The sequence below is a fragment of the Somniosus microcephalus genome, chromosome 28 (genome assembly GCF_052327205.1).
Source record: "Somniosus microcephalus isolate GS21.2 chromosome 28, FLI_Smic_1.0, whole genome shotgun sequence".
NCBI classification, from domain to species: Eukaryota; Metazoa; Chordata; class Chondrichthyes; order Squaliformes; family Somniosidae; genus Somniosus; species Somniosus microcephalus.
The window spans coordinates 8,806,931-9,026,930 of NC_141014.1; the positions used below are offsets into that span (position 1 = coordinate 8,806,931).

The following is a 220,000-nucleotide window of genomic DNA, read 5'->3' on the forward strand; positions in this document are numbered from 1 at the left end:
TCTCTCTCTCTGTCTCTCTCTCTCTCTCTCTCTCTCTCTCTCTCTGTCTCTCTCTCTGTCTCTCTCTCTGTCTCTCTCTCTGTCTCTCTGTCTGTCCTCTCTCTCTGTCTCTCTCTCTCTGTCTCTCTCTCTCTGTCTCTCTCTCTCTGTCTCTCTCTGTCTCTCTGTCTCTCTCTCTCTGTGTGCCTCTCTCTCTCTGTGCCTCTCTCTGTGCCTCTCTCTGTGCCTCTCTCTGTCTCTCTCTCTCTCTGTCTCTCTCTCTCTCTCTCTGTCTCTCTCTCTCTCTGTCTCTCTCTCTCTCTGTCTCTCTCTCTCTCTCTCTGTCTCTCTCTCTCTCTCTCTCTCTCTCTCTGTCTCTCTCTGTCTCTCTCTGTCTCTCTCTCTCTCTGTCTCTCTCTGTCTCTCTCTGTCTCTCTCTGCCTCTCTCTCTGTCTCTGTCTCTCTCTCTCTGTCTCTCTCTCTCTCTGTCTCTCTCTCTCTCTGTCTCTCTCTCTCTGTCTCTCTCTCTCTGTCTTCTCTCTCTCTCTGTCTCTCTCTCTCTCTCTCCAATTCCAATTCCAATTTTCCAATTAAAATGCTTTATTGGCATGAAAGGTTTTACAGAGAACCATATTGCCAAGCTTACATAGCAAAAAGGTACAGTTTTCCAACATTCTGTAGGTGTCAATCGATTTGACATTTGTTGGGTACATACAATATTACTTTTAAACAATATTAATTTTTAAACAGTCTTTGTACTTCATTTGGTACGTTCAATATTAATTTTAAACAGTCTTAATTTTAAACAGTCCTCAGGTTGTGACATGTTGTTACATATTTGGCCCCAAGGTATGGTCTGTCTCCTTCTCCTAGGACTAATCTCAATTTTGACAGATCATCCAATTCCTTGAAATCTGGGTTGTTTGGCTTAGCTTGTTGAATAATATGTTTCTTGATGTGTTGAATTTTTCGCATTTTAGGAGGAAATGCATTTCTGTTTCAACCTCGCCCTCTCTGTGTCTCTCTCTCCTCTCTGTGTCTCTCTCTCTCTGTCTCTCTCTGTCTCTGTCTCTCTCTCTCTGTCTCTCTCTCTCTCTGTCTCTCTCTCTCTCTCTGTCCTCTCTCTCTCTCTGTCTCTCTCTCTCTCTCTGTCTCTGTCTCTCTCTCTCTCTGTCTCTCTCTCTCTCTCTCACAATTCACAATTCAAATCGCTTTATTGGCATGATAAGGTACATCTTATGTTGCCAAAGCATCAAAATACATTTATGGTTGAACACATAAACGCAGTTCTATTCATACAGTGTATAAACAGGTATATCCCTGAGTGTATAAATATACATTCACATTGTTTATATATACTCTTTTCTTAGTTTACTGGTTGTCCCTCTGTTCATGGCAAGCTGTAACATAGTGTGCCGCCAGTGTTACACAGCTTCTCTCCTCCCCCAGTAGGAATGGGAGTTTTTGGTTGTCATTCAGATTTCTGAATTCAGGGCATATTTGTGAGAATTTTTGGTAGAAATTCTCCCTGATGCCCTGATATTTTCCACAGGCTGTGAGGAAGTGCATCTCTGTCTCCACTACTCCCTGACTGCAGTGAGAGCATATCCTGTCTTCTCTTGGCAGCCTGGTCTGCCTTTTTCGATCGCTAGGCTATGTTCGCTAAGTCTGTACCTTGTCAAGGTTCTTCTCAGTTTGTTATCCTTTACCATGGTCAGGTAATCAGCTATGTTGTATTGTCTGTTTAGGGCCAAGTAGCAAATGAGTTTGCTTTGGGTTTTTGTTGTTTCTGCCCAATATGTCAGATATTTTTCCTTTTGCTTAGCGACGATTGTGTTGGGTCGAATTCTTTGTGTTACCCTGTCACTGTCCTGGGGCTGGTTATTGTTAGTATTGTTAGTGGTTATTTCACTGAGTCCCAGGACTAGTTGACTGAGGGTATTCTTTTTTTATGGTCAGCTCTTGGCATTTCAGGGCATCGTAGTGATAGCATTGGGGGTTGCTCATTTGTAGGTGATTCCAAAATTTGGTGGCTCTTTTTTGGATAGTGATTATTAATGGATATTGGCCTAGTTCCGCCCTGCATGCATTGTTTACTGTTTTCCTTTGAGTCCAGGAGGATACTTTTACAGAATTCTGCATGTAGGATCTCAATTGGGTGTTTGTCCCATTTTGCAAATTCTTGTTGTGCTAGCGGTCCCCATACCTCACTGCCATAGAGTGCAATTGGTTCAATTACTGATTTGAAAATTTTGAGCCAAATGCTAATTGGGATTTCTATTTGGATTGATTTTTTGATGGCATAGAAAGCCCTTCTTGCTTTCTCTTTCAGTTCATTCACAGCCAGTTTGAAGTTTCCCGTAGAACTGATTTTTAAGCCCAAGTATGTGTAGTTAGTGGTTTGTTCAATTTTGGTTGTTCCTACTGTGAAATTTATTTTGGGTCCCTGATATTTGGATCTTTGCTGGAACACAAGGACTTTGGTTTTTTGGGGATTTATTGTCAGGGCCCAAGTCTGGCAGTACGACTCCAGCAGGTCCAGGTTCTGCTGTAGACCCTCTTTAGTTGGTGACAGCAGAACCAGGTCGTCTGCATAGAGGAGGAATTTAACCTTGGATTCATATAGGGTGAGGCCGGGTGATGTAGATTGTTCAAGTAGTTTTGCCAATCCATTTATGTAAATATTAAAGAGTGTCGGTGAGATTGGCGAGCCCTGCGTCACCCCCCGTCCCTGTGGGAAGTATTTTGTTTGTTTGTCTCCAATTTTAACTGCACATTTGTTGTTTGTATACATTGATTTAATTACATCATATGTTTTCCCTCCTACCCCGCTTTCGATAAGTTTCAGGGATAAACCGTCATGCCAGATGGAGTCGAAAGCCTTCTGGAAATCTACAAAGCATGCGTAGATTTTGCTTTTGTTATGGTGAACGTGTTTGTCAATTAGGGTCTGTAGGGTGAAGATATGATCGGATGTTCTATAGTTTGGCAGGAATCCAATTTGGCTTTTACTCAAGACATTGTGCTCCTCAAGGAAGTTTATAAGTCTTTTGTTTATGATGCTACAGAATACCTTCCCCAGGTTACTGTTTACACAGATGCCTCGATAGTTGTTTGGGTCGATTTTGTCCCCACTTTTGTATATGGGCGTTATGAGTCCTTTGTTCCAGATATTAGGGAAATAACCGACACTCAGAACCAAGTTGAAGAGTTTTAGGATAGCCAGTTTCATTTTGTCGTCTGTGTGTTTAATCATCTCGTTTAGTATGCCGTCTGTCCGCAAGCTTTTCCTGGTCGCAGGTCCTTGAGTTTTTCAAGAAGTTCTTTTTCTGTTATTATGGCGGTCTAGCGGGTTTTGGTTATCTTTTATGGCCATTTCTAGCTTTTCCAGTTTTTTGCATATTTGGTGTTGCTCTGGTCTTAGTGTGTTTTTCTGGTATAATTTTTCAAAGTGGTTTACCCATGTGTCCCCATTTTGAATGGCCAAATCGTCGTGTTGTTTTTTGTGTAGTGTCTTCAAGTTTTCTCTCTCGCTCCAGGTGTCAAAGTGAAGGGGCTGCTGGGAGCCCGCGATGTGGTTTTGAGAATTTTCCATTGAGGCCCTGCTGTGGGAATCACAGACTGTAATACCCTCTCTCCGGACTGCTGGGGATCTTCAGTGTGATTCCCTCGTCATTCCCAGCTCTATCAGCCGTGGCTCAGTGTGTCCCACCCTCGCCTCTGAGTCGGAAGGTCGTGGGTTCAAGCCCCACTCCAGAGACTTGAGCACAAAAATCTCGGCTGACGCTCCCAGTGCAGTGCTGAGGGAGTGCTGCACTGTCGGAGGTGCCGTCTTTCAGAGCAGGTGTTAAACTGAGGCCCCACCTGCTCTCTCGGCTAATTCATTAAATATATTCAAGAAAGAGTTGGATATATTTCTTAGGCTGAAGGGATCAAGGGGTATGGGGAGAAAGCAGGGACCGGGTACTGAATTTGGATGATCAGCCATGATCTCATTAAATGGTGGAGCAGGCTCGAAGGGCCGAATGGCCTACTCCTGCTCCTATCTTCTATGTTTCTATGAAGTAAAAGATCTCACGGTACTATTTTGAAGAAGAACAGGGGAGTTCTCCCCGGTGTCCTGGCCAAAAATCTATCTCTTAATCAACATCATTTAAACAGATTCGCTGGTCATTATAACATTGCTGTTTGTGGGAACTTGCTGTGTGCAAATTGGCTGCCGTGTTTCCTACATTACAGCAGTGAGTACACTTCAAAAGTACCTCATTGGCTGTGAAGCAATTTGGGACATGTTGTGGTCGTGAAAAGTGCTCTAGAAATGCGAGAGTCTCTCCCCCTCCCCCCCTTCTCCCCCTCCCCCCTTCTCCCCCTCCCCCCTTCTCCCCCTCCCCCCTTCTCCCCCTCCCCCTTCTCCCCCTCCCCTTCTCCCCCTCCCCCTCCCCCTTCTCCCCCTTCCCCCTCCCCTTCTCCCCCTCCCCCCTTCTCCCCGTCCCCCCCTTCCCCTTCTCCCCCTCCCCCCTTCTCCCCCTCCCCCCTTCTCCCCCTCCCCCCTTCTCCCCCTCCCCCCTTCTCCCCCTCCCCCCTTCTCCCCCCCCCTTCTCCCCCTCCCCCCCTTCTCCCCCTCCCCCCTTCTCCCCCTCTCCCCCTTCTCCCCTCTCCCCCTCTCCCCCTTCTCCCCCTCCCCCCCTTCTCCCCCCTCCCCCCCTTCTCCCCCTCCCCCCCTTCTCCCCCTCCCCCCCTTCTCCCCCTCCCCCCCTTCTCCCCCTCCCCCCCTTCTCCCCCCCTTCTCTCTCCCCCCTTCTCTCTCCCCCCCTTCTCTCTCCCCCCCTTCTCTCTCCCCCCCTTCTCTCTCCCCCCCCTTCTCTCTCCCCCCCTTCTCTCTCCCCCCCTTCTCTCTCCCCCCCTTCTCTCTCCCCCCCTTCTCTCTCCCCCCCCTTCTCTCTCCCCCCCTTCTCTCTCCCCCCCTTCTCTCTCCCCCCCTTCTCTCTCCCCCCCTTCTCTCTCCCCCCCTTCTCTCTCCCCCCCCTTCTCTCTCCCCCCCTTCTCTCTCCCCCCCCTTCTCTCTCCCCCCCTTCTCTCTCCCCCCCTTCTCTCTCCCTCCTTCTCTCCCCCCCCTTCTCTCTCCCCCCCTTCTCTCTCCCCCCCTTCTCTCTCCCCCCCTTCTCTCTCCCCCCCTTCTCTCTCCCCCCCTTCTCTCTCCCCCCCTTCTCTCTCCCCCCCTTCTCTCTCCCCCCTTCTCTCTCCCCCCTTCTCTCTCCCCCCTTCTCCTCTCCCCCCTTCTCTCCCCCCTTCTCTCTCCCCCCTTCTCTCTCCCCCCTTCTCTCTCCCCCCTTCTCTCTCCCCCCCTTCTCTCCCCCCCCTTCTCTCTCCCCCCCCTTCTCTCTCCCCCCCTTCTCTCTCCCCCCCTTCTCTCTCCCCCCCTTCTCTCTCCCCCCCCTTCTCTCTCTCCCCCCTTCTCTCTCCCCCCCTTCTCTCTTTCCCCCCCCCTTCTCTCTTTCCCCCCCCCCTTCTCTCTCTCTCTCTCTCTCTCTCTCTCTCTCTCTCTCTCTCTCTCTCTCTCCATTCATGGGCTAGTTTTGTACTGACCCAGGTGACTGTTTTGGGGGCAGGGATGGGTCTGGGTTCCTTTGTGAAACCCGTGACCTTCGCCCTGTGAGCGATTCCTGCTGCCCGTCTCTGTGGCCATCAGCAACGTTGGTTTATTTTACTGATTTTCCTCTCTTTGACTTCCGCAGAACCCGCCAGGGATCGCACTGTGCAACGCCACAGCATGCAGTCGTACCGGGAGCAGAGCAGTTACCACGGAAACCAGAGGCTGCTGCAACAAGAGGCCCAGGAGGCTGCCCGTCTGGCCGAGTACGGCCAGCACCACCAGGGCCAGATGTTCGCCAGCTACGCCAACCGGCCGGGCAGCGAGGGCTGTGACCAGCAGCTGTACCCGGGCTTCCGCCGAGAGCCGGCCGATTATTACTACTTGAGGGGCAAGGAGCTGCCCGGCCCCCAGGTCCAACGGCGGCTGGCCGGGTCCCTGCAGAGCGGCTACGGGACGCAGCAGGCCGGAGGGTACTCTGTGCAGTATCTGAGCGAGGGCCAGTGGCGGGCACCCCATACCGCCATGCCGGGCTACGGCCAGTTCGAGCAGGATGCGTACGCGGGTCAGTTTTCCCCCGGCGGCGGTCAGCTGCGGCACCAGCCCTTCCAGGCGGCCCCTGGCGCACAGGTGCTGGCCCAGCCCCCGCCCTCCGCTGCCCACCTCCCCCAGCTTGCCCAGCAGTGCAGCTCAGTCCTGCTGGCCAAGTACCAGCAGCGGGCGGCCCAGTACAACCCCCAGCAGTTCCAGCCCTCTGCCTCCACCTCCTCCTCTTCCTCCTCCTCCTACCCATCTCCTCAAGGTTACAGCCAGCCCGCCGGTCAAGCCTTCGAGAGCTACCACATGAGCGCCAGTGCTCAGTGCGACGGCTACATGGTCAACGCCACGGCCGCCCCTGGTTACGGGACCCCAAGTAGTTACAGCTACCAGCCGTCAACTGGCCAAGCCCTGTTACGAGCAGTCGAAGGCGGCCCAGGGGCAGCAGCACCCGCTGCAGTACTCCAAGGTGGCCTTGCTGAACCAGCAGTTTGCCCCCTACTGTTCGGACCGACATTCCTGCCAAGTCGCCCATGCCGTTCCACCAGAACTTCAGCCCCGGTTCGAACCCCTCGCCAGCGACCCCCGTGGCCCAGTCCCCCTCGTGTAGCTCCACCCCGTCTCCTCTCATGGTCAGCAGCGACGGCCTCCAGTGTGGACCGGATCCATGGGCATGGGGGCGAGGAGCCGCATCCTGCAGCTGATGCCCCAGCCCAGCCCCACCCCAACGGGCCTGATGCCGAGCCCCGGCTCGCAGTCCGGCGCCTACGAGGGCTTTGGACTGGAGGGCGGTGGTGAAAAACGGGCCTCCGACCTGGGCCTGAGCAGCCTGACGGCCCTGAGCTCGCAAGTGGCCAACATCCCCAACACAGTGCAGCACCTGCTGATCTCCGACACGCTTGCCCTGCACCGCCGGCAGGCCCGGCGCTCCGCCAAGAGACCGGGAGGCCCCGCCGAGCAACTGGGCCTGGAGGAGCAGCTGAAGTCGCCACAGGCCGAGTCCCTGGACGGGGGCTGCTCAAGTTCCTCCGAGGATCACGCGGAGCGGGTCCGGCAGCTCAGCGGGCAGAGCGGCTGCTCCGAGCGGGCCTACAAGGCCCACAGCCTGGAGCTGCCCGGTTCCCACGGCGAGGGCCCCGGCCGGCCACTCTCCAAGGAGGAGCTGATCACCCAGATGTGCCAGGAGGATAAAGGGGGCACCATGGCAACGCTGGCAGAGCCAGGCCCACCACGCGGCGAGAAGCCCATAGGCGTCATTGTGTCCCGGGAAACCATGGTCAGCAGAGGGGAGGCGATGGGCGTCGGCAGGCAAGAGGACCAACACTCCAGGCAGATCACCTTCCCCATCGTCGCTGAGAAGGGACTTGGTCGCAACCAGCAACCCAACAACACTCGCAACATCATGGTGCGGGCGACGGCCCAAAATGGGAACGGTCTGGTGCACAAAGGCCAGGCAGTGCTCGGTGACCCCTTGGCTGCGAGAATGGACTCCTCCTCCAAGTCTCCCAGCTGCTTGGCGTATGGGTTTCGGGAGCTGCCCAAGAATGATGGCGGGTACCATTACATGCAGTACCCAGTGGTCCCTTACAGCCAAGTGGAGGTGGACCAGTTTGCTCTGGGAGACAGGAAGGTCCTCCCAGGCAAGGCCGAGAAAAGCCACAGTTTGCTCCAAGAAGCTTTGCAGGCCAATTATCACGGCAGGAAGTTTCACCCCAGCTACGCTCCAGAGCTTCAGTACGCGGGTTTTATGGACGCCCCGGCACAGCTGGGCTACCCTGCACAGCAAATGGTTGAATTGGCCAGGAAGGATGTGCACTGTAACCCCATGGCTTCTCCCTCGAGCTGGGGGGACGGCAAGGCACCCGACGCTGGGTTTGGGACGGAGCAGAACAAGGCGGACCTGGAGACACAGCTGGAGAGTGGGCTGTCGGAGAGAAAGTCGGTCATCTGCGACATTTCCCCGTCGAGGCCGTTTGGCAGAAGCTCCGTGCCCCCGGCCTGCGGGCACTCTCTCGATCGCAGCAGCGTGAAGGCAGAGAAGTCTTGCAAAGCGGGTCAGTCAGTTATCCAGTCGGGTCTCTGCGTAGCGGCAGAAGCGAGAGTTAAGGGCGAGGCGGACCAAAGCCAGGGTCAGCACTGGAGTGTTGGACACCACGACAGCAGAGACCCCGGCGCCCCCTCGCCCCATTGGAAGTACGACCATTCCGAGCTGGCCAGAGGTTCCACCATGGTGTCCACTCCATTACCCGTGGGACCCGCCACCAACTTTCCCCATCAGGCCCTGAACAATCGCTCCTCTCGGACGAGGCGGCCCTATGGCAGGGGGGCAGGGAGGGCAGGGGCGAGGAGGAGAACCCCGTTGCGGGCGGATGACAAAGCTCTCCTGGCGAGAGCTTCGCTCGTCAAACAGGAAGCTGTGCTGGAGCCTCACGAAGCTGGGCTCCTTGGCCAATCTCTGGACCTGCTGCCGGTGCCGTTGGACAAGGCTGCCTTGTACCCTCTTCCCACCAACTCCGACACGCTCTCCTCCCTGTTAACCAAGCAAGTCAACGCTCTCCCATCGGGGGTGGAGTCTGAAACCACCATGAGGTCCCCAATCCATTCACAGAGGCAAATGCACGCTCCCGAAGGGGCAAGTGATTGGAGGAACACACCTGACGGGAAGGACCTACCGGTGGAGTTCTGCGGGAGTGGGATTCCGAAAGAGCCGAGAGTCTCTCTCTCCATGCAGCAGGAGGTGGGCAGCCCTCTCTGGCTCCAGAGTCACCAGGCCCCAAGCCCCAAGCCAGACGAGTGGTTGGTGGACACGGACAAGCTTTCGCACGTGGCTAAAAAGCAAAACGATGCGATGGGTCAGGAGGACCAGTCAATTCAGTCCCTTATTTTGTCGAGGAGGAGGATTCGATCTTTTATATCGCCCATTCCAGCCAAAAGAATTTGCCAAGAGTCGAAAGCCAGGGATGTGGAGGCCAGATCGGCTCCATCTCACGACCCCAACGACCCCCAGCGCAATGCCAGTCTGAGCCCGGTGCGAAGGCCCGAGGCTGGTGCCGAACCTCAGCAGCTGAATGACGAGAAGGGCAGCCCCGGTGGTAGCGTTTCTCCAGCTGCGTCTCTCGCCAGTCCCGGCAAAACCAAAACGCTGCCGCCGCGAAGGGGCCGTGGCTTAAAGCTGGAAGCTATTGTCCAGAAGATCACGTCGCCCAATGGGAGGAAGTTCCCCCCCACGGGAACGCTCGATGGGGCCTCTGACAGCGTGACCCTGGAGGACATCCTGTCCATCAAAGAGGGAGGCTGGGAGAGTGGCGACATGGCAATAGAGCAGCCTGGGGATATGGTGCACGGAGATCCACTGGAGGAGCCAGCAGCCCTGGCCATGGACCATGGGGGTGCTCGTGAACTGGTGCGTGCCAACTGCTCCCAGATCGGCGGAGGTGCCTCGCCAACCGTCCGGGCTCCCCATCGCCCTGAATCCAAGCAGTGCCCCCTGCCCTGTTCGCCGGGGAGCGAGGCTGGGGTGGGGCCTGCCAGCGGCGTCCCCAAGGCAGAAGGCGGGTGTGTCAAAGGGTACTTTCCGTCGGGCAAGAAGCGGGGGAGGCCCCTGGGGAGCATCAACAAGCAGAAGCGGCATCGGCAGGAGTGTCAGGGGCCGCGGAATCAGGAGGAGGAGGAGGAGGCGGCAGAGGAGGCGGCGGAGGAGGAGGAGGAGGAGACGGCCAAACGGAAGAGGCGGCCTGAGAGAAAGAAGCCTCCTTCCCATCCGAGGAGGCGCCGCAAGAGGCTCGACGGCCCCATCGCGCTGCCTCAGGAACCCGAGATCAAGCTGAAGCATGCGGCTCGAGCAGCGGGCAGGAGGCGAGGAGAGTCCCAGGATAAGGGCTTCTCCCCGTACGTGCTGCTGGAGAGGAAGCGCGAGGCTGCGTTGCTTTGCACGATAATCAACACCCAGGATGACGAGCAGAACCGGGCCCAGAAAGGGGCGAAGGGTCACCCGGGGCCGGCCTCCACCCCGCCACCCAGCTGTGCTGGCAAAGCCTTACCGACCTCCTCGCACATGGTGCCGGGCCCGTTGGTGACTGAGAGCTCCACCCTCGGCCTGTTGGTGTGCTGCCTGTGTGGCAAGTGTGCCAACCACCGGGACCTGGGCGACCTCTTTGGACCCTATTACCCGCACCAGTACGCCGGAACCTTGCCCAAGAATCCGCCCCCCAAGAAGATGTTGCCGGCGCCGAACCGGGTGAAGGTGAGACACAAAAGCATGCCCGAGCTGCTAAAGACTAGCCAATCGGAGGACGAGGGCAAGGAGTTCGGCAATGTCCTGGGACATTCCAGGTTCAAAAGGCGTCACTACTCAGAGGACTGCACTCCTTCCTGGGCCAGTCCCCGGAGCAACAAGGGCCACCGGCGCTGCTACTGCTGTGAGAAGACCTCGTCTGTCGACTTGCGGACTCAAAGATTTAAAAGTGAGCTCGGCTCACACGTGGAGCTCCAGCTCCCTCAACTACCTCTAGATCCCAAGGAGCTGTGGATCCACGAGGCCTGCGTGCTCTGGGCCAGCGGGGTCTACCTGGTCTCTGGGAGACTCTATGGACTGCAAGAGGCTGTGGAAATGGCCAGAGAGACGGTAAGAATTGCTGCACAGGGTGTTTGTGAGGGAATGTCGGGGGGGAGGGCGGGGTCGCGGTGGGTCAGTGCTGTGAGGTTTGACTGCAGGACCTCTATCCTTCGCTTGCCACTTGTTCTCCCCTCTCTCCCCCCCCCCCCCCCCCCCCCCCAGGAAGCACTGTTTTGCTCACCTCTACCTCGCTCAAGGACTCCGTCTCCATGGGTCAGTCTTGGTGACTGGCAGTGGGCAGCGCACAATCCTGTCCACACCCGATATCCGCACGAGCGTACTTTCCAGGAAGACTCGCTGGTGCTTCTCAGGAACCCTGGCTTTTTTTTTCCCAACCCATTGCAGCCAGCTGTGCCCTACCTCGCCTCGCGGCCGTGCCTGCAGCTTAGGTCCTCGGCTGCGGAATTCCCTCCATAAACCTCCGCCTCTCCTCCGTTAAGACGTTCCTTAACACCTACTTCTTTGGTCACCTGTCCTAATATTTCCTTACGTGGCTCGGTGTCAATTATTTCTTGTCTGATTACACCTTGGGACATTTGTCCTACATTACTGTTGTTGTTCGCTTACTCTCTCCTCCCCCCACCCCTCCCCCCGCCACTGTCGCTGGGTGAGCACGGCCCGGGATTTGACATCGCACCCTCTGGTGCAGTTACCCTGTAAGGGTTTCGGGGGCACAGTCAGGGTTCAATTGTTTTTTTTATTCTCTTGGTTTCGAAGTGGGGCATCTCCCTTCTGATCTGAAACCTGTGTTTGTGAGCGAGTGCCAACTTGGCTTCAGCAACGACAGTAGGGTAGAAAGAAGACATGGAATAATACATGGCGGTTGTCACAAGGTACTGACTCATTCATCACTCTTCAAAATCCTCTTGTGTGATACCGTTCCCATCAGATGGCAGACCTGTACCCACCAGTACTGTACCCCCATGTTATACAGTGACAGACCTGTACCCACCAGTACTGTACCCCCGTGTTATACAGTGACAGACCTGTACCCACCAGTACTGTACCCCAGTGTTATACAGTGACAGACCTGTGCCCACCAGTACTGTACCCCAGTGTTATACAGTGACAGACATGTGCCCACCAGTACTGTACCCCAGTGTTATACAGTGACAGACCTGTGCCCACCAGTACTGTACCCGTGTTATACAGTGACAGACCTGTGCCCACCAGTACTGTACCCCCGTGTTATACAGTGACAGACCTGTATCCACCAGTACTGTACCCCCGTGTTATACAGTGACAGACCTGTGCCCACCAGTACTGTACCCCAGTGTTATACAGTGACAGACCTGTGCCCACCAGTACTGTACCCCAGTGTTATACAATGACAGACCTGTACCCACCAGTACTGTACCCCAGTGTTATACACTGACAGACCTGTACACACCAGTACTGTACTCGTGTTATACAGCGACAGACCTCTGCCCACCAGTACTGTACCCCAGTGTTATACAGTGACAGACCTGTGCCCACCAGTACTGTACCCCAGTGTTATACAATGACAGACCTGTGCCCACCAGTACTGTACCCCAGTGTTATACAGTCATAGAGTTATACAGCACAGAAAGAGGCCCTTCGGCCCATCGCGTCCGCGCCGGCCATCAAGCCCTGTCTAATCTAATCCCATTTTCCAGCATTTGGTCCGTAGCCTTGTATGCTATGGCATTTCAAGTGCTCATCCAAATGCTTCTTGAATGTTGTGAGGGTTCCTGCCTCTACCACCCTTTCAGGCAGTGAGTTCCAGATTCCAACCACCCTCTGGGTGAAAAAGTTTTTCCTCAAAGCCCCTCTAAACCTCCTGCCCCTTACCTTGAATCTATGCCCCCTTGTTATTGACCCCTCTACTAAGGGGAAAAGTTCCTTTCTATCTACGCCCCTCATAATTTTGTACACCTCAATCAGGTCCCCCCTCAGCCTTCTCTGCGCCAAGGAAAACAACCCCAGCCTGTCCAGTCTTTCTTCATAGCTGAAGCGCTCCAGCCCAGGTAACATCCTGGTAAATCTCCTCTGCACCCTCTCCAAAGCAATCACATCCTTCCTATGGTGTGGCGACCAGAACTGCACACAGTACTCCAGCTGTGGCCTTACCAGCGTTTTGTACAGTTCCATCATAACCTCCCTGCTCTTGCCTTCATTAGCCGAGGCATAGAATATAAGTATCCCATATGCCTTTTTAACCACTTTATCCACCTGTTCTGCTGTCTTCAGGGATCTATGTACATGCACACCAAGGTCCCTCTGATCCTCTGTCTTTCCTAGGGTCTTACCATTCATTGTGTATTCCCTTGCCTTGTTAGTCCGTCCAAAATGCATCACCTCACACTTTTCAGGGTTAAATTCCATTTGCCACTGTTCCGCCCATCTGACCAACCCATCTATATCGTCCTGTAGCCTGAGGCTTCCCTCATCGCTATTTACCACCCCACCAATTTTCGTGTCATCTGCGAACTTACTGATCATACCTTTTACATTCACATCCAAATCATTAATGTAGACCACAAACAGCAAGGGACCCAGCACCAATCCCTGCGGTACCCCACTGGACACAGGCTTCCAGTCACAAAAACAACCTTCCACCATCACCCTCTGCCTTCTGCCACTAAGAACATAAGAAATAGGAGCAGGAGTAGGCCAATCGGCCCCTCGAGCCTGCTCCACCATTCAATAAGATCATGGCTGATCTGATCCTAACCTCAAATCTTCTACCACTCTCCATCCCACCCGATCCCATGTGATCTCCTGGGAGAGGCGAAAAACCAGATAAAAAACCCAATGGCCAATTTGGGAGAAAAAATCTGGGAAATTCCTCTCCGACCCATCTAGGTGATCGAAACTCTTCCAGGAGATCACTCTGTCCCTATATTTTCTACAGTGCTTACCTTCTGTAAAGGCGATCTCCACCCCAGCCAGGAACAGGAATAAAACCATCTCTTGAAATCTAACACAGAATTAGAACACAAGAAGTAGGAGCAGAACCAGGCTACATGGCCCCTGGGCCCGCTCCACTACCCACAGGGCCATGACCATTCCGAACCTAGACTCATGTCCAATTTCCTGCCCGCTCCCCATAACCCTTAATTCCCTTCTAGGAAACTATCTATTTCTGTTTTAAATTTATTTAATGATGTAGCTTCCACAGCTTTCTGGGGCAGCAAATTCCACAAACCTACCACCCTCTGAGTGAAGAAGTTTCTCCTCATCTCAGTTTTGAAAGAGCAGCCCCTTATTTTAAGATTATGCCCCCTAGTTCTAGTTTCACCCATCATTGGGAACATCCTCACCGCATCCACCCGAACAAGCCCCTTCACAATCTTATATGTTTCAATAAGATCGCCTCTCATTCTTCTGAACTCCAATGAGTAGAGTCCCAATCTACTCGACCTCTCCTCATATGACCACCCCCTCATCCCCGGGATTAACCGAGTGAACCTTCTTTGTACTGACTCGAGAGCAAGTATGTCTTTTCTTAAGTATGGACACCAAAACTATATGCAGTATTCCAGGTGCGGTCTCACCAATACCTTGTATAACTGCAGCAATACCTCCCTGTTTTTATATTCTATCCCCCTAGCAATAAAAGCCAACATTCCATTGGCCTTCTTGATCACTTGCTGCACCTGCATACTAACTTTTTGAGTTTCGTGCACCAGGACCCCCAGATCCCTTTGTACTACAGTACTTTCCAGTTTCTTGCCATTAAGATAATAACTTGCTCTATGATTTTTTCCTGCCAAAGTGCATAACCTCACACTTTCCAGTATTGTATTCCATCTGCCAAATCTCTGCCCACTTACTTAGCCTGTCTATGTCACTTTGCAGGTTTTTTATGTCCTCCTCACTACTTTCCCTCCCATCTTTGTATCATCTGCAAACTTTGATATGTTACACTCGGTCCCTTCCAAATCGTTAATATAGATTGTAAAGAGTTGGGGACCCAGCACTGACCCCTGCGGAACACCACTTGTTACTGATTGCCAGTCTGAGAATGAACCATTTATCCCAACTCTCTGCTTTCTGTTAGAGCCAATTCTCCACCCACGCCAGAATATTACCCCCAATCCCGTGATTTTTTTATCTTGAGCAATAATCTTTTGTGTGGCACCTTGTCAAATGCCTTTTGGAAGTCTAAATACACTACGTCCACTGGTTCTCCTTTATCCACCCTGTATGTTACTTCCTCAAAGAACTCAAGCAAATTTGTCAAACATGACTTCCCCTTCATGAAACCATGCTGAGTTTGTCCTATTAAATTATGTTTATCCAAATGTCCCGTTACTGTCTCCTTAATAATGGACTCTAACATTTTACCAACCACAGATGTTAGGCTAACAGGTCTATAGTTTCCAGCCTTCTGCCTACTACCCTTTTTAAATAAGGGTGTTACATTAGCAGTTTTCCAATCTGCCGGGACCTTTGCTGAGTCCAGGGAGTTTTGGAAAATTATTACCAATGCATCCACAATCCCTACCGCCACTTCCCTCAAGACCCTAGGATGTAAGCCATCGGGTCCAGGGGATTTATCCGGCTTAAGTCCCATTATTTTACCAAGTTCCACTTCCTTAGTGATTTTAATCGTATTTAGCTCCTCTTCCCCTAGAGCCCCCTGTTTGTCCAGTGTTGGGATATTCTTAGTGTCCTCTACCGTAAAGACTGATACAAAATATTTGTTCAGCATTTTTGCCATCTCCATGTTTCCCACCATTAATTTCCCGGTCTCATCCTCTAAGGGACCAACATTTACTTTAGCCACCCTTTTTCTTTTTATATAACTATAGAAACTTTTGCTATCTGTTTTTATATTTTTTGCTAATTTACTTTCATAATCAATCTTTGTTATTTTTTGCTGTCTTTTAAAGACTTCCCAATCTTCTATCCTTCCACTAGATTTGGCTACCTTATATGCCCTTGTTTTTAGTCGGATACTACCCTTAATTACTTTACTTAGCCACGGATGGCTATCTTTTCTTTTACACCCTTTTTTCCTCAGTGGAATATATTTTTTTTGGAAGTTGTAAAATAACTCCTTAAATGTACACCACTGATCATGTACCGTCTTACCCTTTAATCTATTTTCCCAGTCCACTCTAATCAATTCCGCTCTCATACCTTCATAGTCTCCTTTATTCAAGCTCAGCACGCTTGTTTGAGATCCAACCTTCTCACCCTCTACTTGAATATGGAATTCAACCATGTTATGGTCACTCATTCCAAAGGGATCCTTTACTAGGACATTTTTAATTAATCCTGTCTCATTACACAGGACTAAATCTAAGGTTGCTTGCCCCCTGGTCGGTTCAGTTACATACTGCTCAAGAAACCCATCCCTAATACACTCAATGAACTCATCCTCAAGGCTGCTCTGCCCAATTTGATTTGTCCAGTTAATATAATAGTTAAAATCCCCCATAATTATAGCTGTTCCCTTATTACAAGCCTCAACTATTTCCTGATTAATACTCCGTCCAACAGAGTTTCAACTGTTTGGAGGCCTATAGACTACGCCCACTAGTGTTTTTTTTCCCTTATTATTCCTCATCTCTACCCAAACTGTTTTACTATCCTGCTCCTTTGACCCAATATAATTTCTCTGTATTATAGTGATTCCTTCCTTTATTAACATAGCCACCCCACCTTCCCTCCCTCCCTTCCTGCCTGTCCTTCCTGATTGTTAAATAACCTGGTATGTTTAATTCCCAGTCATGGTCACCCTGCAGCCATGTTTCTGTAATGGCCACAAGATCATACCCATATGTAGTTATTTGTGCCGTTAACGCGTTCATTTTGTTACGAATGCTGCGTGCATTCAGATAAAGAACTTTCAAATATGTTTTGTGACACTTGGCTCCTGTTTTTTCCCCTTTTACTACTTTACCTTTTACTCCATACCTTCTGTCCCTTCCTGACACGTTCTGTTTTTTAATTTCCCCACTGCTACCTAAGTCTATGACCTTCTCCGTTGCCATTTCTGTTATTTGCTCTCCAGAAACCTCCCCCCCCCCCCCCCCCCCACTAATTAGTTTAAAGCCCTCGCTACAGCCCTAGTTATATGATTCGCCAGGGCTCTAGTCCCAGCACTGGCCAAGTGGAGTCCGTCCCAACGGAACAGCTCCCTCCTGTCCCAGTACTGGTGCCAGTGTCCCAAGAAGCAAAACCCATTTCTCCCACACCAGTCTTTGAGCCACGCATTTAACTCTTTAATTTTATTTATCCTAGCCAAATTCGCTCCTGGCTCAGGTAATAATCCAGAGATTATTACCCTTGAGGTTCTGTTTTTTAATTTGACCCCTAGCTGCTCATACTCCTTTAACAGAACCTTCTTCCTTGTCCTATCTACGTCGTTTGTACCAACATGGACCACGACAACTGGAACCTCCCCCTCCCACTCCAAGTTTCTTTCCAGCCCAGAAGAGATGTCCTTAACCCTGGCACCGGGCAGGCAACACAGCCTTCGGGACTCCCGCTCTTGACTGCAGAGAACCCTATCTATCCCCCTAATGATACTATCCCCTACCACTACAACATTTCTTTTTACTCCCTCCACTTGAATGGCCCCCTGTACCACGGTGCTGTGGCCAGGCTGCTCATCCTCCCTGCAGTCCCCGCTCCCGCCCTCACAGGGAGTAAGAACCTCGATCCTGCTTGACAAGAGCAAGGGCTGCGGCTCCTTCAACACTACATCCTGGATCCCTGTACCTTCCTCACTCGTAGTCACACCGTCCTGTCCCTGACCACGGACTACATCTGCAGTAATTAATTTCATAGGTGTGACCACCTCCTGAAACATAGAGTCCAGGAACTTCTCCCCCTCCCTGATGTGTCGCAGTGTCTGAAGCTCGGTCTCGCGCTCTTTAACATGGAGCTTGAGTTCCTCTAGCAGCAAACACTTATCGCAAATGTAATCACCGTGAGCCTCAATGGGGTCCACCAGCTCCCACATTTCGCAACAGTGACACATCACCTGTTCACCCATATGTGTGTAATTAATTAAATTTCTTATTATTAGTTATGAAGACCCTCTGCCCTGATATAGATGATAATATTGCACCACTATTTAATAGGACTTACCAACTTAAAGGTATAGAAGAGAAGGAAGAGAACCTACCAACCAGTTGATCACCAACCTCCCTCGTGGAAGCTGTCTGGGGGACCTGTCCGGTTGAATTGTCTCGCTGCTCCGCGTCCGCAGTGTTGGATTAGCCTGAGAGGGAAGCAAAACAGAGCAACAAGCACCCCCTCACCTCCCACTTGCCCGAACTCTTCCACTTACCAAACTCTACTTACACTCAATGCGACCGCACTCAGCCTGCAGCACTAAGCCCGCCCCTTTTTATACCCAGATTCTACTTCCGGTTTAAACTCCCTAACAGCTTAATTTACTCTTTAAAAAAAAAAAAAAAAAAATTAAACTTACTTCAAATAATTCACTTTTTTACTCACTAAAATTCAGTAAATGCACTTAAATGACTTTTTCTGCCACTTACCAAAGTCTGCTTAAACTCAATGCAAGGCACCCTGGACCCCATGGGCTCTTACCTTCCTGACCAGTCTCCTATGTGGGACCTTATCAAAAGCTTTACTGAAATCCATGTAAACCACATCCACTGCACTACCCTCATCCTCACACCTAGTCACCCCCTCTCAAAATTCAATCAAATTGGTCAGACATGATCTTCCCTTGACAAAGCCATGCTGGCTATCCCTAATTAATCCATGCCTCTCCAAGTGGAGACTAAACATGTCCCTCAGAATTTTTTCCAATAATTTCCCTACCACTGATGTTAGGCTCACTGGCCTATAATTCCCTGGTTTATCCCTACTACCCTCCTTGAATAATGGTACTGCATTAGCTGTTCTCCAGTCCTCTGGCACATCCCCTGTGGCCAGAGAGGTTCTGAAAATTTGTGTCAGAGCCCCTGCAATCTCCTCCTTTGCCTCACATAGTAGCCTGGGATACATCTTGTCCGGGCCTGGGGATTTATCCACTTTTAAGCCTGCTAAAACTGCTAGTACCTCCTCCCTCTCGATGCTAATATGTTCAAGTATATCACAGTCCCCCTGCCCGATTTCTATGTCCACATCGTCCTTCTCCATAGTGAACACAGATGCAAAAAATTCATTTAAAACCCCACCTACATCTTCTGGCTCCACACACAGCTTGCCACTTTGGTCCCTAATGGGCCCTACTCTTTCCCTAGTTATCCTCTTGCCCTTAATATACTTATAAAACACCTTTAGGATTTTCCTTTATTTTGCTTGCCAGTGTTATTTCATGGCCCCTCCTCGCTCTCCTAATTTCTTTTTTAAGTATCCCCCTGCACTTTTTATACTCCTCTAGGGTTTCCTCTGTCTTTAGTCCTATGGATGTGCCAAAAGCCCCCCTTTTTTTCCTAATCCATTCTCGTATATCCCTTGACATCCAAGGTTCCCTGGGCTTGTTTGTCCCACCCTTGACCTTTATGGGAACACTCTCAATTTCCTTTCTGAAAGACTCCCATTGCTCCGATGTGGATTTTCCTTCAAGTAGCTGATCCCAGTCCACATTGGCCAGATCCTGCCTTATCATATTAAAATCGGCCTTCCCCCAATTTAGAACCTTTATTTCCGGTCCATCCTTGTCCTTTTCCATGACTACCTTAAATCTCACCGAGTTATGGTCACTGTCACCAAAGTGCTCACCTACCAACACTTCTACCACTTGCCCGGCCACATTCCCTAGAATTAGGTCCAGTACCGCCCCCTCTCTTGTAGGACTTTCTACATGCTGGCTGAAAAAGCTCTCCTGGATGCACTTTAAGAATTCTGCACCCTCTAAGCCTTTCACACTCTGACTATCCCAGTTAATATTGGGGTAGTTGAAATTGTTAGATCCGTGGTTCAGTGGATAAATAATTACACGGATGCTGTACATAAACAAACAACAGGTCTTTACTGGAGGAGGGTCATCTGCAGACTGGGGTACAGAGGCATGCGCACAGCTTATATACCGGTGTGGTCACTGCCGGTACTACAGTATACAGGAGCTGTAAAAAGTAGTTCTGACTTAAAGCACATACACTACAATTCCTCCCTTTTTAGATTAATAATACCCCCTTAATATTCAAATAACAATTACATTTTTACATGTACATTTAATAACAAAAGTCCATTTATAGATTCAGTCTTTGGGGCGGCTTCCTGACCCTTTTGGGATAGTGCCTTTCCGGAGGTTCTTGTTGTTGGTGCAGAGACGATTCTGACCCCTTTTCATCGGGTAGGTCATCGGGTTCCACTGCTACTGGGTCTGAAGTAGATGCTACCGGTATGTCGGGTTCATCCCCAGGTACTCGAGACATGGGGTTGACGCGTTCCTGTGACGCTAAGATCTGATCGACGTGGCGTCTCACAATGTTCTCCCCGACATCCACTGTGTACATTAATGGCCCCTGCCTTGTACATATCGTTCCGGGTTGCCACTTCTCTGTTCGATAGTCACAGCCCAAGACTGGTTGTCCTACATTGAAGCTCCTTGTCGGCTTCTCGTTGATGTGCTGGAATTGTTTGTCCTCAACATTTCTTCGCACATTTGGTCTGAGCAAGTCCAGACGAGATCTCAACCTTCGGTTAAAGAACATCATGGCCGGGGTCTGGTTGGTAACTGCATGTGTCGCGTTTCGGTAGGCTAATAAGAAATTGTCCATCTTATACTGTAGTGGAATTTCCTCGTCGCACATGGCCTTTATCGCCTTCTTAAAGGTTTGTACGAACCTCTCAGCCAATCCATTGGTGGCTGGATAATACGGGGCGGATGTGTAATGCCTTACCCCATTCCTTTTCATGAATTTTTGGAACTCGTCGGACACAAACTGTGGTCCATTATCAGAGTAGATCTGCTCTGGCAAACTGTTTCTGGCAAATATGGTCCGTAGGACTGCAATCGTTTTCTCTGTAGTGGTTGAAGACATCTTTATCACCTCAGGCCACTTTGAATGAGCATCCACTGCTGTTAAGAACATTGAGTCCATGAATGGACCAGCGAAATCAATGTGCACCCGTTGCCATGGAGAGGAGGGCCACTCCCATGGGTGTAGAGGGGCATGTGGTGGTGCATTTTGGACCTTCTGGCATCCTAAGCAGCTCATAGTTAGGTCTTCGATTTGTTGATCGATTCCCGGCCACCACACATAAGCCCTAGCAAGGCTTTTCATTTTCACTCCCCCCAGATGACCTTCATGTAGCTCCTTTAGCACTCTCTCCCTTAACTTGGGTGGAATCACCACTCTGGATCCACACATCACTGTCCCCTGGCATACTGACAGCTGTTCTCTTCTGGATGAGAATGCTGGCAACAGTGAGTCGCCATGTGTTGGCCATCCCCTCACCGTCAATTCATATACCCGTGACAGCGTCTGATCATTGCGGGTCTCCTCTATATCCGCGTTTGTTACTGGCAATCGTTCAATTATCGACGAATAAAATATCTCGACAGGGTCCACTGCTGGTGCTTCCTCCACCGTAGGCAGTGGCAGGCGCGATAGCCCATCAGCATTCCCATGCTGTTTCGTGCCTTTATATTCTATTTCATATTGATTCGCCCCTAGAAACAGGGACCATCTTTGTAACCGCTGTGCAGTCATTACTGGCACGCCCTTCTTAGGATTAAAGATGGAGCCAAGTGGTTGGTGGTCAGTCAGCAAGGTGAACTTCTGCCCATGCAGATAATGGTTGAATTTTTTTACTCCCCATACTAGGCTGAGGGCCTCCCTGTCAATCTGGGCATAGTTGCGCTTGGCTGAGGTTAGTGACCGAGACGCAAAGGCCACTGGCCTCTCCAACCCGTCTGGGAATTTGTGCGACAGCACCGCTCCAATGCCGTAGGGTGATGCATCACATGCCAAACGAATTGGTAGTGCTGGGTTGAAATGGGCCAACACCTCTTTTGATGTGATCAATTCTTTACACTTCTGGAAAGCTCGTCTACGTTCGTCATCCCACTTCCATGGTACCCCTGTTTGCAGTAGGGTGTTCAGCGGGTGTAGTACCGTAGACAAATTTGGTAAGAACTTGTGGTAATAGTTTACCAGCCCGAGGAACGACCTCAGTTGTGACACATTTTCCGGTGCTGGAGCCTTGACTACTGCCTCAATCTTGTCAGGGGACTTATGTAACCCCTCTTCATCGATGACGTGGCCGCAATACGAGATCTGTTTCTGGAAAAACTCGCACTTGTGGCGATTAGCTCGTAGCCCATATTCCTTTAATCTGGCGAGCACCTTCTCAAGTTAGCGAGGTGATCACCGTCATTTTCGCCCGTGACCAAGATGTCGTCCAAATAACACTGGGTCCCTGGAATCCCTTGCAGGACCTGATCCATCGCCCTTTGCCAGATAGCCAGAGCCGAGGCTACTCCAAACACCAGCCGGTTGTATTGATAGAGACCTTTATGGGTGTTGATCGTAAGGTAATGTTTCGAAGCTTCTTCTACCTCCATTTGCAAGTACGCCTGGGCTAGATCAATTTTGGTGAAGCGTTTACCACCAGATAGCGAGGCGAAAATATCCTCAATTCGTGGAAGCGGATATTGCACCGTGTGAAGGACTGGGTTCACTGTCACTTTAAAATCCCCACAGATGCGGACCTTCTTTGGTTCCCCAGGCGTATTACTCAACGACCTCTTCATTACAGGGACGATGGGTGTAGCCCACTCGCTCCAGCCCACTTTGGACAGTACTCCTGAACGTTCCAACCCTTCCAGCTCTGCTTCAACCGCTGGTCTGATCGCATAAGGCACTGGTCTGGCCTTCAGAAACTTTGGGCTTGCATTCTCCTCTATTTTAATTGTTGCTGTTATTCCTTTTAGTGTTCCTAGTCCCTCCTGGAACACTTGTGTCAGTTAGCATTTTTCACAGTCGTCCAGGTGTGACGTCGTCATCCTTTTTGGCCTCCACCTTCAGTGCCTGTATGGAATGCCAATCTAAATGTATCTTCCGGATCCACTCACGTCCTAGCAGTGGTGGTCCTCCATTTGGCAATATATATATATCCATTTTAGGTATTTCCTGACCTTTATATGTCACTTTCACCCTTATTTTTCCTTTGGGGTAGACTTTTTGCCCCGTATACGTCTTCAAGACAATCTCTGTAGCTTTCAAGGGTATGTGTGAAAATAGCCGCTTGTAGTCTCTTTGATTTATGACTGTTAGAGCTGACCCTGTGTCCAATTCCATTTCCACTTGGACTCCGTCTATCTTGAGTGTAACCCAGATAGTCTGGTGATCCTCTATTTCGGTTACATTATGTAGTTTCAGACAACCCAGCTCCTTGCTTCCGGAGTCTGTGTCACTTTTCTGTTCATCTGAACCACTGTCCATCACCTGGTGTACCTTTTTGTACTTCTCCTGTGGAGATTTCTTACTGTTGGTTTTCTTCCCAGACCTGCAGACTCTTGCTATGTGTCCTGCTTTCCCACACTGTCTGCACACTTGGTCCTTGAACCAACAATCTTTCTGGTCATGTGTTGTTCTGCCGCAGCGATAACACTTCCCTGTTCCATAGGTCATTTCGTTGGTGCCGTATTCTTGCGGTCTCCGTTGTATCTCTGCAGCGCCCCTTGCGGCTGCTTCGTGTGATACTGCCATATTGAAAGCTTTGTCCAGCGTAAGGTCCTTTTCTGATAGAAGCCGTTTCTGGGTTCCTTCACTTGTAGCCCACACACAAACTTGTCCCTTAACGTGTTTGCTAGTCCCGCTCCAAACTGGCAGTATTTCGATAGCTTGCGCAGTTCCATTAGGTACTCAGCATTGCTTTCGTCTTTGTGTTGGTTCCTTTTATGGAACTTAAATCGTTCTGCTATCAGCAGTGGTGTGGGGCTTAAGTGGTCCTGTAGGATTTCTACTATGCTTCCAAAATCCTTGTTTACCGGCTTCTCTTGGATTATTAGATTTCGCTGTAACCCATAAGTTTTTGCACCCATGGAATTTAACAGAACCAGTGCTTTATTAGCATCTGGCACTTCATTCGCCCTGCAGTACACCTCAATACGTTCCACATATGTCGCCCAATCTTCGACTTCATTGTCGAACGTAGAGATACTGCCACTCTTCGGCATCCTTGGTTGTGCGTTAACTATCACCAATGGCGCCTCCCGCGCTTCCCCTTCTTCTCCGCTGGCACAAAATGGCGTCTCCCGCGCTTTCCTTCCTTCCCGCGCTCACCCGTCTTCTCCGCTGCGGCTTCGCAAAATGGCATCTCCCGCTCTCTTGCTTCTTCTCCGCGGCTCAATGGCGCCTCCCGCGCTCTCCCTGCTTCTCCACGGCTCAATGGCGCCTCCCCTTGCTTCGCCCCGCGGACCCTGATCAGCCCGTGATCCCTGGTTGTGCTCTGCGCGTTCTTCTCTTGATATTTGTCGACGCCGCTCAGTCTATAACCCGGCTGTTTCTTACCCTCTCTCTGGTTTGCAGTATTTTTTTTTCTCTACGCTGCTCGGTGATCAATCCCCGGCTGCGCCCTGCTCTCTTCACCCTCTTTCTTACCCCGTCGACGCTGCACGGATCTCTCTCTCTGCCGTTGGTCGGCTCCAGCCGCCACTGCTCGGGAAGGGTCTGCTCTGGACCTGTCGTCGGTCTCTTACTGCTCGTTGTGGCTGGGGAGCCAAGCCCGGCTCTCCACAGCCTCCCCAGCAACGTTGGATCTCTGCCTGACTGCTGGGCGGTTGCTCGCGGTCGACGCCCGTGTTCCTGGACTCGACAATTTTTTTTTTTTTTTTATGTTGCAGGTAGATTCGCATCAACGCTCGTCGCCACTGTTAGATCCGTGGTTCAGTGGATAAATAATTACATGGATGCTGTACATAAACAAACAACAGGTCTTTACTGGAGGAGGGTGATCTCTAGACTGGGGTACAGAGACATGCGCACAGCTTATATACCGGTGTGGTTACTGCCGGTACTACAGTATACAGGAGCTGTAAAAAGTAGTTCTGACTTAAAGCACATACACTACAGAAATCCCCCACTATTATTACCCTATTATTTGCACACTTCTCTGAGATTTGCCTACATATCTGTTCCTCTATCTCCCCCTGACTGTTTGGGGGCCTATAGTACACTCCCAGCAAAGTGCTAGCCCCCTTTTTGTTTTTAAGTTCAACCCATATGGCCTCATTAGAGGAACCTGTTAATATATCATTCCCCCCCCTTACAGCAGTAATTGACTCCTTAATTAATATTGCGACACCCCCTCCTCTTTTACCACCCCTCTGTCTCGCCTGAAGATTCTATACCCTGGAATATTGAGCTGCCAGTCTTGCCCCTCCCTCAACCATGTCTCCGTGATAGCAACAATATCATACTTCCATGTGTTCATCAACAACTTCAGTTCATCCACCTTATTCGTAAGACTCCTTGCATTAAAATAAATGCCATTCAGCCTTGCCCTACTCCCTTGTGCCATTACATATTTGCTCTGCCTTCCAGTCTGACTTGTTTTTTCCTCTATATTTGGCTGTACATCACCCCCTATTTTCGCTCCACTCTGTATCCCATCCCCCTGCCAAGTTAGTTTAAACCCCCCCGAACAGTGCTAGCAAACCTCCCCGCAAGGATATTTGTCCCGTTCTGGTTCAGGTGCAACCCGTCCGACTTGTACAAGTCCCACCTTCCCCAGAAGCAGACCCAGTGATCCAGGAAACTAAAGCCCTCCTTCCTGCACCAACTCTTTAGCCACACATTCATCTGCTCTCTCCTCCTATTCCTATACTCACTAGCACATGGCACCGGGAGTAATCCAGAGATTACAACCTTTGAGGTCCTGCTCTTTAATCTGCTACCTAGCTCCCTAAATTCTTGCTGCAGGACCTCATCCCTCTTCCTACCCATGTCATTGGTCCCAATGTGAACCACGACCTCTGACTGTTCACCCTCCCCCTTCAGAATGCCCTGCAGCCGTTGTGACAGACCTGTACCCACCAGTACTGTACCCCAGTGTTCTACAGTGACGGACCTGTACCCACCAGTACTGTACCCCAGTGTTATACAGTACCTGTACTGTACCCCAATGTTACACAGTGACAGACCTGTACCCACCTGATCTGAGTCTGATTTGTTCCCAAGTGACATGGCTTTAAAAATTGAGTTTAATTCCTTTTTCCTTGCTCAATCCCAGTGGACTATTATGAGAAAGCCTGCTATCAGTCACTATGCCCCACTCTCTGGTTCGTTATTTAGCCTAATCTGCCAGTCACCTTCACCCCTCCCATCCGCTGGTCACTTCCCTCCCCCTCGCACCTAGTTCCTGTTAGAAATCTTTAAGCTCACTCACTCTCTTGCCCCCCACACGGTCAGTGCTGGGAATAAATGGAGAACCTGTACCCGAGGGGATGGACTCGAGGGCAGCTGTTCCTCACCCAGTCTAACTGGACATGATCTGAAAATGTAAACATCTCGGCTGGTCCCATAGCCATTACCGCCCCCCCACCCCCTCGCCCCGATCCGATCTGGGTTACCTGACAGAGACGGTGCCACCGAGTGAACCCTGACCCTGGCAAATCAGCCGTGATCTTGGCATGGGGAGCATGAACCTGAGCCGGGGTGGGGGCAAATCTGCCGGTGTTGTAGAAGTTTTTAAAGGGCCACTGCAGTCACGTTGCTCGCTGGAGTGAGATTGGTTCAGGCCATGTGGTGCGGCCACACATTCTCACTCCAACCCACTCCGATACTTTAACACACTCTCGCTTTTCTCTGCCCTCTCGTCTTCCCCAGAAATGCTCACACTGCCAGGAACCTGGCGCTACCCTGGGCTGCTACTGCAAGGGGTGCCCACTGAACTATCACTACATCTGTGCCATGGAAGCAGGTAACTGTGGGTGAGGACTGGGCATGGCTTGGATGGGAGGGGAGTTAGCTTCATGGTGATGGGTCAGAGGGTCGGAGTTGGCTGGTCAGTCAGGAGAGGCGAGTAAAGGATCCTCTAGGAAAGAGTGATCATAGCATGATAGAATTTCAAATTCAGTTTGAGGGTGAGAAAGGTGGGTCTCAAACCAGTGTCCTGAACTTAAATAAAGGCAATTACGAAGGTATGAAGGCAGAGTTGGCTAAAGCTGACTGGGAAAATAGATTAAAGGGTAAGATGGTGGATAAGCTGTGGCAGACATTTAAGGATATATTTGAAAGCTCTCAGCAAAGATGTATTCCAGTGAGAAAGAAAGACTTTGAGAAGGATGAACAATCCGTGGCTAACTAAGGAAGTAAAGGATGGTATCAAATTAAAAACAAAGGCATACAATATTGCGAAGATTAGTGGTAGGCCAAACGATTGGGAAATTTTTAGAAACCAGCAAAGGATGACTAAAAAAATGAGAGAGAAGATAGATTGAGAGTAAACTAGCGAGAAATATTTTAAAAAGACAGTAAGACAGGTATATAAAAAGGAAGTGAGTAGCTAAAGTAAACGTTGGTCCCTTAGAGGATGAGACTGGGGAATTAATAATGGGAAACGGGGAAATGGCAGAGACTTTGAACAAATAATAGATAATCAAGGGGCTATAGGGGAGGGGGGAACTAAAGACTATCACTAGAGAAAAGGTACTCTAAAATAATGGGACTAAAGGTGGACAAGTCCCCTGGACCAGATGGCCTGCATCCTAGGGTCTTAAAAGAAGTGGCTGCAGAGATAGTGGATACATTGGTTGCAATCTACCAAAATTCCCTGGATTCTAGAGAAGTCCCAGCAGATTGGAAAACCGCAAATGTAACGCCCCTATTTAAGAAAGGAGGGAGACAGAAAGCAGGAAACTATTGACCAGTTAGCCGAACATCTGTCATTGGGAAAATTCAGGAGTCCATTATTAAGGAAGTAGTAGCAGGACATTTAGAAAATCATAATACAGTCAAGCAGAGTCAGCATGGTTTTATGAAAGGGAAATCATGTTTAACAAATTTGCTGGAGTTCTGTGAGGATGTAACGAGCAGGGTGGATAAAGGGGAACCAGTAGATGTGTATTTGGATTTCCAGAAGGCATTCGATAAGGTGCTACATAAAAGGTTACTATACAAGATAAGAGCTCACGCGGTTCGGGGTAATATATTAGCATGGATAGAAGATTGGCTAACTAACAGAAAACAGAGTCTGGATAAATGGGTCATTTTCAGGTTGGCAAACTGTAACTTGTGGGGTGCCACAGGGATCGGTGCTGGGGCCTCAACTATTTACAATCTACATTAATGACTTGGATGAAGGGACTGAGTGTAATATAGCCAAATTTGCAGATGATACAAAGATGAGTGGGAAAGCAAGTTGTGAAGAGGACACACAGAATCTGCAAAGGGATATAGACAGGCTAAGTGAGTGGGCAAAAATTTGGCAGATAGAGTATAATGTGGGAAAATGTGAGGTTATCCACTTTGTTAGGAAAAATAAAAAAGCAAATTATTATTTAAACAGAGAGAGATTACAAAATACTGCAGTACAGAGGGATCTGGGGGTCCTTGTACATGGAACACAAAAAGTTAGCATGCAGGTACAGCAAGTAATTAGGAAGGCAAATGGAATGTTGGCCTTTATTGCAAGGGGGATGGAGTGTAAAAGTTGGGACGTCCTGCTACAAGTGTACAGGGTATTGGTGAGACCACACCTGGAGTACTGCGTACAGTTTTGGTCTCCTTATTTAAGGAGGGTTATACTTGCATTGGAGGCAGTTCAGAGAAGGTTCACAAGATTGATTCCTGAGTTGAAGGGGTTGACTTATGAAGAGAAGTTGGGCATATACTCATTGGCATTTAGAAGAATGAGAGGTGATCTTATTGAAATATATAAGATGCTAAGGGGGCTTGACAAGGTAGATGCTGAGAGGATGTTTCCCCTCCTGGGGGTATCTAGAAACAGGGGGCATAGTTTCAGAATAAGGGGTCGCCCATTTAAAACTGAGATGAGGAAGAATTTCTTCTCTGAGGGTCGTGAATCTGTGGAATTCTCTACCCCAGAGAGCCGTGGAGGCGGAGTCATTGAATATATTTAAGGTGGAGATAGACAGACTTTTGAACGATAAGGGAGTCGAGGGTTATGGGGAGTGGGCAGGGAAGTGGAGCTGAGGCCAAGATCAGATCAGTCATGATCTTATTGAATGGTGGAGCAGGCTCGAGGGGCCGAATTACCTACTCCTGCTCCTATTTCTTATGTAACTACGCCCAATAAATGGCAAGAGGAGGTAACGAAATGGGTTCAGGGAATTAAGTTTTTACAATGTGTGCAGGACTCCTTTTTTACCCAGTATGTAAAAAGCCCAACAAGAGAGGGAGCCCTGGTAGATCTAGAATGGGAAATGAACCAGCACAGGTAAGGGAAGTAAATGTAGGGGAACATCTAGGCAACAGTGATCACAACATAATAAGGTTTAAGATAAAAATTGAGAAGGACATAAGTAAGACAAAGACCAAAGTAATAATTGGAAGAAATCTGATTTTAAGGGGATGCGAATGGAACTAGGGAAAATAAACTGGAAAAAATTATTGACAAACCAAGAAACAGAACAGCAGTGGGAAACATTTCAAACGGTGATTAATAGAGTCTAGGAGAAATATATCCCACTAAAAAGCAAGAACAAACAAGCCAGTAATGACACACACAAAGAAATATGGGCAACATTGAAAAAACAATTAGGAAGGCAAAGAGAAACTACAAAATTACATTATCAAGGAATATAAAAAGTAAAATATTCTACAAACACATTAATAACAAAAGAAAAATTGGGATAGGACCACTAAGGGATACACACGATAAACTCACAGGTAATGACAGCAAAATGGCAGAAATATTAAATCATTACTATGCTTTGGTATTTACCAGGGAGACTAACAGGGTGGACATGGCACTAGACGATCAAAAAGGATATAAAGACATTTAAGATAGAAAGGGAGGAGATAATTGATGAACTAATCAAACTCAGAGGATAAAACCCCTGGTCCAGATGGATTGCATCCGTGCATATTAAAAGAAGTTAGGGAAGAGATAGCAGAGACACTGTTACATATATATAAACATTCATTACAAAAGGGAATAGTGCCAAGAGGACTGGTGGCGAGCTAATGTGATTCCTATATTTAAAAAGGGAGATAGAACAAGTCCAGGGAACTGCAGACCAATTAGCTTAATGTCAGTGGTAGGAAAGATAATGGAATCTTTACTCACAGATGTAATAGAAAAACATCTAGAAACAAAATATAATAAAGAATAGTCAGCACGGATTTCAAAAGGGAAGGTCCTGCTTGACCAGCCGTATTGAATTCTTTGAAGAAGTAACAGAAATAAGGGTAATGTAGTACATGTAATATATTTGGATTTTCAAAAGGCCTTCGATAAGGTACCGCATAGTAGACTCCTGACTGAGATCAGAGCATGTGGAGTCAGGGGACAAGTAGCAGAGTGGATAGCAAGCTGGCTACAAAACAGAAAACCGAGAGTAGGGGTTAAAGGTATTTACTCAGACTGGCAGAAGGGGGTAAGTGGTGTTCCACACAGATTGGTGCTGGGACCACTGTTCACCATTTACGTAAACGATTTGGACTCGGGAATCGGAAGTACAATTTCAAAATTTGCAGATGACACCAAATTGGGGGGTATAGTTAATACAGGAAACTTTGTGATATCCGGCACCGACGGGACCGACGTGTTGCCTATCTATCAAAACTGCCGGACATACAAAGTTAATGTTGAAGCATACGGAGGTATTCATCTCCGTATCTGACAACAAACACCTGTTGCTTAGCAACAGCTTCTAAAGAGTCGGCTGCAGCTGCAAGCGTCTCTAGCTGAAGCTGTTGCTATAGCTACAGACCTTGCAGTGCCTGACTGGGGGGGAAAAAAAAGAACGAGAACTAAAAAAAACTTACAGAAAACGGCTCCTGATTTTTGCCGTTAGATCGAGTATTCCGGACATACAACCTCCAGATAAACCAAAGTTTCCTGTACATAGAAGAACTGTGACAAAATATAGGAAGACCTTAAACTTGCAGAATGGGCATGTAATTGGCAAAAGAATTTCAATATAGATAATTGTGAGGTAATATATTCTGGCAGGAAGGATAAGGAGGCCACATACTCCTTCGCGAAGTAGGTGTCTAAATGGGATGGAGGGATCTGGGGATACAGATGCACATCACTCAAAGTAGCGGCACAGGTTAACAAGACCATTTATTAAAAACAGGCACTAGGGTTTATTTCTAGAAGGATAGAATTGAAACGCGGAGAAGTTCTGTTAAACTTGTATAGAACCTTGGTTAGACCACACGTGGAATACTGTAAACAGTTCTGGTCTCCATATGATAAAAAGGATATCGAGGCACTGCTGAAGGTGCAAAAAAGGATTTACTAAAATGATACCAGAACTGAGAATTTATACTTGTCAGGAAAGATTGAACAGGCTGGGACTCTTTTTTTCTCTAGAGAAAAGATGACCTGATTGAGGTCTTCAAGATTATGAAAAGGTTTGATGGGATAGACGTAGAGAAGCTGTTTCCAGTTGTGGGTGAGACCAGAACTAGGGGCCATAAATATAAGATAGTCACTAATTCAATAGGGAATTCAGGAGAAACTTCTTCACCCAGAGTGTGGTTAGAATGGGATACTCGCTACCACAAGGAGTAGTTGATCCGAATAGCATAGACGCATTAAGGGGAAGCTAGATAAGTACATGAGGGAGAAAGGAATAGGAGGAGGTGCTGATGGGTTAAGATGATGAAGGGTGGGAGGAGGCTGGTGTGGAGCATAAACACTGGCCTGGACCAGTTGGGCCGAATGGCCTGTTCCTGTGCTGTGAATACTTTGTAACCTGTAACTGTCATTCCACGTGACACACTCCCAGCTCCCTGACTGCCCGGGGTGGGGTTCATTGGCTGTAAAATGCTTTGGGACATCTGGTGGTCTTGAAAGGAGCTATATAAATGCAAGTCTTTTTGTTTGAGGGTTCGCTGACTGTGCAGCAGATGTTGAGATTTCTTTTTTTTTTTACAGATTGCTTTCTGAATGAAGAGAATTTCTCCATGAACTGTCCCAAACACAAGGTGAGTCGAGAGGAAACGCACTTCCACTTGTGGGGGAGTCCAAAACTAGGGGCCGCCATACAAGATAGTCACTAATAAATCTACTAGGAAATTCAGGAGAAACTTCTTTACCCAGAACTCGCTATCACAAGGAGTGGTTGAGGCAAATAGTAGAGGTATTTAACTGGAAACTTCATAACCACATGAGGGAGAAAAAAATAGTAGGATATGCTGATAGTGAGAGGAAGAGGGGTGGGAGGAGGCTCGTGTGGAGCACCAACCAGTTGGGACGAATGGCTGTACATTCTATGTAAAGAGTAAATCTCCCTCTACACTGTCCCATCAAACACTCCCAGGGCAGGTACAGCACAGGTTAGATACAGAGTAAAGCTCCCTCGACACTGTCCCATCAAACACTCCCAGGGCAGGTACAGTACGGGTTAGATACAGAGTAAAGCTCCCTCTACACTGTCCCATCAAACACTCCCAGGGCAGGTACAGCACGGGTTAGATACAGAGTAAAGCTCCCTCTACACTGTCCCATCAAACACTCCCAGGGCAGGTACAGCATGGGTTAGATACAGAGTAAAGCTCCCTCTACACTGTCCCATCAAACACTCCCAGGGCAGGTACAGCACGGGTTAGATACAGAGGTGAAAGGCCAGTGTCTGAATTGTCCCATCTCCCTATCCTGTTTAAACAAGTTGCCTGAGCCCATCCAGCTGTGTATTTCCAAATTGGTGCCATGCTTTGGGTAGTTCTGGGCCCACAGTTTTCTGGGTTGCAAATAACCCCAACTCTCTCACTGAGGGCTGTTGACGGTGATTCGGGAGAGGAGACTGAGACGATTTTTTTTTCCCCCTCCCCCAGTTTGGCTGGTGTGGTTGGTGTTTGTGTAGCCCAGTTTCTGGGCAGGAGCGAGTCCTCCCTGGTGCTGTTATAGAGTCACAGAATAGTACAGCATAGGAGGCCATTCAGCCCATCGAGTCTGGGTTGGCTCTTTCGAAGAGCAATCCAGTTAGTCCCACTCCCTTCGCTCTTTCCCCGTATCCCTGCAATATTTTCTCTTTCAAGTATTTATCCAATTCCCCTTTGATGGCTACGATTCAACCTGTATCCACCGCCCATTCAGGCAGTGCATTCCAAATCCTAGCCACTCGTTGCGTAAAATCGGTTTTCCTCATGTCGCCTCTGGTTCTTTTGTCAATCAGCTTAAATCTGGGCCCTCTGGTTATCGACCCTTCAGCCATTGGAAACAGTTTCTCTTTATTTACTCTATCTAAACCCTACATGATTTTAAACACCTCCATCAATTCTCCTCTTAGCCTTCTCTGCTCCAAGGAGAGCAACCCCAGCTTCTCCAGTCTATCCACGTAACTGTAATCCCCTCATCCCTGGAACCATTCTCGTAAATCTCTTCTGTACCCTCTCCAACGTCTTCATGTGCTTCCTGAAGTGTGGGGCCCAGAATTGGGCACAACACTGAAGCTGGGGCCAAACTAGTGTTTCATATAAGTTTCGCATAACATCCTGGCTTTTGTACTCTGCCTCTATTTATAAAGCCCAGGATCCCATATGCTTCATTACCTGCTTTGTTAACCTGTCCTGGCACCTTCGAAGATCTGTTGTAAAGGAAGGAATGAGTTCAAATGCAAGCTTTGCTCTCTCCAGCACAGGGCTGTGAAGTGTAGCAGTACAGAGCAGTCGGAGCGAGGCTGAGCAGAAGCACCTCCAGTTCTCTACGGACAAAACACGAACAGGTGAGCAGGGTGGGGCTGGTGGGGAGTCCAGAGTGTGGTGCTATGTGGGGCGGGGTGGGTGTGAGTTTGGGGGGGTACAGAGCGTGGCAGTGTGTCCGAGCTCCCCACTAACCCTTTCTGACCCCCCCCCCCCCCCCCCCCCCCATTTCCCTGCAGGTCCTCCTGTTGACGGAGCTGGTGAATCCGACACGTTTACGCGACCGGAGACGGCGACTCCACAGGCGTGTCTGCTCACCCCCGGCACGCTCGCAGTTTACCGCAACCTCAAAGAATCGCCAGCAATGGACTTGGAGCAAAAACGCCCCTGAACCCGAGGGCTCGCAGCCCAGAACCCCAGGAACTGCGGGGCAGCGCACAAGACAACAACAACCCATCCCGGCAAGGGGGGGGGGGGGGGGGGGGTGAGGCTGCGGTGGGGGGGGCTGTCGGGGGGCGGGGGGAGATTCGGCTGAAGCTGTCCCCTTCCCCTAACCGTGCGGTGACCCAGCGCTGCGCCCACACCCTGTGCTGTGCTTGGGTCGATCTCCTGGTGTAAATGGCTTCAGTTTGAGGGGGGTGGGTCGCCTAGATTATATATTTTATTTTTTATTTTAAATATATCGGTGAGTCTTGGTTTTAAAATACTTTTTTCCCCCTGTTTCTCTGTCCCCCTCCTCCCTCCATTGGCTGATCTCCACACATGGGATAGTCTGACAGCGAGAGCTCGGCCCATGTATGTTCAGTGTTATTTTGGGTGTTTTATTCTATATATAAATATATATTATATTATATATAGTTATTAAATTGTTTACAACAGTAATTGCTGCTGCTGGTTTTATTTGTTTGTTCATTGAGTGCTGGGGGGGCACGGGGTTCTGGCGCTCTCGTGGGGGGCACGGGGTTCTGGCGCTCTCGTGGGGGGCACGGGGTTCTAGTGCTGGGGGGGCACGGGGTTCTAGTGCTGGGGGGGCACGGGGTTCTAGTGCTGGGGGGCAGGGGGGTTCTAGTGCTGGGGAGGGCAGGGGGGTTCTAGTGCTGGGGAGGGCAGGGGGGTTCTAGTGCTGGGGAGGGCAGGGGGGTTCTAGTGCTGGGGAGGGCAGGGGGGTTCTAGTGCTGGGGGGCAGGGGGGGTTCTAGTGCTGGGGAGGGCAGGGGGGTTCTAGTGCTGGGGAGGGCAGGGGGGTTCTAGTGCTGGGGAGGGCAGGGGGGTTCTAGTGCTGGGGAGGGCAGGGGGGTTCTAGTGCTGGGGAGGGCAGGGGGGTTCTAGTGCTGGGGGGGCACGGGGTTCTGGCGCTCTCGGGGGGGCACGGGGTTCTAGTGCTGGGGGGGGCAGGGGGTTCTGGCGCTCTCGGGGGGCACGGGGTTCTAGTGCTGGGGGGGCAGGGGGTTCTAGTGCTGGGGAGGGCAGGGGGTTCTAGTGCTGGGGAGGGCAGGGGGGTTCTAGTGCTGGGGAGGGCAGGGGGGTTCTGGTGCTGGGGAGGGCAGGGGGGTTCTGGTGCTGGGGAGGGCAGGGGGGTTCTGGTGCTGGGGAGGGCAGGGGGGTTCTGGTGCTGGGGAGGGCAGGGGGGTTCTGGTGCTGGGGAGGGCAGGGGGGTTCTGGTGCTGGGGAGGGCAGGGGGGTTCTGGTGCTGGGGAGGGCAGGGGGGTTCTGGTGCTGGGGAGGGCAGGGGGGTTCTGGTGCTGGGGAGGGCACAGGGGGTTCCGGGGCGGGGGGAGGGTGCTGGGACGGGGGGGGGGGCAGGGGGTTCTGGCGCTCTCGCTGGGGGGGCACAGGGCTCTCGCTGGGGGCCTGTCCCCTCACTGGGGGTTGAATGGACAGCTGACGCACGCTGACGTTACACATGGAATATGAGCACCTGGGTGAGAGAAGCAGGTGCCCAGAGTGAATTGCTTCTCGAGGGCTGTGGGAGCTCTACTCACACATCTAGAAACCAAAACTATAATAATGAGTAGTCGGCGTGGATTTTAAAAGGGAAAATCTTGCTTGCCCAACCTCATTGAACTCTTTGCAGAGGTAGACAAGGATTTACAGAGGATTACATAGGATATACGGCACAGAAACAGGCCATTCGGCCCAACCACTCCATGCCGGCGTTTATGCTCCTCTCGAGCCTCCTCCCGTCTTTCCTCATCTAACTCTATCAGCATAGCCCTCTATTCCCTTCTCCCTCATATGCTTGTCTAGCCTCCCCTTAAATGCATCGATACTATTCGCTTCAACCCCTCCCTGTGGGAGCGAGTTCCACATTCTCACCACTCTCTGGGTAAAGAAGTTTCTTCTGAATTTGCCAGCAAAGGCCTTGGCGTAATGTAGTAGATGTAATTTACCTAGATTTCCAAAGGGCTTTCGATAAGGTGCCACATAATAGATTAATAAATGTCGGAGCATGCAGAGTCAGGGGACAAGTAGCAGAATGGATAGTTGCTGGAGGACTGCAATAAATTACAAGACTAGGACCTTCTTTACCCAGAGAGTGGTGAGAATGTGGAACTCGCTACCACAGGGAGCGGTTGAGGCGAATAGCAGAGATGCATTTAAGAGGAAGCTCGATAAGCACATGAGGGAGAAGGGAATAGAGGGTTACACTGATAGAGTTAGATGAGGAAAGACGGGAGGAGGCTCGAGTGGAGAATAAACGCCGGCATGGACTGGTTGGGCCGAATGGCCTGTTTCTGTGCTGTATATCCTCTGTAATTCTAGTAGTGTTACCCAGCTAACTTTTGCCAGATTTTCAGCCAGTTTTGTAAAGTTAGCCCTCTTAAAATCTGGGACCAGCCTCAGAGTGGCCTATAAGATGAAACCGAATGCTATTCTGACCAGAATTGGCCTGGTGTTCCCCACATGGAGGTTTAATGCAACACTCTGGTCACTGCTAAACACCAGATCTAGAATTTGTTCTAGACACTAAAGGCATCAAGGGGTCTGGGGAGAGAGCAGGAATATGGTATTGAGATAGAGGATCAGCCATGATCGCGTTGAATGGCCTACTCCTGCTCCTATTTTTCTATGTTTATCCTTGGTTGCTGTGTAAGGAAACAACAATACTGGTGTCCACAAAAGTCTCCGCTACTTAGCCCGTAGCTCGGTGGGCAGCACCCTCTCCTCTGAGTCAGAAGGTTGTGGGTTCAAGCCCCACTCCAGAGACTAGAGCACAAAAATCTAGGCTGACACTCCAGTGCCGTGCTGAGGGAGTGCTGCACTGTCGGAGATGCTGTCTTTCGGATGAGATGTTAAACGGGTTGGAATGAGAGTTGGAATAAACGGGTCTTTTTCCGAGTGGCAGGCAGTTACTAGTGGGGTACCGCAGGGATCGGTGCTCGGACCCCAGCTATTCACAATATATATTAATGATCTAGACAGGGGAACTAGATGTAATATCTCCAAGTTTGCAGACGACACAAAGCTGGGTGGGCGTGTGTGCTGTGAGGAGGATGCCGAGAAACTCCAGTATGATTTGGACAGGTTGGGTGATTGGGCAGATGCATGGCAGATGCAGTATAATGTGGATAAATGCGAGGTTATCCACTTTGGTGGCAAAAACAGGAAGGCAGATTATTATCTGAACGGCAATAGATTGGGAGAAGGGGAAGTGCAACGAGACCTGGTTGTCCTTGTGCACCAGTCGCTGAAGGTAAGCATGCAGGTGCAGCAGGTGGTTAAGAAGGCAAATGGTATGTTGGCCTTCATAGCAAGAGGATTAGAGTACAGGAGCAAGGATGTCTTGCTGCAGTTGTACAGGGCCTTGGTGAGACCACATCTTGAGTATTGTGTGCAGTTTTGGTCGCCTTATCTGAGGAACGATGTTCTTGTCATGGAGGGAGTGCAGCAAAGATTCACCAGCCTGATACCTGGGATGGCAAGAATGCCGTATGAGGAGAGATTGGGTCGATTGGGCTTATATTCGCTGGAGTTTAGAAGAATGAGAGGGGATCTCATTGAAACTTATAAAATTCTGACAGGACTGGACAGACTAGATGCAGGAAGGATGTTCCCGATGGCGGGGGAGTCCAGAACCAGGGGTCACAGTCCAAAGATAAGTGGTAAGCCATTTAGGACTGAGATGAGGAGGAATTTCTTCACCCAGGGAGTGGTGAACCTGTGGAATTCTCTACCACAGAAGGCAGTTGAGGCCAATTCATTAAATATATTCAAGAAGGAGTTAGATATATTTCTTAAGGCTAAAGGGATATAGGGGGAAAGCAGGGGCAGGGTACTGAATTTGGATGATCGGCCATGATCTCATTAAATGCCGAATGGCCTACTCCTGCTCCTATCTTCTATGTAAACCTGCCATCCCATGACACTATTGCGCAGAAGAGCAGGGGAGTTATCCCTGGTGTCCTGGCCAATATTTATCCCTCAATCAACATCACTAAAAAAAACATTATCTGCTCATTATCACATTGCTGTTTGTGGGATCTTGCTGTGTGCAAATTGGCTGTCGCGTTTCCTACATTACAACAGTGACTACACTTCAAAAAGTACTTCATTGGCTGTAAAGTGCATTGGAACGTCCGGTGGTTGTGAAAGGCTCTACATAAATGCAATTCTTTCTTCGCCACCAACTAGAATGGATGGTTCACCATTGCACTAGTTAATACAAGGAATGTTGAAATCTCCCACAGGCAGTGCAGAGAGGAACCTCGAGCTTGCTCACCAGTGTCGAGACTTGAGTTACGGGGAGAGGTTGGAGAGACTCAGGCCTTCAGCCTGAGCGGGAGGTAACTAAGCAAGGACCTTATGGAGGGTAATCTATCTACTATCGATCTATCTATCTTCTATATATATAAATCGGTACTTCTGTCTGTCATTCTGTCTGTCATCGCGTGTGCGTCTGTCGGGTATGCGCTCGAAAGTTACAGGGCGTACCTACGCGCGCGTTACCTCCAAAGAAAGCTTACACTTCCGAGACAGTTTTAAGCGTATTTACGTTTCGGCCGGGCTAAAATCGCGCTCGCGGTATCCGAAAAACCTTAACGTTCCGCTCATTAGCATCTCATTATCCGCTCATTAGCGACAGAGTGACCTCGAGCTCGACCAATCGTACGCCGGGTTGCTGGCGTGTGCCGCCGGGCCAATCGGTGCGTGTGTGGCCGGGCCTTATCGTTCTGAACCAAGGTGAGTCGCCGCCATCTTGATTCCAAACTTTTCCTTTTTCCCGCTTTCTGCGTCTTTAAAAAAAACATTGCTTTTAAAACACATATTGTTTTTTTAAAAAATGATTTAGAAACGAATTAACTTATCTAATCTCATTAATTTTCCTACCTTTCCCCATTTTTCCAGGTAGGCCTCGAAGCCTCGGCTTCTCCTTCGCACCCACGCCCGAGCTAGGCACCTCCCGGCCCCACTCAAAGGCTGGAGGGCCGAGCCTCAGCCCAGCGCCGCTAGGGTGCGCGCGCAGCAGGAGCTGAGATGCGGCGTCTCTCTCTGGCTCGGCCGGGGGGCGGGGCTTGCTGAGCGTCAAGCGTCACCCTGGCAACCGGCCCCCCCGACCGTCTCGCACAGCCGCAATCGGCGGTCTTCACCTCGGGGGGGGGGGGGCCAAGCGTCATCCTGGCAACCGGCCCCCCCGGCCGTCTCGCACAGCCGCAATCGGCGGTCTTCACCGCGGGGGGGGGCACTCCCCCCCTCCCTCCCTTCCCCCCCTTTCTCCCCCCCCTTTTCCCCCCCGCCCTCCCTTCCCCCGCCCTCCCCCCTCCCTTCCCACCCCCGCCCTCCCTTCCCCCCGCCCTCCCTTCCCCCCCCGCCCTCCCCTCCCCCCGCCCTCCCTCCCCCCCGCCCTCCCTTCCCCCCCTGCCCTCCCCTCCCCCCGCCCTCCCCCTCCCCCCGCCCTCCCTTCCCCGCCCTCCCTTCCCCGCCCTCCCTTCCCCGCCCTCCTCCCCCCCTCCCCTCCCTCTCTTCCCCCGTAGTCGCTCTCTCTCTTCCCCCCAGTCGCGCTCTCTCTTCCCCCCAGTCGCTCTCTCTCCAACAACAACATGCCCTCGATAAAGCCTCGGCACCGCTGGGCACTTCAGCTAGTATATATATATATATATATATATATAAAAGGATCCATCCGTCTGTTTGTCTGTCTGTATGTCTGTCTGCTATACACTCAAAAGTTAGCGTACCTACACATATGTTATATCAAAAGAAAGCTTATGATTAGGGGAGTCTCATAGGCGTATTTACTTTTTGGTCAGACAAAAATTGTTCGGACAGTATACAAAAAACGTTCAAAAATCCGCTCATTAGCGGTTGGCGAATCATATGGAGGAATCCGCTCATTAGCATTGAGTGACGTGAAGGTTGACCAATCCTACGGGGGGAGCGTGCTGCATCACGGGGGGCGTTTCATGGTGTGTGGGGGCGGGGCCTAATCTTTCAAACTGCCGTTAGTGCCTCACAAAATGGCGGCCGCCCCTCTTCACCCGCAAAATCTCCCTCCGGCTCTCACCTTTTAGCGGGGGAGAGGCTGCTTTAAATTAGACTCTTCATCTCTTTTTTCTCTGGCCGGCTGCGTGGGAAAACAGACAAAAGTTCGGATTTTAATTCTCCTTCCCTCTCTCTCTCCTTCCCTCTCTCTCTCTGTCTCTCTCTCCTTCCCTCTCTCTCCTTCCCCCTCTCTCCTTCCCCCTCTCTCCTTCCCCCTCTCTCCTTCCCCCTCTCTCCTTCCCCCTCTCTCCTTCCCTCTCTCTCCTTCCCTCTCTCTCCTTCCCTCTCTCTCCTTCCCTCTCTCTCCTTCCCCCTCTCTCCTTTCCCCTCTCTCCTTCCCCCTCTCTCCTTCCCCCTCTCTCCTTCCCCCTCCTTCCCTCTCTCTCCTTCCCTCTCTCTCCTTCCCTCTCTCTCCTTCCCTCTCTCCTTCCCTCTCTCTCCTTCCCTCTCTCTCTCCTTCCCTCTCTCTCTCTCTCCTTCCCTCTCTCTCTCTCCTACCCTCTCTCCTCCCCTCTCTCTCTCCTTCCCTCTCTCTCTCTCTCCTATCCTCTCTCCTTCCCTCTCTCTCCTTCCCTCTCTCTCTCTCTCTCTCTCCCTCTCTCCTTCCCTCTCTCTCTCTCTCTCTCCTTCTCTCTCCCTCTCTCCTTCCCTCTCTCTCTCTCTCTCTCCTTCTCTCTCTCTCTCTCTCTCTCTCTCCTTCCCTCTCTCTCTCCTTCCCTCTCTCTCCTTCCCTCTCTCTCTCCTTCCCTCTCTCTCTCTCTCTCCTTCCCTCCCTCTCTCTCTCTCCTTCCCTCTCTCTCTCTCCTTCCCTCTCTCTCTCTCTCCTTCCCTCTCTCTCTCCCTCTCTCTCTCCTTCCCTCTCTCTCTCCTTCCCTCTCTCTCCCTCCTTCCCTCTCTCTCCCTCCTTCCCCCTCTCTCTCTCCCTCCTTCCCTCTCTCTCTCCCTCCTTCCCTCTCTCCTTCCCTCTCTCTCTCCTTCCCCCTCTCTCTCTCTCTCTCTCTCTCCTTCCCTCTCTCTCCTTCCCTCTCTCCTTCCCTCTCTCCTTCCCTCTCTCTCTCCTTCCCTCTCTCCCCCTTTCTCTCTTTCCCTCTCTCTCTCTTTCCCTCTTTCTTTCCCTCTCTCTTTCCCTCTCTCTCTTTCTCTCTCTCCTCTCTCTCTCCTTCTCTCTCTTTTTCTCTCTCTCTCTCCCCCTCTCTCTCTCTCTCTCCTTCCCAGACAGACAGACAAACTCATATATATATATAAAAAAATTATTTCTACTTTTTTCATAACAACATGCCCTCAAAAAACCCTCGGCACCGCCGGGCACTCCAGCTCGTAGATAATAAACAGGATCGAGAAGGGAAATCAGAGGCATCACTTGTAGTAAAGCTGTGCAGCAGGAAAAGGGGTGCCATAAGTTCTCACTCACAGTCTGGCCAACATGTAAGGGTGGGAGATACAGGCAAATGCTCCGGGATCATTTCACAAGCAGTTGGGGAACTGCAGGTCTTTCAATGGACGAATTCAGTGGGCTCGTCCATATTTACCTTATGAAATTCTCTGTGCATTGGTCGGGAAATTCCTGGCAGGGTCATGTGACGGGGCACGAGAAGGGGACATTACTCAATGCTCTCGGACGCTATTTCTAACCCGGCGAAAACCACAAGGAGGAACTCTGCAAACTTCCTTCTTCGGTTTCTCCACAAACCGAGCAGAAAGGCAGAAGAATGTCGCTGGCTGTGAGGATCCTGGTCTGGCTGGTTCTTTACTTCCGGCAAGGTAGGATTCAGCATTTGAACAGACTGTGTTGTGATGGGGCGGGGAAATAGTGGGGCCATTTCCCAGTCTGAAAGCTGCCTCTCCGGGTATGGAAGTGGACTAGCCCAGGCCAAGTGTACTGCAACCAGGGCCTTCAGTCCTTGGAAGTGGACAGGAAGGGGGGGTGGTCAGGCACAGTGGAGGGGCCGAGGTTTGTGTCCTTAGCACCCTGTTTGTACCAACAAATAGTGAGGAACAAAATAGTGCGTCTAGTGGAAGCTTGCTTTCCGCCTGTTCCGATTTTGGGGAGGAGTACGATCCAGACAGCGAGAGGCAAGTGGCAGTCAGACTCAGTTGGCATTGCTAAGACCCGCCGACGGCAGTGCCATTCCTACTGTGGTGCTGCCCCCAGTTTCTGCTCCCGTCTGTGAACCAGGCACAGTACAAGACCGCACGCCGCCATTTCCAGCGGTAATTTAATGGTAAATATTGCCGCCCCCTCCTCCCCGGGTTTAACACTCTGAGGTCTGGGCAGACATTTTGCCCCTGTCGCATAGTCAGCTTTTTTTGCTACTCGGTCGATTTCAAAGTGCTTGTAGAATGTTCTGAACTCTTCAGGGTCTTCTAGCAACACGCTGGGTGTCCTCCTGAGGCCTCTCGGGCAAGAGGAGGAGGAGGAGAAGGAAACAGAGCTACAGCTGGTGGGAGATCAAACAGGAAGAGGCAGGCTCGCGGGAATCCCTCCCTTCCCCTCCCAGAAGCGTGTACAGGCCCAGGGCAACACACCCGCAGTTCTCTGAGCAGCAAAAGATAGGAGGCTGCACTGCTGCAGGGACGCTATCTCAGAGCTGTGTCGCCTCCTGCAACAAGACCTGTAACCAGCAGCACCCTCGCCTCTGAGTCAGAAGGTTGTGGATTCAAGTCTCACTCCAGGGACTTGAGCACATAAAGCTAGATTGGCGCTCCAGTGCCGTGCTGAGGGGGTGCTGCACTGCCGGAGGTGCCGTCTTTCGGATGAGACGGTAAACCGAGGCCGCTCAGGTGGACGTAAAAGATCCCGCGGCCACTATTTTGAAGAAGAGCAGGGGAGTTCTCCCCGGTGTCCTGGCCAATATTTATCCCTCAACCAACATCACTAAAACAGATTATCACATTGCTGTTTGTGGGACCTTGCTGTGCGCAAATTGGCTGCTACGTTTCCTACATTACAACAGTGACTACACTTCAAAAGTGCTTCATTGGCTGTAAAGCGCTTTGAGACGGCTTGTGGTCGTGAAAGGCGCTATAGAAATGCAAGTCTTTCTTTCACTGCTAGAGGAAGCCCAGCACGCCCTGGTGCAGGCAAGGTCAAATTCTTTGTCTTCGGCTCCTTCCTACCCTCAAAGGGATATAAGTAACATTTGTCAATCTGCAGTCCTTGTTTGTATTAAGCAGGTGACTGATGCCATGTTTGCCAAAGCAAATATGCTCACCACCTTCCCCATGGCATCTGGAAGCAGGATAGGGCTCTGGGCTTCACACAGATTGCAGGGGCTTCCCCAAACCCAGAGCCTGGTTGACTGCAGCCACATCAGCCTGCAGGCTCCTTTGGATAACACCTCTATCTTCATGAATCGTAAGGGCTTCCTCTCCACGAATGTGCATCAGGTTGAAAGTGTCCCATTTTCCTGGCAGCTGCCATTGCGATTTTATATTGCATCAAGCCTCCATCTGCATCCCTCCCCCGACATATTCTTTGCCTCTGGGGGCAAGGGCTGTCTTCCCCCCCGCCCCCCCCCCCCCGCAAACACTTAGTTCATCACCCCACTCAAATCCACACAGTGGCACAAGTGCACTAAGGTCAGATCCATGGGTCACCTTGGAGCCCTCATCGAGCTGAGCACTGAAGTCATCAAGCAATGATTCCGCTGCCTGGGCAGGTCTGGTGGCTCGGTGTAACCCAGTCCAGAGAGAGAGTCCTCAACGGTTGTGGTTTGCTGCAAGCTGTGTGACACTCATCTGCAATGGGGACAGTACGTAGAGCCACCATTGGACGAGGAGCTTCAGCGTGAGGTCGTGAAGAGTGGCGAGGAAGCAGGAGAGCTCCAACATTTACCAGAGCGTCTTCCCAGCAGCTCACTGAAGAGTGCTTCAGTCGAACAATCCCCACTCCCCTGCATGAACACTCACATCCACTCTCAGAAAACTGCCTCCACCCAAAGGCCAACATTGATATTTATGTCAATTAATATTGCCGGATCCCAGCAACCACAGGAATATTCTCAGAATAAAGGTTTGAACAGGGTTCATCCGTTCACACAAATGCCTACGAATGTTGTTTGATAATCGCTCCTGTGAAGTGCCTTGGCATCTTTTACTATCTTTAAAGCACTGCATAATTAGCATCATTGTTGTATGTAACCCGTGCTGTACCTGCCCTGGGAGTGTTTGATTGGACAGTGTCGAGGGAGCTTTACTCTGTATCTAACCCATGCTGTAGCTGCCCTGGGAGTGTTTGACGGGACAATGTAGAGGGAGCTTTACTCTGTATCTAACCCGTGCTGCAGCTGCCCTGGGAGTGTTTGATGGGACAGTGTAGATGGAGCTTTACTCTGTATCTAACCCATGCTGTACCTGCCCTGGGAGTATTTGAATGGACAGTGTACAGGGAGCTTTACTCTGTATCTAACCCTGTGCTGTACCTGACCTTGGAGTATTTGATGGGACAGTGTAGAGGGAGCTTTACTCTGTATCTAACCCATGCTGTACCTGCCCTGGGAGTGTTTGATAAGACAGTGTCGAGGGAGCTTTAATCTGTATCTAACCCCGTGCTGTACCTAACCTTGGAGTGTTTGATGGTACAGTGTAGAGGGAGCTTTACTCTGTATCTAACCCGTGCTGTACCTGCCCTGGGAGTGTTTGACGGGACAGTGTAGAGTGAGCTTTACTCTGTATCTAACCCGTGCTGTACCTGCCGTGGGAGTGTTTGACGGGACAGTGTAGAGGGAGCTTTACTCTGCATCTAACCCGTGCTGTACCTGCCCTGGGAGTGTTTGACGGGACAGTGTAGAGGGAGCTTTACTCTGCATCTAACCCGTGCTGTACCTGCCCTGGGAGCGTTTGATGGGACAGTGTAGAGGGAGCTTTACTCTGTATCTAACCCGCGCTGTTCCAGCCCTGGGTGTGTTTGATGGGACAGTGTAGAGGGAGTTTTACTCTGTATCTAACCCATGCTGTACCTGCCCTGGGAATGTTTGATGGGACAGTGTAGAGGGAGCTTTACTCTGTACCTAACACGTGCTGTACTTGCCCTGGGAGTGTTTGATGGGACAGTGTAGAGGGAGCTTTACTCTGTATCTAACCCGTGCTGTACCTGCCCTGGGAGTGTTTGATGGGACAGTGTAGAGGGAGCTTTACTCTGTATCTAACCCGTGCTGTACTTGCCCTGGGAGTGTTTGATGGGGCAGTGTAGAGGGAGCTTTACTCTGTATCTAGCCCGTGCTGTACCTGCCCTGGGAGTGTTTGATGGGACAGTGTAAAGGGTGCTTTACTCTGTATCTAACCCGTGCTGTACCTATGTTGGGAGTGTTTGATGGGACAGTGTAGAGGGAGCTTTACTCTGTATCTAACCCGTGCTGTACCTGCCCTGGGAGTGTTTGATGGGACAGTGCAGAGGGAGCTTTACTCTGTGTCTAACCCGTGCTGTACCTGCCCTGGGAGTGTTTGATAGGACAGTGTAGAGGGAGCTTTACTCTGTGTCTAACCCGTGCTGTACCTGCCCTGGGAGTGTTTGATGGGACAGTGTAGAGGGAGCTTTATTCTGTATCTAGCCCGTGCTGTACCTATGCTGGGAGTGTTTGATGGGACAGTGTAAAGGGAGCTTTACTCTGTATCTAACCCGTGCTGTACCTATGTGATACGCTTATCAATTACTTCATAAAAGGTGATGAGTCGAAGAAGAGATGATGAGTCGAAAGAAGAGATGAATAAGGCTTTTATTAGCTAAGAAGAGACCATGCTTCTTCGTGAGTGACTGAACAAGTCTGAACGAAACCCACACAGTGGTGGGTGGAGTCAGCTGAGGCATGCCTCCATACACAGCGCCACCCAGAGGTGGCAATATACAATACAGTGGTTTACCACATTCACCCCTTGTTTAATGTGAAGTCCGGCGGGGTGAAGGGTACTACAAGTTAAGTCTATCAGGAGGCCTTGTCTGACGTCCTGATCGTCGTGGTGACGGCGGTGGTGTTGCAGCATCCGACGTCGGGTCTGGTGTCTGGGTGGTTGGCGAAGATTCCTGGGGCTTTGGCATGCCGTCTGCAGGGGTTGGGTTGGGAGGGGTGGTGGGGGATAACAGTGGTAAGGGGGATAACGGTGGTAAGGGGGATAACGGTGGTAATTCAGGGGTACCCGAGGGTGCGAGATCTCGTATGGAGACCGTGTCCTCCCGCCCGTCTGGGTATGTCACCCAGGCATACTGGGGGTTGGCGTGTAGGAGGTGCACCCGCTCGACCAGGGGGTCCGTTTTATGCGTCCTCACGTGCCTCCGCAGTAGGACGGGCCCAGGAGAAGTCAACCATGCCGGTAGCGAGGTTCCCGATGTAGACTTCCGGGGGAAAACGAACATTTTCTCATGAGGGGTCGCATTAGTGGCAGTACAAAGCAGTGACCGAATGGAGTGAAGCGCTGCAGGGAGGACCTCCTGCCAGCGGGAGGTCGGAAGGCCCTTAGATTTTAGTGCTAAGAGGACTGCCTTCCAAACCGTCGCGTTCTCCCTTTCCACCTGGCCGTTCCCCCGGGGGTTGTAACTGGTGGTCCTGCTCGTGGCGATACCTCTTGTTAGCAGGTACTGCCGAAGTTCGTCGCTCATGAACGATGAGCCCCTGTCGCTATGTATATAGCTGGGGAACCCGAACAGAGCGAAGATGTCATTCAGACACTTGATGACCGTGGTACTGGTCATGTCTGGGCAAGGGATGGCAAAGGGGAAACGGGAGTACTCATCAACTATGTTGAGGAAGTACACATTGCGGTCAGCGGAGGGGAGGGGCCCTTTAAAATCGACGCTCAGGCGTTCGAAGGGGCGGGTGGCCTTGATCAGGCTTGCTCTGTCCGGCCTATAGAAGTGCGGTTTGCACTCGGCGCAGATTTGGCAGCTCTTGGTCATGGTCCTGACCTCCTCGATGGAGTAGGGCAGGTTACGGGATTTGATAAAATGGAAAAACCTGGTGACCCCCGGGTGGCAGAGGTCATTGTGGAGGGACTGCAGCCTATCACTCTGCGCGTTGGCGCATGTACCACGTGATAGGGCATCTGGGGGCTCATTGAGTTTCCCTGGCCGATACAAGATATCATAATTGTAGGTGGAGAGTTCGATTCTCCACCTCAAGATCTTGTCGTTCTTGATTTTACCCCTCTGCTTATTATTAAACATAAAAGCTACTGAACGCTGGTCAGTGAGCAGGGTAAATCGTTTCCCGGCCAGGTAATGCCTCCAGTGACGCACCGCTTCTACAATAGCCTGGGCCTCCTTTTCGACGGAGGAGTGTCTCGTCTCGGGGCCCTGGAGGGTCCTTGAGAAAAAGGCCACGGGTCTGCCCGCCTGGTTAAGGGTCGCGGCTAGGGCGAAGTCGGAGGCATCGCTCTCCACTTGGAAGGGGATGGACTCATCCACCGCGTGCATTGCGGCCTTCGCGATATCGTTCTTGATAAGAGTGAAGGCTGCACACGCCTCTGGTGTCAGGGGGAAGGAGGTGGCTTTGATGAGGGGCCTGGCTTTGTCTGCATAGAGGGGCACCCACTGGGCGTAGTAGGAGAAAAACCCCAGGCATCTCTTCAGTGCTTTTTGGCAGTGGGGAAGGGGTAGCTCCATTAGGGGGCGCATTCTGTCGGGGTCGGGCCCGATGACTCCGTTCTCCACCACGCAGCCGAGGATGGCCAGGCGCTTGGTGTGAAACATACATTTTTCCTTATTGTACGTTAGGTTCAGCCGTTGGGCCGTACGGAGGAAATTTGCTAGATTAACGTCGTGGTCCTGCTGGTCGTGGCCGCAGATGGTGACGTTATCCAAATAGGGGAAGGTTGCCCGCAGCGCGTTCTGGTCAACCATTCGGTCCATCTCCCTTTGGAAGACCGAAACCCCGTTGGTGACGCCGAAGGGGACCCTAAGGAAGTGGTAGAGGCGGCCGTTTGCCTCGAAGGCAGTATACTGGCGGTCCTCATGGCGGATGGGCAGCTGGTGGTACGCTGACTTAAGGTCGATGGTGGAGAATACTTTGTATTGCGCAATCTGATTGACCATATCAGATATGCGAGGGAGGGGGTACGCGTCCAGCTGGGTGTACCGGTTTATGGTTTGGCTGTAGTCGATTACCATGCGGCGTTTTGCAGTGGTTTTAACGACTACAACCTGGGCTCGCCAGGGGCTAGTGCTACCTTCGATAATGCCCTCCTTCAAGAGCCGCTCCACCTCGGAGCTGATAAAAGCTCTGTCCCCGGCACTGTACCGCCTGCTTTTGGTAGCGATGGGTTTACAGTCGCGGGTGAGGTTAGCGAACAGGGGAGGGGGGGGGACTTTTAATGTGGAAAGGCTGCAGGTGGTTTGCAGCGGGCGATTTAAAAGTTGTTGGTTGCAGACTGTGAGTGGGGGGAGGGGTCCACCGTATGCTAGTGTGACACTCTTAAGGTGGCACTGAAAATCCAACCCTAGCAGGACGGCAGCGCAAAGACGGGGCAGGACTAGCAGTTTAAATTTTTGATATTCAGTGCCCCCTACTGACAGGGTCACCACACAGTAGCCGCTGATGTCCATTGACTGGGACTTGGACGCCATAGAAATGCGATGGTGCGTTGGCAGAATCGTGAGGGAGTGGCTACGTACCGTGTCGGGGTGGACGAAACTCTCTGTGCTCCCGCTGTCGATCAGGCAACTGGTGGCGCAGCAGTTTACCGCGATATCCATCATGGAGCTGGATAGATGGTGAGGGAGGGCTTGATCCAGCGTCACGGAGGCCAGTATGTGGCTTAGTGAGTCACTATAGTCATCCGCCGAGACGGTGGTCGGTTCCGGTGACGAAATGGCGGTTGAGTGCGTTGGATACGATGGCGGCGGATGCCATGCGGCCGGGGGTACACAAAATGGCGGATAAGATGGCTGCTCCCACGGCCCGCACGCTGCGCTGCTGGCTGGCTTCCCCTTGCAGGCGTTAGCGTAATGGCCTTTCTTCCCGCAGCCCGAGCAGGTAGCTGTCTTAGCTGGGCAGTGCGCTCTGGGATGTTTTAACTGGCCACAGAAATAGCATTTTTGGGCCTGGTTACTGGGCATCGAAGCAGTTCTTACCGGAGGCTGCTGTCTCGGTTGGGTCGCTGCAGCGGTTGGTGCCGGGGGCGGCGGTCCCGTGTCCCACGGTTTCGATTGCCATGTCTCGGCGCCGTTACGGGGGTATGCCTCGAGGTTTCGGTGGGCCTCCTCTAACGAGAGCGCAAGGGCAATGGCCGTCTTCAGGTCGGGTTCCTTGCTTTCTAGCAGTCTCTGCCGGGTGTGGTCTGACTGGAGGCCCCTGACGAAGGCATCACAGGCGAGTCCCTGCGCGTGCTCCACAGCCGTTACCGCTTTACAATCGCAGTCTCTGCAGAGTGCCAGTAGCGCCCGTGCAAATGCCCCTACCGATTCTCCCGGTTGCTGCCTGCGGGATCCCAAGAGGTGTCGGGCGTAAATTGTGTTCACTGGGCGCGTATATTGCCCTTTTAGTAGCTCGAGGGCCGCCACGTACGTATTAGAGTCCCGGATTAGCATATATACTTGATGGCTCACCTGGGCGGTCAAAATTTTCAGTTTGTGATCCTCCTCTGTAACCTGTGAGATTGCGAGGAAGGATTCAAAGCAGCTCAGCCAGTGTTCAAACTTGGCTGATGCACCCACATCTTGAGGGTCGAGGTCCAGGCGTGGTGGTCTGAGGGCTCTCAGCAATGTCTGCTGTATCCGTTGCTGTTGTTGCTCCTCAGGTGTCGCCATTTAACTTTTAGCTAATAAAATTGATACGCTTATCAATTACTTCATAAAAGGTGATGAGTCGAAGAAGAGATGATGAGTCGAAAGAAGAGATGAATAAGGCTTTTATTAGCTAAGAAGAGACCATGCTTCTTCGTGAGTGACTGAACAAGTCTGAACGAAACCCACACAGTGGTGAGTGGAGTCAGCTGAGGCATGCCTCCATACACAGCGCCACCCAGAGGTGGCAATATACAATACAGTGGTTTACCACACTATGCTGGGAGTATTGATGGGACAGTGTAGAGGGAGCTTTACTCTGTATCCAACCCGTGCTGTACCTGCCCTGGGAGTGTTTGATGGGACAGTGTAGCGGGAGCTTTACTCTGTGTCTAACCCGTGCTGTAACTGCCCTGGGAGTGTTTGATGGGACAGTGTAGAGTGAGCTTTACTCTGTATCTAACTCGTGCTGTACCTGCCCTGGGAGTGTTTGATGGGACAGTGTAGAGGGAGCTTTACTCTGTGTCTAAACCATGCTGTACCTGCCCTGGGAATGTTTGATGGGACAGTGTAGAGGGAGCTTTACTCTGTATCTAACCCGTGCTGTACCTGCCATGGGAGTGTTTGATGGGACAGTGTAGAGGGAGCTTTACTCTGTATCTAACCCGTGCTGTATCTGCCCTGAGAGTGTTTAATGGGACAGTGTAGAGGGAGCTTTACTCTGTATCTAACCCATGCTGTACCTGCCCTGGGAGTGTTTGATAAGACAGTGTCGAGGGAGCTTTAATCTGTATCTAACCCCGTGCTGTACCTAACCTTGGAGTGTTTGATGGGACAGTGTAGAGGGAGCTTTACTCTGTATCTAACCCGTGCTGTACCTGCCGTGGGAGTGTTTGACGGGACAGTGTAGAGGGAGCTTTACTCTGCATCTAACCCGTGCTGTACCTGCCCTGGGAGTGTTTGATGGGACAGTGTAGAGGGAGCTTTACTCTGTATCTAACCCGCGCTGTTCCTGCCCTGGGTGTGTTTGATGGGACAGTGTAGAGGGAGTTTTACTCTGTATCTAACCCATGCTGTACCTGCCCTGGGAATGTTTGATGGGACAGTGTAGAGGGAGCTTTACTCTGCACCTAACCCGTGCTGTACTTGCCCTGGGAGTGTTTGATGGGACAGTGTAGAGGGAGCTTTACTCTGTATCTAACCCGTGCTCGACCTGCCCTGGGAGTGTTTGATGAGACAGTGCAGAGGGAGGTTTACTCTGTATCTAGCCCGTGCTGTACCTGCCCTGGGAGTGTTTGATGGGACAGTGTAGAGGGAGCTTTACTCTGTATCCAACCCCTGCTGTACCTGCCCTGGGAGTGTTTGATCGGAAAGTGTAGAGGGAGCTTTACTTTGTATCTAACCCATGCTGTACCTGCCCTGGGAGTGTTTGATTGGACATTGTAGAGGGAGCTTTAATCTGTATCTAACGTATGCTCTACCTGCCCTGGGAGTGTTTGATGGGACAGTGTAGAGGGAGCTTTACTCTGTATCGAACCCGTGCTGTACCTGCCGTGGGAGTGTTTGATGGCACAGTGTAGAGGGAGCTTTACTCTGTATCTAACCCGTGCTGTACCTGCCCTGAGAGTGTTTGATGGGACAGTGTAGAGGAAGCTTTACTCTGTATCTAACCCGTGCTGTACCTGCCCTGGGAGTGTTTGATGGGACAGTGTAGAGGGAGCGTTACTCTGCATCAAAACCGTGCTGTACCTGCCCTGGGAGTGTTTGATGGGGCAGTGTAGAGTGAGCTTTACTCTGTATCTAACCCGTGCTGTACATGCCCTGGGAGTGTTTGATGGGGCAGTGTAGAGGGAGCTTTACTCTGTATCTAGCCCGTGCTGTACCTGCCCTGGGAGTGTTTGATGGGACAGTGTAAAGGGTGCTTTACTCTGTATCTAACCCGTGCTGTAACTGCCATGGGAATGTTTGATGGGACAGTGTAGAGGGAGCTTTACTCTGTATCTAACCCGTGCTGTACCTATGCTGGGAGTATTGATGGGACAGTGTAGAGGGAGCTTTACTCTGTATCTAACCCGTGCTGCACCTGCCCTGGGAGTATTTGATGGGACAGTGTAGCGGGAGCTTTACTCTGTGTCTAACCCGTGCTGTAACTGCCATGGGAATGTTTGATGGGACAGTGTAGAGGGAGCTTTACTCTGTATCTAACCCATGCAGCACCTGCCCTGAGAGTGTTTAATGGGACAGTGCAGAGGGAGCTTTACTCTGTATCTAACCCATGCTGTACCTGCCCTGGGAGTGTTTGATGGGACATTGTAGAGGGAGCTTTAATCTGTATCTAACGTATGCTCTACCTGCCCTGGGAGTGTTTGATGGGACAGTGTAGAGGGAGCTTTACTCTGTATCTAAGCCATGCTGTAGCTGCCCTGGGAGTGTTTGACGGGGCAATGTCGAGGGAGCTTTACTCTGTATCTAACCCGTGCTGCAGCTGCCCTGGGAGTGATTGTTGGGACAGTGTAGAGGGAGCTTTACTCTGTATCTAACCCATGCTGTACCTGCCCTGGGAGTGTTTCATAAGACAGTGTCGAGGGAGCTTTAATCTGTATCTAACCCCGTGCTGTACCTAACCTTGGAGTGTTTGATGGTACAGTGTAGAGGGAGCTTTACTCTGTATCTAACCCGTGCTGTACCTGCCCTGGGAGTGTTTGACGGGACAGTGTAGAGTGAGCTTTACTCTGTATCTAACCCATGCTGTACCTGCCCTGGGAATGTTTGATGGGACAGTGTAGAGGGAGCTTTACTCTGTACCTAACCCGTGCTGTACTTGCCCTGGGAGTGTTTGATGGGACAGTGTAGAGGGAGCTTTACTCTGTATCTAACCCGTGCTGTACCTGCCCTGGGAGTGTTTGATGGGACAGTGTAGAGGGAGCTTTACTCTGTATCTAACCCGTGCTGTACCTGCCCTGGGAGTGTTTGATGGGACAGTGTAGAGGGAGCTTTACTCTGTATCCAACCCCTGCTGTACCTGCCCTGGGAGTGTTTGATCGGACAGTGTAGAGGGAGCTTCACTCTGTATCTAACCCGTGCTGTACCTGCCCTGGGAGTGTTTGATGGGACAGTGTCGAGGGAGCTTTACTCTGTATCTAACCCATGCTGTACCTGCCCTGGGAGTGTTTGACGGGACAGTGTAGAGTGAGCTTTACTCTGTATCTAACCCATGCTGTACCTGCCCTGGGAGTGTTTGATGGGGCAGTGTAGAGGGAGCTATACTCTGTATCTAACCCGTGCTGTACCTGCCCTGGGAGTGTTTGATGGGACAGTGCAGAGGGAGCTTTACTCTGTGTCTAACCCATGCTGTACCTGCCCTGGGAGTGTTTGATGGGACAGTGTAGAGGGAGCTTTACTCTGTGTCTAACCCGTGCTGTACCTGCCCTGGGAGTGTTTGATGGGACAGTGTAGAGGGAGCTTTACTCTGTATCTAGCCCGTGCTGTACCTATGCTGGGAGTGTTTGATGGGACAGTGTAAAGGGAGCTTTACTCTGTATCTAACCCGTGCTGTACCTATGCTGGGAGTATTGATGGGACAGTGTAGAGGGAGCTTTACTCTGTATCCAACCCGTGCTGTACCTGCCCTGGGAGTGTTTGATGGGACAGTGTAGCGGGAGCTTTACTCTGTGTCTAACCCGTGCTGTAACTGCCCTGGGAGTGTTTGATGGGACAGTGTAGAGGGAGCTTTACTCTGTATCTAACCCGTGCTGTACCTGCCATGGGAGTGTTTGATGGGACAGTGTAGAGGGAGCTTTACTCTGTATCTAACCCGTGCTGTACCTGCCCTGAGAGTGTTTAATGGGACAGTGTAGAGGCAGCTTTACTCTGTATCTAACCCGTGCTGTACCTGACCTGGGAGTGTTTGACGGGACAGTGTAGAGTGAGCTTTACTCTGTATCTAACCCGTGCTGTACCTGCCGTGGGAGTGTTTGACGGGACAGTGTAGAGGGAGCTTTACTCTGCATCTAACCCATGCTGTACCTGCCCTGGGAGTGTTTGATGGGACAGTGTAGAGGGAGCTTTACTCTGCATCAAAACCATGCTGTACCTGCCCTGGGAGTGTTTGATGGGGCAGTGTAGAGTGAGCTTTACTCTGTATCTAACCCGTGCTGTACATGCCCTGGGAGTGTTTGATGGGGCAGTGTGGAGGAAGCTTTACTCTGTATCTAGCCCGTGCTGTACCTGTCCTGGGAGTGTTTGATGGGACAGTGTAAAGGGTGCTTTACTCTGTATCTAACCCGTGCTGTACCTATGTTGGGAGTGTTGATGGGACAGTGTAGAGGGAGCTTTACTCTGTATCTAACCCGTGCTGTACCTGCCCTGGGAGTGTTTGACGGGACAGTGCAGAGGGAGCTTTACTCGGTGTCTAACCCGTGCTGTACCTGCCCTGGGAGTGTTTGATGGGACAGTGTAGAGGGAGCATTACTCTATATTTAACTTGTGCTGTACCTGCCCTGGGAATGTCTGATGGGACAGTGTAAAGGGACCTTTACTCTGTATCTAACCCGTGCTGTACCTGCCCTGGTAGTCTTTCATGGGACAGTGTAGAGGGAGCTTTACTCTGTATCTAACCCGTGCTGTACCTGCCCTGGGAGTGTTTGATGGGACAGTGTAGCGGGAGCTTTACTCTGTGTCTAACCCGTGCTGTAACTGCCATGGGAATGTTTGATGGGACACTGTAGAGGGAGCTTTACTCTGTATCTCACCCGTGCTGTACCTATGCTGGGAGTATTGATGGGACAGTGTAGAGGGAGCTTTACTCTGTATCTAACCCGTGCTGCAGCTGCCCTGGGAGTGATTGTTGGGACAGTGTAGAGGGAGCTTTACTCTGTATCTAACCCATGCTGTACCTGCCCTGGGAGTGTTTCATAAGACAGTGTCGAGGGAGCTTTAATCTGTATCTAACCCCGTGCTGTACCTAACCTTGGAGTGTTTGATGGTACAGTGTAGAGGGAGCTTTACTCTGTATCTAACCCGTGCTGTACCTGCCCTGGGAGTGTTTGACGGGACAGTGTAGAGTGAGCTTTACTCTGTATCTAACCCATGCTGTACCTGCCCTGGGAATGTTTGATGGGACAGTGTAGAGGGAGCTTTACTCTGTACCTAACCCGTGCTGTACTTGCCCTGGGAGTGTTTGATGGGACAGTGTAGAGGGAGCTTTACTCTGTATCTAACCCGTGCTGTACCTGCCCTGGGAGTGTTTGATGGGACAGTGTAGAGGGAGCTTTACTCTGTATCTAACCCGTGCTGTACCTGCCCTGGGAGTGTTTGATGGGACAGTGTAGAGGGAGCTTTACTCTGTATCCAACCCCTGCTGTACCTGCCCTGGGAGTGTTTGATCGGACAGTGTAGAGGGAGCTTCACTCTGTATCTAACCCGTGCTGTACCTGCCCTGGGAGTGTTTGATGGGACAGTGTCGAGGGAGCTTTACTCTGTATCTAACCCATGCTGTACCTGCCCTGGGAGTGTTTGACGGGACAGTGTAGAGTGAGCTTTACTCTGTATCTAACCCATGCTGTACCTGCCCTGGGAGTGTTTGATGGGGCAGTGTAGAGGGAGCTATACTCTGTATCTAACCCGTGCTGTACCTGCCCTGGGAGTGTTTGATGGGACAGTGCAGAGGGAGCTTTACTCTGTGTCTAACCCATGCTGTACCTGCCCTGGGAGTGTTTGATGGGACAGTGTAGAGGGAGCTTTACTCTGTGTCTAACCGTGCTGTACCTGCCCTGGGAGTGTTTGATGGGACAGTGTAGAGGGAGCTTTACTCTGTATCTAGCCCGTGCTGTACCTATGCTGGGAGTGTTTGATGGGACAGTGTAAAGGGAGCTTTACTCTGTATCTAACCCGTGCTGTACCTATGCTGGGAGTATTGATGGGACAGTGTAGAGGGAGCTTTACTCTGTATCCAACCCGTGCTGTACCTGCCCTGGGAGTGTTTGATGGGACAGTGTAGCGGGAGCTTTACTCTGTGTCTAACCCGTGCTGTAACTGCCCTGGGAGTGTTTGATGGGACAGTGTAGAGGGAGCTTTACTCTGTATCTAACCCGTGCTGTACCTGCCATGGGAGTGTTTGATGGGACAGTGTAGAGGGAGCTTTACTCTGTATCTAACCCGTGCTGTACCTGCCCTGAGAGTGTTTAATGGGACAGTGTAGAGGCAGCTTTACTCTGTATCTAACCCGTGCTGTACCTGCCCTGGGAGTGTTTGACGGGACAGTGTAGAGTGAGCTTTACTCTGTATCTAACCCGTGCTGTACCTGCCGTGGGAGTGTTTGACGGGACAGTGTAGAGGGAGCTTTACTCTGCATCTAACCCATGCTGTACCTGCCCTGGGAGCGTTTGATGGGACAGTGTAGAGGGAGCTTTACTCTGTATCTAACCCGCGCTGTTCCTGCCCTGGGTGTGTTTGATGGGACAGTGTAGAAGGAGTTTTACTCTGTATCTAACCCGTGCTGTACTTGCCCTGGGAGTGTTTGATGGGACAGTGTAGAGGGAGCTTTACTCTGTATCTAACCCGTGCTGTACCTGCCCTGGGAGTGTTTGATGGGACAGTGTAGAGGGAGCTTTACTCTGTATCCAACCCCTGCTGTACCTGCCCTGGGAGTGTTTGATCGGAAAGTGTAGAGGGAGCTTTACTCTGTATCTAACCCATGCTGTACCTGCCCTGGGAGTGTTTGATTGGACATTGTAGAGGGAGCTTTAATCTGTATCTAACGTATGCTCTACCTGCCCTGGGAGTGTTTGATGGGACAGTGTAGAGGAAGCTTTACTCTGTATCGAACCCGTGCTGAACCTGCCGTGGGAGTGTTTGATGGCACAGTGTAGAGGGATCTTTACTCTGCATCTAACCCGTGCTGTACCTGCCCTGAGAGTGTTTGATGGGACAGTGTAGAGGAAGCTTTACTCTGTATCTAACCCATGCTGTACCTGCCCTGGGAGTGTTTGATGGGACAGTGTAGAGGGAGCTTTACTCTGCATCAAAACCGTGCTGTACCTGCCCTGGGAGTGTTTGATGGGGCAGTGTAGAGTGAGCTTTACTCTGTATCTAACCCGTGCTGTACATGCCCTGGGAGTGTTTGATGGGGCAGTGTAGAGGGAGCTTTACTCTGTATCTAGCCCGTGCTGTACCTGCCCTGGGAGTGTTTGATGGGACAGTGTAAAGGGTGCTTTACTCTGTATCTAACCCGTGCTGTACCTACGTTGGGAGTGTTTGACGGGACAGTGCAGAGGGAGCTTTACTCTGTGTCTAACCCGTGCTGTACCTGCCCTGGGAGTGTTTGATGGGACAGTGTAGCGGGAGCTTTACTCTCTGTCTAACCCGTGCTGTAACTGCCATGGGAGTGTGTGATGGGACAGTGTAGAGGGAGCTTTAATCTGTATCTAACGTATGCTCTACCTGCCCTGGGAGTGTTTGATGGGACAGTGTAGAGGGAGCTTTACTCCGTATCTAACTCGTGCTGCAGCTGCCCTGGGAGTGTTTGATGGGACAGTGTAGAGGGAGCTTTACTCTGTATCTAACCCGTGCTGTACCTGCCCTGGGAGTGATTGTTGGGACAGTGTAGATGGAGCTTTACTCTGCATCTAACCCATGCTGTACCTGCCCTGGGAGTATTTGAATGGACAGTGTACAGGGAGCTTTACTCTGTATCTAACCCTGTGCTGTACCTGACCTTGGAGTATTTGATGGGACAGTGTAGAGTGAGCTTTACTATGTATCTAACCCGTGCTTTACCTGCCGTGGGAGTGTTTGACGGGACAGTGTAGAGGGAGCTTTACTCTGCATCTAACCCGTGCTGTACCTGCCCTGGGAGCGTGTGATGGGACAGTGTAGAGGGAGCTTTACTCTGTATCTAACCCGCGCTGTTCCTGCCCTGGGTGTGTTTGATGGGACAGTGTAGAGGGAGTTTTACTCTGTATCTAACCCATGCTGTACCTGCCCTGGGAGTGTTTGATGGGACAGTGCAGAGGGAGCTTTACTCTGTGTCTAACCCGTGCTGTACCTGCCCTGGGAGTGTTTGACAGGACAGTGTAGAGGGAGCTTTACTCTATATTTAACTTGTGCTGTACCTGCCCTGGGAATGTGTGATGGGACAGTGTAAAGGGAGCTTTACTCTGTGTCTAACCCGTGCTGTACCTGCCCTGGGAGTGTTTGATGGGGCAGTGTAGAGGGAGCTTTACTCTGTATCTAGCCCGTGCTGTACCTATGCTTGGAGTGTTTGATGGGACAGTGTAAAGGGAGCTTTACTCTGTATCTAACCCGTGCTGTACCTATGCTGGGAGTATTGATGGGACAGTGTAGAGGGAGCTTTACTCTGTATCTAACCCGTGCTGTACCTGCCGTGGGAGTGTTTGATGGGACAGTGTAGAGGGAGCTTTACTCTGTATCTAACCCGTGCTGTACCTGCCCTGGGAGTGTTTGATGGGACAGTCTAGCGGGAGCTTTACTCTGTATCTAACCCGTGCTGTAACTGCCCTGGGAGTGTTTGATGGGACAGTGTAGAGTGAGCTTTACTCTGTATCTAACTCGTGCTGGACCTGCCCTGGGAGTGTTTGATGGGACAGTGTAGAGGGAGCTTTACTCTGTATCTAACCCGTGCTGCAGCTGCCCTGGGAGTGTTTGATGGGACAGTGTAGAGGGAGCTTTACTCTGTATCTAACCCATGCTGTACCTGCCCTGGGAGTGATTGATGGGACAGTGTAGATGGAGCTTTACTCTGTATCTAACCCATGCTGTTCCTGCCCTGGGAGTATTTGAATGGACAGTGTACAGGGAGCTTTACTCTGTATCTAACCCTGTGCTGTACCTGACCTTGGAATATTTGATGGGACAGTGTAGAGGGAGCTTTACTCTGTATCTAACCCGTGCTGTACCTGCCCTGGGAGTGTTTGACGGGACAGTGTAGAGGGAGCTTTACTCTGCATCTAACCCGTGCTGCACCTGCCCTGGGAGTGTTTGACGGGACAGTGTAGAGGGAGCTTTACTCTGCATCTAACCCGTGCTGTACCTGCCCTGGGAGCGTTTGATGGGACAGTGTAGAGGGAGCTTTACTTTGGATCTAACCCGCGCTGTTCCTGCCCTGGGTGTGTTTGATGGGACAGTGTCGAGGGAGTTTTACTCTGTATCTAACCCATGCTGTACCTGCCCTGGGAATGTTTGATGGGACAGTGTCGAGGGAGCTTTACTCTGTACCTAACCCGTGCTGTACTTGCCCTGGGAGTGTTTGATGGGACAGTGTAGAGGGAGCTTTACTCTGTATCTAACCCGTGCTGTACCTGCCCTGGGAGTGTTTGATGGGAAAGTGTAGAGGGAGCTTTACTCTGTATCTAACCCGTGCTGTACTTGCCCTGGGAGTGTTTGATGGGGCAGTGTAGAGGGAGCTTTACTCTGTATCTCGCCCGTGCTGTACCTGCCCTGGGAGTGTTTGATGGGACAGTGTAAAGTGTGCTTTACTCTGTAGCTAACCCGTGCTGTACCTATGTTGGGAGTGTTTGATGGGACAGTGTAGAGGGAGCTTTACTCTGTATCTAACCCGTGCTGTACCTGCCCTGGGAGTGTTTGATGGGACAGTGCAGAGGGAGCTTTACTCTGTGTCTAACCCGTGCTGTACCTGCCCTGGGAGTGTTTGATGGGACAGTGTAGAGTGAGCTTTACTCTGTATCTAACTCGTGCTGTACCTGCCCTGGGAGTGTTTGATGGGACAGTGTAGAGGGAGCTTTACTCTATGTCTAAACCATGCTGTACCTGCCCTGGGAATGTTTGATGGGACAGTGTAGAGGGAGCTTTACTCTGTATCTAACCCGTGCTGTACCTGCCATGGGAGTGTTAGATGGGACAGTGTAGAGGGAGCTTTACTCTGTATCTAACCCGTGCTGTACCTGCCCTGAGAGTGTTTAATGGGACAGTGTAGAGGGAGCTTTACTCTGTATCTAACCCATGCTGTACCTGCCCTGGGAGTGTTTGATAAGACAGTGTCGAGGGAGCTTTAATCTGTATCTAACCCCGTGCTGTACCTAACCTTGGAGTGTTTGATGGGACAGTGCAGAGGGAGCTTTACTCTGTATCTAACCCGCGCTGTTCCTGCCCTGGGTGTGTTTGATGGGACAGTGTAGAGGGAGTTTTACTCTGTATCTAACCCATGCTGTACCTGCCCTGGGAATGTTTGATGGGACAGTGCAGAGGGAGTTTTACTCTGTATCTAACCCGTGCTGTACCTGCCCTGGGAGTGTTTGATGAGACAGTGCAGAGGGAGGTTTACTCTGTATCTAGCCCGTGCTGTACCTGCCCTGGGAGTGTTTGATGGGACAGTGTAGAGGGAGCTTTACTCTGCATCCAACCCCTGCTGTACCTGCCCTGGGAGCGTTTGATCGGAAAGTGTAGAGGGAGCTTTACTCTGTATCTAACCCATGCTGTACCTGCCCTGGGAGTGTTTGATTGGACATTGTAGAGGGAGCTTTAATCTGTATCTAACGTATGCTCTACCTGCCCTGGGAGTGTTTGATGGGACAGTGTAGAGGGAGCTTTACTCTGTATCGAACCCGTGCTGTACCTGCCCTGAGAGTGTTTGATGGGACAGTGTAGAGGAAGCTTTACTCTGTATCTAACCCGTGCTGTACCTGCCCTGGGAGTGTTTGATGGGACAGTGTAGAGGGAGCTTTACTCTGCATCAAAACCATGCTGTACCTGCCCTGGGAGTGTTTGATGGGGCAGTGTAGAGTGAGCTTTACTCTGTATCTAACCCGTGCTGTACATGCCCTGGGAGTGTTTGATGGGGCAGTGTGGAGGAAGCTTTACTCCGTATCTAGCCCGTGCTGTACCTGCCCTGGGAGTGTTTGATGGGACAGTGTAAAGGGTGCTTTACTCTGTATCTAACCCGTGCTGTACCTATGTTGGGAGTGTTGATGGGACAGTGTAGAGGGAGCTTTACTCTGTATCTAACCCGTGCTGTACCTGCCCTGGGAGTGTTTGACGGGACAGTGCAGAGGGAGCTTTACTCGGTGTCTAACCCGTGCTGTACCTGCCCTGGGAGTGTTTGATGGGACAGTGTAGAGGGAGCATTACTCTATATTTAACTTGTGCTGTACCTGCCCTGGGAATGTCTGATGGGACAGTGTAAAGGGACCTTTACTCTGTATCTAACCCGTGCTGTACCTGCCCTGGTAGTCTTTCATGGGACAGTGTAGAGGGAGCTTTACTCTGTATCTAACCCGTGCTGTACCTGCCCTGGGAGTGTTTGATGGGACAGTGTAGCGGGAGCTTTACTCTGTGTCTAACCCGTGCTGTAACTGCCATGGGAATGTTTGATGGGACACTGTAGAGGGAGCTTTACTCTGTATCTAACCCGTGCTGTACCTATGCTGGGAGTATTGATGGGACAGTGTAGAGGGAGCTTTACTCTGTATCTAACCCGTGCTGTACCTGCCGTGGGAGTGTTTGATGGGACAGTGTAGAGGGAGCTTTACTCTGTATCTAACCCGTGCTGTACCTGCCCTGGGAGTGTTTGATGGGACAGTCTAGCGGGAGCTTTACTCTGTATCTAACCCGTGCTGTAACTGCCCTGGGAGTGTTTGATGGGACAGTGTAGAGTGAGCTTTACTCTGTATCTAACTCGTGCTGTACCTGCCCTGGGAGTGTTTGATGGGACAGTGTAGAGGGAGCTTTACTCTGTATCTAAACCGTGCTGCAGCTGCCCTGGGAGTGTTTGATGGGACAGTGTAGAGGGAGCTTTACTCTGTATCTAACCCATGCTGTACCTGCCCTGGGAGTGATTGATGGGACAGTGTAGATGGAGCTTTACTCTGTATCTAACCCATGCTGTACCTGCCCTGGGAGTATTTGAATGGACAGTGTAGAGGGAGCTTTACTCTGTGTCTAACCCGTGCTGTACCTGCCCTGGGAGTGTTTGATGGGACAGTGTAGAGGGAGCTTTCCTCTGTATCTAGCCCGTGCTGTACCTATGCTGGGAGTGTTTGATGGGACAGTGTAAAGGGAGCTTTACTCTGTATCTAACCCGTGCTGTACCTATGCTGGGAGTATTGATGGGACAGTGTAGAGGGAGCTTTCCTCTGTATCCAACCCGTGCTGTACCCGCCCTGGGAGTGTTTGATGGGACAGTGTAGCGGGAACTTTACTCTGTGTCTAACCCGTGCTGTAACTGCTCTGGGAGTGTTTGATGGGACAGTGTAGAGTGAGCTTTACTCTGTATCTAACTCGTGCTGTACCTGCCCTGGGAGTGTTTGATGGGACAGTGTAGAGGGAGCTTTACTCTGTATCCAACCCCTGCTGTTCCTGCCCTGGGAGCGTTTGATCAGAAAGTGTAGAGGGAGCTTTACTCTGTATCTAACCCATGCTGTACCTGCCCTGGGAGTGTTTGATTGGACATTGTAGAGGGAGCTTTAATCTGTATCTAACGTATGCTCTACCTGCCCTGGGAGTGTTTGATGGGACAGTGTAGAGGGAGCTTTACTCTGTATCGAACCCGTGCTGTACCTGCCGTGGGAGTGTTTGATGGCACAGTGTAGAGGGAGCTTTACTCTGTATCTAACCCGTGCTGTACCTGCCCTGAGAGTGTTTGATGGGACAGTGTAGAGGAAGCTTTACTCTGTATCTAACCCGTGCTGTACCTGCCCTGGGAGTGTTTGATGGGACAGTGTAGAGGGAGCTTTACTCTGCATCAAAACCATGCTGTACCTGCCCTGGGAGTGTTTGATGGGGCAGTGTAGAGTGAGCTTTACTCTGTATCTAACCCGTGCTGTACATGCCCTGGGAGTGTTTGATGGGGCAGTGTGGAGGAAGCTTTACTCTGTATCTAGCCCGTGCTGTACCTGTCCTGGGAGTGTTTGATGGGACAGTGTAAAGGGTGCTTTACTCTGTATCTAACCCGTGCTGTACCTATGTTGGGAGTGTTGATGGGACAGTGTAGAGGGAGCTTTACTCTGTATCTAACCCGTGCTGTACCTGCCCTGGGAGTGTTTGACGGGACAGTGCAGAGGGAGCTTTACTCGGTGTCTAACCCGTGCTGTACCTGCCCTGGGAGTGTTTGATGGGACAGTGTAGAGGGAGCATTACTCTATATTTAACTTGTGCTGTACCTGCCCTGGGAATGTCTGATGGGACAGTGTAAAGGGACCTTTACTCTGTATCTAACCCGTGCTGTACCTGCCCTGGTAGTCTTTCATGGGACAGTGTAGAGGGAGCTTTACTCTGTATCTAACCCGTGCTGTACCTGCCCTGGGAGTGTTTGATGGGACAGTGTAGCGGGAGCTTTACTCTGTGTCTAACCCGTGCTGTAACTGCCATGGGAATGTTTGATGGGACACTGTAGAGGGAGCTTTACTCTGTATCTCACCCGTGCTGTACCTATGCTGGGAGTATTGATGGGACAGTGTAGAGGGAGCTTTACTCTGTATCTAACCCGTGCTGTACCTGCCGTGGGAGTGTTTGATGGGACAGTGTAGAGGGAGCTTTACTCTGTATCTAACCCGTGCTGTACCTGCCCTGGGAGTGTTTGATGGGACAGTCTAGCGGGAGCTTTACTCTGTATCTAACCCGTGCTGTAACTGCCCTGGGAGTGTTTGATGGGACAGTGTAGAGTGAGCTTTACTCTGTATCTAACTCGTGCTGTACCTGCCCTGGGAGTGTTTGATGGGACAGTGTAGAGGGAGCTTTACTCTGTATCTAACCCGTGCTGCAGCTGCCCTGAGAGTGTTTGATGGGACAGTGTAGAGGGAGCTTTACTCTGTATCTAACCCAGGCTGTACCTGCCCTGGGAGTGATTGATGGGACAGTGTAGATGGAGCTTTACTCTGTATCTAACCCATGCTGTACCTGCCCTGGGAGTATTTGAATGGACAGTGTAGAGGGAGCTTTACTCTGTGTCTAACCCGTGCTGTACCTGCCCTGGGAGTGTTTGATGGGACAGTGTAGAGGGAGCTTTACTCTGTATCTAACCCGTGCTGTACCTGCCCTGGGAGTGTTTGATGAGACGGTGCAGAGGGAGGTTTACTCTGTATCTAGCCCGTGCTGTACCTGCCCTGGGAGTGTTTGATGGGACAGTGTAGAGGGAGCTTTACTCTGTATCCAACCCCTGCTGTACCTGCCCTGGGAGTGTTTGATCGGAAAGTGTAGAGGGAGCTTTACTCTGTATCTAACCCATGCTGTACCTGCCCTGGGAGTGTTTGATTGGACATTGTAGAGGGAGCTTTAATCTGTATCTAACGTATGCTCTACCTGCCCTGGGAGTGTTTGATGGGACAGTGTAGAGGGAGCTTTACTCTGTATCTAACCCGTGCTGTACCTGCCCTGGGAGTGTTTGATGGGACAGTGTAGAGGGAGCTTTACTCTGCATCAAAACCATGCTGTACCTGCCCTGGGAGTGTTTGATGGGGCAGTGTAGAGTGAGCTTTACTCTGTATCTAACCCGTGCTGTACATGCCCTGGGAGTGTTTGATGGGGCAGTGTGGAGGAAGCTTTACTCTGTATCTAGCCCGTGCTGTACCTGCCCTGGGAGTGTTTGATGGGACAGTGTAAAGGGTGCTTTACTCTGTATCTAACCCGTGCTGTACCTATGTTGGGAGTGTTGATGGGACAGTGCAGAGGGAGCTTTACTCTGTATCTAACTCGTGCTGTACCTGCCCTGGGAGTGTTTGATGGGACAGTGTAGAGGGAGCTTTACTCTGTATCTAACCCGTGCTGCAGCTGCCCTGAGAGTGTTTGATGGGACAGTGTAGAGGGAGCTTTACTCTGTATCTAACCCAGGCTGTACCTGCCCTGGGAGTGATTGATGGGACAGTGTAGATGGAGCTTTACTCTGTATCTAACCCATGCTGTACCTGCCCTGGGAGTATTTGAATGGACAGTGTAGAGGGAGCTTTACTCTGTGTCTAACCCGTGCTGTACCTGCCCTGGGAGTGTTTGATGGGACAGTGTAGAGGGAGCTTTACTCTGTATCTAACCCGTGCTGTACCTGCCCTGGGAGTGTTTGATGAGACAGTGCAGAGGGAGGTTTACTCTGTATCTAGCCCGTGCTGTACCTGCCCTGGGAGTGTTTGATGGGACAGTGTAGAGGGAGCTTTACTCTGTATCCAACCCCTGCTGTACCTGCCCTGGGAGTGTTTGATCGGAAAGTGTAGAGGGAGCTTTACTCTGTATCTAACCCATGCTGTCCCTGCCCTGGGAGTGTTTGATGGGACAGTGTAGAGGGAGCATTACTCTATATTTAACTTGTGCTGTACCTGCCCTGGGAATGTCTGATGGGACAGTGTAAAGGGACCTTTACTCTGTATCTAACCCGTGCTGTAACTGCCCTGGGAGTGTTTGATAAGACAGTGTCGAGGGAGCTTTAATCTGTATCTAACCCCGTGCTGTACCTAACCTTGGAGTGTTTGATGGGACAGTGTAAAGGGAGCTTTACTCTGTATCTAACCCGTGCTGTACCTATGCTGGGAGTATTGATGGGACAGTTTAGAGGGAGCTTTACTCTGTATCCAACCCGTGCTGTACCTGCCCTGGGAGTGTTTGATGGGACAGTGTAGCGGGAGCTTTACTCTGTATCTAACTCGTGCTGTACCTGCCCTGGGAGTGTTTGATGGGACAGTGTAGAGGGAGCTTTACTCTATGTCTAAACCATGCAGTACCTGCCCTGGGAATGTTTGATGGGACAGTGTAGAGGGAGCTTTTCTCTGTATCTAACCCATGCTGTACCTGCCCTGGGAGTGTTTGATAAGACAGTGTCGAGGGAGCTTTAATCTGTATCTAACCCCGTGCTGTACCTAACCTTGGAGTGTTTGATGGGACAGTGCAGAGGGAGCTTTACTCTGTATCTAACCCACGCTGTTCCTGCCCTGGGTGTGTTTGATGGGACAGTGTAGAGGGAGTTTTACTCTGTATCTAACCCATGCTGTACCTGCCCTGGGAATGTTTGATGGGACAGTGCAGAGGGAGCTTTACTCTGTACCTAACCCGTGCTGTACTTGCCCTGGGAGTGTTTGATGGGACAGTGTAGATGGAGCTTTACTCTGTATCTAACCCGTGCTGTACCTGCCCTGGGAGTGTTTGATGAGACAGTGCAGAGGGAGGTTTACTCTGTATCTAGCCCGTGCTGTACTTGCCCTGGGAGTGTTTGATGGGACAGTGTAGAGGGAGCTTTACTCTGTATCCAACCCCTGCTGTACCTGCCCTGGGAGTGTTTGATCGGAAAGTGTAGAGGGAGCTTTACTCTGTATCTAAACCATGCTGTACCTGCCCTGGGAGTGTTTGATTGGACATTGTAGAGGGAGCTTTAATCTGTATCTAACGTATGCTCTACCTGCCCTGGGAGTGTTTGATGGGACAGTGTAGAGGGAGCTTTACTCTGTATCGAACCCGTGCTGTACCTGCCGTGGGAGTGTTTGATGGCACAGTGTAGAGGGAGCTTTACTCTGTATCTAACCCGTGCTGTACCTGCCCTGAGAGTGTTTGATGGGACAGTGTAGAGGAAGCTTTACTCTGTATCTAACCCGTGCTGTACCTGCCCTGGGAGTGTTTGATGGGACAGTGCAGAGGGAGCTTTACTCTGCATCAAAACCATGCTGCACCTGCCCTGGGAGTGTTTGATGGGGCAGTGTAGAGTGAGCTTTACTCTGTATCTAACCCGTGCTGTACATGCCCTGGGAGTGTTTGATGGGGCAGTGTGGAGGAAGCTTTACTCTGTATCTAGCCCGTGCTGTACCTGCCCTGGGAGTGTTTGATGGGACAGTGTAAAGGGTGCTTTACTCTGTATCTAACCCGTGCTGTACCTATGTTGGGAGTGTTGATGGGACAGTGTAGAGGGAGCTTTACTCTGTATCTAACCCGTGCTGTACCTGCCCTGGGAGTGTTTGACGGGACAGTGCAGAGGGAGCTTTACTCGGTGTCTAACCCGTGCTGTACCTGCCCTGGGAGTGTTTGATGGGGCAGTGTAGAGGGAGCTTTACTCTGTATCTCGCCCGTGCTGTACCTGCCCTGGGAGTGTTTGATGGGACAGTGTAAAGGGTGCTTTACTCTGTATCTAACCCGTGCTGTAACTATGTTGGGAGTGTTTGATGGGACAGTGTAGAGGGAGCTTTACTCTGTATCTAACCCGTGCTGTACCTGCCCTGGGAGTGTTTGAAGGGGCAGTGCAGAGGGAGCTTTACTCTGTGTCTAACCCGTGCTGTCCCTGCCCTGGGAGTGTTTGATAGGACAGTGTAGAGGGAGCTTTACTCTGTGTCTAACCCGTGCTGTACCTGCCCTGGGAGTGTTTGATGGGAAAGTGTAGAGGGAGCTTTACTCTGTATCTAACCCGTGCTGTACTTGCCCTGGGAGTGTTTGATGGGGCAGTGTAGAGGGAGCTTTACTCTGTATCTCGCCCGTGCTGTACCTGCCCTGGGAGTGTTTGATGGGACAGTGTAAAGGGTGCTTTACTCTGTATCGAACCCGTGCTGTACCTATGTTGGGAGTGTTTGATGGGACAGTGTAGAGGGATCTTTACTCTGTATCTAACCCGTGCTGTACCTATGCTGGGAGTATTGATGGGACAGTGTAGAGGGAGCTTTACTCTGTATCTAACCCGTGCTGTACCTGCCGTGGGAGTGTTTGATGGGACAGTGTAGAGGGAGCTTTACTCTGTATCTAACCCGTACTGTACCTGCCCTGGGAGTGTTTGATGGGACAGTCTAGCGGGAGCTTTACTCTGTATCTAACCCGTGCTGTAACTGCCCTGGGAGTGTTTGATGGGACAGTGTAGAGTGAGCTTTACTCTGTATCTAACTCGTGCTGTACCTGCCCTGGGAGTGTTTGATGGGACAGTGTAGAGGGAGCTTTACTCTGTATCTCACCCGTGCTGTACCTATGCTGGGAGTATTGATGGGACAGTGTAGAGGGAGCTTTACTCTGTATCCAACCCGTGCTGTACCTGCCCTGGGAATGTTTGATGGGACAGTGCAGAGGGAGCTTTACTCTGTATCTAGCCCGTGCTGTACCTGCCCTGGGAGTGTTTGATGAGACAGTGCAGAGGGAGGTTTACTCTGTATCTAGCCCGTGCTGTACCTGCCCTGGGAGTGTTTGATGGGACAGTGTAGAGGGAGCTTTACTCTGTATCCAACCCCTGCTGTACCTGCCCTGTGAGTGTTTGATCGGAAAGTGTAGAGGGAGCTTTACTCTGTATCTAACCCATGCTGTACCTGCCCTGGGAGTGTTTGATTGGACATTGTAGAGGGAGCTTTAATCTGTATCTAACGTATGCTCTAACTGCCCTGGGAGTGTTTGATGGGACAGTGTAGAGGGAGCTTTACTCTGTATCGAACCCGTGCTGTACCTGCCGTGGGAGTGTTTGATGGCACAGTGTAGAGGGAGCTTTACTCTGTATCTAACCCGTGCTGTACCTGCCCTGAGAGTGTTTGATGGGACAGTGTAGAGGAAGCTTTACTCTGTATCTAACCCGTGCTGTACCTGCCCTGGGAGTGTTTGATGGGACAGTGTAGAGGGAGCTTTACTCTGCATCAAAACCATGCTGTACCTGCCCTGGGAGTGTTTGATGGGGCAGTGTAGAGTGAGCTTTACTCTGTATCTAACCCGTGCTGTACATGCCCTGGGAGTGTTTGATGGGGCAGTGTGGAGGAAGCTTTACTCTGTATCTAGCCCGTGCTGTACCTGCCCTGGGAGTGTTTGATGGGACAGTGTAAAGGGTGCTTTACTCTGTATCTAACCCGTGCTGTACCTATGTTGGGAGTGTTGATGGGACAGTGTAGAGGGAGCTTTACTCTGTATCTAACCCGTGCTGTACCTGCCCTGGGAGTGTTTCACGGGACAGTGCAGAGGGAGCTTTACTCTGTGTCTAACCCGTGCTGTACCTGCCCTGGGAGTGTTTGATGGGACAGTGTAGAGGGAGCATTACTCTGTGTCTAACCCGTGCTGTAACTGCCATGGGAATGTTTGATGGGACACTGTAGAGGGAGCTTTACTCTGTATCTAACCTGTGCTGTACCTGCCATGGGAGTGTTTGATGGGACAGTGTAGAGGGAGCATTACTCTATATTTAACTTGTGCTGTACCTGCCCTGGGAATGTCTGATGGGACAGTGTAAAGGGACCTTTACTCTGTATCTAACCCGTGCTGTACCTGCCCTGGTAGTCTTTCATGGGACAGTGTAGAGGGAGCTTTACTCTGTACCTAACCCGTGCTGTACTTGCCCTGGGAGTGTTTGATGGGACAGTGTAGAGGGAGCTTTACTCTGTATCTAACCCGTGCTGTACCTGCCCTGGGAGTGTTTGATGAGACAGTGCAGAGGGAGGTTTACTCTGTATCTAGCCCGTGCTGTACCTGCCCTGGGAGTGTTTGATGGGACAGTGTAGAGGGAGCTTTACTCTGTATCCAACCCCTGCTGTACCTGCCCTGGGAGCGTTTGATCGGAAAGTGTAGAGGGAGCTTTACTCTGTATCTAACCCATGCTGTACCTGCCCTGGGAGTGTTTGATTGGACATTGTAGAGGGAGCTTTAATCTGTGTCTAACGTATGCTCCACCTGCCCTGGGAGTGTTTGATGGGACAGTGTAGAGGGAGCTTTACTCTGTATCGAACCCGTGCTGTACCTGCCGTGGGAGTGTTTGATGGCACAGTGTAGAGGGAGCTTTACTCTGTATCTAACCCGTGCTGTACCTGCCCTGAGAGTGTTTGATGGGACAGTGCAGAGGAAGCTTTACTCTGTATCTAACCCGTGCTGTACCTGCCCTGGGAGTGTTTGATGGGACAGTGTAGAGGGAGCTTTACTCTGCATCAAAACCATGCTGTACCTGCCCTGGGAGTGTTTGATGGGGCAGTGTAGAGTGAGCTTTACTCTGTATCTAACCCATGCTGTACATGCCCTGGGAGTGTTTGATGGGGCAGTGTGGAGGAAGCTTTACTCTGTATCTAGCCCGTGCTGTACCTGCCCTGGGAGTGTTTGATGGGACAGTGTAAAGGGTGCTTTACTCTGGATCTAACCCGTGCTGTACCTATGTTGGGAGTGTTGATGGGACAGTGTAGAGGGAGCTTTACTCTGTATCTAACCCGTGCTGTACCTGCCCTGGGAGTGTTTGACGGGACAGTGCAGAGGGAGCTTTACTCTGTGTCTAACCCGTGCTGTACCTGCCCTGGGAGTGTTTGATGGGACAGTGTAGAGGGAGCATTACTCTATATTTAACTTGTGCTGTACCTGCCCTGGGAATGTCTGATGGGACAGTGTAAAGGGACCTTTACTCTGTATCTAACCCGTGCTGTACCTGCCCTGGTAGTCTTTCATGGGACAGTGTAGAGGGAGCTTTACTCTGTATCTAACCCGTGCTGTCCCTGCCCTGGGAGTGTTTGATGGTACAGTGTAGCGGGAGCTTTACTCTGTGTCTAACCCGTGCTGTAACTGCCATGGGAATGTTTGATGGGACACTGTAGAGGGAGCTTTACTCTGTATCTAACCCGTGCTGTACCTGCCATGGGAGTGTTTGATGGGACAGTGTAGAGGGAGCTTTACTCTGTATCTAACCCATGCTGTACCTGCCCTGAGAGTGTTTAATGGGACAGTGTAGAGGGAGCTTTACTCTGTATCTAACCCATGCTGTAGCTGCCCTGGGAGTGTTTGACGGGACAATGTCGAGGGAGCTTTACTCTGTATCTAACCCGTGCTGCAGCTGCCCTGGGAGTGTTTGATGGGACAGTGTAGGGGGAGCTTTACTCTGTATCTAACCCGTGCTGTACCTGTCCTTGGAGTGATTGTTCGGACAGTGTAGAGGGAGCTTTACTCTGTATCTAACCCATGCTGTACCTGCCCTGGGAGTGTTTGATAAGACAGTGTCGAGGGAGCTTTAATCTGTATCTAACCCCGTGCTGTACCTAACCTTGGAGTGTTTGATGGTACAGTGTAGAGGGACCTTTACTCTGTATCTAACCCGTGCTGGACCTGCCCTGGGAGTGTTTGACGGGACAGTGTAGAGTGAGCTTTACTCTGTATCTAACCCGTGCTGTACCTGCCCTGGGAGCGTTTGATGGGACAGTGTAGAGGGAGCTTTACTCTGTATCTAACCCGCGCTGTTCCTGCCCTGGGTGTGTTTGATGGGACAGTGTAGAGGGAGTTTTACTCTGTATCTAACCCATGCTGTACCTGCCCTGGGAATGTTTGATGGGACAGTGTAGAGGGAGCTTTACTCTGGACCTAACCCGTGCTGTACTTGCCCTGGGAGTGTTTGATGGGACAGTGTAGAGGGAGCTTTACTCTGTATCTAACCCGTGCTGTACCTGCCCTGGGAGTGTTTGATGGGACAGTGTAGAGGGAGCTTTACTCTGTATCTAACCCGTGCTGTACCTGCCCTGGGAGTGTTTGATGAGACAGTGCAGAGGGAGCTTTACTCTGTGTCTAACCCGTGCTGTACCTGCCCTGGGAGTGTTTGACGGGACAGTGTAGAGGGAGCTTTACTCTGTATCCAACCCCTGCTGTACCTGCCCTGGGAGTGTTTGATCGGACAGTGTCGAGGGAGCTTTACTCTGTATCTAACCCATGCTGTACCTGCCCTGGGAGTGTTTGATGGGACATTGTAGCGGGAGCTTTACTCTGTGTCTAACCCGTGCTGTACCTGCCCTGGGAGTGTTTGATGGGACAGTTTCGAGGGAGCTTTACTCTGTATCTAACCCATGCTGTACCTGCCCTGGGAGTGTTTGACGGGACAGTGTAGAGTGAGCTTTACTCTGTATCTAACCCGTGCTGTACCTGCCCTGGGAGTGTTTGATAGGGCAGTGTAGAGAGAGCTTTACTCTGTATCGAACCCGTGCTGTACCTGCCGTGGGAGTGTTTGATGGCACAGTGTAGAGGGAGCTTTACTCTGTATCTAACCCGTGCTGTACCTGCCCTGAGAGTGTTTGATGGGACAGTGCAGAGGAAGCTTTACTCTGTATCTAACCCGTGCTGTACCTGCCCTGGGAGTGTTTGATGGGACAGTGTAGAGGGAGCTTTACTCTGCATCAAAACCATGCTGTACCTGCCCTGGGAGTGTTTGATGGGGCAGTGTAGAGTGAGCTTTACTCTGTATCTAACCCATGCTGTACATGCCCTGGGAGTGTTTGATGGGGCAGTGTGGAGGAAGCTTTACTCTGTATCTAGCCCGTGCTGTACCTGCCCTGGGAGTGTTTGATGGGACAGTGTAAAGGGTGCTTTACTCTGGATCTAACCCGTGCTGTACCTATGTTGGGAGTGTTGATGGGACAGTGTAGAGGGAGCTTTACTCTGTATCTAACCCGTGCTGTACCTGCCCTGGGAGTGTTTGACGGGACAGTGCAGAGGGAGCTTTACTCTGTGTCTAACCCGTGCTGTACCTGCCCTGGGAGTGTTTGATGGGACAGTGTAGAGGGAGCATTACTCTATATTTAACTTGTGCTGTACCTGCCCTGGGAATGTCTGATGGGACAGTGTAAAGGGACCTTTACTCTGTATCTAACCCGTGCTGTACCTGCCCTGGTAGTCTTTCATGGGACAGTGTAGAGGGAGCTTTACTCTGTATCTAACCCGTGCTGTCCCTGCCCTGGGAGTGTTTGATGGTACAGTGTAGCGGGAGCTTTACTCTGTGTCTAACCCGTGCTGTAACTGCCATGGGAATGTTTGATGGGACACTGTAGAGGGAGCTTTACTCTGTATCTAACCCGTGCTGTACCTGCCATGGGAGTGTTTGATGGGACAGTGTAGAGGGAGCTTTACTCTGTATCTAACCCATGCTGTACCTGCCCTGAGAGTGTTTAATGGGACAGTGTAGAGGGAGCTTTACTCTGTATCTAACCCATGCTGTAGCTGCCCTGGGAGTGTTTGACGGGACAATGTCGAGGGAGCTTTACTCTGTATCTAACCCGTGCTGCAGCTGCCCTGGGAGTGTTTGATGGGACAGTGTAGGGGGAGCTTTACTCTGTATCTAACCCGTGCTGTACCTGTCCTTGGAGTGATTGTTCGGACAGTGTAGAGGGAGCTTTACTCTGTATCTAACCCATGCTGTACCTGCCCTGGGAGTGTTTGATAAGACAGTGTCGAGGGAGCTTTAATCTGTATCTAACCCCGTGCTGTACCTAACCTTGGAGTGTTTGATGGTACAGTGTAGAGGGACCTTTACTCTGTATCTAACCCGTGCTGGACCTGCCCTGGGAGTGTTTGACGGGACAGTGTAGAGTGAGCTTTACTCTGTATCTAACCCGTGCTGTACCTGCCCTGGGAGCGTTTGATGGGACAGTGTAGAGGGAGCTTTACTCTGTATCTAACCCGCGCTGTTCCTGCCCTGGGTGTGTTTGATGGGACAGTGTAGAGGGAGTTTTACTCTGTATCTAACCCATGCTGTACCTGCCCTGGGAATGTTTGATGGGACAGTGTAGAGGGAGCTTTACTCTGGACCTAACCCGTGCTGTACTTGCCCTGGGAGTGTTTGATGGGACAGTGTAGAGGGAGCTTTACTCTGTATCTAACCCGTGCTGTACCTGCCCTGGGAGTGTTTGATGGGACAGTGTAGAGGGAGCTTTACTCTGTATCTAACCCGTGCTGTACCTGCCCTGGGAGTGTTTGATGAGACAGTGCAGAGGGAGCTTTACTCTGTGTCTAACCCGTGCTGTACCTGCCCTGGGAGTGTTTGACGGGACAGTGTAGAGGGAGCTTTACTCTGTATCCAACCCCTGCTGTACCTGCCCTGGGAGTGTTTGATCGGACAGTGTCGAGGGAGCTTTACTCTGTATCTAACCCATGCTGTACCTGCCCTGGGAGTGTTTGATGGGACATTGTAGCGGGAGCTTTACTCTGTGTCTAACCCGTGCTGTACCTGCCCTGGGAGTGTTTGATGGGACAGTTTCGAGGGAGCTTTACTCTGTATCTAACCCATGCTGTACCTGCCCTGGGAGTGTTTGACGGGACAGTGTAGAGTGAGCTTTACTCTGTATCTAACCCGTGCTGTACCTGCCCTGGGAGTGTTTGATAGGGCAGTGTAGAGAGAGCTTTACTCTGTATCTAGCCCGTGCTGTACCTCCCTGGGAGTGTTTGATGGGACAGTGTAAAGGGTGCTTTACTCTGTATCTAGCCCGTGCTGTACCTATGCTGGGAGTGTTTGATGGGACAGTGTAAAGGGAGCTTTACTCTGTATCTAACCCGTGCTGTACCTATGCTGGGAGTATTGATGGGACAGTGTAGAGGGAGCTTTACTCTGTATCCAACCCGTGCTGTACCTGCCCTGGGAGTGTTTGATGGGACAGTGTAGCGGGAGCTTTACTCTGTGTCTAACCCGTGATGTAACTGCCCTTGGAGTGTTTGATGGGACAGTGTAGAGTGAGCTTTACTCTGTATCTAACTCGTGCTGTACCTGCCCTGGGAGTGTTTGATGGGACAGTGTAGAGGGAGCTTTACTCTGTGTCTAAACCATGCTGTACCTGCCCTGGGAATGTTTGATGGGACAGTGTAGAGGGAGCTTTACTCTGTATCTAACCCGTGCTGTACCTGCCCTGGGAGTGTTTGATAAGACAGTGTCGAGGGAGCTTTAATCTGTATCTAACCCCGTGCTGCACCTAACCTTGGAGTGTTTGATGGGACAGTGTAGAGGGAGCTTTACTCTGTATCTAACCCGTGCTGTACCTGCCCTGGGAGTGTTTGACGGGACAGTGTAGAGTGAGCTTTACTCTGTATCTAACCCGTGCTGTACCTGCCGTGGGAGTGTTTGACGGGACAGTGTAGAGGGAGCTTTACTCTGTATCTAACCCGTGCTGTACCTGCCATGGGAGTGTTTGATGGGACAGTGTAGAGGGAGCTTTACTCTGTATCTAACCCGTGCTGTACCTGCCCTGAGAGTGTTTAATAGGACAGTGTAGAGGGAGCTTTACTCTGTATCTAACCCATGCTGTACCTGCCCTGGGAGTGTTTGATAAGACAGTGTCGAGGGAGCTTTAATCTGTATCTAACCCCGTGCTGCACCTAACCTTGGAGTGTTTGATGGGACAGTGTAGAGGGAGCTTTACTCTGTATCTAACCCGTGCTGTACCTGCCCTGGGAGTGTTTGACGGGACAGTGTAGAGTGAGCTTTACTCTGTATCTAACCCGTGCTGTACCTGCCGTGGGAGTGTTTGACGGGACAGTGTAGAGGGAGTTTTACTCTGTATCTAACCCGTGCTGTACCTGCCCTGGGAGTGTTTGATGGGACAGTGTAGAGGGAGCTTTACTCTGTATCTAACCCGTGCTGTACCTGCCCTGGGAGTGTTTGATGAGACAGTGCAGAGGGAGGTTTACTCTGTATCTAGGCCGTGCTGTACCTGCCCTGGGAGTGTTTGATGGGACAGTGTAGAGGGAGCTTTACTCTGTATCTAACCCATGCTGTACCTGCCCTGGGAGTGTTTGATTGGACATTGTAGAGGGAGCTTTAAACTGTATCTAACGTATGCTCTACCTGCCCTGGGAGTGTTTGATGGGACAGTGTAGAGGGAGCTTTACTCTGTATCTAACCCATGCTGTACCTGCCCTGGGAGTGTTTGATTGGACATTGTAGAGGGAGCTTTAATCTGTATCTAACGTATGCTCTACCTGCCCTGGGAGTGTTTGATGGGACAGTGTAGAGGGAGCTTTACTCTGTATCGAACCCGTGCTGTACCTGCCGTGGGAGTGTTTGATGGCACAGTGTAGAGGGAGCTTTACTCTGTATCTAACCCGTGCTGTACCTGCCCTGAGAGTGTTTGATGGGACAGTGTAGACGAAGCTTTACTCTGTATCTAACCCGTGCTGTACCTGCCCTGGGAGTGTTTGATGGGACAGTGTAGAGGGAGCTTTACTCTGCATCAAAACCGTGCTGTACCTGCCCTGGGAGTGTTTGATGGGGCAGTGTAGAGTGAGCTTTACTCTGTATCTAACCCGTGCTGTACATGCCCTGGGAGTGTTTGATGGGGCAGTGTAGAGGGAGCTTTACTCTGTATCTAGCCCGTGCTGTACCTGCCCTGGGAGTGTTTGATGGGACTGTGTAAAGGGTGCTTTACTCTGTATCTAACCCGTGCTGTACCTATGTTGGGAGTGTTTGACGGGACAGTGCAGAGGGAGCTTTACTCTGTGTCTAACCCATGCTGTACCTGCCCTGGGAGTGTTTGATGGGACAGTGTAGCGGGAGCTTTACTCTGTGTCTAACCCGTGCTGTAACTGCCATGGGAATGTTTGATGGGACACTGTAGAGGGAGCTTTACTCTGTATCTAACCCGTGCTGTACCTGCCATGGGAGTGTGTGATGGGACAGTGTAGAGGGAGCTTTACTCTGTATCTAACCCATGCTGTACCTGCCCTGAGAGTGTTTAATGGGACAGTGTAGAGGGAGCTTTACTCTGTATCTAACCCATGCTGTACCTGCCCTGGGAGTGTTTGATGGGACATTGTAGAGGGAGCTTTAATCTGTATCTAACGTATGCTCTACCTGCCCTGGGAGTGTTTGATGGGACAGTGTAGAGGGAGCTTTACTCTGTATCTAACCCATGCTGTAACTGCCCTGGGAGTGTTTGACGGGACAATGTCGAGGGAGCTTTACTCTGTATCTAACTCGTGCTGCAGCTGCCCTGGGAGTGTTTGATGGGACAGTGTAGAGGGAGCTTTACTCTGTATCTAACCCGTGCTGTACCTGCCCTGGGAGTGATTGTTGGGACAGTGCAGATGGAGCTTTACTCTGTATCTAACCCATGCTGTACCTGCCCTGGGAGTGTTTGACGGGACAGTGTAGAGTGAGCTTTACTATATATCTAACCCATGCTGTACCTGCCGTGGGAGTGTTTGACGGGACAGTGTAGAGGGAGCTTTACTCTGCATCGAACCCGTGCTGTACCTGCCCTGGGAGCGTTTGATGGGACAGTGTAGAGGGAGCTTTACTCTGTATCTAACCCGCGCTGTTCCTGCCCTGGGTGTGTTTGATGGGACACTGTAGAGGGAGTTTTACTCTGTACCTAACCCATGCTGTACCTGCCCTGGGAGTGTTTGATGGGACAGTGCAGAGGGAGCTTTACTCTGTGTCTAACCCGTGCTGTACCTATGCTGGGAGTGTTTGATGGGACAGTGTAAAGGGAGCTTTACTCTGTATCTAACCCGTGCTATACCTATGCCTGGAGTATTGATGGGAGAGTGTAGAGGGAGCTTTACTCTGTATCTAACCCGTGCTGTACCTGCCGTGGGAGTGTTTGATGGGACAGTGTAGAGGGAGCTTTACTCTGTATCTAACCCGTGCTGTACCTGCCCTGGGAGTGTTTGATGGGACAGTGTAGCGGGAGCTTTACTGTGTATCTAACCCGTGCTGTAACTGCCCTGGGAGTGTTTGATGGGACAGTGCAGAGTGAGCTTTACTCTGTATCTAACTCGTGCTGTACCTGCCCTGGGAGTGTTTGATGGGACAGTGTAGAGGGAGCTTTACTCTGTATCTAACCCGTGCTGTACCTGCCGTGGGAGTGTTTGATGGGACAGTGTAGAGGGAGCTTTACTCTGTATCTAACCCATGCTGTACCTGCCCTGGGAGTGATTGATGGGACAGTGTAGATGGAGCTTTACTCTGTATCTAACCCATGCTGTTCCTGCCCTGGGAGTATTTGAATGGACAGTGTACAGGGAGCTTTACTCTGTATCTAACCCTGTGCTGTACCTGACCTTGGAATATTTGATGGGACAGTGTAGAGGGAGCTTTACTCTGTATCTAACCCGTGCTGTACCTGCCCTGGGAGTGTTTGACGGGACAGTGTAGAGGGAGCTTTACTCTGCATCTAACCCGTGCTGCACCTGCCCTGGGAGTGTTTGACGGGACAGTGTAGAGGGAGCTTTACTCTGCATCTAACCCGTGCTGTACCTGCCCTGGGAGCGTTTGATGGGACAGTGTAGAGGGAGCTTTACTTTGGATCTAACCCGCGCTGTTCCTGCCCTGGGTGTGTTTGATGGGACAGTGTCGAGGGAGTTTTACTCTGTATCTAACCCATGCTGTACCTGCCCTGGGAATGTTTGATGGGACAGTGTCAAGGGAGCTTTACTCTGTACCTAACCCGTGCTGTACTTGCCCTGGGAGTGTTTGATGGGACAGTGTAGAGGGAGCTTTACTCTGTATCTAACCCGTGCTGTACCTGCCCTGGGAGTGTTTGATGGGAAAGTGTAGAGGGAGCTTTACTCTGTATCTAACCCGTGCTGTACTTGCCCTGGGAGTGTTTGATGGGGCAGTGTAGAGGGAGCTTTACTCTGTATCTCGCCCGTGCTGTACCTGCCCTGGGAGTGTTTGATGGGACAGTGTAAAGTGTGCTTTACTCTGTAGCTAACCCGTGCTGTACCTATGTTGGGAGTGTTTGATGGGACAGTGTAGAGGGAGCTTTACTCTGTATCTAACCCGTGCTGTACCTGCCCTGGGAGTGTTTGATGGGACAGTGCAGAGGGAGCTTTACTCTGTGCCTAACCCGTGCTGTACCTGCCCTGGGAGTGTTTGATGGGACAGTGTAGAGTGAGCTTTACTCTGTATCTAACTCGTGCTGTACCTGCCCTGGGAGTGTTTGATGGGACAGTGTAGAGGGAGCTTTACTCTATGTCTAAACCATGCTGTACCTGCCCTGGGAATGTTTGATGGGACAGTGTAGAGGGAGCTTTACTCTGTATCTAACCCGTGCTGTACCTGCCATGGGAGTGTTAGATGGGACAGTGTAGAGGGAGCTTTACTCTGTATCTAACCCGTGCTGTACCTGCCCTGAGAGTGTTTAATGGGACAGTGTAGAGGGAGCTTTACTCTGTATCTAACCCATGCTGTACCTGCCCTGGGAGTGTTTGATAAGACAGTGTCGAGGGAGCTTTAATCTGTATCTAACCCCGTGCTGTACCTAACCTTGGAGTGTTTGATGGGACAGTGCAGAGGGAGCTTTACTCTGTATCTAACCCGCGCTGTTCCTGCCCTGGGTGTGTTTGATGTGACAGTGTAGAGGGAGTTTTACTCTGTATCTAACCCATGCTGTACCTGCCCTGGGAATGTTTGATGGGACAGTGCAGAGGGAGCTTTACTCTGTACCTAACCCGTGCTGTACTTGCCCTGGGAGTGTTTGATGGGACAGTGTAGAGGGAGCTTTACTCTGTATCTAACCCGTGCTGTACCTGCCCTGGGAGTGTTTGATGAGACAGTGCAGAGGGAGGTTTACTCTGTATCTAGCCCGTGCTGTACCTGCCCTGGAGTGTTTGATGGGACAGTGTAGAGGGAGCTTTACTCTGTATCTAACCCATGCTGTACCTGCCCTGGGAGTGTTTGATAAGACAGTGTCGAGGGAGCTTTAATCTGTATCTAACCCCGTGCTGTACCTAACCTTGGAGTGTTTGATGGGACAGTGTAGAGGGAGCTTTACTCTGTATCTAACCCGTGCTGTACCTGCCTTGGGAGTGTTTGACGGGACAGTGTAGAGTGAGCTTTACTCTGTATCTAACCCCTGCTGTACCTGCCCTGGGAGTGTTTGATCGGACAGTGTAGAGGGAGCTTTACTCTGTATCTAACCCATGCTGTACCTGCCCTGGGAGTGTTTGATTGGACATTGTAGAGGGAGCTTTAATCTGTATCTAACGTATGCTCCAACTGCCCTGGGAGTGTTTGATGGGACAGTGTAGAGGAAGCTTTACTCTGTATCTAACCCGTGCTGTACCTGCCCTGGGAGTGTTTGATGGGACAGTGTAGAGGGAGCTTTACTCTGCATCAAAACCGTGCTGTACCTGCCCTGAGAGTGTTTGATGGGACAGTGTAGAGGAAGCTTTACTCTGTATCTAACCCGTGCTGTACCTGCCCTGGGAGTGTTTGCTGGGACAGTGTAGAGGGAGCTTTAATCTGTATCTAACGTATGCTCTACCTGCCCTGGGAGTGTTTGATGGGACAGTGTAGAGGAAGCTTTACTCTGTATCTAACCCGTGCTGTACCTGCCCTGGGAGTGTTTGATGGGACAGTGTAGAGGGAGCTTTACTCTGCATCAAAACCGTGCTGTACCTGCCCTGGGAGTGTTTGATGGGGCAGTGTAGAGTGAGCTTTACTCTGTATCTAACCCGTGCTGTACATGCCCTGGGAGTGTTTGATGGGGCAGTGTAGAGGGAGCTTTACTCTGTATCTAGCTCGTGCTGTACCTGCCCTGGGAGTGTTTGATGGGACAGTGTAAAGGGTGCTTTACTCTGTATCTAACCCGTGCTGTACCTATGTTGGGAGTGTTGATGGGACAGTGTAGAGGGAGCTTTACTCTGTATCTAACCCGTGCTGTACCTGCCCTGGGAGTGTTTGGCGGGACAGTGCAGAGGGAGCTTTACTCTGTGTCTCACCCGTGCTGTACCTGCCCTGGGAGTGTTTGATGGGACAGTGTAGAGGGAGCTTTACTCTATATTTAACTTGTGCTGTACCTGCCCTGGCAATGTCTGATGGGACAGTGTAAAGGGACCTTTACTCTGTGTCTAACCCGTTCTGTACCTGCCCTGGGAGTGTTTGATGGGACAGTGTAGAGGGAGCTTTACTCTGTATCTAGCCCGTGCTGTACCTATGCTGGGAGTGTTTGATGGGACAGTATAAAGGGAGCTTTACTCTGTATCTAACCCGTGCTGTACCTATGCTGGGAGTATTGATGGGACAGTGTAGAGGGAGCTTTTCTCTGTATCTAACCCGTGCTGCACCTGCCCTGGGAGTCTTTCATGGGACAGTGTAGAGGGAGCTTTACTCTGTATCTAACCCGTGCTGTACCTGCCCTGGGAGTTTTTGATGGGACAGTGTAGCGGGAGCTTTACTCTGTGTCTAACCCGTGCTGTAACTGCCATGGGAATGTTTGATGGGACACTGTAGAGGGAGCTTTACTCTGTATCTAACCGGTGCTGTACCTGCCATGGGAGTGTTTGATGGGACAGTGTAGAGGGAGCTTTACTCTGTATCTAACCCATGCTGTACCTGCCCTGAGAGTGTTTAATGGGACAGTGTAGAGGGAGCTTTACTCTGTATCTAACGTATGCTCTACCTGCCCTGGGAGTGTTTGATGGGACAGTGTAGAGGGAGCTTTACTCTGTATCTAACCCGTGCTGTACCTGCCGTGGGAGTGTTTGATGGGACAGTGTAGAGGGAGCTTTACTCTGTATCTAACCCATGCTGTACCTGCCCTGGGAGTGATTGATGGGACAGTGTAGATGGAGCTTTACTCTGTATCTAACCCATGCTGTTCCTGCCCTGGGAGTATTTGAATGGACAGTGTACAGGGAGCTTTACTCTGTATCTAACCCTGTGCTGTACCTGACCTTGGAATATTTGATGGGACAGTGTAGAGGGAGCTTTACTCTGTATCTAACCCGTGCTGTACCTGCCCTGGGAGTGTTTGACGGGACAGTGTAGAGGGAGCTTTACTCTGCATCTAACCCGTGCTGCACCTGCCCTGGGAGTGTTTGACGGGACAGTGTAGAGGGAGCTTTACTCTGCATCTAACCCGTGCTGTACCTGCCCTGGGAGCGTTTGATGGGACAGTGTAGAGGGAGCTTTACTTTGGATCTAACCCGCGCTGTTCCTGCCCTGGGTGTGTTTGATGGGACAGTGTCGAGGGAGTTTTACTCTGTATCTAACCCATGCTGTACCTGCCCTGGGAATGTTTGATGGGACAGTGTCAAGGGAGCTTTACTCTGTACCTAACCCGTGCTGTACTTGCCCTGGGAGTGTTTGATGGGACAGTGTAGAGGGAGCTTTACTCTGTATCTAACCCGTGCTGTACCTGCCCTGGGAGTGTTTGATGGGAAAGTGTAGAGGGAGCTTTACTCTGTATCTAACCCGTGCTGTACTTGCCCTGGGAGTGTTTGATGGGGCAGTGTAGAGGGAGCTTTACTCTGTATCTCGCCCGTGCTGTACCTGCCCTGGGAGTGTTTGATGGGACAGTGTAAAGTGTGCTTTACTCTGTAGCTAACCCGTGCTGTACCTATGTTGGGAGTGTTTGATGGGACAGTGTAGAGGGAGCTTTACTCTGTATCTAACCCGTGCTGTACCTGCCCTGGGAGTGTTTGATGGGACAGTGCAGAGGGAGCTTTACTCTGTGCCTAACCCGTGCTGTACCTGCCCTGGGAGTGTTTGATGGGACAGTGTAGAGTGAGCTTTACTCTGTATCTAACTCGTGCTGTACCTGCCCTGGGAGTGTTTGATGGGACAGTGTAGAGGGAGCTTTACTCTATGTCTAAACCATGCTGTACCTGCCCTGGGAATGTTTGATGGGACAGTGTAGAGGGAGCTTTACTCTGTATCTAACCCGTGCTGTACCTGCCATGGGAGTGTTAGATGGGACAGTGTAGAGGGAGCTTTACTCTGTATCTAACCCGTGCTGTACCTGCCCTGAGAGTGTTTAATGGGACAGTGTAGAGGGAGCTTTACTCTGTATCTAACCCATGCTGTACCTGCCCTGGGAGTGTTTGATAAGACAGTGTCGAGGGAGCTTTAATCTGTATCTAACCCCGTGCTGTACCTAACCTTGGAGTGTTTGATGGGACAGTGCAGAGGGAGCTTTACTCTGTATCTAACCCGCGCTGTTCCTGCCCTGGGTGTGTTTGATGTGACAGTGTAGAGGGAGTTTTACTCTGTATCTAACCCATGCTGTACCTGCCCTGGGAATGTTTGATGGGACAGTGCAGAGGGAGCTTTACTCTGTACCTAACCCGTGCTGTACTTGCCCTGGGAGTGTTTGATGGGACAGTGTAGAGGGAGCTTTACTCTGTATCTAACCCGTGCTGTACCTGCCCTGGGAGTGTTTGATGAGACAGTGCAGAGGGAGGTTTACTCTGTATCTAGCCCGTGCTGTACCTGCCCTGGGAGTGTTTGATGGGACAGTGTAGAGGGAGCTTTACTCTGTATCTAACCCATGCTGTACCTGCCCTGGGAGTGTTTGATAAGACAGTGTCGAGGGAGCTTTAATCTGTATCTAACCCCGTGCTGTACCTAACCTTGGAGTGTTTGATGGGACAGTGTAGAGGGAGCTTTACTCTGTATCTAACCCGTGCTGTACCTGCCTTGGGAGTGTTTGACGGGACAGTGTAGAGTGAGCTTTACTCTGTATCTAACCCCTGCTGTACCTGCCCTGGGAGTGTTTGATCGGACAGTGTAGAGGGAGCTTTACTCTGTATCTAACCCATGCTGTACCTGCCCTGGGAGTGTTTGATTGGACATTGTAGAGGGAGCTTTAATCTGTATCTAACGTATGCTCCAACTGCCCTGGGAGTGTTTGATGGGACAGTGTAGAGGAAGCTTTACTCTGTATCTAACCCGTGCTGTACCTGCCCTGGGAGTGTTTGATGGGACAGTGTAGAGGGAGCTTTACTCTGCATCAAAACCGTGCTGTACCTGCCCTGAGAGTGTTTGATGGGACAGTGTAGAGGAAGCTTTACTCTGTATCTAACCCGTGCTGTACCTGCCCTGGGAGTGTTTGCTGGGACAGTGTAGAGGGAGCTTTAATCTGTATCTAACGTATGCTCTACCTGCCCTGGGAGTGTTTGATGGGACAGTGTAGAGGAAGCTTTACTCTGTATCTAACCCGTGCTGTACCTGCCCTGGGAGTGTTTGATGGGACAGTGTAGAGGGAGCTTTACTCTGCATCAAAACCGTGCTGTACCTGCCCTGGGAGTGTTTGATGGGGCAGTGTAGAGTGAGCTTTACTCTGTATCTAACCCGTGCTGTACATGCCCTGGGAGTGTTTGATGGGGCAGTGTAGAGGGAGCTTTACTCTGTATCTAGCTCGTGCTGTACCTGCCCTGGGAGTGTTTGATGGGACAGTGTAAAGGGTGCTTTACTCTGTATCTAACCCGTGCTGTACCTATGTTGGGAGTGTTGATGGGACAGTGTAGAGGGAGCTTTACTCTGTATCTAACCCGTGCTGTACCTGCCCTGGGAGTGTTTGGCGGGACAGTGCAGAGGGAGCTTTACTCTGTGTCTCACCCGTGCTGTACCTGCCCTGGGAGTGTTTGATGGGACAGTGTAGAGGGAGCTTTACTCTATATTTAACTTGTGCTGTACCTGCCCTGGCAATGTCTGATGGGACAGTGTAAAGGGACCTTTACTCTGTGTCTAACCCGTTCTGTACCTGCCCTGGGAGTGTTTGATGGGACAGTGTAGAGGGAGCTTTACTCTGTATCTAGCCCGTGCTGTACCTATGCTGGGAGTGTTTGATGGGACAGTATAAAGGGAGCTTTACTCTGTATCTAACCCGTGCTGTACCTATGCTGGGAGTATTGATGGGACAGTGTAGAGGGAGCTTTTCTCTGTATCTAACCCGTGCTGCACCTGCCCTGGGAGTCTTTCATGGGACAGTGTAGAGGGAGCTTTACTCTGTATCTAACCCGTGCTGTACCTGCCCTGGGAGTTTTTGATGGGACAGTGTAGCGGGAGCTTTACTCTGTGTCTAACCCGTGCTGTAACTGCCATGGGAATGTTTGATGGGACACTGTAGAGGGAGCTTTACTCTGTATCTAACCGGTGCTGTACCTGCCATGGGAGTGTTTGATGGGACAGTGTAGAGGGAGCTTTACTCTGTATCTAACCCATGCTGTACCTGCCCTGAGAGTGTTTAATGGGACAGTGTAGAGGGAGCTTTACTCTGTATCTAACGTATGCTCTACCTGCCCTGGGAGTGTTTGATGGGACAGTGTAGAGGGAGCTTTACTCTGTATCGAACCCGTGCTGTACCTGCCGTGGGAGTGTTTGATGGCACAGTGTAGAGGGAGCTTTACTCTGTATCTAACCCGTGCTGTACCTGCCCTGAGAGTGTTTGATGGGACAGTGTAGAGGAAGCTTTACTCTGTATCTAACCCGTGCTGTACCTGCCCTGGGAGTGTTTGATTTGACAGTGTAGAGGGAGCTTTACTCTGCATCAAAACCGTGCTGTACCTGCCCTGGGAGTGTTTGATTGGGCAGTGTAGAGGGAGCTTTACTCTGTATCTGACCCGTGCTGTTCCTGCCCTGGGAGTGTTTGATGGGACAGTGTAGAGGGAGTTTTGCTCTGTATCTAACTCATGCTGTACCTGCCCTGGGAATGTTTGATGGGACAGTGTAGAGGGAGCTTTACTCTGTATCTAACCCGTGCTGTACTTGCCCTGGGAGTGTTTGATGGGACAGTGTAGAGGGAGCTTTTCTCTGTAGCTAACCCGTGCTGTACCTGCCCTGGGAGTGTTTGATGGGGCAGTGTAGAGGGAGCTTTACTCTGTATCTAAGCCCGTGCTGTACCTGCCCTGGGATTGTTTGATGGGACAGTGTAGAGGGAGCTTTACTCTGTATCTAGCCCGTGCTGTACCTATGCTGGGAGTGTTTGATGGGACAGTGTAAAGGTAGCTTTACTCTGTATCTAACCCGTGCTGTACCTATGCTGGGAGTATTGATGGGACAGTGTAGAGGGAGCTTTACTCTGTATCTAACCCCGTGCTGTACCTGCCCTGGGAGTGTTTGGTGGGACAGTGTAGAGGGAGCTTTATTCTGTTTCTAACCCATGCTGTACCTGCCCTAGGAGTGTTTGCTGGGACAGTGTAGTGGGAGCTTTACTCTGCATCTAACGCGTGCTATATCTGCCCTGGGACTGTTTGATTGGACAGTGTAGAGGGAGCTTTACTCTATATCTAACCCCGTGCTGTACCTGCCTCGGGAGTGTTTGATGGGACAGTGTAGAGGTAGCTTTACTTTGTATCTAACCCGTGTTGTACCTGCCCTGAGAGTGTCTGATGGGACAGTGTAGAGGGAGCTTTACTCCGTATCCAACCCCTGCTGTACCTGCCCTGGGAGTGTTTGATGGGTCAGTGTAGAGGGAGCTTTACTCTGTATCCAACCTGTGCTGTACCTGCCCTGGGAGTGTTTGATGGGACAGTGTAGCAGGAGCTTTACTCTGTGTCTAACCCGTGCTGCACCTGCCCTGGGAGTGTTTGATGGGACAGTGTAGAGGGAGCTTTACTGTGTCTAACCCGTGCTGTACCTGCCCTGGGAGTGTTTGATGGGACAGTGCAGAGGGAGCTTTACTCTGTATCTAACCCGTGCTGTACCTGCCCTGGGAGTGTTTGATGGGACAGTGTAGCGGGAGCTTTACACTGTGTCTAACCCGTGCTGTAACTGCCCTGGAAGTGTTTGATGGGACAGTGTAGAGGGAGCTTTGCTCTGTATCTAACTCATTCTGTACCTGCCCTGGGAGTGTTTGATGGGACAGTGTAGAGGGAGCTTTACTCTGTATCTAACCGATGCTGTACGTGCCCTGGGAATGTTTGATGGGACAGTGTAGAGGGAGCTTTACTCTGTACCTAACCCGTGCTGTACTTGCCCTGGGAGTGTTTGATGGGACAGTGTAGAGGCAGCTTTACTCTGTGATATACCTATCAATTCATCCAATGAAAAGCGACGAGTTAAGGAAGTAACTATAGGTTTTTATTGGCTAAATAACAGAGCCCACCCTCGTGGGTGATCGGATCCAACAAGGAGGAATACCAGCCAGTCGACCACCTTTATACCTGGGCAGGTAGGTGGAGCCATGGGCGGAGTCAGCAGTGTTCAGCCCAGGTATAACAGCGTGACAAGAGGCGACCTCGTATACTGATACAACAGTGTGAACAGTGATAACGATATAACAGTGATAACTATAGTGTAACGATAGTGAACGACAAAAGTGGTTTACCACACTCTGTATCTAACCCGTGCTGCACCTGCCCTGGGAGTGTTTGATGGGACAGTGTAGAGGGAGCTTTACTCTGTATCTAACCCGTGCTGTACCTGCCCTGGGAGTGTTTGATGAGACAGTGCAGAGGGAGCTTTACTCTGTATCTAGCCCGTGCTGTACCTGCCCTGGGAGTGTTTGATGGGACAGTGTAGAGGGAGCTTTACTCTGTATCCAACCCCTGCTGTACCTGCCCTGGGAGTGTTTGATCGGACAGTGTAGAGGGAGCTTTACTCTGTATCTAACCCATGCTGTACCTGCCCTGGGAGTGTTTGATGGGACAGTGTAGCGGGAGCTTTACTCTGTGTCTAACCCGTGCTGTACCTGCCCTGGGAGTGTTTGATGGGACAGTGTCGAGGGAGCTTTACTCTGTATCTAACCCATGCTGTACCTGCCCTGGGAGTGTTTGACGGGACAATGTAGAGTGAGCTTTACTCTGTATCTAACCCGTGCTGTACCTGCCCTGGGAGTGTTTGATGGGGCAGTGTAGAGGGAGCTTTACTTTGTATCTAGCCCGTGCTGTACCTGCCCTGGGAGTGTTTGATGGGACAGTGTAAAGGGTGCTTTACTCTGTATCTAACCCGTGCTGTACCTATGTTGGGAGTGTTGATGGGACAGTGTAGAGGGAGCTTTACTCTGTATCTAACCCGTGCTGTACCTGCCATGGGAGTGTTTGATGGGACAGTGTTGAGGGAGCTTTACTCTGTATCTAACCCATGCTGCACCTGCCCTGAGAGTGTTTAATGGGACAGTGCAGAGGGAGCTTTACTCTGAATCTAACCCATGCTGTACCTGCCCTGGGAGTGTTTGATGGGACATTGTCGAGGGAGCTTTAATCTTTATCTAACGTATGCTCTACCTGCCCTGGGAGTGTTTGATGGGACAGTGTAGACGGAGCTTTACTCTGTATCGAACCTGTGCTGCACCTGCCCTGGGAGTGTTTGATGGGACAGTGTACAGGGAGCTTTACTCTGCATCAAAACCGTGCTGTACCTGCCCTGGGAGTGTTTGATGGGGCAGTGTAGAGGGAGCTTTACTCTGTATCTAACCCGTGCTGTACTTGCCCTGGGAGTGTTTGATGGGACAGTGTAGAGGGAGCTTTTCTCTGTAGCTAACCCGTGCTGTACCTGCCCTGGGAGTGTTTGATGGGGCAGTGTAGAGGGAGCTTTACTCTGTATCTAACCCCGTGCTGTACCTGCCCTGGGATTGTTTGATGGGACAGTGTAGAGGGAGCTTTACTCTGTATCTAGCCCGTGCTGTACCTATGCTGGGAGTGTTTGATGGGACAGTGTAAAGGTAGCTTTACTCTGTATCTAACCCGTGCTGTACCTATGCTGGGAGTATTGATGGGACAGTGTAGAGGGAGCTTTACTCTGTATCTAACCCCGTGCTGTACCTGCCCTGGGAGTGTTTGGTGGGACAGTGTAGAGGGAGCTTTATTCTGTTTCTAACCCATGCTGTACCTGCCCTAGGAGTGTTTGCTGGGACAGTGTAGTGGGAGCTTTACTCTGCATCTAACGCGTGCTATATCTGCCCTGGGACTGTTTGATTGGACAGTGTAGAGGGAGCTTTACTCTATATCTAACCCCGTGCTGTACCTGCCTCGGGAGTGTTTGATGGGACAGTGTAGAGGTAGCTTTACTTTGTATCTAACCCGTGTTGTACCTGCCCTGAGAGTGTCTGATGGGACAGTGTAGAGGGAGCTTTACTCCGTATCCAACCCCTGCTGTACCTGCCCTGGGAGTGTTTGATGGGTCAGTGTAGAGGGAGCTTTACTCTGTATCTAACCTGTGCTGTACCTGCCCTGGGAGTGTTTGATGGGACAGTGTAGCAGGAGCTTTACTCTGTGTCTAACCCGTGCTGCACCTGCCCTGGGAGTGTTTGATGGGACAGTGTAGAGGGAGCTTTACTGTGTCTAACCCGTGCTGTACCTGCCCTGGGAGTGTTTGATGGGACAGTGCAGAGGGAGCTTTACTCTGTATCTAACCCGTGCTGTACCTGCCCTGGGAGTGTTTGATGGGACAGTGTAGCGGTAGCTTTACACTGTGTCTAACCCGTGCTGTAACTGCCCTGGAAGTGTTTGATGGGACAGTGTAGAGGGAGCTTTGCTCTGTATCTAACTCATTCTGTACCTGCCCTGGGAGTGTTTGATGGGACAGTGTAGAGGGAGCTTTACTCTGTATCTAACCGATGCTGTACGTGCCCTGGGAATGTTTGATGGGACAGTGTAGAGGGAGCTTTACTCTGTACCTAACCCGTGCTGTACTTGCCCTGGGAGTGTTTGATGGGACAGTGTAGAGGCAGCTTTACTCTGTGATATACCTATCAATTCATCCAATGAAAAGCGACGAGTTAAGGAAGTAACTATAGGTTTTTATTGGCTAAATAACAGAGCCCACCCTCGTGGGTGATCGGATCCAACAAGGAGGAATACCAGCCAGTCGACCACCTTTATACTTGGGCAGGTAGGTGGAGCCATGGGCGGAGTCAGCAGTGTTCAGCCCAGGTATAACAGCGTGACAAGAGGCGACCTCGTATACTGATACAACAGTGTGAACAGTGATAACGATATAACAGTGATAACTATAGTGTAACGATAGTGAACGACAAAAGTGGTTTACCACACTCTGTATCTAACCCGTGCTGCACCTGCCCTGGGAGTGTTTGATGGGACAGTGTAGAGGGAGCTTTACTCTGTATCTAACCCGTGCTGTACCTGCTCTGGGAGTGTTTGATGAGACAGTGCAGAGGGAGCTTTACTCTGTATCTAGCCCGTGCTGTACCTGCCCTGGGAGTGTTTGATGGGACAGTGTAGAGGGAGCTTTACTCTGTATCCAACCCCTGCTGTACCTGCCCTGGGAGTGTTTGATCGGACAGTGTAGAGGGAGCTTTACTCTGTATCTAACCCATGCTGTACCTGCCCTGGGAGTGTTTGATGGGACAGTGTAGCGGGAGCTTTACTCTGTGTCTAACCCGTGCTGTACCTGCCCTGGGAGTGTTTGATGGGACAGTGTCGAGGGAGCTTTACTCTGTATCTAACCCATGCTGTACCTGCCCTGGGAGTGTTTGACGGGACAATGTAGAGTGAGCTTTACTCTGTATCTAACCCGTGCTGTACCTGCCCTGGGAGTGTTTGATGGGGCAGTGTAGAGGGAGCTTTACTTTGTATCTAGCCCGTGCTGTACCTGCCCTGGGAGTGTTTGATGGGACAGTGTAAAGGGTGCTTTACTCTGTATCTAACCCGTGCTGTACCTATGTTGGGAGTGTTGATGGGACAGTGTAGAGGGAGCTTTACTCTGTATCTAACCCGTGCTGTACCTGCCATGGGAGTGTTTGATGGGACAGTGTTGAGGGAGCTTTACTCTGTATCTAACCCATGCTGCACCTGCCCTGAGAGTGTTTAATGGGACAGTGCAGAGGGAGCTTTACTCTGAATCTAACCCATGCTGTACCTGCCCTGGGAGTGTTTGATGGGACATTGTCGAGGGAGCTTTAATCTTTATCTAACGTATGCTCTACCTGCCCTGGGAGTGTTTGATGGGACAGTGTAGACGGAGCTTTACTCTGTATCGAACCTGTGCTGCACCTGCCCTGGGAGTGTTTGATGGGACAGTGTACAGGGAGCTTTACTCTGCATCAAAACCGTGCTGTACCTGCCCTGGGAGTGTTTGATGGGGCAGTGTAGAGGGAGCTTTACTCTGTATCTAACCCGTGCTGTACTTGCCCTGGGAGTGTTTGATGGGACAGTGTAGAGGGAGCTTTTCTCTGTAGCTAACCCGTGCTGTACCTGCCCTGGGAGTGTTTGATGGGGCAGTGTAGAGGGAGCTTTACTCTGTATCTAACCCCGTGCTGTACCTGCCCTGGGATTGTTTGATGGGACAGTGTAGAGGGAGCTTTACTCTGTATCTAGCCCGTGCTGTACCTATGCTGGGAGTGTTTGATGGGACAGTGTAAAGGTAGCTTTACTCTGTATCTAACCCGTGCTGTACCTATGCTGGGAGTATTGATGGGACAGTGTAGAGGGAGCTTTACTCTGTATCTAACCCCGTGCTGTACCTGCCCTGGGAGTGTTTGGTGGGACAGTGTAGAGGGAGCTTTATTCTGTTTCTAACCCATGCTGTACCTGCCCTAGGAGTGTTTGCTGGGACAGTGTAGTGGGAGCTTTACTCTGCATCTAACGCGTGCTATATCTGCCCTGGGACTGTTTGATTGGACAGTGTAGAGGGAGCTTTACTCTATATCTAACCCCGTGCTGTACCTGCCTCGGGAGTGTTTGATGGGACAGTGTAGAGGTAGCTTTACTTTGTATCTAACCCGTGTTGTACCTGCCCTGAGAGTGTCTGATGGGACAGTGTAGAGGGAGCTTTACTCCGTATCCAACCCCTGCTGTACCTGCCCTGGGAGTGTTTGATGGGTCAGTGTAGAGGGAGCTTTACTCTGTATCTAACCTGTGCTGTACCTGCCCTGGGAGTGTTTGATGGGACAGTGTAGCAGGAGCTTTACTCTGTGTCTAACCCGTGCTGCACCTGCCCTGGGAGTGTTTGATGGGACAGTGTAGAGGGAGCTTTACTGTGTCTAACCCGTGCTGTACCTGCCCTGGGAGTGTTTGATGGGACAGTGCAGAGGGAGCTTTACTCTGTATCTAACCCGTGCTGTACCTGCCCTGGGAGTGTTTGATGGGACAGTGTAGCGGGAGCTTTACACTGTGTCTAACCCGTGCTGTAACTGCCCTGGAAGTGTTTGATGGGACAGTGTAGAGGGAGCTTTGCTCTGTATCTAACTCATTCTGTACCTGCCCTGGGAGTGTTTGATGGGACAGTGTAGAGGGAGCTTTACTCTGTATCTAACCGATGCTGTACGTGCCCTGGGAATGTTTGATGGGACAGTGTAGAGGGAGCTTTACTCTGTACCTAACCCGTGCTGTACTTGCCCTGGGAGTGTTTGATGGGACAGTGTAGAGGCAGCTTTACTCTGTGATATACCTATCAATTCATCCAATGAAAAGCGACGAGTTAAGGAAGTAACTATAGGTTTTTATTGGCTAAATAACAGAGCCCACCCTCGTGGGTGATCGGATCCAACAAGGAGGAATACCAGCCAGTCGACCACCTTTATACCTGGGCAGGTAGGTGGAGCCATGGGCGGAGTCAGCAGTGTTCAGCCCAGGTATAACAGCGTGACAAGAGGCGACCTCGTATACTGACACAACAGTGTGAACAGTGATAACGATATAACAGTGATAACTATAGTGTAACGATAGTGAACGACAAAAGTGGTTTACCACACTCTGTATCTAACCCGTGCTGCACCTGCCCTGGGAGTGTTTGATGGGACAGTGTAGAGGGAGCTTTACTCTGTATCTAACCCGTGCTGTACCTGCCCTGGGAGTGTTTGATGAGACAGTGCAGAGGGAGCTTTACTCTGTATCTAGCCCGTGCTGTACCTGCCCTGGGAGTGTTTGATGGGACAGTGTAGAGGGAGCTTTACTCTGTATCCAACCCCTGCTGTACCTGCCCTGGGAGTGTTTGATCGGACAGTGTAGAGGGAGCTTTACTCTGTATCTAACCCATGCTGTACCTGCCCTGGGAGTGTTTGATGGGACAGTGTAGCGGGAGCTTTACTCTGTGTCTAACCCGTGCTGTACCTGCCCTGGGAGTGTTTGATGGGACAGTGTCGAGGGAGCTTTACTCTGTATCTAACCCATGCTGTACCTGCCCTGGGAGTGTTTGACGGGACAATGTAGAGTGAGCTTTACTCTGTATCTAACCCGTGCTGTACCTGCCCTGGGAGTGTTTGATGGGGCAGTGTAGAGGGAGCTTTACTTTGTATCTAGCCCGTGCTGTACCTGCCCTGGGAGTGTTTGATGGGACAGTGTAAAGGGTGCTTTACTCTGTATCTAACCCGTGCTGTACCTATGTTGGGAGTGTTGATGGGACAGTGTAGAGGGAGCTTTACTCTGTATCTAACCCGTGCTGTACCTGCCATGGGAGTGTTTGATGGGACAGTGTTGAGGGAGCTTTACTCTGTATCTAACCCATGCTGCACCTGCCCTGAGAGTGTTTAATGGGACAGTGCAGAGGGAGCTTTACTCTGAATCTAACCCATGCTGTACCTGCCCTGGGAGTGTTTGATGGGACATTGTCGAGGGAGCTTTAATCTTTATCGAACGTATGCTCTACCTGCCCTGGGAGTGTTTGATGGGACAGTGTAGACGGAGCTTTACTCTGTATCGAACCTGTGCTGCACCTGCCCTGGGAGTGTTTGATGGGACAGTGTACAGGGAGCTTTACTCTGCATCAAAACCGTGCTGTACCTGCCCTGGGAGTGTTTGATGGGGCAGTGTAGAGGGAGCTTTACTCTGTATCTAACCCGTGCTGTTCCTGCCCAGGGAGTGTTTGATGGGACAGTGTAGAGGGAGTTTTACTCTGTATCTAACTCATGCTGTACCTGCCCTGGGAATGTTTGATGGGACAGTGTAGAGGGAGCTTTACTCTGTATCTAACCCGTGCTGTACTTGCCCTGGGAGTGTTTGATGGGACAGTGTAGAGGAAGCTTTTCTCTGTAGCTAACCCGTGCTGTACCTGCCCTGGGAGTGTTTGATGGGACAGTGTAGAAGGAGCTTTACTCTGTATCTAGCCTGTGCTGTACCTGCCCTGGGAGTGTTTGATGGGACAGTGTAGAGGGAGCTTTACTCTGTATCCAACCCCTGCTGTACCTCCCCTGGGAGTGTTTGATGGGACAGTGTAGAGGGAGCTTTACTCTGTATCTCACCCATGCTGTACCTGCCCTGGGAGTGTTTGATGGGACAGTGTAACGGGAGCTTTACTCTGTGTCTAACCCGTGCTGTACCTGCCCTGGGAGTGGTTGATGGGACAGTGTAGAGGGAGCTTTACTCTGTATCTAACCCATGCTGTACCTGCCCTGGGAGTGTTTGATGGGACAGTGTAGAGTGAGCTTTACTCTGTATCTAACCCGTGCTGTACCTGCCCTGGGAGTGTTTGATGGGGCAGTGTAGAGGGAGCTTTACTCTATATTTAACTTGTGCTGTACCTGCCCTGGGAATCTCTGATGGGACAGTGTAAAGGGAGCTTTACTCTGTATCTAACCCGTGCTGTACCTATGCTGGGAGTGTTTGATGGGACAGTGTAGAGGGAGCTTTACTCTGTGTCTAACCCGTGTTGTACCTGCCCTGGGAGTGTTTGATGGGACAGTGTAGAGGGCGCTTTACTCTGTATCTAACCCGTGCTGTACCTGCCCTGGGAATGATTGATGGGACAGTGTAGAGGGAGCTTTACTCTGTATCTAACCCATGCTGTACCTGCCCTGGGAGTGTTTGACGGGACAGTGTAGAGTGAGCTTTACTCTGTATCCAACCCGTGCTGTACCTGCCCTGGGAGTGTTTGATGGGGCAGTGTAGAGGGAGCTTTACTCTGTATCTAGCCCGTGCTGTACCTGCCCTGGGAGTGTTTGATTGGACAGTGTAGAGGGAGCTTTACTCTATATTTAACTTGTGCTGTACCTGCCCTGGGAATGTCTGATGGGACAGTGCAAAGGGAGCTTTACTCTGTATCTAACCCGTGCTGTACTTATGCTGGGAGTGTTTGATGGGACAGTGTAGAGGGAGCTTTACTCTGTGTCTAACCCGTGCTGTACCTGCCCTGGGAGTGTTTGATGGGACAGTGTCGAGGGAGCTTTACTCTGTATCTAACCCCGTGCGAGACATGCCCTGGGAGTGTTTGGTGGGACAGCGTAGAGGGAGCTTTACTCTGTTTCTAACCCATGCTGTACCTGCCCTGGGAGTGTTTGCTGGGACAGTGTAAAGGAAGCTTTACTCTGTATCTAACGCGTGCTATACCTGCCCTGGGACTGTTTGATGGGACAGTGTAGAGGGAGCTTTACTCTATATCTAACCCCGTGCTGTACCTGCCTCGGGAGGGTTTGATGGGACAGTGTAGAGGTAGCTTTACTTTGTATCTAACCCGTGCTGTACCTGCCCTGAGAGTGTCTGATGGGACAGTGTCGAGGGAGCTGTACTCTGCATCTAACCCGTGCTGTACCTGCCCTGGGAGTGTTTGATGAGACAGTGCAGAGGGAGTTTTACACTGTATCTAGCCCGTGCTGTACCTGCCCTGGGAGTGTTTGAAGGGACAGTGTAGAGGGAGCTTTACTCTGTATCTAACCGGTGCTGTACCTATGCTGGGAGTATTGATGGGACAGTGTAGAGGGAGCTTTACTCTGTATCTAACCCGTGCTGTACCTGCCCTGGGAGTGTTTAATGGGACAGTGTAGAGGGAGCTTTACTCTGTATCTAACCGGTGCTGTAGCTGCCCTGGGAGTGTTGGACGGGACAGTGTTGAGGGAGCTTTACTGTGTATCTAACCCGTGCTGTACCTGCCCTGGGAGTGTTTGGTGGGACAGTGTAGAGGGAGCTTTACTCTGTTTCTAACCCATGCTGTACCTGTCCTGGGAGTGTTTGCTGGGACAGTGTAAAGGAAGCTTTACTCTGTATCTAACGCGTGCTATACCTGCCCTGGGACTGTTTGATGGGACAGTGTAGAGGGAGCTTTACTCTATATCTAACCCCGTGCTGTACCTGCCTCGGGAGTGTTTGATGGGACAGTGTAGAGGTAGCTTTACTTTGTATCTAACCCGTGCTGTACCTGCCCTGAGAGTGTCTGATGGGACAGTGTAGAGGGAGCTTTACTCTGCATCTTACCCGTGCTGTACCTGCCCTGGGAGTGTTTGATGAGACAGTACAGAGGGAGCTTTACTCTGTATCTAACCCGTGCTGTACCTGCCCTGGGAGTGTTTGATGGGACAGTGTAGCAGGAGCTTTACTCTGTGTCTAACCCGTGCTGTATCTGCCCTGGGAGTGTTTGATGGGACAGTGTAGCAGCAGCTTTACTCTGTATCTAACCCGTGCTGTACCTGCCCTGGGTGTGTTTGATGGGACAGTGCAGAGGGAGCTTTACTCTGTATCTAACCCGTGCTGTACCTGCCCTGGGCGTGTTTGATGGGACAGTGTATCGGGAGCTTTACTCTGTATCTAACCCGTGCTGTACCTGCCCTGAGAGTGTTTGATGGGACAGTGTAGAGGGAGCTTTACTCTGTATGTAACCCGTGCTGTACCTGCCCTGAGAGTGTTTGATGGGACAGTATAGAGGGAGCTTTACTCTGTATCTAACCCATGCTGTACCTGCCCTAGGAGTGTTTGATGGGACATTGTAGAGGTGGCTTTACTCTGTATCTAACGCGTGCTGTACCAGCCCTGGGAGTGTTTGATGGGACAGTTTCGAGGGAGCTTTACTCTGTATCGAACCCGTGCTGTACCAGCCCTGGGAGTGTTTGATGGGACAGTGTAGAGGGAGCTTTACTCTGTATCGAACCCGTGCTGCACCTGCCCTGGGAGTGTTTGATGGGACAGTGTCGAGGGAGCTTTAATGTGTATCTAACCCCGTGCTGTACCTAACCTTGGAGTGTTTGATGGGACAGTGCAGAGGGTGCTTTACTCGGTATCTAACCCGTGCTGTACCTGCCCTGGGAGTGTTTGACGGGATAGTGTAGAGTGAGCTTTACTCTGTATCTAACCCGTGCTGTACCTGCCCTGGGAGTGTTTGATGGGACAGTGTAGAGGGAGCTTCACTCTGTATGTAACCCGTGCTGCACCTGCCCTGAGAGTGTTTGATGGGACAGTATAGAGGGAGCTTTACTCTGTATCTAACCCATGCTGTACCTGCACTGGGAGTGTTTGATGGGACATTGTAGAGGTGGCTTTACTCTGTATCTAACCCGTGCTGTACCTGCCCTGGGAATGTTTGATGAGACAGTGCAGAGGGAGCTTTCCTCTGTATCTAACCCGTGCTGTACCTGCCCTGGGAGTGTTTGATGGGACAGTGTAAAGGGAGCTTTACTCTGTATCTAACCCGTGATGTACCTGCCCTGCGAGTGTTTGACGGGACAGTGTCGAGGGAGCTTTACTCTGTATCTAACCCCGTGCTGTACCAGCCCTGGGAGTGTTTGACGGGACAGTGTAGAGGGAGCTTTACTCTGTATCTAACCCGTGCTGTACCTGCCCTGGGAGATTTTGATGAGACAGTGTTGAGGGAGCTTTACTCTGTATCTAACCCATGCTGGACATGCCCTGGAAGTGTTTGATGGGACAGTGTAGAGGGAGCTTTAGTCTGTATCTAACCCGTGCTGTACCTGCCGTGGGAGTGTTTGATGAGACAGTGTAGAGGGAGCTTTAATGTGTATCTAACCCCGTGCTGTACCAAACCTTGGAGTGTTTGATGGGACAGTGCAGAGGGTGCTTTACTCGGTATCTAACCCGTGCTGTACCTGCCCTGGGAGTGTTTGACGGGATAGTGTAGAGTGAGCTTTACTCTGTATCTAACCCGTGCTGTACCTGCCCTGGGAGTGTTTGATGGGACAGTGCAGAGGGAGCTTCACTCTGTATGTAACCCGTGCTGCACCTGCCCTGAGAGTGTTTGATGGGACAGTATAGAGGGAGCTTTACTCTGTATCTAACCCATGCTGTACCTGCACTGGGAGTGTTTGATGGGACATTGTAGAGGTGGCTTTACTCTGTATCTAACCCGTGCTGTACCTGCCCTGGGAATGTTTGATGAGACAGTGCAGAGGGAGCTTTCCTCTGTATCTAACCCGTGCTGTACCTGCCCTGGGAGTGTTTGATGGGACAGTGTAAAGGGAGCTTTACTCTGTATCTAACCCGTGATGTACCTGCCCTGCGAGTGTTTGACGGGACAGTGTAGAGGGAGCTTTACTCTGTATCTAACCCCGTGCTGTACCAGCCCTGGGAGTGTTTGACGGGACAGTGTAGAGGGAGCTTTAGTCTGTATCTAACCCGTGCTGTACCTGCCGTGGGAGTGTTTGATGAGACAGTGTAGAGGGAGCTTTACTCTGTATCTAACCCGTGCTGTACCTGCCCTGGAAGTGTTTGATGAGACAGTGTAGAGGGAGCTTTACTCTGTATCTAACCCATGCTGTACCTGCCCTGGGAGTGTTTGATGGGACAGTGTAGAGGGAGCTTTACTCTGTATCTAACCCGTGCTGCACCTGACCTTGGAGTGTTTGACGGGACAGTGTAGAGGGAGCTTTACTCTGTATCTAACCCCGTGCTGTACCAGGCCTGGGAGTGTTTGACAGGACAGTGTAGAGGGAGCTTTACTCTGTATCTAACCCGTGCTGTACCTGCCCTGGGAGATTTTGATGAGACAGTGTTGAGGGAGCTTTACTCTGTATCTAACCCATGCTGGACCTGCCCTGGAAGTGTTTGATGGGACAGTGTAGAGGGAGCTTTAGTCTGTATCTAACCCGTGCTGTACCTGCCGTGGGAGTGTTTGATGAGACAGTGTAGAGGGAGCTTTACTCTGTATCTAACCCGTGCTGTACCTGCCCTGGAAGTGTTTGATGAGACAGTGTAGAGGGAGCTTTACTCTGTATCTAACCCATGCTGTACCTGCCCTGGGAGTGTTTGATGGGACAGTGTAGAGGGAGCTTTACTCTGTATCTAACCCGTGCTGCACCTGACCTTGGAGTGTTTGACGGGACAGTGTAGAGGGAGCTTTTCTCTGTATCTAACCCGTGCTGGACTTGCCCTGGGAGTGTTTGATGGGACAGTGTCGAGGGAGCTTTACTCTGTATCCAACCCGTGCTGCACCTGCCCTTGGTACAGCTGCACAGTAAAGTGGATGGGGTTCTGCAGAGGGTTCTGCTGTGGTTGTGGGCTGAGGTGGCAATTTTGCATTATGACTCGCACGAAAAGCCTGACACTTCGTTCACGCACGTGCGACGGATGATCAGGGATTCGTTCTGGGCTGTTCTGAGCAATTGGGCAGTTTTCCTCCAGTCTTTTGATGCAGGGCCCTTATTGCCAGCTGCCAAAGTTAATCGCATCAGCCTGAGCTGGGGTGAGAGGTGAAAGGGCAACGTTCTGGGTCTTGTTCTGTGAGGAGGAATCTAACTTGGAGTGTTTGCTTGTTTTAGGTGAGGGAAAACTGAATTGTCAGATCAGCCAGAAAGAATTGATCATCGTCGCAGTGGTGAACGAAAGTGTCAGGTTTTCGTGCGAGTATAAATGCAAAATTGCACCTCAGCCCACAACCACAGCAGAACCTCCTGCAGAACCCATCCCATTTACTGTGCAGCTGTACAAGGGCAATCGCCAAAATATTGTAGCTAAGTATTCGGGCGCTGACATTGTGCCCATTTTCACCAAGGGATTGGTACTAACTGTGCTGGGCACCGAGTACAACGGGATGTACTACTGCCTCGGAGAGTCTGAATCCTCCGACAACACAGGGGCAGGAACGTTGCTGCAAGTGCGGGGTAAGTAAGGAATCCATTGACAGAGTGAGGAACAGTGAGTCCCGGCGATACCCCACTCGCTGTTATACCCCACTCCCTGTTATACCCACTCCCTGTTAGACCCCACTCCCTGTTATACCCACTCCCTGTTTTACCCCACTCCCTGTTATACCCCCACTCCCTGTTATACCCCCACTCCCTGTTATACCCCCACTCCCTGTTATACCCCACTCCCTGTTATACCCCCACTCCCTGTTATACCCCCACTCCCTGTTATACCCCCACTCCCTGTTATACCCCCACTCCCTGTTATACCCCACTCCCTGTTATACCCCCACTCCCTGTTATACCCCACTCCCTGTTATACCCCACTCCCTGTTATTCCCACTCCCTGTTATTCCCACTCCCTGTTATTCCCACTCCCTGTTATTCCCACTCCCTGTTCTACCCCACTCCCTGTTATACCCCACTCCCTGTTATACCCCACTCCCTGTTATACCCACTCCCTGTTATACCCCACTCCCTGTTATACCCACTCCCTGTTATACCCACTCCCTGTTATACCCCACTCCCTGTTATACCCACTCCCTGTTATACCCACTCCCTGTTATACCCCACTCCCTGTTATACCCCACTCCCTGTTATACCCCACTCCCTGTTATACCCCACTCCCTGTTGTACCCCACTCCCTGTTGTACCCCACTCCCTGTTGTACCCCACTCCCTGTTGTACCCCACTCCCTGTTGTACCCCACTTCCTGTTGTACCCCACTTCCTGTTGTACCCCACTCCCTGTTGTACCCCACTCCCTGTTGTACCCCACTCCCTGTTGTACCCCACTCCCTGTTGTACCCCACTTCCTGTTATACCCCCACTCCCTGTTATACCCCCACTCCCTGTTATACCCCCACTCCCTGTTATACCCCACTCCCTGTTATACCCCACTCCCTGTTATACCCCACTCCCTGTTATTCCCACTCCCTGTTATTCCCACTCCCTGTTATTCCCACTCCCTGTTATTCCCACTCCCTGTTATACCCCACTCCCTGTTATACCCACTCCCTGTTATACCCACTCCCTGTTATTCCCACTCCCTGTTATACCCACTCCGTTATACCCCACTCCGTTATATCCCACTCCCTGTTATACCCCACTCCCTGTTATACCCCACTCCCTGTTATACCCCACTCCCTGTTAGACCCCACTCCCTGTTATAGCCCACCCCCTGTTATACCCCACTCCCTGTTATATCCACTCCCTGTTATACCCCACTCCCTGTTATACCCCACCCCCTGTTATACCCACCCCCTGTTATACCCACCCCCTGTTATACCCACCCCCTGTTATACCCCACTCCCTGTTATACCCCACTCCCTGTTATACCCCACTCCCTGTTATACCCACTCCCTGTTATACCCACTCCCTGTTATACCCCACTCCCTGTTATACCCCACTCCCTGTTATACCCCACTCCCTGTTATACCCACTCCCTGTTATACCCACTCCCTGTTATACCCCACTCCCTGTTATACCCACTCCCTGTTATACCCACTCCCTGTTATACCCACTCCCTGTTATACCCCACTCCCTGTTATACCCCACTCCCTGTTATACCCCACTCCCTGTTATACCCCACTCCCTGTTATACCCCACTCCCTGTTATACCCCACTCCCTGTTGTACCCCACTCCCTGTTGTACCCCACTCCGTTATATCCCACTCCCTGTTATACCCCACTCCCTGTTATACCCCACTCCCTGTTATACCCCACTCCCTGTTAGACCCCACTCCCTGTTATAGCCCACCCCCTGTTATACCCCACTCCCTGTTATATCCACTCCCTGTTATACCCCACTCCCTGTTATACCCCACCCCCTGTTATACCCACCCCCTGTTATACCCACCCCCTGTTATACCCACCCCCTGTTATACCCCACTCCCTGTTATACCCACTCCCTGTTATACCCACTCCCTGTTATACCCACTCCCTGTTATACCCCACTCCCTGTTATACCCCACTCCCTGTTATACCCCACTCCCTGTTATACCCCACTCCCTGTTATTCCCACCCCCTGTTATACCCCCGCTCCCTGTTATACCCCACTCCTTGTTATACCCACTCCCTGTTATACCCCACTCCCTGTTATACCCACTCCCTGTTATACCCCACTCCCTGTTATACCCCACTCCCTGTTATACCCCACTCCCTGTTATACCCACTCCCTGTTATACCCCACTCCCTGTTATACCCCACTCCCTGTTATACCCCACTCCCTGTTATCCCCACTCCCTGTTATACCCCACTCCCTGTTATACCCCACTCCCTGTTATACCCACCCCCTGTTATACCCCACTCCCTGTTATACCCCACTCCCTGTTATACCCACTCCCTGTTATACCCACTCCCTGTTATACCCACTCCCTGTTATACCCACTCCCTGTTATACCCACTCCCTGTTATACCCCACTCCCTGTTATACCCCACTCCCTGTTATACCCACTCCCTGTTATACCCCACTCCCTGTTATACCCACTCCCTGTTATACCCACTCCCTGTTATACCCACTCCCTGTTATACCCACTCCCTGTTATACCCACCCCCTGTTATACCCACTCCCTGTTATACCCACTCCCTGTTATACCCACTCCCTGTTATACCCCACTCCCTGTTATACCCCACTCCCTGTTATACCCCACTCCCTGTTATACCCCACTCCCTGTTATACCCCACTCCCTGTTATACCCCACTCCCTGTTATACCCCACCCCCTGTTATACCCCACTCCCTGTTATACCCGCTCCCTGTTATACCCGCTCCCTGTTATACCCGCTCCCTGTTATACCCGCTCCCTGTTATACCCCACTCCCTGTTATACCCCACTCCCTGTTATACCCACTCCCTGTTATACCCCACTCCCTGTTATACCCCACTCCCTGTTATACCCCACTCCCTGTTATACCCCACTCCCTGTTATACCCACTCCCTGTTATACCCACTCCCTGTTATACCCACTCCCTGTTATACCCACTCCCTGTTATACCCCACTCCCTGTTATACCCCACTCCCTGTTATACCCCACTCCCTGTTGTACCCCACTCCCTGTTATACCCACTCCCTGTTATACCCACTCCCTGTTATACCCCACTCCCTGTTGTACCCCACTCCCTGTTATACCCCACTCCCTGTTATACCCACTCCCTGTTATACCCACTCCCTGTTATACCCCACTCCCTGTTATACAGCACCACACACATTACCTACATATATGCACACACACACACACCTATAGAATCACTCCCCCTCTCCACACACACACTCACCCCTGCACACACATTCAGAGTGACGCAATCTCTTTCTCACACACACATAGTCCGTTCGTACAGTAACAAAGTGTTGGACAGTCTCCTTCTCCCTTGTGTGCTGCCTGTTGGTAAAGGCACTACCTGACGAGGCAATAAACTGGAGGGATTTCCTGAGTTCCAAAGTTCTCTAGATTCAGGAAACATCCCTTTAGGTTGGAAAATTGTGCATGTCACTCCGCTTTTTAACAATGGTGAGAGTGGGAAACCAGGGAATTATAGAGCAGTTAGCCTAACATCTGTTGTCAGGAAAATGCTTGCGTCTATAATCAAGGATAGGGTGACTGAGCACCTCGAAAAGAGAGCCAGCATAGATTTGTGAAAGCCAGGCCATGCCTGATAAATCTGATTGAATTTTTTGAAGAGGTGACTAAAGTAGTGGACAGGGGAATGTCTATGGATGTTATTTATATGGACTTCCAGAAGGCATTTGATAAAGCCCCTCCTAAGAGACTGTTATCTAAGGTAGAAGCCCATGGAATTGAGGGCAAATTATTGACCTGGTTAGGAAATTGGCTGAGTGGCAGGAGACAGGCAGTAGGGATAATGGGCAGGTACTCAAATTGGCAGGAGGTGACTAGTGGTGTCCCGCAGGCATCTGTGTTGGGGCCTCAACTATTAACAATATTTATTAACGACTTAGATGATGGCATAGAAAGTCATATATCCAAATTACCGATGACACAAAGATAGGCGGCATTGTGGGCAGTGTAGATGGAAACATAAAATTACAAAGGGATATTGACAGATTAAGTGAATGGGCAAAATGGTGGCAAATGGATTTCAATGTAAGCAAATGTGAGGTCATCCACTTTGGACTTAAAAAGGATAGAACAGGGTACTTTCTAAATGGTGAAAAGCTAAAAACAGTGGATGTCCAAAGAGACTTGGGGGGGTCCAGGTACATCGATCATTAAAACGTCATGAACAGGTACAGAAAATAATCAAAAAGGCTAATGGGATGTTGGCCTTTATATCTAGAGGACTGGAATACAAGGGGGTAGAAGTTATGCTGCAGCTGTACAAAGCCCTGGTTAGACCACACCTGGAGCACTGTGAGCAGTTCTGGGCACCACACCTTAGGAAGGATATATTGGCCTTGGAGGGAGTGCAGCGTAGGTTTACCAGAATGATACCCGGACTTCAAGGGTTAAATTACGAGGAGAGATTACACAAACTAGGGTTGTATTCCCCAGAATTTAGAAGATTCTGGGGTGATTGATCGAAGTTTTCAGGATATTAAGGGGAACAGATAGGGTAGATAGGGAGAAACTATTTCCGCTGGTTGGGAAGTCTAGGACTAGGGGGGCATAGTCTAAAAATTAGAGCCAGACCTTTCAGGAGTGAAATTAGGAAACACTTCTACACACAAAGGGTGGTAGAAGTTTGGAACTCTCTTCTGTAAACGACAATCGATGCTAGGGGTCAATTGTTAATTTTAAATCCGAGATTGATAGATTTTTGTTAACCAAAGGTATTAAGGGATATGTGCCAAAGGTGGGTATATGGAGTTAAGTCACAGATCGCACATGATCTCATTGAATGGTGGAACAGGCTCGAGAGGCTGAATGGCCTCCTCCTGTTCCTAGGTCCCTATGACTAGAAGGCTCTGGGTTGAATCCCTATGCTGTACTGAGTTCATTGACCATCCTGGGCAGCCATAGAGGCTACAATTGCCATCGGCCGAATGCTCCGGGGCTCCATCCCATCACTAAGCAGTGAGGGATGTTGGAGAGTGTTTGTTGCAGGCTGCGGCCTCCCAGTATGGAAGGTGGGGGGTGGGGTGGGGCTGGGGCTGGCTTAGTTTCCTGGATCACTGGACCTGCTTCTGGGGAAGGTGGGACTTGTACAAGTCGGACGGGTTGCACCTGAACCAGAACGGGACAAATATCCTTGCGGGGAGGTTTGCTAGCACTGTTCGGGGGGGTTTAAACTAAAATGGCAGGGGGTTGGGAACCTGAGCAGGGAGACAGAGGAAAGGGAAACAGGGATAAAAGCAAAAGATAGGAAGGAGAAAAACACAAGTAGCAGTCAGAGAAATCAACAGTTTAAATCAAACGTGGCCACAGTAAATAATAATTCTAATAGGTCTAAGAGCGTTAAAAAAACAAGCCTGAAGGCTTTGTGTCTTAATGCGAGGAGCATTTGTAATAAGGTGGACGAATTGGCTGCGCAAATAGAGGTAAACATATATGATTTGGTTGTGATTACGGAAACGTGGCTCAAGGATGGCCAAGACTGGGAACTCAACATCCAGGGGTATTCGATATTCAGGAAAGATAGGCAAAAAGGAAAGGCAGGTGGGGTAGCATTACTGGTTAAAGAAGGGATTAATACAATTGTAATGAAGGATATTAGCTCTGATGATGTGGAATCTGTATGGGGAAAAAAATGTTAGTGGGAGTGGTTTATAGACCTCCAAACAGTAAGGCGGAGGTTGGGGATGGCATTAAAAGGGAAATTAAAGAAGCGTGCAATAAGGGCACAGCAGTCATCATGGGTGACTTTAATCTACATATAGATTGGGCTAGCCAAATTAGTAACAATACTGTGGAGGAGGAATTCCTGGAGTGTTTACGGGATGGTTTCCTGGACCAATATGTCGCGGAACCAACCAGAGATCAGGTCATCTTAGACTGGGTATTATGTAACGAGAAAGGATTAATTAGCAATCTTGTTGTACGAGGCCCCTTGGGTCGGAGCGATCATAATATGATCGAATTCTTCATTAAGATGGAGAATGAAGTAGTTGACTCAGAGACTAGGGTCCTGAATTTAAATAAAGGAAACTACGATGGTCTGAGGAGCGAGTTGGGTAGGATTGATTGGGGAATGGCACTCAAAGGGTTGATGGTGGATAGGCAATGGCAAACATTCAAAGACCGAATGGATGAGCTACAGAATTTGTTCATCCCAGTTTGGCATAAAAATAAAACAAAAAAGGTGACTCAACCGTGGCTAACAAGGGAAATTAGGGATAGCATAAGATCCAAGGAGAGGACATATAAATTGGCCAGGAAAAGCAATAATCCTGAGGATTGGGAGCAGTTTAGGATTCAACAAAGGAGGACAAAGGGATTAATTAAGAAAACAAAAATAGAATATGAGAGTATGCTAGCAGGGAACATAAAAACTGACTGTAAAAGCTTTTATAGATATGTGAAGAGAAAAAGATTGGTGAAGTCAAGCGTAGGTCCCTTGCAGTCAGAATCAGGGGAATTTATAATGGGAAACAAAGAAATGGCAGACCAACTAAATACATACTTTGGTTCTGTCTTCACAAAGGAGGACACAAATAATCTCCCAGAGATGCCGGGGAACATAGGGTCTGATGAAAGGGTGGAACTGAAAGAAATCAGTATTTGTAGGGAAATGGTGTTAGGAAAATTGATGTGACTGAAGGCCGATAAATCCCCAGGGCCTGATAATCTACATCCTAGGGTACTTAAGGAAGTGGCCCTAGAAATAGTAGATGCATTACTGGTCATCTTCCAGAACTCGATAGACTCTGGAACAGTACCCATGGATTGGAGGGTAGCTAATGTTACCCCACTATTCAAAAAAGGTGGTAGAGAAAAAGCGGGGAATTATAGACCGGTAAGCCTGACATCGGTAGTGGGGAAAATGCTAGAGTCCATTATAAAAGATGTAATAGCAGAGCACTTGGAAAGCAGTGACAGGATCGGACAAAGTCAACATGGATTTACAAAAGGTAAATCATGCTTGACTAATCTACTGGAATTTTTTGAGGATGTAACTGGTAAAATAGATAAGGGAGAACCAGTGGATGTGGTGTATTTGGACTTTCAGAAGACTTTTGATAAGGTCCTACATAAGAGATTAGCGTGCAAAATTAAGGCACACGGGATTGGGGGCAAGGTATTGACTAGGATAGAGAACTGGTTGGCGGACAGAAAGCAAAGAGTTGGAATAAACGGGTCGTTTTCCGAGTGGCAGGCAGTGACTAGTGGGGTACTGCAAGAATCGGTCCTAGGACCCCAGCTGTTCACAATATATATTAATGATCTGGACGAGGGAATTGGATGTAATATCTCCAAATTTGCAGACGACACAAAGCTGGGTGGGAGGGTAAGCTGTGAGGAGGATGTCGTGAAACTCCAGAACGATTTGGACAGGTTGGGTGATTGGGCAGAAACATGGCAAATGCACTATAATGTGGATAAATGTGAGGTTATCCACTTTGGTGGCAAAAACAGGAAGGCAGATTATTATTTGAATGGCAATAGATTGGGAGAAGGGGAAGTGCAAAGAGACCTGGGTGTTCTTGTGCACCAGTCGCTGAAGGTAAGCATGCAGGTGCAGCAGGCCGTTAAGAAGGTAAATGGTATGTTGGCCTTCGTAGCAATAGGGTTCGAGTACAGGAACAAGGATGTCTTGCTACAGTTGTACAGGGCCTTGATGAGACCACACCTTGAGTATTGTGTGCAGCTTTGGTCGCCTTACCTGAGGAAGGACGTTCTTGCCATGGAAGGAGTGCAGCGAAGATTCACCAGGCTGATACCTGGGATGGCAGGAATGACGTATGAGGAGAGATTGTGTTGATTGGGCTAATACTCACTGGAGTTTAGAAGATTGAGAGGGGATCTCATCGAAACCTATAAAATTCTGTCAGGCCTCGACAGACTAGATGCAGGAAGGATGTTCCCGATGGCCGGGGAGTCCAGAACCAGGGGTCATAGTCTAAGGATAAGGGGTAAGCCATTTAGGACTGAAATGAGGAGGAATTTCTTCACCCAGAGAGTGGTGAACCTGTGGAATTCTCTGCCACAGAGGGTGGTGGAGGCCAGTTCATTAAATATATTCAAGAAAGAGTTGGATATATTTCTTAAGGCTAAAGGGATCAAGGGATATGGGGAGAAAGCAGGGACAGGGTACTGAATTTGGATGATCAGCCATGATCTCATTGAATGGCGGAGCAGGCTCGAGGGGCCGAATGGCCTACTCCTGCTCCTATCTTCTATGTTTTTATGTTTCTAACAGGAGGTGTATTTACAGCAGTTGATGGGGAGAATCTCACTGCCACTCCTGCTCTATGGAATATCTCGCCAGTCAGCACAAAGAATCATAGAATCATACAGTACAGAAGGAGACATTCGGCCCATCGTGCCTGTGCCTGCTCTCTGAAAGAGCGACCAATTAGTCCCACTCCCCCCCTGCTCTTTCCCCCATATCCCTGCAAATTTTTCCCCTTCAAGTATTTATCGAATTCCCTTTTGAAAGTTACTATTGAATGTGCTTCCAAGCCCTTTCAGGCAGCGCATTCCAGATCACAACAACTCGCTGCGTAAAACAATTCCCCTCACCTCCCCTCTGGTTCTTTTGCCAATGACCTTAACTCTGTGTCCTCTGGTTACCGACCCTCCTGCCACTGGAAACAGTTTCTCCTTATTTACTCTATCAAAGCCCTTCATGGTTTTGAAGACCTCTATTAAATCTCCCCTTAATCTTCTCTGCTCAAAGGAGAACAACCTTATCTTCTCCAGTCTCCCCACAAAACTGAAGTCCCTCCCTCATCCCTGGTAGCATTCCAGTAAATCTCCTCTGCCATTCTCCAAGGCCTTAACATCCTTCCTAAAGTGTGGTGCACTGAACCATTGACCAGACTCTCACAGCAAAAACCATTTGGCTCTCTGTGAAACCTCCCCACCCAGCGAGTGTGACAGGTGTGTGTTTTTCCACTCCAGGCACAGGTTACGTGGAGCCTCCGCCTTCTTTCGCACTCCAATCTGTTTTGGTGGGCGTGTGCACGGTGCTGGTACTGTACGGTGTGTCTGCAACATTCGTAGTCCTCATCAAAAGAAAGGTCAGTCAAAAGCTGCAGTAGCCAATCACTGCCTGAGCCTGGGGAACAGGGATCAGCCCAGAGTTAGAGAGACTGGGAAACAGGGATTAGCCCAGTGTTAGAGAGACTGGGAAACAGGGATTAGCCCAGTGTTAGAGAGACTGGGAAACAGGGATTAGCCCAGTAGAGAGACTGGGAGACAGGGATTAATCCAGTGTTAGAGAGACTGGGAAACAGGGATTATCCCAGTGTTAGAGAGACTGGGAAACAGGGATTAGTCCAGTGTTAGGGAGACTGGGAAACAGGGATTAGCCCAGTGTTAGAGAGACTGGGAAACAGGGATTAGCCCAGTGTTAGAGAGACTGGGAAACAGGGATTAGCCCAGTAGAGAGACTGGGAGACAGGGATTAATCCAGTGTTAGAGAGACTGGGAAACAGGGATTATCCCAGTGTTAGAGAGACTGGGAAACAGGGATTAGTCCAGTGTTAGGGAGACTGGGAAACAGGGATTAGCCCAGTGTTAGAGAGACTGGGAAACAGGGATTAGTCCAGTGTTAGAGGGACTGGGAATGAGGATTATCCCAGTGGTAGAGGGACTGGGAATGAGAATTATCCCAGTGGTAGAGGGACTGGGAGACAGAGATTTTCCCAGTGTTAGAGAGACTGGGAGACAGGGATTATCCCACTGTTAGAGGGACTGGGAGACAGGGATTATCCCACTGTTAGAGGGACTGGAAATGAGGATTATCCCAGTGGTAGAGGTACTGGGAGACAGGGATTATCCCAGGGTTAGAGAGACAGGGAGACAGGGATTAGTCCAGTGTTAGAGAGGCTGGGAAACAGGGATTAGCCCAGTGTTAGAGAGACTGGGAAACAGGGATTAGCCCAGTGTTAGAGAGACTGGGAATGAGGATTATCCCTGTGTTAGAGGGATTGGAATGAGGATTATCCCAGAGGTAGAGGGACCGGGAGACAGAGATTATCGCAGTGTTAGAGGGATTGGGAATGAGGATTATCGCAGTGGTAGAGGGATTGGGAGACGGGGATTATCCCAGTGTTAGAGGGACTGGGAGACAGGGATTATCCCAGTGTTAGATAGACAGGGATTATCCCAGTGTTAGAGGGACTGGGAATGAGGATTATCCCAGTGTTAGAGGGACTGGGAGACAGGGATTATCACTGTGTTAGAGGGACTGGGAATGAGGATTATCCCAGTGTTAGAGGGCCTGGGAGACAGGGATTATCACTGTGTTAGAGGGACTGGGAATGAGGATTATCCCAGTGTTAGAGGGCCTGGGAGACAGGGATAATCCCAGTGGTAGAGGGACTGGGAGACAGGGATTATCCCAGTGTTAGAGGGGCTGGGAGACAGGGATTATCCCAGTGGTAGAGGGACTGGGAGACAGGGATTATCCCAGTGGTAGAGGGACTGGGAGACAGGGATTATCCCAGTGTTAGAGAAGCAGAGGTTAGATTTTGTGTGTGAGGCTGGAGGAGATTCCCAAGGTAGGGTTGGATGAGATGATGGAGGGCCTTGAAAGCAGGATGAAAATATTGAACTTGCTGTGGCACAAGGAAGCTACCAGGGTCTGAAAATGTGGAATTCACTGCCCCTTAGATCATAGATTCACAATCCATTGAGGTTTGAAAAGAATTAATGTTAGTGAGAGATATGGAGGGATGGCCGGAAATAACTAACAAACTGACACACAGGGCGGACGGGTTGAATGGCCAAACCTTGTGGTCCTTTTCGCTTGTCCTAGGTGTTTAAGGCACAGGCCCAAACACATATCTCTTCACATTCTTTCTATTTCAGGTCTGTTCCCGGTGTAAATCTCATCAGATGAAACCTTCCCCTCCGGACATTCGGCAGTTTTCTGCTGCTGACCAGGTACGTACAAAGCATGATACCAGAGTATCACTTGTACCAGAGGTCCCCATCTTACCAGGCCTGGAGTCTAGAGTGCCACTGATACACCAGCTCACGGACAGTGCAATGAATGTACACACAATCGATATTATAGGCAGAAAGACTTGCATTTCTATAGCGCCTTTCATAACCTCAGGATGTCCCAAAGTGCTTTACAGCCAATGAAGTAGTTTTTTGGAGTGCGCACAGCAAGCTCCCACAAACAGCAAATGAGACAAATGACCATATAATCTGTTTTTAGTGATGTTGGTTGAGGGATAAATATTGGGCAGGACGCCGAGGAAAGCTTCCCTGTCCTACTTCGAAATAGTGGCCACGGGATCGTTTACGTCCACCTGAGAGAGCAGACGGGGTCTCGGTTTAACGTCTCATCCGAAAGACGGCACCTCCGACAGTGCAGCACTCCCTCAGCACTGCACTGGGAGTGTCAGCCTGGCTTACGTGCTCAAGTGGATGTACATTGAACTGGGCAAATATAGATGGCGTGGACACTCAGCAGGACATATCCATAGAGAACACAGAAGGGTAAACTCTCCAACTGGTTCCTAAAATGAACGGAAACAATCAAAAAAATCAGTCATGTTCGATCCCTGTTTACTTTTTCTCATATCTGGTTTTATGCTCAATCAGAATTAAGCGAACACAAAGACAGCAAAACATTTCCCCCGCATTCAAATCCAACACTAAATGGAAGAGACCTGCTCAATATGTGTGTCCGATTAGCTCCAGACATGCTGCATATCTGTTAATAAACACACCCGAGTGATGTGTTACAGTTTGTGATCAACCTACCGAGGAGAGGTGTCAGAGATTGTAAGGGGAGTTTTGCCATTCACCACTTGCAGCCTCTCTACAGTGGGTCAGTTGCTAAATGAATGACGAGTGCTGACCTGCTCCATGTTTATTATAGAAACATAGAAACATAGAAGATAGGAGCAGGAGTTGGCTGTTCGGCCCCTCGAGCCTGCTCCGCCTTTCAATGAGATCATGGCTGATCGTCCAAATTCAGTACCCTGTCCCTGCCTTCTCCCCATATCCCTTGATCCCTTTAGCCTTAAGAAATATATCCAACTCCTTCCTAAATATATTTAATGAACTGGCCTCCACCGCCCTCTGTGGCAAAGAATTCCACAGGTTCACCACTCTCTGGGTGAAGAAATTCCTCCTCATCTCAGTCCTAAATGGCTTACCCCTTATCCTTAGATTATGACCCCTAGTTCTGGACTCCCCGGCCATCGGGAACATCCTTCCTGCATCTAGTCTGTCCAGGCCTGACAGAATTTTATAGGTTTCGATGAGATCCCCTCTCAATCTTCTAAACTCCAGTGAGTATAAGCCCAATCGACACAATCTCTCCTCATACGTCATTCCTGCCACCCCAGGTATCAGCCTGGTGAATCTTCGCTGCACTCCTTCCATGGCAAGAACATCCTTCCTCAGGTAAGGCGACCAAAACTGCACACAATACTCAAGGTGCGGTCTCACCAAGGCCCTGTACAACTGCAGCAAGACATCTTTGTTCCTGTACTCAAACCCTCTCGCTACGAAGGCCAACATACCATTTGCCTTCCTAACCGCCTGCTGCACCTGCATGCTTACCTTCAGCGACTGGTGCACAAGAACACCCAGGTCTCGTTGCACTTCCCCTTCTCCCAATCTATTGCCATTCAAATAATAATCTGCCTTCCTGTTTTTGCCACCAAAGTGGATAACCTCACATTTATCCACATTATAGTGCATTTGCCATGTTTCTGCCCAATCAACCAACCTGTCCAAATCGTACTGGAGTTTCACAACATCCTCCTCACAGCTTACCCTCCCACCCAGCTTTGTGTCGTCTGCAAATTTGGAGATATTACATCCAATTCCCTCGTCCAGATCATTAATATATATTGTGAACAGCTGGGGTCCTAGGACCGATCCCTGCGGTACCCCACTAGTCACTGCCTGCCACTCGGAAAACGACCCATTTATTCCAACTATTTGCTTACTATCTGCCTATTCTATTATGGGTTATTTGTTCTACTCAGCCACGGCTATGGTGCTATGTTAAAAGAATCAGCACATGGATGCGTCGGTCGGATAAGTCCTTTACAGCAGGGCTCCTTGTTTTCTAGATGCCGGTGACCTCCGAATCTCAGCAAGTTACAGCAGGAGAACGGACTGCAGAGCCAGCAGACAGTGATCATGCATACATGGTGAGTGCACCGTTCAACAGAGACAGCAGCTTACAGAGGCTCAGTCTCTGTGTCAGTACCTGCGTCAAGGCTGCCATGCTGTGTATAGAGAGTAATAGAGACTGGGGGTGTGTTATATAGAGCAATAGAGACTGGGAGTGTGTCATATAGAGCAATAGAGACTGGGAATGTGTCATATAGATTAAATAGAGACTGGGAATGTGTTGTATAGAGTAAATAGAGACTGGGAGTGTGTTATATAGAGTAATAGAGACTGGGAATGTGTCATATAGAGTAATAGAGACTGGGAGTGTGTTATATAGAGTAATAGAGACTGGGAGTGTGTTATATAGAGTAATAGAGACTGGGAGTGTGTTATATAGAGTAATAATAGAGACTGGGAATGTGTTATATAGAGTAATAGAGACTGGGAATGTGTTATATAGAGTAATAGAGACTGGGAATGTGTCATATAGAGCAATAGAGACTGGGAGTGTGTTATATAGAGTAATAGAGACTGGGAATGTGTTATATAGAGCAATAGAGACTGGGAGTGTGTTATATAGAGTAATAATAGAGACTGGGAATGTGTTGTATAGAGTAAATAGAGACTGGGAGTGTGTCATATAGAGCAATAGAGACTGGGAATGTGTCATATAGATTAAATAGAGACTGGGAATGTGTTGTATAGAGTAAATAGAGACTGGGAGTGTGTCATATAGAGCAATAGAGACTGGGAATGTGTCATATAGAGTAAATAGAGACTGGGAGTGTGTCATATAGAGCAATAGAGACTGGGAATGTATTACATAGATAATAGAGACTGGGAATGTGTTATATAGAGCAATAGAGACTGGGAATGTGTCATATAGAGTAATAATAGAGACTGGGAGTCTGTCATATAGAGTAAATAGAGACTGGGAATGTGTTATATAGAGTAATAGAGACTGGGAGTGTGTTATATAGAGTAAATAGAGACTGGGAGTGTGTCATATAGAGCAATAGAGACTGGGAATGTGTCATATAGAGTAAATAGAGACTGGGAATGTGTCATATAGAGCAATAGAGACTGGGAATGTGTCATATAGAGTAATAATAGAGACTGGGAATGTGTCATATAGAGTAAATAGAGACTGGGAATGTGTTGTATAGAGTAAATAGAGACTGGGAGTGTGTCATATAGAGCAATAGAGACTGGGAATGTGTCATATAGAGTAAATAGAGACTGGGAATGTGTCATATAGAGTAAATAGAGACTGGGAGTGTGTCATATAGATTAAATAGAGACTGGGAATGTGTTATATAGAGTAAATAGAGACTGGGAATGTGTTATATAGAGTAAATAGAGACTGGGAGTGTGTCATATAGAGTAAATAGAGACTGGGAGTGTGTCATATAGAGTAAATAGAGACTGGGAATGTGTTATATAGAGTAAATAGAGACTGGGAGTGTGTCATATAGAGTAAATAGAGACTGGGAGTGTGTTATATAGATTAAATAGAGACTGGGAGTGTGTCATATAGATTAAATAGAGACTGGGAATGTGTTATATAGAGTAAATAGAGACTGGGAGTGTGTCATATAGAGTAAATAGAGACTGGGAGTGTGTCATATAGAGTAAATAGAGACTGGGAATGTGTTATATAGAGTAAATAGAGACTGGGAGTGTGTCATATAGAGTAAATAGAGACTGGGAGTGTGTTATATAGATTAAATAGAGACTGGGAATGTGTCATATAGAGTAAATAGAGACTGGGAATGTGTTATATAGAGTAAATAGAGACTGGGAATGTGTTATATAGAGTAAATAGAGACTGGGAGTGTGTTATATAGAGTAAATAGAGACTGGGAGTGTGTCATATAGATTAAATAGAGACTGGGAGTGTGTCATATAGAGTAAATAGAGACTGGGAGTGTGTCATATAGAGCAATAGAGACTGGGAATGTGTCATATAGAGTAAATAGAGACTGGGAATGTGTCATATAGAGCAATAGAGACTGGGAATGTGTCATATAGAGTAATAATAGAGACTGGGAATGTGTCATATAGAGTAAATAGAGACTGGGAATGTGTTGTATAGAGTAAATAGAGACTGGGAGTGTGTCATATAGAGCAATAGAGACTGGGAATGTGTCATATAGAGTAAATAGAGACTGGGAATGTGTCATATAGAGTAAATAGAGACTGGGAGTGTGTCATATAGATTAAATAGAGACTGGGAATGTGTTATATAGAGTAAATAGAGACTGGGAATGTGTTATATAGAGTAAATAGAGACTGGGAGTGTGTCATATAGAGTAAATAGAGACTGGGAGTGTGTCATATAGAGTAAATAGAGACTGGGAATGTGTTATATAGAGTAAATAGAGACTGGGAGTGTGTCATATAGAGTAAATAGAGACTGGGAGTGTGTTATATAGATTAAATAGAGACTGGGAGTGTGTCATATAGATTAAATAGAGACTGGGAATGTGTTATATAGAGTAAATAGAGACTGGGAGTGTGTCATATAGAGTAAATAGAGACTGGGAGTGTGTCATATAGAGTAAATAGAGACTGGGAATGTGTTATATAGAGTAAATAGAGACTGGGAGTGTGTCATATAGAGTAAATAGAGACTGGGAGTGTGTTATATAGATTAAATAGAGACTGGGAATGTGTCATATAGAGTAAATAGAGACTGGGAATGTGTTATATAGAGTAAATAGAGACTGGGAATGTGTTATATAGAGTAAATAGAGACTGGGAGTGTGTTATATAGAGTAAATAGAGACTGGGAGTGTGTCATATAGATTAAATAGAGACTGGGAGTGTGTCATATAGAGTAAATAGAGACTGGGAATGTGTTATATAGAGTAAATAGAGACTGGGAGTGTGTTATATAGAGTAAATAGAGACTGGGAATGTGTTATATAGAGTAAATAGAGACTGGGAATGTGTCATATAGAGTAAATAGAGACTGGGAGTGTGTCATATAGAGTAAATAGAGACTGGGAGTGTGTTATATAGAGTAAATAGAGACTGGGAATGTGTCATATAGATTAAATAGAGACTGGGAATGTGTCATATAGATTAAATAGAGACTGGGAATGTGTTATATAGAGCAATAGAGACTGGGAATGTGTTATATAGAGTAAATAGAGACTGGGAATGTGTTATATAGAGTAAATAGAGACTGGGAGTGTGTCATATAGAGCAATAGAGACTGGGAATGTGTTATATAGAGTAAATAGAGACTGGGAATGTGTTATATAGAGTAAATAGAGACTGGGAGTGTGTTATATAGAGCAATAGAGACTGGGAGTGTGTTGTATAGAGTAAATAGAGACTGGGAGTGTGTCATATAGATTAAATAGAGACTGGGAATGTGTCATATAGATTAAATAGAGACTGGGAATGTGTTATATAGAGTAAATAGAGACTGGGAATGTGTTATATAGAGTAAATAGAGACTGGGAGTGTGTCATATAGATTAAATAGAGACTGGGAATGTGTCATATAGAGTAAATAGAGACTGGGAATGTGTTATATAGAGTCAATAGAGACTGGGAGTGTGTTATATAGAGTAAATAGAGACTGGGAGTGTGTCATATAGATTAAATAGAGACTGGGAATGTGTCATATAGATTAAATAGAGACTGGGAATGTGTTATATAGAGTAAATAGAGACTGGGAGTGTGTCATATAGAGCAATAGAGACTGGGAGTGTGTCATATAGAGTAATAATAGAGACTGGGAGTGTGTCATATAGAGTAAATAGAGACTGGGAATGTGTTGTATAGAGTAAATAGAGACTGGGAGTGTGTCATATAGAGCAATAGAGACTGGGAATGTGTCATATAGAGTAAATAGAGACTGGGAATGTGTCATATAGATTAAATAGAGACTGGGAATGTGTCATATAGAGTAAATAGAGACTGGGAATGTGCCATATAGATTAAATAGAGACTGGGAGTGTGTCATATAGAGTAAATAGAGACTGGGAATGTGTTATATAGAGTAAATAGAGACTGGGAGTGTGTCATATAGAGTAATAGAGACTGGGAATGTGTCATATAGAGTAAATAGAGACTGGGAATGTGTCATATAGAGTAAATAGAGACTGGGAGTGTGTCATATAGATTAAATAGAGACTGGGAGTGTGTCATATAGAGTAAATAGAGACTGGGAATGTGTTATATAGAGTAATAATAGAGACTGGGAGTGTGTCATATAGAGCAATAGAGACTGGGAATGTGTCATATAGATTAAATAGAGACTGGGAATGTGTTGTATAGAGTAAATAGAGACTGGGAATGTGTCATATAGAGCAATAGAGACTGGGAATGTGTCATATAGAGTAAATAGAGACTGGGAATGTGTTGTATAGAGTAAATAGAGACTGGGAATGTGTTATATAGAGTAATAGAGACTGGGAGTGTGTTATATAGAGTAATAGAGACTGGGAATGTGTTATATAGAGTAATAGAGACTGAGACTGTATTACATAGATAATAGAGACTGGGAATGTGTTATATAGAGTAATAGAGACTGGGAATGTGTTATATAGAGTAATAGAGACTGGGAATGTGCTATATAGAGTAATAGAGACTGGGAATGTGTTATATAGAGTAATAGAGACTGGGAATGTGCTATATAGAGTAATAGAGACTGGGAATGTGTGATATAGAGTAACAGAGACTGGGAATGTGTTATATCGAGTAACAGAGACTGAGAACCTGCTTTTTAGAGTAATAGAGACTGAGAGTGTATTATATAGAGTAATAGAGACTGAGAGTGTATTATATAGAGTAATAGAGACTGAGACTGTATTATATGGAGTAATAGAGACTGGGAATGTGTTATATAGAGTAATAGAGACTGGGAATGTGTTATATAGAGTAATAGAGACTGGGAATGTGTTATATAGAGTAATAGAGACTGTGAATGTGTTATAGATATATAGAAGATAGGAGCAGGAGTAGGCCATTCGGCCCCTCGAGCCTGCTCCGCCATTTAATGAGATCATGGCTGATCATCCAAATTCAGTACCCTGTCCCTGCTTTCTTCCCATATCCCTTGATCCCTTTAGCCTTAAGAAATATATCTAACTCTTTCTTGAATATATTTAATGAATTGGCCTCAACTGCCTTTTGTGGTAGAGAATTCTACAGGTTCACCACTCTCTGGGTGAAGAAATTCCTCCTCATCTCTGTCCTAAATGGCTTACCCCTTTAGACTGTGACCCCTGGTTCTGGACTCCCCCGCTATCGGGAACATCCTTCCTGCATCTAGTCTGTCTAGTCCTGTTAGAATTTTACAAGTTTCAATGAGATCCCCTCTCATTCTTCTAAACTCCAGCGAATATAAGCCTAATCGACCCAATCTCTGCTCATTCTTCATTCCTGCCATCCCAGGTATCAGTCTGGTGAATCTTAGCTGGTGAGTATTTCTCTCTTTCTCCTTTTTTCCAAACTTAAAATTTGTGGTTTATAGTTTATAGGGAGTCTGTGGTGTAGCGGGGACTGCTGGTAAACAGGGCCCTTCAGTATATCATTTAATTGTAGTGTAATTGGTGGGATTGATTTGATTTAATTTAATTTGAATTAATTAAAGGGTAAGTCATGGCAGGACAGCTCAGCCCCGTGGCATGCTCCTCCTGCGCTATGTGGGAAATCAGGGACACTTCCTGTGTCCCTGACGACCATGTGTGCGGGAAGTGTATCCAGCTGCAGCTACTGACAGACCGCATTGTGGCGCTGGAGCTGCAAGTGGATACATACTGGAGCATTCGCGATGCTGAGGACGTCGTGGATAACACGTTTAGGGAGTTGGTCACACCGCAGGTAAAGGCTGCACAGGCAGGAAGAGAATGGGTGACCACCAGGCAGAGTAGTAAGTGCAGGCAGGTAGTGCAGGGGTCCCCTGTGACCATCCCACTCTCAAACAGATATACCGCTTTGGATAGTGTTGGGGAGGATGGCTTATCAGGGGAAGGCAGCAGCAGCCAACTTCCTGGCACATGGGGTGGCTCTGCTGCACAGGACGGGAGGAAAAAGAGTGGGAGAGCTATAGTAATAGGGGATTCTATTGTAAGGGGAATAGATAGGCGTTTCTGCGGCCGCAAACGTGACTTCAGGATGGTATGTTGCCTCCCTGGTGCAAGGGTCAAGGATGTCTCAGAACGGCTGCTAAACATTTTGGAAGGGGAGGGTGAACAGCCAGTTGTCGTGGTGCATATAGGTACCAACGATATAGGTAAAAAATGGGATGAGGTTTAAAAGCTGAATATAGGGAGTTAGGAGGTAAATTTAAAAATAGGACCTCAAAGGTAGTAATCTCAGGATTGCTACCAGTGCCACGTGCTAGTCAGAGTAGAAATAGAAGGATATTTCAGATGAATACATGGCTAGAGGAATGGTGCAAGGGGGAGGGATTCAAATTCCTGGGACATTGGAACCGGTTCTGGGGGAGGTGGGACCAGTACAAACCGGACGGTTTGCACCTGGGCAGGACCGGGACCGATGACCTAGGGGGAGTGTTTGCTAGTGCTCTGGGGGAGTGTTTAAACTAAAATGGCAAGTGGTTGGGAACCCGAGCAGGGAGACAGAGGAAAGGGAAACAAGGATAGAAGCAAAAGACAGGAAGGAGAAAAACAAATGTGGCAGTCAGAGAAATCAAGGGTTTAAATCAAACATGGCCACAGTAAATAATAATTCTAAAAGGTGTAAGAGTGTTAAAAAAACAAGCCTGAAGGCCTTGTGTCTTAATGCAAGGAGCATTCATAATAAGGTGGATGAATTAGCTGCGCAAATAGAGGTAAACGGATATGATATGATTGGGGTTACGGAAACATGGCTCCAGGGTGACCAAGTCTGGGAACTCAACATCCAGGGGTATTCAATATTCAGGAACGATAGGCAAAAAGGAAAAGGAGGTGGGGTAGCATTACTGGTTAAAGAGGGGATTAACACAATTGAAATGAAGGATATTAGCTCTGATGGTGTGGAATCTGTATGGGTATAACCGAGAAATACCAAGGGGCAGAAAACGTTAGTGGGAGTGGTATACAGACCTCCAAACAGTAAGGCGGAGGTTGGGGATGGCATTAAACGGGAAATGAGAGACGCGTGCAATAAGGGCACAGCAGTTATCATGGGTGACTTTAATCTACACATAGATTGGGCTAACCAAATTAGTAACAATACTGTGGAGGAGGAATTCCTGGAGTGTATACGGGTTGGTTTCCTGGACCAATATGTCGAGGAATCAACTAGAGATCAGGCCATCTTAGACTAGGTATTATGTAATGAGAAAGGATTAATTAGCAATCTTGTTGTGCGAGGCCCCTTGGGGAGGAGCGATCATAATATGATCGAATTCTTCATTAAGATGAGAGTGAAGTATTTGACTCAGAGACTAGGGTCCTGAATTTAAATAAAGGAAACTACGATGGTATGAGGCGCAAGTTGGGTAGGATTGATTGGGGAATGTTACTCAAAGGGTTGACAGTGGATAGGCAATGGCAAACATTCAAAGATCGCATGGATGAATTACAGAATTTGTTCAACCCTGTTTGGCATAAAAATAAAACAAAAAAGGTGACTCAACCGTGGCTAACAAGGGAAATTAGGGATAGCATAAGACCCAAGGAGAAGACATATAAATTGGCCAGAAAAAGCAGTAAACCTGAGGATTGGGAGCAGTTTAGAATTCAGCAAAGGAGGACAAAGGGATTAACTAAGAGGGGGAAAATAGAGTATGAGAGTAAGCTTTCAGGGAACATAAAAATTGACTGTAAAAGCTTTTATAGATATGTGAAGAGAAAAAGATTGGTGAAGTCAAGCGTAGGTCCCTTGCAGTCAGAATCAGGGGAATTTATAATGGGGAACAAAGAAATGGCAGACCAATTAAATACATACTTTAGTTCTGTCTTCACAAAGGAGGTCACAAATAACCTCCCAGAGATGTTGGGGAACATAGGGTCTAATGAGAAGGAGGAACTGAATGAAATCAGTATTTGTAGGGAAATGGTGTTAGGGAAATTGACGAGAATGAAGGCCGATAAATCCCCAGGGCCTGATAATCTACATCCTAGGGTACTTAAGGAAGTGGCCCTAGAAATAGTAGATGCATTGCTGGTCATCTTCCAAAATTCTATAGACTCTGGAACAGTTCCCATGGATTGGAGGGTAGCTAATGTTACCCCACTATTCAAAAAAGGTGGTAGAGAAAAAACGGGGAATTACAGACCGGTAAACCTGACATTGGTCGTGAGGAAAATGCTAAAGTCCATTATAAAAGATGTAATAGCAGAGCACTTGGAAAACAGTGACAGGATCGGACAAAGTCAACATGGGTTCACAAAAGGTAAATCCTGCTTGACTAATCTACTGGAATTTTTTGAGGATGTAACTGGTAGAATAGATAAGGGAGAACCAGTGGATGTGGTGTATTTGGACTTTCAGAAGGCTTTCGATAAGGTCCCGCATAAGAGATTAGCGTGTAAATTTAAGGCACATGGGACTGGGGGCAAGGTACTGACTTGGATAAAGAACTGGTTGGCAGACAGGAAGCAAAGAGTTGGAATAAACGGCTCTTTTTCCGAGTGGCAGGCTGTGACTAGTGGGGTACCGCAAGGATTGGTCCTAGGACCCCAGCTATTCACAATATATATAAATGATCTAGACGAGGGAACTAGAGGTAATATCTCCAAGTTTGCAGATGACACAAAGCTGGGTGGGCGTATGTGCTGTGAGGATGCCGAGAATCTCCAGTATGATTTGGACAGGTTGGCTGATTGGGCAGAAGCATGGCAGATGCAGTATAATGTGGATAAATGCGAGGTTATCCACTTTGGTGGCAAAAACAGGAAGGCAGATTATTATCTGAACGACAATAGATTGGGAGAAGGGGAAGTGCAACGAGACCTGGGTGTCCTTGTGCACCAGTCGCTGAAGGTAAGCATGCAGGTGCAGCAGGCGGTTAAGAAGGCAAATGGTATGTTGGCCTACGTAGCAAGAGGGTTCAAGTACAAGAACAAGGATGTCTTGCTGCAGTTGTACAGGACCTTGGTGAGACCACACCTTGAGTATTATGTGCAGTTTTGGTCGCCTTATCTGAGGAAGGATGTTCTTGCCATGGAGGGAGTGCAGCGAAGATTCACCAGACTGATACCTGGGATGGCAGGAATGGCGTATGAGGAGAGATTGTGTCGATTGGGCTTATACTCGCTGGAGTTTAGAAGAATAAGAAGGGATCTCATTGAAACTTATAAAATTCTAACAGGACTAGACAGACTGGATGCAGGAAGGATGTTCCCGATGGCCGGGGAGTCCAGAGCCAGGGGTCACAGTCTAAGGATAAGGGGTAAGCCATTTAGGACAGAGATGAGGAGGAATTTCTTCACCCAGAGAGTGGTGAACCTGTGGAATTCTCTACCACAGAAGGCAGTGGAGGCCAATTCATTAAATATATTCAAGAAGGAGTTGGATATATTTCTTAAGGCTAAAGGGATCAAGGGATATGGGTGAAAGCAGGGACAGGGTACTGAATTTGGATGATCAGCCATGATCTCATTGAATGGCGGAGCAGGCTCGAGGGGCCAAATGGCCTACTCCTGCTCCTATCTTCTATGTTTACTCCCTCCATGGCAAGAACATCCTTCCTCAGATAAGGCTACCAAAACTGCACACAATACTCAAGGTGTGGTCTCACCAAGGCCCTGTACAACTGCAGCAAGACATCCTTGCTCCTGTACTCGAATCCACTTGCTATGAAGGCCAACATACCATTTGCCTTCTTAATCGCCTGTTGCACCTACATGCTTACATTCAGCGACTGGTGCACAAGGACACCCAGGTCTCGTTGCACTTCCCCTTCTCCCAATCTATTGCCGTTCAGCTAATAATCTACCTTCCTGTTTTTGCCACCAAAGTGGATAACCTCACATTTATCCACATTATACTGCATCTGCCATGCTTCTGCCCAATCACCCAACCTGTCCAAATCATACTGGAGTTTCTCGGCATCCTCCTCACAGCACACACACCCACCCAGCTTTGTGTCGTCTGCAAACTTGGAGATATTACATCTAGTTCCCTCGTCTAGATCATTAATATACATTGTGAATAGCTGGGGTCCTAGCACCGATCCCTGCGGTGCCCCACGAGTCACTGCCTGCCACTCGGAAAAAGAGCCACTTATTACAACTCTTTGCTTCCTGTCTGCCAACCAGTTCTTTATCCAAGTCAGTACCTTGCCCCCAATCCCATGTGCTTTAACTTTACACGTTAATCTCTTATGCGGGACCTTATCGAAAGCCTTCTGAAAGTCCAAATACACCACATCCACTGGTTCTCCCTTATGTATTCTACCAGTTACATCCTCAAAAAATTCCAGTAGATTAGCCAAGCACGATTTACCTTTTGTAATTCCATGTTGACTTTGTCCGATCCTGTCACTGTTTTCCAAGTGCTCTGCTATTATATCTTTTATAATGGACTCTAGCATTTTCCCCACTACCGATGTCAGGCTTAACTGTCTATAATTCCCCGTTTTCTCTCTGCCACCTTTTCTGAATAGTGGGGTTACATTAGCTACCCTCCAATCCATAGAGCAATAGAGACTGGGAATGTGTTATATAGAGTGAAAGAGACTGGGAATGTGTTATATAGAGTAACAGAGACTGGGAATGTGTTATGTAGAGTAATAGAGACTGGGAGTGTGTTATATAGAGTAATAGAGACTGGGAATGTGTTATATAGAGTAATAGAGACTGGGAATGTGTTATATAGAGTAATAGAGACTGGTAATGTGTTATATAGAGTAACAGAGACTGGGAATGTGTTATATAGAGTAACAGAGACTGGGAATGTGTTATATAGAGTAATAGAGACTGGGAATGTGTTATATAGAGTAATAGAGACTGGGAATGTGTTATATAGAGTAATAGAGACTGGGAATGTGTTATATAGAGTAATAGAGACTGGGAATGTGTTATATAGAGTAACAGAGACTGGGAGTGTGTTATATAGAGTAACAGAGACTGGGAGTGTGTTATATAGAGTAATAGTGACTGGGAGTGTGTTATATAGAGTAATAGAGACTGGGAATGTGTTATATAGAGTAACAGAGACTGGGAATGTGTTATATGGAGTAACAGAGACTGGGAATGTGGTTTTGGATTTATAGAGACTGGGAATGTGTTATATAGAGTAACAGAGACTGGGAATGTGTTATATAAAGAAATAGAGACTGGGAATGTGTTCTATAGAGTAATAGAGACTGGGAATGTGTTATATAGAGTAATAGAGACTGGGAATGTGTTATATAGAGTAACAGAGACTGAGAATGTGTTATATAGAGTAATAGAGACCGGGAAAGCTTGACTGTAAAAGCTTTTATAGATATGTGAAGAGGAAACGATAGGTGAAGTCAAGCGTAGGTCCCTTGCAGTCAGAATCAGGGGAATTTATAATGGGGAACAAAGAAATGACAGACCAATTAAATACATATTTTGGTTCTGTCTTCACAAAGGAGGGCACAAATAACCTCCCAGAAATGTCGGAGAACATAGGGTCTGATGAAAGGGAGGAACTGAAAGAAATCAGTATTTGTAGGGAAATGGTGTTAGGGAAATTGATGGGATTGAAGGCTGATAAATCTCCAGGGCCTGATAATCTACATCCTAGGGTACTTAAGGAAGTGGCCCTAGGAATAGTTGATGCTTTGCAGATCATCTTCCAGCATTCGATGGAATCTGGAACAGTACCCATGGATTGGAGGGTAGCTAATGTTATCCCACTATTCAAAAAAGGTGGTAGAGAGAAAACGGGGAATTACAGACCGGTAAGCCTGACATCGGTAGTGGGGAAAATGCTAGAGTCCATTATAAAAGATGTAATAGCAGAGCATTGGAAAACAGTGACAGGATCGGAGAAAGTCAACATGGATTTACAAAAGGTAAATCGTGCTTGACTAATCTACTGGAATTTTTTGACGATGTAACTGGTAAAATAGATAAGGGAGAACCAGTGGATGTGGTGTATTTGGACTTTCAGAAGGCTTTCAATAAGGTCCTGCATAAGAGATTAGCGTGTAAAGTTAAGGCACATGGGATTGGGGGCAAGGTATTGACTTGGATGGAGAACTGGTTGGCAGACAGAAAGCAAAGAGTTGGAATAAATGGGTCTTTTTCCAAGTGGCAGGCAGTGACTAGTGGGGTACCGCAGGGATCGGTCCTTGGGCCCCAGCTATTCACAATATATATTACTGATCTAGACAAGGGAACTAGATGTAATATCTCCAAACTTGCAGACGACACAATGCTGGGTGGGCGTGTGTGCTTTGAGGAGGATGCCGAGAAACTCCAGGATGATTTGGACAGGTTGGGTGATTGGGCAAAAGCATGGCAGATGCAATATAACATGGATGAATGTGAGGTTATCCACCTTGGTGGCAAAAACAGGAAGGCAGATTATTATCTGTGTTGTGTATGTACCTTTAAGGGAATAACTGGTCTTAGACTGCAGTACCGGCAGTGACCACCCCTGTATAAAAGGCCCTAGCAGGCTTCTGTAGTTTCAGTTTCAAGCTGCCTCTTGTTCAGTAAAGTACCTGTTAAACTGCTCTCCCGAAGTCCGTGTATTATTGAGGCGCGGACTTTACAGTGGCGACGAGTAAGTTCGAACTCACCTGCAGTGTGGCTTCATCTCACGGGGATCTTGCCTGAAAGGAAGGTCCTGGAAGTTCGTAGTCTGAGCAACGGCCGTCGACCGAGGGCAACCGCCCAAAGAATCCATCGGTGTTTGGAGAATTGCGGGAGAGACTGTGGTTCCAGCGAATCGTGCTGGTAGCAGGTAGCGCGCTGACCCTTCCGGACTGCGGCGGGCTCAAGCTCGATCGAGCGGCTCTACAAATCGGGCCGCGCAGCGTCGCCGGGAAAAGAAAACAAGAGAGAGAGGGTGGAGCGCACAGGGCGCGGTCGGTGCTCGACAACAGCACAGCGGAGAGAAACTAAACGGGGGGGAAGAAAAGCGAGACGCGCCGAAGCTGCGGGTCGCCGCCGTTACCCCGTAGAACGCTAGGAGCAGCGTGGCAGTAAGGGGAAGAAGCAAAAGCGCGGGCGGCGTCATTTTATTCCATTGGGGAAGAAGCAAAAGCGCGGGAGGCGCCATTTTATTCCATTGGGGAAGAAGCAAAAGCGCGGGAGGCGCCATTTTAAATCGCCCAAGATGCCGAAAAGTGGCAATATCACTGCTTTCGACAACGAGGTAGAAGACTGGACCACATATGTGGAAAGAATTGAAGTGTACTGCAAGCCAAATGAGGTGGCTGATGGAAAGAGGGCGTCGGTATTATTAAATCTGATGGGTGCGAGTATGTACGGCCTATTGCGGAATTTAATTACCCCAGCTAAACCAATGGAGAAAAGTTTTGAGGAGATTGTTCATATCTTACAAGAACATCTAAGGCCTACACTACTGCCGATAGCAGAAAGATTCAAGTTCCATAAAAGAAACCAGCACAAAGATGAGAGCAATGCTGACTATCTTACGGAACTACGCAAGTTATCGAAGCACTGCCAGTTCGGAGCAGGACTGGCAGACACCTTACGGGATAAGCTTGTCTGCGGGCTCCAGAGTGAAGGAACCCAGAAACGACTACTTTCAAAAAAGGACCTGACGCTAGAACAGGCTTTCAGCATGGCAGTATCCTACGAAGCAGCAGCACGGGGAGCTGCGGAAATACAACAGAAACCACAAGAATACAGCACTAATGAAATGGTGTATGGAGCCGAAAAGTGCTATCGCTGCGGCAGAACAACCCATGAGCAGAAGGACTGCTGGTTTAAAGACAAAATATGCAGGCAATGCGGGAAAATGGGACATATAGCAAGAGTCTGCAGGTCGGGAAAGAAGACCAACACGACAAGAACTACTAAGGAACAGTACAGGAAAGTAAAGAAACTGACAGACAGTAGTTCAGAAGATCAAGAGAGTGATAAGGACTCCGGGAGCAGGTGACTAAGTTGTTTAAAGTTACACAACGTGATCGCAAAAGAAGATCACCGAACCATTTGGGTCACCCTCATGATAGCAGGGTCCCCAGTGAAGATGGAATTGGACACAGGATCAGCCCTAACTGTCATGAATCGACGAGACTATGAGCGGCTATTCTCACACATACCCTTAAAGGACACGTCCATTGTATTGAAGACATACACGGGGCAAAAGGTCTACCCCAGAGGAAAAATAACATAAGAACATAAGAAATAGGAGCAGGAGTAGGCCAATCGGCCCCTCGAGCCTGCTCCGCCATTCAATAAGATCATGGCTGATCTGATCCTAACCGCCAACCTACTATCACAGAACCATCTCCTGAATCTAACAGAATTAGACACACGAAATAGGAGCAGGATCAGGCTACACGGCCCCTGGGCCCGCTCCGCTACCCACAGGGCCATGACCGATCCGAACCTAGACTCATGTCCAAATTCCTGCCCGCTCCCCGTAACCCTTTACTTCTAGGAAACAGTCTATTTCTGTTTTAAATTTATGTAATGATGTAGCTTCTACAGCTTTTTGGGGCAACATATTCCATGGACCTACCACCCTCTGAGTGAAGTAGTTCCTCCTCATCTCAGTTTTGAAAGAGCAGCCCCTTATTCTAAGACTATGCCCCCTAGTTCTAGTTTCACCCATCATCAGGAACATCCTCCCCGCATCCACCCGATCCAACCCCTTCACAATTTTATATGTTTCAATAAGATCGCCTCTCATTCTTCTGAACTCCAATGAGTAGAGTCCCAATCTACTCAACCTCTCCTCATATGTCCATCCCCTCATCCCCGGGATTAACCGAGTGAACCTTCTTTGTACTGACTCGAGAGCAAGTATGTCTTTTCTTAAGTATGGACACCAAAACTGTATGCAGTATTCCAGGTGCGGTCTCACCAATACCTTGTACAACTGAAGCAATACCTCCCTATTTTTATATTCTATCCCCCTAGCAATGAAAGCCAACATTCCATTGGCCTTCTTAATCACTTGCTGCACCTGTATACTAACCTTTTGAGTTTCGTGCACCAGGACCCCCAGATCCCTTTGTACTTCAGTACTTTCCAGTTTCTTGCCATTAAGATAATAACTTGCTCTACGATTTTTCCTGCCAAAGTGCATAACCTCACACTTTCCAGTATTGTATTCCATCTGCCAAATCTCTGCCCACTTACTTAGCCTGTCTATGTCCCCTTGCAGGTTTTTTATGTCCTCCTCACTCACTACTTTCCCCCCCATCTTAGTATCATCTGCAAACTTTGATATGTTACACTCGGTCCCCTCCTCCAAATCATTAATATAGATTGTAAAGAGTTGGGGACCCAGCACTGACCCCTGCGGAACACCACTAGTTACTGATTGCCAGTCTGAGAATGAACCATTTATCCCAACTCTCTGCCTTCTGTTAGATAGCCAATCCTCTATCCATGCCAGAATATTACCCCCAATCCTGTGATTTTTTATCTTAAGCAATAATCTTTTGTGTGGCACCTTGTCAAATGCCTTTTGGAAGTCTAAATACACTACGTCCACTGGTTCCCCTTTATCTACCCTATATGTTACTTCCTCAAAGAACTCCAGCAAATTTGTCAAACACGACTTCCCCTTCATAAAACCATGCTGACTTTGTCCTATTAAATTATGATTATCCAAATGTCCTGTTACTGTCTCCTTAATAATGGACTCCAAAATTTTACCTACCACAGATGTTAGGCTAACCGGTCTATAGTTTCCAGCTTTCTGTCTACTGCCCTTTTTAAATAAGGGTGTTACATTAGCAGTTTTCCAGTCTGCCGGGACCTTTGCCGAGTCCAGGGAGTTTTGGAAAATTATTACCAATGCATCCACAATCCCTACCGCCACTTCCCTCAAGACCCTAGGATGTAAGCCATCCGGTCCAGGTGATTTATCCGCCTTGAGTCCCATTATTTTACCGAGTACCACTTCCTTAGTGAATAAGGGTGCCAGTTGAATATAATGGAAAGTAAACACAGAAACTATATATGTATATACTACGAGATGGAGGAGCACCATTATTGGGACGTGAATGGATCCGAAGACTACAATTGGATTGGCATTCCATTCTGGCACGAACTGTGACTGATAAAAAAGATGATGACGTCGCACCTGGACGTCTGTCACAAATTCTATCTGACGCAGAAGAGGTGTTCCAACAAGGACTTGGGACTCTAAAAGGAGTAAAGGCAACCATAAAGATTGAGGATAACGCAACCCCAAAATCTTTCAAGGCCAGACCGGTGCCATACGCGATACGCCCAGCTGTGGAAGCTGAACTGGAGAGTCTGGAGCATTCAGGGGTGCTGTCTAAGGTGGACTGGAGCGAGTGGGCCACACCCATCGTTCCTGTAATGAAGAAAGCATTGAGCAGCACGCCTGGGAGCCAAGGAAGGTTCGCATCTGTGGGGACTTCAAGGTGACTGTGAACCCAGTCCTGCACACAGTACAGTATCCGCTTCCGCGGATAGAAGATATTTTCGCCTCACTATCTGGAGGGAAACGTTTTACAAAGATTGACCTGGCTCAAGCGTATCTACAAATGGAGGTGGAAGAAGCATCTAGGAAATACCTCACGATAAACACTCACAAAGGCCTTTACCAGTACAATCGACTGGTATTTGGGGTAGCATCGGCCCCGGCTATGTGGCAGAGGGCAATGGAACAAGTCCTGCAAGGGATCCCGGGGACCCAGTGTTATTTGGACGACATCCTGGTTACGGGCGAAAATGACAATGAACACCTTGCCAACCTGGAACAGGTGCTCACGAGATTGCAGGAATATGGGCTACGAGCCAACCGTCCCAAATGCGAGTTCTTCAGGAGACAAATCTCGTAGTGTGGCCACATGATTGATGAGGAAGGGTTGCATAAGTCGCCGGACAAGATTGAGGCTGTAGTCAAGGCTCCAGTACCAGAAAATGTGTCGCAACTGAAGTCGTTCCTCGGGTTGGTGAACTACTACCATAAGTTCTTGCCGAATTTATCTACAATTCTGCACCCACTGAACGCCCTCCTTCAAACTGGTGTAACATGGAAATGGAGTGATGAGTGTAAGCGTGCCTTTCAGGAATGTAAATGCCAAATCACTTCAAAAGAAGTATTGGCCCACTACAACCCAACACTACCGATTCGGTTGGCATGTGATGCGTCACCTTACGGCATTGGAGCGGTGCTGTCACACAAATTCCGTGACGGTTCAGAGAGGCCAATAGCCTTTGCATCGCGCTCGCTAACCTCAGCCGAGCGTAACTACGCCCAGATTGACAGGGAGGCCCTCAGCCTGGTGTGGGGGGTGAAGAAGTTCAATCACTATCTGCACGGGCAGAAATTCACCCGACTGACTGATCATCAACCCCTGGTCTCAATTTTCAACCCAAAGAAGGGCGTTCCGGTGTTGACGGCGCAAAGGCTGCAAAGATGGTCACTTTTTCTAGGGGCACATCAGTATGACATAGAGTACAAAGGTACGAAACAACATGGAAACGCTGATGGGCTGTCGCGCCTACCGTTGCCTATGGCGGAAGAAGCACCTGCAGTGGACCCGGTGGAGATATTCCATGCGACCATAGTCGAATGTTTGCCTGTTACAAACGCAAGTATTGAGAAGGAAACCCGAAATGACCCGACACTCTCTCGGGTCTATGATTTGACGGTGAAGGGATGGCCAGCATATGGCGACTCACTGTTGCCAGCATTCTCGCCAAGGAGTGTGCCGGGGAACCTTGATGTGTGGATCCTGAGTGGTAATTCCACCCAAGTTGAGAGATAGAGTACTCAATGAGCTTCACGAGGGTCATCTGGGAGGGGTAAAAATGAAGAGCCTAGCCAGGGCGTTTGTGTGGTGGCCGGGAATCGATAAAGAAATCGAGGATATGACCAAGAGATGCACAGGATGCCAGAAGGTCCAAAACGCTCCACCACAGGCCCCGCTACATCCATGGGAGTGGCCCTCATCTCCATGGCAACGGGTACACATTGATTTCGCTGGTCCATTTATGGATTCAATGTTTCTAATCGCTGTGGACGCCCATTCGAAATGGCCAGAGGTCATTAAAATGTCCTCCACCACCACGGAGAAAACTATTGCAGTCCTAAGGACCATCTTCGCCAGGAATGGATTGCCAGAACAGGTCTGTTCCGACAATGGCCCACAGTTTGTGTCTGAGGATTTCCGGAGGTTCCTGAAGAATAACGGGGTGAAACATTACACATCTGCCCCATATCATCCAGCCACAAATGGATTGGCTGAGAGGTTTGTTCAGACTTTTAAAAAGGCCATAAATGCAATGTATAATGACGACATACCACTGCAACACAAGATGGATAACTTCCTGTTTGCTTACCGGAATGCGACACATGCAGTAACCAACCAAACTCCAGCCATACTGTTTTTCAACCGGAGACTAAGATGTCGCTTGGATTTGCTCAAACCAAACATAAGACGAGATGTTGAGGATAAGCAGTTCCAGCACATAAATAAGAAGCCAACCAGGAGCTTCAAGATAGGGCAACCAGTCTTGGCCCGCGATTACCGAACAGAAAAATGGCAGCCAGGCACGATATGCACACAGCAGGGACCACTAATGTACACAGTGGACGTTGGAGAGAGCATCATGAGACGCCATGCTGACCAGATTCTAGAGTCACAGGAACAAGCCAAACCTGTACCACAAGCATGTGCACCTGGTAATGAGCCCGAAGTACAGATTGCGTCTACCTCAGAAGCAGGGGTATTGGAAGCTGACGAACCAACCAATGACAATGAGCCAGAATTGACTCCACCGCCAGAACAGGATACTCGAGAAAGACGCTATCCAGTCCGGATCAGGAAGCCTCCTCAAAGACTGAACTTATAAATGACTATTTCAGTTGATGTATGTATTACTGAGAAAATTGTAATTAGTTATTATTTAGTTGTTAAATGAATGTTATAGAAAAAACATAGAAAACATAGAGATAGGAACAGGAGTAGGCCATTCGGCCCTTCGAGCCTGCTCCGCCATTCAATGAGATCATGGCTGATCTTCGTCTGAGATCATAGCTGATCTTACCAGTTCAGTACCCCGTCCCCGCCTTTTCTCCGTAACCCTTAATCCCCTTAGCCTTCAGAAATATATCCAATTCTCTCTTGAAAATATTTATTGAATTAGCCTTCACAGCCCTCTGTGGCAGGGAATTCCACAGGCTCACCACTCTTTGAGTGAAGAAATTCTTCCTCATCTCTGTTTTAAATGATTTGCCCGCTATTTTTAGACTGTGGCCCCTGGTTCTGTGCTCCCCGGCCATTGGAAACATTCTCTCTGAATTCAGCCTGTCCAGGCCTGCCATAATTTTATATGTTTCGATGAGATCCCCTCTCAATCTTCTAAACTCCAGTGAGTACAAGCCCAAACTATTTAATCTCTCTTCGTAGGTCATTCCCGCCATTCCAGGTATCAGCCTGGTGAATCGCCGTTGCACTCCCTCCATGGCAAGAACATCCTTCCGCAGATGGGGCGACCAAAACTGTACACAATACTCCAGATGCGGTCTCACCAGCACCTTGTACAGCTGTAGTAAGGTATCCCTATTCCTATACTCGAACCCCCTTGATATGAAGGCCAACATACCATTTGCCTTCTTGATCGCCTGTTGCACCTGCATGCTCTCCTTCAGTGACTGGTGCACAAGAACACCCAGGTCCCTCTGCACTTCCCCATCTCCCAATCTATTGCCATTTAGATAATAATCTACCCTCCTGTTTTTACCCCCAAAGTGGATAACCTCGCATTTATCCACATTATAGTGCATCTGCCACGTATCTGCCCATTCCCCCAACCTGTCCAAATCGCACTGTAGCCTCCTGACATCCTCATCAGAGCCCACCCCTCCTCCTAGTTTAGTGTCGTCAGCGAATTTGGAAATATTGCATCCAATTCCCTGATCCAGATCATTTATATATATTGTGAACAGCTGGGGTCCCAGGACAGATCCTTGCGGCACCCCGCTGGTCACTGCCTGCCACTCCGAAAACGAGCCGTTTATTCCAACTCTCTGTTTTCTATCCGCCAGCCAGTTCTCTATCCACGTTAATACTTTGCCCCCAATCCCATGAGCCTTAATTTTGCATGATAATCTTTTGTGTGGAACCTTATCGAAGGCTTTCTGGAAGTCAAGGTACACCACATAGTCAAGGTACACCACATTATGTACTGTTTATCTAAAAGGGGAGGAATTGTTGTGTATGTACCTTTAAGGGAATAACTGGTCTTAGACTGCAGTACCGGCAGTGACCACCCCTGTATAAAAGGCCCTAGCAGGCTTCTGTAGTTTCAGTTTCAAGCTGCCTCTTGTTCAGTAAAGTACCTGTTAAACTGTTCTCCCGAAGTCCGTGTATTATTGAGGCGCGGACTTTACAATCTGAATGGCAATAGATTGGGAGAAGGGGAAGTGCAACGAGACCTGGGTGTCCTTGTGTACCAGTCGCTGAAGGTAAGCATGCAGGTGCAGCAGGCGGTTAAGAAGGCAAATGGCATGTTGGCCTTCGTAGCGAGAGTGTTTGAGTACAGGAGCAAGGATGTCTTGCTGCAGTTATACAGGGCCTTGGTGAGACCACATCTTGAGTATTGTGTGCAGTTTTGGTCGCCTTATCTGAGGAAGGATGTTCTTGCCATGGAAGGAGTTCAGTGAAGATTCACCAGGCTGATACCTGGGATGGCAGGAATGACGTATGAGGAGAGATTGGGTCGATTGGGCTTGTACTCGCTGGAGTTTAGAAGAATGAGAGGGGATCTCATTGAAACTTATAAAATTCTGACAGGACTGGACAGACTAGATGCAGGAAGGATGTTCCCGATGGCGGGGGTGTCCAGAACCAGGGGTCACAGTCTAAGGATAAGGGGTAGGCCATTTAGGACAGAAATGAGGAGGAATTTCTTCACCCAGAGAGTGGTGAACCTGCGGAATTCTCTACCACACAAGGCAGTTGAGGCCAATTCATTACATATATTCAAGAAGGAGTTGGATATATTTCTGAAGGCTAAAGGGATTAAGGGGTATGGGGAGAATGCAGGGACCGGGTACTGAGTTTGGATGATCAGCCATGATCGCATTGAATGGCGGAGCAGGCTCGAGGGGCCGAATGGCCTACTCCTGCTCCTATCTTCTATGTTTCTATGGGGGAAAAATTGGGTGAGTAGCGCCACCTGTTAGCACCTAAAGAGGCAGTCAGTGGCTGTAGCGCCACTGGCTGCGCCTCCCATGATATTCAGCAGCGGCGCTAATGGTGGCGTTAGCCTTTTGCGCTGCGCCGCCACCGATGACGTCATCGGTGTGCGCAGCGCCCCATTCGCGCCCCGATCGCGATATTTGGTAGCGAACGCCGCTGTAGCGCCGTTCGCTACCCACGCCCGGTTCACGGTGGGAGGAAGGCCTGCAGTACCGCAGCGTGCCGTGCCGCAGCGTGTGGCGCTGCGGCACGTAGCGCTGCGAAATTCACTTTCAGCGCCCTAAGAGGGACGCGGAGCGCCTCGAGCCGCGCCCCGTCTCCCTCTAGGGGCACTTCAACTGAATTTGCGGCGATCGCTAATGCGGCGATCGCGGCGCAAATTCCAGCGCCCAGGCGAACTTTGCGCCGCTTGGGCGCCTCAGGCCAATTTCTAGGCCTATGTTTCTATGGAGTTATATAGAGTAATAGAGACTGGGAACGTGTTATATAGAGTAACAGAGACTGGGAATGTGTTATATAGAGTAATAGAGACTGGGAATGTGTTATATTGTAGGAATGTTTAGTTCCTATCAAAAGACTGAGGTCCACTCAGGCGATCAAACAAACGAGGTTTAATGCAAACTAACAGAGTTTAACGGATAAATACAGGAGAACATCGAATGTAGGTCTAGTCAGTTCAGAGGCTCCACGAGGACTGACTGGGAGGTTCCCGGGTCGACGTCATGACATCATCACGTTTTTCCCGCCGCTGGAGGATCACGTGATCAACGTGATGACGTCATCGCGTTTGGCCGCGCTCTTAAAGGGGCCGCGCTATGTACATGCAAACAATATAAACAAAGATACAGATTCAGTCTGTAGCTAACAAGTTGTTAAAAGGGAATTATGTACAGTTGTTTAGAGTCCCTTAGTGGCTCTGCCACATGCGCCCCCCCAGAATTGCCTTTAACAGAAAAAGTCAACCGGCGAGGAGGTCTCACAAGCCTGTCAGAGCGACTTCTGTATTCCTGAAGTGGAAGCTGCTGGACAGCGGGCGGGCTGGCGGGTGGAAGCATTTGGTCTGGCGCGGCAGCTGCGGGTGGTCGACCACGTCTTGGCGGCTGTGCGGTCTCGACAGGACGGTCAAGGTCCAGGTGTGCCGGCTTCAGACAATCAATCGAAACGTGGTCCGGTTTAACCCCGATCTCCACAGAGAAACTTTTGTCCCCTGCTTCCAGTACACAGAAAGGGCCTGTGTAAGGGGGCTTGAGCAGATCCCGATGAGCGTCGTGGCAGATGAACACATGTGGCGTTCTTGAGCTCTGCTGGGATGTGTGAGGTTTGAAAGCCGCGATGCAACGTTGGTATGGGAGCGAAAGACTTGGCTGTTTCTTGGTGGCTGATGAGTTGGTCGGATGCGGACCATGGCTCTGTTGGACTCGGGAGGAAGTCTCCCAGTACGCGGAGTGATTGACCGTACACGAGCTCAGCCAAAGACGATTGAAGATCCTCCTTGGGTGCCGTATGCAAACCCAACATGACCCACGGTAGCTTATCTACCCAACCGGCGCCTTGGAGGCTGGCCCTCAGTGCTGCTTTTAAGGACCTGTGAAAACGCTCGCACAAGCCGTTCGCCTGTGGATGATAGGCCGTGGTGCGGTGTAGCTTGGTGCCGAGGCCCCGGGCCACAGCGTTCCAGAGCTCAGATGAAAACTGCGGACCCCGGTCTGAAGAGATGTCCGCTGGAATGCCGAAACGGGCAATCCAAGTGCATATGAACACCCTGGCGACGTCAGCTGAAGTGGTAGATGACAAAGGAACCGCCTCTGGCCATCTAGTGGTGCGGTCTCTACCATGGTGAGGATGTGTGTGAACCCCTGTGATGGTGGAAGCGGCCCAACCAGGTCTACGTTCACATGGTCAAACCGACGCTCCGGTACTGCAAAAGTGGCTAATGGAGCCTTGACGTGGCGTTGAGCCTTTGATTTTTGACAGACAACGCAGGTGTTAGCCCAGTCGCGGACATCCTTGTGCATACCTTTCCAGACAAATTTTGACGACATCAACCTCTGGGAGGCCTTCATTCCAGGATGTGAAAGCCCATGTATGGCGTCAAAAACTTTGCGGCGCCAGACGACCGGAACGATAGGGCGAAGATCTCCCATGGAGACGTCACACAGTAGCGTGGTGCCTGCTGCATGGAATTTAACATCAGCCGGTTGGAGGCTAGAGATGTCGGTTCGGTAAGCCTGCACCTCAGGGTCTGATACTTGCTCGGCAGCCATGAGGGCATAGTCGATGCCCAGCTGGACCGCCTGAACGGTCGCGCGGGAGAGGCAATCTGCCACCAGGTTGTCTTTGCCAGCTACGTGTTGGATATCTGTCGTGAATTCCGATATGAACGTTAACTGGCGTTGTTGTCGGGCTGACCATGGTTCGGCGGTCTTGGCCATGGCGAAGGTTAGTGGTTTATGATCCACAAATGCGGTGAAGGGACGTCCCTCCAACAAGAACCAGAAATGGCGGATGGCCAGAAAGAGTGCCAGCAACTCCCGGTCGAAAGTGCTGTATTTTCGTTCATTGCGCCGTAGTTGACGGCTGAAAAACGCCAGCGGTTGCCACGTCCCGTTGACCCACTGCTCCTGCACAGCGCCGATGGCGTAGTCTGATGCGTCGGTGGTAAGGGCGATGGTGGCTCCTGGCAGTGAGTGCTCCAGCATGGTCGCGTTGGCCAAGGCGCTTTTTGTGTCGACGAACGCCCGGTCCATGTCGACCGTCCAGCTAATTGGATCCTTGCCGGACTTGCCCTTGAGGGCCTCATACAGGGGCTGCATGAGCAGAGCTGCGTTTGGGACGAACCGGTGATAAAAATTCGCCATCCCGAGGAACTCCTGCAGGGCCTTGACAGTCTGCGGGCGTGAGAAAGAAGTAACTGCCTCAACCTTCGTTTGTAGGGGAATTGCGCCGTCCGATGTGATGCGATGGCTTAAGAAGTCAATCTGCTGCAGGCCGAACTGGCACTTGGCCGGGTTGATGATCAAGCCGCGTTGACTGAGGCGTCTAAAGAGGGTGCGTAAATAGAAGATGTGCTCCTCTTTGTTCAGGCTGGCGATGAGGATGTCGTCGAGGTAGACGAATAGAAGCTTGAGGTCCCGAAGCACGGAGTCCATCAAGCGCTGGAAGGCCTGTGCAGCGTTCTTCAAGCCAAACGGCATGTGCAGAAACTCAAACAGGCTGAATGGGGTGATGACTGCAGTTTTCGGGACATCTTGCGGGTGCACAGGGACCTGGTGGTAGCCACGGACAAGGTCGACTTTTGAAAAAATGGTATTTCCCGGCGAATAATCCCTAGCCGCTCCATCGTGTCGAACTCCACTTTCGCGGCCGCGAGCTTGCCAGGTTCGAGGCACCGGGCTCATGCGTAGACCGGGGAGCCAGTAGTGGTGATGTGATGCTCGACACCATGCTTCGTGGCCGTGGAGGAGAAAGTGGGTCTGGTCAGGTCTGGGAAATCTCCGAGGAGGCGAGTGAAGTCATCCGGAGGCGGTAACGCACAGGAGACAGTGCGCGACACGGCGTTACCGCGGTGGCACAGAATGGAGTGAAAAGTGGCCGCATTGATCAACCGGCGATGCTTAACATCCACCAGGAGGCCGTTGGCGCACAAAAAATCCGCCCCGAGGATGGCTTGAGAGACTTTGGCCATGATGAAGTCCCAGTGAAACCGCTGGCCGCCGAAACGCACCTGGACCCGCCGTCTTCCGAAGGTCCGAATGGCCCCGCCATTAGCCGCCTCGAGGGAGAGGCCATGCCCCCCAGCTTGTATATCGAGGTTTGACGTGGGTAGGATGCTACACTGCGCCCCGGTGTTGCAGAGGAAACGTCGACCAGACAAGGAGTCGGTGATGAAGAGGAGTTTTCCCGAATTGCTGATGGCCATCGCAGCCGCGGGGCGCTCGTTATAACCGGTCCTCTTTCGCCAGGGATGCTGCTGAGTTGTTTTTTTGAGCAAAAAGCTGCAGGGAGGACGGCAGCGTCTTGCTTTCATGCCAAAACGGGCGTGGTAGGAGCACAACCCCGCAGGTTGAGGGGCTGGAGCAGCGTCTGTGGGGGATGGGCGCCTCGTGGCAGCACAGTAATGCTGCATCACCGCGAAAATCTTGTCCGCTTCGGCAGCAAGATCTGTGCAGTCTGTGACATCGGACCTGGCTAGGGCAGCCTGAACTTGCTCCGGTAGTTGGCTGAGGAATAACTCCCTGAAGAGTAAGCATTCCGGTTTGGAGCCCAGGAGCGTGAGCATTTGGCTCATAAGCTCGGACGGCTTGGAGTCCCCGAGGCCGGGCATCGCGAGCAGCCGGCGGACGTGCTCAGACTTAGTGAGCCCGAAGACCTGTAACAATCGCGCCTTTATCGTTTCATACTTGCGATCTTCTGGTGGATTACCAAGCAGGCTGACGATCCGCGAGGCTGTGGCGCTGTTGAGGGCGGAGACCACGTAATAGTAAGGGGTCTGATCCGCAACGATGTTCCTGATGGTGAACTGGGCTTCAGCCTGGATGAACCACGCGGCTGGTTGCTGTTCCCAGAACTGCGGTAGCTTCAAAGCAACGGCGTTCGTTTCCATGTTTCGTACCTTCTGCGAAAACCATTCGCAAAAGTCGGGGTCACCAATGTAGGAATGTTTAGTTCCTATCAAAAGACTGAGGTCCACTCAGGCGATCAAACAAACGAGGTTTAATGAAAACTAACAGAGTTTAACGGATAAATACAGGAGAACAGCGAATGTAGGTCGAGTCAGTGCAGAGGCTCCACGAGGACTGACTGGGAGGTTCCCGGGTCGACGTCATGACGTCATCACGTTTTTCCAGCCGCTGGAGGATCACGTGATCAACGTGATGACATCATCGCGTTTGGCCGCGCTCTTAAAGGGGCCGCGCTATGTACATGCAAACAATATAAACAAAGATACAGATTCAGTCTGTAGCTAACAAGTTGTTAAAAGGGAATTATGTACAGTTGTTTAGAGTCCCTTAGTGGCTCTGCCACATGCGCCCCCCCAGAATTGCCTTTAACAGAAAAAGTCAACCGGCGAGGAGGTCTCACAAGCCTGTCAGAGCGACTTCTGTATTCCTGAAGTGGAAGCTGCTGGACAGCGGGCGGGCTGGCGGGTGGAAGCATTTGGTCTGGCGCGGCAGCTGCGGGTGGTCGACCACGTCTTGGCGGCTGTGCGGTCTCGACAGGACGGTCAAGGTCCAGGTGTGCCGGCTTCAGACAATCAATCGAAACGTGGTCCGGTTTAACCCCGATCTCCACAGAGAAACTTTTGTCCCCTGCTTCCAGTACACAGAAAGGGCCTGTGTAAGGGGGCTTGAGCAGATCCCGATGAGCGTCGTGGCAGATGAACACATGTGGCGTTCTTGAGCTCTGCTGGGATGTGTGAGGTTTGAAAGCCGCGATGCAACGTTGGTATGGGAGCGAAAGACTTGGCTGTTTCTTGGTGGCTGATGAGTTGGTCGGATGCGGACCATGGCTCTGTTGGACTCGGGAGGAAGTCTCCCAGTACGCGGAGTGATTGACCGTACACGAGCTCAGCCAAAGACGATTGAAGATCCTCCTTGGGTGCCGTATGCAAACCCAACATGACCCACGGTAGCTTATCTACCCAACCGGCGCCTTGGAGGCTGGCCCTCAGTGCTGCTTTTAAGGACCTGTGAAAACGCTCGCACAAGCCGTTCGCCTGTGGATGATAGGCCGTGGTGCGGTGTAGCTTGGTGCCGAGGCCCCGGGCCACAGCGTTCCAGAGCTCAGATGAAAACTGCGGACCCCGGTCTGAAGAGATGTCCGCTGGAATGCCGAAACGGGCAATCCAAGTGTATATGAACACCCTGGCGACGTCAGCTGAAGTGGTAGATGACAAAGGAACCGCCTCTGGCCATCTAGTGGTGCGGTCTCTACCATGGTGAGGATGTGTGTGAACCCCTGTGATGGTGGAAGCGGCCCAACCAGGTCTACGATCACATGGTCAAACCAACGCTCCGGTACTGCAAAAGTGGCTAATGGAGCCTTGACGTGGCGTTGAGCCTTTGATTTTTGACAGACAACGCAGGTGTTAGCCCAGTCGCGGACATCCTTGTGCATACCTTTCCAGACAAATTTTGACGACATCAACCTCTGGGAGGCCTTCATTCCAGGATGTGAAAGCCCATGTATGGCGTCAAAAACTTTGCGGCGCCAGGCGACCGGAACGATAGGGCGAAGATCTCCCATGGAGACGTCACACAGTAGCGTGGTGCCTGCTGCATGGAATTTAACATCAGCCGGTTGGAGGCTAGAGATGTCGGTTCGGTAAGCCTGCACCTCAGGGTCTGATACTTGCTCGGCAGCCATGAGGGCATAGTCGATGCCCAGCTGGACCGCCTGAACGGTCGCGCGGGAGAGGCAATCTGCCACCAGGTTGTCTTTGCCAGCTACGTGTTGGATATCTGTCGTGAATTCCGATATGAACGTTAACTGGCGTTGTTGTCGGGCTGACCATGGTTCGGCGGTCTTGGCCATGGCGAAGGTTAGTGGTTTATGATCCACAAATGCGGTGAAGGGACGTCCCTCCAACAAGAACCAGAAATGGCGGATGGCCAGAAAGAGTGCCAGCAACTCCCGGTCGAAAGTGCTGTATTTTCGTTCATTGCGCCGTAGTTGACGGCTGAAAAACGCCAGCGGTTGCCACGTCCCGTTGACCCACTGCTCCTGCACAGCGCCGATGGCGTAGTCTGATGCGTCGGTGGTAAGGGCGATAGTGGCTCCTGGCAGTGAGTGCTCCAGCATGGTCGCGTTGGCCAAGGCGCTTTTTGTGTCGACGAACGCCCGGTCCATGTCGACCGTCCAGCTAATTGGATCCTTGCCGGACTTGCCCTTGAGGGCCTCATACAGGGGCTGCATGAGCAGAGCTGCGTTTGGGACGAACCGGTGATAAAAATTCGCCATCCCGAGGAACTCCTGCAGGGCCTTGACAGTCTGCGGGCGTGAGAAAGAAGTAACTGCCTCAACCTTCGTTTGTAGGGGAATTGCGCCGTCCGATGTGATGCGATGGCTTAAGAAGTCAATCTGCTGCAGGCCGAACTGGCACTTGGCCGGGTTGATGATCAAGCCGCGTTGACTGAGGCGTCTAAAGAGGGTGCGTAAATAGAAGATGTGCTCCTCTTTGTTCAGGCTGGCGATGAGGATGTCGTCGAGGTAGACGAATAGAAGCTTGAGGTCCCGAAGCACGGAGTCCATCAAGCGCTGGAAGGCCTGTGCAGCGTTCTTCAAGCCAAACGGCATGTGCAGAAACTCAAACAGGCTGAATGGGGTGATGACTGCAGTTTTCGGGACATCTTGCGGGTGCACAGGGACCTGGTGGTAGCCACGGACAAGGTCGACTTTTGAAAAAATGGTATTTCCCGGCGAATAATCCCTAGCCGCTCCATCGTGTCGAACTCCACTTTCGCGGCCGCGAGCTTGCCAGGTTCGAGGCACCGGGCTCATGCGTAGACCGGGGAGCCAGTAGTGGTGATGTGATGCTCGACACCATGCTTCGTGGCCGTGGAGGAGAAAGTGGGTCTGGTCAGGTCTGGGAAATCTCCGAGGAGGCGAGTGAAGTCATCCGGAGGCGGTAACGCACAGGAGACAGTGCGCGACACGGCGTTACCGCGGTGGCACAGAATGGAGTGAAAAGTGGCCGCATTGATCAACCGGCGATGCTTAACATCCACCAGGAGGCCGTTGGCGCACAAAAAATCCGCCCCGAGGATGGCTTGAGAGACTTTGGCCATGATGAAGTCCCAGTGAAACCGCTGGCCGCCGAAACGCACCTGGACCCGCCGTCTTCCGAAGGTCCGAATGGCCCCGCCATTAGCCGCCTCGAGGGAGAGGCCATGCCCCCCAGCTTGTATATCGAGGTTTGACGTGGGTAGGATGCTACACTGCGCCCCGGTGTTGCAGAGGAAACGTCGACCAGACAAGGAGTCGGTGATGAAGAGGAGTTTTCCCGAATTGCTGATGGCCATCGCAGCCGCGGGGCGCTCGTTATAACCGGTCCTCTTTCGCCAGGGATGCTGCTGAGTTGTTTTTTTGAGCAAAAAGCTGCAGGGAGGACGGCAGCGTCTTGCTTTCATGCCAAAACGGGCGTGGTAGGAGCACAACCCCGCAGGTTGAGGGGCTGGAGCAGCGTCTGTGGGGGATGGGCGCCTCGTGGCAGCACAGTAATGCTGCATCACCGCGAAAATCTTGTCCGCTTCGGCAGCAAGATCTGTGCAGTCTGTGACATCGGACCTGGCTAGGGCAGCCTGAACTTGCTCCGGTAGTTGGCTGAGGAATAACTCCCTGAAGAGTAAGCATTCCGGTTTGGAGCCCAGGAGCGTGAGCATTTGGCTCATAAGCTCGGACGGCTTGGAGTCCCCGAGGCCGGGCATCGCGAGCAGCCGGCGGACATGCTCAGACTTAGTGAGCCCGAAGACCTGTAACAATCGCGCCTTTATCGTTTCATACTTGCGATCTTCTGGTGGATTACCAAGCAGGCTGACGATCCGCAAGGCTGTGGCGCTGTTGAGGGCGGAGACCACGTAATAGTAAGGGGTCTGATCCGCAACGATGTTCCTGATGGTGAACTGGGCTTCAGCCTGGATGAACCACGCGGCTGGTTGCTGTTCCCAGAACTGCGGTAGCTTCAAAGCAACGGCGTTCGTTTCCATGTTTCGTACCTTCTGCGAAAACCATTCGCAAAAGTCGGGGTCACCAATGTAGGAATGTTTAGTTCCTATCAAAAGACTGAGGTCCACTCAGGCGATCAAACAAACGAGGTTTAATGAAAACTAACAGAGTTTAACGAATAAATACAGGAGAACAGCGAATGTAGGTCGAGTCAGTGCAGAGGCTCCACGAGGACTGACTGGGAGGTTCCCGGGTCGACGTCATGACGTCATCACGTTTTTCCAGCCGCTGGAGGATCACGTGATCAACGTGATGACATCATCGCGTTTGGCCGCGCTCTTAAAGGGGCCGCGCTATGTACATGCAAACAATATAAACAAAGATACAGATTCAGTCTGTAGCTAACAAGTTGTTAAAAGGGAATTCTGTACAGTTGTTTAGAGTCCCTTAGTGGCTCTGCCACAATATAGAGTAATAGAGACTGGGAATATGTTATATAGAGTAATAGAGACTGGGAATGTGTTATATAGAGTAATAGAGGCTGGGGGTGTGTTATATAGAGTAATAGAGACTGAGAGTTTATTATATATCATTTAGCTGCTGTAATTCAGCGATGCCCTCATGCAACAGGGTGTCCCCGGGAGTCTGTCAGTATTACAGGAGGTCCCCGGAAGTATGTCAGTATTTACAGGGGTTCGCAGGAGTCTGCTGGTATTTACAGGAGGTCCCTGGGAGTGTGTCAATATTTACAAGGGTCCCCAGGAGTGTGTCAGTATTTACAGGGGGTCCCCGAGACTGTGTCAGTATTTATAGGGGGTCCCCGGGAGTGTGTCAGTATTTACAAGGGTCCCCAGAGTGTGTCAGTATTTACAGGGGGTCCCCAGGAGTGTGTCAGTATTTACAGGGGGTCCCCGAGAGTGTGTCAGTATTTACAGGGGGTACTCGGGAGTGTGTCAGTATTTACAGGGGTCCCCAGGAGTGTGTCGGTATTTACAAGGGGTCCCCGGGAGTGTGTCAGTATTTACAGGGGGTCCCCGGGAGTGTGTCAGTATTTACAGGGTGTCCCCAGGAGTGTGTCAGTATTTACAGGGTATCCCCGGGAGTGTGTCAGTATTTACAGGGGATCCTGGGAGTGTGTCAGTTTTTACAGGCGATCCCGGGAGTGTGTCAGTATTTACAGGGGGTCCCCGGGAGTGTGTCAGTATTTACAGGGGTTTCTCGGGTGTGTGTCAGTATTTACAGGGGTCCCCGGGAGTGTGCCATTATTTACAGGGGGTCCCCGGGAGTGTGTCAGTATTTACAGGGGGTCCCCGGGAGTGTGTCAGTATTTACAAGGGGTCCCCGGGAGTGTGTCAGTATTTACAGGGGTCCCTGGGAACATGTCAGTATTTACAGCGGATCCCAGGAGTGTGTCAGTATTTACAGGGGTCCCTGGGAGTGTGTCAGTATTTACAGGGGTCCCTGGTCTTAAGTTCATTAATAAATAGACATTCTTATTATGAACACAGCTAGCTTTTGCTAGCTACTTTTATTGAGCACATGTGGACTAGGTACAGTATCTGTAGAGGCTTCCATCTTGACTGTTGCCTTGTGGGTAGCCTAGTGCCTCATGGGTAATGTAGTCTTAATATACATACAGCTGGGTAGTGTAGTCTTATACATACAGCTATATACAGCTCTACGGCTCCACCTAGTGTCCACTATAGAATGACATGTTATTGATCATTACATCCCCCTTTCTTTGAGGTTTAACAAAATCAATATCAATCAACTTTCAAGAAAACAATAAAGATAATATCAGTAACACTTTTGTTAGTGCTCTATAAACATAAACATTTTCAAAACAGTCAACACATTTTCAAAGCTTTACATTGTACTCAAAGATTAAGTCTATCAGGCTTTTTTACTTCACGTGTGGATCTTCTCAACACGGGTAAGTCTGATGTGTCTTCATGAGATTGTTCTGGCGGTGAATGACAATATGCAGTTGCGACATTGTCATCAATCTGGCCTTGAATAGATCGAGGTCTCCTTGCGATCTTTGCTTGAAGAGGGTTTCAGTGTTTCCTTCACTCTTCATGCCATAACTCTCAATGTAGTCAATGCACTCTCGAAAAACTGCTGGCAGCTGGATCCCATCATACAGCATAGTCCTCTCAGCAGCCTCGGCTAATGGAATACCAAAGATTGGCCTGAGGGAAGAAGGAGTATCCACCGGAACTGCTTCCTGCTCTGCGGCAGGCTTCTTCTTTTTCTTTTTCTCTTTCCACTGCTTAACAACATCTGCTGCGGTTATATCTTTGGACTTTTTCTCCTTGTGTTTTTCCTCTTTGTGCTTTTCTTCCTTTGGCTTCTCTTTGACCTTAAAGTCTTTTTCTTTCTTCTTGGAGAAACTAGGCTTTTTGAAGACATGGATACCCTTTGGCCTTTTCATCCTTGATGGGCTCTCTGCTTCATCACCTGAGTCATCTGGTCTGCTTATGGCACAGTTTATACGGTAGACTCTCTTGATCAGTTCTAAGTCTTCACAAGCTTTGTCACCTAGTATCGAATCAAGTCTTTCAGCCACAACAGAAAACATGAGATGATGCACTTTGTCTTTGACTGTCACTTTAAGTCTGCATACACCTAAGCTATCTATTTTCTGTCCATTATAGCTCTTCAGTAGTACTGACTTTTTCTGTATTTTGGGCTTTTCTTTCATATTTTTTATGTCACTCATACTGATTAAGTTTGCTTTTGCTCCAGTGTCCAGTTTCAATGTAACTAATGCTCCATTTATCTGCAGTGGGATCATCCATTTGTCCACTTTTGCTGCATTGACTTTATGTTCAGCATTGTCCATTTCTGAGGGCTGCACATTTTCTGTATCTTTTTTGATATCGTCACATGACACCATTCCTACAAAAAATGTCTCACTTAAATCAGTGTCCTCAATCACATTAACTTGTTGCCCTTTCGTTGTTTTTACTTTTGAAAAGCATTGTTTGGCAAAGTGATTCTTTCCATTACACTTTGTGCACATTTTTCCAAACGCTGGGCATTGTCTTAACTGGTGTTTGTAACCACAGCGTTTACAATTAAAAATTTCATCCTCCGATTGCTTTTCATTTCTGTTCTGCCCACGTTTCTTCCCCTTGTAGGACACAGCACCAACAGCAGCATTATCACTCATTACAATCGCATCATTATTGATTTCACTGAAAGTCTTCGCGTGCTTTCGAGCTAGCTCGCTGGCTTGGCATATTTTCACCGCATTTTCCATATTTAGTTTGGTTTCTCTCAACAGACGTTCCCTGACTTTTTTATCATGAATACCAAACACAATCTGGTCACGAATCATGGATGCTTTGAGCTCAGAGAAATTACATGTCTGTGCTTTCAGTTTCAGATCAGTTATAAAGCTATCAAAAGTCTCATTTTGCCGCTGTGTCCGAGAACGGAAGATGTATCTTTCATAGGTCTCATTCTTTTTGGGAGAGCAATGTGCATCAAATTTTTTTAGCACATCTTCTAATTTTTCTCTGTTCTCCTCTGGATTAAATACAAATGTATTAAATACCTCTATCGCCTGTGGGTCTGCAACCATAAGCAGCAACGCTATCTTCCTTGCGTCTGGCTTCGTACCGAATCCGATGGCTGCAATGTAGAGTTCGAATTGTTGTTTAAGAGTCTGCCAATTGTAGTCAATGTTTCCTGTGAGTTTCAAACGCTCTGGTGGCTTCAAATTCTCCATTTCGCTTTTCACAATTTTCAGCAGATCTTCACCATCGTGGTACCATCTTAAGTTCATTAATAAATAGACATTCTTATTATGAACACAGCTAGCTTTTGCTAGCTACTTTTATTGAGCACATGTGGACTAGGTACAGTATCTGTAGAGGCTTCCATCTTGACTGCTGCCTTGTGGGTAGCCTAGTGCCTCATGGGTAATGTAGTCTTAATATACATACAGCTGGGTAGTGTAGTCTTATACATACAGCTATATACAGCTCTACACAGCTCTATGGCTCCACCTAGTGTCCACTATAGAATGACATGTTATTGATCATTACCTGGGAGTGTGTCAGTATTTATAGGGACCCCCCAGGAGTGTGTCAGTATTTCCAGGGAGTCCCCAGGAGGGTGTCAGTATTTACAGGGGGTCCCCGGGAGAGTGTCAGTATTTACAAGGGGTTCCCCGGGAGTGGGTCAGTATTTACAGGGGGTCTCTGGGAGTGTGTCAGTATTTACAGGGGGTCCCCAGGAGTGTGTCAGTATTTACAGGGGGTCCCCGAGAGTGTGTCAGTATTTACAGGGGGTACTCGGGAGTGTGTCAGTATTTACAGGGGTCCCCAGGAGTGTGTCGGTATTTACAAGGGGTCCCCGGGAGTGTGTCAGTATTTACAGGGGGTCCCCGGGAGTGTGTCAGTATTTACAGGGTGTCCCCAGGAGTGTGTCAGTATTTACAGGGTATCCCCGGGAGTGTGTCAGTATTTACAGGGGATCCTGGGAGTGTGTCAGTTTTTACAGGCGATCCCGGGAGTGTGTCAGTATTTACAGGGGGTCCCCGGGAGTGTGTCAGTATTTACAGGGGTTTCTCGGGTGTGTGTCAGTATTTACAGGGGTCCCCGGGAGTGTGCCATTATTTACAGGGGGTCCCCGGGAGTGTGTCAGTATTTACAGGGGGTCCCCGGGAGTGTGTCAGTATTTACAAGGGGTCCCCGGGAGTGTGTCAGTATTTACAGGGGTCCCTGGGAACATGTCAGTATTTACAGCGGATCCCAGGAGTGTGTCAGTATTTACAGGGGTCCCTGGGAGTGTGTCAGTATTTACAGGGGTCCCTGGTCTTAAGTTCATTAATAAATAGACATTCTTATTATGAACACAGCTAGCTTTTGCTAGCTACTTTTATTGAGCACATGTGGACTAGGTACAGTATCTGTAGAGGCTTCCATCTTGACTGTTGCCTTGTGGGTAGCCTAGTGCCTCATGGGTAATGTAGTCTTAATATACATACAGCTGGGTAGTGTAGTCTTATACATACAGCTATATACAGCTCTACGGCTCCACCTAGTGTCCACTATAGAATGACATGTTATTGATCATTACATCCCCCTTTCTTTGAGGTTTAACAAAATCAATATCAATCAACTTTCAAGAAAACAATAAAGATAATATCAGTAACACTTTTGTTAGTGCTCTATAAACATAAACATTTTCAAAACAGTCAACACATTTTCAAAGCTTTACATTGTACTCAAAGATTAAGTCTATCAGGCTTTTTTACTTCACGTGTGGATCTTCTCAACACGGGTAAGTCTGATGTGTCTTCATGAGATTGTTCTGGCGGTGAATGACAATATGCAGTTGCGACATTGTCATCAATCTGGCCTTGAATAGATCGAGGTCTCCTTGCGATCTTTGCTTGAAGAGGGTTTCAGTGTTTCCTTCACTCTTCATGCCATAACTCTCAATGTAGTCAATGCACTCTCGAAAAACTGCTGGCAGCTGGATCCCATCATACAGCATAGTCCTCTCAGCAGCCTCGGCTAATGGAATACCAAAGATTGGCCTGAGGGAAGAAGGAGTATCCACCGGAACTGCTTCCTGCTCTGCGGCAGGCTTCTTCTTTTTCTTTTTCTCTTTCCACTGCTTAACAACATCTGCTGCGGTTATATCTTTGGACTTTTTCTCCTTGTGTTTTTCCTCTTTGTGCTTTTCTTCCTTTGGCTTCTCTTTGACCTTAAAGTCTTTTTCTTTCTTCTTGGAGAAACTAGGCTTTTTGAAGACATGGATACCCTTTGGCCTTTTCATCCTTGATGGGCTCTCTGCTTCATCACCTGAGTCATCTGGTCTGCTTATGGCACAGTTTATACGGTAGACTCTCTTGATCAGTTCTAAGTCTTCACAAGCTTTGTCACCTAGTATCGAATCAAGTCTTTCAGCCACAACAGAAAACATGAGATGATGCACTTTGTCTTTGACTGTCACTTTAAGTCTGCATACACCTAAGCTATCTATTTTCTGTCCATTATAGCTCTTCAGTAGTACTGACTTTTTCTGTATTTTGGGCTTTTCTTTCATATTTTTTATGTCACTCATACTGATTAAGTTTGCTTTTGCTCCAGTGTCCAGTTTCAATGTAACTAATGCTCCATTTATCTGCAGTGGGATCATCCATTTGTCCACTTTTGCTGCATTGACTTTATGTTCAGCATTGTCCATTTCTGAGGGCTGCACATTTTCTGTATCTTTTTTGATATCGTCACATGACACCATTCCTACAAAAAATGTCTCACTTAAATCAGTGTCCTCAATCACATTAACTTGTTGCCCTTTCGTTGTTTTTACTTTTGAAAAGCATTGTTTGGCAAAGTGATTCTTTCCATTACACTTTGTGCACATTTTTCCAAACGCTGGGCATTGTCTTAACTGGTGTTTGTAACCACAGCGTTTACAATTAAAAATTTCATCCTCCGATTGCTTTTCATTTCTGTTCTGCCCACGTTTCTTCCCCTTGTAGGACACAGCACCAACAGCAGCATTATCACTCATTACAATCGCATCATTATTGATTTCACTGAAAGTCTTCGCGTGCTTTCGAGCTAGCTCGCTGGCTTGGCATATTTTCACCGCATTTTCCATATTTAGTTTGGTTTCTCTCAACAGACGTTCCCTGACTTTTTTATCATGAATACCAAACACAATCTGGTCACGAATCATGGATGCTTTGAGCTCAGAGAAATTACATGTCTGTGCTTTCAGTTTCAGATCAGTTATAAAGCTATCAAAAGTCTCATTTTGCCGCTGTGTCCGAGAACGGAAGATGTATCTTTCATAGGTCTCATTCTTTTTGGGAGAGCAATGTGCATCAAATTTTTTTAGCACATCTTCTAATTTTTCTCTGTTCTCCTCTGGATTAAATACAAATGTATTAAATACCTCTATCGCCTGTGGGTCTGCAACCATAAGCAGCAACGCTATCTTCCTTGCGTCTGGCTTCGTACCGAATCCGATGGCTGCAATGTAGAGTTCGAATTGTTGTTTAAGAGTCTGCCAATTGTAGTCAATGTTTCCTGTGAGTTTCAAACGCTCTGGTGGCTTCAAATTCTCCATTTCGCTTTTCACAATTTTCAGCAGATCTTCACCATCGTGGTACCATCTTAAGTTCATTAATAAATAGACATTCTTATTATGAACACAGCTAGCTTTTGCTAGCTACTTTTATTGAGCACATGTGGACTAGGTACAGTATCTGTAGAGGCTTCCATCTTGACTGCTGCCTTGTGGGTAGCCTAGTGCCTCATGGGTAATGTAGTCTTAATATACATACAGCTGGGTAGTGTAGTCTTATACATACAGCTATATACAGCTCTACACAGCTCTATGGCTCCACCTAGTGTCCACTATAGAATGACATGTTATTGATCATTACCTGGGAGTGTGTCAGTATTTATAGGGACCCCCCAGGAGTGTGTCAGTATTTCCAGGGAGTCCCCAGGAGGGTGTCAGTATTTACAGGGGGTCCCCGGGAGTGGGTCAGTATTTACAAGGGGTCCCCGGGAGTGGGTCAGTATTTACAGCGGTCCCCGGAAGTGTGTCAGTATTTAGAAGGGGTCCCCGGGGGTCTGTCGGTATTTACAGGGGTCCCCGGGTGTGCGTCAGTATTTACATGGGTCCGCGGGTGTGCGTCAGTATTTACAGGGGGTCCCCGGAAGTGTGTCAGTATTTACAGGGGGTCCCCGGAAGTGTGTCAGTATTTACAGGGGGTCCCCGGAAGTGTGTCAGTATTTACAGGGGGTCCCCAGGAGTGTTTCAGTGTTTACAGGTGGTCCCCGGGAGCGTGTCAGTGTTTACAGGGGCTCCCCGGGAGTGTGTCATTATTTACAAGGGGTCCCCGGGAGTGTGCCAGTATTTATAAGGGGTCCCCAGGAGTGTGTTAGTATTTACAGGGGGTCCCGGGAGTGTGTCAGTATTTACAAGGGGTTCCCCGGGAGTGGGTCAGTATTTACAGGGGGTCTCTGGGAGTGTGTCAGTATTTACAGGGGGTCCCCGGGAGTGTGCCAATATTTACAGGGGGTCCCCGGGAGTGTCAGTATTTACGGGGGGTACCCGGGAGTGTGTCAGTATTTTCAGGGGTTCCCCAGGAGTGTGTCAGTATTTACAGGGACCCCTGGGAGTGTGTCAGTATTTACAGGGGGTCCCTGGGAGTGTGTTAGTATTTACAGGGACCCCCCGGAAGTGTGTCAGTATTTACAGGGGGTCCCGGGGAGTGTGTCAGTATTTACAGGGGGTCCCGGGAGTGTGTCAGTATTTACAAGGGGTTCCCCGGGAGTGGGTCAGTATTTACAGGGGGTCTCTGGGAGTGTGTCAGTATTTACAGGGGGTCCCCGGGAGTGTGCCAATATTTACAGGGGGTCCCCGGGAGTGTCAGTATTTACGGGGGGTACCCGGGAGTGTGTCAGTATTTTCAGGGGTTCCCCAGGAGTGTGTCAGTATTTACAGGGACCCCTGGGAGTGTGTCAGTATTTACAGGGGGTCCCTGGGAGTGTGTTAGTATTTACAGGGACCCCCCGGGAGTGTGTCAGTATTTACAGGGGGCCCCCGGGAGTGTGTCAGTATTTACAGGGGGTCCTCTGGAGTGTGTCAGTATTTACAGGGGGTCCCCGGTGGTGTGTTTGTATTTACAGGGTGTCCCTGGGGGTGTGTCAGTATTTACAGGGGTCCCCGGGAGTGTGTCAGTATTTACAGGGGGTCCCCGGGAGTGTGTCAGTATTTACAGGGTGTCCCTGGGAGTGTGTCAGTATTTACAGGGGGTCCTCTGGAGTGCGTCAGTATTTACAGGGGGTCCCCGGGAGTGTGTCAGTATTTACAGGGGGTCCCCGGGAGTGTGTCAGTATTTACAGGGGGTCTCCGGGTGTGTGTCAACATTTACAGGGGATTCTTGGGATTGTGTCAGTATTTACAGGTGGTCTCTGGGAGTGTGTCAGTATTTACAGGGGGTCACCAAGAGTGCGTCAGTATTTACATGGGGTCTCTGGGAGTGGGTCAGTATTTACAGGGAGTCCCCAGGAGTGTGTCAGTATTTACAGGGTGTCCCGGGAGTGTGTCTGTATTTACAGGGGATCCCGGGAGTGTGACAGTATATCCAGGGGGTCCCCGGGAGTGTGATAGTATTTACAGGGGGTCCCCAGGAGTGTGTCAGTATTTACAGGGTTCCCGGGAGTGTGTCAGTATTTACAGGGGGTCCCCGGGAGTGTGTCAGTATTTACAGGGAGCCCCGGGAGTGTGTCAGTATTAACAGGGGGTCCCCGGGAGTGTGTCAGTATTTACAAAGGGTCCCCGGGTGTGTGTCAGTATTTACAGGGGGTCTCTGAGAGTGGGTCAGTATTTACAGGGAGTCCCCAGAAGTGTGTCAGTTTTTACAGGTCATCCCTGGGAGTGTGTCAGTATTTACAGGGGATTCTTGGGATTGTGTCAGTATTTACAGGGGGTCTCTGGGAGTGTGTCAGCATTTACAGGGGATTCTTGGGATTGTGTCAGTATTTACAGGGGGTCTCTGGGATTGTGTCAGTATTTACAGGGGGCCCTCGGGTGTGTGTCAGTATTTACAGGGAGCCCCGGGAGTGTGTCAGTATTTACAGGGGGTCCCCGGGAGTGTGTCAGTATTTACAGGGGGTCCCCGGGAGTGTGTCAGAATTTACAGGGGACCCTCGGGAGTGTGTCAGTATTTACAGGGGGTCCCCGGGAGTGTGTCCGTATTTACAGGGGGTCCCCGGGAGTGTGTCAGTATTTACAGGGGGTCCCCGGGAGCATGTCAGCATTTACAGGGGGCCCTCGGGTGTGTGTCAGGTTTTCCAGGGGGCCCCAGGAGTGTGTCAGTATTTACAGGGGGTCCCCCGGGAGTGTGTCAGTATTTACAGCGGGTCCCCAGGAGTGGGTCAGTATTTACAGGGGGCCCTCGGGTGTGTGTCAGAATTTGCAAGGGCCATTGCAATTCTGAGCCCAAACAGCGAGCCCTGTTCTTTATTAATGAGCGGAGCTCAGATGATTCTGCGTTTGTCACCGTGAATCCTGCTCGCCTGCGCACCCATTCCGCTCGCCCAACCTCGCACACAGTCCGCCCACCTGTGCACCCTTCCGCACTCCCTTTCCACCAGGGGTACTGGCCTGTGACCAGCTGACTGCGCACAGACCAGGAATGTAATCTGCAGTGGTCAGATCTGTATAGCAGTGAGACGCCGGGCGGTGCATTTACTAACTGATAAGAATGCATGTCAAGTCTCTGTGCTGCTTTGTCCTGGGTTAATGGGAACTGGCTATTTTAAAACTGCTCCCTCTACAGATTACATGCACTCTCTGGTGAATTCATGCTCCTTGTTGTGATTTAATGCTACCTTTCATTCCTAACTTTTGCCCCCTCACTGACCCCTTTTCCCGAGCTGGGGTGAGGCAGGCAGTGTGCTGCATTCCGACAACACTACATTGCCTGACTGCCGCAAGGATCCAGCAAATGCTGCTGCAGGAGACGGTCCCTCTCTCAATTTCCACACTCCCACCAGGGTGAGCGAATGACACTGGGTCCCACTAGGCACTTCACCGTGCAACTCCATTGACATCAGGATTGAGCGGAGTCGTGGGTTGCACTGGTGACTCCCAGTCAACCGCACCGTGCTTTGTAGTAATGTGAAATCCCTCAATGTCCTCTCTGCAGGCCCTGCAAAGACACCAGGAATCGTTATACTGCAAGCTTGACAGCGACACAGCCGAAGTCTGCATCAATCAAGCAGGAAATAAATCACCAAAGGTGCGTGCAACCTTTTCAACCTTCCTCCTGACTAACTCACTGACCAGTTGATGTATCTATTGGATGGACTCACTCACTGACCAGTCGATGTATCTGTTGGATGGACTCACTCACTGACCAGTCGATGTATCTGTTGGGTGGACTCACTCACTGACCAGTCGATGTATCTGTTGGGTGGACTCACTCACTGACCAGTCGATATATCTGTTGGGTGGACTCACTCACTGACCAGTCGATGTATCTGTTGGGCGGACTCACTCACTGACCGGTCGATGTATCTGTTGGGTGGACTCACTCACTGACCGGTTGATGTATCTGTTGGATGGACTCACTCACTGACCGGTCGATGTATCTGTTGGGTAGACACACTCACGGACCAGTCGATGTATCTGTTGGGTGGACTCATTCACTGACCGGTCGATGTATCTGTTGGGTGGACTCACTGACCGGTCGATGTATCTGTTGGGTGGACTCACTCACTGACCGGTCGATGTATCTGTTGCGTGGACTCACTCACTGACCGGTCGATGTATCTGTTGGGTGGACTCACTCACTGACCGGTCGATGTATCTGTTGGGTGGACTCACTCACTGACCGGTCGATGTATCTGTTGGATGGACTCACTCACTGACCGGTCGATGTATCTGTTGGGTGGAGTCACTCACTGACCGGTCGATGTATCTATTGGATGGACTTACTCACTGTCCGGTCGGTGTATCTGTTGGGTGGACTCACTCACTGACCAGTCGATGTATCTGTTGGGTGGACTCACTCACTGACCGGTCGGTGTATTTGTTGGATGGACTCACTCACTGACCGGTCGATGTATCTGTTGAGTGGACTCACTCACTGACCGGTCGGTGTATTTGTTGGATGGACTCACTCACTGACCAGTCGATGTATCTGTTGGGTGGACTCACTCACTGACCAGTCGATGTATCTGTTGGGTGGACTCACTCACTGACCAGTCGATGTATCTGTTGGGTGGACTCGCTCACTGACCGGTCGATGTATCTGTTGCGTGGACTCACTCACTGACCGGTCGATGTATCTGCTGGGTGGACTCACTCACTGACCGGTCGATGTATCTGTTGGGTGGACTCATTCACTGACCAGTCGATATATCTGTTGGGTGGACTCACTCACTGACCGGTCGATGTATCTGTTGGGTGGACTCACTCACTGACCGGTCGATGTATCTGTTGGGTGGACTCACTCACTGACCAGTCGATGTATCTGTTGGATGGACTCACTCACTGACCGGTCGATGTATCTGTTGGGTAGACTCACTCACTGACCGGTCGATGTATCTGTTGGGTGGACTCACTCACTGACCGGTCGATGTATCTGTTGCGTGGACTCACTCACTGACCGGTCGATGTATCTGTTGCGTGGACTCACTCACTGACCGGTCGATGTATCTGTTGGGTGGACTCACTCACTGACCGGTCGATGTATCTGTTGGGTGGACTCACTCACTGACCGGTCGATGTATCTGTTGGGTGGACTCACTCACTGACCGGTCGATGTATCTGTTGGGTGGACTCACTCACTGACCGGTCGATGTATCTGTTGGGTGGACTCACTCACTGACCGGTCGATGTATCTGTTGGGTGGACTCACTCACTGACCGGTCGATGTATCTGTTGGGTGGACTCACTCACTGACCAGTCGATGTATCTGTTGGATGGACTCACTCACTGACCGGTCGCTGTATCTGTTGGGTGGACTCACTCACTGACCGGTCGATGTATCTGTTGGGTGGACTCACTCACTGACCGGTCGATGTATCTGTTGGGTGGACTCACTCACTGACCGGTCGATGTATCTGTTGGGTGGACTCACTCACTGACCGGTCGATGTATCTGTTGGGTGGACTCACTCACTGACCGGTCGATGTATCTGTTGGGTGGACTCACTCACTGACCGGTCGATGTATCTGTTGGGTGGACTCACTCACTGACCAGTCGATGTATCTGTTGGATGGACTCACTCACTGACCGGTCGATGTATCTGTTGGGTGGACTCACTCACTGACCAGTCGATGTATCTGTTGGGTGGACTCACTCACTGACCAGTCGATGTATCTGTTGGGTGGACTCACTCACTGACCAGTCGATGTATCTGTTGGATGGACTCACTCACTGACCGGTCGATGTATCTGTTGGGTGGACTCACTCACTGACCAGTCGATGTATCAGTTGGGTGGACTCACTCACTGACCGGTCGATGTATCTGTTGGATGGACTCACTCACTGACCGGTTGATGTATCTGTTGGGTGCACTCACTCACCGACTGGTTGGACTGTGGCTCAGAGTGGAAAGAAGTGGCAGGTGTAGGCTGTGGAAAATGTCCCACTGGTGCAGTATGTGCCAACTTTCTGCGGTTGGGGCAGAGTAATGGGAGTCTGTTGGCTGTTTACCCCCCAGTAGTACAGAGAGACTGAGGCAGGCTTTCACCCCCTGACTGCCCCCATCGCTCGCTGGCTGAGATCCACTAGCTCAGCAGAGATCGAGAATTGAATCCAGGTCCTACTGATAGGCGAAGTTCTGCTACACTCGGGATGCTCCTGGTCCTGTAAACCAAACACTAACCTTAACCTTTCTTCCCTCTTTATTTGCAGCCGCCGAATGCGCCGATCATGGAGACTGGGGCGGAGGCTGAGGTTTACGAGTGCGTCTATGAGAGTTTCTAAAGACAGCTCCCACGGGTCATGGAAACAAGCACAAGGCCCTTTCCCCCTCCCCGCCCCCTCCTGTCGATTGAGATCCTCCAGTGCACACCATGCCCATCACACTGGCTGAGCCTCCGACATGCCCTGCCATTCCGACCATGGCACACAGGCCCCCTCCTCCACCCCCGAAAGTGACTGCCCCTCCTCTGTTCCATTAATACACTTTTTGGGAAAAATTGGGTTGGTTCGTGCCTCCCAGTAGCGCCCCTGGGGGGGCGCTTTCAGGATGCAAAGCTGCTAACGGGGCACAAAGCCCCTAGCGCACGGGTGCAGCGCCCTGACGCCTCCGCAAAAATCAGCGGAGGTTAGCAGCGGCGGTAGCCGGTAGCACCCCACGTCGCTGTGCCTCCGGCGATGGCGTCATCGCTGTGCGCAGCGCCCCGCACTCAAGCTTCAGCTGCGCCCCCTGACCTACCACTGCAGGAGATGTCCGACAGGGTCAGGGTGGCGCCTTTACAGCCACGGCGGTGCTATTTAAAGGGGCAGCTGTCGGGCGGCCATTGTTTTTCCTGGCCGCCTGCCAGCACCCGCCCCTGCCCCTCTTTTATTCGGGGTGCCGGCCGCAATCGCTCGGCCCGACGTTCCTCTTGAGTGCCGGGCTGCTTTCCCGGCACCCCGCTCCCCGGTGGTCCAGCAGGGCCCCGGTGTGCGCCGCGCTAGGCCCCTCCCCTTTAATCAGCAGAGGGTGGCCTGCAATAGGTGGCGCTGTTGCACGTAGCGCCGCGATATTCGCTGGTAGCGCTCCAGGAAGGAGGGGGAGTGCTTCCAGTAGCCCTGCCTCCTGCTTGGGGCGCTACCACTGAATTTACAGCGCAGGGGCGCTAACTTTTTCTGGGCAGTTAAAGTAGGGCCCGAGCGAAGTTAGCGTCCCATAGGTGGCGCCACCAAATATTTCCCCCTTCATATTTTAATTTCATAAAATTACATTCACAAAGATATACAGACACACACAAGTACACGCAGTGCACACATTCACTCACACACACACATCCTTTGCTGCCGTGCTTCCAGCTGGGTAGGCCCCCACCACCCGCCCTCTCTCTGGAATTGCCTCCCGAAACCCCTCTGTTTCACCAGCTGTCCCTCTAAAGCCCAGCTCTTTTTGGTCACACCTGTATTTCGATGATATCGCTGTGAAGCGTTGTTCTACATTAAAGGCGTTACTTAAATGCAAGTTGTTGTTGTCTTGAAGTGACACTTTCCCGAACCCATCGCCCTGTGGCTTTCAACACTTCAGGGCCAAGCTGTGGAGAGAGAGAGAGAGAGAGGAGAGAGAGAGAGAGAGGAGAGAGAGAGAGAGAGGAGAGAGGAGAGAGAGGAGAGAGGAGAGAGAGAGAGGAGAGAGAGAGGAGAGGAGAGGAGAGAGAGAGAGGAGAGAGAGAGAGAGAGAGAGGAGAGAGAGAGAGAGGAGAGAGGAGAGAGAGGAGAGAGAGAGGAGAGAGAGAGGAGAGAGGGAGAGAGGAGAGAGAGGAGAGAGAGAGGAGAGAGGGAGAGAGGAGAGAGGGAGAGAGAGAGAGAGAGAGGAGAGAGAGGAGAGAGAGAGCGGAGAGAGAGAGAGAGGAGAGAGAGAGAGAGGAGAGAGAGAGAGAGAGAGGAGAGAGAGAGGAGAGAGAGAGAGAGAGAGAGAGAGGAGAGAGAGAGAGGAGAGAGAGAGAGAGGAGAGAGAGAGGAGAGAGAGAGAGGAGAGAGGAAGAGAGAGAGAGAGAGAGAGAGAGAGGAGAGAGAGGAGAGAGGAAGAGAGAGAGAGAGAGAGAGAGGAGAGAGAGAGAGAGGAAGAGAGAGAGAGAGGAGAGAGAGAGGAAGAGAGAGAGAGAGAGAGAGAGGAGAGAGAGAGAGGAGAGCTTTGGCAATATGGTTCTCTGTAAACTTTCATGCCAATAAAGCATTTGAACTGAACTGAACTGAGGAGAGAGAGAGAGAGAGAGAGAGAGATTCGCCCCATCAGTCTGGGGCTGGATTGGAACACAGCTTCTAAAGCTACAATGGCAGGAAGTGAGCCCCCCTACCCGCTCGATGCAAGCGGTCAGAGCCCTGGATCATTCGGATGCTCGGGCCTCATTGCCATATTCGCGGCAATGTTCCCGCGCAACTTCCCGATCGGGGCGGTGGCGGGGGGGGAAAGGCCGAGGTCAGACATGGGGGTCAGTCAATTTGCTGTGGGGCCAGGAGAGGTATTAATGCTCCTCCCGGTCTCCAGTGGTCCCTTTAAGGTTTGCTGGGTAGGGCCTTCTATGTCCGGTGCCACTAGTCAGATTCAGATTCAGATTCAGATTAGATTTATTTGCCATGTGTAACAAGTACAATGGAATGCTTGTTCCCCGTAGGGACGCGTCAGCTATACAAACAGCGCCGCGTTCAGAGTCAATACAATGGCTTCCAGTGGCAGTGGGAGCACGATGTCCCTCAGCCGCTCCGTCCTCCTCGTCACCGCGGCCTCCTCCTCACTGTTGCCGGCTCCACGTGTGGTGGCCTGCGTCTCCCGCTCTGGCCACCATGCCCGGCTCCCCTCCTCCCATCCGGACTGTGAGTTACCCGAAATGGAGCTGCCGGCCGACGTGCTGCAGCACGTCGTCGAGTCTGTTGCTGCTGCTCGTTGCGCTGCGCTCCTCTGCCTGACTCGCCGAACACATCGTCGGGATGTGAATGCTCCAATCGTCGCGGCCTCCTCTTCACCATCGCCGGCTCCACGTTCTACGGCCCGGGGCTTACGTCTCCCTCTCCCGGGTCGGCCTCTGGCCGCCATGCTCGGCTCCCCTCCTCCCAGTCGGAATTCCTTCCCGCCGAGGAGCTGCCGGCCGATGTGCTCCAGCAGGTCGGCTTGGCTGCTGCTCACCGCGCTGCGCTGCCTCTGCCCAACTCGCCGAGCACCTCGCTCCGGTTGCGGGAGCGAGCGGCAAGAGCTGGCCGCCCGAAACAGGGAGAGCGATCTCCACACCAGACCTGGTCCCTATCAATGTCAGTGGACCCCAATTTGTTTTAAATCGAATATGTAGCACAGAAGCAGGCCATTCGGTCCAACCAGTCCATGCCGGCGTTTATGCTCCACTCGAGCCTCCTCAGGAGTAGGCCGATATAGATCATCCACTCGGCACTTCTGGCTGAAGATGGTTGCAAACGCTTCAGCCTTGTCTTTTGCACTCACGGGCTGGACTCCGCCATCATTGAGGATGGGGCTGTTCATGGAGCCTCCTCCTCCCGTTAGTTGTTTAATGGTCCACCGCCATTCACGACTGGATGTGGCAGGACTGCAGAGCTTTGATCTGATCCGTTGACTGTGGAATCGCTTAGTTTCATCTCTAGCATGCTGCTTGCATTGTTTAGCATAGGTATGTAGGTGGTAATCAGCAGGAGGTTTCCTTGCCCATGCTTGACCTGAAGCCATGAGACTTCATGGGGTCTGGAGTCAATGTTGAGGACTCCCAGGGCCACTCCTTCCCGGCTGTATACCACTGTGCCGCCACCCCTGGTGGGTCTGTCCTGCCAGTGGGACAGGACATACCCAGGGATGGTGACGGAGGAGTCTGGGACATTGGCTGAAAGGTATGATTCAGTGAGTATGTCAGGCTTGACTAGTCTGTGGAACAGCTCTCGCAATTTTGGCACAAGTCCCTAGGCGTCAGTCAGGAGGACTTTGCAGGGTCGACTGGGCTGGCAACCAATTTGCACACAGCAAGCTCCCACAAACAGCAATGTGATAATGACCAGATCATCTGTTTTTTAGTGATGTTGGTTGAGGGATAAATACTGGTCAGGACATCGGGGAGAACTCCCCTGCTCTTCTTCGAAATAGTGCCATTATAGTGCTTTCATAATTTTAACGTTTTGTATAATAAGTCCGGGAGCAGCCTTGTGCTTTTATGCCCACCTGAGGGGGCAGACGGGGCCTCGGTTTTTAACATCTCATCCAAAAGATGACACCTTTGACAGTGCAGCACTCCCTCAATACTGCAGTGGAGTGTCAGCCTTCATTCCCGGAATCAGAGCCCGAACATTGCAGCAAGCAGCTCGGGAGAAAAACCATAGAGCCTTTAAAAAAATGTTGTCGTGTCTGAGTCCGGTGCCGAGGTCGATGCCGGGTGGTCCGTCCGGTTTTATTCATATTCTGCTTTTTTGTAGCCGTTTGAGATAAACTGCGTGGCCATTTCAGAGGGCAGTTAAGATTCAACCACAATGCGGTTTATTAATTTCAAAAATATACTTTATTCATAAAATTTGTCAAAATACATTTCAATATTGTCAAGATACATTACAATACAATCTACAAATCATATTTGTGGTGTATGTGCCTTTAAGTCAGAACTACTTTTTACAGCTCCTGTATACTGTAGTACCGGCAGTGACCACAAGCTTTGCACATGCCTCTGTACCCCAGTCTAGAGATTACCCTCCTCCAGTAAAGACCTGTTATTTGTTAATGCACAGCATCCATGTGATTATTTATCCACTGAACCACGGATCTAACAGTGGCGAGGAGTGTCGATTCGAATCTACCTGCAACATAAAAAAATAAAAAAAATAGTCGAGGCCAGGAACACGGGCATCGACCACGAGCAACCGCCCAGCAGTCAGGCAGAGATCCAACTTCGCTGGGGAGGCTGTGGAGAGCCGGGCTTGGTTCCCCAGCCACAACGAGCAATAAGAGACCGACGACAGGTCCAGCGCAGACCCTTCCCGAGCAGCGGCGGCTGGAGCCGACCGACGGCGGAGAGAGAGCCGAGCAGCGTCGACGGAGTAAGACAGAGGGTGAAGAGCGCAGGGCGCAGCCGGGAGTTGAACACCGAGCGGCGTCGAGGAAAAATAAAGCAACCGGAGAGAGAGAGGGTAAGAAACAGCCAGGTTCTAGACTGAGCGGCGTCGAAAAATATCAAAAGAAGAACACGCAGAGCACAGCCAGGGATCACGGGCTGATCAGGGTCCACGGGGCAAAGCAAGGGGAAACGCCATTGAGCCGCGGAGAAGCAGGGAGAGCGCGGGAGACGCCATTGAGCCGCAGAGAAGAAGGAAGAGCGCAGGAGACGCCATATTGAGAAGCCGCAGCGGAGAAGAAGGGCGAGCGCGGAAGGAAGGAAAGTGCAGGAGACGCCATTTTGTGCTAGCGGAGAAGAAGGGGAAGCGCGGGAGGCGCCATTGGTGATAGTTAACGCACAACCAAGGATGCCGAAGAGTGGCAGTATCTCTACGTTCGACAATGAAGTCGAAGATTGGGCGACATATGTGGAACGTATTGAGGTGTACTGCAGGGCGAATGAAGTGCCAGATGCTAATAAAGCACTGGTTCTGTTAAATTCCATGGGTGCAAAAACTTATGGGTTACTGCGAAATCTAATAACCCCAGAGAAGCCGGTAAACAAGAATTTTGAAAGCATAGTAGAAATCCTACAGGACCACTTAAACCCCACACCGCTGCTGATAGCAGAACGATTTAAGTTCCATAAAAGGAACCAACACAAAGACGAAAGCAATGCTGAGTACCTAACGGAACTGCGCAAGCTATCGAAATACTGCCAGTTTGGAGCGGGACTGGCAGACACGTTAAGGGACAAGTTTGTGTGTGGGCTACAAAGTGAAGGAACCCAGAAACGGCTTCTATCAGAAAAGGACCTTACGCTGGACAAAGCTTTCAGTATGGCAGTATCACACGAAGCAGCCGCAAGGGGCGCTGCAGAGATACAATGGAGACCGCAAGAATATGGCACCAACGAAATGACCTATGGAACAGGGAAGTGCTATTGCTGCAGCAGAACAACACATGACCAGAAAGATAGTGGTTAGCACTGTTGCCTCACAGCGCCAGGGACCCGGGTTCGAATCCGGCCTCGGGCGACTGTCTGTGTGGAGTTTGCACATTCTCCCCGTGTTTGCGTGGGTTTCCTCCGGGTGCTCCGGTTTCCTCCCACAGTCCAAAGATGTGCAGGTTAGGTTGATTGGCTATGATAAATTGACCCTTAGTGTTAGGGGGATTAAATACGTGGGGTTACAGGGATAGGGTGGGATATGTGTTGGTGTAGGGGTTACGGGGATCGGGTGGGATATGTGTCGGTGCAGGCTCGATGGGCCGAAATGGCCTCTATCTGCACTGTGGGGTTTCTGTGATTTCTGTGATTTCTGTGATTGTTGGTTCAAGGACCAAGTGTGCAGACAGTGTGGGAAAACAGGACACATAGCAAGAGTCTGCAGGTCTGGGAAGAAAACCAACAGTAAGAAATCTCCACAGGAGAAGTACAAAAAGGTACACCAGGTGATGGACAGTGGTTCAGACGAACAGAAAAGTGACACAGACTCCGGAAGCAAGGAGCTGGGTTGTCTGAAACTACATAATGTAACCGAAATGGAGGATCACCAGACTATCTGGGTTACACTCAAGATAGATGGAGTCCAAGTGGAAATGGAATTGGACACAGGGTCAGCTCTAACAGTCATAAATCAAAGAGACTACAAGCGGCTATTTTCACACATACCCTTGAAAGCTACAGAGATTGTCTTGAAGATGTATACGGGGCAAAAGGTCTACCCCAAAGGAAAAATAAGGGTGAAAGTGACATATAAAGGCCAGGAAATACCTAAAATGGATATATATGTATTGCCAAATGGAGGACCACCACTGCTAGGACGTGAATGGATCCGGAAGATACAATTAAATTGGCATTCCATACAGGCACTGAAGGTTGAGGCCAAAAAGGATGACGACGTCACACCTGGACTACTGTCAAAAATGCTAACTGACGCAAAAGAAGTGTTCCAGGAGGGACTAGGAACACTAAAAGGAATAACAGCAACAATTAAAATAGAGGAAAATGCAAGCCCAAAGTTTCTGAAGGCCAGACCAGTGCCTTATGCGATCAGACCAGCTGTTGAAGCAGAGCTGGAAGGGTTGGAACGTTCAGGAGTACTGTCCAAAGTGGACTGGAGCGAGTGGGCTACACCCATTGTTCCTGTAATCAAATCAATCAAATCAAATCAAATCAAATCAAACTTTTATTGTCATTGTTAGTGCACAAGTGCAGTACAACGAAATGTAGGCTTGCGGCTCCCGAGAGTGTACAATTTGGATTAGGACACTTAAACTTTTCAACATACATTTGTACATATATATTAGCATAAATATGACCATAATAAAGTGAATAAAGTGCATCGGCAGATGTGTAGGCTTTAGTGTTTATTTGTGGAGTTCAGTAGGATGACAGCCCTGGGAAAGAAGCTGTTCCTAAATCTGGTCGTACGGGTGCGAATGCATCTGTAGCGTCTTCCAGATGGTAGGAGGGCGAACAGACTGTGGCTGGGGTGGGTAGGGTCTTTGATGATGGTCCGTGCCCTCCGTAGGCAGCGTTTCTGATATATATGTTCTATGGTCGGTAGCCGGATGCCGGTAATGCGTTGGGCAGTTTTGACTACCCGCTGCAGGGCTTTCCGGTCATGGGAGCTACAGCCGCCGTACCATACCGTGATACAGTTTGTCAGGATGCTCTCTATAGTGCAGCGGTAGCAGTTAGAGAGGATCGGGGGTGACAGATTACATCCCTTCAGCCTCCTCAAGAAATATAGGCGCTGCTGGGCCTTCTTCACCAGAGAGGAGGTGTTGAGGGACCAGGAGAGGTCTTCCGTGATGTGGACTCCGAGGAACTTAAAGCTGGCCACCCTTTCCACCTCCGCCCCATTGATGTGGATGGGGGTGTGACTTCTGCCTTTGGACTTCCTGAAGTCCACGATTATTTCCTTTGTTTTCTTGGTGTTAAGGGCCAGGTTGTTGTCGGCGCACCACTTCACGAGATGCTGGACCTCCTCCCTGTAGGCTGACTCATCATTGTTGGTGATCTGGCCTACTACCGTGGTGTCATCCGCAAACTTGATGATGGTGTTGGAACCATTAACAGCCACACAGTCGTGGGTGAAGAGGGAGTAGAGGAGGGGGCTCAGCACCCATCCTTGTGGGGCCCCCGTGTTCAGGGTCGGCGGGGGGAGGTGTGGTTGCCTAATTTGACAGACTGGGGTCTGTTTGTTAGGAAGTCCAGGGTCCAGTTGCAGAGGGAAGTGTTCAGGCCAAGAGTTTGGAGTTTGGTGGCCAGCTTATTGGGGGCGATAGTGAAGATAATGAAGAGGTCGTTGAGTAATCCGCCTGGGGAACCAAAGAAGGTCCGCATCTGTGGGGATTTTAAGGTGACAGTGAACCCAGTCCTTCACACGGTGCAATATCCGCTTCCACGAATTGAGGATATTTTCGCCTCGCTATCTGGTGGTAAACGCTTCACCAAAATTGATCTGGCCCAGGCGTACTTGCAAATGGAGGTAGAAGAAGCTTCGAAACATTACCTTATGATCAACACTCATAAAGTTCTCTATCAATACAACCGGCTGGTGTTTGGAGTAGCCTCGGCTCCGACTATCTGGCAAAGGGCGATGGATCAGGTCCTGCAAGGGATTCCAGGGACCCAGTGTTATTTGGACGACATCTTGGTCACGGGCGAAAATGACGGTGATCACCTCGCTAACTTGGAGAAGGTGCTCGCCAGATTAAAGGAGTATGGGCTACGAGCTAATCGCCACAAGTGCGAGTTTTTCCAGAAACAGATCTCGTATTGCGGCCACGTCATCGATGAAGAGGGGTTACATAAGTCCCCTGACAAGATTGAGGCAGTAGTCAAGGCTCCAGCACCGGAAAATGTGTCACAACTGAGATCGTTCCTTGGGCTGGTAAACTATTACCACGAGTTCTTACCAAATTTGTCTATGGTATTACACCCGCTGAACACCCTACTGCAAACAGGGGTACCATGGAAGTGGGATGACGAACGTAGACGAGCTTTCCAGAAGTGTAAAGAATTGATCACATCAAAAGAGGTGTTGGCCCATTTCAACCCAGCACTACCAATTCGTTTGGCATGTGATGCATCACCCTATGGCATTGGAGCGGTGCTGTCGCACAAATTCCCAGACAGGTTGGAGAGGCCAGTAGCCTTTGCATCTCGGTCACTAACCTCAGCCAAGCGCAACTACGCCCAGATTGACAGGGAGGCCCTCAGCCTAGTATGGGGAGTAAAAAAATTCAACCACTATCTGCATGGGCAGAAGTTCACCTTGCTGACTGACCACCAACCACTTGTCTCCATCTTTAATCCTAAGAAGGGCGTGCCAGTAATGACTGCACAGCGGTTACAAAGATGGTCCCTGTTTCTAGGGGCGAATCAATATGAAATAGAATATAAAGGCACGAAACAGCATGGGAACGCTGATGGGCTATCGCGCCTGCCACTGCCTACTGTGGAGGAAGCACCAGCAGTGGACCCTATCGAGATATTTTATTCGTCGATAATTGAACGATTGCTAGTAACAAACGCGGATATAGAGAAGGAGACCCGCAATGATCCGACACTGTCACGGGTATATGAATTGACGGTGAGGGGATGGCCAACACATGGCGACTCACTGTTGCCAGCATTCTCATCCAGAAGAGAACAGCTGTCAGTATGCCAGGGGACAGTGATGTGTGGATCCAGAGTGGTGATTCCACCCAAGTTAAGGGAGAGAGTGCTAAATGAGCTACATGAAGGTCATCTGGGGGGAGTGAAAATGAAAAGCCTTGCTAGGGCTTATGTGTGGTGGCCGGGAATCGATCAGGGAATCGATCAACAAATCGAAGACCTAACTAAGAGCTGCTTAGGATGCCAGAAGGTCCAAAATGCACCACCACATGCCCCTCTACACCCATGGGAGTGGCCCTCCTCTCCATGGCAACGGGTGCACATTGATTTCGCTGGTCCATTCATGGACTCAATGTTCTTAATGGCAGTTGATGCTCATTCAAAGTGGCCTGAGGTGATAAAGATGTCTTCAACCACTACAGAGAAAACGATTGCAGTCCTACGGACCATATTTGCCAGAAACGGTTTGCCAGAGCAGATCTGCTCTGATAATGGACCACAGTTTGTGTCCGACGAGTTCCAAAAATTAATGAAAAGGAATGGGGTAAGGCATTACACATCCGCCCCGTATCATCCAGCCACCAATGGATTGGCTGAGAGGTTCGTACAAACCTTTAAGAAGGCGATAAAGGCCATGTACGACGAGGAAATTCCACTACAGCATAAGATGGACAATTTCTTATTAGCCTACCGAAACGCGACACATGCAGTTACTAACCAGACCCCGGCCATGATGTTCTTTAACCGAAGGTTGAGATCTCGTCTGGACTTGCTCAGACCAAATGTGCGAAGAAATGTTGAGGACAAACAATTCCAGCACATCAATGAGAAGCCGACAAGGAGCTTCAATGTAGGGCAACCAGTCTTGGCCCGTGACTATCGAACAGAGAAGTGGCAACCCGGAACGATATGTACAAGGCAGGGGCCATTAATGTACACAGTGGATGTTGGGGAGAACAGCATTTGGAGCAGGTTTTCACCTCTTGCTGAATTGGAAAAGTTCAGATTGATTTAAACCACTGACTGATTAAAATGCAAATCTTAACGATTAAGATGGAATAAAAAGCCGGTATCAGTAACGGTGACCATGAAGCCATGGGTGTAAAGATCGCATCAATTAACGTGCGTAGCATAAAAACCACCACACGGTGTGTTTCCACCTTGGGGTACCTCGCCAAGGTCAAGGCTGACCTGTTGTTCCTACAGGAGTGCGGCCTACCGCACCTCAGCAACTACTCGTCCCAAGCGCAGCCTCCTCGTGGACAGCGTGCGGTGGAGCAGAGATGCCAGGAGTGCATGAAGGATCTGACGGGGAGGGCCCTTCTCACCACCAGCCAAGCTACGTCTTGGTGCTTGTTTGTGAGTTCTGGCAATGAGGCGTATAAAATTCTAACAGGACTAGACAGGCTCGATGCAGGAAGGATGTTCCCGATGGCGGGGGTGTCCAGAACCAGGGGTCACAGTCTAAGGATAAGGGGTAAACCATTTAGAACAGAGATGAGGAGGAATTTCTCCACCCAGAGAGTGGCGAACCTGTGGAATTCTCTACCACAAAAGGCAGTTGAGGCCAATTCATTAAATATATTCAAGAAGGAGTTAGATATATTTCTTAAGGCTAAAGGGATCAAGTGATATGGGGAGAAGGCAGGGACAGGGTACTGAATTTGGATGATCAGCCATGATCTCACTGAATGGCGGAGCAGGCTCGAGGGGCCGAATGGCCTACTCCTGCTCCTATCTTCGATGTTTCTATGTTTTTAAGCAAGTACAGAAGCAGGGAGAGGGGGGAGGGGAGGAAAGAACAAAAGGGAAGGTCTGTGATAGGGTGGAAGGCAGGAGAGATTAAAAGACAAAAGGAGATGGTAATGGAACAAGTAAAGAAGCGAAAGCTGGGTCTAGAGGAGGTGTAAATGGGAATGGCAGAATCATCAACAGCTGCCATCCGAAAAAATGGGAGCAGTGGTTATGGTCTGAAATGATTGAACTCAATGTTGAGTCCAGAGGGCTGTAAAGTGCCTAATCGAAAGATGAGGTGCTGATCCTCGAACTTCCATTGAGCTTCATTGGAAAAGTGCAAGAGGCCAAGGACGGAGAGGTCAGAGGGGGAGTGGAGCGGAGAATGAATGTGACAGACGACCAGAAGCTCGAGTCACGCTTGCGGACTGAACGGAGGTGTTCTGCAAAGCGGTCACCCAATCTGCGTTTGGTCTCCCCAGTGTAGAGGAGGCCACATCGTGAGCAGCGAATACAGTATATTAAATTGCAAGAAGTCCAAGTAAATCGCTGTTTCAGCTGGAAGGAGTGTTTGGAGCCCTGGATGGTGGGAAGGGAGGAGGTAAAAGGGCAGATGCAACACCTCCCCACCAGGCTTTCCCTGCCTCCCCTCTGGAGATCTTCCCCCTGCGGCCACCAACCCCATAGTCCCCCAACCCCGCACAGCCCGCTTCTACCTCCTTCCCAAGATCCACAAACAGGACTGCCCTGCTAGACCCATCGTTTCAGCCTGATCTTGCCTCACGGAACTTATCTCTTCCTATCTCAACTCTATCTTTTCTCCCCTTGTCCAGTCTCTTCCCACCTACATCCGCGACTCTTCCGACACCCTCCGCCACTCTAACAGTTTCCAGTTTCCTGGCCCCAACCGCCTCCTTTTCACCATGGACGTACAATCCCTCTACACCTCCATCCCCCACCAGGATGGCCTGAGGGCGCTCCGCTTCTTCCTTGAACAGAGGCCCAACCAGTCCCCATCCACCACCACCCTCCTCCGCCTGGCTGAACTTGTTCTCACATTGAACAACTTCTCCTTTGACTCCACTCATTTCCTCCAAATTAAAGGTGTTGCTATGGGTACCCACATGGGCCCTAGCTATGCCTGCCTTTTCGTGGGATATGTGGAACACTCTTTGTTCCAGTCCTACTCGGGTCCCCTCCCTCACCTCTTTTTCCGGTACATTGATGACTGTATCGATGCCGTTTCCTGCTCTCGCCCTGAACTAGATAAGTTCATTCACTTTGCTTCCAAGTTCCACCCTTCCCTCACCTTCACATGGTCCATCTCCGACTCTTCCCTTCCCTTCCCTTCCTCGACCTCTCCGTCTCCATCTCTGGGGATAGGTTATTGACCAACATTCACTACAAGCCCACTGACTCCCACAGCTACCTGGACTACACTTCCTCCCACCCCGCCTCCTGTAAGGACTCTATTCCATTCTCCCAGTTTCTCCGTCTCCGCCGCATCTGCTCCGACGATGCCACCTTCCACACCAGTGCTTCCGACATGTCTTCCTTTTTCCTCAACCATGGATTCCCCTCGACCGTGTCCGTTCTAACTCCTGCACTTCTGCCCTCGCCCCTGCCCCTCCCTCCCAGAACCACGATAGGGTTCCCTTTCTCCTCACCTTTCACCCCACCAGCCACCACATTCAATGGATCATCCTCCGCCATTTCCGCCACCTCCAACGTGATCCCACCACCAAACGCACCTTCCACTCCCCTCCCCTTTCAGCATTCCGTAGGGACCGCTCCCTCCGAGACACCCTAGTCCACTTCTCTATCACCCCCAGCATCCCTTTCCCTTCGCCCGGCACCTTCCCGTGTAAGCGCAGGAGATGCAACACCTGCCCTTATACCTCCCCCCTTCCCACTGTCCAGGGCCCCAAACACCCCTTCCAGGTGAAACAGCGATTTACTTGTACTTCTTGCAATCTAGTATACTGTATTCGCTGCTCACGATGTGGTCTCCTCTACACTGGGGAGACCAAACACAGATTGGGTGAATGCTTTGCGGAACACCTCCGTTCAGTCCGTAAGGATGACCCCGAGCTTCCGGTCGCCTGTCATTTCAATTCACCACCCCATTCCCACTCAGACCTCACCGTACTCGGGCTCTTGCATTGTTCCACGGAAGCTCAGCGTAAGCTCGAGGAACAGCACCTCAGCTTCCGATTAGGCACTTTACAGCCTTCCGGACTCAATATCGAGTTCCACAATTTCAGATCATAACCTCGGCCCCCATTATATTTTTATATATTTTTATCCACACTTTTGGTTTGTGCCTTTTCCTTTTTTTCCTCTCTCTCCCACATGGCAGCTGTTTCTCACTCTGCCAGCGCATTTCACACTTCATCTAGAGCCATCCTTTGTCTCTTTACCTGTCCTATTACCATCTCGTCTCGTCTTGAATATCTCTTAATGTCTCCTCACCTCTCCCCGACCTTCCCTTTTGTTCTTTCATCCCCTCCCCCATTTCCCAGCCCCCTAACTTGCTTTTTAATCTGTTTCATTTCCAGCTTTTTTCTCAGTTCTGAAGAAGGGTTTCGACCTGAAACGTTAACTCTGTTTCTCTCTCCACGGATGTTGCCTGGCCTGCCGAGTTTTTCCAGCATTTTCTGTTGTTATTTCCCTGCCTCTATACTTCCTTAAAACCTGTTACATCTCTAATGTAAATAGGACCCCGATTGCCATTTTAGGATGGAATTAGAGGGCGCCTGTGCGGTGCTCCCTCTGACCCGCCCCACGGGCGATGGAGGAGGAGGGGCCTGGCCAAAGGTAAAGTGTCGAATTGTTTTAGTGGGCCCAGGGGGAGCTTGGATGTCCTCCATGTTTGGCAGCATCCAGAGCTGGTCACGGTACTCATGGTGCGGTCTGTGCTCCACCTCCTCTGACCTGTACTCCGCTGTATTGACCGTGTCGTGATCTCATTGAACAGGCTCGAGGGGCTCAATGGCCTCCTCCTGTTCCTATGTTCCTATGTTTTTTTACGCAGCAAGTTGTTATGATCTGCCTGAAAGGGCGGTGGAAGAAGATTCGATAGTAACTTTCAAAAGAGAATTGGACAAATGCTTGAAGGGGAGAAATTTGCAAGGTTATGGGGAAAGAGCAGGGGGGAGTGGGACTAATTGGTCGCTCTTTCAGAGAGCTGGCACAGGCACGATGGGCGAATGGCCACCTTTCTGTGCTGTATTATTCTATGATTCTATGAATCATAAAGTCTGTAATTACTGTAAATCTACTGTTTGTTTTAATTCTGTTCATTTACCTGTTTACTGTTGAATAAATCTGGCTAGTTGTTTATAGCCTGAGCCACAGTCTAATAAACTGCCTTCAAAGTTGAAGAATCCACGTGGCAGCTGCATTTACCTGAACATGGGGCATTGGGCAGGTAAGTGCCCACTCTGGGTAGTAGAGCGCGAGTGTTTGCTTACGGGGCGGTCGGTGCTGCTAAACCCACAGAAAATATCCCGTTTAAAAACCCCAAAATCTAAGAACAGTGATTGATGGAGTCAACAAGCTAAGCAAGGCATAACTGAGAGACCGACTTTCCCAGAGTTTTGAGCCAATATTTTTGGATTCTAAGGGAATCAAGGGAATGGAGAACATAAGAACATAAGAACATAAGAAATAGGAGCAGGAGTAGGCCAATCGGCCCCTCGAGCTTGCTCCACCATTCAATAAGATCATGGCTGATCTGATCCTAACCTCAAATCTTCTATCACTGTGCATCCACCCGAACCCATGTGATCTCCCGGGAGAGGCGAAAAACCAGATAAAGACCCAATGGCCAATTTGGGAGAAAAAAATCTGGGAAATTCCTCTCCGACCCATCTAGGCGATCGAAATTCTTCCAGGAGATCACTCTGTCCCTATATTTTCTACAGTACTTACCTTCTGTAAAGGCGATTTCCACCCCAGCCAGGAACAGGAATAAAACCATCTCCTGAAATCTAACACAGAATTAGAACACAGTAGGAGCAGAACAAGGCTACACGGCCCCTGGGCCCGCTCCACTACCCACAGGGCCATGACCATTCCGAACCTAGACTCATGTCCAATTTCCTGCCCGCTCCCCGTAACCCTTAATTCCCTTTACTTCTAGGAAACTATCTATTTCTGTTTTAAATTTATTTAATGATGTAGCTTCCACAGCTTTCTGGGGCAGCAAATTCCACAAACCTACCACCCTCTGAGTGAAGAAGTTTCTCCTCATCTCAGTTTTGAAAGAGCAGCCCCTCATTTTAAGATTATGCCCCCTAGTTCTAGTTTCACCCATCATTAGGAACATCCTCACCGCATCCACCCAATCAAGCCCCTTCACAATCTTATATGTTTCAATAAGATCGCCTCTCATTCTTCTGAACTCCAATGAGTAGAGTCCCAATCTACTCAACCTCTCCTCATATGACCACCCCCTCATCCCCGGGATTAACCGAGTGAACCTTCTTTGTACTGACTCGAGAGCAAGTATGTCTTTTCTTAAGTATGGACACCAAAACTGTATGCAGTATTCCAGGTGCAGTCTCACCAATACCTTGTACAACTGCAGCAATACCTCCCTGTTTTTATATTCCATCCCCCTAGCACTAAAAGCCAACATTCCATTGGCCTTCTTGATCACTTGCTGCACCTGCATACTAACTTTTTGAGTTTCGTGCACCAGGACCCCCAGATCCCTTTGTACTACAGTACTTTCCAGTTTCTTGCCATTAAGATAATAACTTACTCTATGATTTTTCCTGCCAAAGTGCATAACCTCACACTTTCCAGTATTGTATTCCATCTGCCAAATCTCTGCCCACTTACTTAGCCTGTCTATGTCCCTTTGCAGGTTTTTTATGTCCTCCTTACTCACTACTTTCCGTCCCATCTTTGTATCATCTGCAAACTTTGATATGTTACACTCGGTCCCCTCCTCCAAATCGTTAATATAGATTGTAAAGAGTTGGGGACCCAGCACTGACCCCTGCGGAACACCACTAGTTACTGGTTGCCAATCTGAGAACGAACCATTTATCCCAACTCTCTGCTTTCTGTTAGAGAGCCAATCCTCCACCCATGCCAGAATATTACCCCCAATCCCGTGATTTTTTATCTTGAGCAAGAATCTTTTGTGTGGCACCTTGTCAAATGCCTTTTGGAAGTCTAAATACACTACATCCACTGGTTCCCCTTTATCCACCCTGTATGTTACTTCCTCAAAAAACTCCAGCAAACTTGTCAAACATGACTTCCCCTTCATGAAACCATGCTGAGTTTGTCCTATTAAATTATGTTTATCCAAATGTCCCGTTACTGTCTCCTTAATAATGGACTCTAACATTTTACCAACCACAGATGTTAGGCTAACAGGTCTATAGTTTCCAGCCTTCTGACTACTACCCTTTTTAATTAAGGGTGTTACATTAGCAGTTTTCCAATCTGCCGGGACCTTTGCTGAGTCCAGTGAGTTTTGGAAAATTATTACCAGTGCATCCACAATCCCTACCACTACTTCCCTCAAGACCCTAGGATGCAAGCCATCAGGTCCAGGGGATTTATCCGCCTTGAGTCCCATTATTTTACCAAGTACCACTTCCTTAGTGATTTTAATTGTATTTAGTTCCTCCCCGCCTAGAGCCCCCTGTTTGTCCAGTGTTGGGATATTCTTAGTGTCCTCTACTGTAAAGACTGATACAAAATAATTGTTCAGTGTTTTTGCCATCTCCATGTTTCCCACCATTAATTTCCCAGTCTCATCCTCTAAGGGACCAACATTTACTTTAGCCACCCTTTTTCTTTTTATATAACTATAGAAACTTTTACTGTCTGTTTTTATATTTTTTGCTAATTTATTTCATAATCTACCTTCCCTTTCTTAATCAATCTTTTAGTTATTTTTTGCTGTCTTTTCCCAATCTTCCATCCTCCCACTAGATTTGGCTACCTTATATGCCCTTGTTTTTAGTCGGGTGGGGAAGTGGTGTTGCGATCGAAGATCAGCCATGATCTTATTGAATGGCGGAGCAGGCTCGAGGGGCTGAATGGCCAACTCCTGCTCCTAATTATTATGTTCTTTTGTTCTTAACAAGCTGAGCAAGGTATAACTTAGAGACCAACTTTCCCAGAGTTTTGAGCCCAAACAAACAAAGAGTTGGTTCATGTTTCATGTTTACTTAATACAATCAACCCAACAGGTCAGAGATCAATGGGCCTTCGAGCCCTGACCTCTGACTGGTTGGACAAAGGTCAGAACAACAACCCCTTGATCCATGTTTAAGTAGGAAGGACGGTTTGGAGATAATTTTTGAAAGCCCTGTTGATGTTCCCCAACAGCCCAAAGCTCATGGAAAAGCATTCTGAAACCTGTGAGATGAAAAGGACATTATTTGCTCAGTTAGAAAGTAGACTGGTGATTGTCCAGTGAGAAGAAACCATCTATTTTCAGATAAACTCATTTGTTAACCAGGACTAGAGGTCGCATGGGCTGTGAATTAAGTGGTAGTCTGTGTTGTGATGAAAGGACCATAATTGGATCTTAACATTGTAGGCTGTTCACATTGCAGATGACCACTGTTGACCACTCCAGTTAACCCCTGACCCCACCTCCTAAACTCAACTTTCACCCCTAAACTTTCCGTTGTGACGCCAGCGATGCTGCGCACTGGTGACTGGGCAGATTGAAAGTTCCTGCGTTGCTGGGAGGCGGGATTTGCCTGTCACACTGCAGCGCGGTGACATCAGCACGTTGTCACTGACTCTCATATCAGTTGGTGTTTCCCCCGCAGGGGAAGGGAGACGGAGCAGGAAAAAACAACGTTTGGCCTCCCCCCATCAAATGTTGTCTGTTACGAAGGCTTTAATCGGAGCACAAAATGAATAAGGCAGTATCTCGCGCTTATTTTTTTGGCTACACGTTTAATGTGTTTCCTTATTTACATATCTCCAGCCATTCGCCAATTGGAAAGCGGGTTTCTCTTCGTCCCCACATCGCGGGGGGGGGGGGTGGTGGGGGGGGAGAGGGAGGCAGTTTCTTTACAGCAAACCGCTGATTGGCTCAGCAGAATGGCAATCAGATTGGTACCCCGCCTTTCCGTTTAGTTTATTGGTTGTTGTTAATGCCACTCAACCGTATCCGAGCCATGTGATTGGTAAAACGGTGTGGGGGCGGGTCTGTTGATTCTGTGCCGCCTCCCACAGTTGGCAAGCCCTGTAGAGGAGTGTTGACAGCAGCAACTCCCAGAGTGGGACTGACTGAACTTTTCCTTCCTCCTTCCTCCTTCCTCCTGCTCGGTTCCCCCTTGCTCAGACCTGTCAACTTTCACTCCTCTGGAGCCAGACTCACTCATTTAGCTTCAAATGAGTATAAAAATAAAACAAAAAAGGTGACTCAACCGTGGCTAACAAGGGAAATTAGGGATAGCATAAGATCCAAGGAGAGGATATATAAATTGGCTAGAAAAAGCAATAATCCTGAGGATTGGGAGCAGTTTAGGAGTCAACAAAGGAGGACAAAGGGATTAATTAAGAAAGGGAAATTAGAATATGAGAGTAAGCTAGTAGGGAACATAAAGACTGACTGTAAAAGCTTTTATAGATATGTGAAGAGAAAAAGATTGGTGAAGTCAAGCGTAGGTCCCTTGCAGTCAGAATCAGGGGAATTTATAGTGGGGAACAAAGAAATGACAGACCAACTAAATACATACTTTGGTTCTGTCTTCACAAAGGAGGACACAAATAACCTCCCAGAGATGTCGGGGAACATAGGGTCTAATGAGAGGGAGGAACTGAAAGAAATCAGTATCTGTAGGGAAATGGTGTTAGGAAAATTGATGGGACTCAAGGCCGATAAATCCCCAGGGCCTGATGGTCTACATCCCAGGGTACTTAAGGAAGTGGCTCTAGAGATAGTAGATGCATTGCTGGTCATCTTCCAGAACTCGATAGACTCTGGAACAGTACCCATGGATTGGAGGGTAGCTAATGTTACCCCACTATTCAAAAAAGGTGGTAGAGAAAAAGCGGGGAATTATAGGCCGGTAAGCCTGACATCGGTAGTGGGGAAAATGCTAGAGTCTATTATAAAAGATGTAATAGCAGAGCACTTGGAAAGCAGTGACAGGATTGGACAAAGTCAACATGGATTTACAAAAGGTAAATCATGCTTGACTAATCTACTGGAATTTTTTGAGGATGTAACTGGTAAAATAGATAAGGGAGAACCAGTGGATGTGGTGTATTTGGACTTTCAGAAGGCTTTCGATAAGGTCCCACATAAGAGATTAGCGTGCAAAATTAAGGCACAAGGGATTGGGGGCAAGGTATTGACTTGGATAGAGAACTGGTTGGCGGACAGAAAGCAAAGAGTTGGAATAAACGAGTCGTTTTCCGAGTGGCAGGCAGTGACTAGTGTGGTACCGCAAGGATCGGTCCTAGGACCCCAGCTGTTCACAATATATATTAATGATCTGGACGAGGGAATTGGATGTAACATCTCCAAATTTGCAGACGACACAAAGCTGGGTGGGAGGGTAAGCTGTGAGGAGGATGTCGTGAAACTCCAGTACGATTTGGACAGGTTGGGTGATTGGGCAGAAACATGGCAAATGCACTATAATGTGGATAAATGTGAGGTTATCCACTTTGGTGGCAAAAACAGGAAGGCAGATTATTATTTGAATGGCAATAGATTGGGAGAAGGGGAAGTGCAAAGAGACCTGGGTGTTATTGTGCACCAGTCTCTGAAGGTAAGCATGCAGGTGCAGCAGGCGGTTAAGAAGGCAAATGGTATGTTGGCCTTCGTAGCAAGAGGGTTCGAGTACAAGAACAAGGATGCCTTGCTGCAGTTGTACAGGGCCTTGGTGAGACCACACCTTGAGTATTGTGTGCAGTTTTGGTCACCTTACCTGAGGAAGGATGTTCTTGCCATGGAGGGAGTGCAGCGAAGATTCACCAGGCTGATACCTGGGATGGCAGGAATGACGTACGAGGAGAGATTGTGTCGATTGGGCTTATACTCACTGGAGTTTAGAAGATTGAGAGGGGATCTCATCGAAACCTATAAAATTCTGTCAGGTCTGGACAGACTAGATGCAGAAAGGATGTTTCTGATGGCCGGGGAGTCCAGAACCAGGGGTCATAGTCAAAGGATAAGGGGTAAGCCATTTAGGACAGAAATTAGGAGGAATTTCTTCACCCAGAGAATGGTGAACCTGTGAAATTCTCTGCCACAGAGGGCGGTGGAGGCCAGTTCATTAAGTATATTCAAGAAAGAGTTGGATATGTTTCTTGAGGCTAAAGGGATCAAGGGATATGGGGAGAAGGCAGGGACAGGGTACTGAAATTGGATGATCAGCCATGATCTCATTGAATGGCGGAGCAGGCTCGAAGGGCCGAATGGCCTACTCCTGCTCCTATCTTCTATGTTTCTAAAATGTGATCTGTTCTTTATTCATTCTCGGGCTGTTGGCGGTGCAAGCAATGCCAGCATTTATTGCCTGTCCCTACTTACCCTTGAGAAGCTGGTGATGGGTCTTCTTGAGGCGCTGTAGTCCACCTTCTGAAGGTGTTTCCACAGTGCTGTTAGGGAGAGAGTTCCAGGATTTTCACCCAGCGACGATGAAGGAACTGCGATATATGTCCAAGTGCTGAATACCAGTGAGGGTGACGACACCTCGGGGGAGTGCAGTCTAGAGCACATCAACGGCACCGTGGGGCAAATCACTGCACGGGGGGGGGTGGGCACAGCAAAGTGTAGAAATGCAGTGGTCATAGCCATAGGGGATTTGATAGTCGGGGGGATAGACAGGAGTTTCTGTAACTGCTGAGATGAGTCCCGCATGGTGTGGTTCCTCCCTGGTACCAGAGTAAAGGACATCACTGAGAGGGTGCAGAACATTTTGAAGGGGAAAGGGGAACAGCCAGAAGTCATGGTCCACGTGGGAACCAATGACAGGGAGGAAATGAAAGAGCAGGACCTCAAAGGTAGTAATCTCTGGATTACTCCCAGCACCACGCGCCGGTGTGTACAGGAATGGTAGGATAAGACAAGTTAACGTGTGGCTGGAGAAATGGTGCAGGAGGGAGGGCTTCAGATTCCTGGGGCATTGGGACCAGTTCTGGGGCAGGAGGGACCTGTTCAAGGTGGACGGGTTCCACCTCAACAAAGCTGGGACCAATGTCCTCACGGGGAGGTTAACTAGTGCTAATTTGGCAGGGAGAGGGGAACCAGAATGAAACATTAGAGAGGAGAAACCAGGTGCATAGAGAACTGGGAGGGGCAAAAAGCCCTAAAGTAAAGAATAGTTCCGAAGTAGGAGGGGTCAGACAGGGGGCAAATGCAAGGAAGACTAAGATGGGTTTGAAGTCCGTGTGCGTAAATACACAGAACTTGATAAATAAGGTTGGTGAGCTGCAGGCACAAGTCATCACATGAGACTTGGCTCAAAGAAGGGGAGGATTGGGAACTTAATATTCCTGGCTACAGGCATTCAGGAAAGATAGGGGAGGAAAGAAAAGGGAGGGGATGGCTGTATTGATCAAAGAAACTTTTATAGGACCGGAGAGGGATGACGTAGTCGAAGGGTCAAAGACAGAATCTATTTCTATGTTTGTTTCAAGTTTCAGTAGTGCACAGGGAGTGGTGTGGCAGGTGCAGACTGGGGGGGCGGGTCGACATTGCGAGCGCATCAGGAACCCACCGTCATCCCGCCACCTCGCGCATTAACTCTTGCGCGTTTCCTAGCGCGCCACGGACCCGAACGGCAGAGGCGGGCGACCTAATTGAAGCCATTAAGTGCTTGTTGTGAGAGCCTTAACCGGGTTTTTAAACCAGAGACTTTGATTTTTACTGGATGACCACGGTCAATCACACAACCTGGGAACGTGAGGCGGAAACTCATTGGCCATTGTGCTAGATCATTAATGGAGAGCATGGAAATCCACATAAATACTCCCACATTACACCTCATTACCTGCCTAAGGGAAAGGCTCTTGCTGACTCCATTTGGAGCACAGATTTAGGTGTCTAGAGTTTGCAAGTCTTTTCTGCAACCTCGGAAGCCACTCTCACCACATTGCTACTAACTATCACAACATTGACAGATTGCTGATCTCTAATTGACCTGCCATGTGTTATATCAGCATGGGTGCCATTTATACTGTCTCACCTTGGTCCTCAGAATCGGACCACGATGAGCCCCACCACCAGCAGCAGCAGCACCAACACCACCAACCTTCTCCGTAACCACCTGAAGCTCTACAGGACAGAGGGCATCAGCACAGGGCTGCACCACACCGGTGGAGATACCCCCAATGCAGGGGATACAGGCAGAGGATGAGCTTCCTCAACATGACTGAGCAGCAGTGCCAAAGGAGGCTCAGGCTATCGTGCACCCCGTCGCAGACACTTGCAGCTTGCTGGGGGAAGACCTGAGCCCAGAGGAGCAGGTGGATACTCCTTACCAGTGGCTGTCAAAGTCACCATTGCCCTCAACTTCTTCGCCTCAGGCTCCTTCCAGGGACCTGCAGCAGACATTTGTGGCACCTCGCAGTCGGCCGCCCACAGATGCATCAGACAGGTCACTGATGCCATGTTTAAAAAGGTAGCCAATTATGTGAAATTTGCCCCTGATGAAGCTGGTGTTACTGAGCGGGCGCAGGCCTTTGCCGCTCTGGCTGGCTTCCCACGGTTGCAGGGCCTCATCGACTGCACACATGTGGTCATCAGGACACCCCATCATCACCCAGGAGTCTTTGTGAACCGCAAGGGCTTCCACTCTCTCAATGTGCAGCTGGTCTGCAACCATAGGAAGATCATCATGCATGTGTGCGCCATATTTCCTGGCAGTTGCCATGACTCTTTCGTGCTGCGCCAGTCCACCCTCCCTCAGCTCTTCGCACCTCCAAACACACTTACCGGCTGGCTGCTTGGAGACAAGGGCTATTCACTAAGGACGTAGCTCATGACACCCTTGAGGAGGCCAAGCAATGAGGCTGAGGAGCATTATAATGAAAGCCACATGTCCACCAGATGTGTCATAGAGCAAACAATAGGCAGACTGAAGATGAGCTTCAGATGCCTTGACAGACCTGGAGCAGCCCTTCAGTGCGCACCAGCCAGGGTCTCCAGAATCACCGTCGTATGCTGTGCGCTACACAACATAGTGCAGCAGCGAGGATTAGAGCTGCATGAGAAGCAAGGTACACATCCCAGAGCCTCTTCAGAGGAGGAGGAGGAGGAGCAACAGCTGAAAGACGAGGAGGAGGAGGAGGAGGAGCAGGAGGAACCTGAAATCCAGATGGCACCAGCAGTGGAGCACATTGCTGGCCGGGAGCCAGGGATATCCTCGTAATGGCCAGAATTACTTAACTTCCTGCAATGCACCCATATGGCTGCCACATGCTGTGCCAAGATCCCCCCCACCCCCCCCACCGGCCACCATAAAGAATCCCTACAATGACCAGGCCATTCCTTTCACACTGACCCCCATTGCTGGAGGTTACGTTATGTCGCACCATTCACTCCAACTCACAAAGCCGCTTCCAAGACAGCAGACAAATATGGGCATAACTGGAAAGTGGTGAGAATACATTTATATGTGTGATAACAGTAACAGAACCTTAACAATAACACTTTATACAGCCATGTGCTTACCCTTGTGCATTTAGGATTGTGGCATTTTTCTTTTACGCGTGTTTCTACAAGGTGCACCCCCTGTGGCTTCAGCAGAGGTAGAGTTCATCAGATGTAATCTTTCGATTAGGCACTTTACAGCCTTCCGGACTCAACATAAAGTTCAACAATTTTAGATCATAACCTCGGCCCCGATACAGTATATACATTTTTTATCCACACTTTTTGTCTGTGTCTTTTTTTCTTCTCCCCCACATGGCAGCTGTCTTTCATTCTGCCAGCGCAATTTGCACTCCATCTAGAGCCATCCTTTGTTTCTTAACCTGTCCCATTACCATCTCCTTTTGCCTTGAATATCTCTTAATGTCTCTTAATAACTTCCGCCTTCCATCCTATCACAGACCTTCCCTTTTGTTCGTTCATCCCCTCCCCCCTCCCCCCTTTCCCAGCTCCTACACTTGCTTAAAAATCTGTTCCATTTCCTGCTTTTTTCCAGTTCTGACGAAAGGTCATCGACCTGAAACGTTAACTCTGTTTCTCTCTTCACAGATGCTGCCTGACCTGCTGAGTTTCTCCAGCATTTTCTGTTTTTATTTCAGATTTCCAGCATCGGCAGTATTTTCTTTTTGTATTACAGTTCAGGCTGCTCACTTCCCTGCTGCGACTGCGTAGACACTTATGGCGGGTGTGCTCTGGGTTTTGGGGCCTGTGAGGGCCCCGCCGAAGACTGCTCCTCCTGGGAGTGTGCAGGAGCAGACTCGGCCATTGGGATCCGAGGAAGCATCTGGGGCTCTGACTGAGGGGGAGGCAACGGGGGAGAAGTGAGAGTGCTTTGAGAAGAGCCCCCACTTCCATGTCCCCTCTCACCATTATCCCTCTCATGGGCCACCCGCACTTCCCTGCTAGGAAGGAGCTGGAGAGCACCTTGCTGCACAGCAGTGGGGCCACGAGGACCCAAATCTAAGTTGACATCCCTCCTAGAGAGGAGGTCTATTTTTTTTGTAATTTATTATTTTCTTCAAGTGCAATGATCAATACAAACTTTTTTTTTCAAAACTTACAAATACTTCCTACAATAATTCAATTTTAGTGAATCATAAAATACTATTACACTTTGGTAAAATTGTTAAAAGCCACTGCGGTTTCAATATTAACCCTTTCCATACAATTTGGCCAGAGGGTTCCTATTGTAACAAGCATTCCTGAGATTGCTGACATCCTTGAGGAGGTCTATGAGCCTCTGCCATCTGTTGTCCATAGCGAGCATGTGCTCCTGTGAGTGGCGCATTAGCTGCTCCATGCAGGTGGCCATCCTTTCCTTGGGAGAACACATCGTCGCCATTGCCTGTGACATGGGGGTGCTCATGTTGGAGATGGACTCCTCCATTCTCTGGACATTTGCAGACCTCACGTTCCTACCAAAGTGGATAACCTCACATTTTCCCACATTATACTCCATCTGCCAGCTTTGGGCCCACTCACTTAACCTCTCGATATCCCTTTGCAGGCTCTTTGTGTCCTTCTCACAATTTGCTTTCCCACCTATCTTTGTATCATCAGCAAATTTGGCTACAGTTCACTCGGTCCCTTCATCCAAATCATTAATATAGATTGTAAATAGTTGAGGCCCCAGCACTGATCCCTGCGGCACGCCACTAGTTACAGTTTGCCAACCTGAAAATGACCCATTTATCCCGACTCTCTGTTTTCTGTTAGTTAGCCAATCCCCTGTCCAATCTAATATATTACCCCCAACCCCGTGAGCTCTTATCTTGTGCAGTAACCTTTTATGCGGCACCTTATCGAATGCCTTCTGGAAATCCAAATACATGACATCTACAATGGAGGGAGTCATCTGAGAAGCTGGGTGCAGCCCTCTGCCTCTGTGCAGTCATGTATCCAAGTCTTTGCAACACTCCAATGCTCCAGTACAGTGCCTGCATGATCCTAGATAAACCTTCAAATGCCATGTGGCCATGGCTCCTTTAAATATCCCAGCTGAAAAGGCGTCATCGATGATGTCATCAGACCCACACCATTTAATAGGGCCGGGTAATGAGCAGGGCTGCCTTAATAGGCCCCATTAACGGAAAGTCGATCTCAGGAGCGGAATGGAATGAGGAACGGGGTCGCGACCTGCCACAGCGGCCGCCCGCACCTGACCCGCCCAGGCACAGAAAATTCCAGCCTCTGCCTTTGGCAACTCACTTTTATAACTTGCAGCAATGTCTCAATCCTCTACAATGTTCCCCTCCACACTCCGACATCAGCCTTCAAATGCGATAAGCCCCAGGCTGCTTTAAATATCCCCGCTGGAACTGAGTCATCGATGACATCGCCAGAGCCGCACCATTTAATCGGGCCGGCAAACGCGCATGACTGGTTCAATAGGGGCTAGTAACTAAAAGTCACAGTGGAGAACGCGCTGTTCGTATCTTTGGGCTCCTCACCCACTATGCGGCCCGCACCCACGCAACCCGTCTCGAAGATAAAAATCCCGGCCAGAGGCTTCTGCACAGACTCGTTGCTGTCAGCCATGGGTGGACTAGTAGCATTGTCCTCTTGGCATTGTTCATGACTGGGAGAAGGAGCAGGGGCCACTCAGAGCAGGACAAGCTCTATCATCCTCTTTCCCTCAGTGCAAAAACAAAAGCCAACACAAAATACACATTCCAATTCAAATTTATCAATTAAACCATGCCATACTGTATACAAACATAAACTAATCATGTTTGTGCAATCCCTTAGTGCCTGTCCTGGTGCTCCTGCGCAGTGCTCCCCCAGTGTCTGCCACATGGCTGGTGGAAGGCTGCTGACTTTCAGTGGGGGAGACTGCAGATGGCCGTGGAGAACGACCTCGAGCAGCTCTGGGCCTAGAAGGCCCAGCTGCGGACTGCACCACCTCAGCATGGATGGCTGCAGTCTGGGCTGGCTGGCTGACAGGCAACAGCAAGGGCACTGGCAGTGTGGCATGACAAATGCTGCCTTCCTGAGAGAGGGCAGCAGGTTCGTGCTCCACGGAGCCAACGCCAGTCCCCTAGGGCGGTGCCTCAGCAATCCTAGAAATCATAGAATCGTAGAACTTTACAGCACAGAAGGAGGCCAACATGTCTGTGCCAGTCAAAAAAAAGCAATCCAGCCTAATCCCACTTTCCAGCTCTTGGAACGTAGCCTTGTAGGTTACAACACTTCAAGTGCTTATCCAAGTATCCAAGAGCCGCCTCTGTAGTCAAGATTCGCTTTGCCTGATTAAAGCGACTCTGCTATCTCATCTGAGACTTCAATATTTATACCCTTTTTCAGTTGTATTTCCTTTAAGGTTTCTGCTGATGCAAGTTAATTATCACTATTCATCTTTCTGCTGACCTCTGCAATTCTTTACTGCCACATCAGCTTGTAATATTCCAGAATCTGCCACATCTCCAGGTGTTTTGGGTTCACCATATAAAAAGGCGTGAAAGGCAGATGTCCCTTATTTTATGTGTCATCTTTACGATGGCAGATGTTCCTTATCTTATGTGCCATCTTTACAAAGGTTAATTTATATCACATATCCAGGGTTGACCATTGTGTTGTTCCCAAAAGGTCAGCCACTCGGAGCCACCCATTCTTCTGTTTCAATAAGGTTATTTATTCAGGGTCAACAACTTGTCCTGTTTCAATAGACAGAATTCTTTCATAGCTATTTCATAGTTAGATTTCTAAATTTCCAAACCCAGTTTGTCATGTTTTAAAGAATTTATAAGGTAGAGTTCCTTATAAGGTACTCTTCAGGGTCAACCACTGCCTTATCTCAACAAGTCCAGAATTCTTTCATAAGATAGTGCATTTTTCTAAAAAGGCTATATAGTATATTCCTTCACAATATCATACTCCAACGTGTCTATCTGTGCCCTCAGCTCATCTGCCTTATTTACTAGATTCCTTGCATTGAAGTATATACCCTTAAGCACTGCCCTTTGTTGTCTATTTTCTAGCCTTTGTTTCCTCTGCCTTCCAAACTCACTTACTAATTTACTGCCTTCCATTTCCAGCTTTGCTTCTCTCCCTTCTGAATCTATGCTCAGGTTCTCATCTCCCTGCCAAGCTAAGTTACACCCTCCCCAACAGCACTAGCAAACCTCCCCATGAGGATATTGGTCCCGGCCCTGTTGAGGAGGAACCCGTCCAGCTTGTACAGGTCCCACCTTCCCCAGAAACGGTCCCAATGCCTCAGGAATCTAAAGCCCTCCCTCCTGCACCATCTCTCCAGCCATGCATTCATCTGCTCTATCCTCCTATTTCTATACTCACTAGCACGTGGCACCGAGAGATTACTACCTTTGAGGTCCTGCTTTTTAATCTCTTTCCTAGCTCCATAAAATCTGCCTGCAGGACCTCATCCCTCTTTCTATCTATGTCATTGGTACCGATATGGACCACGACCTCTGGCTGTTCACCCTCCCACCACAGAATGTCCTGCAACAGCTCAGTGACATCCTTGACCCTGGCACCAGGGAGGTAACATACCATCCTGGAGTCACATCTGCGGCCACGGAAACGCCTGTCTGGTCCCCTAACTGTTGAATCCCTATCACTATTGCTCTTCTGACCTTCCTCCTTTACCCCTGTACAACTGAGCCACCCGTGGTGCTGTGGACGTGACTCTGGCTTGTACAGGTCCCACCTCCCACTCCCCAGAGGAACCATCGCTCTCACCACTACTGGTTAGAGAGCAAGATGTACTCAGGGGTCTCCTGCACTACCTGCCTGGTCCTCCTTGTCTTTCTGGCAGTCACCCAATCTCTCTCTGCCTGCAAACTCTTAAACTGTGGGGTGACCACCTCCTGAAACATGAAGCTCCCAGCCTCACGGATGCACTGCAGTGACGCCAGCCGCTGCTCAAGCTCTGAAACCCAGAGCTCGAGCTCCTCCAGCTGACAACACCTCCCCCACATAGAAACAGAGAAACATAGAAGATAGGAGCAGGAGTAGGCCATTCGGCCCCTCGAGCCTGCTCCGCCATTTAATGAGATCATGGCTGATCATCCAAATTCAGTACCCTGTCCCTGCCTTCTCCCCATATCCCTTGATCCCTTTAGCCTTAAGAAATTATCTAACTCCTTCTTGAATATATTTAATGAATTGGCCTCTACTGCCTTCTGTGGTAGAGAATTCCACAGGTTCACCACTCTCTGGGTGAAGAAATTCCTCCTCATCTCTGTCCTAAATGGCTTACCCCTTATCTTTAGACTGTGACCCCTGGTTCTGGACTCCCCCGCCATCGGGAACATCCTTCCTGCATCTAGTCTGTCTAGTCCTGTTAGAATTTTATAAGTTTCAATGAGGTCCCCTCTCATTCTTCTAAACTCCAGCGAATATAAAGGAATCCAGGAAGGATGTCAAGGCCTCGGAGAAGGTGCAGAGAGATTTACTGGAATGGTACCAGGGATGAGGGACTTTAGTGGAGCGACTAGAGAAACTGGGGTTGTTTTCCTTAGCGGAGAGTAGGTCTGGTAGTGTAGTGGTTGATGTTACTGGTAATCTGGAGAGCTGGACTAATGATTCTAGTGACGCACGAGTTGTGTATTTGCATTTTGTTTTGGGGTTTTTACAACAGTCCGATAGCTTCATGGTCACCATTACTGATACTAGCTTTTTACTCCATCTTAATTGTTAAGATTAATCAGTGGTTTAAATCAATTTCCGTTCAGCAAGAGGTGAAAACCTGCTCCAAATGCTGAACAATCGGACATTTCTTGATTAAAAGCCTCTCATCTTTACTCCACAATAGTTTATTGTACATTGACTCTTTCCTGTTTATACCCTGAAGATATATGGATTATATTTTTAATAACAATTTTGTAAATAAAGTAAGGAAAATATTGATTTTTTTTCCCCAAGAAATTGCAGCGAGCTTTGCAGTTGTGCGGATGTGTTGCAGTTCCGTGCTCTTCCAACAGATGTCCTCGCCCTCCTTTGCCAACAAACTCCCAGTTCCACATTAATCCAACAGAGGTGTGGAGTCTGCCTGGACTTCCGATCATCAGACACGTGGTGATGGGAAAGGCCATTTGCCCTTATTAATTCATCCCTCCACAACATCCCTACACTCCCCATTACTGCATCTGATTGCTTCTTAAATGAGTAAAGGTGTCCGCTACCCAGAGTCCTCTCATACAGCAGCAAAGTACTGCGGATGCTGGAAAACTGAAATAAAAGCAGCATTTACACACATGCATTCCAAACCCACATTAGACTGCCTGCCTTTGCCCCCTGTCTGATCCCTCCTACTTCTGAACTATTCTTTACTCTAGGGCTATTTGCCTCTCCCAGTTCTCTGTGCACCTGGTTTCTCCTCTCTAATGCTTCATCCTGGTGCCCATCCCCCTGCCAACTTAGTTTAAACCCTCCCCCACAGCACTGGTTAACCTCCCCATGAGGACATTGGTCCCAGCTCTGTTGAGGTGCAACCCGTCCACCTTGAACAGGTCCCTCCTGCCCCAGAACTGGTCCCAATGCCCCAGGAATCTGAAGCCCTCCCTCCTGCACCATTTCTCCAGCCGTGCATTAACCTGTCTTATCCGACTATTCCTATACTCACTGGCGCGTGGCACTGGAAGTAATCCCGAGTTTGCTATCTTTGAGATCCTGCTCTATAACCTTCTCCCAAGCTCCTGAAAATCTGACTGCAGAACCTCAACCCTTTTCCTTCCTATGTGATTGGTTCCCACATGGACCACGACTTCTGGCTGTTCCCCTTCCCCCGCAGAATGTTCTGCACCCGTTCAGTGATGTCCTTCACCCTGACACCAGGGAGGCAACACACCATGTGTAACTCACGTCATCAGTTGCAGAAACGCCTGTCTATCACCCTGACAACAACAACATGTCTAGCACCTTTAAAGTAGTAAAACATCCCAAGGTGCTTCACAGGAAGGCTATAAAACAAGATTTGACACCGAGTCACATAAGGAGACATTAGGACAGGTGACCAAAAGCATAGTCAAAGAGGTTGGTTGTAAGGAGCATCTTAATGGAGGAAAGAGAGGTAGCGAGGCGGAGAGGTTTAGGGAGGGAATTCCAGAGCTTAGGGCCGAGGTAGCTGAAGGCACGGCCACCAATGGTGGAGCGATTAAAATCAGGGATGCTTAAGAGGCCAGAATTAGAGGAGCGCAGATATCCCGGGGGGTTGTGGGGCTGAAGGAGATTACAGAGATAGGGAGGGGCGAGGCCACGGAGGGATTTGAAAACAAGGATGAGAATTTTAAAATCAAGGTGTTGTTTAACCAGGAGCCAATGTAGGTCAGTGAACACAGGGGTGATGGGTGAATGGGACTAGGTGTGAGTTAGGACACAGGCAGTCGAGTTTTGGATCACCTCGTAGGATAGAATGTGGGAGGCCAGCCAGGAATAGTTGGAATAGTCAAGTCTAGAGGTAACAAAGGCATGGATGAGGGTTTCAGCAGCGGATGAGCTGAGGCAGGGGCGGAGATGGGCGATGTTACGGAGGTGGAAGTAGGCGGTCTTAATTATGGCGCGGATATGTGGTCGGAAGCTCATCTCGGGGTCAAATATGACACGAATGTCGCAAACAGTCTGGATCAGCCTCAGACAGTTACCAGGCAGAGGGCGAGGGAACGGAGTTTGTGGCAGGGACTGAAGACAATGGCTTTGGTCTTCCCAATATTTAGTTGGAGGAAATTTTTGCACATCCAGTACTGTATGTTGGGCAAGCAATCTGACAATTTAGAGACAGTGCAGGGGTCGAGAGAGGTGGTCGTGAGGTAGAGCTGGGTGTGGTCAGCGTACACGTGGAAACTGACGTTGTGTTTTCAGATGATGTTCAGAAATGTTTTCCAATTAAATATTGGGAAGACCGAAGCCATTGTTTTTGGTCCCCGCCACAAACTCCGTTCCCTAGCCACCGACTCCATCCCTCTCTCTAACATCTGTCTGAGGCTGAACCACACTGTTTGCAACCTTGGTGTCATATTTGTCCCTGAAATGAGCTTCCGACCACATATCCGCAGCGTAACAAAGACCGCCTACTTCCACCGCCCGTCTCCGCCCCTTGCGTCAGCTCACCCGCTGCTGAAACCCTCATCCATGCCTTTGTTACCTCCAGACTTGACTATTCCAACACACTCCTGGCCGGCCTCCCACATTCCACCCTACGTAAACTTGAAGTCATCCAAAACTCGGCTGCCCGTGTCCTAACTCGCACCAAGTCCCGTTCACCCATCACCCCTGTGCTCACTGACCTACATTGGCTCCTGGTTAAGCAGCACCTCAATTTCAAAATTCTCATCCTTGTTTTCAAATCCCTCCATGGCCTCGCCCCTCCCTATCTCTGTAATCTCCTTCATCCCTACAACCCCACCCGCCGAGATATCTGCGCTCCTCTAATTCTGCCATCCTGAGCATCCCTGTTTATAATCACTCAACCATTGGTGGCCGTGCCTTCTGTTGCCTGGGCCCTCAGCTCTGGAATTCCCTCCCTACACCTCTCCGCCTCGCTACCTCTCTTTCCTCCTTTAAGAAGCTCCTTAAAACCTACCTCTTTGTCCAAGCTTTTGGTCACCTGCCCTAATTTCTCCTTATGTGGCTCGGTGTCAAATGTTTTGTCTTATAATACTCCTGTGAAGCGCCTTGAGACGTTTTACTACATTAAAGGAGCTATATAAATACAAGTTGTTGCTGTTGTTGTTGATATCGCCAAGGGGCAGCATGTAGATGAGAAATGAGATGAGGGGGCCAAGTATAGATCCTTGGGGGACAGCAGAGGTAACGGTGCGGGAGCGGGAAGAGAAGCCATTGCAGGTGATTCTCTGGCTACGATTAGATAGATAAGAATGCAACCAGGCGAGTGCAGTCACACCCAGCTGGACGATGGTGGAGAGGCGTTGGAGAAGGATGGAGTGGTCAACCGTGTCAAAGGCTGCAGACAAGTCAAGAAGGACGAAGAGGGATAGTTTACCTTTGTCACAGTCACATAGGATGTCATTTGTGACTTTGATGAGAGCCGTTTTAGCACTGTGGCAAGGACGGAAACCTGATTGGAGGGATTCAAACATGGAGTTCCGGGAAAGATGGGCACGGATTTGAGAGGCGACAACATGTTCAAGGATTTTGGAGAGGAAAGGGAGGCTGGAAATGGGGCGGTAGTTTGGAAGGATGGAGGGGTCGAGGGTTGTTTTTTGAGGAAAGGGGTGATGACGGCAGATTTGAGGGAGAGGGGGACAGTACCTGAGGAGAGAGAACCGTTAACAATGTCAGCTAACATGGGGGCCAGGAAGGGAAGTTGGGTGGTCAGCAGTTTAGTGGGAATAGGGTCGAGGGAGCAGGAAGTGGGTCCATGGACAAGATGAGCTTGGAGAGGGCGTGAGGGGAAATAGGAGAGAAACTAGAGAAAGATGCGAGTTCAGGGCTGGGGCGGGGGGGAACATTAGAAGAAGTTTGACCCGGTAAGCTCGGGGAAGAGAGGGAAGTGGCAGAGGCAGCTGATCGGATGGTCTCAATCTTAGAGAGTCCATGAGCTCCTCGCACTTCTTGTTGGAGGTGAGGGTGGAGGAGACCACTGCATTTCTACACTTTGCAGTGACTCCTGTGCATTCATTTGCTCCACGGTGCCGTGGATTTTCTCTAGACTGCACTCCCCTGGTCTTCAGCACTTGGACATATAACGCTGTTCGTTTATCGTCACTGAGTCAAAAACCTGGAACTCCCTACCCAATAGCACCGTGGAAACATCTTCACCACTCGGGCTGCAGCGGTTCAAGAAGACCCATCACCTCCTTCTCAAGGGCAAGAAAGGGAGGGCAATAGACGGTGGGCTCGCCAGCGACCAATGTTCCCGTGAGGTTGCGCAGTCATGCTGCGGTCTACAGGTCCCGCGCAGGCTGCTCACCAGCTTTTGAATGGAAAAACCAAGCTTGTGCAGGAATTTGAAAGGGTCGCGCAGCCCGTTAAAGGGGCCGTGCACCCAAAAAATTTAGAGGGAACATTGCCTGTGATGCCAACATCCCGAGAATGAATAAAGAACAGATCACATTTTGAAGCTAAAGGAGTGAGTCTGGCTCCAGAGGAGGGAAAATTGACAGGTCTGAGCGAGGGGGAACCGAGCAGGGGGAAGGAGGAAAGAAAAGTTCAGTCAGTCCCACTCTGGGAGTTGCTGCTGTCAACACTTCTCTACAGGGCTTGCCAACTGTGGGAGGCGGCACATAACCAACAGGCCCGCCCCCACACACCACCTCACCAATCACATGGCTCGGATAGGGTTGAATGGCATTGCCAACAACCAATAAACAAAAATGGAAAAGGTGGGGTACTAATCTGATTGGCATTGTGCTGAGCCAATCATCATCAGCGACTATAAAGCAGTCCTAGGTCTGCTATGTCGGGACAATGAGGAACCTACTGCCCGATTGGCGAATGTCTGTAGATATGCAAATAAGGAAACAATTTAAATGCGTTGCCAAAAAGAGAAAGGAGAGATAGTTCTTTATTTCTTTTGGGCTCCGATTAAAAATGCAGGGAAAGCCTTAGTAACGAACAAAATTCCATATGAATAGGTGATGGCTCATGAGCAGTATGCAGTCGGTGTGATGTAAAAGAGGAGATGCCTGAGAGACACGAGCGGGAGGCACATATATTTGTTGAAGATGTTTCCTCGAATGCTTTTCGGCAGACGTATCTGCTTTAACTAATTTTTGGCCCGGGGAGATGGTGGGGGCTCCCTTTACTCCTCGTGATAGAGGGAGACCAATCGTTGGTTTCCTCTGCTCCGTCTCCCTTCCCCTCTGGGGGAATAAAAACAAAAAAGCAGAATTTCCTGGTGACAAGCGCCACCACCCATTGGTGTGGAAATTTTTTTGCTATTTAATCACGGTTGCTATACAGTATTGCTGACCTCATAATGTTTATTGCCAACGCCAGATTTCAGATTAGGGGTTAGTCGACTGGACAACACCCATTCTTCTAGGTCATCAAAAGGAGGAAGTCGTTAATCTTTTAGGTGGTAGATGGGGTGCCAATCAAGTGGTTCCAATCCCCTCTGGCTGCACCAGTGGTGCCAGGAGGATTGGAGAACTGCTAACGTTGTACCATTGTTTAAAAAGTTTCCTCAACTCCATCCCGCAGCAGGCTACCCGCCAGCATCTCAGCACAACCCCATGAGGTTGAAAAGGCCATCGGAAGAACAACAAGGCCTCAGGAGCAGATGGAATCCCCGCCGAGGCACTAAAGCATGGCGGAGAAGCACTACTGCCGCGAATTCATGAACTCATTTCTCTTATCCAGAAGGAGGAGAGCATGCCAGGGGATCTCAGAGACGCCGTAATTGTGACCATCTTCAAGAAAGGTGACAAGTCCGATTGCGGTAATTACAGAGGAGTTTCCCTGCTGTCTGCCACAGGGCTCCTCAATCGCCTTCTCCCAGTGGCCGAAGAGCTCCTCCCAGAGTCGCAATGTGGATTACGTCCACTAGGGCACAATGGACATGATCTTCACCGCGCGTCAATTACAAGAGAAATGCAGGGAACAGCACCACACTGTACATGGCCTTCTTTCATCTCACAAAGGCCTTCGACACTGTCAACCGTGAGGGATTATGGAGTGTCCTCCTCAAACTCGGCTGCCCTCAAAGGTTTGTCACCATCCTCCGTCTGCTTCACGACGACATGCAAGCCGTGATCCTGACCAATGGTTCCACCACAGACCCAATTCACGTACGAACCGGGGTCAAGCAAGGCTGTGTCATCGCACCAACGCTCTTCTCAATCTGCCTTGCTGCAATGCTTCATCTCACTCTCAGTAAGCTCCCCACTGGAGTGGAGCTAATTTACAGAACAAATGGGAAACTGTTCAACCTCCGTCGCCTCCAGTCCAGACCCAAGGTCGTCCCATCCTCTGTCATCAAATTACAGTATGCAGACAATGCTTGCGTCTGCGCTCACTCAGAGGTCGAACTCCAAACCATCGTCAACACCTTCACCAAAGCGTACGAGAGCATGGGCCTTATACTAAACATCCGTAAGACAAAGGTCCTCTACCAACCTACCCCCGCCACACAGTACTGCCCCCCGATTATCAAAATCCACGACAAGGCCTTGGACAACGTGGACCACTTTCAATACCTCAGGAGCCTACTGTCAACAAGGGCAGACGTCGACGACGAAGTCCAACACCGCCTTCAGTGTGCCAGTGCAGTCTTCGGTCGCCTGAGGAAGAGAGTGTTTGAAGACCAGGACCTCAAACCCAGCACTAAGCTCATGGTCTACAGAGCAGAGTGATACCCCACCCTGCTGTATGCCTCAGAGACATGGACCATGTAGAGCAGGCACCTCAAAGCACGGGAGAGGTACCACCAAAGCTGCCTCCGCAAGATCCTGCAAATCCATTGGCAGGATAGGCGCACCAATATCAGTGTTCTTGCTCAGGCCAACATCCCCAGCATCGAAGCTTTGACCACGCTCAATCAGCTCCGACGGAAGGGTCACATTGTCCGCATGCCCGATATGAGACTCCCAAAACAAGCGCTCTACTTGGAGCTCCGACACGGCAAGAGAGCCCCAGGTGGGCAGAGGAAACGCTTCAAGGACACCCTCAAAGCCTCCTTGAAAAAGTGTAACATCCCCACCGATACCTGGGAATCCCTGGTCCAAGTCCGCACAAAGTGAAGGAGAAGCATCCGGGAAGCCGCCGAACATCTCGAGTCTCTTCGCCGGGAGCAAGCAGAAGCCAAGCGCAGGCAGCGCAAGGAGCGCACGTCAACCCAAGCACCCCACCCACCCGTCCCTTCAACCACCGTCTGCCCCACCTGTGACAGAGACTGTAGGTCCCGCATTGGACTCATCAGTCACCTGAGAACTCATTTTTAATGTGGAAGCAAATCATCCTCGGTTCCGAGGGACTGTTTAAAAAGGGAGGAAGGATAAACCGAGCAATGGCAGGCCAGTTAGTTTAACCTCGGTGGTGGACAAATTACTGGAGTCAATTCTGAGGGACAGTATAAACCTTCATTTAGAAAGACACAGATTAATCAGCGACAGTCAGCATGGTTTTGTTAAGGGAAGTTTGTGTGTGACTAACTTGATTGAATTCTTTGAGGAGGTAACAAGGAGGGTCGATGAGGGCAGTGCGTTTGATGTAGTCTATATGGATTTTAGCAAGGCTTTTGACAAGGCCCACATGGCAGGCTGATCAAAAAAGTAAAAGCCCATGGGATCCAAGGGAAAGTGGATCCAAAATTGTCTCAGTGGCAGGAAGCAGAGGGTGACGGTTGAGGGGAGTTTTTGCGACTGGAAGGCTGTTTCCAGTGGGGTTCCACAGGGCTCAGTACTCGGTCCCTTACTTTATGTGGTATATATTAATGATTTAGACTTCAATGTAGGGGGCATGATAAGGAAATTTGCAGATGTTTCAAAAATTGGCTGTGTGGTTGACAGTGAGGAGGAAAGCTTCAGACTGCAGGAAGATATCGATGAACTGGTCAGTTGGGCAGAAATGTGGCCTACATCCCAGGGTACTTAAGGAAGTGGCCCTAGAAATAGTAGATGCATTGCTGGTCATCTTCCAGAACTCGATAGACTCTGGAACAGTACCCATGGATTGGAGGGTAGCTAATGTTACCCCACTATTCAAAAAAGGTGGTAGAGAAAAAGCGGGGAATTATAGACCGGTAAGCCTGACATCGGTAGTGGGGAAAATGCTAGAGTCTATTATAAAAGATGTAATAGCAGAGCACTTGGTAAGCAGTGACAGGATCGGACAAAGTCAACATGGATTTACAAAAGGTAAATCATGCTTGACTAATCTACTGGAATTTTTTGAGGATGTAACTGGTAAAATAGATAAGGGAGAACCAGTGGATGTGGTGTATTTGGACTTTCAGAAGGCTTTCGATAAGGTCCCACATGAGAGATTAGCGTGCAAAATTAAGGCACATGGGATTGGGGGCAAAGTATTGACTTGGATAGAGAACTGGTTGGTGGACAGAAAGCAAAGAGTTGGAATAAACGGGTCGTTTTCCGAGTGGCAGGCAGTGACTAGTGGGGCACCGCAAGGATTGGTCCAAGGACCCCAGCTGTTCACAATATACATTAATGATCTGGACGAGGGAATTGGATGTAATATCTCCAAATTTGCAGACGACACAAAGCTGGGTGGGAGGGTAAGCTGTGAGGAGGATGTCGTGAAACTCCAGTACGATTTGGACAGATTGGGTGATTGGGCAGAAACATGGCTAATGCACTATAATGTGGATAAATGTGAGGTTATCCACTTTGGTGGCAAAAACAGGAAGGCAGATTATTATTTGAATGGCAATAGATTGGGAGAAGGGGAAGTGCAACGAGACCTGGGTGTCCTTGTGCACCAGTCGCTGAAGGTAAGCATGCAGGTGCAGCAGGCGGTTAAGAAGGCAAATGGTATGTTGGCCTTCGTAGCAAGAGGGTTCGAGTACAGGAACAAGGATGTCTTGCTACAGTTGTACAGGGCCTTGGTGAGACCGCACCTTGAGTATTGTGTGCAGTTTTGGTCGCCTTACCTGAGGAAGGACGTTCTTGCCATGGAAGGAGTGCAGCGAAGATTCACCAGGCTGATACCTGGGATGGCAGGAATGACGTATGAGGAGAGATTGTGTCGATTGGGCTTATACTCACTGGAATTTAGAAGATTGAGAGGCGATCTCATCGAAACCTATAAAATTCTGTCAGGCCTGGACAGACTAGATGCAGGAAGGATGTTTATGATGGCCGGGGAGTCCAGAACCAGGGGTCATAGTCTAAGGATAAGGGGTAAGCCATTTAGGACTGAAATGAGGAGGAATTTCTTCACCCAGAGAGTGGTGAACCTGTGGAATTCTCTGCCACAGAGGGCGGTGGAAGACAGTTCATGAAATATATTCAAAAAAGAGTTGGATATATTTCTTAAGGCGGAAGGGATCAAGGGATATGGGGAGAAGGCAGGGACAGGGTACTGAATTTGGATGATCAGCCATGATCTCATTGAATGGCGGAGCAGGCTCGAGGGGCCGAATGGCCTACTCCTGCTCCTATCTTCTATGTTTCTATGTTTCTAAATGGAATTCAATCTGGAAAAGTGCGAGGTAATGCATTTGGGGAGGGGCAACAAGGCATGGGAAGACACAATTCATGGGAGGATATTGAGAGGTGTGGAGGAACAGAGGGACCTTGGAGTGTACGTCCACAGGTCCTTAAAGGTAGCAGGACAAGTCGATAAAGTAGTTAAAAAGGCATACAGAATGCTTTCTTTTAATAGCCGAGGCATAGAATTTAAGAGCTGGGAAGTTATGCTTGAACTGTATACAACACTAGTTAGGCCACAGCTAGAGTACTGCATGCAGTTCTGGTCACCACATCACAGGAAGGATGTGATTGCACTAGAGAGGGTGCAAAGGAGATTTAGGAGGATGTTGGCAGGACTGGAAAACTTTAGCTATGATTGGATAGGCTGGGGTTGTTGTCCTTGGAACAGAGGTGGCTGAGGGGAGACTTGATTGAGGTGTATAAAATTATGAGATGCCTAGATAGAGTGGATAGGAAGGAGCTAGTTCCCTTAGCAGAGGGGTCAAGAACCAGGGGGCCTAGATTTAAAGTAATTGGTAGAAGGATTAGAGGGGAGATGAGGAAAACAAATGTCACCCAGAGGGTGGTGGGGGTCTGGAACTCACTGCCCGAAAGGGTGGTAGAGGCAGAGACCCTCATCACATTTAAAAAGTACTTGGATGTGCAATTGAAGAGTTATAACCTACAGGGCTACGGACCGAGTGCTGGAAGGTGGGTTTAGGCTGGATAGCTCTTTTCCGACCGGCACGGACACGATGGGCCGAATGGCCTCCTGCTGTGTCGTAATTTTTCTTTGACTCTATTCTATGATACAATGTAAACAGTGTGCGATCCAATCATGGTCCTTTAGTCATAACACACGCTGCCGCTTAATCCACAATCTATGCAACCTGTCGTCCTGGTGAACAATGCCCAGACTGGTCTCTCAGACACTGCAAGAGTGGGAGATCCACTCCGACATCATCACAACGTGAGTTTATCTGAGAATAGATGGTTTTCCCTCACTGGACAATCACCAGTCTGCTTTCCTACATTACAACAGTGACTGCACTTCAAAAAGTACTTCATTGGCTGTAAAGCGCTTTGAGGTGTCTGCTGGTTGTGAAAGGCACTATAGAAATGCAAGTCTCTCTTTCCTTTTCATCTCACAGGTTTCAGAATGCTTTTCCACGATCCATGAGCTTTGGGCTGTTGGGGAACAGCAACAGGGCTTTCAAAAATTATCTCCAAATCGTCCTTCCTAAACATGGATCAAGAGGTTGTTGTCCTGACCTTTGACACACTGTCCAACTTGTCAGGAGTTAGTGCTCGAAGGCCCATTGAACTCTGACCTGTTGGGTTGATTGTATTAAGTAAATATGCAACATGAAGCAACTCTTTGTTTGGGCTCAAAACTCTGGGAAATTTGGTCTCTAAGTTATGCCTTGCTCAGCTTGTTAAGAACAAACGAACATAATAATTAGGAGCAGGAGTAGGCCATACGGCCCCTCGAGCCTGCTCCGCCATTCAGTGGTGGAGAGCTTTGGGAACCATAGGTCCAAAGTTACCTGTTCCTCCTGAGCATTTTACACTCACCACACGTCACATCGCAAATTACTTGTACACTGTAACTCTGTTTAATGTGGAACTGGGAGTTTGTTGGCAAAGGAGGGCGAGGACATCTGTTGGAAGAGCCTGGAACTGCAACACATCCGCACTACTGCAAAGCTCGCTGCAATTTCTTTGGAAAACATATTTTCCTTATTGACAAAATTGTTATTAAAAAGATATTCCATATCTTCAGGGTATAAACAGGAAACAGTCAATGTACAATAAACTATTGCGGAGTAAAGATGAGAGGCTTTTAATCAGGAAATGTCTGATTGTTCAGCATTTGGAGCAGGTTTTCACCTCTTGCTGAATTGGAAAAGTTCCGATTGATTTAAACCACTGACTGATTAAAATGCAAATCTTAACGATTAAGATGGAATAAAAAGCCGGTATCAGTAACGGTGACCATGAAGATATTGGATTGTTGTAAAAACCCAACTGGTTCACTAATGTCCTTTCGGGAAGCAAACTTGCCATCCTTACCTGGTCTGGCCTTTATGTAACTCCACAGCAATGTGGTTGACTCTTAAATGGCCTATTAAACCACTACAAAAAAAGCATAATAAGAATAAAACTGGCAGACCACACAGCATCAACCTAGGCATCGAATTCAGACACGACAAAGGCACACCCAGCCCAGTCGACCCTGCAAAGTCCTCCTCACTGACAACTGAGAACTTGTGCTAAAATTGGGAGAGCTGTCCCACAGGCTACTCGAGCAATAGTCATACTCACAGAATCATTCCTTTCAGCCAACGTCCCAGATTCCTTTATTACCATCCCTGGGTGTGTCCTGTCCCACCGGCAGGACAGACCCACTAGTTTTGGCAGCACGGTGGTATACAGTCGGGAAGGAGTGGCCCTGGGAGTCCTCAACATTGACTCCGGACCCCATGATGTCTCATGGTATCAGGTCAAACATGGGCAAGGAAAGCGGGCCCCCCTGAGTTACTCATACCGTGCCGGGTCGCCTCCTGCCAGCGGCTGCGCCCCGGGCTCGTTTCGCCTCCGGCTGAATTTATTCGGTTTGAGGCCGGGGACTGCTGAGTTGTGACGGCTCAGAGTGGGGGGAGGGGTGGCGCGGGCCGGGGGTATTACAGGAAACTCTCTTTTAACCGGCACCTAAAAAATATCCGGAAATCTCTCTTAACCGGCAAAATTCAGGAGTAGGTTCAGGTAAGTTTTACTATATGTTAGTGGCTGTGTAACTGGGGTTCCTGGATCTGTGGCCGTGTAACTGGGCTTCCTGGATCTGTGGCCGTGTAACCGGGGTTCCTGGATCTGTGGCCGTGTAACCGGGGTTCCTGGATCTGTGGCCGTGTAACCGGGGTTCCTGGATCTGTGGGCGTGTAACCGGGGTTCCTGGATCTGTGGCCGTGTAACCGGGGTTCCTGGATCTGTGGGCGTGTAACCGGGGTTCCTGGATCTGTGGCCGTGTAACCGGGGTTCCTGGATCTGTGGCCGTGTAACCGGGGCTCCTGGATCTGTGGCCGTGTAACCAGGGTTCCTGGATCTGTGGCCGTGCAACCGGGGTTCCTGGATCTGTGGCCGTGTAACTGGGGCTCCTGGATCTGTGGCCGTGTAACCGGGGTTCCTGGATCTGTGGCCGTGTAACCGGGGCTCCTGGATCTGTGGCCGTGTAACCAGGGTTCCTGGATCTGTGGCCGTGTAACCGGGGTTCCTGGATCTGTGGCCGTGTAACCGGGGTTCCTGGATCTGCGGCCGTGTAACCGGGGTTCCTGGATCTGTGGCCGTGTAACCGGGGTTCCTGGATCTGCGACCGTGAAACTGGGGTTCCTGGATCTGTGGCCGTGTAACCGGGGTTCCTGAATTTGTGGCCGTGTAACCGGGGCTCCTGCACCTGTGGCCGCGTACGGGACTCTCGTACCTTGGTAAGTATACCTCTCTGTATTCCGGACTTTTTGATCAACCGGCACCACGCCGGTCCCGTCGGTGCCGGATAAAAAAGAGTTTCCTGTATTACTGTGGGGGAGGGGGGCGCGCGCCGGGGCTTTGTGACCCGAAACGTTTCGCCCGCACACGGTGCATGCGGCTGTGGGTCCGGGGTCTGTACTTTGTGCACGTGCTGAGTTCTTGTTTCGAGCGAGATCCTTTCTCCTGTGTATGGAGGCTGCAGCAGCTGGCGAATGAACCACATAATCTGTTTCCGCCCGGCTCCAGTGGCAGGGGTTTGTGAGCATGTCCCGTGCCTGCCTTCTCAACCAGGACTAGTGCTGGGGGAAGAAGTAAACCTGTGGCGGTGACGGTCGGTATGTCTTATCCACTATGTCAATGGCACCAAAAGTCAGCCTGACTCCTGAAACTGTCCAGGAGTCTCAGTGATCACAGAATCAGGTCATTTCAAGCCTGCTCCCCTTTATAAAACCGACACGGATTCAGTTCTTGCGAATTATTCTCAACGGCTGAGCCCGCCTCCTCTCAGAGGCCCTCGAAGCTCTTACTGACACGACAATGAGCGTTCCCTGCCGGTCGAGACGATTCCTCTCCCTGGTGGTCAGAGCGCCTGCGAGACCCTTCGAACACGTGCCTGAAACGTGTTCACGCAAACGCGTCCAATCCCGCAGTGCAGCTGTTACACAACGCGCCGGATTTACTTACAGATATCAGTGAGAGGGGTGTGCCTGCTTCTCACATCAATTCTGGGTACTCCACACCAACAGATGGTCACTATTAGCCACTTAGTGCTGGATTGGCCGGATTGGATTTGTCCTGCTTTTTTTGTGGACAGGACATACCTGGGCAGTTTTCCACATTGTCGGGTAGATGCCAGTGTTGTAGCTGTACTGGAACAGCTTGGCTAGAGGCACTGCTAGTTCTGGAGCACAAGTCTTCAGCACGATAGCCGGGGTTGTCTGGGTCCATAGCCTTTGCTGTATCCAGTGTGCTGAGCGGTTTCTTGATATCTCGTGGAGTGAATCGAATTGGCTGAAGACTGGCTTCTGTGATGGTGGGGACCTCAGAAGGAGGCCGAGGTGAATCATGGTTGCAAACGCTTCAGCCTTGTCTTTTGCACTCATGTGCTGGGCTCCGCCATCTTTGAGGATGGGGATATTCATGGAGCCTCCTCCTCCCGTTAGTTGTTTAATTGTCCACCACTATTCGTGGTGTGGCAGGACTGCAGAGCTTTGATCTGATCCGTTGATTGTGGGATCACTTAGCCCTGTCTATAGCATGCTGCTTCCGCTGTTTAGCATGCTTGTAGTCCTATGTTGCAGCTTCCCCAGGTTGGCACCTCACTTTTAGGTACGCCTGGCGCTGCTCCTGGCATGCTCTTTTACACTCCTCATTGAACTAGGGTTGGTCCCTGGCTTGATGGTAATGGTAGAGTGAGGGATTTGCCGGGCCATGAGGTTACAGATTGTGGCGGAATATAATTCTGCTGCTGCTGATGGCCTACAGCACCTCATGGATGCCCAGTTTTGAGCTGCTAAATCAGTTCTGAATCTATCCCAATTAGCACAGTGGTAGTGCCACACAACACAATAGAGGGTGTCAGGACAACATCTCCACAAGGACTGTGTGGTGGTACAAAAGTGTGGAAATGATGATGAACCTTTATAAAACACTGCTTCAACCTCAATTGGAGTATTGTGTCCAGTTTTGGGCACCACACTTTAAGAAGGATGTGAAGGCCTTAGAGAGGGTGCAGGAAAGATTTACGAGAATGGTTCCAGGGACGAGAGACTTCAGTTACGTGCATAGACTGGAGAAGCTGGGGTTGTTCTCCTTGGAGCAGAGAAGGTTGAGAGGAGATTTGATAGAGGTGTTCAAAATCATGAGGGGTCTAGACAGAGTAGATAGAGAGGAACTGTTCCCATTGGCAGAAGGGTCGAGAACCAGAGGACACAGATTTAAGGTGATTGGCAGAAGAACCAAAGGCAACATGAGAAAAACTATTTTACGCAGCGAGTGGTTATGATCTGGAATACACTGCCTGATAGGGTGGTGGAGGCAGATTCAATCATGGCTTTCAAAAGGGAGTTGGATAAGTACCTGAAGGAAAAACATTTGCAGGGCTACGGGGAAAGGGCGGGGGAGTGGGGTAGCTGAAGTGCTGTCGCAGGGAGCCGGCATGGGCTCGACGGGCCGAATGACCTCCTTACATACTGTAACCATTCTATGATTCAACCACATTGCTGTGGGTCTGGAGTCACATATAGGCCAGACCGGGTAAGGACGGCAGATTTCCTTCCCTGAAGGACATTAGTGAACCAGTTGGGTTTTTACAACAATCCAATATCTTCATGGTCACCGTTACTGATACCGGCTTTTTATTCCATCTTAATCGTTAAGATTTGCATTTTAATCAGTCAGTGGTTTAAATCAATCGGAACTTTTCCAATTCAGCAAGAGGTGAAAACCTGCTCCAAATGCTGAACAATCAGACATTTCCTGATTAAAAGATCTTTACTCCGCAATAGTTTATTGTACATTGACTGTTTCCTGTTTATACCCTGAAGATATGGATTATATTTTTAGTAACAATTTTGTAAATAAAAATAAAGAAAATAAAGAAAAAGAAATTGCAGCGAGCTTTGCAGAAGGGTGGATGTGTTGCAGTTCCGTGCTCTTCCAACAGATGTCCTCGCCCTCTTTTGCCAACAAACTCCCAGTTCCACATTAAACAGAGTTACAGCGTATGAGTAATTTGCGACGTGACGTGTGGTGAGTGCTCGGGAGGAACAGGTGACTTTGGACCTGTGGTTCCCAAAGCTCTCCACCACTGGGGGTTTTCCTCACCTCGTGTCTGGGCCTGTTGTAGACCAGAGATTGATGGCTGTGATTAGTCAACAACTCCATTATCTACCGGGATGGTAGAAGGTGAACTGGATGGACCTCAGTCTTTCTTGTTCCTGTACAGAAGAAGAGAGGAACATTCAGAGGACCACTGGCCAAGTCGGTTCAATAAAATAGAGAAAGTGAAGAAAGGTCGCGACAGAACGGCAGCAGTTCAAAGATCCTGGGGACGCTTTGACGGACATGGTTGATTATGTTTGTGTGGTAAAACAGCATTTTGAATCCTGTGAATGGCTGAGCACGTAATGTCGTTGTGAGAGATATGTTTTTGATGCCTTTTCTTCTGTTATATCTTCAAAGGATTGTGAACTGGCCTTCTCCCAGTCATTAATCAGTCTGAAGCCATTGGAGCACAGGCCAAGTCCGAGACTCCATGGAAAACAGCCTTGTTAGGGGCTATGTTTCAACCGACTGTTTTATATCGCGTGTTTGTGTAAGTGAAACACTTTTGTTGTTTTTGGTGTTCTGACAAGAATGGTACCAGGGCTGAGGGACTTCAGTTATGCGGAGAGGCTGGAGAAACTGGGATGGTTTGCCTTAGAGCAGAGAAGGTTTTAAGAGCAGAGATTATTAGAGATGTTGAAAATCATGAAGAGTTTTGATAGAATAAATAAGGAGAATCAGTAACCAGAGGACACCGATTTATGATCATTGGTAAAGAACCAGAGGTGAGTTATGGAGAATTCTTTTACGCAGCGAGTTGTTGTGATCTGGAATGCGCTGCCTGAAAGGGCGGTGGAAGAAGATTCAATAGTAACTTTCAAAAGAGAATTGGATAAATACTTGAAGGAGAGAAATTTGCAGGGCTATGGGGAAAGAGCAGTGAGTGGGACTAATTGGAGAGCTCCACCAAAGAGCTGGCACAGGCACGATGGACGAATGGCCTCCTTCTGTGCTGTATCATTCGATGATTTTATGAATTGTAAAGTCTTTAAATACTGTAAATCTACTGTTTGTTTAAATGCTATTAATTTATCTGCTTACTGTTGAATAAATCTGGCTAGTTGTTTATGGCCTGAGCCACAGTCTAATAAACTGCCTTCAAAGTTGAGGAATCCACGTGGCAGCTACATTTACCTGAACATTGAACATTGGGCAGGTAAGTGCCCACTCCAGGTTGTAGGGCGCGAGTGTTTGCTTACAGGGGTGGTCGGTGCTGCGAACCTCATAGAAAGGGCAAAAACCCCCAAAACCCCAAAATCTTGTGCAAACCCCCCAGAATGTAAGAACAGTGATTGATGGAGTCAACAAGTGTAATGAATCGAAGTTTGCCGACGATATAGAGAGATTTAGGTGTCCTCGTACAGGAAACAGAGAGTTAGCATGCAGGGAGAGCAAGGAATTAGGAAGGCAAATGGCATGTTGACCTTTATTACAAGGGGTTAGGAGTACAAGAGTAAGGAAGTCTTACTACAATTGTACAGAGCTTTGGTGAGACCACACCTGGAGTACTGTGCACAGTTTTGCTCTCCTTATCTGAGGAAGGACATGTTTGCTTTAGAGGTGGTGCAACAAAGGTTCACTAGATTGATCCCTGGGATGAGTAGATCGGGCCTATACTCTCTAGAGTTTAGAAGAATAAGACGTGATCTCGTTGAAACATATATGATTCTGAGGGGGATTGACAGGGTAGATGCTGAGAGGGTGTTTCCCCTGGCTGGAGAGTCTAGAACTAGGGGCATAGTCTCAGGATAAGGGGTCAGCCATTTTAGACTGAGATGAGGAAGAATTTCTTCACTCAGAGAGTTGTGAAATTTTGGAATCCTCTGCCTCAAAGGGCTGTGGATGCTCAGTCGTTGAGTATATTCAAGGCTGAGATCGATAGATTTTTGGATTCTAAGGGGATCAAGGGATATGGAGACTGGGCGGGAAAGTGGAGTTGAGGTCGAAGATCAGCCATGATCTTATTGAATGGCGGAGCAGGCTCGAGGGGCCGAATGGCCGACTCCTGCTCCTAATTATTATGTTCTTTTGTTCTTAACAAGCTGAGCAAGGTATAACTTAGAGACCAACTTTCCCGGCGTTTTGAGCCCAAACAAACAAAGAGTTGGTTCATGTTTCATGTTTACTTAATACAATCAACCCAACAGGTCAGAGATCAATGGGCCTTCGAGCCCTGACTCCTGACTGGTTGGACCAAGGTCAGAACAACAACCCCTTGATCCATGTTTAGGAAGGACGATTTGGAGATTATTTTTGTAAGCCCTGTTGATGTTCCCCAAAAAGCCCAAAGCTGATGGATCGTGGATAAGCATTCTGAAACCTGTGAGATGAAAAGGACATTATTTGCCCAGTTAGAAAGCAGACTGGAAGGAGCTGGTGATTGTCCAGTGAGAAGAAACCATCTATTTTCAGATAAACTCATGTTGTGATGGTGTCAGAGTGGATCTCCCACTCATGTAGCAGCTGAGACCAGTCCTGGCATTGTTCACCAGGCCTCGAGGTTAAATGGACTGTGGATTAAGCGGCAATGTGTGTTATGATGAAAGGACCATGATCAGATCTTCACACTTTTTAAATTGTAGATGAGCAGTGTTGTCCAGTCAGCTAACTTTTAACCTTAACCCCTAGCCCCAACTCATAGCCTCTAATCTTAACCTCTAACCTCAACTCCTAGCCTCTAATCTTAACCTCTAACTCCAACTCCTAGCCTCTAATATTAACCCAACTCCTAACTCAGAAAAAGAGCACGTATGACAGATGTTCTTATGTCAGGTTGCAAATACATCTGAGAATCAGGCTATATATAGAGAAGTGAAAAAGAAAGTAAGAGGGGCAAAGAGAGGGTATGAGAATAGAATGGCAGTCAACATAAAAGGTAATTTAAAAGTCTTCTACAGGCATATAAATAGCAAAAGGGTAGTAAGAGGAGGGGTGGGCCGATTAGGGACCAAAAAGGAGACCTACACATGGAGGCAGAGGGTATGGCTGAGGTACTAAATGAGTACTTTGCATCTGTCTTCACCAAGGAAGAGGATGCTGCCATAGACACAGTGAAGGAGGAGGTAGTGGAGACACTTGATAGGATAAAAATTGATAAAGAAGAGCTATTAGAAAGGCTGGCTGTACTTAAAGTAGATAAATCACCAGGAGCGGATGGGATGCATCCTAGGATGCTGAGGGAATTGAGGGAGGAAATCGCGGAGGTACTGGCCATAATATTCCAATCCTCCATAGACACGGATGGGCAGACACGTGGTAGATAAAATTTAATGCAGAAAAGTGTGAAGTGACACATTTTGGTAGAAAGAATGAAGAGAGGACATATAAACTAAATGGTACAATCCTAAAGGGGGTGCATGAACAGGGAGACCTAGGGGTGTATGTGTGCACAAATCGTTGAAGGTGGCAGGGCAGGTTGAGAAAGCAGTTAAAAAAGTTTACGGGATCCTGGGCTTCATAAATAGAGGCACAGGGCTGGATTTTATGAATGGAGACGTGTTGGAGGCAGGACTGCTGCTTGCCTGGTTTCAGTCCCGCCTCCATCAGCCTCTGGCCAACCAGCAGGATCTTCCCCTGATTGACCTTGTTAAGCCTGCCAGGCGGGCTCAGCAGGCCAATTAGTAGGAAGTCAGTGACAGAGCACGTCAATGTATGATGTGTCATCTATCAAGAACTTTTGGAAGAAGAAATATCATCATTTGACAGCTCTGTGAAGCTGTCAAATCACTGACATTCTGTGTAGTTTGATGAGACCTTGTGTTCAGGACTCATCAAACCTTTCTACTTTGTAGAAATCAGATGACTGTTGGATTGGAGGATCCAACAGCCAGTCTGTGATCTCTACAATGGAGATGTCAGGACTCCGGCTCCACAGCGACTGAAGGCTGCAGGCAGAAACAAAGGTAAGTTAACATTTTCTAACACTTTACACTCACCTCACATACTTACCACTCCACACTTGCACCCATCACTCACCTCTACATTGCACTTTCAGACCCCTCCGACACCCACAGACCTCCTACTCGGCTCCTACATCCTGGCGGGGTTCCCCCAGGTCAGGAAGCCCGCACTTCAGAACGAAAAATGGGGATAATCCTATTTTCTGCCTGTTAACTACCAGTTAATAGGCTTTAATCTCTTCCCGCTGATGCGCTATCAATTACTCATAAAAGACTGAGAGTTAAGAGAGTAACTAAAGGCTTTTATTAACAAAAGAATGAAGGTCTGCCTCGAGTGGTCGACCGGTCCAGAATACAAAGGGGCTGGGGAGCAGTCACCTTTATACTAGGACTTGTGGGAGGAGTCAGCCGAGGCATGTCCAGGCATGTACACAGTGGAATACAAACAGTGGTTTACCACATTCACCCCTTGTTTAAAATTGAGTCCGGCGGGGTGAAGTGTATTAAAAGTTAGTGTATTGGAGTGTCTCCGGAGGTCTTGTCTGCCGCTGTGATCGGCGTGGCGACGGCAGGGGTAGTGGAGCTTCCGGCGTCGAGTCCCGCGTAGGCTGTGGCACAGGCGTGTCATCCTCGTAGATGTCGAGCGGGTCGCTGGGCCCAGGCCTGCCGTCTGCTGGGGCTGGATATCGGATCGTGGGGGGGTGGTGGTAGTGAGTAGTGGGTTACTGCGGCCCCCGAGGGTGCAAGGTCTCTTATGGAGACTGTGTCCTCCCGCCCGTCCGGGTATGCAATGTAAGCATACTGGGGGTTGGCGTGGAGGAGGTCGACCCTCTCGACCAGGGGGTCCGTTTTATGGGTCCTCACGTGTCTTCTCAGTAGGACCGGCCCTGGGGACGTCAGCCATGGTGGTAGCGATGTCCCCGATGTGGACTTCCTTGGGAAGACAAACATTTTCTCATGAGGGGTGGCGTTAGTGGCAGTGCAGAGCAGTGACCGAATAGAGTGGAGCGCATCGGGGAGCACATCCTGCCAGCGGGAGGTTGGAAGGCCCCTAGACTTTAAGGCTAGCAGGGCGGCCTTCCACACTGTCGCATTTTCTCTTTCCACCTGTCCGTTCCCCCGGGGGTTGTAACTGGTGGTCCTGCTTGTGGCAATACCCCTAGTTAGCAGGTACTGATGGAGTTCGTCGCTCATAAACGATGAGCCCCGGTCGCTATGGATATAGCTGGGGAAACCGAACAGGGTGAAGAGGTCGTTCAGACATTTAATGACCGTGGCACTGGTCATGTCCGGGCAGGGGATGGCGAACGGGAAACGGGAGTACTCATCAATAATATTGAGGAAGTACACATTGCGGTCGGAGGAGGGGAGAGGCCCTTTAAAATCAACGCTCAGGCGCTCGAAGGGGCGAGTGGCTTTTATCAGGTGGGCCCTGTCTGGTCTAAAAAGTGCGGTTTGCACTCAGCGCAGACTTGGCAGTTCCTGGTCATGGTCCTGACCTCCTCAATAGAGTAAGGCAGGTTGCGGGCCTTGATGAAGTGGAAGAACCTGGTGACCCCTGGGTGGCAGAGGTCATTGTGGAGGGCCCGCAGTCTATCGATCTGCGCGCTGGCGCAGGTGCCACGCGATAGCGCATCCGGGGGTTCATTGAGCTTCCCGGGCCGGTACAAGATCTCGTAATTGTAGGTGGAAAGTTCGATTCTCCACCTCAAGATCTTGTCATTTTTGATTTTGCCCCTCTGCTTGTTGTTAAACATGAAAGCAACTGAACGTTGGTCAGTGAGCAGGGTAAATCGTTTTCCGGCCAGGTAGTGCCTCCAATGACGCACAGCCTCCACAATCGCCTGGGCCTCCTTCTCAACAGCGGAGTGTCTGGTCTCCGGGCCTTGGAGGGTTCGTGAAAAGAAGGCCACGGGTCTCCCCGCCTGATTGAGGGTAGCGGCCAGGGCAAAGTCGGACGCGTCGCTTTCCACCTGGAAGGGGATGGATTCGTCCACTGCGTGCATGGTGGCTTTGGCAATGTCTTCCTTGATACGGTGGAAGGCTAAGCGGGCCTCTGCCGTCAAGGGAAAAGAGGTGGACTTGATCAGCGGATGGGCCTTGTCCGCATAGTAGGGGACCCACTGGGCATAATAGGAGAAAAACCCTAGGCACCTCTTCAGGGCCTTGAGGCAGTGGAGCAGTGGGAGTTCCATAAGGGGACGCATCCGGTCGGGTCGGGGCCGATGACTCCGTGTTCCACAACACAGCCAAGGATGGCGAGGCGGTTTGTGCGGAATATGCACTTCTCCTTGTTATATGTCAGGTTCAGGAGTTGGGCGGTGCGGAGGAATTTTTCGAGGTTTGCGTCATGGTCCTGCAAGTCACGGCCGCAGATGGTCACATTGTCCAGATATGGGAAAGTGGCCTGCAACGCATTTTGATCTACCATCCGGTCCATCTCCCTTTGGAAGACGGAGACCCCGTTGGTGACGCCAAAGGGAACCCTAAGGAAGTGATAGAGATGGCCGTTTGCCTCAAAGGCAGTATACTGGCGGTCCTCAGGGCGGATAGGGAGCTGGTGGTACGCTGATTTCAGGTCAATGGTCGAGAAGACGCGGTACTGCGCGATCTGGTTGACCATATCAGCTATGCGGGGGAGTGGGTAGGCGTCCAGCAGGGTGTAGCGATTTATTGTCTGGCTGTAGTCGATGACCAGGCACTGCTTCTCACCGGTCTTAACGACCACAACCTGGGCTCGCCAGGGGCTGGTGCTGCCCTCAATAATCCCTTCCTTCAGGAGCCGCTCCACTTCGGTTTTAATGAAAACCCTGTCCCCGGCACTGTATCGCCTGCTCTTTGTGGCGATGGGCTTACAGTCGGGGGTGAGGTTAGCAAACAGTGGGGGGGGGGTGACTCTGAGTTTGGAGAGGTTGCACCTGGTGCACGGCAGGCAATTTGGGAGCTGCTGGCTGCGGACTGTGAGTGGGGGTAGGGGTCCACCGTACGCCATCGTAACACTTTTAAGGTGGCACTGAAAATCTAACCCCAGCAGGACGGCAGGGCAGAGGTCGGGCAGGACCAGAAGTTTAAAATGATCGTACACGGTCCCGTCTACTACGAGTGTCACTACGCAGTAGCCGCCGATGTCCGCCGACTGGGACTCGGAGGCCATAGAAATCCGCTGGTGCGCAGGCAGGACTGGGAGAGAGCAACGCCGCACCGTATCGGGGTGGATGAAGCTCTCCGTGCTCCCAGAGTCAAAAAGGCAGATTGTATCGTGGCCATTTACCTTAATGTCCATTGTGGAGCTGGCCAGCTGGTGCGGTCTCGCTTGGTCCAGTGTAACGGATGCCAGCGTAGGGGTCGGTGTGTTGCTGCGGGTATCAGATGAGGCGGTGTTGGGGGCCTGCTGCATTCCGGCTGTCGTCCAAGATGGCGGCGTCCATGATCCCCATGTGGCTGGAGGCGTCCAAAATGGCTGCTGTACCGGTGGTTCGCACATGGCCGGGGAGGCCCAAGATGGCGGCCCGCATGGCCCACACGCGGCGCTGCTGGGGTTCGGGGTGGCTTTGGCCCTGCAGACGTTAGCGTAGTGTCCCTTCTTCCCGCAGCCTGAGCAGATCGCGTTTTTCGCCGGGCAGCGCGCTCTGGGGTGTTTTGCCTGGCCACAGAAGTAGCATTTCTGGCCTTGGGGCACTGCTGTCTGGCCTTGGGACACTGCTGCGGTAGTTGGGCCGTTGCTGGAGTGTGGCTGGGGTGGCACGGCGCTATGAGGCGGTCCTACCGTGTCCCAGGCTGTCATTCCCCGCGGCGTCCACGGTGCAGAGGAGTAGGCATCCATGCCCCGGTAGGCTGCATCCAATGATAGTGCGAGTTCAGAGGCCTTGTTGAGGTCGAGGTCACTCTGCTCCAACAGTCGCTGTCGGGTGTAATTGGATCTGTGGCCCGCTACAAAAGCGTCCCGGATAAGTTCCTCTGTGTACACGGCGGCCTTTACATCCTTACAACCACAGGCCCGGCCAAGCACAGACAGTGCCTGAAGGTATTCCACGGTCGATTCCCCAGGTTTACGACTCCCCAGAAGGTGCCTGGCGTACACTTCGTTCACTGGGCGCGTGTACTGGTCCTTGAGGAGCTTGATAGCGTCCGCGTATGAGGTCGCGTCTTGGATGACCGAGTACACTCGGTGGTTCACTTTGGAGGTCAGGACATCCAGTTTGTCCTCGTCCGATTTGATTGCTGCGGAGGCGGTCAGGAATTTTTCGAAACACTTAAGCCAGTGAGTAAACTTGGTGGATGAGTCCGCCTCCCGATGATCTAAGTCCAGGCATGCTGGTGTGAGGATCTTCTCCATTATAAAAATGTTGTTAATAAAATTGATGCGCTATCAATTACTCATAAAAGACTGAGAGTTAAGAGAGTAACTAAAGGCTTTTATTAACAAAAGAATGAAGGTCTGCCTCGAGTGGTCGACCGGTCCAGAATACAAAGGGGCTGGGGAGCAGTCACCTTTATACTAGGACTTGTGGGAGGAGTCAGCCGAGGCATGTCCAGGCATGTACACAGTGGAATACAAACAGTGGTTTACCACACCCGCCTCCAAGGAGACGGAACCCAGGGCTGGATGGCTTCCCGCCTCCTGGCAAGAGGGCACGGAGGCGGGTTGGGGGCGGGTTTGCCACCCGTCCCCAAATTCTGCAACTTTACCGGCAGTCCCGCTTCCAAACCCGCCTCCTCGGGGCTGAGAAAATCCAGCCCTAAGAGTCCAAATGTGTGGAAATGATGATGAACCTGTATTAAACACTGGTTCAGTCCCAACTGGAGTATTGTGTCCAATTCTGGGCACCAGACTTTAGGAAGGATGTGAAGGCCCTAGAGAGGGTGCAGAAAAGATTTACAAGAACGGTTCCAGGGATGAGGGACTTCAGTTATGTGGATAGACTGGAGAAGCTGAGGTTGTTCTCCTTGGGGCAGAGAAGATTTAGAGGAGATTTGAGGTGTTCAAGATCATGAGGGGTCTGGACAGAGTAGATAGAGAGAAACTGTTCCCATTGGCGGAAGGGTCGAGAACCAGAGAACACAGATTTAAGGTGATTGGCAGAAGAACCAAAGGTGACATGAGGAAAAACATTTTTTATGCAGCGAGTGGTTAGGATCTGGAATGCACTGCCTGAAAGGGCGGTGGAGACAGACTCAATCTTATCTTTCAAAAGGGAGTTGGATAATCTGAAGGAAAAACATTTGCAGGGCTACGGGGAAAGGGCGGGGGAGTGGGACTAACTGAGTGTCGGCACGGGCTTGACAGGTCAAATGGCCTTCTTCCGTGCTGTAACCGTTGTTTCAAAAGGAAGAAAGGGATAGACCGAGTAATTACAGGCCAGTTAGCCTAACCTCGGTGGTGGGAATATTATTGGAAAAAATTCTGAGGGACAGGATAAATCTCCATTTAGAAAGACACAGATTAATCAGGGACAGTCAGCATGGATTTGTTAAGGGAGGTCGTGTCTGACTAACTTGGTTGAATTTTTTGAGGAGGTAACAAGGAGGGTCGATGAGGGTAGTGCGTTTGAGGTAGTCTATATGGATTTTAGCAAGGCTTTTGATAAGGTCCCGCATAGCAGACTGGTCACGAAAGTAAGAGCCCATGGGATCCAAGGCAAAGTGGCAAGTTGGAGCCAAAATTGGCTCAGAGGCAGGAAACAAAGGGCAATGGTCGAAGGGTGTTTTTATGACTGGAAGGCAGTTTCCAGTGGGGTTCCGCAGGGCTCAGTACTGGGTCCTTTGCTTTTCATGGTATATATTAATGATTTGGACTTGAATGTAGGAAGTATGATTAAGAAATTTGCAGATGATATAAAAATTGGCCGTGTGGTTGATAATGAAGCACTGGAGCTGCGAATGGATACATACTGGAGCATTCGCGATGCTCAAGATGTCGTGGATATCACTTTTAATCAGTTGGTCACACCGCAGGTAAAGGCTGCACAGGCAGGAAGGGAATGGGTGACCGCCAGGCAGAGTAGTAGGCGCAGGCAGGTAGTGCAGGGGTCCCCTGTGGCCATCCCCCTCTCAAACAGATATACCGCTTTGGATATTGTTGAGGGAGATGGCTTATCGGGGGAAGGCAGCAGCAGCCAACTTCCTGGCACCGTGGGTGGTTCTGCTGCACAGGACAGGAGGAAAAAGAGTGGGAGAGCTATAGTAATAGGGGATTCTATTGTAAGGGGAATAGATAGGTGTTTCTGGGGCCACAAACGAGACTCCAGGATGGTATGTTGCCTCCCTGGTGCTAGGGTCAAGGATGTCTCGGAGCGGCTGCAGAGCATTCTGGAGGGGAGGGTGAACAGCCAGTTGTCGTGGTGCATATAGGTACCAATGATATAGGTAAAAACTGGGATGAGGTCCTAAAAGCTGAATATAGGGAGTTAGGAGGTAAATTAAAAAATAGGACCTCAAAGGTAGTAATCTCAGGATTGCTACCAGTGCCACATGCTAGTCAGAGTAGAAATAGGAGGATATTGCAGATGAATATGTGGCTAGAGGAATGGTGCAAGGGGGAGGGATTCAAATTCCTGGAACATTGGAACCGGTTCTGGGGAGGTGCGACCAGTACAAACTGGACGGTTTGTACCTGGGCAGGACTGGGACCAATGTCCTAGGGGAGTGTTTGCTAGTGCTGTTGGGGATGGTTCAAACTAAAATGGCAGGGGGTTGGGAACCTGTGCAGGGAGACAGAGGAAAGGGAAACAAGGATAGAAGCAAAAGACAGGAAGGAGAAAAGCAAAAGTGGCAGTCTGAGATATCAAGGGTTTAACTCAAACATGGCCACAGTAAATAATAATTCTAAAAGGTCTAAGAGTGTTAAAAAAACAAGCCTGAAGGCCTTGTGTCTTAATGCGAGGAGCATTCGTAATAAGGTGGATAAATTAACTGCGCAAATAGAGGTAAACGGATATGATATGATTGGGGTTACGGAAACAAGGGCACAGCAGTTATCATAGGTGACTTTAATCTACATATAGATTGGGCTAACCAAATTAGTAACAATACTGTGGAGGAGGAATTCCCGGAGTGTATACGGGATGGTTTCCTGGGCCAATATGTCGAGGAACCAGCTAGAGGTCAGGCCATCTTAGACTGGGTATTATGTAATGAGAAAGGATTAATTAGCAATCTTGTTGTGCGAGGCCCCTTGCAGCGGAGTGATCACAATATGATAGAATTCTTCATTAAGATGGAGAGTGAAGTATTTGACTAAGAGACTAGGGTCCTGAATTTAAATAAAGGAAACTGCGATGGTATGAGGTGCGAGCTGGGTAGGATGGATTGGGGAACATTACTTAAAGGGTTGAGGGTGGATGGGCAATGGCAAACATTTAAAGATCGCATGGATGAACTACAGAATTTGTTCATCCTGTTTGGCATAAAAATAAAACAAAAAAGGTGACTCAACCGTGGTTAACAAGGGAAATTAGGGATAGCATAAGATCCAAGGAGAGGACATATAATTTGGCCAGAAAAAGCAGCAAACCTGAGGATTGGGAGCAGTTTAGGATTCAGCAAAGGAGGTCAAAGGGATTAATTAAGAGGGGGAAAATAGAGTATGAGCGTAAGCTTTCAGGGAACATAAAAACTGACTGTAAAAGCTTTTATAGATATGTGAAGAGAAAAAGATTGGTGAAGTCAAGCATAGGTCCCTTGCAGTCAGAATCAGGGGAATTTATAATGGGGAACAAAGAAATGGCAGACCAATTAAATACATACTTTGGTTCTGTCTTGACAAAGGAGGACACAAATAACCTCCCAGAGATGTCGGGGAACATAGGATCTAATGAGAGGGAGGAGCTGAATGAAATCAGTATTTGTAGGGAAATGGTGTTATGGAAATTGACGGGATTGAAGGCCAATAAATCCCCAAGGCCTGATAATCTACATCCTAGGGTACTTAAGGAAGTGGCCCTAGAAATAGTAGATGCATTGCTGGTCATCTTCCAAAATTCTATAGACTCTGGAACAGTTCCCATGGATTGGAGGGCAGCCAATGTAACCCAACCATTCAAAAAAGGTGGTAGAGAGAAAACGGGGAATTATATAAGCCTGACATCGGTAGTGGGGAAAATGCCAGAGTCCATTATAAAAGATGTAATAGCAGAGCACTTGGAAAACAGTGACAGGATCGGACGAAGCCAACATGGATTTACAAAAGGTAAATCATGCTTGACTAATCTACTGGAATTTCTTGAGGATGTAACTGGTAGAATAGATAAGGGAGAACCAGTGGATGTGGTGTATTTGGACTTTCAGAAGGCTTTCGATAAGGTCCCGCATAAGAGATTAGCGTGTAAAGTTAAAGCACATGGGACTGGGGGCAAGGTACTGATTTGGATAGAGAACTGGTTGGCAGACAGGAAGCAAAGAGTTGGAATAAACGGGTCTTTTTCCGAGTGGCAGGCAGTGACTAGTGGGGTACCGCAGGGATCGGTGCTAGGACCCCAGCTATTCACAATATATATTAATGATCTAGACGAGGGAACTAGATGTAATATCTCCAAGTTTGCAGATGACACAAAGCTGGGTGGGCGTGTGTGCTGTGAGGAGGATGCCGAGAAACTCCAGTGTGATTTGGACAGATGCATGGCAGATGCAGTATAATGTGGATAAATGCGAGGTTAACCACTTTGGTGGCAAAAACAGGAAGGCAGATTATTATCTGAACGGCAATAGATTGGGAGAAGGGGAAGTGCAACGAGACCTGGGTGTCCTTGTGCACCAGTCGCTGAAGGTAAGTATGCAGGTGCAGCAAGCAGTTAAGAAGGCAGATGGTATGTTGGCCTGCATAGCGAGAGGATTCGATTACAGGAACAAGGATGTCTTGCTGCAGTTGTACAGGGCCTTGGTGAGACCACACCTTGAGTATTGTGTGCAGTTTTGTTCGCCTTATCTGAGGAAGGATGTTCTTGCCATGGAGGGAATGCAGCGAAGATTCACCAGACTGATACCTGGGATGGCAGTAATGACGTATGAGGAGAGATTGGGTCGATTGGGCTTATACTCGCTGGAGTTTAGAAGAATGAGAGGGGATCTCATTGAAACTTATAAAATTCTAACAGGACTAGACAGACTAGATGCAGGAAGGATGTTCCCGATGGCGGGGAAGTCCATAACCAGGGGTCACAGTCTAAAGATAAGGGGTAAGCCATTTAGGACAGAGATGAGGAATTTCTTCACCCAGAGAGTGGTGAACCTGTGGAATTCTCTACCACAAAAGGCATTTGAGGCCAATTCATTAAATATATTCAAGAAGGAGTTAGATATATTTCTTAAGGCTAAAGGGATCAAGGGATATGGGGAGAAGGCAGGAACAGGGTACTGAGTTTGGATGATCAACCCTGATCTTATTGAATGGCGGAGCAGGCTCGAGGGGCCGAACAGCCAACTCCTGCTCCTATCTTCTATGTTTAACTGTCACCAAACAGTGCCAGCATATCACCAAACTATTGATAGCTGTGATCTCACTTTATACTCTACCGCAGGTGAAGGGAGACGGAGCAGGAGTAACCAACACTGGTCTCCCCCACCACATGGAGTAGAGGGAGCCCCCACCATCTCCCACTCCAAAAATTGTTTTACAACAACAACGATCACTCATACCAACAAAACAATGCAGCTCCCACTTGGGTCCCTCAGGCCTCGCCTCTTTTACATCAAAGCAACTACGTACTGATACATGGGCCTTAACGTATTGATATGATGATGAAATGTTGCCTGTTACCAAGGCTTTGCCTGGATTTTTATCGGAGCACAAACTCAATAAGGACATATTTCTCCTTTCTTTTTTTTTGTTGTTTTTTTATTTTTAAATTGAACATTTTACAGTAAATCACATTTACAGAGCTCATTCAGCTCTTTGTACAAAGTCACAAGCCCTCATGCCTACAAGGCAGGGGTCACAGTCTCTACAAGCTTCTTGGTCGTCTTCACTTGTTCATCCAGATAGCGGGTCTCCAGGAATTCCCACAGATGAGGGTCGGCGCTCCCAGTGGAGGGTTGTGCAGATCCGGCAGACTCTGGTTGACAATCTTCTCCGTCTGCGGGGCTCTCTGCACCGCCGAGCGGAGCCTCCCGCTCTCCCGACCGAACATGTGGACTGTAAAATAAAGCTTAGAAAACACTAGATTAATATTTAAAACTTATCAATTTGTGGTTGCACGTTGAATTTGTTTCCTTATTTGCACATATTCAGCCATTCGCCCCCACATCGCAGACCCAGGGGTTTACACCAAGCTGCTGATTGGCTCACCACAATGGCAATCACATTAGAACCCCGCCTTTGCATTTTGTGTATTGGTTGTTGTTAATGCCACTCAACCCTATCCGAGGCATGTGATTGGGGAAGCCGTATGGTGGGCGGGTCTCCTGGTTGTGTGTCGCCTCCCACAGTCTCCTTCTTTCCTATGGTAGTAGGAAAGCAAATCAAATGTCAATATCTAAGTCAGATATCCAGGCCAAAGCTTCCGGTGTAACAGCGTGGATATCTTGTAGGCTGCCTGTGAATTTCCTCTGAGGGCAGTGCTCAATGATGTGCTCCAGGGTCTGATCAGGAGCTCCACAGTCGCATGATGGGGATGCTTTAATCTTCCATCGATGGAGAAGGTGGCAGCATCTACCATGACCGGTTCTGAGGTGGTTGATGGTTGTCCACTGTTTGCGAGGAAGGTTTGATCCTTCAGGTTATATTGTGGTGTCCTCTATAAGGAATCCATTCCGTATGTCATAGAAACATAGACGATAGGAGCAGGAGTAGGCCATTCGGCCCCTCGAGCCTGCTCCGCCATTCAATGAGATCATGGCTGATCATCCAAATTCAGTACCCGGTCCCTGCTTTCTCCCCATATCCCTTGATCCCTTTAGCCTTAAGAAATATATCCAACTCCTTCTTGAATATATTTAATGAATTGGCCTCTACTGCCTTCTGTGGTAGAGAATTCCACAGGTTCACCACTCTCTGGGTGAAGAAATTCCTTCTCATCTCTGTCCTAAATGGCTTACCCCTTATCCTTAGATGGTGACCCCTGGTTCTGGACTCCCCAACCATCAGGAATATCCTTCCTGCATCTAGTCTGTCCAGTCCTGTCAGAATTTTATAAGTTTCAATGAGGTCCCCTCTCATTCTTCTAAACTCCAGCGAGTATAAGCCCAATTGACCCAATCTCTCCTCATAGGTCATTCCTGCCATCCCAGGTATCAGCCTAGTGAATCTTCGCTGCACTCCCTCTATGGCAAGAACATCCTTCCTCAGATAAGGCGACCAAAACTGCACACAATACTCAAGATGTGGTCTCACCAAGGCCCTGTGCAACTGCACATACCATTTGCCTTCTTAACCGCCTGCTGCACCTGCATGCTTACCTTCAGCGACTGGTGCACAAGGACACCCAGGTCTCGTTGCACTTCCCCTTCTCCCAATCTATTGCCATTCAGATAATAATCTGCCTTCCTGTTTTTGACACCAAAGTGGATAACCTCGCATTTATCCACGTTATATTGCATCTGCCATGCTTCTGCCCAATCACCCAACCTGTCCAAATCATACTGGAGTTTCTCGGCATCCTCCTCACAGCACACACGCCCACCCAGCTTTGTGTCATCTGCAAACTTGAAGATATTACATCTAGTTCCCTCGTCTAGATCATTAATATATATTGTGAATAGCTGGGGTCCAAGGACCGATCCCTGCGGTACCCCACTAGTCACTGCCTGCCACTCGGAAAAAGAGTCGTTTATACCAACTCTTTGCTTTCTGCCTGCCAACCTGTTTTCTATTCAAGTCAATACCTTGCCTCCAGGCGGAGCAATAGAAGCAGGCAGGTAGTGCAGGAGACCCCTGTGACCATTCCCCTCTCAAACAGGTATACCGATTTGGATACTGTTGAGGGGGATGACTCACCAGGGGAAGGCAGCAGCAGCCAACTTCCTGGCACTGGGGGTGCTCCTGCTGCCCAGGAAGGGAGGAAGAAGAGTGGGAGAGCAATAGTGGTAGGGGATTCTATAGTGAGGGGAACAGATAGGCGTTTCTGTGGCCGTAGACGTGAATCCAGGATGGTTTGTTGCCTCCCTGGTGCCAGGGTCAAGGATGTCACTGAGCGGCTGCAGGGCATTCTGGAGGGGGAGGGTGAACAGCCAGAGGTCGTGGTCCACATTGGTACCAACGACATAGGTAAAAAGAGGGATGAGGTCCTGCAGCAAGAATTTAGGGAGCTAGGTGGAAGATTAAAGAGCAGGACCTCAAAGGTTGTAATCTCTGGATTACTCCCGGTGCCATGTGCTAGTGAGTATAGGAATAGGAAGATAGAACAGATGAATGCGTGGCTAAAGGGATGGTGCAGGAGGGAGGGCTTTAGTTTCCTGGATCACTGGGTCTGCTTCTGGGAAAGGTGGGACTTGTACAAGTCGGACGGTTTACACCTGAACCAGAGGAGGACCAATATCCTTGCGGGGAGGTTTGCTAGCACTGCTGGGTGGGGGTTTAAACTAACTTGGCAGGGGGATGGGATACAGAGTGGAGCTATAGTAGGGGGTGATTTACAGCCAAATACGGAGGAAAAAACAAGTCAGCTGGGAAGGCAGAGCAAATATGTGAAGGCAAAAGGGAATATGGCAAGGCTGGAAGGCATTTATTTTAATGCAAGGAGTCTTGCAAACAAGGTGGATGAACTGAAGTTGTTGTTGAACACATGGGAGTACGATATTGTTGCTATCACGGAGACATGGTTGAGGGAGGGTCAGGACTGGCAGCTCAATATTCCGGGGTATAGAATCTTCAGGCGAGACAGAGGGGGGTGTAAAAGGGGAGGGGGTGTTGCAATATTAATTAAGGAGTCAATTACTGCTGTAAGGAGGGATGATATATTAGCGGGTTCCTCTAATGAGGCCATATGGGTAGAACTTAAAAACAAAAAGGGGGCAAGCACTTTGCTGGGAGTGTACTATAGGCCCCCAGACAGTCAGGGGGAGATAGAGGAACAGATATGTAGGCAAATCTCGGAGAAGTGCGAAAATAATAGGGTAATAATAGTGGGGGATTTCAACTTCCCCAATATTAATTGGGATAGTCAGAGTGTGAAAGGCTTAGAGGGTGCAGAATTCTTAAAGTGCATCCAGGAGAGCTTTTTGAGCCAACATGTAGAAAGTCCTACAAGAGAGGGGGCGGTACTGGACCTAATTCTAGGGAATGTAGCCGGGCAAGTGGTGGAAGTGTCAGTAGGAGAGCATTTTGGCGACAGTGACCATAATTCGGTGAGATTTAAGGTGGTCATGGAAAAAGACAAAGACGGCCCGGAAATAAGGGTTCTAAATTGGGGGAAGGCTGATTTTAATATGATAAGGCAGGATCTGGCCAAAGTGGACTGGGAGCAGCTACTTATAGGAAAATCCACATCAAAACAGTGGGAGACTTTCAGAAGGGAAATAGAGAGAGTACAACGCCAACATGTTCCTGTAAAGGTCAAGGGTGGGACCAACAAGCAAAGGGAACCTTGGATGACAAGGGATATACAAAAATGCATTAGGAAAAAAAGGGGGGGCTTTTGGCAGTTACAAAAGACTAAAGACGGAGGAAGCCCTAGAGGAGTATAAAAAGTGCAGGGGCATACTTAAAAAAGAAATTAGGAGGGCGAGGAGGGGCCATGAAATAACACTGGCGAGCAAAATAAAGGAAAATCCTAAGATGTTTTATAAGTATATTAAGGGCAAGAGGATAACCAGGGAAAGGGTAGGGCCCATTAGGGACCAAAGTGGCAATCTGTGTGTAGAGCCAGATGATGTAGGCGGGGTTTTAAATGAATTTTTTGCATCTGTGTTCACTATGGAGAAAGACGATGTAGACATAGAAATCGGGCAAGGGGACTGTGACATACTTGAACATATTAGCATCGAGAGGGAGGAGGTACTAGCGGTTTTAGCAGGCCAAAAAGTGGATAAATCCCCAGGCCCGGACGAGATGTATCCCAGGCTGTTGTATGAGGCAAAGGAGGAGATTTCAGGGGCTCTGACACAAATTTTCAGAACCTCTCTGGCCACAGGGGATGTACCAGAGGACTGGAGAACAGCTAACGTAGTACCATTATACAAGAAGGGTAGCAGGGATAAACCAGGGAATTACAGGCCAGTGAGCCTAACATCTGTGGTAGGGAAATTATTGGAAAAAATTCTGAGGGACAAAATTAGTCTCCACTTGGAGAGGCAAGGATTAATCGGGGATAGTCAGCATGGCTTTGTCAAGGGTAAATCATGTCTGACAAATCTGATTGAATTTTTCGAGGGGGTGACTAGGTGTGTGGATGAGGGAAATGCTGTGGATGTGGTTTACATGGACTTCAGCAAAGCTTTTGACAAAGTCCCACATAGGAGACTGGTCAAGAAGGTAAGAGCCCATGGGATCCAGGGTGCCTTGGCGCGTTGGATCCTAAACTGGCTGAGTGGCAGGAGGCAGAGGGTGATGGTCGAAGGTTGCTTTTGTGACTGGAAGCCTGTGTCCAGTGGGGTACCTCAGGGATCGGTGCTGGGTCCCTTGCTGTTTGTGATCTACATAAATGATTTGGATGAGAATGTAAAAGGTATGATCAGTAAGTTCGCGGATGACACGAAAATTGGTGGGGTGGTAAATTGCGAGGAGGAAAGCCTTAGGCTACAGGGCGATATAAACGGGTTGGTCAGATGGGCGGAAAAGTGGCAAATGGAATTTAACACTGAAAAGTGCGAGGTGATGCATTTTGGACGGACAAATAAGGCAAGGGAATACACAATGAGTGGTAGGACCCTAGGAAGTACAGAGGGTCAGAGGGACCTTGGTGTACATGTACATAGATCCCTGAAGGCAGCGGAACAGGTAGATAAGGTGGTAAAAAAGGCATATGGGATACTTGCCTTCATTAGCCGAGGCATAGAATATAAGAGCAGAGAGGTTATGATGGAGCTGTACAAAACGCTGGTGAGGCCACAGCTGGAGTACTGTGTGCAGTTCTGGTCGCCTCACTATAGGAAGGATGTGATTGCTTTGGAGAGGGTGCAGAGAAGATTCACCAGGATGTTACCTGGGATGGAGCGCCTCAGCTATGAAGAAAGACTAAACAGGCTGGGGTTGTTTTCCTTGGAGCAAAGAAGGCTGAGGGGGGACCTGATTGAGGTGTACAAAATGATGAGGGGCATAGATAGGGTAGACAAAGAGGAACTTTTCCCCTTAGTAGGGGGGTCAATAACAAGGGGGCATAGATTCAGGGTAAGGGGCAGGAGATTTAGAGGGGATTTGAGGAGGAACTTTTTCACCCAGAGGGTGGTTGGAATGTGGAACTCAATGCCTAAAAGGGTGGTAGAGGCAGGAACCCTCACAACATTCAAGAAGCATTTGGATGAGCACTTGAAATGCCACTGCATACAAGGCTATGGACCAAATGCTGGAAAATGGGATTAGACTGGACAGGGATTGATGGACGGTGCAGACACGATGGGCCGAAGGGCCTCTTTCTGTGCTGTATAACTCTATGACTCT

The 220,000-nt window shown here is 49.5% G+C and overlaps 2 protein-coding genes across 2 annotated transcripts; both read left to right on the forward strand.

The window, feature by feature from the left end:
- Positions 1-5,693: 5,693 nt before the first annotated feature.
- Positions 5,694-33,875, forward strand: tcf20 (transcription factor 20). The gene is given in 8 exon segments (XM_085969433.1): positions 5,694-6,502; positions 6,504-6,614; positions 6,616-6,774; positions 6,777-10,730; positions 26,459-26,552; positions 31,704-31,753; positions 33,404-33,492; positions 33,649-33,875. Coding segments are annotated over 7 exon segments (5,169 nt in total). The 5' UTR covers positions 5,694-5,749; the 3' UTR covers positions 33,452-33,492; positions 33,649-33,875.
- A 7,590-nt stretch (positions 33,876-41,465) lies between these two features.
- On the forward strand, positions 41,466-156,611 carry LOC147098764 (uncharacterized). The gene is made up of 7 exons (XM_085969434.1): positions 41,466-41,646; positions 98,308-98,649; positions 107,691-107,809; positions 109,605-109,679; positions 111,836-111,916; positions 152,521-152,613; positions 155,238-156,611. Exons 1-7 carry the CDS (start codon positions 41,595-41,597, stop codon positions 155,307-155,309), a joined length of 834 nt encoding a protein of 277 aa, XP_085825560.1. The 5' UTR covers positions 41,466-41,594; the 3' UTR covers positions 155,310-156,611.
- Positions 156,612-220,000: the final 63,389 nt, after the last annotated feature.

Coding starts and splice junctions, on each gene's coding strand:
- LOC147098764 (XM_085969434.1), top strand. CDS start 41,595: ATGTCGCTGGCTGTGAGGATCCTGGTCTGGCTGGTTCTTTACTTCCGG. Junction 41,647..98,307: donor GGTTCTTTACTTCCGGCAAG/GTAGGATTCAGC, acceptor TGCTTGTTTTAG/GTGAGGGAAAACTGAATTGT. Junction 152,614..155,237: donor CAGGAAATAAATCACCAAAG/GTGCGTGCAACC, acceptor CTTTATTTGCAG/CCGCCGAATGCGCCGATCAT.